The sequence below is a fragment of the Rousettus aegyptiacus genome, unplaced genomic scaffold (assembly GCF_014176215.1).
Source record: "Rousettus aegyptiacus isolate mRouAeg1 unplaced genomic scaffold, mRouAeg1.p scaffold_m13_p_1, whole genome shotgun sequence".
In the NCBI taxonomy this organism is placed as follows: Eukaryota; Metazoa; Chordata; class Mammalia; order Chiroptera; family Pteropodidae; genus Rousettus; species Rousettus aegyptiacus.
Window position 1 is genome coordinate 30,197,902 of NW_023416284.1, and position 279,547 is coordinate 30,477,448.

The 279,547-nt window shown below is 47.6% G+C and overlaps 14 protein-coding genes, 1 long non-coding RNA gene and 7 pseudogenes across 46 annotated transcripts in view; 12 read left to right on the forward strand and 10 right to left on the reverse strand.

The window, feature by feature from the left end:
- Positions 1-789: 789 nt before the first annotated feature.
- TSPAN1 (tetraspanin 1) lies at positions 790-13,937 on the forward strand. Its single transcript, XM_016159115.2, has 9 exons — positions 790-865; positions 7,053-7,188; positions 7,628-7,692; positions 10,139-10,345; positions 10,547-10,621; positions 10,738-10,836; positions 10,917-11,072; positions 11,177-11,260; positions 11,456-13,937. The coding sequence occupies exons 3-9, from the start codon at positions 7,636-7,638 to the stop codon at positions 11,501-11,503; spliced, it is 726 nt and encodes a 241-aa protein (XP_016014601.1). The 5' UTR covers positions 790-865; positions 7,053-7,188; positions 7,628-7,635; the 3' UTR covers positions 11,504-13,937.
- On the reverse strand, positions 3,734-3,988 carry P3R3URF (PIK3R3 upstream reading frame). Its single transcript, XM_036233430.1, has one exon. It carries the CDS (start codon positions 3,986-3,988, stop codon positions 3,734-3,736), a length of 255 nt encoding a protein of 84 aa, XP_036089323.1.
- Positions 13,938-14,050: 113 nt separating the features above from the next.
- Positions 14,051-22,987, reverse strand: POMGNT1 (protein O-linked mannose N-acetylglucosaminyltransferase 1 (beta 1,2-)). 4 transcript variants are annotated; one of them, XM_016159114.2, is made up of 23 exons: positions 22,867-22,987; positions 22,212-22,381; positions 21,514-21,628; positions 21,258-21,376; positions 20,516-20,581; positions 20,312-20,425; positions 19,565-19,682; positions 19,280-19,378; positions 18,994-19,121; positions 18,576-18,646; positions 18,272-18,347; positions 17,994-18,077; positions 17,863-17,904; positions 17,618-17,676; positions 17,220-17,292; positions 17,005-17,133; positions 16,795-16,920; positions 15,764-15,828; positions 15,533-15,577; positions 15,180-15,315; positions 14,807-14,916; positions 14,610-14,723; positions 14,052-14,346 (listed from the first exon to the last, which is right to left on the reverse strand). In XM_016159114.2, the coding sequence occupies exons 2-22, from the start codon at positions 22,329-22,331 to the stop codon at positions 14,636-14,638; spliced, it is 1,983 nt and encodes a 660-aa protein (XP_016014600.1). In that variant the 5' UTR covers positions 22,332-22,381; positions 22,867-22,987; the 3' UTR covers positions 14,052-14,346; positions 14,610-14,635. The 4 variants fall into 4 exon arrangements, with proteins under 4 accessions (XP_016014597.1, XP_016014600.1, XP_036089257.1 ...); XM_016159111.2 differs by having other exon boundaries at positions 14,051-14,723; XM_036233364.1 differs by lacking the exon at positions 17,994-18,077 and having other exon boundaries at positions 14,052-14,723.
- A 1,994-nt stretch (positions 22,988-24,981) lies between these two features.
- On the forward strand, positions 24,982-39,251 carry LURAP1 (leucine rich adaptor protein 1). Its single transcript, XM_016159116.2, has 2 exons — positions 24,982-25,483; positions 33,641-39,251. The coding sequence occupies exons 1-2, from the start codon at positions 25,286-25,288 to the stop codon at positions 34,160-34,162; spliced, it is 720 nt and encodes a 239-aa protein (XP_016014602.2). The 5' UTR covers positions 24,982-25,285; the 3' UTR covers positions 34,163-39,251.
- LOC118606716 lies at positions 31,465-31,583 on the forward strand (annotated as a pseudogene).
- Positions 39,252-48,340: 9,089 nt separating the features above from the next.
- RAD54L (RAD54 like) lies at positions 48,341-72,216 on the forward strand. Of its 5 annotated transcripts, XM_016159067.2 has the most exons (18): positions 48,341-48,986; positions 49,064-49,150; positions 50,560-50,679; positions 55,871-55,931; positions 56,662-56,797; positions 57,235-57,304; positions 57,414-57,702; positions 57,910-58,034; positions 62,362-62,512; positions 64,544-64,670; positions 65,895-65,969; positions 66,075-66,205; positions 66,731-66,841; positions 66,994-67,117; positions 67,485-67,563; positions 67,890-68,069; positions 70,827-70,990; positions 71,087-72,216. In XM_016159067.2, the coding sequence occupies exons 1-18, from the start codon at positions 48,984-48,986 to the stop codon at positions 71,295-71,297; spliced, it is 2,244 nt and encodes a 747-aa protein (XP_016014553.1). In that variant the 5' UTR covers positions 48,341-48,983; the 3' UTR covers positions 71,298-72,216. The 5 variants fall into 5 exon arrangements, with proteins under 5 accessions (XP_016014553.1, XP_016014554.1, XP_016014555.1 ...); XM_036233475.1 differs by lacking the exons at positions 48,341-48,986; positions 49,064-49,150; positions 50,560-50,679 and adding an exon at positions 50,686-55,068; XM_016159068.2 differs by lacking the exons at positions 55,871-55,931; positions 56,662-56,797; positions 57,235-57,304 and having other exon boundaries at positions 48,342-48,986.
- Positions 71,413-89,328, reverse strand: LRRC41 (leucine rich repeat containing 41). Of its 4 annotated transcripts, none has more exons than XM_016159065.2 (10): positions 88,844-89,328; positions 85,096-85,182; positions 84,385-84,455; positions 77,376-78,519; positions 74,092-74,352; positions 73,404-73,568; positions 73,218-73,316; positions 72,523-72,645; positions 72,218-72,293; positions 71,413-72,096 (listed from the first exon to the last, which is right to left on the reverse strand). In XM_016159065.2, exons 1-10 carry the CDS (start codon positions 89,040-89,042, stop codon positions 71,877-71,879), a joined length of 2,445 nt encoding a protein of 814 aa, XP_016014551.1. In that variant the 5' UTR covers positions 89,043-89,328; the 3' UTR covers positions 71,413-71,876. The 4 variants fall into 4 exon arrangements, with proteins under 4 accessions (XP_016014551.1, XP_036089351.1, XP_016014552.1 ...); XM_036233458.1 differs by lacking the exon at positions 88,844-89,328 and adding an exon at positions 88,650-88,775; XM_016159066.2 differs by lacking the exon at positions 88,844-89,328 and adding an exon at positions 88,144-88,410.
- Positions 76,294-76,411, forward strand: LOC118606984 (annotated as a pseudogene).
- Positions 89,329-89,382: 54 nt separating the features above from the next.
- Positions 89,383-95,761, forward strand: LOC107517907 (cytochrome b-c1 complex subunit 6, mitochondrial). 2 transcript variants are annotated; one of them, XM_016159077.2, is made up of 5 exons: positions 89,403-89,538; positions 92,506-92,532; positions 93,021-93,168; positions 93,278-93,439; positions 95,538-95,761. In XM_016159077.2, exons 3-5 carry the CDS (start codon positions 93,106-93,108, stop codon positions 95,568-95,570), a joined length of 258 nt encoding a protein of 85 aa, XP_016014563.1. In that variant the 5' UTR covers positions 89,403-89,538; positions 92,506-92,532; positions 93,021-93,105; the 3' UTR covers positions 95,571-95,761. The 2 variants fall into 2 exon arrangements, with proteins under 2 accessions (XP_016014562.2, XP_016014563.1); XM_016159076.2 differs by lacking the exon at positions 93,021-93,168 and having other exon boundaries at positions 89,383-89,538.
- Positions 95,762-100,069: 4,308 nt separating this feature from the next.
- NSUN4 (NOP2/Sun RNA methyltransferase 4) lies at positions 100,070-127,621 on the forward strand. Its single transcript, XM_016159073.2, has 6 exons — positions 100,070-100,250; positions 104,040-104,383; positions 108,369-108,523; positions 111,180-111,340; positions 123,965-124,089; positions 124,673-127,621. Exons 1-6 carry the CDS (start codon positions 100,158-100,160, stop codon positions 124,947-124,949), a joined length of 1,155 nt encoding a protein of 384 aa, XP_016014559.2. The 5' UTR covers positions 100,070-100,157; the 3' UTR covers positions 124,950-127,621.
- Positions 100,417-104,033, forward strand: LOC107517901 (sperm head and tail associated protein-like). The gene has a single exon (XM_016159064.2). The coding sequence runs from the start codon at positions 100,697-100,699 to the stop codon at positions 103,199-103,201; it is 2,505 nt and encodes an 834-aa protein (XP_016014550.2). The 5' UTR covers positions 100,417-100,696; the 3' UTR covers positions 103,202-104,033.
- On the forward strand, positions 115,145-115,261 carry LOC118605432 (annotated as a pseudogene).
- Positions 127,622-127,748: 127 nt separating the features above from the next.
- Positions 127,749-143,570, forward strand: FAAH (fatty acid amide hydrolase). The gene is made up of 15 exons (XM_016159070.2): positions 127,749-129,392; positions 131,080-131,193; positions 133,172-133,306; positions 133,532-133,665; positions 133,745-133,951; positions 134,183-134,223; positions 134,464-134,588; positions 136,181-136,306; positions 136,844-136,941; positions 138,072-138,171; positions 138,477-138,517; positions 139,393-139,432; positions 139,930-140,038; positions 140,582-140,727; positions 140,993-143,570. The coding sequence occupies exons 1-15, from the start codon at positions 129,198-129,200 to the stop codon at positions 141,110-141,112; spliced, it is 1,731 nt and encodes a 576-aa protein (XP_016014556.1). The 5' UTR covers positions 127,749-129,197; the 3' UTR covers positions 141,113-143,570.
- Positions 143,571-144,478: 908 nt separating this feature from the next.
- LOC107517878 lies at positions 144,479-148,157 on the reverse strand (annotated as a pseudogene).
- A 114-nt stretch (positions 148,158-148,271) lies between these two features.
- On the forward strand, positions 148,272-169,204 carry LOC118611381 (annotated as a pseudogene).
- A 23,634-nt stretch (positions 169,205-192,838) lies between these two features.
- LOC118605582 lies at positions 192,839-192,957 on the reverse strand (annotated as a pseudogene).
- Positions 192,958-193,481: 524 nt separating this feature from the next.
- On the reverse strand, positions 193,482-202,577 carry LOC118612417. Of its 2 annotated transcripts, none has more exons than XR_004954851.1 (5): positions 202,229-202,577; positions 201,438-201,661; positions 201,154-201,220; positions 199,724-199,884; positions 193,482-193,743 (listed from the first exon to the last, which is right to left on the reverse strand). It is a non-coding gene; the product is annotated as an uncharacterized LOC118612417 (long non-coding RNA). The 2 variants fall into 2 exon arrangements; XR_004954852.1 differs by lacking the exon at positions 193,482-193,743 and adding an exon at positions 198,776-199,113.
- Positions 202,578-209,966: 7,389 nt separating this feature from the next.
- Positions 209,967-229,137, forward strand: DMBX1 (diencephalon/mesencephalon homeobox 1). Of its 12 annotated transcripts, none has more exons than XM_036233503.1 (7): positions 209,985-210,043; positions 212,115-212,315; positions 221,317-221,362; positions 223,753-223,917; positions 226,876-227,070; positions 227,351-227,699; positions 228,472-229,137. In XM_036233503.1, the coding sequence occupies exons 2-7, from the start codon at positions 212,281-212,283 to the stop codon at positions 228,906-228,908; spliced, it is 1,227 nt and encodes a 408-aa protein (XP_036089396.1). In that variant the 5' UTR covers positions 209,985-210,043; positions 212,115-212,280; the 3' UTR covers positions 228,909-229,137. The 12 variants fall into 12 exon arrangements, with proteins under 12 accessions (XP_036089427.1, XP_036089396.1, XP_036089418.1 ...); XM_036233511.1 differs by lacking the exon at positions 209,985-210,043 and adding an exon at positions 210,093-210,521; XM_036233515.1 differs by lacking the exon at positions 209,985-210,043 and adding an exon at positions 210,609-210,927.
- Positions 229,138-246,131: 16,994 nt separating this feature from the next.
- Positions 246,132-256,665, reverse strand: TMEM275 (transmembrane protein 275). The gene is made up of 2 exons (XM_036233542.1): positions 256,124-256,665; positions 246,132-247,443 (listed from the first exon to the last, which is right to left on the reverse strand). The coding sequence occupies exon 2, from the start codon at positions 247,378-247,380 to the stop codon at positions 246,829-246,831; it is 552 nt and encodes a 183-aa protein (XP_036089435.1). The 5' UTR covers positions 247,381-247,443; positions 256,124-256,665; the 3' UTR covers positions 246,132-246,828.
- On the reverse strand, positions 250,469-250,592 carry LOC118605357 (annotated as a pseudogene).
- A 2,315-nt stretch (positions 256,666-258,980) lies between the features above and the next one.
- KNCN (kinocilin) lies at positions 258,981-262,976 on the reverse strand. 2 transcript variants are annotated; one of them, XM_036220923.1, is made up of 4 exons: positions 262,592-262,976; positions 261,470-261,538; positions 260,723-260,797; positions 258,981-259,764 (listed from the first exon to the last, which is right to left on the reverse strand). In XM_036220923.1, exons 1-4 carry the CDS (start codon positions 262,740-262,742, stop codon positions 259,685-259,687), a joined length of 375 nt encoding a protein of 124 aa, XP_036076816.1. In that variant the 5' UTR covers positions 262,743-262,976; the 3' UTR covers positions 258,981-259,684. The 2 variants fall into 2 exon arrangements, with proteins under 2 accessions (XP_036076816.1, XP_036076842.1); XM_036220949.1 differs by lacking the exon at positions 261,470-261,538.
- A 5,524-nt stretch (positions 262,977-268,500) lies between these two features.
- MKNK1 (MAPK interacting serine/threonine kinase 1) overlaps positions 268,501-279,547 on the reverse strand; it is a 40,133-nt gene continuing 29,086 nt past the window's right edge. For 6 of the 8 annotated variants that reach the window (XM_016159090.2, XM_016159089.2, XM_016159087.2 and 3 more), the window contains 6 exons: positions 278,194-278,249; positions 275,056-275,151; positions 273,342-273,536; positions 272,487-272,651; positions 271,247-271,290; positions 268,501-269,888 (listed from right to left, as the gene is read on the reverse strand). In XM_016159090.2, the coding sequence (XP_016014576.1) occupies positions 269,630-269,888; positions 271,247-271,290; positions 272,487-272,651; positions 273,342-273,536; positions 275,056-275,151; positions 278,194-278,249 (815 nt within the window). In that variant the 3' untranslated portion in view covers positions 268,501-269,629. The remainder of the gene's footprint in view (positions 269,889-271,246; positions 271,291-272,486; positions 272,652-273,341; positions 273,537-275,055; positions 275,152-278,193; positions 278,250-279,547) is intronic. The other 2 variants (XM_016159094.2, XM_036233572.1) reach the window with 2 other exon arrangements.

Consider the following 279,547-nt stretch of genomic DNA (forward strand, 5'->3'; position numbering starts at 1 on the left):
TTGGGAGACTAGCCTGGCCAAATGGGCAGGGGGGAGGTAGGGTTAAGCACTGGGCACAGAGCCAGTGGAGGAGATATGGGAGATTCCCTAGGGAGCTGTGCAGCTTTCCCTGAAGGTGAGGAAGGAACAGAGGCAGGAAGTGGGATGTGGGTGAGGGCACTGGTAAGGGTGGGGTGACCAGTATTGCATTGTGGGGCTGGAGCTGGGCTTCCGGCCATTGACAGGTTGGTGACAAGGGACCTCCAGCCTGGCGCCCTGGGGACAATCTGGTTGAGCCCCTACCCTTTGACTCACGTTCCCCTGCCTGAGTCAGACTCCCAGGAAAACCCAGGGGGTAGGAGTCAGGGCTGGGAAACCTGAACCTCCAGGGCTCCTTCTTGGGAGGGCTCAGTGAGGCCAAGAAAGGGAGCAGGACTTTCTAAGGATCATGCTGGGGTTTGGGGCAGAACAAAGACTGGAATTCTAGGCTCCTGTCTTAGTCCAGAGCTGTTTCCCCAAATTCCAAAACGTCTCAGTATTACATAATGCTCCGCCAATGGCAGTTTCACCAGACTCTGGGCTATAGGAGGGGCCTGCTCCCAGGCCGCCTCCCCAGAACTGTCTAGAGCCCTTCTCCAGCTCCCAAGGGCTTGGCTGAAGCTGACGAACTCTGTGGCTGAGGTGGCTGGCTGGTGCAGAAAACACTTCTCTAGGCATGGACCCCTCAGGCCATCGGTTTTTTTCCCCTTCCCCTCCTAATACCACACCCCCTGCTCCTCCTGCATCTGTGCTACCACCACTTCCTCCTTCGGTCCAGTGCTGCCCGTCTCTGGGAATTTTCTCACCTATTGTTGGGGAATAAAGATCTACCTCCCAGGGATCAACTGTGAGTAGGTTCCAAAGAAAAGATATAGCAGTGGGGCATCACTTGGATGGTGGATTGGTACAGTGTCAGGAGCGCAGCCTAGGATGTGGGAGAAAGCCCTGCTCTGTGGTATTTTGGATGTGTGAGTGTTGGAGTGAAAGGTGCAAGGGAAGGGTGTGTGCCCTCCTGGTTTCCTTAGGTCATCTCTGCAAGAGACCGAAAGAGAGAACATCATCCCAAACTAAGTTTCCTTGTTACCAGCATTTAGAGCCCTCACCACAATTTAGTGCAAATGTCTGTGTGATCTGTTTAATGTCTCTCACTGAGCTGTAACTCCCACTAGTAACAACTCCCGCTGCCTCACTCACTGCTTTTTCTCTAGAACTTGGCACCCTCCCTGGCACATAGCAGGCACTACTGACCGAGACAGAGTTTCAGATTGAAAAGCAAAAGCAGAGGCACTCCAGAAGCTGGAGACCAGCCAGGTTAGCTCACCTAACCAAGGCCCCTGCTCCAGGCTGCCACATGGCCCAAGCCTCCTCCTCTGGCCTGGGAGCCCAGTGTTCTCAGTCTCCAGGGAGCTCTAGCAGGATGGGAGAGACTGAACTCTCTGTCCCCAATCATCCAGGGGGTCACCTAGACTGGGATGTGGTGGGTGCCCTCTGTCTGCAGCTGCCTCTGGGAGTCTGGAGGAGGAGGAGAGGTGGGAGCCTGGAGGGGGAGGGGCAGTGGAGGAGCCATCATTGCAGAGCAAGCTAAAAATAGACAGAAGAGATGATGTCATCGGGTTCCCACAGCTCAGCACCCCACTCACTCACACATATACACACTTACTCTCACAGACACAAGTGTGGGCATGCATATGTACACACGCACACACACACACACTCACACTTACAAAGGGGAGGGAGGCTTCTGGGTCCCAGGGCCGCAGGGGCAGGGAAGTCTGGTGAGTGCATCTGCATGTATGTGTATGTGTACCTGTGTGCCTGGGTTTGCATGAATATATTGTATGTGTCTATACATTTGTGTGCTTGTGTCTAGGTACATGAATGTTTATAGGCATGTGAATGTCACATGTGTCATGTGGGGAGTGGCTGTGCATATATCTGTTTATAGGCATGTACTTGCACGTACATGTATTTATTGCATTATGTGCCTATATGTATATAAATCCACTTATATTTACATGCCTGCATGTGTTCATTGATTGTGTCATGTGTCTATATGTATGGGCCTCCTTGTGGGCCTTGGGCACTAGCCCAGCCACCTTCCAGCTCTGACTGAGGTTCAGCACGCCCCCCTCCCAATACCCTGTGGTGCTTCAGAGCCCACCCAGCACTATCTGGGCATGAAGTGTTAGTGGATTCTCTGTCCCTCCTCTCCTCTCAGGGTCCTATTCTCTGGCAAGCCTTGGAGTATATGGACACAGACACAATTCATTTTCGCTCCAAGGCTTCCTGAACCCCAGACACCAAGCCAAAAGTCTCAGGGTTCACTCCAACACCCAAACCTCAGGGAAGAGAGCCCTGGAACTAGAGCTAGATCTTGGGACACTGGGACACACACTAACCCGGGCATAAAGTGACACATTAGAGACAGGGTCCCTCACGATGTTTCCTGTCACTGAGACACAATGCCAGGGAGACATAGTCTACAGAAACCCAGTTACACCCAATGACACATGGGCTCACACACAGAACTCCAAATGGAAAATCCCCAGTCCACAGTGGTTAGCACCCTCCCCTTTCTGGATTCAAATTCAGGCTCGCCCCACCCCCCAAAGGCCAGTCCTGGAAAACACTGACCTCAGAGACTGGCTGAGGTGCCGAAGGTGGTGTACTCTCAGAAGCAATGCTCTCCTCCTTCAGGCTGCCCCCCACATGCCCCTGGTGACCTTTATTCTTCTTAGCAGGGCCAGTGTGTCTCTCTTGTACACCCGTACCCTCACAAACACAGCTTAACTCACACAGCTGGCCACAGAGGCACATCTGACTACAAAGGTGCACTCAGCCACATGTTCATTTAATACTCCCATTTTTCTGATGTCAGACACACACACCAGCAGCTGCACCTACACGCTGACTATCCCAGGTTCACAGAGCCATATACACCAATCTTGAGCACTCACAGGATTACACTCAAGTAGCGAAATCCATCTTTCATCCTAACCCCTTCTGATCTATGCCTCTACTTCCCTCCCCAAGGACCTGGCTCCCTATAAGTTCCAAGATGTCTATGGTGTTGCTTTTCCCTGTGCAGATGGGAGTGCAAGGCAGGAAGGCCCCCTACCTCCGAGGGCAGATCAAAAGCTGAAGCCAAAGATGAGGAGATGGTGTGTGTTGCTGACCTTGTCCTTTCCTTCTACTGTCTAACTGTGATTTCTGCTGCTGTCATGGAAGCCTGTCCCTGCCCTCATACCCTGCAGAGTCAGCTGGAAGCACCTCAGAGTGGAGTAGGCAGTTGGAGCAGGAATGATTGTATTTGGCTGCTATTCACCACCCACGGCCCCTAGGAGATGCAGATCCGGAGCCAGCCAAGCTTCTGGACTAGTTTCTGAGCATTTCTAGAGGATCAGAGAGCTGCCAGCTTGACAGAGGCGTCTGAGAACTGAGGAGAGGAAGGAGAGTGTGAGGAAGGCAGCAGTGCCGGGAGCTCCACTGCTCTTAGATTCACCCACTTCCCCAAGCCCTCCACTTCCAGCCAATACATCCTCCATTAAGGATCTCAGCCTATAGGATGGCTACCATGAAGATCCCTCCATACCTTTGGGGTGATATTTCACAGAGCATACGTCCCCTAAAGTGCCTATGCGGGACTAAGATGGGAAAAACTTCAGTGGCCCCGTTTTTCCAACCCCAAGTCTTGGCTCAGGGCCCTTGGCTAACCTTACAGTGGAAGGATCCACACAACGATGGTGACAGTGTGACTGCTGTTGCTATCCCTGGCCATGGTGGCTCCAGTGGTGGCTGCAGTGGTGGCTGTAGTGGTGGCAGCTGGGCCTCGGATTTTCTGCCGGTACCTTCTGCGGCTACACTTGAACATCCTGGGAAACCTGGGCCGAGGCCAGCCCACACCTGGCCTGTGGTAGGGGGAAATTAAGCCCCGGGGCCGAGGAGCACGGATAAGCTGAGAAGGCCCCATGGGCACAGAGAGCTTCTGTAGAGTGTCTGAGGGTGCTGCTGGCCAGGGCCGCTGAGGTCTTTATGACACACAGAGTCTGTATATGGGTGGGGCTCTTTATCACAGGTCCTGGTCCCTAGCTCTTCCCCAGAGGTCAGGCTGTCTCACGATTCTTCTCTCCATAGGTCAGTCCAGCCCAAGAGCCAGAAAACCTCAGCTCGGCCACTTTGGAAAAAGAACCACGAGTAGGGGAACATCACTCCTTCACTTTCTCATTCATCCACATTAACAATAGTAACAATTTTTATTGAGCATTTACTATGTGCCAAACACAGTACCTTACAAACATCTCATTTAATCTCACAACAACCCTACAAAGAGATTCTATCATTAGTCCTAATCTATATAGAGTCAATTCTTGTTATTGATGGTGGTAGATTCCCACTAGCCTCCAGTCATAACATTCTCCTCAAGTGATCAATCAGTACATCACCTAGTTTCATGTGTTTTTAATTTAAAAAACGTTGTCAAGTCATTAACATTGAACTTGAAACCAATAGCGCTATCACTTGTACCTGAACAAAGTTTATGTAACACACGTTATTTCCTCCATAAGGCACATCATGGCACTTCAGAAGTATGTTGGGGGTCATTTTAAACAGCAAGATCACCAGCAAAAAGCTCCCAAATGCAAAAAATGTGATACTAAATAGACCACAAAAAGAACACTTGTTTACAGTATAAGAGCTGAAATGAGAAATGTTCCCCCTCAGCTGAGAACATGCAAGTTGGGTGACTCAAATTTTTTGCAGCTCTGCCCATGTCCATGAATAGCCACAGCTGTGCCATGAATATTGCTTTGGAGTTACAAATAAATTTTAGTGAGTAGGTAAATTCACAAATATGTATTCTGTGAAAAATGAGGATTGACCATATAAGGAAATTGAGGCTCAGGTGAAATCACACAATTAGAGGCAGGCAGGGGTTCGAATCCATGACAGCCAAGATCCAAAGCCCAGACATTCATCTCTTACTATTCTGCATTCATTCATTCAATCGTTCAGGAAATGTTCACTTACAACATCATATATTCTGGACACTGGGGACACAGATAAACGTGACCTGGTTCCAATTCTTCTTGAGATGAAAGAAAAAGCCATGCGGACAATCAGTGCAGGTGGAGAAACAGCTAGGTCCCCAAGGGATGTAAAACATTCCAATCGTGGTTTTATCTCTTTTCTTGTAGGAGACAAGAACATCAACGGCTCAGCCAGGCTTTCCAATGAGTTCTTGTGGAACTTTGGACTCGCCCCTACTCCCTCTACACTTCAGCCCCCTCTTCCTCTAACTCTTATTTCACCTGTAACCCCCCTTCCCAGCCTCTATCTTTTCTCTCTTCCCACAGGAGCCAGCTAGGAGACTAGGGCTTCCAGCACCATGCTCAATGGCACCACACCTCTTGCCCATCCAGCTTCTACTCTTGCCATCCTCAGTCTTAGAAAATGACCTTGCTCCCATCAACTTCTAGCCACTATACCTATAAGCTCACATGCCTTTGGCCATCTTTTTATTCAAGTCCCAGACCAAGACCTCTTTCCCTGCTCTTTCTGAAAGCCAGCTCCTCCTGCCTTCTTAGAGCTTCCCTCAAGGTAGACAGTCTGCTTGGTGGTGAAGATGTAGACTCTGGCACCAAACTGACTGGGGTGGATCCTGGCTCTGCCACTTACAAGCTGTGTGATCATGGCAAAAATTTAGCCTTTCTGTGCCTCTGTTTCCTCATACTGCAAAAGGGGATAAAAAGAGACTATCTCATAAGATTGTTGTGAAGGGGGGAAAAAAAGGCTTACTATATATGTAATGTTTTTAAAACATGATCTGTACAAATATTATGTTATCTCTCCTGTCTCTTCAGCTGCCTCCTCCATTAAAAAAAAAAAAAAAAAAAGATTTAAATCCACTCTGTCCATGCCATACCCCTCTGGCTATGACTTTCCACACTCTGGCCTTCTTACTCTGTGGGTCACTTCCTTAAATCCCAGAGTAGGGAGAAAATCTTTTAAAGCCTTGTAACTATTCTTCTATACAAACTAAGGAAAAGAGGCTTAAAACCCAGTCTAAGAAATGCCCCCAGGGGGAGCATTTGAGATCTTGCTCCCCAGCAAATGTCACCAGTTTTGTTCAAACAAACTTATAAAAATTCTCTCTAAAAACAAACAAACAAACAAACAAATGCCGCTAGAGTCACACGGCTAATAAGCAGCAGAACCAGGATTTAAGTACCTAGTCTGAATGACTCAAAAGCCAGAAGAATCCCAGCACCTCACCACCAGCAATGCCTGAGTGGGAAGTGGGACAGCGGCCCTGAGGGATTAATGAGGACGGGGATTAGAGCCTTAGAACTGGGTAGTGACGCTTTTGTGGGCCCATCGTGCCACCTGCTGGCTGAAAGGGAAGAGGTGTATAGAGAGTGCCAAGAGAAGACAGGCGGGGGCTGGTGGGGGCAGGGAGAAAGAGAAAAGGGTGGGGAGGGAGAAAAGTGAGTAGGAAAGATGATAAGAAAGGAAAGGTGGAGACTTTGAAGTTTTATGGACAGAAGAGGATTAGGAGCTGTTTGCTATTCAGAGGAGGGGCAGAAACTGGTCAACCTAGGTCATTTCCTTGATAGTGTGTGTGTGTGCGTGACTGTGTGTGTGTGCACTCATAAGTACCAGTAGGTGTTTATATATGTATCTGCATGTTAATATGTAGATGGCAGCTTGGGCGGATGTGTGAGCATGTGGGGTGTATATGAATGTATCTGCAAATATAAGGTAAGAAGCATATGTGCACTGATGTGATAGAGGGCACATCAAAGTTACAGGGGTCACTTGCCCCACCTCCAGACTTCTCTCCCTTTTCAGATCAAGAGGGTTGTTGCCCTAGGTTGCTATTGTCAAGTGGAGGCCTGCTGATCCTGTGGTTGGTTGTGGGGACAAATCTCCAGGCAGCAGGGGGCAGCAGGGGCAAGAGGAGGTCGACTGGCTGGGGTGGGGCAGGCGGGCAGGCTGGTAGAAGGCGGCCTTTAAAACACCTGCCCCACCTGCAGGTGAGCAGTGGTGTGTGAGAGCAAGCTTCGTCATCTCCCGCCAGCTTACTCAGTGGCAGTTCCTTGGAGCTGTCTGTCCCCTCTGGAGCTTCAGCAGATCCTTCTTTCAGAAATCACTACCAAGAGCCCTGAACAGGTAGGTGATGGCATAGGATAGAGATTATTTTATGAAGTGAATCAATCTGAAAGCAGCTTTGGGGAGCTAGAAGGGCCATGGGGAGGATCCTAGAAGAGCCCAGGGTTGGTTTGGGGAGGCTTCTAGGATATATATAGGTGACAGGGAAGGGCATGGAGTGACCAGTAGTTGGGCTTGGGGTACCAGTGGAAGAAATTGGGGTGTTAGGATCTCAGTATCAGGTGCTGGTAGAGGGCCTGGGTAGTACAGAGAAGTAGAGGTGTCAGGATAAGAAGTGGAAAATGTCCTCAGGTATTAGAGTCCAGATGCAGGGGAAGCTTGGTGATACATGGGTCAAAGATGCTAGAATCTGGTATGTCTGGGTCCAGTGCCAGGCCCAGGGCCAATTCTGGCAGGGGCAAGGGGAAAAGGTTCTAACTCACACATTTCTGCCTCCCAGGATCCACCATGAATTGCTACAGCTTCATTAAGACCATGATGATCCTCTTCAATTTTCTCATCTTTGTAAGTATGGAGGTTGTGGGCTCTTGGGGCTCCTTATGGGAGTGAGTCACAGATCCTAACCTGAGGAATAGGAGACTGCTGTGCCCAGATTCTCTCCTGCAGGTTTCCCCTTATGATGGGGTGCAGAAGTCTTAAATGCTTACCTCTGGTCCCGGTAGCAGCCTGGCTGCCACATAAGTTGGAGTAGAGACGCTTAGGGGTATCCCCTCCCTTCCAGGAAGTTTTAGCACAGATTTAGGGCTGGGCAGGACAGGGCAGGACAGGCTACCAGGAACTAGCCTCCCTTTTTATACACATTAGGGGGCCCAGAGAGAGAAAGGAGTTAACCCTAGGTCACCTAGTATGAAATAAAATTCAGTGGCCTCTGTATGATGGGGAGCTGAAAGGAGATAAGGTCCAGAGACCTCATAGCAGAGGGTCTGTCTCAAGGAGCCCTTATTCAGTTGACAAACTTTTATTGCCTAAGAGTGCTGAGTGCTGGGGTGACAGGTGAGCAAGCTCTTTCTCTGCCTTGAAGGATCCCAGGTCCAGCAGGCCAGATAGGCAGATAGTCACAACATAGTATTTCTGGCCTTAGCACAGGGGCTATGGGAGTCCGCAGGAGGGTCTTAAACTCCACCTAGTCAGAGTAGACTTTCTGGAGGAAATAGCTGAAGTTGGGGATTTGTCCTGCATGAGGAGGTTTAAAATATGCAGAAAGGCCCAGAGCCAATAAAATCAGATATTGTTCAGAAAACCAGGAACAGATTGCATAGAGCATGTGTTGAGGAAGCTGAGCAATGAGGCATGAATCCTGGAGATGGTGGCAGAAATGGGAAGAAATGGACAAATGGACAAAGGAGAAAGCCCTTGGATGGTGGCTGCGGGATGGAAGAAGGGACAAGGGAGACAGAAGTTTCGGAGAAGATGCCCATGTCTCCAGCATGAACTACGTGGGGGTGTCTTACAGACAGCTGTGTGCCCGATGGGATTGCAGCTCAGTTGGGAACTGGACATAGATATTTGAAAGCCATGTGCTCAGAGGTGGTCATTGAAGCCATGGGAGTGGTTTAGAGCACTCAGGGAGAGAGAGTGAACTCTGAGACGCCCAACTTCTAAGGGGTAAGCAGAGAAATGACCACCAGGAAGCAAGTGGAGAAAGAGCAATGGGAGGGAAACAAAGAGAGTGTGATAGCAGAGAGATCAAGTAGGATATGGCATGAGGTGTCCACCAGATTTAGCACAGGTTGTCACCAGAGGCCTTGGAGCCACATTAGAGTGAGTTAGAGTGAGGAAAAGGCGAGTAAGTGGAGACGTGATGTGTAGATGAATTAATTCAGAGAAACTGGCATTGGGGTAAACACTCTGACTCTGATGTGGGCTGTACCTTGGGCATTTCTTTTTCTTCTGAGAACTGGTTTTTATCCATGTATCTGGAGAAGGCAACAAGATTCCAGAGACTGGGAGAGCAAAGGCTCTGGCCTTAGGGAGTTAAAGGCAAATCCGGTTTAGTTTATGGTCTCTGTTGCCCAGGCCTTGCCAGGCTGGGCAGGGCAGGGCAGAGCTCGGACTTCTTGAAATTTGACTCTGCAGTTTGGAAGCCCAGCTTTCTGTTCTTAGGCAGACATGCTTGGGATCCAGCCACAATTGTCCACCTTACTCCTGGCTCTAGCCTCGGTTTCTATAGCTTCAAAGTGGGAACTGGGCACCAAGGGTGGTCTTGGGCTGATTCAACTTTTAAAGCTCTGGATTAGCAAAGCTTTGCTTTAAATTCTTTGGGAACTGGGCAGTGCCCACCTGCTCCTGGGCCTCAAGCTTCCTTCTGAGGTTTGGGGTTGAACTAGAGAACTTTTAAGAGCTCTGGCTGTACTCTCTGGTGCCTCAGTCTCTACAAGAAGTCTGGGCAGAATGAAGGGCAGGCTTGGAGTCTAATCTTGGAAGGAAGCCAAATGGGGCCTCAGGGTGGGCATTCCTTCTCACCACCTGCCTCTCCAAAGTTCAGAACAGGTGTAAACCTCAGCCACACCTTCGTTGCTATGGCGATTGTTGAGCCTGCCTAATGCTACCGCCCTAACGTTCTCACCTATCAGAGCACAGTGTTCCAGGCAGCAGTAGCCCTTGAAGGAAATTGAAGGGGGTGGTGCTCATCTGCCTGTTTTCTCTCCTAGCTATGTGGCAAGACCCTGGGAGCAGTGAGGGAAACCCTCTCTACCCCTCACCCCAGGGGAATATTTCAGGAACCTCCGATCTCATTTATATCTGCTTAGGCGTGTGGCCTGGTGCTGGCTACAGGTATCCCAGGTCCCATCCTTTTGGCTCTGCAGGATGTTTTTCCTCTTTACAGGATGTTTTTAAGACTCTTTAGCCAATAAAAGGGGAAGTTTCTTGTCTCCTATCTTCCTGACTGGACTGTGTGGTAGGGAACTGCTTGCCAGCACTGTTTAAAGATCTGCTTCTCTGTCCCCAGCTGTGTGGTGTGGCCCTGTTGGCAGTGGGCATCTGGGTGTCAGTCGATGGGTCATCCTTCTTGAAGATCTTCGGGCCACTGTCGTCCAGCGCCATGCAGTTTGTCAACGTGGGCTACTTCCTCATCGCAGCTGGTGCTCTGATCTTTGCTCTTGGTTTCCTGGGCTGTTACGGTGCTCAAGCTGAGAACAAGTGTGCCCTCATGACGGTGTGTCAAACTGACCCCCATAACCATGGCCCAGGGGCCCTTCACCCTTGACACCAGACCCTGGGGATCCCCAAACCCTGTTCTGGACTGCAGGGGCCTCAGCAGAGGGGCCCCTGCCTCGTTTTTACAGGGGTGGGTTAGGGTGAGCAAGTCATGAAGGACCATCTCTCCCTAAAATTTGGACCCCTGTTCCCCACTCAGTTCTTCCTCCTTCTTCTCATCATCTTCATTGCTGAGGTTGCAGCTGCTGTGGTTGCCTTGGTGTATACCTCCATGGTGAGTAACGGGGATGGGGCAAGGTGGTAAGATTGGACAAGGCCTTGGGAGTGGGCTGTGGCCTGTGAATGGCCACCTTCTCTACCAGGCCTTAAACACTGGCCTGCTCCATCCAGGGTGAGCACTTCCTAACTTTGCTGGTAGTGCCCGCCATCAAGAAGGACTACGGTTCCCAGAGCGACTTCACCCAAGTGTGGAACACCACCATGAAAGGGGTAAGGTGGGCTGGGCGAGATTTTGGAGTGGATAGGAAGAAGCAAAGCCCCACTAACTCCCTTCCCCTCCTTGTCTCCAGCTCAACTGCTGTGGCTTCAACAACTACACGGATTTTGAGGGCTCTCCCTACTTCTCTGAGAATCAGACCTTTCCCCCATACTGTTGCTTTGATTATGTTGATGACACAGCCACGGAACCCTGCACCAAGGAGAAGGCTGAGAATAAGACTATACAGGTGTGGGCTGGCATGGAAGGTTGGGGCTGCTTTAATGGCCTCAGAGTGCTAAAGGAGGGGTGGAGGCAGCTACTGACTATAGATGCTCTCTTCCTTCCCCCAAGGGTTGCTTCAGTCAGCTTCTGCATGAAATCCGAACCAACGCAGTCACTGTGGGTGCTGTGGCGGCTGGAATAGGAGGCTTGGAGGTAAGGGGGTGAGGAGGATATCCAGTGGGCAAGATATCCCCACTAGACCAAAGCTGCTTGACCCATCTCTGAGGACTCCCTGGAAGAGACAGACTTCTAACAGAGCTTCATGTAGGGTGTCTGGGGGGCAGGGGACCAAAACTTAAGGACTCCCGAATCATGTCCCCTCATCTCTTCCTATTCCTTCCCCACCAGCTGGCTTCCATGACTGTGTCCATGTATGTGTACTGCAATTTGAAATAAGTGCTTCTGCCTCCACCACTGCTGCTGCCACACAGGAACTGGGAAGAGGCACCTTGGCACTGACTGCCAAGTAGCAGTGATCGGAGTGGAGACAGGATCTTAAGTGTCATTTGGGCCAGGGCAGGCCCGGCTTTGCTATTCTGGAGTTGGGACCAAGTCGAGACCAACCCCTTCAGGCTGCGCCTGACTGCCTTCCATTGGTAGGGTTGGGGCCCACCTGTTCCAGAGCCAGTTCTAAGGTAGCCAGTTCTCCTGCCCATTACTCCAGTTTGTCTCTTAAACCCTTGATACTCCTTCAGACCCCTGGGAGCTCTTGGTGATCCCAGTACTCCACTGGGGGACGAGAGGAAGGCACCCTTATATTCTGGGCATATGCAAAGTTAGCAGTAACTGGCGGATGTGTAGAAGGCACTTCAGAACTTATAAACCAATTAAAAGGTTTCTATTTCATGTGTATCCTTGGCAGGGGAGGGGCCCATCTTGCCTAAACTGGCCTCAGATTCCTGTGGGGCTGGCGACTCAGCAGGCCCCTGGGAAGGTAGCAGAAGGGAGGTGAGATGGAGGTAGGTGGCTTTTTTCTCCCCTTCATTTGGATTCCAGGCCTGGGAGCGAACCTAACAGACTCCTCAAGAAGGGACTGAGGGAGAAAGTAGGGGCTAGGCCAGTCTGCCTTCCTGTCACATGCGAGGACTTTGGCCTGAAATTACCCACTCCTGGTTGGAGGCACTGGACCAGAAAGCTATGAAAATAACAAGCTTGTGCCCAAGTGGGGGCAGGGAGACATTGCCAAGGCAGTGGGAGAGGATTACTCTTTAGGCTCTGGGAAGCCCCCTGGCAGCCTCCATTGGAGGATGTAAGCTGCCTACCCTTCCCTCTCAAGCAAAGCCCTACAACTGTCCCTGCTTCGGGGATTTCAGAAAGTTCATTTATTCTCAGACTTGGCCTGCCTGGTGCTCTACAAATTGATCTCTTATTTTGTCTTAACCACCTCCATGCTCCAGAAACAGAGCCTAGAAAAGCCAAGTGGCTTGTTCCAGGCCCACGACCTTCCATAAAGAGCTAAGCCTGGATTTGGGTCCAGGCCATTTGATTCCAGAGCCTGGTGGGGTCTTGGCTGATATGGTGACAGATTTACCAGGCAAGAATGTCCCAGACACAGAATATGGTTGCTGCTCAACTAGGAGTGATAGCACTAAGGAGGGAGCCCATGGAAAAAAACTATGGTGTCTGCCAAGCAAAGCCCAATCTGGCAAACCAGTCCTCCTTGCTTCCCTTTGACCCCCAAATCCTTCTTCCTAGGTTTTTCTAAGGCAGCCCAGAATTATCACCCCTTGCTGGGCCCAAAAAGGTACAGTGACCTGGCCAGAACCATATAGTGCCTGAAAGCTGGTCTGTGAGGCCCAGATTAGGAGCTGCTGGAGGTCAGGCAGGAAGAGCAATGAGCCCCTCTCCCCGCTACACCACTTTACTGTACCTGGCACACACAACCCCTCCCTTAGGTGCCAAATGGAGGCTGCTGATCTGTTTGCAAAGGGCGGGCCTCCGCCTCATCATGGACTAATTGTTCCTCAACGTGGCTGTTGTGGCGCCCGCCTCAAGCACTATCTCTAGCTCCAGCAAACACTGAAGGCGGCAAGGTGCTGAGAAACGTCTAAGCCACACACCACCTGTACCATCTCAGAGCTGAGTTCCAGGAACAGGAAGGGTCGTAGGGGCGGGAGGTAAGAGCAGAGAGCTGGTGAAAGGCTAGGAGTTCCAGTCAGGTCCTGTCTCCTTGGGCAAGGCTCTATAGCAGCTCACCAGGCAGACTCCTTCTCAAGAGGTGTCCTAAGTCCTTCACAGACCCCTTAAACATCATACCTCCCCTACCTTGAGCTATCTCATCCATTCCCTCTGGACACTCCCATACATTTTCTGGTGCCTCTATGACTACCTAACTTAGATGTCTCTAACCTCTTTGGATCATTGGCTGGGTAACAATCTAATGAAAACATGGCTTTTCTCCAGAAAAAAATGCCCAGCTACAGAATCTGCATACAGTGCCCTAACAGTCACGGAAATCTTTGTTCCTATGTCTCTATCTGTAGCCTAATCCTAGCCTCCTGAGTGATGACCACCCAGTTTCCTCTTACCCAGTTCCTTCCCACCCTAACCCCACTACACTCACCTGTCCTCCCATCATCTCTCCACCCCCAAGTATCACCTTTTACTCTCTCTTGCTCCATCTCTGGGGGCAGGTGACTGGCCAACAAGCTAAGCAGGGAACAGCCCAGTGGTTAAACAGTAGGGAAGGAGCGTGGGGTGGCTGCTCCAAGCTCAGCCACAACTAATGTGGGGCTGCGGTCAGGCTCAGCCCAAGGGTGGAGCCTAGGGAAAAACCTTAAGAGTGTAAGACTTGGGCATCCCCTGGTGGCCAAATGGCTCCAAATGGAAGATAAACCCTGTGGAAGACAGTGAGGAAAACTCATCATCCACCACCGCCATTCTCTCTCCCACCTCTCTCTCTCACACACACACCACATACACACACAATCACAAGACATCCCCAGAGGTTTTCTCCTTTTTTAATCAATGACCACCTTATCCAGCTTTGGAAACTTGGACAAAGAGGAGGCTGAGAAGAGGCCTGGTTCAGTGTCTGAAGGTCTCTGAGTGAGTCTGCATCAGCAGGTGGGCCCCAGCTGGGCCTGTCCAGGGGTTGGGCACAGCAGTTTCCTGAGTAAGAGCCAGCCCCATCCTCAAGGCAGCACCCCAGTCCATAAAGGAATCAAGGCCCTTCAGGCTTCAGCCTGTTTTCAAGGCCCTCAGGACAGTCAATAAATAGGTTAGATTCTGAGCCAAGCCTGGGAGGAAGGAGTACACACAGGGCAGGATCAGCTGCCCAAGGATCCCAATGATTCCCAGGTACTATCCTGCCCTTCCCCAACAAGGACGTAAATAAATAGACCTCCAACTCAGAAACAAGGGCATCGGAGCTGGGGAACCCTCCCCTTGGAGTTAGTAATTAAGTCTCATGTTAAAAACAAACCAGCCCCAACCCCTGCCAGTATCTACGGAATCCTACAGGATGGGGTGAAGAGCTAGCCTGCTTGAGGGTACACAGTACCCAGCCTTGCGGTCCTGGTGGAGGTCTCATGTCTGTTCTGCAGCTCCTGGAGCTCCCTCCTCCTTTGGGGGTGGCTCCAAGAAAATTGGTGTGATCGACAGTGGTTTCTTCACCCTGAGATGATAATAGGGGTGAGGTCATTAGCTATCCCCTAATCCCACTAGTCTCCCATTTCCAAGGGCAGAAAAGTCACTCACGAGTAGGGGGAGGCTGGGACCCCCACCACTAGGAAGTGGTTCTTCTTCCGAAACAATCTCCACAGGCCCCGGTGGTTGCCACGCACGTCCAGGTCCCAGATATGGAGGCACTGGTGGGGGAGGGGGAGAGGCATGGGTCAGAGAGCTGTGGGGAGGGGCTACTGAAGACACTCAGCCAAGCCCTTATCCCCTCCTCAGCAGCCTCCTCAATTTGCAAGAGGTAACATCATCTAGAATATGGGTTTGGACATGGGGTTGAAAGAGGGGTTCTGGGAGTATAAACAATAGGTACTGAGATAAAAGATTCTAGAACAAAGCTTCCCTGTATCTTTGAGGGAGGGTTATTTCTGGGGCAGGTATGGTATCGGTGCACCTTGGCAAGTTGGGTCCAGGTGGTGAAGTCGTCATCTTTCTCCATTCGAATAAAGGCCACATAGATGTGGCCTTCTGTGTCTGGCAGGAAAGAGTCTTCACAAGGGTTCTTGCTGTGGTCCAGAACCTCAGCTTCACTGCAGCAGGGGGTGGGGGAGAGGCCATGATGCCCCAGCTCATGGGTATACTACATAAGGCCCATGCTTAGCTGTTGCCATCTTGAAATTCTTATCATTTTGAACAAGGGGCCCTGATTTTCATTTGTAGTGGGCCCCACAAATTATGAGGTTAAGACCCCCAGTATTTGACTACTTCTCACTCCAGGCCACATATCCTTACTGCCCTAGGCCATACCTGAGCAGCCTGTGAACTTCCACTTCATAAGCTTCCTTCTTCAGACTGAAGGAGAGGAAGAACTGGGTCAGGGGAGAAGGCAGCCCCTCAGGTCCCAGGGGCAGGGCAAGGGGTCACATGGAAACTGGTAGACAGCAGGGCCAGGGTAAAGACACAGTTGGAAGGGACTGTCAAATACTGGTCATCAAGCCTCCTAGATATCCTCCCCTTTGCCCTGTCCCCAGCCCCCACCTGTCCACATTCCTGAGCTGGACACCTGGAACCGTGTTGAACTTGTGCTTCTTGAAGTAGGCCTCCTGGAGTGGATGTGAGGATGAAAATCAGGGACTTACACTGTCTGGCCCTCACCTGCCCACTAACCCGCCATGTATAAATGAAGTCCTGGACCTATAAGGTCATTCTAATTTTTTCCTGCCTTCCCCATCCTCTTCGCAATATCCTTGGCAGGCTCTTAATAGCTTTAATTTGCACTCAAGCATTGCCAGAGAGCTCATGTCCACACTGATCCCTGAGCAAGCCCCTGTCCTCAGTGGTTCTCCCTGGGCCTGCTGTCCTAGAGCCACAGAAGCCAGAAACAGGTCCTGCTGGGGGTGGGGAGCAAAGGGATAGGCTGGACTGGGAGAGGAAGCTGCTGTGACTAGGTACTAGAGTGACCTGAGGTAAATGCCTACCCCTCTCAGGCAGATAAGTGTGGGTGTTGTATCAGTCAGCCTCTGTAGGCCTTTCTGGCTTCTAGGAGGTTCTAAGCAAGAAGCTGTCCATTCCTTCCTATAGAGCTGTCTCAAGGTCTCCCATGCTGTAACTGTGGAGTGGCCCTTTGGACACAGCTATGTGGGGGGTACAGACCTAAGGACCTCCCTGTTTACTTCAGACCAAGGCTTAGGCTCCAGCACTTGCAAGGACAGGAGAGGAAAGAGCTGGCGGGGCTGGATAAGTGCTTGGTGGCAGAAATACCCTCCCCACACCCACAGTCTAGTGTTAAGAATAGTAAAAATAAAAATAATACCAACTAACCCTTATATAACACTTACAATTCAAAGCATATTACATATATTAACTCATTTAAAGCTCATAACCTCACACTCTATGAGGAAGATAGTATTTTAATTCTCATTTTACAAAGAAACTGAGGTAAAAGATAAGTAATTTTCCCAAAGTTACATGGCTAGGACGTGACAGAGCTGGGGTTGCACCAGAGTCGATGTTCTTGCCCTGTCTACAATACTGTGCCCCACTCCCCACCATCCCTGCTTCCCACTCACATGGAAGTAGCCGTTCATGTTGAGGCCCACGATGCCAAAGTGGTAGGATCGGGAAACATCAGGGATGATGCACTCTCTGCCTCGGCGCTGTTCAGGCATCCGCATCCACATGTCCCAGTCCCAGAGCTGGGGGTGCACAAGATTACGAAGCTTAAGAGATTCTGAGTCAGTGGGGGAACCCGATGCACTCACCCTAGCCTGCCAGGGCACCTTTTCTGGTGTGGGCCACTTGGGCTCAAGCTCCTCCTTGTACAAGGACCTCCTGAGCACCCAGCCCAGCCCGGGCATGGTCTCCACGCGGTACAGCAGTGCTGGGTCCTCAGCTGTGTGTTCATACCCCTAGGGATAGGTAACCATGGTGGGAGGTATTAGCTCGGGGCCTCTACACACTCCCCAACTGACTGACCCCTGGCCACTCAGCCTACCTGGTCATTCCAAGCAGAGATACAGTACAGGCTGTCATCCTCCTCCAGCAAGTGAATGGATTGGCTCAGGAAACTAAGAGAGGCAGCGTCCAGGGGTTCAGGGAGGGGCAAGGACAAACCCAGTCACTCAGTGATGAGGGAAGAGCTAAAGACGGGACTCAGAAGTCATGCCTCCTTCCCCCTCCCCCAAATCCCACTGTCTCCATTCACCCTTTCTACTCTCTACTCAAGCCCAACACTTGCCATCCTACCTTTGCTTAGGCTTTTCCCCCATTTTTGAGATTGCTTCCTCCAGAAAGCTCTCCAAGACATTTCGCTGCCTTTTCCCCTGGAGACCCAGTCAAGCAAAGAGACCCCATGCAACTCATAGGAGCTGCATGGAGGGGCACTCCCCTCACCTGAAAAAATCCACGGCAATGTCCAGGTCCTCTTCCAGAACTACAGCAAACTTGGCTTCCTGCAGGGGGAGGAATACAACGTGATCCCAAGGGGGCCTTTCTCACCTAAAGTTTCCTCCAGCCCATCCCACTTCTCAGATCAGGAGGATGAGGCCCAGAGAGCAGAAAAGCTTGCTATATATGACGACCAAATTTTATGCCTGTTTTCCCTCCCAAAGTCCAAGAGTTTTGTCCTTACTACTCACCGGAAACAGATTGAAAGTGGCAGTGAGGCTGGCCTTGTAATGCTGAGCGGGGAATAGGAATAGGGCACATGAGCTTTGGGGTGGATAGTGGGGCCAGGTGTCTGCCCCTTCCATCCCTGCCTAGGCAGTACCTGAGACACGCGGGCATTCTTGATGCTGATAGGAGTGTGCTGGATGCCCCTCAGACCAAACAGTGCCACCACATCCATCGGCTCCTGAAGGGCATGACCACTGGTCATCCTGTCAGCCGCCTTCTCCCTGCCCACCTCTGCAGGCTCTGACATGCCAAGCCCTCCACATTTCACAGCCCTCGCATGGCTGTCTCCCTTGCCAGTCCTCAGTGATCATTGCTACCTGGTACCCAAAGCCCTGTGTTCTGCTCAGCTCAAAGCCCCCAAGCCCCACTCACCTCATAGTAGCCATCGATGAAAACTGTTATCATCTGAGGAGACACTCCCTGGGCTGAGAGCAGAGAACGCAGCATCCTGGGAAGCCCAGGGATGGGTTAGGCCTCTTTGTCCCCCCAACTCAGGGCTCCCCTGTGCTTATAGATAGGCCTACGTTCCCCATGTTCACCCATATATGTGAACGGGTCTAGTCTGTTGCCTTTCTGCCTACCTCAAGAGTTCCTCCTGCAGGTAGATGAGCCTGGGTTTCCCACTCACTGAGCACCCTCCCGTTCAGTGCTGGATGCAGCCCACCCCCAGGCTCACCTGTACAGGTAATTGGGCCGGTTCCCTGCAATGACAGCCACAGGCACATTGAGGATCTTGTTGTCTGGGAGCTGAAGGAGAGATAGTTTTTAGGTCTTGCCTCACTCCCTCTTTAAACTGGGATCCCTACATACGGAAGAATCCTTGGGGGAAGAGGAGGACTTCAGGGGAAAGGCAGAGGGTTTTCCCTGTCCCGGGTCCTCCACACACTCAGTCCAACTCTGACTCCTGGCCTTTGCTCACATGGCCTGCCCTTTCCCCACCCACCAGGATGTCCCGTCTTTCAGAGCTCAGTGTAAATCCTCAACTCCTGGTTTCCTCTCAGGCCAAGGTGGGGGAAAACCAACCTGGATCTTTCCTAGGGCCCCTTGCCAAACTGGGAAGAAGTCCAAGCTTCACTGCCTAAAGCCCTACTCACTGGGTCAGGGCTGAACTCGATGGGTGTGGGGTCCTTGCAGCTGCACACACTTCCATAGCCCTCAACTTTGCTGCAGAAGCGCCGGCGGCGACGGTTCAGCTCTGTGTCTGCCCAGTGGCACTCTGCCTCTGAGAAAAGGATAGGGTCAACAGGATAGGGGCATGAAGCCAGTGTGGTCTAAAGAACACTAGGCACCCAGTCAAGAGAATAATGGCCCATAAAGAGGACCCAAATGCCCACCCCCCAGCCCAAGCACTGCCCTAGAGCCCAGCCCCATTAATCCCACCTTCAGCTGAGCTCAGTGGCACATCTGTCTTCAGTAGGACTGGGTCCCCCCAGGAGGAGAGGGCAGGTGACTTAGAATGCTTCTCCCCAAGGACAGGACCTGGCAGGGTGCAGGAGTAAAGAGTAATGGGGGCCCAGGCTCCAGTTTGGGAGCCTTCTTCCCATCTCCCTGACCACTTTCACCCAACCCACCACCTCTATCTTCCTCCCACTCCACCTCCTCTCTTGGAGTTCTGCTCATCCCAGGCCTTAATACTATAGGGTGGATGGCCTATGATGCCAGCACCTCCTTTTCGTCCCACGAAGGCCCAGGTGTCCCTCCAGCCCAGAGCAGGGCCAGCCTGGCTGCCTAAGCTCCTCAGCAGAGCCTTGGCTGTGTCCTTGAGGTGGAAGGAGCCCTCATCCTGGGAGACCAAAGAAAGTGGTCAGCTTGACCAGCACGGTTCCAAAAGACCTGGCCTCATGTAAAACCTGTTACTTAAATTAGTGCATGAAATTACCACAACTACCTTCTGTGGTCACTATCATTTCACAGATAAGAGAACTGAAGGCTTAGAGAGATTCTGAGAATCATCCTAGGTCACCAGGCTAATAAATCCTTACCATAATCCCACACAATCTGTGTCTCTGTACCCTGCTACCTCTCTGCCCTCTTCCCACCACTCTTTTCCTCCCCTCCCTTATTCTGCTCCCTTTCTAAAATATATCCCCATCACTCTGTTTCTCTGACATTGTCATTTCCTGACATTAAGCATTTATTTGGCTGCTTTTTGTTAATCTTGCCCTGTTAGAATAAACTCCTTAAAGGAAGGGACTCTGTCTTGCTTCCCATTGTAGCCCCTGTACCCAGAGCAGTGTCTAGCACAAAACAGGTGCTCGGTAACAATTTGCTTGATTAATAAAAATGACAAGGCTAATATTGGAACTTGTGTCACGTTCCTCCAGAGGCTCTTCCCACAGTGCTATAATAGGGGCATAGAACCCAGGGACATGACCAGGGATGGAGCTGGGGGTACAGGGCAGAGTCACTTACCTTGACGGTGCAGATAAGCACTCGGCCAGGTGCCACCATGTTGAGGAACAGCACCATGGCCTCATCTTCATGAGGTGAGTACGTGTCAAACACACGCTTTGCCATCACATGGCCCTGGCAGAGGACACACCACTCATGAGTTAGTGTCACCAGGAAGAAGGGTTCAGCTTCAACCCTCTAGGTTCCCTACTGCTAGAACCTCACCGTGGCCTGGTTGAGGACAATGACATGGATGCCCCGGCCCTGTTCCCGGGCCTCATCCTCCAGCACCTAAAGGGTGGAGAGAAAAAGTCCAACTTTTCACTCTCTCATTCAAGATCTTTCTTACTGGCACTCAGAAAAAAACAAACAAACCAAAAAACAGCTGCATGAAATGAAACCTCCCCTTCTGCCTATATATACTTCTGTTTACAACAATTGTCTTCTGACCGAGCTTGAAGGCCACCTCTTTCAGGAAGCGTCCACAGAACTGCCATCAATGTGATCACATCTTCCTACAACCCTCTCCTCAACAGCTTTTATGGCTCTTAAGAGCCCTTGGCCATCTCTGCCTCATGCTGGAGATATCACAATCTATCAAACTGATACTTTCAAAGTAGAGCCAGGCTGACTACTTCCAGGTCCCCAGGTGCCAGTACAAGGCTAAGGCTAAAGAAGGGACCAGGAATTAGTTATAAGATAAACAAACAAACAAACAAACTGCCTTCTAATACTAATGATCACTTCTGATAAAATCCCACTACATATAATACATTCAAAATCCTTTTCACTTAATCCTGACAAGTAGAAATTATTAGTCCCAGGTTACAGGCGAACTGAGGCCTCTAAAGTCACACAGGTAGAAACTGGCAGAGGTGCAGTTCCCATTCAGGCACTGGACCCCAGAGCCAGTGGACCATATCCTGAATAGAATGGAGTGATTGTACACCAGACACCAGCCACTCACCGTAGTACCATCCACTGCCACATATACTTTGCTGCGACTTGAGTATACCTCCACATCTAGGACCCTTCGGGGACCGCTGCCTCTGCGCTTTGGAGGCTCCAATCGGCCCAGGGCCTCATCTGTGGGGATGTGACAGGTCATGGAGGTAATCTCTTCAGTAGTCTCGTCCTTTGGGATCTGCCTACTATTTCAGCTGTGAGATCCCAGGGAATCCCCCTTACCACAGGCACCAATCCCATCCTCAGCCTGGCCTCACCATAGTCTTGCTCCGGCTCCGGGTCTTCATTTGCCTCACTGATTGCTCGTCGCGTGTCCAGGATTAATTTTATGTTGACAATGACAGTCACCAGTAGGAAAAGCACAGCCCCTGTCTGAGGGGAGGTGTAGGGTTGGCTAACTATCACTGAGGGTCTTCCTGAAAGTAGAGCCCTGGTTGCAGTGATGACAGGGAGAACCTGAGGCCTGTCTACTCCCCCAACCAGGATCAAGTTTCACAATTACCTCCTCCAGGGATATCCCCCGCCCCAACCTTTCCCCCTTTATCTGACCCCTCCCTACCCAGAGCTCCTGTATTCTTCCATTTGAGCCCCTGAATTCCTTGGTCCCCTCCACAATTAGTTCTGAGAGATAGAGCCTGTCACAGATAACGAAGCTGGAGATGAGAAAACCTGAGTCCTAGCCCTGACTGCCTGACAGGTATGGGCTCCTGGGCAAAGCCTTCCTGATCAGACTTCAGCTTTCTGTCAGAAGCCTAGGAGGCTGTACTTGGATTCTGATTCCAGAACTCTAGGCCTACACCACTACCTGGCAGGGACACGAACAAAGAGGTTCCCCCTCTAGGAACCTACTGCCACTTTCCAGGGTGGGGGCAGACAAGATGGTTCCCAGTGCCCATAGTCTAGGCTGGGGAAAAGCTGGAAAGGAGCTCCTAGAAGATTTGGGACATCTCTATACCTGACAGAATCTCCGCAGGGCCCTCTGGTTGGTCAGTTTATACTTCCAGGTAAGATACCAGCTTCGCTTCTTCCGAGCCCCAAAGGGCTTGATGAGAGGGCTGGGCTTCCAGTCGTCCATGCTGGATTGGGGAGTCACCACTGTCCTGGCCAACCCATGCCTTCAGGATACTGAGGGGACCAGAGGGTCACATGGTTTAAGGTGTGCCTCCCAAAGTCTGATGCCTTCTGGGGAGATGAGGGAGGACCTCCTAGTAATTCTTCCCTGTAGATATCCATGTTGTTGTGTGGCCTGTGGAAAGTGGCTCAACTTCTCTGGGAAGGAAACCTTCAGGGAGGTCAGATCACCTGGAAAATCCCCCTGGGGCTGGGGGAACTGACAGGGCTGCCAAGGGGCCCGGGCGTTGAGGGAGCAAATAATCAGTTTTCAAGGCTCATCAGCCTCCAAACAGACAAAGGCCCAGGCCTTCCCAGTCTTAGGGAGGGCTAAGGGCAGTGGCTCCCCACATTCTCTACCCCAGCTCTCCACCCCCTCCCGCCCTCGCCCCCTCCTATCTGGCCCAGCTCTTTACTCCCAAGGCTCAGGGCCGCCGGAGTGCTCGGGAGACCTGCCCCGGCCGCATCAACCCTCCCGGATCCCGGCCCAGGGCACTCACGGCTCAGGGGCCCCTGGCCCCACTCGGACCCTTCTCGGGCCCGCAGTGCTTGGCCCGGCGCGCCGCGGCCTCCGCCTCCTCCATGCCGCTCGCGGCCCCGCCCCGGCCGGCCCGGCCCGCCTTCCCGCTTCCGCCGCCGCCGCCGCCGCCGCCGCTGCCGCGGGGTGAGAGGGCAGCGGGCGGCGCTTAGGGCAGTGGCGGGGGCGAGTGGGGGGTGCATTCCGTGATACCGCGAGTCCTCAGCTCCAACGCAGCTTCGCGGCGGGCGGGAGGGGTGGGTGCTGCTACCCCGCCTCCAGCACTGCCGGGTGGCAAACGCAACTCGAGTCGGAGTCCTAGAGCCTTGAACTAGAACACGACACCCCAGGGTCAGAGAGGCTACCGGCCTCGGACACAGATACTGGATCCCCTTGTTTGAGCAAAGCTGCATGCAGGTCTAGGGCATGCGCGGCCTCTGGAGGCTGAGGGGAATTAAAAACCTGGTTGTACCACCCTTGGGCAAGTCACTTCACGTCTCAACCTGGGTTCCCTTCTCTGTGAAATGGGAATACCCTTATATGATGCTTACTCTATGCCAGTTACTGTTCTAAGCACTTTACGATATTAACTCATTTAATTCCAAAACAACCCTACAAAGTCGGTATTATTATTATCTCAGTCTTATAGATAAAATGAGGTCCAATGTCACAAAGCTGGAAGAACTAGAATTCAAACCCCAATTTCCTGGCTCCAAATTCCGTCCTTAACCCCGCACTATAATTATAAACCCCCGACAATAATTATACTTACAGAGTTGTTGTGAGGGTTAAATGAGATAGTATATATACAGCACTCCACTTACCAGTGTTTCTCTAACTTTGGCTTGCATCAGAATCACTTGGAGGGCTTGTTAAAATACAGATGGCTGGGCCCCATTCTTAGAGTTTTTGATTCAGTAGTCTGGGGTAGAGCAGAATACTATATTTCTAGCAAGTTTCTAGGTGATGGTGATGCTTATTTGAAGTGAGTGGGTAGCCAAGGAACAGTTTTAGGCAGGGAAGCAATATAATTCAATTTAAGGGAACATTTACTGTTCCATGGAGAATTAATTAAAAGGAGATAGAGAAAACCAGACCGGTTAGATATTTTTGAACTCTCCATATTCCATCTGCTTCCTAAATGGTGGGATGATATCCACTCAAATGTTAACAGTTATCCATGGATCAAGAATTACTAAAGAAAAATATATTACTTAAAATTACAAAGGTAGTAAACATTAGATGAAATCAAAATGATAGAAATATATAGGGCCAATGGAAGAGTGAAATACAGAGCAGTGAGGTAAATCCATCTTTATCATGATAGGAAGTCAGTAAACAATGTTTAAAACTAAAGAATAGTGGTATAAACCTACTGCAAAGTTATGAGTATAAACACCAGAAAAAAAAAAATAGCTAAAAGTGGTTGCCTCTGGGGAATGGGACTAGAGGTGGGTAAGGACAGGGCAGGGGTAATTATCTTTTCATTGAAAATCCTTCTGTAACCATGGGCTGGAATTACTTGGATTAAAAACAAAAATCAAGCCAAAACATAAGTTTTTCATGGCTCCTTATTGACTGTAGAATAAAATTCAAGTACTTTAGAAGCATCTTCTATAACCTTGTTACTCGGAGTGTGGTCCTGGGAGTATGGCCATCACCTGGGAGCTTGTTAAATGCGGAATCTCAGGCCCTACCCCAGTTTTACAGAATCGTAATCTGCACTTTTAACAAATTCACAGATAATTCGTATGCACTGTCAAGCTTAAGAAGCACAAGTTTACAAGATCAGCCATGAGCTGTCCCCTGCAGACCTCTTCAGCTTCAATACTGGTTGCTCCTCATTGGCCAGACAAACTTCACTTTCCAAGCAGTGGCTACACTGGGGGTGCATGTGTGTCTGTCAGTGGCTAGCTAACTTCTAACCACGGTTTTCCTCTACTCCAGGAAGACTGTTAAAATCCTCTGCAGCTCTATTACCAGTGTTCGGCAAATTCCCACATTCCTAACTGACTGAGTAGTCTTAGTCTTCGTTCAGCAAACATTTATTGGGCGCCTGCTGTGTGCCTGGATAGCTTCAGTGCCGGGATGAGGAGGGGCTCTGAGCTATCCAAGTGCTCCTTCAGGTACAAACGCAGGATCACTTAGCCCCACATATTCCAAAGCCAGAGATTGCGTGTATAGCACTCGAATACACACACACACACACACACGCACGCACGCACGCACGCACGCGCGGCTCTGCGCGGCTTTTCTGAGTGTTACGGCGCCCTTCTTCCACCCCCGCGCGGCACGGGCGGGGACCCACCGGTTCCGCTCCGCGCTAGCAGCAGAGACAGGAGGACCTCCGGCAGCAGGACCCCGGCAACTGGTCGCCCAGCTCTGTTCAAGTTTAGGCCCGCATGGAGGGGACTGCGGAGTCCCAGACGCCTGACCTGCGAGAAGTGGAGGGCAAGGTGGGCAGGAAGACCCCTGAAGGGCTGCTCCGCGGGCTGCGAGGCGAGTGGGAGCTGGGAACCTCTGGCGCCCTGCTGCTCCCCGGGGCGCCTAGCACGGGCCATGGCCTGGGGGACAAAATCATGGCGCTGAAGATGGAGCTGGTGAGTGTACGAATCTCGTCCCCAGAGTTGGGCTGGAGAGGAGGGAGTTAAAACTCCCCACCTAACTCCTCAGGATCTTTCTCAGATCAATCCTTACATCCTGGGGTCCATTAATTGCCCACCCCCATGGGTGTGTGGGGGTGTTGATGGGTCCTGAGGAGGTGGGGCGGTAGGCACAGGCTCTTGGAAGTTTTTCCTGCCAATTTGGGAGAGCTGAGGACTGGAAAGCACTTCAGAAGCAAGCGCAACACAAATCTTTCCCTCTACTCTTATCACAGGGCCACCTATACCCTCGACCCAACATTATAGGGCAACGAGTGTTTTCTCCTGAAAACTGGGCCCAGGGTTTGTTCTTCTCAGGCCCCAGTGTTCACACCAGGATTCAGCACAGAAGAGATTTGGGTTGAAAACTGCCTGGACTAGAGCCACTAAAAATATCCTCCCTTTCTCCAACATCCTCCCACCCCCACTTAGAGTATGTGAAAGTTCCTAGAACCTTAGAAGACACAGAATAGCAGCACTATCAGTGTTGGTTCCATCACCTCTGACTCAGCCTCCTCCCCACGAACTGCCTCCCCCCCTCAGGTACACTGGATATATGTATCTCATCTGTACCTCCTGGGGGAGAAGAGGAGGAAACAGTCACCTTCCCCCTTCCCTGTTGCTTTTGGTCTAGATTCAGAGCCAAAAGGACATTTGGGGCCTCCCCAGGTTCTCCTGAGCCCTGATTCCGGTGAAGGGGGGTTATTTACACCTGCCACCACTTTGCAGCCAGTTCTGGGGAAGTGAGGAATTGCCAGCCGCTTTCTGACCCAGAACCAGGAGGCCATAGTGAGGACATGAGTTAATAAGGCTTCCTGGAGCCCTACCGTGTGCCCATCTCTATGCCAGGCTCAGCTGTGAGGGAGCAGGGGAGGAGGTCATGGGGGCTCTCAGACAGTCTCAGAGGTTGGGAAGAGAGCCTTGTGGGCAGAGCAATCCCTGGGGGAGGGATTTGATGCCATATGAACACTTGGCCTTGAAGGTTAGAGGTGAACCAAATTCTCCACAGAGTTGGGGCTATGACTATGTGCCCACCTAAGGGAGGGGCCTGGCTTTGCCTCGTTGTACAAACGTTAGCTCAAGGCCTACAAAAAGCCTGCCTAGAGTACCCTGCTTTGGAAACTAACTTTCACCAGGTGCATGCACCAGGCATCATGCTGAACACTTTACAAGATCTCTTAATCCTCATAGCAACTCTATATCTATTTTATAGATAAAGAAACTAAGACATAGAGCAGTTAAGTAACTGCTAGAGGTTATACAAAAAGTAAAAAAGCAGAGCCCAGATAATCTGCCTACACTTTACATCTACCATTGGGACCTGTGTTGTGCCAGACACTTTAAACACATTTTATGTCATTGAAATGAGAAAAACAGTCATCATTTTCCCCATTGCACAGAAGAAACATGCTTGCAGGTATTGAGGGGCTTGCCTGAGCTCATGCAGGGAGCCAGTGGAAGAGCCATGCCTAATTTCTGTGGCTCTCTTTTCTGCCTTTGGTGGAGATTACCTGTTTATAGAGGATACATTTAACTTCTGATTAGGTCTTTCTGCATTCTTGATGCAGGCTGACCAGGGGCCCTAGGCTGCCCCCGAAGGGCATGAAGGATGAGCTTTCTAGGGGCAAGAATAGGGAAAGGCTCCCTATGTGCTCCAAGAATTCCTACCACATTCTCTTCTCCCTTCTCAGACCAGGGTGTCATTGATCTCTATGCACTTTGCCTTGCCCACTGAGTTGTACCCAGAGAGGACAACAGGAAAGGGCAGCAGGGGTTCCTCTGGAGCCACTTGTGGCAGAACTGGTTCAAGCCCTCTATTGTCCTTCAACTGTCCCTCTCCCTGCTCTCCTGCTAGGAGCGGGCAGACCTGCCCTTGAGGCCAAGGTCATCCCTGCCTCTAGGCTTCTTCCCTCCTGCTTCCCTCCCCTACTAAAAGATTGGTAAAACAGCCAGACTCTGGGATATGTGAGAAGGGGAGAACAATACCAACCTTCCCTACTTACTACTCCCTACCCGAAGAACTGTTGCTACAACAAATCACCCCCACAGAACAGTTTAAGAAAAGGCTTTAGGTAGGGAGAGTGGGAAGCGTGGGTTCAAGACCCAGCTCTGCTCCTGAGACATTTTGTAAACTTGCGCAGGGCCCTCTCTCTTGGCCTCAGTCTTTCTTCCTCTTGAGGCGTAGGGAACGGAGGATTTGTGGAGCCAGATGATCTCTATCTAAGAGCCTTTCTAATAACAATAGTCTGAGAATCTCAATCCATGACCAGGGAGCTAGGACTGGGATCTCTGGGTTTTTACCCCAGGACCTGATTTGGATTGAGTGGTGAGGGAGCCATCCTTGTGACCTCCATGCTGGACAAAGAGCCTAATGTGTATGTGTTAAAGGGAGGAGTGGAGAATCTACATACCCCTGGGAAAATAATTGGGTTGTAGTAGCCTCTGAGGTGACATCTCTCCGGAGCTATTTATCCCCTTTCTATTTTCAAAGAGATAGTGTGAAATGAGTGTTTCTTTTTCTGGAAAGAAAGCTTTGCTCTGGAAAGAAAGCTTTGCTTTCTTCTATTCTAGGGAGTGATGCTGTCACAGTTAGGAAATCCCATTGTCACAGGAGTATAGAATCTGGTCCTCAGATTCATTTCCCACCAACATGGTAAAACCTAACCTCCTGAACCCTGGGACCAGCAGAGGGGCCAAGGGCAGTAAAAGGAAGAGAATCACAGAACTGGATTTGACCTACCCAGTCCGAGCCTAAGCACCATAAATGAGCTGGGTAGAACCTGCTCTCAGGGAGCTCATAGTGTGGGTTAGGGAAGGAGAGAGAGACAGACTGATAACTATAGTACAGGATAAGTGCTATTAGAAACCACGGGAGACTTCCTGGAAGAGTTTTCATTACACAGTGGCAAGGTCAGTTTTGTGCTATGGAAAAGCTTCGAATTGGAGGAGACATATGCTATTTTCTCTGATTAGAGTGCCTCTCTCCACCACTTTGGCTAAATCTTAACTTTCGAGTTTCAGCTCATGTCCCTTATTCTAGGAAGCATTTCCTTATCCCCCTGGTTAGGTTATGAGCTTCTAGATCCCCACAGCCATGTGTACAGTAATTGTTTCCCCTAGCATTTGCTACACTGAATTTTAAGTGCTTGCATCATTGTCTTATCTTACTCACTAGACTGTGAACTCCTTGATGGCAAGAAATGGTGTCTTTTCTTCCTTCATCCAACACAATGCCATGCCTATAAGAAATACTCAATAAATATTATTCCATGACCAAATGGATTCTATCTTGAGGAAAGGCAGAGAAGTCTTCCTAGAGGAGGTGGCATTTGAGTTGGGCCTTGAAGAATGAATAAAGTCAGTGGGAATTCCAGAGCAAGATGGCAAGTCGAACACATGCATTTACCTCTATTCCCTCTTGAAACTAAACTAAAAAGCCAGGAAAAAGATTTTTGTAAAAGCTATGAAACCATTATGACAAGAACAGGAGATAGAATGATAGGAACAAAATTTTGGAAATTAAAAAGTAACCGATTTTGCACTACAGAAACCCTCAAACAGCTCAGGAGTTGGAAACACCAGGTATTTCTGGAACTGGAGGTGCAAGTGGAGCTGAAAACAAAAGGATTTGTGAATATCTGTTTAAGAATTATACTCTAAAAAAAAAAAAAAGAATTACACTCTAAGATCTCCTCCTTAACTTCTAGCCACTCCTTTATTCTAACAGAAGACAGGAGATATAAGTTTTGGAAAGAATAGAACATAAGGACAGGAGGAAAGGGAAAGGGTAGAGGAAGAGGAGGAAAGGAAGAAAGAAATGGAAGGAGGGATGAAGGGAGGAAGAGAAAGACAGCGGGAAGCATTTTTAGTATGTGAAGTTTATAATGCATTTAGTTTGGTTGTGGACTAGGACTCTTAGTTTCACTGTTAATATATTTGTGCCTTGTATGAAATAATTGAAGATAATCTCTTATTATGTCATTAATAGTCTGCACAGACTGTGGTATTTCAGTTATTTATGTCCATATCTATTGAAACAGCAAGCTTCTGTTAAGCAGGGATAGTTTCTCTATTATCTTTGTAATTATTAGAAAATCCAGGTACCCAATAATTATTGCTTAATTGAACTACATTTGTGATATTCTTCTAAAAACACAAATAAATTCAGGTACAAAATTTTGTTTTGTGCTTATGCCACCATAAATAAGTTAATTATAGTTATATATGTAAAGCCAAATAGCTATCATTTATTGATTAACGAATACTTGTCAGGTAAGCTGCTATGCATATTAATATGTTCCTTGCATTTCTTAAAAGTAAAATTTTAAATTCGTATCCTAATTTAACAATGAAGAAATGAAGTTTGAAGGGAAAAAAATTCCAATTTCAGTCTATGGCCGTGCCCTGAACAAGCCTGATCTTGTCTGATCTCGGAAGCTAAGCAGGGTTCGGCCTGGTTCGTACTTGGATGGGAGACCACCTAGGAAGACCAGGTGCAATAGGTAAAAAAAATAAAAAATAAGGGATTGTAAACTGACAAGGTCCTTGCAATCTGTGAGGTCAACCAAGGATTGCGTCACCTAAAAACAAAATAAAAAATTCCAATTTCATATGACTCATTAATGATTCATTTGAGTCCAGGTCTGTTTAATTCCAGGGTCTATGTTTTTCTTAATGTACAAATACATGGTCTTATTCTGTTTTATCATCGTAGATGTGATTAAAACAATTATTTCCTAAATAATTCAACAAGCATCAAATGATATATATTTTTAAAATAATAAAAGCAGAAGTCAAGGGCAAGAGGGACTACATGAAAGTGTGCTAAATGTTATAAAATACTCCTCCCAGCCTTTCCCCCTGCTTGGCTCCCAGAATATTGGCAGCTTTGTTTCCTTCATACCCTAGATGAGTACAATATGGTAACTTTGATGACCTAAGAGAAAAAAAAAAATTTACTGACTTTAGGCCTTACTCAATCGAATAGCCCGGCCAGATAAACCTTAATGAGGCTCAGAGTTGGCAAGTCTCACACATATACTCAGAGTTTCCAATCAGCTTTTTAGAGACTGCTCTGAGATGTGAGCAGCAGCTAATGATCCTAAGACATCTGATGAGACCCTTTAACTATGTAGATGTAAACAAAGAGAAAAAAAGCAACTTGTATAAAATGGAGATAATACAGAGAGATGAGAACTTATAAAAATCATTAATTACATCCTTAAAGAGATAATATTACACCATGGACAAAAATAGGAAACTATAAAAAGGAAAATATTCAGAGAATTAGCAAACTGGGAAATAAAAAACAGGAAAAAATGAAAAACTCATTAGAAGGATAGATAATGTCAAAATATTTCATCAACTAGAACAAATGTAGAACGAGGTGGAAAAAAAAATAGAAGATCAGCTCAGGATGCCCTCTATCCAAATAATAGTTTTTCCAGAAAGAACAGAAAAATATTGGAGGAGAAATAATTATTAAAGAAATAATTAAAGGAAATCTCCCAGAACTGAAGGACACGAATTTCCATATCAAAAGGGCCCAACAAGTGGCCAACTCACAGGATGAAAATAGACCCACACCATATCAAATAACTGTTCAAAACTAATTTAGAACACTGGAAACAAAGAGAAGATCCTAACAGCTTCCAGAAAGACTATGAAGATGGTCACATACAAAGGATCAGGAATCACAACAGCATTAGACTTTTCAAGTGAAAATTAGAAGACAATGAAACAATGCCTAAAATCCTGAAGCAAAAATATTTTCAACCTATATTCTATATTCAGCCAAATTATCAGCAGTGTGAAGAGAGAATAACAACATTTTAAAACATGCTAGACTTTAACAAATGTATCTCCTGGGCAGACTTTTCAGAAAGCTGCTGGCACTCCACCACCACACACTCAATGAGTAAATCAAGAAAGAAAAAGACATCAACGGCCATGCCACCCTGAACAAGCCCAATCCAGTCCGATCTTGGAAGCTAAGCAGGGTCAGGCCTGGTTAGTGCTTGGATGGGAGACCACCTAGGAAGACCAGGTGCTGTAGGCAGGAAAGGAAAGGGAAATGGAAAGGAAGATCTTGGAGGACAGTGGTGCAGCAGGGACAGAATGGAGCTGATCAGAAGGTTCCTGAAGAGCAGCCTCTAAGCAGATGCAATAGTTAGAGCATATGATGTGCTTTGAGAAGGAAATTCAGAGAATTGAGAGAGAGTTTGGTGATGACTCTCTTACTCATAACTATATAGTGAACTAAACGAAATAGTCATAGTAGTAGTAGTAATAACAATAATAATATTGGTTAGTACTAGTCTAAGAAAAACAAAGCCATAAGAAATGAAAAGTAACTACAGTAAACCACATGGCTTAGCTATGAATAGCATTTCCAACTTCTAATAAGGTAAACACTGAATAATGTATTGCATATATTGGGACTATGGGGAGATGGGAAGGGTGTCTGATGGCAGAGGAATGGGGAGTAGGATGAAAGTTAAATCCTTAACCTTCTATGGAAAGTCAATAGAAATCACCTAAAACTTAAAAATCAATAAATAGCAGGTCCATTTCTGCTTCAAGAATGTTGGTATTGAGGAAGAATATAACTACCATGCCTTCCGGTGCTTGATGATTCTCAGGTGTGTGGCCTTCTTGCCAAGTGTCTGCAGTTTCATATTTTTGGAGCAATCATTGTATCCTAGGGTCGATTGCAGTGGCTGAATCAAAGAAGAAGGCATACACAGATTTCTCCAAAGTTATGATTCCATGAAAGATTTTAAGGAGATGAGGACGGCTGGTATCTTTCATAGTGCAAAGTGATTTTGGAACGTAAAGAATAACTTTGAGTTGACTTCCATGGAAGTTTGTCACTGACCTGTGATCCTGAACTATGAAACATGACTATTTGGGCTAAGGAATAGTTTCTCTTGATAAATAAACAATTAACAAATACTGCGGACAGTGAAAAAAAAAAAAAACAAATAGCATGTTATTTGGAGATTAAAAGGTAAGTACCAAAATTAACAGCTAAAAAGTTAATTGTCTTTGGGAAGTAGAATTTAGGACTAGGATGGGAACTGTTACTCTTCATAAAAATCTTGCCAAACTGTTTGCCTCTTTATGTGTATCGATTACCTTTACTAAAAGTAACACTAAATGAAATGGAATTTAAGCCATGTGTGGCAGGACCTGGGGTTCCTAGGGAGGTGTGCTAGAGGTGAAGCTAGAGATGAGCAGGAGACATATTATGACAGCCTTTGAATGCCAGCTGCTAAAGTGTTTAGATTTTATTTTCTAAGAGCAATGCAAAGCCCATAAAGGCTCTTGAGCAAGGGAGAGACAGATTCAGACTTGTGCTTGGAGAAGATAACTAACTCAGTGCCTCTGAGCTGGAAGACCCTAGAGATTACCCAGTAAATCAGACTTCCTCCCAGTAGAGACAGGGAGATTGGTGTGTAGTGGAGAGATGCGCTCCAGCCAGTAGGATTCTGACCCTTTAAAGTTCTAGCCAACCCTTCCCTCCATCAACAACTGCCCCCAAACATCCTGAAGGGACTGGGGAACCAGGTTAGCTCCTGCTTTATCCCCCAGTTCCTGCCTCCTTTCTGTCTAGTCTACTTCCTAATTAACACCTGGCCCCCTATCAGGCTATTCTTTGGTTCTTTCTAAGTCTTACTGGTGAATCTGGACTGGTTCAATAGTTAATAGTAGTATCCTGTTTATGAAGTTCAAAGCTAGGTGGGATCAAATTTTAATATTTAACATTTACTGAGATCTTACACTGTGCCAGGTCTGTGCTGGATATTTAATAGACAACATCTCACAATTTTCACAGCCATCCTGTGAGGTAAGTGATTTAGCCCAATTTTACAAGGAAACCAAGGCTCAAAGTAAATCAGAAAGTTGCCCACAGTTGTATAGATAATCAGAGGTAGAGGTGAGATTTTAAACAGCAATCTATCTGCTTCTAAAGTCCACACTCCAAACTCTCCTATTTCCATGCTTCTTGAATACAAAACATGGTTGGTTGGACCACAAGGTAGGGGCCTCTGGAAACATTGGGGAAACACTTGGCCTGGAACCTGGGACTAATTCCTTTTCCCGCTCCCCCAGGCTTACCTTCGAGCCATCGATGTGAAGATCCTGCAGCAGCTGCTGACCTTGAACGAGGGCATTGAGGCCTTACGCTGGCTGTTGGAAGAGCGGGGGATGTTGACCAGCCACTGCAGCAGCCTCACCAGCAGCCAATATAGCCTGACAGGTGGAAGCCCGGGCTGCTCGCGGCGAGGCAGCTGGGACAGCCTGCCAGACACCAACTCCGCTGACCGGCTAGATAGTGTCTCCATTGGCAGCTTCCTGGACACAGTGGCCCCTAGTGAGCTGGATGTACAGGGCTCCCTTGGGGCTCCCCGTCCTGAAATGGACTGGGCAAAGGTTATACCTAGTGGGGAGAGGCCCAGGACTGACGTAGACCTGGCAGCCACCAGGCTAGGCAGCTTGAGGGCTGTGTGGAAGCCTCCAGAGGAGGGGCATGCAGGTGGACCTCCTGAGTTACCAGAGGATGACAGCGTCAATCTGGGGTTTGAGGCCCACTGGTATTGGGGCCAGTGCCAGGATGATGTGACCTTCCTGTAACAACTTTTTCACACTTTTGTATTTCTGTGGCTCTTTCTTCACTAGGACCTGGTCTCCCTTGATATTTATTCCCCCTCAATCAGGGACTAGGAAGAGGCTGCATTGAAATCAGTTACCATGGAAACTGGGCCTCACTATCTCTCTGATCCCTGGGGAGGCTCTGCCTCTATCCCTCAATCATTAGGTCTCTAGACTTATTTCCACAGATACATTGACTCTAGAGGCTTGACCTGTGGCTCCTGATGTGATGGTATCTCTTCCCTTTTACCCCAAAACTAGGTAAGGGTTTGAGGGATTCATGACCCTTAGGGGATCTCTGATGCAAAGATGGGGGTATAATATAATTACCTCACCCAGTGTCTAGGAGCTTTGCCCCACTCTTGGCCAAGATGGAGGATTGCAGAGGCACATGGACATTCAGGGCCAAACCTTCATGGATTGGCCCTCCCAGAACCCTTTGGGGTTGGTAGAACCACTGTTTCTTGTCTGGTGAGTGATGTCATTTCCTGTCAGGATGGATTAGGTTTTCCACCATACCAGTCCTTGAGTCACCACTCAAAGTCAGTATAGGGTTATCTGAACTCCTGCTGCTAAGGGAGACTGTGCCATTATTCTTCATCTATTACTTCTTGTGAAGGGGAACATACCACCCCTCCTGGTTGGAACGTTTCTCACTCTCAGATATTTGCACTTTTCAGAAAGGTTCATACTTTTTAAAGAGGGTGTTCTCATTTTATCCTAAGGGGTTTTACTTCATCCATGGCCACATCCCTGTCTGGTGCCAGCACTCCAATATCTGTGCTTTTAGGGATGGAAACTGGCAAGGGTCTCTCTACCTGCTGCTCTTAAAAGTCTCTTTGGCCTGCCCTGCCACAGTTTTACCCTGTTCCTTGATTGCCCCCATTCTTGTATTCTGGCTCCAAATCTGTCTGCCAGGAGCTTCAACTTTTGTGTCTCCTCCACACCTTCTCTGTTTCTACTTCCACTTCATGCCTCAGACCTTTTATATGCAAATGAATCCCCCAGCCATCTTCCTCCTTTGCCCATGGGAACCTGAGGCAGGACAAGCTTGAGGTCTCAGAGCTCTGGGGGTGTACCAGAATGTCCAAAGTGTGGAGGTGTTATCTTCTCTGATCCTGTGATTTCTTCCATCCCCACGCTGCCCCATACCCACCTCCACCATTTGGTCACAAGGACCTGCCCAGAGACTGAGACACAAGGAATCCCCTTGTCTGAATTACAATAGGAGGGGGGTGGAGAAGGGGTGTGTCAGGGAAAGACAGAGGCTCTTTAGTCTCGGCCCGTGTCCTGTGGTGGAGGGAAAGGCTACTTTTCTGCCTCCCTTAGATCAAACCCTCATAGACTCCTGGGATGTGAGGAGGGAGCAGGGGACTGGCTGTGGGCCTGGGTCCCAGGCCCCAAGTAAATTACACCAAAGAAGGAATTCAGGAAAGCTGCCAACCTTCAGCTCAGGGAGGAAATCAGGCGACTTGAGCTGTGGTTGATGTCAGAGAATGAATTCTTGGAGATTAACCCTTTGAACCCCAGGTAACTGCCCACATGGTAGTCCCTGTCTTTCCTGGGCCCTGAAACCAGATTACTGGGAGGCAAAAAGGCAAAAAAAAGGATGTCAGGTGATCCTTGCCTATTTGCTGCACCCTCCCAAGTTGGAGGAGTCATCCCCCAAACCTGGAATAATTCCTGCAGTTCTTCTACTTTTCATTTTATGCTGGGGAAGGAAAGGAAGCCAAATTGATCATCTCCACTTCCCCTAAACACCTCAAGTCTTGTTCTGCACCCCCACTCCAATCATTTTGGGGTAATACATTCATAATCCATGGCTTTCCCCTAAAGACCCTCTTTCTTCCTCCCAAACCCTCAATGGGATTGAAATTGCTAAGGTATATTTTTAGCTTCTCTGCTGCCCACCACCCCTCTCCTTACCACCTTTCCTGGTCTTGGGGCGCCTGACCCCTCCTGGGACTGGAAATTCAAATACTCTTTCTCAGTCCCTATTATGCTGCTATTTTGTAGTGTGCCCTTGGGTAAACTACTTTGTATTCCTTTTTGAAGCTTATTTGTTCCTTTAGCCTACAAACGTCTGAGCTAAAGAGGTTGTCTGCCCTCTTGTGGGCATTATGCACCATTGCCCCAGATAGCTGGGTAGAACCTCCAAGTTCAAATACAGCCTTACAGAAGACCAGCCCCCTTCATGTACAGACAAGCTAGAGACAAGGCCTGGAGAGGGCAGAGACTTACCTAGTGTCACCTATGGTAAATCTATAGCAATGTCCAAGTCAGAGAACCCAAACCTGCCTGCCTGCGTGCTTGCCTGCCCACAGTTCCATCACTTGGCCAGACTGTTCCCACACTTCACCAAGTCAACACCACCAAAGGGACTGAGCGGCAAGTTCAATGTTCAGAGAAAAAGCTATAGGCTCTGAGGAAAGAGAACCTTGGGCCTGGATTGGGTAAAGGGTACATTAATCTGGACTGCAGGTAGAAGGAAAATCAATCTTGGACCAACTATTTTTCTGTGAAGGTAGGGCAAGTAGGCCCAGAGATCAAGGGGGTAAAACTCAACATTTCAGACCTGGGGGGTTTGAAGCAGGGGTTGGGGTGGAGAGGTTTGAGATTAGAGTCCTGTGGAGCTGGAGAGGATTACAGCTCAATTGAATAGGCATCCATGAATGTTGAGAGGCTGGAGATGTGGGGTGAGTTGGGCTGCCTGGCACTCCAGATGGGTCTAGCAGCCTTAGTACACTAAACTCCATTTCACTACCAGGAAAGTTTAGGAACCCAGTAAACATACATCCTTGGTTCCTTTTACCTGCCTCTGAACTAGCTGCTTGAGGCTTAGCTCTCCTGTTAGTTCAAACCTTTCTGGGTTATAAGGAGGACTTATTTTGGAGCTTAAAGAAAGAGAAGGGAAGAAAAAAGGGGAAGGATGCAGAAAGACAAGAGAGAATGAGATGAAAATGGAGTGTTGAAAATATGATTAGAGGGAGCATACTGTCCTCCAGGTGGGCCTCAGACTTTTGTCAGGCCTCAGGGTAAAGACAGAGATGAGGCCAGTCTTGGCAGCTGCAGAAACAGCACCTGGAAGGATAAGGGGTGGGGCTGGGTAGGATGAGTACATCAGGGAGACAAGGAGACCATATGAGCAGACAAGTGTAAGGGCCTGTATTTAGCATGCGGACAGTGAATGTTGAACATTGGACTGACTAGAAGCTCGGTAGCAGCTTAGGTGAGAAATGCTTGTCTTGTAGTGGACACAAGCTCATTGTGTGCATGGTGCCAAGCATGTACTACTATGTGTTCAGTGACACGTGTTGAATGAATGAAGGAATGAACTTGTGTAAACCCACAAGGAGATGTGACTTATTTAAGCGGGTAATTAGTGGGTAACAATAGGTAATTTAAAACATTATTTAATTCTTAATGGCCCAATAAACAATGCATTATTAACTAGCTCAGTGGAACTGCAGGGGCTTCCAGGAAGTCTTCTCTGATTCTCCGCTTCTCACTCTCACATACCTTACTTTCCTAGAACAGGTTAGTGCTCCCCAGCAGCAGAGCCAGTATACCAGGTCCCTATTGCTGCTATAATAATTTACCATAAACTTAATTGCTTAAGACAACACAAATTTATTATCCTATAGTTCTGGAGATCACAGGTCCAAAATCAGTTTCATGGGGCTAAATTAAAGTGAAGGTGTTGACAGGCTTTCATTCCTTCTGGAGACTCTAGACGAGAATCCATTTCTTTGCCTTTTCCAGCTTCTAAGGCTGCTTGTATTCCTTAGTTCATGATCCCTTCCTCCATTATCAAGCCATCTGCATAACATTTTTACTTCTCTCTGATCTCTGCTTCTATCCTTACATCTTCTTCCTCTAATTCTCCTGTCTCCTGCTATGAAGATTACATTGGGTCCACTGGGATAATACAGGATTATCTCCCTATCTCAGGATCCTTAATTTAGCCATATCTTAGAAGTCCCTTTTGCTGTATAAAGTAAAATACAGGTTCTGGGGATTAGGAGATGAACATCTTTGGAGGAGGGGCAATTATTCAGCCTACCACAGCAGAGATGGAGGGCGCACCCAGGCCCACAATGAGCCTCTCTGCTTTGTCCAGCCTCCCTCAGCCAGGAGAGGTGGTGCTAAGGGGGTGCCAGGTCCAGGCACCATGTTTGGAGAATGGCAAGTGTCTCCTGCATCATCACTATCAGGGAGAGATGAGAATGAAGGTCAGACTTGAGAGAAATTCTCAGTGTAGGGAACTTTTCAGGCCTGAGACTCTGCTGGTGAACATGGTAGAAGGTTACAGCAGCCTCTGTCTTCAACATCTCCTCCTCTCCAGAACCATTCTGTGTTCTCCAAAACAAAATAATTACCAGCAAACTAGCCTGGGCTCTCTCTGAAAAGAGTAGATTGTCTCCTTTTTAAATTATTAATTTTTATTTCTTAATAATCAAACGATACTTCTCAGCATGGTGAACTCTCATCATCAGTTGACACTAGGCCCCTTTCTTGTTTTGTTTCTTCTTTTGATCCCTGATCCCTATTCTCTCCTTTCCCTGACCTAGGTATACACTCTAAAATGTTCAGTATGTGTTTGGGCATGTATGTATCTTTAAAAACATATGTATGTATAATTATGTGCTTATGTGTTTAATATATATACATGGTATACTTTTATAATAAGCTAACTTCTATAATGAATCGCTCTATATTTCAGTGATTTAACACAATACGGATTTATTTTCCACTTACACAGGAGCACAGGTGTTCCTGGTTGGACAGCTCTCCTTCACTGCCCGTTTCAGGTCCCAGTCTCCTTCATTTTCAGGTGTTGATAGCCTGATCCTGCATCATAAGGTTCCCTGTCAACTATTCACCAAATCATTTCATTATTCATTAATGACCATTTTATGAATTGGTTATTTCATCAGATTTTACAAAATAATGATTTTGTGATGCTATTATTTCTTTTTTTATAGTAATTCTGTACAGAAAAACTTTTTCACGTCCTCTAGGACCATTTGGTTACCCCAAAATAAAGTTCATATCAGAATGGCAAGATAAATGCTTAAATCTCTTCCTATTTCTCTCTTAAGAAGTAGTAGTAATTTGGTATTCTAGCAACTTGGTGTTGAATAATTTTATTTTGTCTTGCTCTCTCTTTAAATTGTTGCTGTTTTAATATACTTACATAAAATATTTGTAGTATTTATTTAATGTCTCTTAATCACATGCAGTTACTTTCATTTTATATAAAATTTCAAACATATACAAAACTAGAGAAAATAGTATAATGAATTTCCATGTACCTGTCACTCAGCTTCAATAATTATCAACTCATGGCCAGTCTTGATTTACTTATTTCCTCAATTCCTCTCCCTCAAGATTATTTTGAAGGAAAATTAGCTATAATTCTAATCCATCTGTAAATGTTTTAGTATATATCTCTAAAAGATAAGGACTTTTATGACCATTATTGCACCTAAAAATTAATAATTTATCAACATAATAAAATATAGCTAGTGTTTAATTTTCCCCAACTTTCTGGTAAACTTTAAAAAAAGTATTAATATCAGAGTTATGCTAGCCTCTTAAAAAGGGTTAGAAATTGTTTCCTTCTCCCCTGTTTTCTGAAAGCATTTGCGTAAGATTGGTAATATTATTTCCTTTTGATAGAATTAATCAGTGAAATAAAATGGTCCTGGAGTTTCTTTATGGGGGAGGTGGTTTGATAAATTCAATTCTTTGATACATATAGGGCTATTTAGACTTTTAACTTCATTTTGAGTTTGTTTTGGTAAGTTGTGTTTCTCAAAGAATTTGTCTGTTTCATCTAAGTTGTTGAATTTATTGGCATAAAGTTGTTCATAACACTCCCGTGTTATTCTTTTTAAAACTCTATTTATTGTAAAATAAAGCACAAATGTAGAAAACACACAAAACGAATGGTAAGGCTTAATGAATGATTCTAAAGCAAACATTTCTATTACCACTGCCATGTCAAGAACTAGAACCTACCGAAAAGTCCTGTCCATGGCCCCATACCAAGTATAATGCCTTTCCTCTGCCATCAGTAACCATTTCCTGACTAGAGTATTCACTTCTTTACATCTTATTTTATAGTTTTATTTCTAAATGTAGATCCACTATAGTTTAGTCTCGTCCATTTAAAAACAATATGTTTTTAAGTCTCTTAATCTATGTAGTCCCCTCTTCATCCCTTCCTTAGTTCCTTATAATTTATTTGTGTAAGAACCTGGGTCATTTGACTGGTAGAGTTTATTGCAGTCTGGATTTTGCTGATTGTATACTCATGATGCAGTTCTAAATGTCCCTGTGTTCTCAGTATTTCCTGAAAATTGGCGGCTGGATTCAAAGGCTGGATTAGACTCAGATTTGATCACTGTGGCAAGCCTATAAGAAGCATATAAATCTAATTGTCTCTATGCTTGTGATTTTTTTTTCAAGTGTTGATGCTTATTGCTTGTATCTGTTAATCCACTGAGGATTGCAAAATGGTGCCATGAATCCTATAATTTAATTTATTTATTAGTTGAAATGATTTTATAAAAGGAAATATCCTCTTATCTACTACTTGGTTTCTGAGTGTACAGTTCACATAGGGAAGTCAGAATAAATGCTTAATTCTTTCTTTTTCCACCAGTTTTCAAGATAATGAATTAGATTCCTATCATCCTTAAAAGGTAACTTTTTTAAAATATCATTATGAGCTCGTGGATTTATATATATTTGATTAGTTTCAATCAATTGGAATTATTGTCGTCATTGAAGTGCCAAGTGCCCCACCTTTGGCTACTGGAGTCTCATCAAGTTGGCTCCTGAGTCCTTTTGACATGACCCTAGTAATCTTCGATAACTTTCCGTGTTACTTGGTAGGATGAAATATTCCTGGGTTATCTTATGCACTTTTTCTTCCAGACTGAATCAGCCATCTGTCCAAGAAGTCTTGGGTTTTTTAAGTGAGAAATTATATATCAAGAACACAGCTAGTCCTTTCAAAGGACAGAGCTAGACTATATGTAATTTTATATATATAAAAATATATATATAAACATATATAAACATATATATATATATATATATAAACTTTTTAAAGAACAAACTTTAGGCCTTGTTAATTTTCTCTATTTTTTTCTGTTTTCTATTTCATTGAATTTTATTCTAATCTTTATTACTTCCTTTCTTCTACTTTGAGTTTAATTTGCTCATCTTTCTCTAACTTCTGAGATGAAAACTTGGATTATTGATTTGAAGCCTCCATTCCTTTAAAATATAAGCTGTAAATTTCTCCCTAAGCACTGCTTTACTTATACATTTTGTAAGTGTTGTATTTTATTATCATTCAGTTAAAAATGTTTTATGGGGAGGGGGAAGGTAGATGGGGTAAAAGGGGTCAAATATATGGTGACAGAAAGAAATATAACTACAATGCAAAATAAATATGCCTTACTGTTGAATTGTACACCTGAAACTTACCAGATTTCATTAACCAATGTCACCATAATAAAAATAAATTAATTAAAACATAGAAAAATAAAAATAAAAATGTTTTATAATTCTCATTGCTATTTTTTCTTTGGCCCATGTATTAATTAGAAATATATTATTTACCCAATATTTGAGGCTTTTTAGAAAGTTTATTTGTATTGATTTCTAATTTAATTTCAGAGACTATACTCTATACAATGTCAATTTTGAAAAATTTATTGAGACTTGTCTTATAGTCTCGAAGATGGCCTATCTAGGTGAATGTTCCATATCTTTTTGAAAAGAATGTGCATTCTGCAGTAGTTAGGTATGATGTTCTATGAATGTCAATTAGGTTAAAGTGGTTAATAGGCAGTTCTTTATCCTTGATGAATTGTTGTCTGCTTGTTCTATCAACAAACAGATGAGACAAATAGAAAATAGCAAATGATGGTCTTAAATCTAAACTTATCAATAATTACCTTTAATATAAATGGGCTAAACACTGCAGTAAAAACCAGAGACTGTCAGTCTGAATAAAAAAGAAAATCCAACTATATGTTCTGTACAAGAGATGTGCTTTAAATATAAAGATAAAGTAAAAGGTTGGGAAAAATACACCATGCAAATACTGATCCAAGGAATGTTGGAAATTAATATTAGGCAAAATAAACTTCAAGATGAGAAGTATTATGAGAGAAAAAGGACATTTTATAATGATAAAAGGATCAACATATGAAGACTTAAACTTTTAAACCGTGTATGCACCTAATAATAGAGCTTTCAAATTATATTAAGAAAAAACTGGCAGAACTAAAATCAAACCACAATCACAGTTGGAGATTTTAACACTCCTCCTTTACTGATGATAGAACAAGTATGATACTACTTTACATAAAATATAGGAATCTTGCAACAGTACAGTTCTTTTCCCCCTCTGGCCCAGTTCTGTGAGCTAGTCTTGTCAGATGTACTATATCTACATATGTTATAAATCTCAGAACATAGTTTATAATGTTTGTTTTAACACATCATATGCATTTTAAGAGATTAAAAGATAAAAGGTTTTTAAAGCCAGACTTTTATATTAACCAATAGTAATTAATTTCCTATGGCTGCTGTAGTAAATTACCACAAACTGAGTGGTGTAAAACAACACAGATTTATCACTTTACAGTTTTGGAGGTCAAAGGTCTGAAATGGGTCTCATTAGGCTGAAATCAAGGTGCCAGCAGAGTTACATTCTTTCCTGGAGGTTCTAGGGGAGAATTTATTTCCTTGCCTTTTCCAGCTTCTAGAGGCCATCTGTGCTCTGATGCTGACTCTTCTGCCCCCCTTGTCCATTTATAAGGACCCTTGTGATTACATTGGGCCAAGTAATCCAGGATAATCTCCCCATCTCAAGGTTAGTTGACTAGCAACCTTAATTCTTGGCCATGTAACCTATCATATTCACAGATTCTGTAGATCAGGCCATGGACATCATTGATAGGCCATTATTCTGCCTACCACACCACATTTATGATTTCTGGTGATTTTCATTCCTTCCTGTAGGTTATTTGGTATCATTTGCCTTTAGTCGGAAGAACTTTCCTTAGCATTCTTGTGGTATAGATCTGGTAATGATTGTCTTTTCTGGTAACCACTAGTCCATTATCCATGTCCACGAGTCTCTGTCCTGTTCATTTCTTGCTTTTAGGTTTATATCCCACATATAAGTGATATCACGTGATTTTCAATTTTTTCTGTCTGGATTATTTCTCTTAGTATGATTGTCTATTCTTATTGATCTGAAATTGTCTTTATTTTGCTTTCATTTCACTAAAAAAAAAAAGATTTATTGAGGTATAATTTACATATAATAAAAGGTCACTTTGATGAGTTTTGAGAATGTACGTACTCATGTAATCATCATCATAATTAATATATAGAACATTTTCATCACCTCAAAATTTATCTCATGCCCCTTTGCAGTCAGTCTTTCTATTGTCCTGGCCCCAAGCAATCATAGATCTGTTTTGTACCAATAAAGGTTAACTTTGTTTTGAAAATTTCATTTAAGTAGAATAATACAATATATACTTTTTTATGTTGTTTCTTTTTTTGTTCAGCATCATGTTTTTGAGATTCATAAATGTTGTATGTACCAGGAGTTTGTTACCTTTTACTGCTGAGTAGTATTTCATTGTATGAATATGCTACAATTTGTGGCATTGTATGAATATGCCACAATTTTGTTAATCCAGTCACCTATTGATGGACATTTCGGTTGTTTCTAGTTTGGGGCTCTTATGAATTAAGATTCTGTGAGCATTTATGTATAAGCTTTTTTGTGAACACTTGTTTCCGTAATAAACGTCTCTCTTGGATAAATACCTAGGAGTAAAATAGATGGATCATATGGCAAGTATAATAAGAAATTGCCAACCTTTTTTTCTCAAAATGCTTGTACCATTTTATACTCCAACCAACAATGTGAATTTCAATTGCTCTACATCCTTAACAACGCTTAGCATTGTCGGTCTTTTAAATTTTAGCTATATTAGTAGCTATGTAGTGGTATTTCATTGGCATGTATTTTCCTTTATGTCTTTGAAACTATTAATAACAGCTGCATTAAAATTCTTGTCTAATTTTAACATCTGTGTCTTCTTGGGGGAGGTTTTTAATAACTGAATGAGTCTCATCTTTTGTTTCTTCCTTGTCTACTATTTTTTGTTAGATAAGGGACATTATGAATATGTTGCAGGATTCTAGATTGTTATATTCCTTTAAAGAATGGTTCTTGTTCTTGCAGGATGCTAACTTGGCTAGACTTTAACTCCAAATTCTCTCAACAGCAGTGGGAAAAATCTGAAATCCTCACCCAGTTCTTTTACCTCTAACTGCTGCTTTTATTTTATTTTTTAATTGGGTTGCCTGGTGTTAACCCTGAACATGTGTGTAGGTTAGCAGTCAAGAATTTGGGGGGATTCTTTTAGACAATGTTGGGGCTCACCTCCTCTGTGATACTCTCCTTTCTAGGATTTCTCATCTCTTTGTGGTTGATTTGCCTGCCCAAAACTCTGTCTCTGATGCCTCAAAGCAATAAAGCTGTGTCTTTTTTTCCACCAAAGCTGCTTGCAGATTGAGGAATGCTCTCTGCAAAAGGCTACAGATTCATTAATCTCACCAGTTGCAGTTGTTTTTCAAGGGCATTTACCTTGTTTCTGCCTACTTTTGGTCACTCTCCAATGCCTTCCACTTTTTTTCAAGATTTTGTAGTTGTTATTTATGAGAGCGTTAGTCTGAATGAATTTATCTGCCGTCACTGGAAACCAGAACCAGAAATATTTAATTTTGATGTGGTGAAATAAAATCTACATTTACTAAGTGCCCCAAATCTCTTGCCTCTTCGGGGAGTCTCTGCCCCTTTCTGAACTTAGACACCACTTAGACCCCACATTGTGTACCCACTGGCTCCCTTGAGATCCTATGGCATCCCTTTTTCATCAATAATGGAACTCCCTGTTTTTTAAATGGGCACATGACTATCTGGAATGAAGACTGTATTTTCCAGCTTCTCTTGCAGTTATATGTGGCTGAGAGAATGTAATGTGAGTTTTTTAGGTTGGGTTCTCTGCAATCGGAAGCTGAGGTGGAATCCGGGGTGCAAGATATGTGATCAACACCTGTGAGAAGGGTATAGAAGCAGGACTGGGCAAAGGAAGAAGTCAAATTGTGAAGCCCCAGCCAACCCAGTGGGGAGCTCTGGATCATTTATTGCTTATCAGAGTGTACATTGTTGGGCCCAAACGGCTAGGACTTTATAGCTCTGTTCTCTCAGTCACCGGATGCAGCTGCTTTGGGATAGGTATGACCTGCTTTGAGCAAGTCTATTGGCACATTTTTCTAACAGGCTCAAATGATAGTTAGCATTTTTAGCAATAAGGTATTTTTAAATTAAGCATGTACATTGTTTATTCAGACATAATGCTATTGTACACTTAATAGACTATAATGTAAAGGTATCTTTTATATGCACTGGGAAACCAAAAAATTCATGTGACTCACTTTATTGTGACATTCACTTTATTGTGGTGGTCTCAAACAAAACCTGCAATATCTCTGAGGTATGCCTGTATAAAGCAAGCTCAAAAGCAAACAATCCAATTGGGAAATTGGCAAAAGGTGTGAAGAGACATTTCACTGAAGAGGATATACAGATGTCGAATAACTCCACATAAAGATGTTCAGTGTCATTAGCAATTAAGGAAATGCAAATTAAAATCTCAAGGAGCTATCACTTCACACCTATCGGAATAGCTAAAATAAAAAATAGGAGGTGGGGGAGAAGGTAAAATGGGAGAAGGGGTCACAAGGTACAAACTTCCAGTTATAAAATATATAAGGCATGTGGAAATAAGGTACAACATGGTGACTACAGTTAATAACACTGTATTGCATATTTGAGGTTGCTAACAGAGTAAATCTTAAAAGTTCTCATAAGAAAAAAATTATTCATAATGATGTATGGTGACATGTTAACTAGACTTATACAAATATAGAATCATGTTGTATACTTGAAACTATGTATAGCAATTATAAATCAATTAAAAAAAGTGACAACACCAAATTTGTGAGGACTCAGAAAACTGGATCACTCACACATTCCTGGTGGGAATGTACAATGGGACAACCACTCTAGAGAACAATGTGTCATTTAAAAAAAAATGAAACATGCAATTACTCTAGAACCTAGCAATTGCACTCCTGGGCATTTATCTCAGAAAATGAAGACGTGTTCACACAAATATCTGTATGTGAACGCTTATAGCAGTTCATAATAGCCAACATTGGAAACTACACTGATGTCCTTTAACAATGTGAATAGCTAAATAAACTGAGGTACATCATAGAATACTATTCGGCAATAAAAATATTGATACACATACATGCAACAATCTAGGTGAATCTCTGGACAATCATGCTGAGTGAAAAAAGCCACTTTAAAAAAGTTGCATATGATTTCATTCCATTTATATAACATTGTCGAAATGACAAAACTGGAAGTGGAGAAGATAATTGGATTAAAAAAGGGTAGAGGTAGAAGATAAGTGGGTGTGGCTATAAAACGGCAACAGAAGGGATTCTTAGGTGCTGATGAAAATGTTCTGTATCTTGACTGTGTTACTGTCAATATCCTGGTGTGATGTTGTACTATAGTTTTGCAAGATATTACCACTGGGGGAAATCAGGAAAAGGGTATATAGAACCTCTCAGTATTATTTCTTACAACTGTATGTAACTCTGCAATTATCCCAAAATACAAAGTTTAATTTAAAAAACTCAGTAAATAAAGTTATCATCCTTTACCCTCCAAATAGTAATAGTTATCACCAAAGGCAGTAAGGGCAAGCAAGTTTCAGGGCCCACCTGCACAGCCCCTGGGAGTGCTGGCAGTTAACTGCGGATTTGGAATCAGTGTTCTAATTGTGGAGAAGCCAGATTGCAACAGGATGCATTTCTGATAAATTGCCTAAAGAGATTTCAGAAGAAAGGGACCATACTGGGCCTTTAAAATTTTTTTTCGCATTCTAAAGAAATATTAGTATGTGTACCTAATTTTAGCTTGTCTCAACAAGTACTTAGGAAAGCTTTAAGTTCCACAAAACCAGGTTCTACTCCTGCTTACCAAACACAGCATGGTAGGTAGCTAAGAGCAATGACTCTGGAGTCCGATTGCCTAAATTCAAATCTAGCTAGTCTCACTACGTGTGTGACTTTGGACAAGTTACTAGCCTCTCTGAGTCTGTCTCTTCACCTATTAAAAAGGGACAATAATAAACCTCATAGTTGTGAGCATTAAACGAATTATCTAAGAAGCTTGGAAGTGCCTAGTAGTGTTATGTATATACTCTTATTAGTGAGCACCTAGGTTGTGCACGGCACTAGGTTGAATACTTTAAACACATTAAATTACTTAATTTTCAGAATAACCCTATGGGAGAAGGCACTAACATAATGCACATTTTAGATATGAAGAAACCGAAGGGTTGAGAGATTTTGAGTCACTAAGTTCCCCCAAAATTCCAAAAACCGGTTTTGTCTAGCAAAAGGCAACTTCCTCCAAGACACCCCGGACCAAAAAGAACACGTTCCCTGGGGTCTTTCACTGCTGGAACAGACCGAATGACTTCCCTTCCCTCCACGGCCCCTGCCCCGGGGGTGGCAAGGTCTGACTCCAAACCCAGACCTCGGCTCCAGGTCGGGCTCAATGGGAGATGCAGACCTGTGTCTCCTTTCATAATGCTCAGACTTCTGCAGACAGGTGGGCATCTCTCGCAGTCCAGCCCAGTGAAAACCGTCACTAGAGTTGCGGCCTGCGCAGATCACTTGCTTCCGACAAAAACGCCCGGGGACTAGAACTACAGTCCCGCCAACAGGCACAGAAATCCTGCCCGGCCCACTCGCTCCGCCCACCTCGCCAACCGCTCCCGCCACTGTTGGCCCCGCCCTTCCGCCTAAATCCCACCTCCTAGAAAGTCCGTTTGGCCTCCTCAGCTCCACTGCTCAAGTCCCTCTGCAGTCGCATCACTAGGCCCGCCCCTTCCTTGGGTCGCGAGCGCCGAACGCATCGAACGCAGCCAATGGGTGGCGTGGCGGCAGCACCGCGGGAGGTTCGATTGACTGAGCCTGGTGGGGCCGAGGAGCCCTGGCGGCTGTTAACGCGCGCTTTGGGAAGAGAAAGGTTTAAGCGGGAGTGCTGGGGCCGAATTCATCTCTGCTGCTCTTTTCAGCCCCGCCTGGGGTTCCCTTCCCAAGTCCGGGTCTTTTACTTGTACTGTCTGGATCCCTGCTGGACTTCCCTCAGTCCGGGCCTCTCATCTGCACTCCAGACCTGGGAAATCCCCCTTCTCCGGGCTTGGGCTCTTGGTTCCCCCCAGGCCTCTGATTTTCACCCCGGCCTTTCTCTCCTGGCCTGTGATTTCCCCTTACCCTCACAACTGCCCTCTCCCTTCACGCCCACTTAGGACCATTATCCTGGCTCCACTCTGCCCAGCCTGGCAGTCTACCTATCCCCTCCATCCCAGAACTCATCTCCTGGATACTTCCTCTTGGCCTGCTCTGCCGCCTGAGCTAACTGACAAGACAGTTTGAGCTCAACCCCAGCCCCTGGCTGAATTCCCTCCACACTCCCTCTTTAGCCCATGCTCTCACTAATATAGCAGCCAGCTCTTTACCAGGCCCTGGTTCTGTATTCTCAGCTACTGGGTGTCTTGGACTTTTGGCTGATGGGTACTTGACATTTTATCCTCCTGGTTCTAGGATGGTAAGTGTGTAGTGCGTCTAGACCTAAATGAGCTCAGGCTGTAGGATTCCTGTGCTCAGTTTCCATTCTCCTTTCAGAGGAGGAGCTTAGCTCCCAGCCAGCTGGCCAAGAGAAAACCAGAAGGCAGATCCTCTGATGATGAAGACTGGCAGCCTGGGGCAGTGGTGAGTTTCTGCCTTCAAGGAGATAGGGAAGGTTGGGGTACAGGAGTGTTTGGTCAGAAAGGAACCCTGGACTTGGTTTCCGGGTTTACATGGAATGAACCTAGTCACCTCCAGGAGTCTCTCAGTATTAAAGAATACTTACTATGTGTGAGGCATTGAAAAAGATCAATAAAGTATTTGTCCTCAAGGTGCTCACTAGAAGCTAATACAGCCTCATTATTCCTGGTAGGAGGGGTACTCCAAAGCAAAAGAGCATGTTGGGTTGGGCCCTTAGGCTCCCTTGGGGGAAAAAAGTGCTCTCCAACAGCAAGTAGCAGCCTGCTCTTTTGCTTTTTGTCCCCTGCTCAGTGTCACAGAACAGATTGTATTGGGCTTACCTTAGGGTCCTGAGCTCACTTGGGCTTAGATTAGAGGGTGGTGCCCCTCCATCTCTGCTAACACTCAAGTACAGTATGTTTAACTTTGGACTAGGCCTTGTGCTCTGCTCCCTGTCTTCAAGGCTTTCTGGGGCTGGCTGTGGGCAGGACCTATGTAAACCAGAATCAGTAGGACAGTACAGCACGTATTTCAGAGAGAGCAGTTCAAGAAGCAAGGGCTTGACCACTGGAAATTTGAAGGAAGAGATTAGCTAAGGAGGGTCTAGAAGGCAATTTTCAGTAGGAGCAGTAGCTGAAAGCATACAGAGAGGAGAAGGAACCTGGTGTTTCTGTTTCAGGTGGGCCTTATAGGATCATAGATGCTTCAAATACCTTGGCAAGCTGGTAGAAGTGGGCTCTTGCCTCATGGCTCAGTGAGGCTTGCTCTGTAGTTGTATTGCTGGTGTACAGGAAGTTCTTCTACCTGCGAGGGTGGCCCATTGGCTGCTCCTTGCCACTTATGTGGGTTTTAGACTTGAACTTGGACAGCCTTGGTGCAGCTGAGTCATAGATGGTGCTGTCTGCTGCTGATTGCTCCTGAAAATGCTTTTGGTACTAAGGTCCTCACTGTCATGGTGTGGAATGACTGGAGAATGGCTTCAGTGGCCTGGGAGTTGAGGGCAGCTCTACTCTTGTCCCTGCTTTGGGAAACTCAGGGAGGGAAGCAAACAATTGCTTGGGCTTTTGGAGTGAAGATTTGGGGCAGCATGCTACTGGTGGACTTACTCTCATACACCGACTTCATTCACCTCTTCCAGTGTCCCATCTCAGATTAGGCAAGTTCTTTAACCTCATTAAGCTCCAGTTTTCTCACCTGTTTAATAAGGATAATAAACATTTAACATAGGATCACTGTGAAGATGATACATGATAATTTGTATGAAGAGTTTTTTTAGCATACTGTCTGGCACTTAATAAACATTTTAAATGTTAGTTGCCACTGTGGTTAACTCTGATCTTCCAGACTTCACTTTCTCCAATATTTTCTCATAGACTCCTAAGAAACGGAAATCCGGCAGTGAGACCCAGAGCCGGGAGTGTTTTCTCTCTCCTTTTCGGAAAGCTTTGACCCAACTAACAGATCGACCACGCTGTCTGGACAGTAGTCACCATGTAAGTCAGAACCTCAAATTGCTAATGTATGTGTGTGTCCTGTTGTTTTGCTTAGGGAGACTCGCACTCCTGAAGACTCCCTTAGGGCTCTACAGAGTAGCCAGTAGACAGATTGTGGTGGGGGCTTTGGGCTTGCTTTCAGCTCTCAGGGCCTGGAAGAAGCCTGGCCTTTTTCCTTAGAAATGTGTGCTGATTTGGAGTCCTCTTTGTTTATAGCTACTTGGGCACCAGATCTCAGGTGGCTCAGATTCCTGAGAACACGAGGGTATAGGAGAGGGAAGGATCTGCATGCCTGCTCAATCTCTGACTCTGCATATGGCTCTAAAAAGTACCAGAGTCCTACAGCTTCCACGTGCAATCATCACCATGGCAGGTTCTGTGCAGTAGCTCATGTAACTCTCATTTTTCCAGATGAGGAAGCTGAGTCTTAGAGGGGTTAACTTGCCCAAAGTAACAGAGTAGTCAGATCTGCCTAGCTCCATTCAAAGCTTTTCCCACCAAGTTTTCTGAGGGACTGTGATGTTGATCTCTTGGAATTTCCTAAGTGACTAGATTGATAATGGTATCTTTTGTTATTTATAACAAACCCCTTTTGACCACACCTGAGTTTATGTTAATGAGAAGACTTTTGTAAAGCATCTAACCTTGGGCTGGTTATCAGGAGAACCAACTCACCAATGAATGGCCAAGGCTTAATCCTTCATGCCTTTGTAATGAAACCTCTGTAAAAACCCAAAAAGAAAGGTTGGAGAGCTTCCAGGTTGGTGAACAGAACCTCCGGGTTGGTGAACAGAACCTAGGAAGCAGTACACTCGAAATGCTCCGGTTATAGAAGCTCCTATGCTTGGGACCCTTCCAGACCTCGCTATATCTCTTCATCTGGCTGTTCAATCATATCCTTTAATATCCTTTGCGATAAACCAGCAATCTAGTAAGTAAACTTTTTCTGAGTTCTGTGAGCCACCCTCCCAAGGTCATTGAACCCAAGGAGGGGGTCGTGAGAACCTCTGATGTAGAGCCTGTCAGTGAGAAGCACAGGTAGCAACCTGGTTTTGGGACTGACATCTGAAGTGGTGGGAGGGAGGCAGTCTTGTGAATCCTTAACTTGTAGGATCTGACCCTTTCTTCATGTTGAGAATGTGAGAATTGAGTTAAACTGTAGGACACTCAGGTGGAGCCAAAGAATTGCTGGTTCTGTGTCAGAAGTAGTGTAGTATTGAGAGTAGAGGAGACACACAGGAGTGTGCTTTTCCTTTACAGGGACATTTTGAAGGAAAAATGGGAATCTTTTGATAGGAATATGGAGGTTATGTGTGCATTCATCTAACATTTAGAACATTTTATATAATGTTTGATAAATACAAAAGAATACATATATAGCATTGTAAGAGAGACAACACAAACACTTGCGAACCCACCATCCAGGGCTAGAACATCATCAAAGTTACTTCTTTTCCCATTCCCAGAGGTAACCACTATCTTAAATTATGTTCATCATCCCTTCTTTTTTTGTGGTAGTTTTACCATTTGTATGCAATATAATTTGTATGTAATTATACTGAGATATAAAAATGGTATGTAGTCCTTTGAGACTGTTTTCATTCAGGATTCATTCAAGTTGTCCTATGTAACTGTCTTAATTGCGGGGATGGTGGGGATACGCAATGGGTGGGGGGAGGCTAACCGTCTGGAGGCTGGTGAAGACCTGAATCTGAGGGAAATGCTGATTAGGTTGAGTCCTGAAGGATATGAGGAGTCAGCCAGGTGAAGAGAGTGGGAAATGTTCTAAATAGAGGGAACTGCCTATGTGAAGCTGTGAGGAAGAGACCTGTCAGAGAGGAAAAATTTTCCTCTATCCTAGGTTCTTCTGGCTAGATTAATAATCAAATGGTAATGAAACAGTTTGGCAGAAAAAAAGAGAAAGTATAATAACTTTATATACCTTCTATATACATGGTAGAGACCCAGGAAAACTGAGTAACTTGCTAAAATGGCGGAAGCCATCACCTTAAATACCACTTTAGCTAAAGACAAAAAATGTTGGGGGAGGAGAGTAGGTTAGGAGAAGTGATCAGGAAAAGCACAGTAAATGGGGGTCTGCAGATAAATCCATGACTTTTCTTTTGATAGTGGAGGCAGGCCTAGTTCAGCAAGGGAAATACCCTTATTTACAAATGGAGATTTCTCTTACAAAAGTAAATGTCCTTTTATAAAGGGTAACTTCTACTTGGTTTTCAGAGCTTCTTCTGCATCTGCTGTTTGTTAAAAATAACCAACCTAAAATAATATCCCAAAAGTCATATTTTGGGGTGGCAAAAACTCGGCTTCGCTTTAGACCTTAAAGGCAAAAGTGCCTTGGGCCCACAAAAGTCATAATATAGCTCTGGAGATGAGAACTTTAGCCTTAGACATGATGAGATGAGTTTGAAGTTCCACAGGATGTCTAGGTTTGGAGGTGGTTGCAAGTGTGGATGTGGAGCCTCGGAGGGAGGTATTGACTGGAAGGAGATTTGGGATCATTAGCATATTGATAATATTTAATACCTCTAAAGTGTATTGGAGTGTCACGGTGAGTGTGTAGTCAGAATTGCGAAGGGCTAAGCCCTGAGGAGCACTGACTTTTAAGGGGGTTAGGCAGAGGAAGGAGAAAGCCAGAGGAAGAATAGTGGGAGAGTGGTGTCATGGAAGTCAAAAGCAGAGAATATTTGAGAAGGAGTGGCCAGGTTTGTCTGGTAAGATAAGGATAGAAACATTTATTGGAATTGGGGTCTTGTGGGCTATTGGTGATTCTGATCAGAGGCATTTCGGAGAAGTGGAAGGGCCTAAGATAGATTGGAGGAATGGGAGATAAGGGGAGAGGGACAGCTCTTTCTAGAAGTTTGAAGGGGAAGAGATAAGAGGTCAAAGGAATTTTTGTTTTTTAAGATAGAGTTAAAGCATGTTTTAAATGCTGATGAGAGTAGAGAAGGGAGAGGTTGAGATAGAGGAAAGATCTGGCAGAACTGACAGAGTAAATCTCTGGGAGAGGAAAGCTTTGACCTTGGGTAAAAGGAGGGAGATGCTCTCCCTCTTCTATCAGAAGGAAAGAATGATATGAATTTTCAGTAACTAAAGGAACAAAGTGAGAACATGTTCTCTCCCCTGCCTCTGCTAGAGTCTCGTGAATATTACCAAATTCCCAGAGGCTGGCCATTGTGAGTCTTGCAGGCTGTGCCCTGACATGCTTTTGGCCAAGGATCCACATTTTTCTGTGTTAGTTGCACAAGCTTGAGGTTCTCCCTGCCGAATTTGTGGCTCCTGGGTCTTATTGACAGTCTTGCTTTTTAAATTTGGAGCATAAATTCTTGGCAACTCAGAGCCTGAAATCTAGTCTCTGGTATTATTAATCTCGAAAATATTATTTCAGTTTTAGAACTGAAAGCAGCATTGATGCTAAATTAGAAAAGAAATTAAGAGTCCATCTCTTTCCTTTTCCTCTCCTTTGACCTAAGGGTAGCTTTTTGTTAGCATCTTTCATATTTAGAGTTTCTCATTATCATTGCTATTCATAATTACAGTAATCATGGTATCAAAAATAGTCAATAAAAGATTTTATTCTGCTGCAGAGAAATATGCAGATACAGAGAATTTGGGCTTTTCTCCAACCTTGCCCTTGTCATGTTATTTAGTGTGATAATGATGTTCAGTTCTCCCCCATTTCTTTTCTATCTTCCAATAGATTGCCAAATATATTCATTACATTTTTCCTATTTAAAGTACATTGAGTTTGCATAGAAATTTATAATGATCTGTATAGAAATGGGTCAGAATAAAAAGATAAAAATTTCAGGGCAAGACAGGCTTGCTTTTTTTCCTATTAAATTACCTTTTTGCTGGAAGGGAGTATTTTTCATTACTTTCTTTCCACTAATGTATTTCCATTAAAACTACCTTTAGGGTCTCTTGTCTTGCTTTCTCCTTGCTATCTTGGGTTCCAGTTCTTGTTTTGTTGAGGTTCACAGGCTATTGTAATTCCACAGAGAGCTCAAGTGTGTATAGATCAGAACTTCGATGGAGTTGTCAGAGTTAGCTCCGGAGCTGGTGCTATGGACACCCCTGCCTTCTCTTCTCCCCCGACCCCAGCCCCATAGCCCAGTGCTGATTCCAGGCTTACACGATGGCACAGGGCCTTCCTACAGGCCCTGAAGTGGAAGCACCAAGACCACCCTTTTCTAGGACCTATGTATATCTGATTCCTGTCACCCTTTCCCATTTGTTTTTTCTTGGTGTTTTTTTCTCATGTTCTCTCTCTTGTGCCTTCCCGTGGCAGGAAGCTGCTGACTGGACTGATCCATGTGGCTAAACTCAAAACAGGTTGGGTTAGGAGACCGTATTGCCTCCTGGCTACAAGTAAGAGCCCTGGAATCAGGGAAGTCCTACTGTCATGGCTGTGTGACTTATGAAAGTGACAACCACTCACCCTAAATTTACTCATCTGTAGAATGGGGAGGCCAGTAATATATAGACTTCATAGGCTGTTAGTGAAGATTAAATGGTAACATGAATACATGGGGCTTAGCAGTGTATCTGGCATACATTGTTAGTCATCATTCTTGTCATTTTTGCTGTTGTTAATATTATTACTTTACTAACACTACTAATACTACTGCTACCACTTTTTGAAGGCCTGTTTGGTTCCCAAGGAGGCTGATGTGGGAATTAAATAGATAGGCAGAATTGATATGACAAAAAAAGGAAATGTGAGGCATGCTCGGAAAGGTGTAGCTCTATAGGATAGTGGTTGAATCCGGACATTGGAGTTCCTTGTAAGTACTGGGATTGGGTAAGTTTGCGGTGCTTCTTAAGGTGCTGCACTCTGGGGAATAATTGGGTGTCCTCACTGCATGGTCTTTCATGAGCTAATGGGTCTGAGCCTTGTGGTTGACTGAGGCAGGCACTTGCCAGTGGCACTCTGCTGTCCCTGGGTATTTGTAGAACCTTATGTGAAGCCTCGAAGATGAAAGCTATTGTACAAACCTAATATTGAGCACATGTCTATGTTCTAGCTGCATCTGAATGAGATGTAACCAAAATACAATGCTCTCACTGTATTACAATGCTTAAATGGGCATTTTAGGCTGCATTTGTAAAAATATTATCCCATAACATCTCCAAACAATCCTGCATCCCTGTTTCTTCTCTTTCATTTTAGGAAGCATTTATTCGAAGCATTTTGTCAAAGCCTTTCAAAATCCCCATTCCAAATTATCAAGGTAAAAATGGAGACTTCTATTTTTTGAATCAGTCATGTGTGAATGTTCTCGAATAGATGAAAACCTCAGCTTTTGTACATACAAGCTTATTCTGGAATTGAAGATGCTAGTCCAATGGTGACCTTGTAGGGGGTGAGCCCCCGGAAGCCAGCAAGAAAGCTGTTTTTGATAGCTTCAGCAAGGGCTGCCAAGACTGATTGCCCTTCATCTTCTTTGTGGGGATGTGCCAGTGCTCAGGAAGCTCCTGGTGGGTCAGGGCAGCTGATGGGTCCAAGTCTCATTTAGTCCAAGTGAGTTCAGTAGCATCTCCTTTTCGAAGTCGACTCTGTTGGAGGCCTAGGTTCTACAGAGTTTTCCCCTATCCTATGTAGGGCTTAGCATTTAGCAAACTGGGGCTGGGGAGGGAAGAGGCCAACTCTCAAGAGCTCCCAGTCCCGAAAGGCCCCTGTAGGGTTTCAGACCTTTCCAGGATTGATTTCAGTCGAGATGAACAAGATCCAGCCCGTATAGAAGTTTGTAGTTGAATGGGGAAGTAAAATGGAATATTCTGATCTGAGGCAGACTGGGATAACGGTCACATAGAGGTGCCCAAACTGGATTTGGAGAGGTTCTGGGAGAGAGAGGGTCATGTGGAAGCTTAGGAAAGGTTATGAGAAAGATAAGCATTTTGACCTGGGCCTGCTGGAGCTCCTCAGCATAGAGGTTCAAGTAACATATTGTTGGTCTCTAGGTCCTCTGGGCTCTCGGGCATTGGGCCTCAAAAGGGCTGGGGTCCGCCGGGCTCTCCATGACCCGCTGGAAGAAGGTGCCTTGGTTTTGTACGAGCCTCCCCCCCTGAGCGCCCATGACCAGCTGAAGCTTGATAAGTATGTGTGTTGGTATTTCTTGAATAGTTCTGGTCCTCTGTAAGTGCACATACTGGGAGGGCTGTGAGCATTTGGTGTGATTTTTTTCCTTGGGACTTACCATATGTTTTCAGAGTGCTGTCATGGCTACTGTACCATCCCAGAGACTGGGGAGGTGGGGAAGGACAGTGCCTGGGGAACAGCATGTGGACATGTCTAGTTGGTGGGGGTCCCTCACTTTTTCCCGCCAAGGAGCAGGAGTTGAGATGATGTAATAGGGAACCCATTCCCCTCCCCTAAGTCTGCCTGGAGCAGGAATTTTCTATGGTTTGATTACCAGGCCAGAAAGTCCTTAGGTAGTAGCTGCCTCTGTGGCCTCAAGATCAGCAGGATACAACTTCCTGAGGGCGTGCCCTTGCCCATGTCTGGGTTTCATGTTTTCTTTGTTGTTTTCTCAGGGAAAAACTCCCTGTCCATGTCGTTGTTGATCCTATTCTCAGTAAAGTCTTGCGGCCTCATCAGAGAGAGGTAAATGGGGGAGGGGGGAAATGAGGTATGATCTGAGCACAGGAGGCTGCCATCCCTGGGGCAGCAGCCATGTAGATGCCAAAGTGGGCTGAGTGCTGTTCTTGCCTAGGGAGTGAAGTTCCTGTGGGAGTGTGTCACCAGTCGGCGCATCCCTGGCAGCCACGGCTGCATCATGGCTGATGAGATGGGCCTGGGCAAGACACTGCAGTGCATCACGTTGATGTGGACACTTTTACGCCAGAGTCCAGAGTGCAAGCCAGAAATTGACAAGGCAGTGGTGGTGTCACCCTCCAGCCTGGTGAAGAACTGGTACAATGAAGTTGGGAAATGGCTTGGAGGCAGGATCCAACCTCTGGCCATTGATGGAGGCTCTAAGGACGAGATAGATCAAAAGCTGGGTATGGAGTCTTAACAAAGATATCTGCACTCTTCTACACAGCTTTCTCCTTTCTTATGTGTATGCTCAGGGTTGAGGGCAATGAGGGGTGGAAGAGGAGAATTCCTATGGAAAATACTTGAATTGTTATTTTCAGGCTAAACTGTCAAACTGATTTTTTCACCAAGATAGTCTAAGATTGGTTCTGTTGACACCTTTTATATTGTAGAAGGATTTATGAACCAGCGTGGAGCCAGAGTGTCTTCTCCCATCCTCATCATTTCCTATGAGACATTCCGCCTTCATGTTGGAGTCCTCCAGAAAGGGAGTGTTGGACTGGTCATATGTGATGAGGTACATAATTCAGCAGTTTGGGTAGTAGGAGAAAGTCTGTCACAGTCTCCTCACTGAGAACTACCATTCAAAGGCTGTGCTGGTCCCTGGGGAATGCTGACAGAGAATGCTGCCTCAGAGGAGGCAAGTAAAAAGGAGAGCCCATGATTCCAGTCTGCCGAAAGAGGGATTAAGCAGTGTTTGGAACTCTAAGGAGGGCAAAGTGCTGTGGGCCGATTGATTCTGTTGCCTCCAGACAGTATTCTTAGATCAAAGAATGACTTTGAAAGATGGGAGGGATTTGGATTGTTGGAGAGACATAGATACAGTGTTTAGGGGAACAGGTTCTAGAGTCAGACCTTATTCAGATCCTGGCTCTGCCACTTCCCAGTAATAGACCTCGAACAGGTTATTTAACCAGCTGAGCCTCTGTTTCTGCATCAGTAAGATAGGTGATAACATCTACATCATAGGATTATTGTGAGAATTAAATGAGGTGATTGAGAGAAGCTCTTATCACAGTGCCTGGTGTGTCTTAAGACTTTGGTAAATATCTGGTTTTCATTCTAGGCCTGGGGGACTCATGTGAACAGAAGCACAGATAGGAAGGTCCAGACAATCCATACGCCTTGTAGTAGTCTGGGTTGCCTCTCTGGGACTAAAGGAAATATGGCAATAGTTACTTCCTGGCCTTTTCTCGTGTATGCATGAATGGTGGTAGAGATGCTACTGATAAAAGGAGTAAGGGTGGCTGGAAGCTTCTGAGTATAAAAAATTGTCCAGGTTTGCAAGGAGCTTGGCTACCCTGAGGCTGCTCCAGTTGTTTGTGTTTCTTGGGGAGAGTTAAGGTCACTTTACCATACACCTGGGGCTTTAATGGAAAGGTGGTTGAAAGACTTGGCCCAACTGTCAACTTATTGGCAAGCTTGATTCCTGCGGGAACTAAATTACCCCAGTATCTGAGAGTCATTTGGGAGGAGACAGAGAAGAAAAGCTTACTTTAGGATGCCATGTTTGTGAATTGTCAGCTATTTCCCAGTTGGGCTTTGCTTATACTTGGAGTCAGTCACTGTCTGGCATATCTGCAAACTTCTGATATCTTGACTGGCCTTTTCGTCTTGTAAGAGTAAGAGATTTAGCAGGTTGAGGTGGGGTATGTGCATGACCACCTTGTACAGCTCACGACCCTGGCATGTGCTTCATTACCATGGAGGCCGGGGACTGTCCGAGGAGTCTAGTCTAGAGGCTAGGGCATTGAGGGGGAGGAAGGCAGGCTGTAGCTGTTGAGCCCTTGAGGACTCAGATTTTAATTTGCTGTGTAGTATTTCTTTTCTTTCTCGCTCTCTCGTTTTCTGAGCTGGCTCTGCAGGGTACAAGGGACTGGACTGCCTCTTGCCACACAGAAGCATCCTGACCCTCCCTTCTACATCTGCCTTTCATTTGTCAGCAACTTTTCAGCCAAAATCCTGAAAGATCATTAGTCTGCTCTAGGAGGAGAGAGTCTGTCCTGTTCAGACCGTGGAAGGGAAAGGTGCCACCCCGGGATTTCACGTTTCTGCTTCCTTCCATCTCGTACTTTTCTCTGGAACACACAGTTCTGCATAATAACTCTGTACAAAATCCTTGCTCTTCACAGTAGTCTGAGTTAGTCAGGGCAAGTTAGAAGACTTGGCATCAGCCTTCACTTTGCCGTTTATAAGCAGATGAGATTGCTCTGACACTCAGTAGAGTAGATGACACAGGGCCTACCTGAAAGGGACATGATCTGGATCAAGAGAGAGGATATATGGAGGCATTCTGTAAAGTGTATGAATAGGAGAGGGACTGACATCATCATTTCAGTTTTGGAGATAAGGAGACTGAAGTGTAATGACTTGTGCAGATGTACCCAGTGAATGCATAATGAGCTGGGACTTGAATCCAGGTCTGTAATTTTCAGTCCTCGCTCTTTTCTTATCTCTTACTACCTTTGATGTAACCTAGACTTGGTATAGGAAGAAGCTTGACTTAGATATGGAAGGACTGTCCCTGTGTGCCTCATCCAGACCCATGTATGTTCCTATATAAATGTTAGAACACAAAGCAAGTCAGATGGAAGATGCTGGGGAAATACATAAAAACGGGAATGCTACTCAAAACCCTCCTGTTTCAGAGAGAAGTGTTGGTATTTAATCTTGTATCATTTTGCTGTCGTTTTTAAAACACTCTGCCAGAATAGAAATTCAGCAGCAACTTATAAATGAGATTCGACAACTTTTCACGTGGCCAAACATTTGATTTGCTGAGATGACAGAGTTTGGGTTTTAAATCCATGGGCAATAGTGGCAGGAGCTGGGTTTGGAGCCAGGGAGGTGCCACAGGGAGCTGGGATTGGCTTTCCCTTCCGCAGAGACGCATGTGGATAGCACGTCAGCCTAGTTTCTTCATTGAGTTATTTACTAAGTGCCTATAAATGTGTGAGCCCTGAGGAACCCATGATGTTTGCCTTTGGGCAGCTTCAATTTAGAAGGACTCAAATGTTGGTGCTTATTCTCCTAGAGCCCTTTGGGTAATTTCCTCACAAGTTTCAAGTATGTTTGCCTCTTCAGCTCAGAAGTCTTAGTTTCTCTCAGGGCTAGTGCTTGGAACCTCCAGTCCTTTTTACTTATTTTGTTTGTTTTGGATGTCTTAAAAATGTTTTATATTTTTTTTAATTGAGATATAATTGATATATAACATTCCATTAGTTTCAGGTGTACAACATTGAGTCATTTTTTAAAAATTTGAATTCTAGGTTTGTCTAATTCTTTATTAATAGTGTTAATGTTGGTTAATCATTCATTCTTTCAGCAAACATTGACTGAGCAGAGCTCTGTGTGGGCCTCTGTCCTATGTACTGAGTTATAAAGGCAAATCTGACATGGTCTCTGCCTTAAGAAGTTCCTGCCTGTGTGAGGAGATAAAGTGCAGTACAGTGTGATTAGTACTCTGGTATATACAGCAGTGGATGAGAGGCAGAGTAGTATTGTGCCCAGATTTCAGAATCACAGACATGAGTTCAAATCCCAGTTCTGCTCCTTTCTACCAGTGTGATTTTGGATAACTGTTCACCTCTCCGAACCTCATTTTCTCTAAAATGGTATTATAATTCTATTCATCTGATTGTTATCTAGAATATAGAAGAGAATACAGTAAAGTCTTTAGGACAGTGCCTGGCGCATTAAAAGGATTCAGTAAACAGGAAGTACGTACAGAGTGCCATAGAAGCATACAAGTGAGAGAGACCAACAGCCTTGGGTCATTGGGGAAGGCTTTGCATAGGAGGTGGCATGTGAGGAATTTGCCTGTGGAAGATAATTCTGGGCAGAGGAGTGGCATGAGCAAAGAGACCTAAGGCAATCCAGCATTAGGAGTGGGGAGGAGTTAATGGCTTCCTGGACTATGACAAGCTATGGAGAGTGTCAGAGAAGCAAGCTGCGACCTTATTGAGAAGTACTAAGCTAATGAGCTTGAACTTGATCCTATCTATAGTTGGGAGAGTCAGTAGAGGGTCTGTGTTTAATTGCATTGTGAAAGACTGACCAGAGGAAGCAAGGCTGGCTTGTTGGTTCATTTTTCACTTGTGGTTGTGTTTTCTGTGCCTAGCCCAGTGAATTGGCGTTGGGGGTAGAAAGGGCACAGGCCTGATCTTGCCCGTATGGTTCTGGGAAAGAAGGGGAGATGATAGGGTCTTTTACTATTTTCTTGAAAAAGGCTTAAAAGAGTGAAGTAACAGAGGCATGTTATGGTGTGTGTGTGTGAGAGAAAGAGAGACAGAGATAGAGACAGGTAGAATAGGGTTGGAAAAGAGATGCAAAGGGAGGCAGAGAGGGGCTTTAAATATATGAACTGTGTGAATTCTGTGGCAAGAAGGGAGGAGGAGCTTAGGTCAAGTCCTTTTAGCACTGACAGCCTCAACACTGCTTGGAGACCGATATGAAAGGCATTTGGCTCATGAGGTCTGGTTTGGTTGAGCTGGTGAGGGGAGGATTCCCTAACGCAGGTCTCTAACATTGCTGAATGATATCTGAAGAGGATAGGCAGGCTGCTGAGGCTCTGGAAATTGGGGTAAGGAAGAGGAGGGGAGGAAACAAGGAATCCTTGCTTTATGGTTGTGTAGCACTGGTTTGGAAACTGAAGTTCTATCTCTTGAGCCTGATGTTTCTTCCCAAGCAATGGGTAAACTCACTCTTACTGCCCTCTGCCCCATTCCCCATGCTCTAGGACCTGCAATGTTTGTGATTCCTCTTTTCCTGTCTACACAAGATTTTGTTAACTTTAGGGATGCAGCATTATGCCCAGGCCTAACTGAGAATTAATTTCCTTTTAGGGACACAGGCTGAAGAACTCTGAGAATCAGACTTACCAGGCCCTAGACAGCTTGAACACCAGCCGGCGGGTGCTCATCTCTGGGACCCCCATCCAGAATGATCTCCTTGAGTACTTCAGCTTGGTACATTTTGTTAATTCAGGCATCCTGGGTAAGAATTCAGCCTTGTCTGCTACATAGAGAGGAGCCTTACCTGTAACTCTAGCTGAGGAGAGAAAGTGAATGCTAGTTGTATGTGGGTCACCAGGCACTCTCATAGGAAGACTTCTTTTGTCGGGGAGAGCCACCGGGGGCTCTGCCAAGCAACTTAGCAAGGCCCACCCTAGCCATTTTTCCACTGTAGAGGTGGCAGAGTCTATTCAGGGCATAGGGTCACCGTGAGCTGTGGATGGAAATACTACCCCCAGGTATTTTTGCCCGTCACACCCTACCTGCCTTATAAGAGCTTTGGCTTCAGAGCAGTCTGTCTTGGGCAGTTTCTTTTTTTAACCATTTTTAGTGTACAATTAAGTGTAATTAAGTATGTTCATATTGTTGTGCAACCATCACCACCATCCATCTCCAGAAGTTTTTTCATCTTGCAGAATTTAAACTCTACGCATTAAATGATAACTCCCTATTTCCCACTCCCCCTAGTCCCTGGCAACCACAGTTTGGGCTGTCTTGCACAGACATAACTGAAAGGGTTTGTTAGTGCCACTCCAACTTGCCAGTGCTCAGGAAAATCACTTTAGGCAGAGAACTGGCTAAGTAGCTAGATTGTCACAAAGTGAATACATTTGAATAACAACTACCAGATCGGTTACTAACACCATCTCAGCAGCCTCGCTCCTCTAATCACTACTTTTTCCTTTTTTACCCTGAAGTAAAAACTCTCCTGACATTCAAGATTGGTTTTTGCCTGTCTTTTTACTTTATATAAATGGAATCATACAGTATATATTCCTTTGCATCTGGTTTTTGTTTAACATTATGTTTATGAGATGTATGATGTCGCCTGTAGCTGTAGTTTGTTTATTCTTTTCCATTTTTGTATAGTCTTCCATTTTATGAATATACCAGAATTTATCTATTCTACTGATAGACAATTGAGTTATTTCCAATTTTTTTATTCTTTTGAATAATGATGCTGTGAACATTCTTGTACATGTCTTTACCTGAGTATAGTATTCATTTCTCTGTTCTAAGAGTGGAATTGCCAGGTCATCTGTTATGCATGTGTTAGCTCTAATAGATAACTCCAGTTTTCCAAAGTGATTGTACCAGCACTGTATGAGAATTCTAGTGTCCCTACATCAGGGGTCAGCATTTTTTTTCTTAAAGGCCTAGATAGTAAGCATTTCAGGCTCTCAGGCCAAACTGTCACAACTACTTAGCTCTGCTATTATAGCAAGAAAACAGCCATAAAGTATAAAGGCATGGCTGTGTTCTAATAAAATTTTATTTACAAGTGTTTGACCCATGTTGACCTCTGCTCTATATTATCACCAGTATTTATCTTTAAAAAATTTTTTTAGTTATTCTCTTGGTGTTTTGTGATATCTCACTGCATTTGTCAAATGTTGAATGTTGGACTCCTTTTAATATGGTCACTTGCCATTTATAGATTCTCTTTTATGAAGTACCTGACTTTTTTTATTCCTAGCCAAAAGAAAATCCTATACCCTGTAAGCATTCACTCACTATTTCTTCCTTACTCCTAACCCCTGGCAACCACCAATCTACTTTTTGTTTCTCTAGATTTGCTTATTCTGGATATTTCATATCAATGGAATCATACAATATGTGACCTTTTGTCTTTGGCTTCTTTAACCTAGCATAATGTTTTCAAGGCTTATCAGTACTTCATTGTACTGATACCTGTTACTTCATCTCTTACAAATAGCCTATAGGCAGACTTTTTTAAAAATTCAGTTTTACAATTGGATTGTCTTTTATTGAATTATTTGGTTCACTTATATTTGTGATTAAATATATTTGGGTTATATATTTGGGTTTTAATCTACTATCTCACTATTAGGCATTTTAGATCTTCACTGCTTTGGTACAAATTGCCTATTATTTGTTCAACTTTGTTCTTGGCAAGAAGGTTGCTCTATAACAAAATAGTCTGCCCTTATTGGCAGTGGGAAAATCATTCTTTTTTTATATTCTTTAATTTTCCCTTCTCTCCTGTGTTTAGGAACTGCTTATGAATTCAAGAAGCACTTTGAGTTGCCAATTTTAAAGGGCAGAGATGCAGCTGCCAGTGAGGCAGACAGGCAGCTAGGAGAGGAGCGACTGCAGGAGCTCACCAGCATTGTGAATAGGTAATAGTAGGGTGAAGGCTGGGCTAAACAGCAGCACCCTTCTTGGGTCCCTCCAAGTTAGGTTATCAGAATTGCCTCCTAAGCCATCCAAGGCCAATTCTTTGGAGCCTTGGCCTATAAGGATTGGGATTCTGAGAAGGGATTGGGATCTATGCCCTGACTATAGCCAGGGGTCTTGCAGGCCTAGGCCTTTCTTCCTGGCCTAGGCTTTGTGGTCTGGTGTTGGGTTGCTTAGCAGTTTGCTACTGAGGAAGCTCTTTTCTGATGCTCTTGAACTTCCTGAGCAAAATATCTGTTGAAGCAATGTTAGTACTTTGGAAGCTTCTTGTCAGTTGGTCTCAGACCTAAAGCACCAGGCTTCCCTTCTCAGGCCTTACAGCCTTCTTTCACAGGTAGATCTGATGGATGGGTGTGGATCCCAGGCTCAGAGGGCTTTTTCCATGGGGGCCATATAGCCCATGGGCAGGTACATTCTGGACTCTTCTGTTATAGGTATACACACTGGATGATTCACATCCTGAAGAGTCCTTCCCTTCCCACTTGCCACCTCTCTCTCCCAATTTTAGATGGCAGGAGGGAGAGTGTGTGTTAGGAGCTGTTGCTTAGATGGCTGATTCCTGTCCTTTCTGGTCTGCCAGGAGATATGGGCTCAATTTCATTGAGCCTTGGGCCATGTGACAACAGGCATTTGGGCAAATGCAAGCAGAAACTCCCCTAGGGACTTACTGGTTTATAACTTGCTTTCTTTGTTAGAGCACCAGGCTCAATGGTAGACTTTGGCCTCTTCTTGAAGACCAGCTAACCTTTTCAAGGGGAAGAGAAAGTTGTTAGTCAACGCTAGACTGTTTGAAAGGGTCTCTATTTCCATGACAGAACCTGTAATATAGATATCTTTGCCATAGAGCTGATGGGTCTCTTACTCAGACTTGGTCCTTTTGGCCAGCCGTTCCCAACTTTTTGGGACCAGGCACCAGTGCTCCTATTGAGAAATCTAATGCCTGATGACTTCAGGTGGTGATGCTAACACTGGGGAGCAGCTGCAAATACAGATGCTTTGCTTACTCACCTGCCACTCACCTCCTGCTGTGCAGCCCAGTTCCTAACAAGCCACAGACTGGTACTGGTCCGTGCCCCAGGGGCTGAGGATTCCTGCTTTGGGTGGTATCTGTTATTCCAGTAGTTAACGTGGCAGTTTTACCATTCTCTTTATCTTGTTTTCTCCAGGTGCCTAATACGGAGGACATCTGATATCCTTTCTAAATATCTGCCTGTGAAGTATGAGCAGGTGGTTTGTTGTAGGTACTAAACTCAACTGATGGGTATGGAGTGGGTAAGAGCTCAGCTCTCAAGGTGTCTTCAAAGGGCCAGTGTGGTCTAGCACTGACTCAGCTGCCTTTCTTTCAGGCTGACACCCCTTCAGACGGAATTATATCAGAGGTTTCTGAGACAAGCTAAGCCAGCAGATGAGTTCCGTGAGGGCAAGATGAGTGTGTCTTCCCTTTCTTCCATTACCTCACTAAAGAAGCTATGTAATCGTGAGTTGGTTCTGTGCTCTGGGTTCCTCTGTGAGAATGAGCAAGGAAGGGTAGCCTCCTGCAGGTGATAGAGCCACCTTCACTAAAACTTGTCCAGAATCCTCATAGAGACCACATATGATTCCATCCTTCTCCAAGGCATGAGCTCTGCATTTTATACTTTGTAAGTCAGATCCTTTGCTTTGAAAAATTTAGCTTATCCTCTTCCCAGCCCATGCTTGATGCTTGGGGTATATAGGACTGTGTGTGTGTTTATGCACACTTGTACATATAAAATGTTGGACAGGAGGGAAAATAACAAATCTTACCTTCTCTGGTAGAGCTTCTTTCTTGTTGGGAGTACACACTAATGAGTGAGAATGTCCATTCATGGACCCAGGTTCCACTGCTTACACACTGGAATTTGGGACCAAGTAATTCTGGTGGTGGGGAAGGTCTTTTGGGTAGGCTTCTGGAGGAGCATTGAAGTAGAAACTTTCAAAAGCAGTGTAGCTGGCATTTTGTTTCTTACCCCCCCCCCCCCAGATCCAGCTCTAATCTATGACAAGTGTGTGGAAGAGGAAGATGGCTTTGAAGGTACCTTGGACATATTTCCCCCTGGTTATAACTCCAAGGCTATAGCACCCCAGCTGTCAGGTGAGCCCTTTCCTACCAGTTTTTGGGTTTCTCTGGAATGAGGGAATTATCTTTGTCCTAGACCTATCCTGTCTCAAGGCAGGATATCAAGAGTAAGAATCTTGGGCCATTGGGAAGGCCCTTTGGGGGTTAACGGTTTCTCATCTCCCTAGGTAAGATGCTGGTCCTTGATTACATTCTGGCAGTGACCCGGAGCCGCAGCAGTGACAAAGTAGTGCTAGTGTCCAATTACACCCAGACTTTAGACCTCTTTGAGAAGCTCTGCCGGGCCCGAAGGTAGGGAAGAGCCTAAACAAGCCTGCCAAAGGGGTGCCTCCTCTACTGTCCCCTCTAGGAAGAGTAGGTGTTCTGATGGTGGATAAGGGCCAAGACATGGGTGCAGGAGGGACTTACCAGATGTTGTCTATTTCCTTATTGCTACAGTGGTCCTAGTTTCATCTCCAAACAGAACAGCCCCTAGTCCTTCAGGTGCTCCCATAGGACAGAGTTCTGGCCTCTCGCTCCCTGCTCCTTCCTTTGGGAATATGGGATCTCAGACTGTGCATGAACAGCCTCAGGCTGGGCTAGTTCAGCCTCTTCAGTAGTGCTGGCTCCTAGGGGCCTTGCTACTTTCTTGGATTTTAATCTTTGGGTTCCCCTTTAGGTACTTGTATGTCCGCTTGGATGGCACAATGTCCATTAAGAAGCGAGCCAAGGTTGTGGAGCGCTTCAACAATCCGTCGGTAAATGCACAGCCCCTGTCCCTACCCTACCAATACAGTCAACGTCAAAATTTAGGGTTGAGAGAGAAGCTATAAAGGGACTCTGCCCTAGGTCTTCCTGGATTTTTTTTCTGGTGGTTGTTGCAGGGTTAGGATGGTTGGTGATGGCTGAGCTGGGAACTGACTGTGGGCTGGGAAGTTAGCTGGTAGGCAGACATATTGGTGGTCCTCACAATTGGTCTGAGCATAAGAGTACAGATGTGTGAGAGAGAACAGTTGGCTGGGCTAAGTAGGATTCAAGTTCAGACTGCTAGAAGTTCTTTTTCTCTTGCTTCCTCTCTTTCCAGAGCCCTGACTTTGTCTTCATGCTGAGCAGCAAAGCTGGGGGCTGTGGCCTCAATCTCATTGGGGCTAACCGACTGGTCATGTTTGACCCTGACTGGAACCCAGCTAATGATGAACAAGCCATGGCCCGGGTCTGGCGTGACGGTCAAAAGAAGACATGCTATATCTATCGCCTGCTGTCTGTAAGAATGGTGATAGTGGTTAGAGTAGGGACGGGTAATGGAACAAGACCTTCAGGACCATCTTGGGTTGTTTCTCAGTGCCTCTCTTTGGCCTCTCTGCCCCTAGCAGTGGCCAGGCTATGGGCTTAGCCTGGAGCCTTTTATTCTCCTGTTCTCTCCATTCTTTCAAACCCTTCTTACCATGCCCTCTGGATGCCTGTTCAGTAGTTAACAAACTTCCTTGTGGCCACATTCTTTTCACAGGACATCTGCTTCCCCTCACACCTGATTTTTACTGTGCAACTTGCCTGTAGTCTTCTCATATTCCATGTCCCCTGGTGCTAAGAAGTGGTATTGGCATTCTCCAATTTCTCAGTGATCACTCAGACCATCCATCCTATACTTCCTCTTTTGAAGTTCATGTTGTCTGGCTTGATATCCTGTTTTCCTTACTGCAGTCATCTACCTCCTGCTGTTTTACTAATTCATTGACGACTTTGGACACCAGCTCAGTCTTCATTTCTTCCTCCAATCCAGTTATCATTCTGGCAGACTTCAAGGACCATACAGTTACCCAGCACTCTTGGCCTTCGTGTTTCCTTGACCTCACCTCTAATGATATCTCCCTATTTTAATTACTCCCAAGGCTACACTGTGGAGCTTTAACAGTACCACAACTTTACACAGTACTCAAAATTTTAATGGCTGTCATTAGTAATACCTGTCACTTCCTGCCCTTTCGCATTCCTCCTACATCTGTGTCAACTTAACATCCCTAGTATCCCCCGGCCCTCAAATCTGAGTTGATTCCTTTTCTTTTCAGCTTGATTCTCACTGCATCCTTTCAGCCACTCCTCTCTTAATACCTACTCCACTTGAGTCATTACAGCTGTTCTCAGCTTCTATACCAGATAACATTTTCATTTACAGATTGGCACTACCACAAATTCACATTCACCATTTGGAGCTGGGCTGTATCTCATTTCCTTCAACAGCCACTTCAAGCCTTCACCACTTCCCTCAAGTTTCGTTTCTAACCGTTTTACTTTCTGCAGACCTTGTCCTACTTCATAGAAAAAAATGCAGGCTACCAGGCGTGAATTCTCTCCCCCGCACCCCTTTCCTCTTTAGTAAATCTCTAACCTGCTCCTCCCTTCCCATCTCAGAGGAAGATCATTTCCTTCCTCTCTACTTGAGGCTCATCATTATAGCTCTGCTCTAGACCCATTCCCATCATTTACTTCCTTAGCTGATTAATTTCTCCTTTATTCTCTGATGTCTATAAACATATTCAAGTAGCTCTCACCTTAAAAACAAAACAATTTCTCAAATCTGTCGTATTGTAGCCACTACCTTGGGTTACTTCCCATTCATTCATCACTGTCAAATTTTTCCAAAGCCTACAGATTTTCACCTCTTCATCTTCATACCATTCACTCATCAGACTACATGTGCCACTGAACCTCTTTTGAATACACTATTATTGGCTTCCTAATTGCCAAAACTAGAGTCTCAATTTTCTCCTCTGTGTATCTGACACTGTTGACTATTCATCTTAAAATTCTTTTTTCTTTGGAAACTCCACTCTGGTTTTCACACCTCTAATTATATATGCTCATTATATTGACAAACTAACAAAATTTTTATCCCAGATCTCTTACCTGAGTTCTAGACCCATATATCCATCACCCACTGTACATTTATTGCCACTTGAATATTTTATGAGCGTTTTAGCTGCATTATGACTTAATTCCCCTTCTGAATTGTCATTTAGTGGTTCCATTATCCACCCAACCCAAATCTGGGCATCATTCTACCTGACCATTCTGTCTCTGAACAACCAAATTCCAGTTACCATTTTTACCTTCTTGAAATTTCCTTGATGTAACCTTCCTCTCCACCCTATCCTAAGGTCATAGTTATCTCTCATTTGGATATTACAACAGCTTCCTAATTCTTTACCTTTGGTCTTTATCCATTCTTCACACACCGCTTCTAGAATGAGCTTTCCAAAAATACTGATTTTGCTTTTCATCACTTCCAGGACAAGGTCAAGCTCTTTAGCTTGGCCTCCAAGTTTCTTCAATATGGCCTCTGCTGACTTCTTCAGTTCCAGTACTACACTTTCAACATCCTCTAGACTGGCTGAACTCCTCAGTCCTCTAGTAGGCCAGGCTGATTCCTTTGTTCCTATGTGGTGAATACCTTCCCTTCACTCTTTCCTTGTAAACTATTCATTTTTCAAGATTCAGCTCAAGGATCTTTACTTTCAAGTTTTTCAATACTGTTCCGCTCTGCTACCCCTCTTGTGTACTCCTGGGTATTCTATACAGATTTCTGTTGTTTTGCCAATTAGTTTATCTGTCTCTCCCACGAGTCTATGAGTTCAAGAACAGGGAACATATTTGATTCTTTATATCCTAGTGTTGGCACAGAGCCTGGTATAGGTTATCCAAATTATAGTTATTGAGAGTGAAACTTGGGTTTGCTGTGGAAGCCTGGTGTAGCAACTTCACACAAACCCTGAAAGAATTTAGCCAGGTCCTGAAACCCTCCATTAATACAAAAACTATACTGGGTGGACATGTGCAAGTCATGTTCCCAAGAGAAAGACTAGGAAGTAGGCTCAGCTGAGCAGAGGTGTTGCTGCAGAATTCTTACTTTTCATTTATCTCCCCTTCTCCTGGGTGGCTACAGTTTTAATCCCTGGGTTTTCCTTCCCCCTGTGTATGGAGATGACCTAGCCCTGCTTCTTCAGCTTCCCCTACCACCCCCCAGGCAGGAACCATTGAGGAGAAGATCTTTCAGCGTCAGAGCCACAAGAAGGCACTGAGTAGCTGTGTGGTGGATGAGGAACAGGATGTGGAGCGGCACTTTTCTCTGGGCGAGTTGAAGGAGCTGTTTACCCTGGATGAGGCTAGCCTCAGTGATACACATGATAGGTTAGTGGAATGCTGTTATTAGCTATTATCTCTGAACTCCTCACATAATATGGAAATGGGATGTATAGTGACCACAGCTCCATCCTCTGTCCCTAGGTTGCGCTGCAGCCGCTGTGTCAACAACCATCAGGTCAGGCAACCCCCTGATGGTTCTGACTGCACCTCAGACCTGGCTCAGTGGAACCACAGCACTGATAAGCGGGGTCTCAAAGATGAGGTACTCCAGGCTGCATGGGATGCTGCCACCACTGCCATCACCTTCGTCTTCCACCAGCGTTCCCATGAGGAGCAGCGGGGCCTCCACTGATAACCAGCTGGTCTGGGTGTAGCTGCTTGAGGAAGGAGACAGGGAAAAGGGGCTCCCCGCCCCATAGGGTCCTCCTGAATTTTGTTCTCTGAGAGAAAAATCAAGAAGGGCTGCATGATGTTTGCCCAAAATTTATTTTATAAGAAAAACTTTTTTTGGTTAAAAAAAGAAAGGAATAAAGGTATGAAAGGGACTGAGGCCTGGGAGCAGCATGGTGAGCCCAGCAGAGAAGAGGCCTGGTAGTGGGCACTCCTATACTTCTCTAAAGCTTGGGTACCTGCTTGAGGTGGCAGGGGGAGGGTGCTATCCTCAGTGATTGATGACTACTGTAATTTCCTGGCCCAGGGTTCCCAAGTTTCTTTGTAAGGGGCCCAAAGGCTCTAAATGCAGTTTTGGGAATGCCTTTGCTGGGCCCCATCAAGGCCTCCAGAACCTCAGTGTAAGGGAAAAAGGAAAATAGAGAAAAAAAGGTGGCAGAAAGAGAAAGACAGACTTGGTGGTTGGGAGTTCTGGGCAGCCCATGCCTCAGCCCCTGCAAGCTGATGGTGCTGGGCATGGGCCTGTGAGGCATGGGCCCCATCACATGGTGCTGACATAATCTGCGAAGGCCTGGGATGAGTCCCACGAGTCACTAACCACGTGGCAGGTGGCCCGGAGCCGCCGGATGGCTTCCCTGGCTGTGACTGCGTCTTGGTCCAGCCAGTTCTGGAAGAGGCGCAGGTGACCAAAGGCTCCACGGCCCCAGCGCTCCAGCCGCTTGGCGAACTCCAGAAGCCCATCAGGCTTGATGCAGTTGGAACTGGTAGGGGTGAGATGGATTAGACACCCAGGAAGCAAATAATCCCTGGTGTTTGACCCTGCAGCTCTATCCCTTGTTCCTTCCCCTGCCGGCATACCTCTCCCCAACCCCCCACATGTACCTGATGTCCAGCTGACACAGAGAGGAGGATGAATCCTCTGAGAAAACATCTGCCAGGGCCAGCAGGCCAGCATTCCCTAAGAAGGGGAGATATGTTGGTAACCTTCACCCAAGACCAGCGGACAAGGGTATCCCGGCCTAATTCTGGCTAGGGAGAAGCCCAGCCTCCTGAAGTCCCAGCACACAACTATATTCTAACCTCCATGTTCCCAGGAGAGAGGTCTATGCTTTTACCCATTGAGTTTCTAGGTCAAAGGACTGGCTCCTTCCCCCTCTCCCTCTCCATTCCCAGAGCCCTGTCCCCACCCAGGCGGTTTCCTGGCAGCCGGAGGCCCTTCAGTGTGGAGTTGCCCTTCATAGCAGCAACCATCTCAGGCAGAAATTGGGCCGGGCGCTTCTCAAACAGACGGCAGAAGGAGAAGGTAATCTCTGTCAACAGAAATTAGGATAAATTCTGATAGCTGTATTAGAACTGGTGCTGCCCCTCCTGCCCTAGTTGGCCTTAATTAGGGGTGTGAACATTTTATAGAGGCCCAGAAAGACAGGAATTTGTGTAAGACTCCAATTAAGGCTGAAACTAAATTAGTATTCAAACCAGAGCCTAGATATTCACTGTGGGGAGGGTCTCTGCAAAGACAATTCTTCACCCATTTCCTTCTTTCCCTCATCCATGGACTGCCCTCTATGCAGGGGTGGGAATTAGAGACAAGTCTATGAGAGGGTTCTGACAGAACATTTATCCCTCTCTTCTACCGTTATTTCTGTCAGCCTCTGGAAGGTAGGAAAATCTTTTGGGTGAGGCACTCTAAAAATAATTTCCACATGTAGTATAGGAGGAGTTGAGTTTGGGAGCTTTTAAGAAGGAAGGTCATTGAGGTTCTATAACCAACCATCTTATAGGTGAGGACATAAGGCCAAGAAAAAAACAGTGCTTGCTCAGTGAGACAGTGACAGCCACAATGAAGGCTCAGGAATGTCCCAGGTTCTGGATGAGAACTTACCTTGAAGAGTCAGATTCTGTAGCAGAAAGAGCACCTCACTCTGACAGTCAGCCAGATTCATGTCATGGAAGCTCAGTCTCTTCAGGGCTAGGTTGTACTCTGGATGGGGACAGAGGCCATGGGCCTTAACAAAGAACAATGCAAGGTTCCCTCCTACCCTCTTCCCTTTACCATTCTGAGTCTTACCTTTGAGTGTCTGCAACACAAGCCCAAAATCTTGGGGAGAGGCAAAAGTGGCGCTATCCAGGGACAGCTGCTGCAGAGAACCTGAGGCCTTCAGTACAGAGCAGAGCAGTGGGGCTGGCTGGGCTCCCCGTGGAAATCCCATCTCTAACTGTTCCAGGCAGTTTTCTGGACATGATAGGGAGAGTAGATTCCAGCTGGCCATCTACTTCATTCTCATACCAAGTTCCACCCTGTCCTTAAAAGGGATTCACTAAAAAATCATGTCTACTTGTCCTTGAGTGCCTACTATATGCTAAGGCACTGTGCTAAGGTTCTGGGAACAGAGCACTAAATATGAAATTTAGTCCTTACATTTATGGAGCTTTTAGTCTAGGTAGACTAGACCAAAAACAATGCAGAGAAGTGGGCTAGGAGACATAGGAACTAATGGGACATAAAGCAGTGAGAACTTATGTAGTCTCAGTTCTGTTCCTAATTCAGACCCCTTTTCTGATCTGCCAAGGTCACGGAGCTTGTGGTCTGGGCCTCATCCAGCCCATGGTTATCTTTAAAAAGAGTAGGCTAAAGAGGAAACAGATTTCAACTAAGCTAGGAAGGAGTGGTGGCTGGCTTAGAGGTCTTTCTGCTGTCACACAAATGTACCTGCACATTTGTGTGGACACACACATGCACACACGCAGTGCTTCACCTGGTATCTCTTCATCCCCAATTATGTGGCTAGGGGGCCCTGCATTTCCTGGCACAGCAGGGTTGTCCCTCTGGCTGGGGTGGTCAACACGAATAGAGAGGACCCGCAGTAGGGGCAGGGCTCGCACAATGGCACGTGTCAACTCCAGGATGGGCAGTGGTGAGAACAGGTCACTGAGATGCAGGGCACGGAGGCGGCATCCAGCCTGGCCTGACAGAGCCCTCAGGCTGTCCAGTAGGCGGAAGATGTTAGAGCCCAGGCCTGTGGCAGGAAAGAGTCATGTGGCAGTATCAGCAAGGGTAGCTTTCAGAGACAATTTCAAGTACTTCTAATGAAAACTACTAAATCTCAAATTTTAGATTATTTAAAATCATTTGTCTCAACTATTCATTTGTTGTCTTTTTCCTCAGGTAACCAGCAAACTGATGTCTACTGTACTGGGCCATGCCCTCAAGCATCAGTCAGGGCAGTCACAAAACAAGATAGCATGTGATGGAGCAGCATGTAGCTGCCAGCTGGATAACAGATCCAGACAAGAGACATCTGGACTTTTTCTACAGGTCATAGGGAGCATCTGAAAACTAAGGAGAATGACAATGACCCAATAGGGAATACTTTAAAAGGGTCATTGGGTGGAAATGGGGCAGAAAAGGATAACTGCATCCCAAAGAAGGGAGTAGGATCCAGAAGGTTAGGGGGTAGTTGCTTAATGCCACAAAGCAAATAATTCCTTGGAACTCCCTCCCTTATCTCTCTCCTTTGGTCTGAGCAGTCTCCTGTTGATTGATTCAACTAAAACCCAGCACTTAGTTAAATAAGGTGGTTTTGCTAGACAAGAGTGAGCAGCAGATCTTGTTCCTACCTTATAGCCTGATTTAAAAAAAAAAAAAAAGTGATAGGAACTGGGGAACTAGAGTATTGTGGAAGTACAAAGGATGGGCACTTAACACCCATTTCAGCCTACATCAATAAAAACTTTCCATTTGAGTCCTAAAGAACATAAAGGAAGACAGGCTTAGAGGAAAGAGAAGAGTGATCGTGGTAGAGAGAACCTGGTATATATAAAGGCCTGAAGGAGAGAGTGGCAGGTTCCAAGAACTAAAAATTATTCAAAGTGGCTGGTGTGTAAAGTATGAGGGAGTAATGTGTTTAATATACAACTATAGAGGTAAGCAGGGGTGAGAACATGATTCCAAGTGAAGTTAAAGACATGGTGGCAGGAAACCATTGAAGAGTTTTTAAATGAATGATTGGCAGATTTGAAAACACGCTTGGCCTGCAACGTAGACATGGAGTCAGGAGGAACTGTTGACATGAATCCAGATGAGAAGTAATGGTAGCCTGAATTAAGGATGTGGAGATAGAGAAATGGACTTGATAGGAAGATTGTAAAGATAGAACCTAGTTGCCAAATATATGTAGAGTAAGAATCCAGGTTTCTTTTGGGCAACTGAGTCACCTGTGATGTCACTGAGAACAGGAGCATTGTATAGAGGGAAGAAGATATATTCAGGTTGAGGAGCTTGTGGTTAATGAAATGGTGCTATTAAGTAGCTGGATAAATGGATTTGGAGTTTTAGAGAAAGATCTGGGCTAATTTCGTATAATGAGGAGTCTTCAGCATAGTTGGCTTTTGAAACCAATGGACAAAATTGTCCAGGAAATGTGTACAGCAGGTGAGCTCTGAGGAACTCTGAACATTGAGAAGTCATGACCAGAAAGGGAGGAGGGAAAAAATCAGATTTTGAGATAGTGGGAATGAGAGTATCTCATGAAGACTGTGTAATAGCAAGTGCTGCCAAGAGCTCATGTGAGGACTGAAATGTACATATTGAACTTAGCAACAAAGAGGATCTTGGTGACCTATGTCTTCCATGCAGTAATGGGGTTATAAGCAAGGCTGGAGTGGGCTGTGAGTGAGAGAAGAGAGAGCACAGATGATTATTAAGATTGTGAAGGGCAGGGAATTGGATAGTAGTTAATATGGGATAGAGGTGGTGGTGGATTTTGGTGGATACCTGAATTAATGTTTCAGTGTTGATGGGGAAAGAGAAGGGAGGCAGCATTAAGTCGTGGTTTAAAAACGTGGATTCTGGAGCCAGGTTGCCTGGGTTTGAATACTGGCTCTACAATTTACTAGCTAGGTTACCTTGGGCAATTTACTTGACTTCATAGGGTTGTTGTAAGGATTAAATTAGTTAAGTCTATGGCCATACCACACTGACAAGCCTGATCCCGTCTAATCTCAGAAGCTAAGCAGGGTTGGGCCTAGTTAGTACTTGGATGGGAGACCACCTAGGAAGACCAGGTGCTGTAAGTGTAAAAAATTATAAATAAGGGATCGTAAGCTGACAAAGTCTTTGCAATCTGTGAGGTCAATTAAGGGTTGCCTTGCCCTCCAAAAAATTAGTTAACTTAATGAAAATACTTAAAATAGGCCAGACATATACTAAGCAGCATATAAAAGTTAAGGCATTTAAGAAACAAGCTAAGGTGAGGGTATAGGTCCAGAGCCCAAGCAGAAGAGTTAGCCTTAGATAGGATGGTGATCTCTCCTACTCTGGTGAAAGAGGAAAGGATGAATGCAGATGTAGGACAGTATAGGCTGATTAACAGTAAATTCAAGGAGTTCATGTGTGATGGCTTCTATGTCCTTTGTGAAGTAGGAGGTGAAATCATCTGCTGAGAAAGGAAAGGGGGAAGGGTTTGGAAGTGTTACAGTAGGAATGGGAGCTGATGTTGCAAACAGGATTTATCTAAGGTTGATGACTATGAGTCTGCACAGTTGTGATGTTCTCTAGCAGTGCTCAGTAACCTAGGCAGACGGCTGGATTTAGTCAGAGCTGAAGTTCGGCTAGCTGGGTACAGCCAGGTAGGAAAGAACTGCTTTAAAGGTTGCTGGTCTGATAAAATATGTCCCATACCTCCTTGTCTGTACAGTTGCTTTAATGTGACTGGTGGGATCCAGCCTCAGCTCTGGCTGGGCTTCCATACACTGTACTCCCACCTGCCCTTGGATTGCATACATCTAAAATGTACACATTCTTCAGGTTCTCACTGCCCCTCAGGAACCCTTGCTTCCAACTGTAAATCAGCTTATAGACCTCATGTTCCTCTTCCCAAGCACTGTCTGCTACTACATGTGTGTGCCTGCTGCCTCCCTGTGAGGCAGGCAGGGCCACATCTCCAGTTTACTGATCATACCTCCTGTTCCCTTCCACAGGACTGGGCACATAAGTTAGTGCTGCTGGGAGACTCAACCCCTGCCACTCTAGGGCACTCACCATTATAGGATAGTGTGAGGCTCTCCAGAGACACCCAGGAGCTCAGCAGGTGGCACAGTGTCAGAGCTGCCTCTGTGGAGAGTGGAACTGTGAACAGCTCCAAGGTGGAAATGCTGCGGAATCGCTGGGAGGCCTCCAGTGCTGGAAGTCCCAGGCAGCTGGGATCTGATCCTCCCAAAGCTCCACAAGCCACTTCCCCGATCTCCATCTCTTCCCCATCCTCCTTCTCACCAGCCACAATGAAAACAAAGTCATACAGGTCTTCAGATTCTGCACCGGACCCCTGACGAGTACGAGCACCCTTCTTCCCTGCAGCTCGCTTAAAACGCTTCAGGGGCTTAGGCTGTGGGCCTGAGCTAGCTGGAGCCCGTTTGGATGAGGATGTGGAAGAAGAGGGAGAGGCAGAGGAGGTGGTGGCTGGAGCAGAAGGTGGCCGCTTGGTGCCAGGAGCCTCATGGGAGGTGGCTGGAGGGTGTGGCTCCCTTTTAGTGTCTGTCCCGCCCGCTCTCAGGCTCTCCTGTGTGCTCCGGCGTGTTACTCTAGTGGCAGGTGCGGCTCTGGCCGTCTGCTTGGCTTCACTCTTTCGCCGGGAAGCCATCAGGGCTGCAGCACATCGCTCAGCAGCATCCCGGCGAGGTCTGCGTGAGCCCAGCAGTAGGGACCCTTCATCTCGGGATGGGGCACGGCCTCGGGAGGCCTCTCCACAGAGGCGGCAAGGCAGGCCACCAGGGCCTGCCTGCCAGAAGCCAGCACTCATGGTCAGAATTAGGATGAAAAGGGCTGACTCAGGCACAGGCCAGGAGTACAGCGACACCTGGCTGACAGCCCCATGGTGAATAAGCTGATGCAACAGCTGTCGAAGCGACTGCTGAGCAGCCACATCAGAGAACAGCAAGTGGCGGAATTTGAGGGTGTGAAGGGAACTGGCCAGGGTCTCTAGAACCCTGCGGTTGGGCTCAGCCACCAGCTCAGTTGCACCCTGTAGCATGTTGCAGATAGTGAGCTGCCGGACATGGCGGGAGCTATGCAGAAGAGGTGAGAAGCGCTGGTCACAAAGACGCCTGTCAGAAGACACATCAATGGTCCCACGTAGAACATGGGAAAAAAAGGCCTCCATAAACTTGGCTCGCCAACAGGTCACACTCTGAAAGCAGAGAACATGCCAGACAGCTGTGATATTGAGGGTGCTACCCATGGAACCATCATCATACCAGTTTTCTCTCTTTCAATAGCTTTTTACTATGCCAGGCAACATTCTAAACAACTTAAAAAGTTCATTAAATCCACATTATTGAGGCATATATGACCATTAGCCTTGTTTACAGGTAAGAAAACCAAGGCACAAAGGTTATTGCCTGTGGTTACACAGGTTAGTGGCAGAATCAAGATTTGAACCTGGGAAATTTGGTTCCAGAGACCAATTTGCTATTGTGTCTCTCAAGTAAAACACTATCCTGTAAATTCTTCAGTGTTTGTTTCTAGAACCTGATCCCAACTCTCCATTCTTACACTACCACCTTTGTTTAGAAACCTTCACTTCACACCTAACTACTTCATTAGCTTCCTGATTGTTCTCTCTCTTCACTTTTCCCCTGCACAAGTCCATTCAATTAATCTTTGTAAAACAGCGTTGAATACATTATTCTGCTTTAAAACCCCTGATGTCTTCCCACTGTCTAGGGTTAATTTAAGGATCTTCAGCCTGGTGGGGAAAGCCCTCTACAATATGACCTCTGCCTACCTGAGAAGCTTTATTTCCCTTACCTTGCTCCAAGAATGCTTTGCTCTGGCCTAACTGGTCACCTGACTCAAACCTGCCTTCTATGTCCTTTTCTACATCTGCCAGAAATGCTCTCCATTGCCAAACTACTTTCTGAAAGGACCTACTAACATTCCAGTCCCTGAGGCTGTTAGTGTTTCTTTCTGTGTCCACCTCCCAATTCCAACCCAGCCTCTCTTGCTGGATCTACTCAGGTCTTAAGAATTTGGTAGACATGCCTCATGGTGTTGAGTGCCTGTGCAGATCAGAAATGCCTGGAGAACAGGGACCAAGTCATAGATTAGTTTTTTCCAAGGCAAGAGTTATTTGTTTTGATGGATGAGACTTCATCAGACTATTTTATACACTTTTTAACAAATGCTTTATCATTAGTTTCAAGCATATAGTACGTTGTTTAGACATTTACATAGTTTACGAAAAGATGATAACTCTTGAGTGCAAGTGATTTTGAACCTTTCGTGCACATCAGAATTTACTGTGGGACTTTTTTCCAAAATTCACAGGCCATGTACCCAGACTTGGAGATTCTGTTATGTTATATTTGAGATAAGGTCTGTATATCATTTTTTAAAAAAACCTTCCCCCAAATAATTCTGATTCATATCAGAGGTTAGGAATTACTGCTACCCACTCCAAAAGGGCACACACTGAAATACTTCCCTAAGTCCCCACTCTCTCCTAAGGTGCAGTAGAAAGTGCTGACTTTGATACAGGTACCAGCTGTGCCACTATATCTGGACCTTTCTGAACCTCTCTTTGGTAAAACCTGCTTCACAAGTTTGTTGTGAAGATCAAATGTAGTGAAAGTTAAACCACTTTGTAAATTGTCAAATACAAAATGTTACTTTCACTGCTGCTGATTATTAGCCAAGATTAACAATATGAAAAGAACTTGATGGAGGCAGAGCCTGTTTAGCAGGGCAACTTATTCAGCCTGAAGCAAAGGTAGTGGTGGCTGGAGGGTTCTCTAAGACTAAAATAAGACACTTTGGTACTTACCCTGTCTCTATGCATTCCCTCATTCTAGAGTGACCCATAATCTATATCTGAGGTTCTTGGCAGGAGCTGGGCCTCTATTAGGCAAAAGTATCATACCCTTTGCCCTCACTATTCCCCAAGGCTGCCTGCTGTAATAATTAGAAATGATTTTTTTATGCTTGAGATAACTGCATGGCGATGAGAGAAGGACCTCTGTCACCAGCAGCAGTGTGGGGATATTAAGGGAACAGGAAAAAACACCTGGCAACCAAATCTCTACTCAGCCTTGAAGTGAAAGAGGAGGGGTATTCCTGAATACTTCAAATCCTACCTTACTCTAGCACTTTTCTTATGCATTCAATGGCCCACACTCACAGCCCTGAAAAATACTGGCAGGTAACCCTACCAAGACTTCAACTTCACAAATGAGATAGTCAGATAGTTATTATAGAGCTGGGTCTAAAATATGGACAAAGATGTGAACCAAGATATGGCTGTTTCTGACCATGAGGCATATGGAATACATTTGTTGGAGTTTAGATAACTATGATAACATTTTTTGGACATTTTACTGGTCGATGAAGACACTATCTGAAACAGAAGACACTATTGGAACACTGCAAACATAACTACAGTGAGAGCTGCATGACAGTGATTAGAAGCAGGCACTCCAGGGCTAGACTTCCTTGACTTGAATTCCGGGTCTGCCTTTCACAAACTAACCTTAGGCCTCAGTTTCATCATCTGTAAAGTGAAGAAGATACTATACCCGCATCAGAGTTGTGAGGATGAAATGACTGTAAAGTTAGTTATGACAACTATCTAAATGGCTTTTTCCTCATGAATTAATGCATGAGCAGACAGCAGTTCACTGCATTTTGTTCCATTACTACTTTTTAGAACAATCTCTGCTAAAACTTCAAAGCTGAAAAATACCTCAGAGATCTAGTCCAAGCCACTCATTTTGTGGATTTGTACACTGCAACTCAGACAACACAAAATGGTTTAAATACTTCCTTTTGAGTGACAGTAGGGGAAATGAGACACCACCAAAGAAGTGAAATGACAATTACCTACCAACAATCCCTGGCCTATCTACAATGGGGTGGCAGTACAGGCATTGGTGGGGGAGGAAGAAGTAAGAAGTGTGTGTATACAAACTAGGGAGGGCTAAATATTTTCTTGTACTCAACTGTTAGAGCCAGCAAATATTCATAAACCATTGTCCACTATTACTTTTCTAATAGAAATATTGTTTGTGGAAAGATAAAGAAGCAAGTCAAAATTCATGTGGAAACCAACTCTTTGGAGTGTATATATGTGAATAGCTTTAGATATTTGTTTTAATAACACTGAAACAATTCTTAACAGTTTCAAAGGCTGGTTTTTTTTTTTTTTTTAACATTATAGCACTATATTATTAAATATTTTTACCACCATGTATTTAAGTATTTTAGGAATATGACTTTATTAATATTTTTAAAATATGGATGTATTATATTTTATAATTCCTGTATTATTGAATATTTAAATTGTTTCTAGGTTTTGATATTAAACTTTTCTGTAATGAACATCTGGAAATCCTGAGTATCTCGATTTTTATGTATTATAAATTCTAAGTTGAATTTCTATTCAAAGAATTTGATTTGACTATTTTAAAGATTCTCAACAATTATCACTAGATTGCCCACCAAGAAAGTTATAACATTTCTCTCCCACCAACAGTAATTCAAGTTTTACCCTTTTTAAAAGGAATTACTTTTTAAAACCAAATCAAAACAAGACTTTACAATATAAGAGGTATAATTTTACTTTCCCATTTTTTATTGAGATTGAACATTTTTCACTTTGTTGGAGATTTTTGTATATTTTGTAACTTATCCAAATCTTTACTCATTTTATTTTACTGGGATGTTACCTTTGTCTTATTCTATGTATGTTTTTCAAATACTGTTACATTCTTTCCCAGTTTATGTACCTTTTAGATTGTATAGTGTTGGTGTTTCATAAGGTCAAGTATGTCCATATTTTTAAATTTGGTCCTGCCCACTTAATAATTAGCACTCTCCATCCTGAGATTAGATAATCAGTCACCTTTATTCTTTTTTTAGTTGTTCTGTGCTTTTCTTTTTTACAATTTCATCATTAATTCATAAAGAAATTATTTGAGTATATTGTAAAGTGAGGCTCAAACTTTATTTTTTCCAAATGGTTAACCAATTATTAGACAACTATTTATTGAATAATCCTTCATTTACAAATTGCTTTGTCTCCAGAATATCTATTTTATTCTACAGATCTCTTAATACATACACACTAGTACTACAAAGAAATACTATTGCTTTACAAGCAGTAAGGTGCTATGTCTATCTTACTCACCATTGTATCCCTAGAACCTAGCATAGTGCCTGGAACTGAGTAGGAAATTAATAAGTTATTGAATCATAAATGAAGTGAAGGTTACTGTCATGCAAAAGTGGGAAGCAGAATAAGACACCCTCTGGAATGGATATGCTCTAAGTCAGGACTTCTTTCTAGGCGACTATTAAGTCACCAAGCTTAGGGCTTCAAAAATATTCTGAAATGCTCTGAGGCAAGAAAACAAGATAACAAACAGACATTCCTTTCCAGGAAGCTTGAGATAGTGTTGAGAAAAAAGCTTTCTCAAAAAGAAAGATATTATTATCTCCAACACTGACTAGTCAACCGTACTTCCTGGGAAACACTGGGATACAGTGAATCTCATGTTTCTTTAAAGGTTGCAAGAAGCTGTTACTGTTTTCTAATATTTTGGTGTTAACTTTGCTTCCTTATAAGGCCTAACTCCTCTATATAGTGCCTGAAGATTTTTTTGGGCCTTAATATCAACACACTGAACTCCAGGGGTTGTGTCCAGATCTGGAAGTTTAAAAGCTGAAGGATGTGGAGCTGAATGTTACTGAACCCAGTGCATCCCAGAAAGTCAATCTCCAGTTTCTGATAAGAGCTTGTTTTCTTATCATTTGGCCTCATTCACCATATAAAGCCCAGTTCAAATACTCCTTCCTAGGAAAGATTTTCTTGGTCCCTTCACCTTCTGCCTCCTTGCTACTCTCTATCACACCACTTATTCTACCATACATGATGTATTTTCAGATTTCCCCCACTAAACTTAAGGTTAGGGACTGTGTCTGTACTTCCAAGATCTAGCTTAAGACCTCGGTATGTGGTAAGTTTTAGGAAATGTTTATTGAACTCAATCTTTCTTGTCACCTACTTATGGAGCAGCAAAAGAAATTCTGCATACATGAGAGCTCTGGTAAGTTATATCTGAATCAATGGATAACAGAATTTCAGGGTAAAAAAAAAAGCCTTAGAAGTCATCTTGTCCAACCTCTTACAATGCTTAATTTCTCCATAATACCCTTGAATTGTAGTTACCCTTGATCTATCCGAACATTTAGAGATAAAAAGCTCATTACCACTGGAATTAGCTTGTTGCATTATCGATAAGCTCAGAGTTTAAAATTTCTACATTCAGTTTAGTGAAAATTATCCTCCTTTAGCTTCCACCCAAACAAGTCTATTAATCCCTCTTTCATGAGACAACCATTCAAACATTCCATGACAGTTCATGTTCCCCAAGTCTTCTCTTTTTCAGGAAAAACTCCAGTCTTCCAAATGTGACTCACACAGTGTGGTTTTGACATCTTTCTCCATATTCCAGGAGTAGCCTGACCACTGCAGAACCAGGCAGGTCTATGATCTCCCTTGTCCTTTGGCCTATATTATAGTTACATTAATTCATATGGCTCAGGCTACAGTCTTTACAGGAGTGGCTTTAGCACACTATAGACTAAAACCCCTTAACCGTTTTTTACAAAAGTTGCTAAGCCAGACCTATCCACCTTGTACCCTGATGTCATGCAGTTGGAATGTTTTTAGACTCAAGTGAAGAGCTGGTTTTTCCTGTTAAATTTCATCTTAAGTTTGACCATTGCTCCAGCCCTGTGAAGACCTCTATGAATCTGAGATCTGCCATCCATTGTGATCACTACCTTTCCCTGTTTTTTGTCACCTGCAAACATGGTTAGCAAGCAAGTCAGTGACAAATGCCAAATGGTAAAGCACCTTCTAACAAGCCACCAGAGCTCTCCCAAATTCATGCCATCCTGGTCCTGCACTTTACCGGTACTCAATATATGTTTGTGTGCAACTCCTGCTTTCACTGCGCAAAGACAGGCCAGAGTTCTACCTGGTGCCTTAACTTACTTCCAGACTGGAAGGCCTTGTCTTCATTAGCTCATCCCATAGTCGGCGCCAGATGGCCTGAGTGGAGAGGCCTGTAGGGAGAAATATCATGTTTACTCGGCTGCTCCTTGGCCATCCTCAATGGCCTTATAATGTTGATCTTCTCTAGGTTCACATGGGGAATGTGGCAATATCGTAAAGAGCACTGGCTCTAAAGATATACTGCCTGGGTTTAAATTATCAGCAAACCACATTCTAGCTGTGTGGTCTTGGGCAAGTCATTTAATTTTCTGTACCTTAGTTTCTTTATTTGTAAAATGTAGTTGATAATAGCTATTTCATATAACTGTTGAAAAGATTAAATAAGTTTCTCCAGGTAAAGTGCCTAGGACAGTATTTGGCACATCAGAGTTAGATAAATGTTATCTCTTAACGGATGTGTCCAATGAGGGGTTTGGGAGGCAGCTTGCTAAAATAGAAAAACTAAGATTCAAATCTGGGTTCTAGTCTGGCTTTGCTATTAATCGTGGTGTGTTTGTGGTCTCACTTTTATTAGTACAACAGGGATGATATACTTGCTTTGTGTTTCACAGGACACTGTGAGGAATCAGAAAGTAGGTGTGAGGGTACTCTTGAAAAGCATGCAGGTGTCAGGTATAATATTAACCTAAAGAATATTGTGGTTTCTTGCATATAAATCACTGACTGGGAAGGAGACAGAAAGACACTCACCTTTCTTGAGGGCAGTTTCCTCAATTCTCTCCAAGTAATATATATTGAGCAGAGGTAAGATGCTTTGAAGTATTGGGCCTGGGAGGGCTACAAAAACCGAAACACAAAATTTATTTTTTTCCTTCAAGGATTCCAAACATTAATTATCCTATTGGAAAAGAAAATAGAAGGGCAGACTTCTCATTTGACAAATGGAACCTATAGAAGTTAACCTAAATCTAATTTAAACTCTGGTCCACTTATCTTCAGCTACTTAGTTGGTAGCTGGAATTTCAGGGCCACACACATCTATAAGGGTGAGATAATTCCACAAAGCAAATTGATATGCTCATTTCGGAGCTGGTCAGTTCACTTCTGCCTAGCATAATGAACTATTCTGCATTTAAAAGGTCCTATTGAATATGTGTGATAAGAAAGTCCTTCATAATCCCGGCCCCACTAACTTCTCCAGCTGCCTGCTCTGCCTCCTATACTTCAGCTACACTAAACTACTTTTTTCATTTATCTAATGTTACACTGCTTTCTGCCTCTGTGCATGAGATTCACTTTGTCATGCTGTTCTCTCCACCAGGAATATCCTTGCCACTTTCAGCTTATCAACTACTCATATTTCAAGTATCACATGTTCTTTATTAAGCCTTTCCTGAATTTCCTTCCCACTCTTCCAGGTTGGCTACTTCCATCCTTTGGGCCGCCATTATTACCTGAACTAGCACTTTTTTATGAAGAACAGAAATAATTAAGCGTTATACTCTAAATTCGATATATCTTAAAAACAAACCTGCTTGCTGACTTCCCAAGATCTGAGTGGCAGTTCCATGGCTAAATGGTACAGTGTCTAGAGTTGCACAAAACTGGGTAAAATCCTGATTGTACCACTTAGTAATTCTGAGTTCTCGGGCAAATTAACGTCTTTAAGGCTAAATTTCCTCAATTTTAAAATGGAGATAATAATGAATATCTCATAACATTATTGTAAAAATTAAAAGGAAACCATGCTTGTAATTTTTTTTTAAGACCATGCTTGGCCATAATAAGCTCCCTTAATGATGATTATTCTTATCCTGTCAATAGGATCTCTGTCCAGCCAAGAATAAGTCTAAGATCTTGAAATATTCCATATCTAAGGATAATCCTTCAAAACTTCCATTCCAGGATCTCCTTATCTTTATTTGTGGAATAACTGAAGCCTGCTATCCAAGAATCTAACATAATTCTTTGTACATAGTAGGTACTCAATGTACCTGCTGAATGAAAGCACTAATTCCCTATGTTATTACACTAACAAAGGCTCTCTGCTGCATTCAGGATAAAGTCCAAGCTCCATATCCTGTCTGGCATTCAAGGTCTATCATACCTATTCTACTTAAGTATCCCAACTGTATACTTTCCTGCTGCCTCTACTCACTTTCCCCTCCTCTCCCTACACAAAACAAAACCAGTCTACTACCTCCAGGAAGCCTTTTCTGGCTGTTAGGCCACATTAAGGCCTTCCTCCAAAAGAGCACTGCTTAGCAGGCCTCTTACTTGGCTCTTCTAAAAGGCCTAATTTGATTCAGCTTTTGCTGTGTGACTGTTTATCTGGACTGGGCCCGTGGGAGCTCTTCCTCCTCTGTCCTTATAATCTGCTCCACTCTGGTTAGCCATTCCCTTTCACAGACAGAGGGATTCTCATCCCCTATTAGCCACAAACTCCTTTCTTCCTTTCTCCATGTTTCTTAAGCCAAGCTCTTCCTTGCTTCTTTCTAGCTTACACCTTTACTGCTTCCCCATCTCAACTTGGGATCTCCATAGCCAGTCCTCTTTCCTCCTAGCCAGGTTTATCATCCTAGAAGCTCCAGGACGGCACAATCAAATCCTCTCTGCCTTCTTCCATATTCCCCAGGACTTTTCTGAACCCCTGCTCAGCTCCACTTATACTTTTTTCCCATTCCCCCAGGTCAGCCTGACCCTTCTCTTAGCTGTTGGCATAGGGCCTCCACAATCCCCTCTCCCTATCAGGACGGAGATATTCTAAGTCTTTCCCCAGTACATGAAACACTTCGGCCTCTCCAGGATCTGTGCCCTATCCCCATCACATTAAGGGCCTTCCCAAATCCCTGGGCCTCCTTAACCACTCTCCACAGCCTTGGAGCTTATTCCCAGAGGCCCAACCCCCCAAACTCCTGTCCCTTCTTTTTTTCCATATCCCTTCTCATAGTGCAACCCAAACCCCCATTCCAGGACCTCAAACTCTCTCTCATTCCTGACCTTACTAGGGCCTTCCTCCTGGCAAAGACACCACCACCTGAGGCCTTCTATAACCCCCTCCCCCCACCCTACCCCAAAGAGACCCAGGGCCGCCTTTGCCACCCCTCCCCCTTCTCTGGGCCCTGGGCCTGGCCTGTGATCTCCTCACCCAACTTCAGCCCTGGCCTCTGGACCTCACCCCCTCACACCACCAGTCTGCCAGGCCCAAGGCCTCCCTTGTCCTCTGTGCGGGAAGGCCTACCCCGCAGAGGCCCTCACTTTCCTGTTAGTTCTCACGATGCTGACCCGAGTTTTCCTCATAAGCGACCAGGTTGCGACAAGCAGTGCCCACCCCACAGCCTGGCCTCCTCGTGCCATCGGGCTGCAGGCCTCCTCTCCTCCGTTACCCGGCCCGCCCCAGCCCGCCCCAGCCCGCGGTGCTCCCCGGCCCACCAACTAGGCTGGTCGTTTCGCCCTCCCTGGCCCCTCATTCCAGCGCCCAAGCCGCCTGCCTTTGCCGCTCAGCCTGGGCACTCTCCACCAGAGCCAGAGCCGGAGCCGGGCCTGTGGGTCCCGGTCGCTCTCAGGCCTGGGGCCTCCTTTCACTCCTACTCGGACCAAGGCCTCCTAGCGGCGACGCGCCCCCTCCCAGTCCGGAATCCCTGGGCCGTGGCCCCGCCTGGGGCCTCCTTGGCCCTTCCCGCTTGTCCGTCATTCGAGCCTCCCTGGATCGCTGTTCTGCTCCGTGGCTCCCTTCACCGGCTCTCAGACCCTTCCTCGCTGCTCAGGCCAATCCGAGTGGCCTCCGGTGCTCCCTACCTTGCCCATCAGTCTGTCGCTCAATTAGCTTGGTACCCGAGGCCCCGGTCGTTAGTTCGCTCCCTTCGGCCCCGGGCGGTCAGACAGGCCTCGGCGCCCCAAGCCTTTCGGCCGAAATGTCCCTTAGCCCCGTTCCCTCGTTCCTCAATCCACTGGGCTACCCTCGCCCACCGGCTTGGCCTCCGGGGTCTCGACACCCATGGAGTGTCAGGCAGATACCAGAGGCCCCGCACCGTCAGTCAGGTTGGGTGGCCCAGGGCCTGGCCTCCTTGCCTTAGGCCGGGCCTCTCAACCTCGGCCCCCGCCCCCAAACAACCGGGACATCCTTGCCTGTCGGCTCGACATCCGAGACTCCCCAGCCCTGTCCAGCCCGAGTGTCAGTTGGGTGCCCACGGCCCAGTCCGTCAGTCTAGCTTCTATAGTCCGGGCCCTGCCGGCTTCGCCCAAGACCGGGCCTCCTGGCCTCGCCCCCCGCGCCCCCCAGCCAGGCCTTGGTGCGGGTTCACCTGCCGGTTTGCTCCGTATCTTTTACTTTGCCCAGCCCGTTCAGTCAAGGAATTCTCACTCCGACCCCACGGTATGACTTCCAGTGCCCGGAGCTGGGCCTTGCCCCGGGCCTCCTGGCCTCGCCCCCTGCGCCCCCCGGCCGCTGGGCCGCCTCCGCTCGTTGCCAGAGATAGCCCCTCACCCCGAGACTTACCCCACACCCCACTCTCCAGAACCCCCATATGGGCGCTCACGGCCCGCCCGCACAGCTCGAACAGGGCGGGGGGAGCGCTGGGGCCCGAGGCCGAGCTCTTCGCTGGCGCCGCCTCCCGGGACGTGGCCTCCATGGTCGTTGCCGCCGCTACCTCACAGAACCAGCAACTCCGGGCGCGCCAGGCCTCGGGCGCCGCCATCTTGGGGAGGTGCGCGAGCTCGAGAGCGGCCGCCGCGGACCGCCATCTTGAAAAGGTCAGCAGTTAGGACGGTTTCATCAGCATTGTGGGTAAGAATGGGAACTACGCTTAAAGAACGGAGAATAAATACTCATAGTTCCCGAGCCTATTAGAACAAAATATTTAAATAAATGCATAGGTCAACATATTTGGGTCTGGCGTGACTAAGGGAATATGTCTTAGCAAATCCTCCTCAGGTGCAAATACGAGCCACCCCTATACCCTGCCTGTGGACGGTAGTACATGCCAATCGGAGAGTGTGTTCGCTACTACGACGAGTCTGCCGCACTTCCGGCCAGATCGCCGGATATCCGCTGAGTGACCCTTACAAGTCCTTCTTGATCCTGAAGTGGAGTAGGTGCCGGTATTACTGCTGGTGTTGAATCCAGCACTGTAGCGGGTCATGGGGCTGGAGGACGAGCGAAAGATGCTGACTGGGACTGGAGATCCCAAAGAGGTAAGGCAAGGCGATCGCCTCGATCCTCTGCCGAGGGTCAGGACCTAGCCTGCTAAAACACGGCCGGGGCCCTCTTGGCCCTGCTTTGCCCACTAGCTTTCAGGGTCAGGGGACCTAGTTCCCTCTACCCTTCCCCAGAATTCGTCGAGTGTTCTTGGGCAAATAGATGACTAGTCTTTCTCTGGGTCTCGAGTTCCCCATTGTATGAATATGATGAGATTTAATAAAAGCGAAAATACTGTCAACCAAACTTTTGTAAAAGCCAATATCTATATTTTTAGTCAATCGGGTGTCCTGAGTCCGTGAGTTGACAGGTTTGGGAAGCAAGCGATCAATGCTAGCTAGTCCTCACCTCAGCTCAGGTCTGGAATTCCTGCCACATCGTCTATGGAGGTTCCAGCAATCTGTCCTTAACTCTAGCTCCTGTGAAAATGTGGATTTTTTTCTTTGTGGGAGTTGAGGGGAGGCATTTTTGGGGACAGTGTGGGAATGTACAGTATAATTCTGTAATGAAAGAGCATGCTCTTTACCAGAGTAATAATGACGATATAATAATAATAATTACTTATTGGCTGCTCACTATTTCAGGTGCTTTATGTATACTAATTCATTTAAGCCACACAATAGTCCTTTGAGGTATTAGGTACTATTATTGCCATATTACAGTTGAGGAAATAAGCGTAGAGAGGTTAAACATCTTGCCTAAGGACACACAGGTCATATGGTGGAGCCAGGAACCGAAGCAAGCAACATGGTTCCAGATTCAAGACTTAGCCAGAGTGCTACACAGCTTTACAGAAGCCAGCTAGCTTTTGTTTCCAATCACATTTCCTATCTATTCTGTTCTCTGGCCACTTCAGGGCAGCAATTCTGTGCTTATGGGTTCAGAATAATTGGAAACTAATTAATCCAGTAACTTTTCCTAGTCTTATTATTTTCAGAAAGAGGACCAGAGAGACATGGAGTCAGCCTCAGGAAGTTCAGCAGGAAGTGTACCAGAAAGTTCAGTAGGGCTTACCACAGCAGTAAGAGAAAAAGAAAGTAAATCAGTAGTCAATTTTAAAATTAAGAAAACTGAGGTCTTTTATGGAGAACCTATACCTCTTGGAGGTTAAATCTTTTGATTTAGTGTGACCTTGGCTTTTCTCATTGACTGGAAATTTTACATGAAGTAGCCCATATTCATACTTATATTTGGATTTGTTTTTCTAAAACCTTGATACAAAATTATCAAAGACACAAAATGATCAATGTAGTAGCATTGCTAATAAAGAAATGCTATAACGATTTGGCTTTTCAAATACTAATTTCTAACTCAGGCAGAATGTAATTTGTTTTTTGGGAAAATTTTTTTAGTATGATTTTTAAAGAGCAAGGTTAATTTATGAAAACTTAGAATTTTACATCCTAAATAACATCGTTATGTTTAGAAAAGACTTTTGCAAATTGTGGGACTAAATAGCCTGGGTTACAGTTGAAACTGCCTTGTCCCTCCCTACTTTCATGAGCTTTGCTCCCTTCCCTGAAGGGTATGATAGAGAATGAGGTAGATTGTGTTAGAATTTTGAAAACGTAATGTGAGATTGCTGAGCTAGTTCTATTTGTCTTTATACCTTTTACTTCCCATCCCCCAAATGTGCACCTGTATGCACAGGCAGGCAAACCACCTTACTTTTGACAGGTCAAAATACTGATCAGATAGACTCTGCTGTGCCCCAGATTTAGGCCTATGCTGATGTTCTCGCAGGGAATTTTTTTGCACTGCTTTCCTTGGAAGAAACGAAACTAAGTTTGAGATTGTGCACCTGAATCAGAAATAAATAGATAGGGCCTGGTGTTTCCAATCTTATGAATGGAGTCTTGTAGACCTTTGGTGCACTTATATTGATAGTCATCTTAGAGTCCTAGGAGTTCAGCAAGCCAAAAAGGCATGGCTGTGACTGACCATCTTTAGTTAAGCTCTGGCTAAAGAAGAGTTTAGGTGTGGCCATTTTCATATTCCCAATTCAGGTTCAGAATCTAGAAAAAAATGTTGGTTTTCCTCCTAACTTGGTTTGGGATATAAAGACTAAATTTAGCTAATTCTGGTAATAATTGAACCCACCAGAATCTAGAACAAAATACATTTAAGTTATGTAGGTTCCATATGATCACTGACAGCTTGAATCTGTATCAGAAAATGTCTGAATAGTATTTGTTATCTCAACTGGGAGTCCCTTAGGAGCTCTTGTGATTAATCAAATCATTACAGATATGAATGAAAGTGCTTTATAAACTTTATAGTGTTGTGTATCCTTTAGGTTGTTACTAATAAAAGTAAGATAGTGTGTCCTTGTTGAAATGTACCCAGGATTTGTTTTAATTAGGTATAGTAAGATTAGAGACATGGAGACAAGTGTTTTTGAAAGAGGAGTTTATCACTTAATAGTTCCCAAAAGAAGGGAGCCAGCCATACCACCCAGGGCCAAATGGGTCAGTGCCTGGGCCAGTCTGGAGCCAAAGGAGCAAGGGATACCAGACTCTTGATTTCTAAGTGGAATGAGTGAGTCAGGATAGGCAAATTTAGCAAGTTTTGAATTCGGTAGTTTAAATCATTTTTGTGGACTGTGGGCTACTGAGGTGGTCCCTAGTTGTTTGCTATTTGGCCCTGGGGCGATTAGGGTGGGGCAAAAACTGGTTTAGTGTGGGAGACTTAGATAAAGGAAATTGTTGGTGCTAAGGGTTTTGGATTGGTTGGTTTGCCTATGAGAGGCCTGCCCCCAGCAAACTGTTTGCTATCTCTACAAATTAGCCAGCCCTGGGAGGAGCTCTCTAAAGTCCCTAAAATGTCAAAAGTATCATCAACTATAGAATTTTTAAAAACATGATTAATATAATGTCTATCCTCAGTAATTACAAGATCAATATCATTGGGAATATTTATGTCATAAAATTGATGCTGACATTAATTTTGTTTTCCTTTTGTAGGAGGAAGAGGAGGAAGAGGAATTGGTGGTAAGAGCTGTCTCAGGTTTGGAACCATGTCAATAAAAGGAAGTTTGAGCTTCAGGCAACTCTGAAGTCATTTTAAGGAGTGTTATACTTGACACTTTGGAGAGAATGGGAAGGGGAAAAGCCTTTAATGCTTCCTTCTTGTCCAGTGGACTCTTTGGGGATATGGGCCTGGGAAGCTGAGTTTTTTCTTGGTGTGGGACTTCTCCAGTTGTGTCAGGGAGCCGAGCAGCATTTTGAGAGCCTGGCACTCAATTACCTGTTGTTTGTGGTTTAATAAAAAATTCTGGAAGGTACTTTTTTTAGATGGTCCTTCTTATGTTAACATTGCCTTTTTAGCTGGGCAGCTGGGGTGCCTAGGCCTGGCTGTCAGATGAGGGGAATTGAAATTCACAGATATTACATATCCCAAAATGCCGTGTTAACAAGTAAGGCCTCCTATAGATCTACTTCAAGTTTGGCCAGGTTTCCTTTACCACCTTGTTTTTCAGATAGGACTGATGCTTTCAGTGCATACTGACAACCTTGGAAGGCAGGAATATGAAACTTTTCCCTACTACTTAGCATCAGAGTTGAATGGGAGTCCCCATTCTGCCATTTCTGGTGGCAGTGTGGCTCTGCCAGCTGGCCTTCTACACGGTAATTCAGAGGCAGCACCTTGGTTTGGTGGTTGTATTAATCAAAGTATATGGATCATGGAGCACCTCCTAAAACCCCCATTTTCGTTTTTTCTGTGCTTCTCCTTCAGGATCCCCTAACAACAGTGAGAGAGCAATGCGAGCAGTCAGAGAAATGTGCAAAGGCTCGGGAGCGGCTAGAGCTCTGTGATGAGCGCGTGTCCTCCAGGTCACACACAGAGGAGGATTGCACAGAGGAGCTCTTTGACTTCTTGCATGCAAGGGACCACTGTGTAAGTCAGCCTAAAGTCAGGAAGGGGAAAACCTTACAGTGGCCAGGAAATACTTGGTGCTGACAGTGGCCTAATATATGTCAGGTAGAGTGCTGAGCATTTTATAGAAGCAATCTTACCTAATCCTACCACTTTCACTGGGGGCAGGTATCATTATCCCCATTTTACAGATAAGAAACTAAGCTCAAAGAAGAGAAATGATGTCCCAACTTGTATTGCTAAACAGTGGAGAAGCTGGATTTTGTACCTTTAAGTAACAGGCCAATCTTTAAAATACTTTATGTCCTTCAGTATGTCTCTTACCTAGTAGTTGATCCAAAAAGTTTTCTTTTTTTTTTTAAAGTAAACTTGTGTTTGACTCACATATAACAGTAAGGTTAGGTAATGTTTGATATGGCTCCTTATGTTAAAACTGATCAGATGGCCAAGAAGCATATGAAAAGATGTTCAGCACATTAGCTATTAGAAAAATGCATATCAAAACCACAATGAGATACTACATCTACCCACTAGATTGGCTCCCATCAAAAGGATAGGTAACAAGTGTTGGCCTATATGGAGAAATTGGAAACCTCATACACTGCTGATGGGAATGTAAATTGGTACAGTCCCGTGGAATATATTCTGGAAGTTCTTAAAAAGGTTAAACATAGTTACTCTATAATCCAGCAATTCTACTCCTAGGTATACCTTAGAGAAATGAAAACATATGTCTACACAAAAACATGTACACAAGTATTCATAGAAGCATTATTTATAGCCAAAAAGTGGAAACAACATTAGTGTCTATCAACTGATAAATAGATAAATAAAATATGACATATCCATATAACGAAATATTGTTTGGCAATGAAAAGAAATCAAGTACTTTACTTAAAACTCTAAACTCAGAATTACCAAATTGATCCAGCAATCCCACTTCTGGGTATATACCCCAGATAATTGAGATTCTGTTCAAGGACTTGAAAAGATATTTGTGCATGCATGTTCATAGCATCATTCATTCAGAATAACCAAAAGGTAAATGCAACCCAAGTGTCCATTAATGGATAGATGAATAAACAAAATGTGGTATATGCATACAATGAGCTATTTTAGCCTTAAAAAGGAAGGAAACTGACACATGCTACATACAATATGGGTGAACCTTGAAGATATACTAAATGAAATAAACAAATCACAAAAGGATAAATATCCACCTATATGAGGTACCTGAAGTAGTCAAATTCATAGATACGGAATGGTGATTGCCAAGGGCTGATGGGTGGGGGAAATGGGAAATAATTATTTAATGGGTACAGAGTTACAGGTTAGGAAGGCAAAAAAATTCTAGAGATTAATGATTGCAGGACAGTATGAATGTACTTAATGCCACAGAAATATATAGTTAGAAGTAGTTTAAATGATGTTTTATTTAAATATTTTTACAAGTGAAGCACTAGGTTAAGATCCGAGAGTGACATGGGCATGGTCCCTTCACTGAGTTATGAGCCAGTGTAGGAGACAGAGGTAGAAGTTAGTGAAGTAGTAAGTCCCTTGGGTGTAACCTTCTTAGTATGGCCTTCTTTGGTCCTTCTATTTAAAGCTGCTTTGTATCCCCCCAAATTTTATTTTCCTCACAGTGTTTATCACTCGGAAATTACCTTATATTTCTTTTATTATTCTCTAAGTGCATAAGAGATATTGTCTTATTGTCTTGTTTACTGTTGTAACTCGGCACCTAGAATAGTACCTGATATATAGTAGATGTTGTATAATATTTGTTGAATTAATAAGCACTATGATAATGGAGGTATAAGTTTCTGTGGGGAAGACAAAAGAGGGACAGATTTGTGTGAAGACTGAGCTTGTTTAGAGAAGGCACACAGGAAATGACATGTTACATTCTAAAGGAAAAGATGAAAAAAGTGAGAAACAGTTCCAGGCAGAAGGGAGATTTGGGCGACTGAAAGTTGTTCACTAAGGCTCAGGAGGGGTGTGGGTGCATGAGGCGGGTAGTGGTACGAGAAGGAGCAGGACTGTTCCAGGTCATGAAGGACCTTGTAAGCCATGACATTAAAGCTACCAATTAATGACTTCTTTTTTTTGTCCTATCTAGGTGGCCCACAAACTTTTTAACAGCTTGAAATAAATGTGCAGACTCATTCACCACAGCTTGCATCACCTGGGCATCAGGATATTTTTTCATGTTTTTGAACATGCCGTTTGTTTCTTATTTGTGTAACCGTAAGTTCATGTGAACCTCATGGATTTTGGCTTAGGCAGGTAGCTTCTATGTAATAAGCAGTGATTCCATCTTAATAAAATCCGGTGATCTGCAGACCTGCCACCTATCCTTTATTTTTAATTAGAATTTTTTTTAATTTAAAAATTTCAAACATATAAGAATAGGATAATATCAACACCTCTGTACCTATCATCTAGCAAGTATGTATCTCTTTAATGATGAGGACTTTTTAATTTTTTAATTTACTTTAATGGCATTATCACATTTCAAATGAGCAGTAATTGCTTAATAACATTAAATACCCAGTTCATACAAAAGCTTCTCTTATCCAAAAGTGACTTTTGACAGATTTTGGTCTCAGTGTCCAACAAGATTGCTTTTCTTTAAAAGTTTTTTAAAAGAGAAGTGTAAGGAAGGTATAGGTTTATGGATGGAGGGGTACTGAGGTCTAAGCAGAGTGAGAAGAGGGCACTTGGGTAGACGGTGCTAGCCAAGAGAAATTGGTTATATACATACAGGAGGGATTAACTTAATGAATGTATTGAAGATAATGGGAGCTAGCAGAGAATGGAGTTATAAATATGGAAAAGGAAAAAACCAGAATGAACCCTGCACTGTTAAGGTATTGGTATAAGTGAAATAAATATAGATGCCAATATGTATATATGTAGGGAATACATATATTCCCTAGCTCAGCCCACAAAGAGCTTTCTCTCCAATAAAAGGAACCAGGGCTCCTTGGAGAAATGGGTGACTCTGGGGTTGGGCATGGAAAATACAAGATATGCCTGGAACATTTTGTTGTTTCAGAAAGAAAGAAAGAAAGAAGTGCTCAAAGAAAGATTAGGGACATATTAAAAGTATATAAAACCTCTAGTCAAATCTAGGACAATTTGAACATCAAAATATGTGATGATATTAGATTATAACCCATTGAGTAAAATAGGAATTCATGAATCCATACATTAAAAAAATAAATGAATCGATAGTTTGGTGAGGAAAGGGATACATATTAATTACAAAAGGAGAAAGTACACTGGGGAAGCTTGGCAGACAGTAGCTTAGATGAAAGCCGACATCAGTAATGGGAAAAGTAACTACTATCCAATGAGGCAAAAAAGCATCACTAGTTCTTGTAAAAAATAAACAATCTAGATAAATCAAATCGCGGGACATTCTATAAAATTAGACATTGTACAAAGTAGTCCTCACTGTGTCCAGGTTGTGAAAGTCAAGGAAGGACAAGAACTTTCAGATAGAAGGAGACTGAAGAGATAAGACAACTGAATGCAACATCTGATTCTAAACTGGATCATTTATTATTAAGGACATTATTGGGACAACTGGTAAACTTGAATCTATTTGATGGCAGTGATACATCAATGTTAAAAAGAATAATACATCATTAGTGTTTTATAGCAATGTAAAATAAAGTTGGTTCATCATTTGAAAATCCATATAAGGTATCATATCAACTAAAAAAAACTGTGTAGATAGGAAAAGCATTTGAAGAAAATCAACCATTCATGATTTAAAAAAAAATGCCAGCATACTAGGAATAGAAGAGAAATTCTAAAAACAAAACAAACTACAGCTAACATATAATGGTGAAATACTGCTTTTCCCCTAAGAACAGAAACAAGTCAAGGATGTCAATAGCACTACAACTTGGATTCAGTAGGAAATTGTAATCAGTGGACTAAGGCAATGAAAGGCAAGGGGGAAACAGGCATACAGTAAAAGTGACTAGAAAAAACATGACCTTGTTCATAGAAAATCTGAAAAGATTTCTCAAAAGAGTCATCAAACAATTGAATTTAGCAAGGTCTCAGGATATAAAATCAGTAGACAAAAATCAATTATATTTTAATATACTAGCATTTTCTTGAAAAATGAACTGTCACTTCAAGGAAAACAATTGATAATATTTGCTGCCAGAGAAAATACAAGCTTTCAGGCAGAAATTAGGATTTCGAAAAACTTTCACTGGCCATTGTGAGTTTAAAAGCTTCTTAACATTTAAAGACCTTTCTCTTGAGATCAGTAGTGATATAAATGAATGTGATTTTTAAGAATATAATGAATGTAAAAACATTTGCAGGATATGTATAACTCAGTGAACCAATAATTTCCAAATATCTACTGTATGATGTGACAAAATCATTCATGGGCAAAAGATTCATTCAGAGTACCAGACCAATGAATCTTAATGTAACAGAGTATGAAAAGTTCTTTGACATGGTTTCAGATTCTACATTGCTACTAACCTTTAAGGAAACGATCGTTTGTCGAATTTTGGTGTATTAAAGAATATTCACCGATAAATAAAGGCTATTAAAATACTCTCTTTTCTAACTTCATATCTTTGTGAGGCTGGACTTTCTACATATTTCAAGTAGAACAACATTTCACAACATACTGAAGAAGCAGATATGAGAATCTAGCTTTCTAATAGGCCAAACAATTTGCAAGAGATCTAAAACAATTCCACTTTTCTGACTAAATTTCTTTCAGGAGAAAATATTTTTAAAGGATACTTAACATGTAGTGGGTTTATTATTGTTAATGACTTTAAAATTTGTTTTAATTTCTAATATGGTCAATACTAATAGACAAAAGCTCAAAAATTCTCAATAATTTTTAAGAGAGTAAAGGAGTCCTGAGACCACAAAGTTTTGAAAATTACTGATCGAGTTCAACCTTGCTCCCCCATCTTATAGATGGGTAAACTGGGACTTGGTGTGGGAAGGGGCCCTTTACAAGATTTTGGTTGTGGTCTGGCACTCCACATTTGGTGTAAGCCTTTAACAACCTGTGGCTGAGATACTTCCTCTCTAGTGTATCCAATCTCTCTTCATTGGATCCTTATCTGAATTTAAATGTCTATAAACTTAAAAGTCCTTTCTCTATACAAATATTTCCCTCCACCATACAACTGCCAGGTCCCTATAACAAACTTTCTTGAAAATTTTGTTTTATGATCACATTTCTACTTTCTCATCTTTCACTAATTCATATGTATTGAGCCAACTATGCACCATAACAATTTTAAATGCTGATATAATTCAGCAATGAATTAAAATCCTCGCTCTTTTAAATCTTACATTCTAGTGAGGGAAGACATATCCAGAAAAATTGTCCAGAATGTATAAATGGGTATAAGAGGATTACTGGGTAATTTTTCATTGTAGTGTTGGGGTATACCTTTGATTGACTTTATAGTAACTAGGCTACCTTACAGCTTTGTAGGGGTAGAGGTTAACTTGTAGGAAATTGATAGCAATACAAATAATTCTTATCTGAGGGTAATGCAAATGATTCCTATCCATAGCAATGGGCATGAATTTTGTCCAGTGGAGATGGAGTTGATTTCCATCTGGTAAAAGGTAATTCTTAACATTACAGTTTGTTAATGGGATATGATTTTGCAACTATTAGCCAATTCATTTCAGTATTCCTTTAGCTGATAATCTAAATCTCTGAAACTCATTTTTTTGAGACTCATTCTTATTTGAACACGTCCTACCATCTTATTGATTCCCTCATTTAATAATGGGCGAGTAGTTTATTATGAAAAATCTTTGGCATGTGGTTCGTTTTATATTTGTGTGAGAGTTATGTTTTCATCTTTTGAAAATTATAACTTAGCAGGCTATAAGAAAATAAATGTCAGGTGGTAATGTTATAAGAATAAAGCAGAGCAAGAGGACAGCTATTAACAGGTGGTATAGTATGTACTATTCTAGAACGGGCCAATCATTCAACGAGTCCTGTAATTTCTCTTAACTCTAGGTGGGATTCATCTTCTTCTCTCCATATTCACTGCCACCACACTAATCCAGACAATCTTCTCTCATCTTACTCCAATAGGCTGTCAGATGATCATCTTTAAAAACGTCTATCTGATCATATCCCTCCTCTCCTCTAGCTCCCTACAGTGGAGTCAAGATTTGTGGAGCCCAAATCTTACACAATTCGGGAGGTCCTCTTTAAGAAAAATAATACATTAGGTACAGGGCCTTGAGGGGGGCAGTAGAAATGACAGGCCCAGAAACTTAAGCTTTCATTAGCTTCACTATAAATCTGTCTCTGCCTATACGTACGTCTAGGCTCGTTTTTCTCTACCTTAGGATCTTCGTGCAACTTCTACATAGGAGGCCTTTCCTGCCCCTTTTTGCCTAGCTAGCTCTTTCAGTACTCAACTACCAGCTTCCAGTTCTCCCTGATTCCTTCAACTGGGTTAGGGACTTTTATGGAGTCTCTCCCCAACTCCAAGCATCCAGGCGAATCCACAGTTCTGTTCGAATGGTTGCACCGCCAAAAGATCTCAAAGGGGCGGGGTTTTCAGCAGAGATGTACAGGCGGGCGGAGCCCCGAGAGAAGTCAGCCGCAAATCCCTCCCCTTTTGGTCCGGAGAGGCGCGCACCACTTCTGGAGAAGCCGCAAGTCTCGCGTTGTTCCGGTCGGAATTACCCGGAGGCGCAAGCCAGTATGGCTGCGCTAATAGTGAGAGGAGTTCGGGACCTGCTGAAGCGTGCGGACTTCGCGACGGTCCCGCGGAGACATCGATATAAGAAGAAGTGGGTAAGGTCCAGCCGGAGGCCCAGGAGGGAACAGTGACAGCGACCTCCGGCTGCCGCCCCTCGAGAAACTTCTCTAGCCCTTCCACTTCGCGACCCTCTCAGTTGGGTTCTCTATTCCCGCCCATCTACAACATCTTCGGCCTCTTTTCCCCGCCCTTCAGGTAGCGACATTAGGCTCCTCTACCTCACATCATCGCCTCTGTCGGTCTTTTTATTTCGCCGCAAGTCTTTAACTCCTTTGTTACGCCGGCTTGCTCCTGACTCCGCCTCTCTAAGTTACGTCATCACCTCCGCCCTCATTCTTCCAGTTCTGTCACCACCTCTTGTTTCCCAGCTCGTGGTTACCATCCCTTTAGCCCCCACTACCCCTTCCACTTCCTTTCGTCCCTCTCCCCCGTCCCCCTCTTTTCTAGCCCGTCCTTACCCCCGTCCCTTCCCCCCCAACCCATGACCTCTACTTCTCCTTTCCTTATAGAATTTCCATCCCGGCCTCCCTCACCCCACGGAAAATGTCATAGCAACTTCCCCTTCCTTTCTGAGTCTCCGCCACCCTCCAGGAAAGGCTTCAACCCCTTCCTCCACCTCGATCTGCCTCTGGCGCCCAGGAAAGGTTACAGCGACCACCCTACCCATACCTCCGGCCCTACCCCAAACTTGGGCGAAGGGTGCACGGATTCTCCTTACCCTCTGGGTTCTCCCTACTTCTCCAGAGACCCTTTCTTTGGCTTCACCTGTACCCCTGAAATTTCTTCTATAACCAGCACGCCCCACTCTCTACCCCGACAGATTCCCTCGCCGCCCCCACCTCCCCCCTCTCCACCCACACAGCCTCCCCTGCGGCTGGTGAGAAGTTCTTTTGAAACTTGTTCTCCTCTCAGAAGGCTCTCCTACCGCGAGCCAATCCCCTCTGGTTCGCCCCCTCCGAGTCCTTGTTTTGACCGGTCGAGACTTCTGGGGTCACCCCCTCTCCGTCCTCGGAGCCCTTATTGCAGCTGGATTAGTCCCCGACGCCCTTACACTGACCACTGCACTTACTTCTGTTACAATGCTGAATACCCTTCAGTGGTGGTAACAAGCCCTGTGACTTCCCCTTCCCTCACTCGTCGGCCCCCACAAACCAGCCCAGTGACCTCTCCTCCCCTCACTCATATATATTTGGAAACTGGCCCCGTGATTTCACCTCCTCTTGCTCGCCGGCCCATGGAAACTAGACCTGTAACTTCCCCATCTCTTTCTCCCAGGGTTTTGGAGATCAAACAGATCTCGTCTCTGTATCCTTCTTGGTCTTCAGGGAGAAGTTATAATGATCCTCCTGTTTCCTCAGCATCTTCCCCACCCACTGGCAGGTTTTACCAAGGCCATCTTAAGCCTGCAGACTCTTGTGAACCTAAACCACAGCTTGACTCACTCCTTGGAAACAATTGTGACTCCCAACTTTCTTTTCAGGCGGGTGTGTCTGTCTGTCCCAACTCACCTCAGGAGGGCTCATATCACTATTCCCATCTTTCCCCAGAAACCCACATATCTGCCCTTGGGAGCCCTTATTGTGTCACCCAGCAGCCCTCTGGTAGTACTGGTACTTCTTGCTCACCCCAGTCACAGGCTCCCAGGAAGCCTTGCTTTGAGTCCATTTTCCCCTGGAAGACTGGCGGGAGCTCTTACCTTTTTTCCGACACCACTGTTTCTGGTCCTCCCTGTTCCGAGGAACTACCTCTTCCCCAGTCCTCTAACTGTCCTTATTCTGCCTTCTTCCCTTCACCCCTGGGCAACCAGTTTATATCTCCACTCCAGTCATCTCCCTGTAGAAACTATAATGAACCCCCTCTCCCTACCCCAGTTTGCCCCCAAAAGAAGTCCCCTAAACCCCCAGGGTTAAAACAGCCATGTGCTCCCCACAGATGTCGCTCCCTGGTCATCCCTACTCAGAACACATCTCGTGACCAACCAAGACCCCCTACGGTCAGCATCTCTCCTCCTCTTCCTTCCCACCCTTCTGGTTTCTCTCTTCCTTGTATGGTGACATCTATCACAAGTTGCTCAAATTTCTGCCCCAAAGAACTGAACTTACCTACTGTAGTCACTAAGACCCTCAAAACTATTGTCCCCACTTCCCTTCCTCTCCGCCTTCCTTATGCTCAGAGCCGTCCCCTTGGACCGTCTCCAGGAGCCCCTTGCAATACCCATACATATTCTGTGGTTCCCCCCACCCCTGATCCCTGCTCACTCTCTGGTTCCACAGGTCTCCCTCAGTGTTATAACCAGCCTGTGGTGCCCCCCCGTGGCACCTATGGCACTCCCAGGGGCCCACCCCAACCCCATCGCCAGCCTGTGGCACCTCCATGTTCTACCCATATCTATTCTTTTATCCCTTTGAGAACACCTTTTGACCCTCAAATTTTACCCATTGCCCCTCGACCCTGGGGTCACCCTCATACTATGCCCTGTGGCCTCCACGTCTACTCTGTGGCTTCTCAAAGCCCCCGCAAAGTGTCCCCTCAGATTCCCTACAGCTGTCCAGTGCCTTCATCCACGAGTTCCAACTGTAGCACTAATCTCAGCTGTAGTTCAGTTGTTGTTAGTGAATACCAGAGTAGTGACAACCAAAGCACGAATACCCACCAAAGCAGAAGTTTGAACCAGAATGAGAGTCCCCATTCTAGCAGAAGTCGAAGTAAAAGCAAGAGCGTTCATCTTAGCATTATTCAGAGCCGGAGCAGTAGTCCCCACCAAGGCATAAATCAGGATGAAAGAGAGAGCCTTCATTTTGGCAAATATCAGGGACAGAGTGAGAGTCCCCAATCTAGCAAAAGTCAGGGGCTGGACAAGAGTGTCCTCCATAGCAAAAGTCAGAGCCAAAGCAAGAGTCCTCGCCATGGCAAAAGGGAGAACAAGAGTCCTCACCATAACAGAAACCGTGGTTGGCGTAAGAGTCCCCACCGGAAAGAGAAATGAGGGTTGGAGCAAGAGTTCTGAACAAACCAGAAATCCAGGCCAGAGAAAAATTCACGGACAGGAATAGTACCACCAGGCATAGTACGCTTCTCAGCTGTGGCAACCAGGACTAACTTATGGACTCTTCAATTAAGGTCTTCATTTTTCTTTTAATCTACTTTTATGCTCTCCAAAGCCTGACCGATGTCCCTCTCTGCTACCCCCATAGCACTCATGCTAGAAGTGCCCATTTTGGTTCATACCTCAAGATTTCTGTGAGCTCTCCTTTTCCCACTTTCCTGAGGTCTGGGAACTTTCCAAAAATGACCCTCAACCCTGTGATTGTATTGGTGTCAGCCACTCCATAACCTTATATAAGTTACCCTCATTTCCATCAAATATGGAAGGCTGATGTTTTTTGTATCCCACTGAACTATATTGTGCTCAATAAGCTAGGAGACATGAAAGTACTTTAGAAAATGGAAGAACTGTTCAGGAGAAAGAGTCTTTTGTTTTTAAGTCTGAAGTTTCCCCCAAGGCCTCCATAGTTTCTCCCAGTCTTCTGTAGATATTCCTTAAGTCCTCTCCTGAGCTCCCATTCTAAGTTCCTCTTACTCCCTGGCCTCAAGGAGGGCCGCCTTTCTTGGCGATCCCCACATGCTATCATGAGAGCTACAGCTTCCTTTCTCTCACAGCCCTGAGATAGACCAGTTCTTGCTACTTTTCTCTCCCACACTTCTCTGGCAGGCAGGGGCAAGGTACAAAGGTGGGAGTGGACACTAACTGGTATTGGTAGAGTCAGGCAGTAGGGGATAGAGACAAGACTAGAAGACCAATAAGCCTGTTCTTTACCTTTCAGGCTGCCACAGAACCCAAATTTCCTGCCACTCGACTGGCTCTGCAGAATTTTGACATGACCTATGGTGTGCAGTTTGGGGATCTTTGGCCATCTATCCGGGTCAGTCTCCTCTCAGAGCAGAAGTATGGTGCACTGGTCAATAACTTTGCTTCCTGGGATCATGTGAGTGCTGAGCTGGAGCAGCTGAATGCCCAGGACTTTGTGAATAAAGCCCTTTCTCATGAGGAACTGGAGTCTGAGAATGGCCAAACTACAGCTCCATTCTCAGCTTCCTGGGACTGTAGTCCAAACCTGCGATGCTTCACTTTTACCAGAGGGGATGTCAGCCGTTTCCCTCCTGCCAGGTAGGACCTGGAGCCATGGCTGGGGCTGTCCTGTGTGTCTGCTGAAAGTAAACAGGAAGAGGTCCAGGTCTCACCTTCTTAAATAAAAATCATAATATTGCTAATATTTACTGAGTGCTCATACATGCTAGGCATTTTCTAAGTGCTGTATATATATGTTATCTCCTTTTGTTCTGTCTATGGCCCAAGGAGGTAGGTAATGTTATCGTTCTTCTTTATATTTGAGGAAACTGAAGTTCAGAGAAGTTAAAATATATGCTTGCTTTAGGTTCCTTAGGTAAGTGGTACAGCTAGTATTTAGACCCAGGTGATCTGACACCAGAACCTGCACTTTGAACCTGCTCTGTGCTACTGCCTCCAACAGAAAACAACCACCTCTTACTTGATCAGTTACTATACTCTTTCCAATGTTAGTTACACTGCTTTCTCATTTCCCTCATAACCACACATCGTAGTGAGTAGGACAGTAACGTGGTACCAGTAAAGAAGTGGGACTTGCCTGGGAAGTGGAGTTTGCTTGGGGTCACAGACTTCGTAGCAGACTGGAAAAAGGAGACTTCCAGTCTTTGGACTCAATGTTTAGATGTATATGAAATTGAAAGAAAAAAGACTGTAATCAGATGTTAAATTGTGCTTTACTAATTGAGAAAAATAAAGCTCAATGTTAGTTGTAGGATGTGGAATTGATTTTTGAAGGATTGATTCATTCATCAAATTTTATTGTCTACCATATGCCGGGCATTCTTAAGAGGACGGGTTATGGGTGCATAAACCCTCCTGGAACTTACAGTTTAGTGAGGAAGACAGCTATTAAAAAACTATTTATGATTTTGATAAGTACTACAAAGGAAAAGTACAAGATACTAAGAAGTCTTATAATTAGGAGATATAATTCATTTTTTTCCAAGATGTGAAATTTAAGGTAAGACCTGAAAACGGAGTAGGAATTAAAGCTGCTGGCATGGGAGTGGGAATGGGGGTAAGAGGCAAAATACGAAGCTACAGAAGCAGGCAGGAGCCAGATTATGAAGGTATTATAGGCCATATGGGATTTTGGACTTTTTCTCTAAGGGGAAGAGGGAATCATGAAAGATTTTAAGCTGGGGGATGACCTGACCAGATTTGAATTTTTTCAAATATCATTCTGCCTGCTGTGTGGAAAACAGATTGGAGAAGGGCGAGGCTAGAAATGGGGATGCAAATTAGGAGGCTTTTGCAATAGTCCTAGCTACTGGCTTGAGGGAAGGCAGTATGAATAGTGAGTAGTAAGAGATGAGGGTGAGATTGTATATGTGTCTAGGGGGCCTGTGTGGGAATCTTGAATGCCTGGAACTTGCAGGTTGGGGTGAGGGGATTTTTCTTGTGGTCCAGGGTTACTTAATAATGGCTGGAAGTACCAGGGCTGGGTTGCTTCAGACCATGTCTTCTTTAATACATACTGCTGTAAATTGCCAAGAGCTGTTCTAGAGAACTACTGGAAAGGGTTTCTGAGCAGGGAAAAGGCAGTAATTCCCAGTGGTTATAAATGTGGGCTTTGGAGTCAAGAAAACCTCGATTAGGATCCTACCTTCATCACTTGTTAGATATGAGGAATTGTATAACTGAGTCTTACTTTCCTGATCTGGAAAATAATGGTAGTAATAGCTGACACTATAGCTTACTGTGTACCAGCTACTGTTCTAAGCATTTAATTTATACTAATTCCTTTAACTCTCAACAATAATCCTATCTGGTAGATGCCGTTATTACAGATGAGGATACTGAGGCACAGAGAAGTTGTGTAATTTACCAAAGGTCACACAAGTAATGAACAGCTGGGTTGGATTTGAGATCCAGGCAGTCTGGCTCTGGAATTTGGATTCCCCTGCCTTGTGGGGCTGTGATAAGGATTAAAATGAAATGATGCATATTAAACATCTAGTTTAATACCTGCAGGATAACCTTCGTAAATACTGCCTCTTGATAATTTTTTTCATCACAGTTATGCTTCAGGAAGATCATTTTGGTCACTGTGGGGGTTGAGCAATAGACTAGAGCAGGATTGGAGATGAATTCAGAGGCATTGGCTTCAGGCAGAACCAAGAAGTAAGAACCATGTGGTTTCCTAAGTTGCCTGAGGTGCTTGACTTCTATTCAAGGAGACACCTTGGGAGTAGTTGAAGTAACCCCTGTATGTTTGGGGTTTTTTCTCCTCTTCTTTTCTTGATGGGCTCCCTGTAAATCAAGGGGATTTTAACCTCTTAGGAGTTTAAGGATGTATGCAGGGAGTCTAAGAATCAGAAATTGTCAGAAAAATTGTTGTGCCCTTTTTTTTTTTTTTTTTTTTTGGAAAGAGTGACAGTAGCTTTCAACAGGTTCTCAGAACTTTCTGAGAATGAAAAAAAAGGTTAAGGAGTAATGTTTCCAAAAGGAAGGAACTTGAGGAGAATGGGTTTTGTGAGCCAGTACTGGTGTGGTAGCAATTCTGTGGTTTTCTCAGATTTCTCAGTTTCTTGTCGTTTTTTTTTTTGTGAGGTATGAGGCACATGTTTCATAGGCAGTCTAAGCATGATCTAACTTTGAAAATATCCTGCCATAACCTGAGCCCATTTGTGAATGCAAGAAATGTCACAGCCTCATTACTGGGGATTGTAGCTCTTGTAGCTGATCCTCAGTGGTGCTATATCTTATGTCTTGTCACATCTTCCTCTCAGAACCTTCCTGTCAGCGCAACAAGGTCTGAGTTTTTGTTTCCTTGAGTCTGTTCCAAATAGCTGAGCTGTGTCTCAGGGGAATGGTTTTACTACCAGTTGCTCTTGTGACAACTGGCCTGGGAGTGAGGAGTCCTTCTGTTACCATCAGATTGTCTGTCATCCATCTCTCTCTCCCCATACCAATGCTGCCTCTTTTCATGCTTAGTCAGTTCTTACTTGTAATAGCCTTCTCACTGGTATCTCTGCTTCTCATTTGTTCGTTCTAGCCCACCTAGCTTTCTAAAACTCTATCTAGCTGATCATGTCATTTTCCTTAAAAACTTTTGGTAATTGCCTATAGGTTATAGTCCAAAATCCTTAGCATAGGATTTAAGACCTTTTGCAGTCTGGCCTTGTTTGTTTTCCATCTTCAATCTCATGCAACTTGTATTTCTACCACACCAGATTTATCCCTGTTTCTCAAAGAAGCTATGAGTTTGCGTGCTTCTGTTCCTTGTTCTTTTTTCTTCTGCTTGGTATGCTTCTCTTCCTTTTTTCTTTATTTTATTATTATTTTTTTACCTTATGGCCTATTCCATCATCAGGGCTAACTCAGGTAACTGACAGGCACAACTGATGGCACTCTTCTCTGAACCCACAAAGCACTTTTTATCTCAATACGTAACTCTATAACACTGAGTCCCTCCTAGATACCAGGCACTGTTTCAGGTGTTGGGGTTATTACGATGAACAAGGCAGACAAAATCTCTGTCCTCATTCTAATAGAAATAGAGCTGGAAAAATACACACACAGACACACACATCTACACATTTAAAGTGAATAATAAGTGCTTTAAATAAAAATAATTCAAGATAGAAGGTGATGGGAGTAGGGGGCTTCTATTTCTAGCTAGAGTAGTCAGGGAATGCCAGTGCCTCTCTGATGAGGTAACTTATGAGGAAAGACCTGAAAGAAATAAGGAAGAAAATGAGGGATATTTGGCGGAAGAGTGTTGCAGGCAAAAGGTGAAGCATGAGACAGAAGCATGCATGGCTTGATTAAAGAATAGCAAAATGGCTATTGGATTGGATTAGAGTGAATTGATCTGTTTTAAAAGGACCGCTCTGCCTGCTGTGTAGATGAATGAGTGTGAGTAAATAAGTGAGTGAGTAAATAAATGAGTGAGGGTCTGAAAAATAAGATTTTTCTAAGTAGACCTCAGTAGCCCCGAAACGCATGGGCTTGGTGGCTTTGACATCCAGTGGATCTTCCGACTTGTAATTTGATGATAAAGTTCTCTTCTCTCTTCTAGGCTTGGCAGCCTGGGTGTCATGGACTACTACCTAATGGATGCTGCCTCCTTGCTACCTGTCCTGGCCCTTGGCCTGCAGCCTGATGACACGGTTCTTGACCTATGTGCAGCCCCTGGGGGAAAGACACTAGCATTGCTTCAGACTGGCTGTTGCCGTAAGTAAGAGGGCTGGTGTCTTGTGCAGGGAGGACTCCTTCCTCACCTAGTCGGGTACACAGTGAGTATGATGGTCTCAGGGTCAGAGGAGGGATGGATAGTGTTTGCTTGCTGAGCTGGGATATTTTTTCTGTTTGTGTTTATTTCTTCTATTTCTTTGTCGCTGGCCAAGGAAGGTTGCTGAGCAGAGCAAGGTCTCTGAAGGCAAATAAAAGTAGGGCCGCAGTGAATCTACCACATGACACTTTCAGCCTTCTGCATCTCTCTAAGATTAAGCTCTTTTTCCTTAGCCTGCCATCTAAAGCAGTAAGGTCTGGCCGCAGTGACCCTTTATAGCTTTACATGTTATTTTTCCCCAGACTTTGTTTGATTTAGTGATATCCTATGACTTTCTATTGCCCCAGTTAGCCTCCTCTTTTGCTTATATTACGTTTTCTCTCTCGAATACCTCCACACACTTATAGTCGGCCTTTTAGCTTTTAAGCCTCACCTCAAGTATACCACCTGGAAATCTTCCCTCATGACTTCTACTGGCCAGTTGAGAAATGATGCCTCTGTCTCCTATGCACCTAATTGTGGGTATCACCCCTTCAACCGTTAGCACATTATTAGCCTTGCATCGGAGCTTTACTGGGTGTGCATCTTCTCTTCAAGCTTATGAATTCCTTGGGGACAGGCCCAAGTCTTACTCATTTCAGTTGTGTAACCCAGCCTGGGCTTTGTGTATTGTAAGTGCGCCCTTCAGCCATCCACTAGGCTACATCCTGCCTTAAAATAGGTGCTGTTGTCTCCTTAAGGACCCACAAAGGGACTGTGATTTTCACACTCACCTGGAGCTCAGCCAAGCTCCTCTTGCCATGTGCCTAGCCTTTTTGTTGGGCTTAGACCCTTCTTGCACAGTTCTCATCAGCCAATTTGCATAGTTTGAGTTAGCTTCCAGCCTCATGATAGGCCCCATGGGTGATACTAGAGAAGTACCACATTTGATTTCAGACTTTTGAAGTCTAGAGGGAGAGGAGAAAAGATGTTTATATGGCTTAATGAGTCTAATGCAAGAGAGCCCAGCCTGTGTGCTGAGCTATGCTGATTTTCCTGAGTGCTGTGGGAATCCATCAGAAGAGGGATGAAAGTAGTAGGGTTTCTTGGTAGAAGAGGAATTTGAATTAAGAGGAGTGAGAAGGGCCAAGGAGAACTACTTGAGAGTTGCTCTTCTAAGGTGTGCTGAATTGCCAGCACCTCACCTTATCCCACTGACTTCTTGATCCCAGAGAGATGGGAATTTCAGTGCAAGAAGGGGACTTAGATTTTACCTACTCCAGCCCTCATACTTTATGGAAGGGGATATTGAGCCCTAGAGAGATTAAATAACTTAAAATCTTTTACGTAAGTTGGAGGTAGAGCCAGACTGAACCCAGCTTTTCTGTTCTCCATTCAAATCCAACTGCAAATTCCTTTTGAGCAGAGATTCCAATTGTTACTTCTTTGAGTGTCCTCAAAAATTGGGACCATATTTATTTGTGGGAACACTAATCTGGTTCATATAGTCACCATTTCTATTAGATAAGGTATGTGCACTCTAGTTCTTTACCACACTTCCCATCCCCATTTCACTCCTTGGCCCTGAGGCCAGGTATCAGATGCTATTCATCTTCAAGCTTGCAGTAAATTTTTTTTCTTCTTGTAGAACTAAGAGCAAAGTGAGACATTTCTTGAACTTGTGTTTGTCACAAAGGGAAAGTAAAAGATAGATGATGAATGAATTAGAATTATGTTTGGTTATATATAATAGAAAACCCATCTAATTGGATTAAAGAAGAAAAGTTTATTTTTTTCTTACATGAGAGAAACTGTGATATAAGCAGTCCAGGACTGGTATGGAGTCTCCACAGTCATCTGGGATTGGGCATCTTCTTTCTCTTTGCAACCTATTTTATTGTTGGCTTCCATCCTCAGAATTCCTGGTCCAAGATGGCTGCTGGAACTCCAGCCATCACATTCAAATTTGAGGCAGGAAGAAAAGATAAGATGAGAGGCACATCTCCTAATTGTGCTGGCTTCTTTTAAATATCTTCCCAGAAGTCACACACAGTAATTTTGTTACAACTATTAACCAAAACTAAGTGGTACAGTCATATTTATGTGTAAAAGAAGACTGGCACATTGCTCCCCACTTCCTCAAATAAAATTGGTGTTCTATTACTAAGAAATAGGAGGATAAGTTTTGGATAAAAAATGTGTCTACCAAAGATGAAGAGAGACAAATGCTTCAAGAACAGTGGCAGAGGGCATATTTCTTTAGAAGTAAATATTCTTATCTGGTCTGCTTTATTTACATAACCTTTCTGGCCTTTGCAGCCCCTGCTCCATTGTGTCTAGTATGGCGCAATGCACATGGTAAACATTTGTCCTCCACCTCCCCTGCTCCTGGGGTCTGCATTGATTGGCTATGCCTGAGAATTGGTCTGATTCTCCATTAGCAGTGTTGTTGGTGGGATATTTCATTGGGCCATGGCCACTGAAGTTTCTTTATTCCCACAAGCATAAAGTGTCTGTACTACCCAAAGCCAGCTATAGATCCAATGCAATCCCTATCAAGATTTCAATGCACTTTTTATAGTAGTAGGAAAAAAAATCCTAAAATTTGTATTCCCACAGGCAATCTTGCTGCCAATGATCTCTCTACCTCCCGAACAGGCAGACTACAGAAGGTCCTTCACAGCTATATACCTCAAGATATCAGGGATAGGAGTCAAATTCGAGTCACCTCATGGGATGGCAGAAAGTGGGGAGAACTGGAGGGGGACACCTATGACCGGGTAAGTGATTCCTGACCTGGGACATCAGCCAGGCAAATCTGGCCTTTTCATCATGACTCCAGGCCCTAAAGTAGTAGGATCTGGCCCTACATGTTTAAGCCTGTAGAGCTGTTTCTGGACCTAGCCAGCAATCCGTGGGTGATTTGGAGAAAATAGTCATCTGCGGAATTGTCAGTTCAGCTTAGATGGCTGGCTGTCATCTTTATTAGAGAGAGCAGCAAAAACAATTTGAACCTGAGTTAGTGGAAAGGAAGTTTATTAGGCTTATTTTATTTTTCAATTCACTTGATTGTTCTCAAGCCCTCATTAAAATAAGTATGAATGAGGTTGTTTTATTTTTCAATATTAATACAATACATGGTGCAAAATTCAGAAGGCACAAAAGGGCATCCAGTGAAAAGTTCTTGCCCTCTTACTCCTGTCTCACAGCCATCTACTTTCTTTCCCTTCAGATAACCCTTGCTTATATTTTCTTCTGTATCCTTGAAAATATATTCTTTGTGTATTTACAAATACAAATTTCTGTGTATTTTTTTTAAAAAATAGGAATGGTAGTTTTTTATATTCACTATTCTTAACTTTTGTTTTTCATTTAATGTACCCTGAGGTTCAGTCCTTTCCTTTTTAGTTTTATGTTTTTGAGATATAATTGCTAGATAATAGTTATATGCATTTAAGATTTTGACAGAGGTTACTGAGTCACTCCTTGTGGAGGTTAAATTTGTTTCAGTTATGCTAATTAGTAAGAGTACTGCTTCTTCATATCTTGTCACCATTAGTTTTGTCAGTCTTTTTGTTTTTTGCCAAACTGATAGCATTTAATTTACGTTCTGTTATTACGAATGATGTTGAAATTCACTTCATACTTCTAAATTATTTGTATTTTATTTTAATTTGCATATTCTAAAAATATTTATTGAAAACATGTACTTCTAAAAATAGGGCTATTGTTTCTGAATTGTCATCTGATTCATTTATCTAATCTGTCTAGTTCTTACTGTTATGCCTCCGCCAGTCTAAGAAATTGAAAGACCAAGGTTTATACAATCTTGGAGACTTGCTTTCTACTTGTGTGGGAATCCCTTATTCAGCTTTTTTGATATAGGAGTAGGAGAACAAAATGAAGAGCACATGACCTCTGCCATCAGCCTAATCTATTTTTGTATTACAGGGCTGCCACATAGTGACCTTGGGAAAACTGCTATATCTTGCCATACTTCAACGTCTTCATTTGTAAAACAGAAAATACTACTACATAAGATTATTATGAGGATTCAATGACAGTATCCAGGGAAAGCTCTTAGCACTGTACCTAACCATGAAAATTAGGCAGATTTTAGCTATTGTCATTATTCAATCTGTGCTTGCCTGCTTCTATTGATAATGACTCACTGAGGTTCTGTGGTTCAGCACTGCTGGTATTAGAAAGTTCTTCCTCTTACAGAAAAAAATTTTTAGACTGTATGGTATGTGGTTGAGTACTGGGGTAAGACTGCTGGGGCTAGAGTCATGACTCCATCACTTTACCAGCAAGTTACCAGGAGAAGTCTGGGCAAGTCAACCTTTCAGTTAAACTTCAGCTTCTTCATCAGTTAAATGACAATAATAGTAGTGCCTGTCTCATAGGTGATAATTAAATAAGAATGCATTTAGCACTGTTCCTGGCATGTAGAAAGTACTTAATAATATGGTTATTATCATAATCGTTATTATTTTTATTATTATTTCCATTCATTGATCCTAGCTATGCTTTATGGAAAATTATAGAGTGAGCTCCCTCCTATTTTACTTGAAAGTGCTTTAGACATTTGAAAGCAGTTTGTTAATTTATTTGTTGAAAAAATAGTTGAGTGTAATATGCTATGCGTTAGGTATGTGTTAAGCACATTATGCATAAATGAATACCATCTCAGAGCTCCACACGTTCTTTAGGTCCATCCCTCTCCCAACTCTACCTGGTCATGAGTTAGAGTGAGTTCACAGTTTTCTTTTTATATACACTGCAGTTATACCTTTACCCACCCCTTTATATTTAGCCTTGTTGAATCACTTCCTTTTAGATGTGTCTCTTATATACTGCAGAGTTGGGTTTTGCTTTGTAAGTGAATCTGTAAATTTTATTCTTTTAAAACAGTTGATACCACTGGTAAATTTAGTCTCATCTCTGTCAAATTATTTTACTATGTTTATTTACTGTATTTCTTTTACTGTGAGACCTCTTTTCTTTGCTCTTTTGGTTTTCTTTTAATTTCTGTTATTGTTTAGGAAGGTTTATATTTTAGTTCTACATTAGATAATTTCATTATCAAAACTGGGGGTTTAATTCTACTGGTTGTGGTTCCTGCTAACTCTTGCTCAAGGAGGCTTGTTTCCTTTTTAAGTTCTGTGGTTATTTTTGTAACGTGTCATAATTTTCTAATAACTTTTCTATTGAAGCATAACACAAGTGATCAAACCAAGTGTATTGCTTAAGAATTGTCTTATATGAAATATACTTACATTGTTACTACCCTACCATTATTATTAAGAAATACATTAACCATCATTCCAGAAAATCTTAGGCCCCTTTCTACCCTCCCAGAAGTAATCACTATTGACTTCTAAAACCACGTATGTTTTGAACTTTATATAAATGTAATCATATAGTAATATGTACTCTTGTCTGATTTTTTTCTCTCAACATCGTTTGTGAAATTCATCCATGTTGTTGCCTATAGCAGTTCATTGTTCATTGTTATTGTTGTATTATATCCCATAATGTGTATATATAATAATTTATTTGTCCATTCTATTCATAATAGACAATTGAGTTGTTTCCAGTTTGGGGCTATTACAACATTGCTGTGAAGATTCTTGTAAATTTTTTTTTTTGTGCACTTATTTACCTATGTCTGTTGAATTGTTGGGTCATAGACTATGTGTATGTTCCACTTTAGTCAGTCCTGTCAAACAGTTTTCCAAGTAATTGTGCCAGTTTACATACCTATGTACAGTGTATGAGAATTTTAGTTGTTCCATAACCTCATCAACATATACTGTACTTTGTTCATTTTAGCCATTTTGGTGGATAATGGTGTAATTTGCATTGTGGTTGTAATTATTTCACTAATGACTCATGATTTTGGACACCTTTTTATGTGTTTATTGGCCATTCTTTTTGAAGTGGACATTTGTCCTTTGCCTAGTTTTTTCTACTGAGTTGTCTATCTTATTGTGTAAGAAAGAGTTGTTTATGTATTCTGGATATAAGTCCTTTATTGAACATATATGTATTTTAAATATCTTCTTCCACTCTGCGACTTACCTTTTTATCCTCTTAATGGTAATACAGAAGTTCTTATTTTTAATGTAATGTAGTTTATCACTATGGTTAGTGCTTTTGGGTCTTTAATTTAAAGTATCTTTTCCTACCATAAGGTAATGAAAATATTCTCTTCTAGAAACATTTTAGTTTTACCTTTCTCACTTAGGTTTGTAATCCGTTTGACCCTGGTTGACCCAACATCAGTTATTAAAAAGATTGTTCATTTTCCACTGCCCTGCTCTGTCACCTTTGTCATAAATCAAGTGTCCATATATTTGTGGGTCTGTTTCTAAACTCTCTTCTGTTTTTTGACCTATTTGTCTTTCTTTGCAAGAAATTACATGTCTCGATTGGAGCTTTATAATAAGTCTTGATATCTGGTATAGTAAATCCTCCAACTTTGTTTATCTTTGAGTTTCTTTTGGCTAGTCTTGCTCCTTTTCATTTTCATAAGTTTTAGAATCAATTTGTCAGTTTGCACAACAAAATCTTCAGGGCTTGTCTACGGCCATGCTACCCTAAATAAGCCCAATCTCGTTTGATCTCGGGAGCTAAGCATTTGGGCCTGGTTAGTACTTGGATGGGAGACCCCCTAGGAAGACCAGGTGCTGTAGGCATAAAAAATAAAAAAATAAGGGATTGTTAGCTGACAAGGTCCTTGCAATCTGTGAGGTCAACCAAGGGTTGCCTCACCTAAAAAAAAAATAAAAATAAAAAAAATCTTTTGGGCTTTTGCCAGGATTACATTTAATTTAAAGAACAAATTTGAAAAATAATTTCGCTGGTCATAAAATTCTGTGTTGGCAGTTTTTCTTTCAGCATTTTGAAGATGATATTTCACTTCTTTTGCTATTCATTATTTCTGTTGAGAAGTCAATTATAAATCCTATTAACCTATTTCTCACTTGCCTCAAGAATACTCATCGGTGAGCATTTACCCTGAGATAACTCGTGGATTACAGTCCTAACCTTAGCCCCAAAGATTGCCACAAAATATCCTGCTTTTATTATTATTTTCGCATTGCTCTAGCATATGGATAGTCTTTGGAAACAAATGACATTCTATTTATAGCATTCTGTTTTTAGTAGTGGTATTTCCATTTACAAAATATAGTAATTCTCTATCGCTGAAAATGTCAAATACTAGAAAAACGTAGCATTCCTACACATGATGTTAACACTGGCAGTGAGCTGTACTTTTTTTTTCTAAATGGGAAATGGGTTAAAACTCCTTTAAAGGTGATATGTGTATCCCCTGCTTGGGGTTCATAGCACTTTTTGAATCTGGTTTGATTTTCTCATGAGTTTTAGAAAATTCCCAGCCATTATTTCTTCATATATTTTTTTTCTGCTTTGTTTTTTCTCACTTGTAATTATAGGTCTCTAATTACATGTATGTTAGCCTTTTTCACCATATCCTATATATAATTGATATTATTTTCTGTATTTCTCTCCTTTCCTCTCTTATTATTCAATCTAGATATTTTATTTTGACCTGATTCACCACTCCTTTCTTTAGCTGTCTTAATATGCTGTTAAATACATCTATTGAGTTCTTTTTTAAAAAATTGAGATATAATTGACATAATTGTATTACCTTTAGGTGTTCAACATATTGATTTGATATATGTATACAATATATTTTTAATTTATTTTTTAATTAAGTTCATTGGGGTAACACTGGTTAATACAATTATATATTTTTCAGGTGTACATTATCATTTGACATCTGTATATTCTATTGTGTGTTTACCACCCAAAGTCCAGTTTCCTTCAGCTACCATTTATTTGATCGTCTTATCCACTTCACCTTTCCCCTAAACCCTATATTTGACCCCCTTTACCTTGTCTACCTTCCCCTTTCTCCCCTACCCTACTAGTAACCACTAGTATAGTCCTCTGGTAACCACTAGCCTATAGTCTATGTCCATGAGTCTCTGTTTGTTTGTCCTGCTCATTTGTTGCTTTTAGGTTTATATTCCACATATAAGTGATATCATGTGATTTTCAACTTTTTCTGTTTGGCTTATTTCGCTTAGCAGGATTATCTCATGGTCCATCCATGTTGTCGCTTATGGCTGAGTAATAATTCATTGTATATATGTACCACAGCCAATCATCTGTCCGTTGCTTCCATGTCCTGGCCACTGCGAATAATGCTTCTATGAATATCAGTGTGCAAATATCTTTTTGGATATGGGTTTTCAAGTCTTAGGGGTAAATACCCAGTAGAGGGATTGCTGGATCATATGGTAGATCAATTCTTAGTTTTTTGAGGAACCTCCATACTGTTTTCCATAGTGGCTGTACCAATTTGCAGTCCCACCAGCAGTATATAAGAGTTCCTTTTTCTCCGCATTCTCTCCAACATTTGTTATTACTTACCTGGTTGATTATAGCTATTCTGACAGGTGTGAGATAGTGTCTCATTGTGGTTTTGATTTGCATTTCCCTAATAGCTAGCGATGTTGAGCGTCTCTTCATATGTTTGTAGGCCATTTGTATGTCCTGTAGGTAGAAGTGTCTGTTCAGGTCCTCTGCCCATTTTTTGACTGGATCATTTGGGTTTTTTTTGTTGTTATTGAGTTGTATGAGTTCTTTGTATATTTTGGATATTAGGCACTTATTGGAGGTGTTGCTTGCAAATCTATTTTCCCATTCGGATGATTGTCTCTTTACTTTATTGATGATTACTTTTGCTGAGCAGAAGCTTTTTAGTTTGATGTATTCCCATTCATTTATTTTAGTTTTCACTTCCCTTGCTTTTGAGGTCAAATTCATAAAATCCTCTTTAAGTCCGAGGTCTTATTGCCTCCTCTTGAATTTAGCTCCTATGTTTTATTCTATGCATTTTATTGTTTTAGGTCTTATATTCAGGTCCTTAATCCATTTTGAGTTAATTTTGGTGTGTGGCGATAGACAACAGTCTAGTTTCATTCTTTTGCAGGTGGCTTTCCAGTTTTCCCAGCACCATTTATTGAAGAGGCTTTCCTTTCTCCACTATATGTTTTTGGTTTCCCCATATAAATATGGGTTTACTTCTGGACTCTCGATTCTGTTCCACTGGTCCATGTGTCTGTTTTGCAGCCCATACTATCCCATTTTGATTACTGTCACTTTGTAGCATAACTTGAAGTCGGGCAGAGTGATGGCTTCAGCCTCATTCTCTTTTCTCAGGATAACTTTGGCAATTCGGGGTCTTTGTGCTTCCATACAAATCTGATGATTTTTTGTTCTCCTTTAAAAAATGCCGATAAGATTTTGATGGGGATTGCATTAAATCTGTATAATGCTTTAGGTAATATGGTCATTTTAACTATGTTGATTCTTCCAATTCAAGAACACTGAATAGCTTTCCATTACTTTGTATCATCTTCAATTTCTTTTAATAGGGTCTTACGGTTTTCATTATACAGGTCCTTCCCTTGTTTCATTAAATTTATTCCTAGGTGTTCTATTCTTTTTGTTGCAATTGCAAAAGGAATTATTTTTTCCACTTCTTTTTCTGATGCTTCATTATTAGAGTATAGAAAAGCTATGGATTTTTGAATGTTGATTTTGTATCCAGAGACTTTACTGCATCTGCGTGTTGTTTCTAGTAGTGTTCTTGTGAAGTCTTTAGGGTTTTCTATATAGAAAATTATGTTATCCACAAATAGTGACAGTTTGACTTCTTCATTTCCTATTTGGATGCCTTTTGTATCTTTCTCTTGTCTGATTGCACTCGCTAGGACCGCCAATGTTATATTGAGTAAGAGTGCCGATAGTGGACAGCCTTGCCTTGTTCCTGATCTTAGAGGGAAGGTTTTTAGTTTTTCACCATTAAATATAATGTTGTCATATATGGCCTTTATTATATTAAGGTACTTTCCTTCTATACCAATTTTGTTAAGTGTTTTGATCATAAATAGATGCTGTATTTTGTCGAAGGCCTTTTCTGCATCTATTGATATGATCATATGATTCTTATTTTTTAATTTGTTTATGTGGTGTATCACATTAACTGATTTCCGTATGTTGAACCATCTCTGTGCCTCTGGGATTAAGCCCACTTGATCGTGTTGTATAATTTTTTTAATATGTTGCTGTATTCAGTTCGCTAGTATATTACTTAGGATTTTTACATCTGTGTTCCTGAGAGATACTGGTCTGTAGTTTTATTTTTTTGTGTTATCTTTACCAGGTTTTGGTATCAGAGTAATATTGACCTCATAAAATGAGTTGGGAAGTATTGCCTCCACTTCAACTTTTTGGAAGAGTTTGAGAAGAATAGGTATTAAATCTTTGAATGTTTGGTAGAATTCACTGGTGAAGCTATCCAGTCTTGGACTTTTACTTTTTGGTAGATTTTTGATGATTGTTTCAATTTTCCTACTGCTGATCGGTCTATTTAGATTTTCTATTTCTTCTTGCTTCAGTCTAGGAAGGTTGTATTTTTCTAAGTACTGGTCCATTTCTTCTAGGTTATTAAATTTGTTGTTATATACTTTTTCATAGTATTCTTGTATGATCCTTTGTATTTCTGTGATGTCAGTCATAATTTCCCCTCTTTCATCCCTGTTTATTTGTATCTTTTCTCTTTTTTCTTTAGTAAGTCTAGCCAGGGGTTTATCAACTTTATGGACCTTCTCAAAGAACCAGCTCTTTGTTGCATTTATTTTTTCTATCATTTTTTTTGTGTTCTGTTTTAAATTTCATTTATTTTTCTCTAATTTTGATGATTTCTTTCCTTCTGCTGACTCTAGGCTTCATTTGTTCTTTCTTTCCTAGTTTTATAAGATGAAGCATTAGGTTGTTTATTTGGGCTCGTTCATGTTTTTGGAGATAAGCCTGTAATGATATGAACTTTCCTCTCATAACCACTTTTGTCATGTTCCAAAAGTTTTGACATGTACTATCATTATCATTCGTTTCTATGTCTCTCTTGATCTCTTTTTATTTCTCTGACCCAGTTATTCTTCTGTAGCATGTTGTTTAATCTCCATGTATTTGTGATTTTTCCTGATTTCTTTCTGCAGTTGATCTCTAGTTTCAAAGCATTATGATCAGAGAATATGGTTGGTATTATTTCAGCCCTCTTATACTTGTTGAGGCTATCTCCGTGTCCCAGTATGTGGTCGATTCTTGAGAATGTTCCATGTGCACTAGAGAAAAATATATAAGCAGCTGTTTTGAGATGGAAGGCTCTGTAAAAGTCAATTATGTCCAGTTGGTCTAATGTGTTGTTTAAGGATGTTATTTCCTTATTAATTTTCTGTTTGGATGATCTATCCATAACCGACAGTGGCGTATTTAGGTCCCCTACTACAATAGTGTTCTGGTCTGTATCTTCCTTTAGTTCTGTTAGTAATTGCTTTACATATTTTGGCGCTCCTTGATTGGGAGCATAGATATTAATAAATATTATGTCTTCTTGGTGCATGATTTCCTTTATGATTATGAAGTGTCCCTCAGTATCTTTCTTTACCTTTTTTATTTTGAAGTCTATTTTGTTTGATATTAGTTCTGCTACTCCTACTTTTCTCTGAATGCCATTTGCTTGAAATATCATTTTCCACCCTTTTACTTTGAGTCTGTATTTGTCTTTGGAACTGAGATGTTTCTCCTGAAAGCAGCTTATGGTTGCATTTTGTTTTTTGATCCATTCTGCAACTCTGTGCCTTTTTATTGGCAAGGTCAGTCCATTTACATTTACAGTGATTATTGAAATATGAAGTCTTAGAGTCATTTTATCTTTTGCTTTCTGGTAGCTCAGTGTTTCCATTACTTTCTTGTCCTTGTGCTTCCATTTTCTTTATTTTGGTTGGCTTTTGTGGGTTTTCCCTCTGGTCCTTGTTTTGTTTTATATACAATGGTCCTGAATCTTTGGCGTGTGGTTACCATTGTGAATATATAAAGGAAAGTTAGGAAATTCTTGTCCACTATTTGTCTGAAAGTACTTTCTAGTCCCTGCTCCTTTTCCTCACCTTCAGTAATGCCCATTATTCTTATGTTTCCTCTACTGATTGTATCAGCTAGTTCTGGAATTTCTCTTTCATTATTTTTCATTCTACGTCTTCTCTCTTCTTCCTTCTGTTTATTTCTAGAGTTCTGTCTTTGATATAATTGCTTCTTTCCTCCATTTGGTCGATTCTATTTCCCAAGCTTGCTATTTCATTTTTCAACTCTTGCAGTATGTTCTTCATCTCCATAAGTTCTATTTTGTTCTTTTTGAGGGTTTCAATCTCCTTGTTCTGCTCATCTAATTTTTTTTTCAATTCCTGAAATTGTTAATTTGAGTTGTTTTGGATCTCATTGAGTTTTTTCAGAAGTACCATCCTGAATTCTCTGTCATTTAAGTCGCATATTTCTATGTCTGTAAGCTTATTTTCTGGAGATTTTTCTCTTTCTTTCTGAGATGCCTTGTCACCTTGGTTGATCATGGTGTTTAATGGACTGTTTCTCTGCCTGGGCATTAATGGAAGTGTATTCTGCTGTTTTTCCAGAAAAGATGATTTATTATATAAAGGTCTCTCTTTAGCCTTTTGCAAAGGAGGTGCTTTTCTTTTGGTTTCCAGTAGGTGGTGTCTAAGCCTCTTGGATCCCTGCTTTATATAAAGTCTTAATAATACTTTTTAAATTTTCTTGTAGATATTTAATCACACTTGGCTACCCTCAGTTTCGGTCCCTATCAGTGTCAGCAACAGTCTCAGCAGCGTTTGCTCAGATTCCTCTGGGGCTCTGTGGTGATCGGTCTCGGAGGATATGTGGTGAGGGGCCTTCTGGGTTGGGGGTTGGGGGATGTGGCTCAGCCTCAGTTTTGCAGCCGTGGCCGGCAAAAATCAGCTGTTGTTCCTCTGCAGTCCTATCCTGCTTTTCAGCTTTCTGCCCTGACAACTGGGCCCTGCAGCCACAGTTATCCCAGACAGGAATGTTTAGGGAACTCAGCTGCAGGAACTTGCCACTCCTTCACTCCTCCCCCTCCTCCTGCAAGGAGCTCCAGGGGCTACAGGAGGCAGCTTCTTTATTACTCCCAGTTCACCGCCCGACACCTGGAGTTCTGAGCTGTGGTAGCTCTTATCCCATGCTCAGACGTGCTGGTGTGCAGTTTGGATGTTTTTGTTGAGTTTTAGATGTTCAGCTTGTTGTTGATTCAAGGGGAGAGATCTGGGGATGTCTCTCACTTCATCATGTTGTCCTGAACCTCTGATATATCTATATATTGTAAAATGATTACAATAATAAATTTAGTTAATATCCATCATCATACATAGTTACAATTTTTTTCTTATGAGAACTTTTAAGATTTACTCTCAGCAGCTTTCAGATATACAATACAGTATTATTAACTGTAGTCACCATGCTATACAGTGCATCCCAGGACTTCTAAATGGAAGTTTGTACCTTTTGACCCCTTCACCCATTTTGCCCATTCCTCACCCCTGCCTCTGGCAATAACCAATCTCTTCTTTGTGTCTGTGAGTTCATATAAATGAAATCATGCAGTATTTGTGTTTCTCTGACTTATTTCACTTAGCATAATGAAGCCTCAAGGTCCATTCATGTTGTCTCAAATGGCAGGATTTCCTTTTTCGTGGCTGAATTATATTCTGGTCTGTGTGTGTGTGTGTAGAATGCCACATTTTCTTTATCTGTTCATCTGTTGATGGACACTTAGGTTATTTCCATGTCTTGGCTATTGTAAATAATGTTGAAGTGAACACAGGTGGCGGGGGGTGCAGCGGGCAGTGCAGATATCTTTTTAAGATAGTGTTTCCATTTCCTTCAGATAAATACCCAGAAGTGGAATTGCTGGATCATATGATAGCTCTATTTTTAATTTTTCGAGGATCTTCCATACCGTTTTCCATAGTGGCTGTACCAGTTGACATTCTTACTGCATCTGTTGAGTTCTTAATTTCAGTTATTGTATTTTTGTTTTGGAGTTTTTGTCTGCTTTCAAAATTTCCAGTTCTGTAGAAATGGGAAATTATAAAATTGTATGTCTTTTCATCTGATTTCTTGAATATATCAATCATGATCGTTTCAAACACCGTGGTAATTTTAATATCTGGATTTCATGGGTCAGCTTCTATTATTTTTTTTTACTCTTGGTTTTGTTTTTTGTCTCCTGGTGGTAGTAATTTTTTATATTTGAATGCCATACAGTTTGTGTGAAAAACTGTAGAGGTAATTTGAGGCTCTAGATATCTTCCTCTAGAAGGATGTGATTTTCTTTCTGGCTGATGGTGAACATCAGAGCAGACCATCTTAATTCAGTTAGAAATTAGGCTAATTCAAAGGTAAACTTTGTGAGCTCTCTTCTACTTTTAGTTTACTTCTGTACACAAGGTCCAACTCAAGGCACAAGGTGTTTGCTAGGACCCTCTGCTTCTTGGTATGGACTCTAGACTCCAGTTTTTATCCCCTTTGAGGATTTTGGCTTTGCTATGGATTTCCATTCCAGTTCCATGCCTCAAGTGGGCCCAGTGCCCTGTTTTGTTCTTTTTGGGGGAGTTACTAGGAACTGGTAAAAGAAACCATCAGCTTCATCTCCAGCATGCCTCCCTAGAGTTCTGCTTCTGCTTTTTCTTTGGTTTTTGAGGATTTCTCTAATTTTCTATGAGCTATGCATTTAAAAGTTTTTTTAAGTTATATTTTATCCAGCCCTTAGGTATTTTGTATTACAGGCATTTTCTGGATATCTAGTTTAGTATATTGCTGGAAACTTTATTTACTTGGAGTTTCTGCTTAACTAAAAGTTCACAGATCTTTTCTATAGATGATTTTACTTTTTTGAAACATAAATATGGGATGGCTTTTTATTTTTTATTTTTGTGTCTAATGTCTAGCACAGAGCAAGCTCTTAGTAAATTATTATACATTTCTCACTTTAAAACTTTTCCATATTGGATACGATGTTGTTTTAGCATAAGATATTTTTAATTTTGAACCTGTTGTTTTGTATATTAGCTGCCTTCTGGGCATTGTATCATCTGTAAATTGGATGTTTTCATTCAAATAGCTAAGGACCAAGCCAACGACAGAGCTATGAAGTGTTAAAGACTTCTTCCTAGGTTGATATCAATTAATTATAGTTATTTGTGTGTTGGTTTTAGGTTTTTGACCAGCCATGAGTATACCTAAATATACTATTTTGCCACTCATGGTTTCATAATTGTCTACCAGGTTAAAATGAGCAGCTTTGTCAGGTACTGTATAATGGAAGGATGGGCAGAGGAAGCACTCCGCAAAACCGCTAGGGTTTAAAACGGCCCTGGCCTAAGTAAAAAGAGCCTATAAGTAGCTTTAATACTTTACCCTTTAACACTTCTGGGCAGGTGCTGGTGGATGTTCCCTGTACCACAGACCGCCATTCCCTTCATGAGGAGGAGAACAACATTTTTCAGCGGTCAAGGAAGAAGGAACGACAGATGTTGCCTATGCTGCAGGTGCAGCTTCTTGCGTGAGTGATAGATTTATAAAAACTCAGGATTTTGCGCCATATTGTCCTGGGGATCTGGTCACCTGGGGAACTGGGGGACTGGAAGCTCTTGCCAAAACCATCACCTGTAGAAGTGTCTGCCTGGAGGAGACAGACAGACATGGGATAGTCCTCTGGAACATAAAAACCCTGTGTGATAGGACATGTGTAGCAGTGTGGGCTGCACAGATTCACTTCTGCTCTCTTACTTCCATGCTAGTCCCAGTACAAGTAAGAAGCACAACTTTGAAAAACAGTTGCTGAGGTCAAGGTTTTGTAGGGCTGGAGTAAGGACTCAATCCATAGCCAGCATCAGGGTTTGGTTTATAACTAGAGCCAGAATTCAGGGGATCATTTTAAGAAGGCTTCTAGAGGACAGCTAATGGAGTAAGGTTGGGTCGCTCTCTGCTTTAAGAATGACTTTTCAAGTGGCGTAATTGTTGAAGGGACTTGAGAGGTTGTCTAACACAGCTACCCAACCCACAGTAGACTCCCCTATTCATGCTTCTAGCTCCTTTTGTTTTCCTCCAAGCTCACAAGTCACTGCTTTTCTCTCTGGTTTCAGGGCTGGACTCCTTGCCACCAAACCAGGCGGCCACGTTGTCTATTCCACTTGCTCACTCTCACACTTACAGAATGAGTATGTGGTGCAAGGCACTATCGAACTCCTGGCCAATCAATATAGCATCGAAGTTAGGGTGGAAGACCTGACTCACTTCCGAAAGCTTTTCATGGACACCTTCTCTTTCTTCCCATCCTGCCAGGTTGGAGAACTGGTAATCCCAAACCTCATGGCCAATTTTGGGCCCATGTACTTTTGCAAAATGTGTAGACTGACATAGCATCACCCTGTTCCTGAAGCCCTGGTGTTGGAAGACAAAGGGTGTACTCTTATGGAGGTACTGGACACAGCCAGTGACAGAGTTGCCCTCTGAGTTCTCTCTTTATTCTGTTCAAATCTTTCTATTGACAGTTTTCAGCAGTAGGAAGTCAGAGTTCTTCTGTCCTGCTGTCCAATTGTGGAGCATCAGCAGGTTTCTAACTCACTTATTACACCCCACCCCCACTTCCCATCTCTAAGCCTGTACTAAAGTTTCCTATCCCATTAGGAGAAGCCAATGAGCAGGCGCACACTCTAAGCTGTAAACTTGGGAAGATGTATTTAGCCAATAAAATTGAAGCTCCATAGAGCTGGAGCTGTAGTAAGGGGCCTCATGTCAGTCTAAGTAGTAAGTTGCACTTGTACCAGCTGCTGCACTGCACGCTAGCTCCCAAGTGCCTAGAGTCCAGGACCTCAGCCTGGTTACAGGCCTCTGGTTACAGGACCCCTCTCACACTTGAGCTGAGTGATCAGTCTTGAGCAGCCAGTGTGCTCAAACAAGCCTACCTAGTTTCTCCATATGGCCCATAATCTAATTTAAGATACAAGGAACTAAAAATGTTAAGCCATTGAATAATAATCCGCTTACTTACATTGAGAAAGCTCTCCAGAGCTGAGTAATTCCAGCCATTCTTCCTGCTGTCAATAGCACTTCTACCCAGGTGTGGCTAGGGAAGCTGTTCTGCCACAGGACTGTGATACCTCTGTGTGTGTTTCTTTTATTGTTCATTCCTTTAGCATGTATTTCTCAAGCTCATGTATGACAGGTTGCTGCTAGAGATGCTTCAGAATGGCAGCTCTCCTCCTTTGCTTTATGAGCACCTAGGAAACTCCTAATGTCTTGTTTTGTTATATTGATTTTTTTTTTATTAGTTTTTTCCTTGGTCCTGATCTGTGGCTGAGCTCTAGTGCCAGTTCTTTGGCCTACATACATCACTCAGAGCTCTTCCCCCAGCATCATTCACCTCACACAGTGTTGGGGAGCAACATTACATCATTTACTGATTGCATGCTACTTACATTGTTTTTGGACAAATAAGGCAATCCTTTAATGACAGGGATATTAACAATTGCTTATGGTCACTTGCAGATATTGCTTTATTAAACAATTTTTTCCCCCTGAAAAGCTGGCTTTTGTGTAGAAAAGGGTGCATAATTTTAGAATACTTGTATTCTTGGTTTTCTCACTTTCCTTATCCCTCCTCTTCCTGTCACTGTTTTTATGCCTTTCCTGCTAATCCTTGTTTGGGTATTAGAGGTATCAGCTGAGAAGTACTCTAAATGTGGTTAAGCCTTCTCTTTTCTTGAGATTTGCATTGTAACAGAGGGCCCAGGAAGGCCTTCTAGACTCATCCTAATGAAGCTAGGAAGATAGAGTTCCAGGGAGTAGGAACCTGATTAGCCTCATGTGGTCCTGCCTGCTGTTTACTGTTTACTGTTTACTCTGTATTTGCTGAGGCAGGGAGGTCTCAGGTGCTTGGGTATCTGCCCCTGTTCCAGGCTGGTGCTAATGGAATGCTAAGCAGTGATGATCCAAGGGGAGAGGGTCCTCTGCCCCTGGGTCCTTGTTTCTGGTCTGTGGCTAATCGGGGACAAACAAACCCAGGTAAGAAAAGCAGAGAAGTACTTTGGAAAACAGTTTATCTTCTGTAATTGAATATTTATCTACTGTACAACCCAGCTATTCCAATACTTGGGATAACCAAGAGAAACTCTTAGATGTACACCAGGAGAATTGTATAAAAATGTTCATAGCAGCCCTGGTCAAAAAAGCAAACTCAAATGCTCATGAGTAAGAGAGTACACAGATAAACTGGAATATTCACACAGTGAAATATTACATAGCTGTCAAATGAACGACAGTGACATAACAATAAGGATGAATCTTAGCAATAAAATATTAAATAAAAAAGTTTAGCCCCAAAAGATTAAATGTAACATGATGCCCTTATTATTTACATACAATATAATTTTAAATATACTGTTCACTGAATTTTGGTAATTGCATATAATCTGTAACCACCATCACCATAAAAATATAGAAAACAATTCCATCTCCTAAAAAGTTTCCTTGTGCTCAATCCCTGGTCCCAGGTAATCACTGATCTGCTTTCTGTCAATATAGTGTTGCTTATTCTAGAATTTTATATTATGGAAGATAGAGTTGATTTACAGCTGGATTGCAAAAACAGAGGGCCAGCCATGGGTCACAGTAGAGAGATAGCTTGGATCTCTGGTTTTCATTTTTGGGAGTCACAAATATGTTTGACAGACTGATAAAAGCTTTAGTCTTCAGGAAACATGAGCACACACACACACACACCACCACATTTTATACATACTCTCAGAGGTTTGGACACTCCCTAAAGCCCATCTGTAAACTCCAAGTTAAAAACCTTAGGCTCAGAAAGTCTCAGAATTTGAGGGTCTTCAGTGGAAGGCAAGCAGAACTCTCATGGCCAACTCTAATCGCCATTCTGCCAACCTGCTTTTTTTTTTCTTCTGCATTCCTCATCTCCAAACGGCACTCCAATTTCAGAACTGATTTCTGTGACACTAACTAGTCCTAAATCCTTCCATTTTCTCCCACCTTCTCATGCCACCCCTTAATAAAACTGCTATTGCTATGCCTCACTTTTAGTTACAGTGTTTTATTTTACATAGCCTGTGCTATATGTCAAGTACTGTTCTAAACACTTCACTAACATTCATTCATTCATTTAATTCTCATAATAACCAATGAGATAGTACAATATCCCCATCTTGCAGGTGAAGAAATTCGGGTACAGAATGGTGAAGAAACCCCAGTTTCTAATAAATTTAGGTGACAGCCTCGACTTTGTGTATATCCAAAGAGGGCATGGGTAGAAACAGGTTAAGGAAAACAGATTCAAGGTGAGGTGTGGTTGCTGTGTTTCCAGGCTAACAACTAAGAACTTTAAACTGGTAAAAACAAATCATTAAGGTCAGCCCAGATTTCAGGAGTGGGGAAATCAACTTTTTCTTGATGATCGAAGTAGCAAGGTCACCCAGCAAGTAATGGGTGGATCAAGGGCTAAAATACTTTCTTCCATCAGAAGACGAGGTGAGGTGACCTTGCAAGACCTTGATATTGGGGTTTCTTTCCATTACCCTGCTTCTGTCAGTTCTCTTAGGGAAACTGAGGTCCAGGGATTTGAAATTTATAAAGGGCTATCAGTGCTGAGTAGGAACTCAGCAGCAATCAACTGGGACTGAAGACTTAGAAACACAATGCCTTGGACCCCTCCCGAATATGCTTAAGAGCCTGACAGTGATGCCCAAGGTCCTCCTCGGTGCCCAAGGTGCTCTGGTCTCTGGTCTCGATTCTTCCAACATTCAAGGCTCTCCACAGGTGGGCCTTTCAGTCACTATTTATGGAGGTTCTACTGTGTGCCAGGCACTATAAAGGACTTTAACAGACTCTTAACAGTCTTGTGACCTGGGAGGGCCAGCCCACTGGGTGGTTGAGCAGAATTACAAATGATGGGTGGTTTGGTCATGAAGAGCCCAGGGTTAGAGACAGGGGATCCCAGGGTTGGGGAAAGGGGAGTGGGGAGCACATGGGTGCCACAGGGAAACTTCCTGCGCGGGTCTGCGCTCCTCTTCCTTCCCTCACTCCCCTCCCCCTCGTAAGCCTTGCGCAGGGGTAAGGTGGGAGCCCGGTGGTGCTGGCCCTGAATGACACAAGCTTCTCCAGGAAAGATGCTGCTAAACTGCGGGAATTAATCAGGTCCACTCTGCCCCTCTCTTCCCCGCCCCGCTCCGCCCCGTCCTCTTTGTTGACTTTTCCTGCAGGGGACTCCGGCTGGGGCCCGTCTTCTGGGAGTTGGGGCATTGGGGTGCGCGGGGCTCAGGCTAGGCCAGGACACAATGCCGTATCGGTGCTACGATCGTGCTTCCGAGGACGCCAACGGGAAGCGAGTGTGTCTTTCCAGCTCCTCCTGCTCTATCTCACTCAGGGCGGGATGACGCAGAGAGCCACCCACACTGCGTTGTTGACCGTTGTCCACTTACGGCTGGCTGCTAGGCAACCGCGCGCTCTCCTGCAGCCCTGCGGCGTTGCGACTCTCCTATTTCTTCTGCGCAGGCCTGCGCGTCCCAGGCCAGTCAATCCAGTCTGGGTTTTGCCGTGGGATCCACGCTTACTGATTTCCTGTAGCTCTTGGCCTCAGTCGGCCGACAGGTGTTCATGATGTTGGATGAACTGTGGGCTACGCTCTCTGGCGTCTCCGGGGCTGCCCTGGCCTGCTGCTTCGTAGCGACGGCTGTGGCCCTGCGCTGGTCTGCTCGCCGGAAGGCTCGGGGTGCGGTGATCCGGGCGCGACTGAAACAGAAAGCGGCCCTGGAAAGCATGGACAAGGCGGCGCAGCGCTTCCGGCTCCAGGTGATGGCCGGGGCCGAGATCGGGAGTCCCGGGAGGCACCAGGTTGGAGTATCCCTAGTAGCACTTTTCAGCTGTCTGGACGCGTGGAGGGGCAGGTGGCAGGCTGCGCAGGCTTGTAACTTTCGGAACCCATCCTTGCCCTAATGTATTTCGTCCTGTTTTTGAGGCAGGTGGGGCCAAGGGGTGAAAGGGAACGGAAAGGATAGGTCGTGGAAGGCATTCCCGCACTGTGTCAAAGAGGACCTTTGCTCCGTGCCAAAGAATTGCAAGATCATTGACTATTCAAACGCTCAGTAGGATGTTAGGGTTTAGGACTTTAGACGCACGGAGTGATGGCCCAGGGAATCCGGATAGCTACAGTTCAAACTAATCAATTTGTGTGTGATGATCCCAAGAGGGGCCGAAAAAGGTACTTGCCCAAGTGCACAGGGAGTTATTAACAGAGCAGGGCCGGAATGGAAGTCTCCCCAGCTCCTGCTGCCCAGGTTGTGGCCATCCCCTGACAAGCCTCTTCCATAAGCAGGTTTAGTTCCAGCCCTTCCCTGGGTGATTTGTCAATAAGCTTTTCTCCCTCTGGATCAACTCTGTGTGTGTGTAGGGGCAGAAGAGCAGCCTAGAAGAATCATCTTTCTCTTCAGGTGTCTGAGACAACAAGGAAGCCTCTGGAGACTTTGGCAAGAGCAGAAGAGGGTTAAGGTTGAATTGTTGGCTGTGACTCATATCTTCTCTAGCTTGTGCTTTTTACTCATACCTTTTCTGGAACCCTTGAGGAGGGATCGGCTGGGTGTTTGTAGGCAGGGGCTGATCCTAGGGATTCTCGGAGCCTTCAAGGCCTGGGTCTGATGAAATGTCTCCTTCACAGAGCTTTTCTCTGACCACCCTCTACCTGTATGCTGCCCACTCATTGTACCTGGTTTTATTTCCTTTCAGTTATTTCTCAGTATCTAAAATTCTTATTTATTTACTTAACAAATACTCACCCCCAACCCTGTACAACCCTGTATGTAAGTCCCTCTAAGTATAGATATGCCTTTTTTATTCACTGCTGTACCCCCATGCTTAGTGTGGCACCTGGTACAGAGAAGGCACCTAATACATATTTGTGCAATGAATGAAAAATCCTCTCTTGGATATGGCCTCCAGCTACAGCCAAACTTACCTGGGTGGAGTCTTCTTGTCTTAACCTATCCTGCCAGGGGTTGGGTGGTCAGGTGCAAGTGGACAGCCAGTGGGGCAGCCCATGCAGAGTAGACAGAGAACTGTAGTTTGCCTGTACAGTTCTAAGAAAGGCAGTTCCCTTCTTTGAGCCTCAATTGCTTTTTCTGTGCAAAGGGAATGGTAGTAAGACTTAATCAAAATAGAGAGCACACCAGCATGGCATCTGGCACACAGTAGGCAGCCATCAGTGGTGGTGGTTTCAATGGTTTAATAATCAGCCTGACCATGGCCTCTCCCAGGGTATCCTCTCCAGTACAGATAATATCTGTACTGCTTACAGGTGGCAAGGACCTGCACAGGCTGGGTCATGGTGTTGGGTATGCTGATAGGCATGTCTCTCATGGATTGGAATGTGACAACGTGCATCTGCTTAGTTGGTATGGTGACTTAAGGACACGGGCCACAGGTGTCTGCTACAGGCATGTGGGGCCTGCAGGGAGTGGAGAACTGATCTGAGGTATCTTCCCAGAATCCTGACCTGGACTCAGAGGCGCTGCTGGCCCTGCCCCTGCCTGAACTAGTGCAGAAATTACGCAGTGGGGAATTGTGCCCCAAATCTGTACTCTACACCTACTTGGGAAAGGTAAGTCCTGCCAAGGCCAACCAGTTATTTTGCTTACTCCTTCCTGTTTGCTCCTTCTGCACAGGCTATGGGGAAAACCTGGCCTGGACTTATTCCTGCTGAGGGCCCTGGTGGGACAACAGTGCCAGGGCTACCAGGGAGGGAAGGAGCCATAGCTGTGTGTGTGTGTGTGTGTGTGTGTGTGTGTGTGTGTGTGTGTGTGTACACAAGAGGGGAGACAGACAGACAGACAGATAGACTGAGATTGACTGACTCTATGTATGGGGGTAGGGGGAGATGACACCGAACGTGTTGTCTTAGCTAGAAACCAGGCTCTCAGCCCAGACTTCCTTCTCCCTTCTGCCTCCACCCCGTTGGTCACTAAGACTGGTCTGTTCCCTTCATGTAGCTCTCTCCAGCTTATTTCCTTATCCCCACTCCCCTTTAGCTAACCTTGTCTTCTCCTCCATGATCAAGCGCCAGCCTCCTGTCCAGATCCCATTCAGGTCCCCAGTTCTTCAGACTCTGCCCTTCTGCTTCTACTCAGTCCCCAGCATCCTCTTTGGACAAGCTCTTCTGTAGCTTGGGACATCAGTAGCTCAACTGTTAGTTGTTCCCTGGCACACAGGGCCTGTCATGCTCTGTACTGGCTCTTGTGGGGTTCCCTTTATCTGGAAGGCTCTTCTCTCTCTACTTTTCCCTGCTTGGGTGAGCCTTCAGGGCTCAGGGAAGAAGTCCCCTCTTCCATGAAGCCTTCCCTGACCCTCCTCTCCTCCCAGCCTGAGTTAGGGTTTCCTCTTCAGCATTCACTTTCTAATAGCACATTTCTCATTGTGTTATAGGGCTTGCCTTGTCTATTTCTCATGTCAAATGTGGGCTTTTTTGGAACAGAGCTTATCTTATTTGTCTTTGCGCTTTAGTGCTGTACACTATCTTTCATATAGTAAACGCTCAAGAAATACGTTTGACATGAGAAAGAATTGTGCTTTATGAGTGTCACTTGTGTATGAGTTCTTGAAAGAGATCATAAGAAAGCGTTCTGGTTAGATTGGCCTCCTACCTTAGGTAGCCTAGAAACAAATTTCTTCTCTTCTCTTCTCTTCTCTTCTCTTCTCTTCTCTTCTCTTCTCTTCTCTTCTCTTCTCTTCTCTTCTCTTCTCTTTCTTTTTTGTCATCTCTGAATGGGCATCATTGGAAACAGATTTCATGTGCCTGAGTGTGACAACCAGACCCACACCCATTTTCTCAGTTGTTTTACTGGAACAAGGAGTACACCTTGAAAGCTATGCCTCTTCTACCCTGGCCTTCTTCTCTTTAGGGGCCTGTGAGTGTGGTTTGAGTGCTCTAGCAAATTCCTGAGACAAACATAATGAATGAGGCATTCAGTCAAGCTCCCACCCTCTTTACTGTAATTGCTATCTGTTAGTCACTCCTGTGCCATGATTATCAGGTTTAAAAGTTCCTGGAAGAGTGGAGGCTTAGCTGAGGTAGGTATGGGCCAGGTCTGGGGCAGAGGAGAGTGTACTGGGCTGTAAGAGGCTGGAGCCTAGGTCTAGCCCTGCTCTGTGCTGACTCTCAGTGTGGTTTGAGATGGTGATCTGCCTCGTCTGGTTCCTATCTACTTCATTGGACAGAAGTGGGGCTTAGAGAAGGAGGGCAGTGGTCAAGGGTCATTCTTCTCCCAGCTCATTTCCTGTGGGGGGCATCTGAGGCCAGTATGTTTGTTGTTCTTTTGACCCTGGGAGTATTCTCTCCCTTCTTTTGGGGTTAAAGGCCTAAGACAGCCAGGGTGAATCTGGGGCCAGATGTCCCCAGTGAAGTGGGTGCTGGGCTCTCGATTATCCTCTCTGCTTCTGGCTCTGAGCCATGGTGCTGGCTACCCTTTCTGTCTCTGGGTACACTTTAAAAGGCCAATTTTATGTTATGTATAGTTTACTATAGTTTTTTTTTTAAAAAGGCAAGCCTCACTCTGCCTTGTGTCCATTTCTCCCTCCCCCAGGCCTGGGAAGTGAACAAAGGGACGAACTGTGTGACCACTTACCTGTCAGACTGTGAAACTCAGGTGTCTCAGGCCCCAAAGCAGGGCCTGCTCTATGGTGTCCCTGTGAGTCTCAAGGAGTGCCTCAGCTACAAGGTATGCCATGCCTCGGTATCAGGCCTCAACTTCTTCCCATCTCTGCCCACAAGCTCTGTGTCCTAGGTTACCCTGGGCCCTCAGAGGAAGTATCGGGTCCAGAAACCTTGAGAGGGCACCATGGTTTGCCTTGGCCTGTGCGAGGGTGATGGGAGTGGACCTGTGTTGCTAAAGGGCTCCTGACTTATCAGCCATGTCCCTTTTGGTGCCCAAACCGCCTTCTAGGGCCAGGACTCGACACTGGGCTTGATCCTGAATGAGGGAGTGCCAGCAGAGCATGACAGTGTGGTGGTGCAGGTGCTGAAGCTGCAGGGTGCTGTGCCCTTCGTGCACACCAACGTCCCTCAGTCCATGTTCAGGTTGGGTCTCGGGGTGCTGGGTGGAGACAGGGTCACTGCTGCCAGCATGACATGGCTGACCCATTCCTACTTTATCCAGCTACGACTGCAGTAATCCCCTCTTTGGCCAGACCACGAACCCATGGAATTCCTCCAAGAGCCCAGGTGGCTCCTCAGGAGGTGAGGGGGCCATCATTGGGGCTGGAGGCTCCCTCCTGGGCTTAGGCACTGACATTGGAGGCAGCATCCGCTTTCCCTCCTCCTTCTGCGGCATCTGTGGCTTCAAGCCCACAGGGAACCGACTCAGGTATTGTATAGGTGATGGGTGGAGGGAGCTTCTGGACCCCTTTCTGTGTGGCCTTGGCGTATCTTCCCATCTCTCTGGGCTCCAGGCAGGGGTTCCCTCACTGGGATTTTGTTGGGAGGGAGAGTCATAGCACCTCTGGCCCTAGTTTCCAAGTGGTGAGTGCTGTATGGGTGTGGGGTGGGGCAGAGGTTGGCCATTTTTTGTTTTCAACATCTTTTGTTTCTTATTCAGCAAGGTTGGCCTGAAGGGCTGTGTCTATGGACAGGTGGCAGGTGAGGTCTGTGGTTGTCTCAGTGCCCTGGTTGGGCGGGGCGGAGGGGCATTCTGCTTAATCCACCTCTGCCCTTGCCTCTCATAGGGATAGAATTTGGTTCCCAGGCTACTCTAGGCCTGAGTTCCTACTTCCTGTCTCGGCCCACACTCCTAGGCCATGGCCCAGCACTTGCTTGGACCCAGTCCCAGAGCCCATTGGGGCCAAGTGATCTCTCTTCCCTCACCTCTCCTTTCCACAGTATCGGCATCAGTGGGGCCTATGGCCAGGGATGTGGAGAGCCTGGCGCTGTGCCTGCGAGCACTGCTATGTGAGGACATGTTCCGCTTGGACCCCACTGTGCCCCCCCTTCCCTTCAAGGAGGAGGTGAGCAGGGGTAAGGGTGGGTATGGGGGTGGGTTCAGTTATCAGTGGTGTTCCTGAGCCCAGAGGGCAGCCCAGGTAGTGTGGGCAGGCCTTGGAGGGCCTGTCTCCTGAAAACCACCTCGCTGTGGTCTGAAGCTAGAGTCAGCTGCTGCTCCACAGACAGCCACCAGATGGAGCCCTTACCTACATTTAGAAACTCCGTGTACCAAATAGCCTGGAGTCTCTGCTGAGGACAGGCCTTGCCTTCTGGCCGGAGCTTCTACTGCTGTCACTGAGAAGCCACTTCCCAGCCCAGAGAACAACTTGAAGGAGAACTTCTGTATCTCCTGTTTTCGACCCTCAGCAAATAGCCTTTCTTCAGTATTTGTGTCCATGTCCCTAACCTCCAATAGGATGCTTGGCACGTAGGCTGAGTGAGTTAAGGATGGTTAAAAGCATAGCTGTCTCCCTCCTAGAGAAAGTTGGGGAGAAAGTTGGAATCTGTGTGCAGTGTTGAATGCTGGCTTCCCAAAATACTACCTAACAGCCTGTTGATCAGACAAGGCTAAGTTTATTAACTTCTGTGGTGAGGAAAAATGCTACCTCAACAGAACCTTAGGTAGCACCAGGGCTGGGAGGGGTGGGAGTGGGAGTGGGTCAAGGTTGGGATATTTGTTGAGATTTCAAAGTGTGGTTTAAGGCAGGTATTTCAACGTGGGGGCTCGTACGGATCACGATATAATAGTTTAGGATTGGTGGACACAGCAAGGTGAGGATTTTGAGGTGAGGGGTTTAGGGAGTCTTAGAGTATAAACTGTATTTTGATACCTCTATTGAAGAGTTGGTAAGTCTTTTCAAGAATGAGCAATAAAGTTATCTGTACTTTATATAAAAGTATTCAGGGGTAGCCAAATTAGATAGATGCAGACAGTAGAATAGTAAAGTCGTGTTAATATGAACAGTAAGCTGTGTGATGTAAGCTCCATTTCTACTATACAGACCTCTTGTCCTCACCCAGCCCAGGTGGAAGGGTCCAGGGTCCTTGGATAGGAGAGCGGGCCTCGGTGTTTCTTGGCAGGTGGGAGATCTGGGCTGGGGTGAGCTCACCCGCTGCAGTAGATGATGTTCTAACTGAACCCAGTGGTTCATGAGCCCCTTCCTGAGATGGAGGAGATGAGGAGATGAAGTCCTTGTCCTGAGGTCTGGAATAATTTATCATGGGAGCCAGGACTTGCATTCTTGAGACAGACAGTGCGGAGCCTCTGCTCAGAAGATAGGTTGCTTAGGTCCTGGACCTAGCATTGTCACTCTACATTGAATGGCCTTGGACAAGTCCCAGCACCATTCTGAGCCTATTGCCCTATAAAGACCTGGAGCTTCAGTTTCCTCATATGACTAATGGGAATCCTCATCCTTGCTCTGCCCACCTACACAGTTATTGTGAAGGTGTTTTGTGAAAGTGGCAGATGTGGAGGGGCTGGCCAAGCAGTTTTCGGGGGATCCAAGCTGCAGCCTCACATCCGTGTCAGGCTAAATAGCTTTTCTGATCTCTGGGAGCCCTGCCTCAGGCCGCCCTCTCTCGTCCTAATCAGACTCCTATGTTTTGTTTCCAGGTCTACAGAAGCTCCCAGCCCCTGCGTGTGGGGTATTATGAGACAGACAACTATACCATGCCCACCCCAGCTATGAAACGGGCCCTGCTGGAGACCAAGCAGAGCCTTGAGGCTGCTGGCCACACGGTATAGCTGCAGGAACCCGGAAGTCTGACATGGCCCCGCCTTCAAGGAAGCCTTCCTGGCGACCATGGCTACCACCCCTTCCTGGCATCCTTGCACCTTGATTGTTTTGTAGTTGGGGATGGGAACTGTGTCCCTGTGGCATCAGTGCATAGAGGGCTGATCAGGAGTTTGGGGGTAATTGATTGACAGTGAACTCAGACCCATGCTTGGGGTGTGTGAGTGCAGCATTGGGAGGGCCTCATCAACCACAAACAATAGTGCATGGCTGTCCAGAGGTTCCTGGCACCCTGAGATGGTGGGCCAGTAGGTTTTGGCCTGCTCATCTCAGAGAAGTTTGTGTGGATCCAGACTTCTTTCATGATAGGCATTTTGCAGGGAGTTTTCGTGGGCCAGTAAAGGCCACTCTGTGGTTCCAGTGAGGGTTACTGTGTGGGCAGGGTTGGTCCAGTCCATCCTCAGGGCCACCTGGGCAGCACAGGGGTGGTAGGTCCCAAGGGTTTTTAGGTCTGAGGGCCTTATACCTCTCAATCCCTGCAGCTGGTTCCCTTCCTGCCGAGCAACATACCCTATGCTCTGGAGACCCTGTCGGCAGGTGGGCTGTTCAGTGATGGTGGTGTCAGCTTTCTACAGAACTTGTGAGTGATGCTGGGCTTCAAGGTCTGTGGTAGGATCAGATTATGGTAGACCCAGAGAGAGCAGGGGTGTGGCTGTGACCCCACGGTATGGAGGAAGTTGAGGATTAGGCTTCAACTGATTATAAACAAGGTCTGAGCATTCTGGTCAAGGACTTGCCACCTCTCCAGCTATGGGTTGAGCCTGGAGATACCTCACCAGGGAGACTTTAGAAAAATGCCAGCACAAGGGGAGGCTGGATTGAGCACCTGTGGCCTGGCCCTGAGCTGAGCTTGTTGGGAGATAGGAGGTGGGCAGGGAGCTGTCTTTCTGGGAGAGATTGAGAGACGAGGGCAGGATCAAGCAAGAAGACAGGGGCCTAGACATCTGTGATTGCAGGCTCTTCTGTCTTGAGCTACATCTTTTCTTTTCAAGCAGGACCTTAGTTTTTTCTTCCGTAAAGTGGGCGGGTTGGACCAGACCCACTTTAAGGGACTTTGCAGAGCTCACATTTAGAGAAACTGGTTCCACTTCAATGTTTTTTTGTCTTTAAGTGTTGACAGGAGTGGAGGACAGGCTTGTGAATGTGCCTCCTGGTGACATGCCTGGGCTGACTGGACTTCCCCTGGTAGCTGGGCATGGGTCCAGGCTTCAGTGGAAGGGGCTGCCCCTCACTCAGGCTCTTGGAATGAAGCCCAAGATCAGCCACCTGAGACTTTTCCCTGAGATCTAGAGCCAGAGACAGCCTCAGAGACAAGCATCATGGGTGACTCACTCTGGACAGCTGTACTTGTGCCTCCAGGCTGGTGTCATCAATAGGGGGATGCCCTCAGTATCAAGCCTTGGCCGGGGAGCTGTTGCCCTCGGTCCTTATTAATCTGAGCTGAGTTTTCCAGTGAGGGAGGCACAGAGTCCTGCCTTGGGGAGCTCCAGTAGGGGCAGGGTGGAGCCCAGGCATCCCAAAGGATTAGCAGAAACGAGTCATGTTTGAAAGGAGGCAGATGAAGGAGTTGAAGACCATTGGTTACCGGAATCTGATGAGGAGGGAAGTGGACAGAGTTGCTGAGTAGAGAATAAAGGGATACAGTGGGTAGGGGTAAGCCAGGGGGATGTCTGGGGTAGGAGTGCCTAAATTGGACCTTTTGTCTTCCAGCAAAGGTGATTTCACGGATTCCTGCTTGGGTGACATTATCTTGATTCTGAAGCTGCCTGAGTGGTTTAAAGGACTGCTGGCTTTCCTGCTGAAGCCTCTGGTTAGGGCACAAGGCATGGAAGGGGTGGAGTGAGTGGGAAGGAGCCTATGGGGTTCTTCTCCTTTCTCATTAGTCTCTCTTGGTTTGGGTAGGCATGACCTCCTCTTCTGTCCAGCCCCCACCCAGATTCCTCTCCTCCTCCCATGATCTATAATCTTGAGCCAGCCTGCATGCTGAAAGGGGTGCCAACGTGGGACCTGGGGGCAGGGACAGAGGGAAGAGGCATGGGTAGCTTGGCCTGAAGAAGATTGTTGTCAGTCCTTGGCCCAAAGCTGAGTCACTGACTCTGTCTTGTCCTTTTGCAGCTCCCAAGGTTGGCTACCTTTCTTAGCAGCATGAGGTCTCGGTAAGAATATTTCCCATGCCCAGATGCCTGCCCCTTTCTTCCCCTGACCTGGATTTAAGTGGTTTCTGACAGGAAAAGACGAGGGAAGTAGCTTCTGAGGCTGGAAGTGGCCAACTTCCAAGGTGGCAACTCTAACTCAAGATCTCCAACTTGAATAGTGCTGAGGACAGGAGCTCCCTGTCCCTAACACTATTCAAGTTGGAGATCTTGAGTTACAGAGTCTATTACACGGTCCCTCTGTGGCCTTCAGATGGGAGCTTGAAGTTGTTTTAGCAAAGTCCACGTCTGGGTGGAGAGAAAGGGACTGAGGGAGGGAATGGATGGGAGAGGATAGAAAGGAGAAGGTTGACTTGGCTGGGGCATGGGTATAAAGGACCAGGAAGGAGTTAGCATAGGGCAGGGAAGAGGGGGATACGGGGAACCGTGCGAGAGAGAATGCTCTTAGAGATCTGAACTGAACTAAGCTACGCAGGGTCTTTCATGACCCTTAATAGCTCCAGTGGAAAAAGCAGGGCATAAAGTGCCCCTGACATCCTATGGACTTGCTCCTTCTTTCACCACCATGCATTTAGGACCTTTGACAGCTCCGGCTGTTCTGTGACCTAAGGGGAGCTAGGAGTTGAGCCTGGTCTGGTTCTGGCTCTGCTGTAGAGTCACTAAAGGACCCAGCCTAATTCCCTCTTTGGTCCTGATCTTCTGAGCAGGACAGTAGGGATTTGAACTTCTGCCCTATAGCACTTCCCTCTCAGAGCTTTCGTAGAGTTGAGAAGGGTCCCTACAGGATATGATCTGGAAGATGTTAAGATAGGGGTCTGATGTTGCTTATCTCTGTGGCTGTGACCATCATGGCCCGTGACTTCATTTCCTCTGCCCAGGTCTGCTGGAAAGCTCTGGGAACTGCAGCATGAAATCGAGGTGAGGCCAGAACCTGTAGACTAGAGTAGGGTGGGTGGGGGTAGGGGTGGACAGGGTACCTGCCAGTGGGGTCTCTTGGCCACTGGTCCCCCTGATCTCCTAGAGTGGCCTGTCATTTCCCCTTTCACTCCCTGGGCTAACCTGTTTGGGCCCTGCTCTCTGACCCTCACTTTGTCCAAATGCATATCCTTGGGGCCTGGGTTAGCCTGGGTCTCCTACCCTGAATGCCTCTTTGCTCCTTTGGTGCCACCTGTGGCTGGGCACTATGTGGCAGGAAAAATGGTGTCTACAGTTAATGAAGGAGATAGAGAAATTAACGCCCCCTGAAGGCAGCCATGCCTCTGTGCCCCAAGGACCTCCCTCACAGTGTGGCTCAGTTTAGATCCTGAGGCAAGGTGCTGGGGCCAGAGCCATCCCAACCACAGTGCCTGCACTGGCGATTCCATGTGATGGGCTGGGTCTGAGTGTGTCGTCTGCTATGCTGGTACCCTCTTTAGGTGTACCGCAACTCTGTGATTGCCCAGTGGAGGGCACTGGACCTGGATGTGCTGCTCACCCCCATGCTAGGCCCTGCTCTGGACTTGAATGTCCCAGGCAAGGCTACAGGTGAGGCCTGCTGCTCCACCATGCCCCTTACAACCCCAGTCTCTGCCCCACCTGTCCCTTCTCATCTACGAAGTCAGCCCTGTGCCTAGCAGGGTGGCTGTGTTGTAGAAGAGGAGCCCTGGGGGAGGGCCTGGCTTTGGGGAGCTTACAGTTTCGCTGGCTGGAGAGATGGGAGTCACATGGGATGCCATGGGAGGGAATGAACTCCCTGTCCTCCACATTATCCAAGCTGGAGATCTTGAGTTACATAGTTTGTGGTTTTGGGAGGTGGCGTTTATAGTCCAGGTAAGATTTAGGTCAGCCAAGAAAATAAGACCAACATGCCGAGTCAGAGAAGCCAGATGGCAAGGGCAATGGGTAAGTGTCAACAGGCTCTCCAGCCTGCCCTGCATTTAAATTCCTGGGTTTTGTCACTCACTGAAGTCTCAGCCCTTGTCTGTGGAGGCTGGATGCCATTTCATAGGGTGGAAGACTGAGGCACAGACAGGACAGTTGGCACTGAAGGTTACCTGGCCTGCTCCAGCCACTCATGCTGTGTTTCAGGAGCTGTCAGTTACACTATGCTCTACAACTGCCTGGACTTCCCAGCGGGGGTGGTGCCTGTCACCACAGTGACCGCTGAAGACGAGGCCCAGATGGAACACTACAGGGGTTACTTTGGGGATATCTGGGACAAGATGCTGCAGAAGGTAAGGCCATGGGGCCCGGCCTGGCCAGCTTCATGTCCCCCTTCCCCTGGACTCATCCATACCCTAACTAGCTGCTGTGGAGGAAACATGTAGTATAAATACATGTAGTCCTTGCCCATCCTTAGTATAAATACAGGTGGTCCTTGCCCATCCTTAACAATGCAAGACCCTTAAAGACTTTGGCCTGGCTCTGCTCTGTGACCCCTCCTCTCCAGCTGGGGTCCTCCCTCACTGCCTCCCATCCTGATCCTTGTGTTCCCTGCAGGCCGTGAAGAAGAGCGTGGGGCTACCTGTGGCCGTGCAGTGTGTGACTCTGCCGTGGCAAGAAGAGTTGTGTCTGAGGTTCATGCGGGAGGTGGAGCGACTGATGACCCCTGAAAAGTAACCATTCTGACTGTTGCCTGCCCAGCCACCTGGCTGGCTTCGGAGGACCTGTGACCTGCTCAGTCTGTGCCCAGCTTAGTCAGGACAACAGCTGCCACCCTGAGAACTGTTTAGCCGGAGGGGCAGAGGCTTCCTTATCCTCCTCTCCACTACAAGAAGCCCAGATCCCCCAAGTCTGGACCTTGCTCCCTCTTTCCTGTTCTGATGCCCAGTCTCTGCCCTGACCCTCCCCACCATGTGGCAGCCATGGATATAACTGGGCAAAGCCCCACTAACAGTCAAGAAATGGTTTCTAGTCTGTGTACTTTCTGGCCGTCATTGTTAGGGCACTGTGGGTTGGAGACTTGACCTTCTAGAGCCAGACTCCAGCCATGTCAGTTTCCTGCTCCCAACCCCCCTCGTTCCCATCACACAAAAGATGGACACAGGCTTCTTTGAGTGGGTGTTGCAGCCCCAACACTTCGCTTTTCCCATCTCCCCTCGTAGGCTAAGCTCTACTTTGCTGGACATTGTCCTTTCTTCCTTCCTCTGTTCCTTTCCTCTACCAAGATACCCTTTCTGCTCCTCTACCATCAAATTCTTTGGGGCCCAGCTCAGATCCCTCTTTCTCTAAAAGGCCTTTCCTTCTTCCCTTGAGTAGATGGCCCGTTTTCCCCCAGTCTGCCGCGTGCGGTGGGCATCTGCAGTGAGGGTGCTGCCTCCCTTAGCAGACTGGCTCTCCTTGCTGGCAGGGACCATTTTGTAAATCTTTGTCCTCAGTGGCCAGCACAGGGTAGCAGGGAATCTGGAGGGCTGACCCTGAGCTGGTGGTGTTAAGAGGAGCCTGCAGGCCCATGGAGGTGAGCACCAGACAAGACAATCTGGTAGAGGAAGCTCATAGGACTGACCAAGGACTAGATTGTTCTGGGAAGGTTTCCTGAAGGAGGAAGATCTCTGTTGAGTTTATAAGTTTCCCAGAGGCTGAACTAGGGGATGAGGACATTCCAGGGAGAAAGAACAGTATGCCCAAAGACCAGGATGAGTTTGGTAGATGCAGGCACGTTGAGTGGGCACAGGAGAAGCAGCAGAGAAATAGGTAAGGCAAGATCAAGGTGGACTTGGGGGCCAGTTCAGGATCTTGAATCCTATCTCAAGGCAATAAGGAGCTCCCGAAGGATCACAGGGGTGCAGTGAGGAGAGTAGATTGAAGGGACAGTAGTTGGAGAGGTATAAGGAGGTTGTTCCATTATCTGGGGAAGGAAGCCTGAAGCCTGAGCTAGGGCAGTGGTCCAGGGGCAGAGAGAGAGGTTGTTTGGGAATTAACAGTTGAGATGCAAGTAAGCTGTCTCAGCTCAATCTGCCACATCACCTCTCGGTACACTGCATTTCCTGATGGGTGGCTCGCCTGTGACAGACTGGGGGCTTCATGGCCTTGCTAGCAGAGACCCCTCACTCCTCCCTGGCCCCAGCCCTAACTCCACTGCTTTCTGTGGAAGATGTTTCCGAGCTTGAGCCCTCAGGCAGGGCAGGGGAGAGCAGGGCAGGACGCTGGCTCCTACCTGGCCTACTTCAAATTCTTTTCAGGGCCAGCTTCATTCATAAGGGGATGTCCTCATCCCCTATTTCAGCCTCTGGGAAACATAAACTTCATTTCTTCTCCACCCTTATTTTTCTGCTTCTCCAGAGGGTATTTCTCCTGCAGGTTGCTTGACCAGTGGCAACTGCACTCTCTGCCTATGGCATCCTGCCTTGATGGTGCTAGTCTTAGGGCAGATACCTAAGGGCTGACTAGAGGGACCCACCCACATGGACACCAAATTGGGGTGATCCTGGTAGTTGCTACACTGCCCTGATTCTTTGAAACTGCTGTCATTTTACTCCATTTCATCCCATAAAACCACCTGCCATCTGCCCTACCTTCCCCCTCCTCACTCATTTCTCTCTGGTTGACGCTATCCTTGTGCTTTCGATGCAAGGCTGCAGTGGGGATGGCTCTCCTTCAGTCCTTCACTGGTTCGTTGATTCGCCCTTGGAGGCCACACCCACCCTGTGCTGAACAGTGCTGGACTCCCATCCTTGGGCTCCCGGGCTGGTGGGGGCGGTGGACATTGACACAAACATATCTGCTCCCCAGTTGATCAGGGCCTTGGAAAAGGGTAGACAAGGAGCTAAATGCAGCCAAAAACTGGGAGGTGCTCACTGCACAGATACCATTTGCACTGCTATGCTCTAATCCAAGTCACCTGCCTCTTCCCTGGGCACTACAATAATTTAACTTGGCCCCCCGCTTCTATCCTTGCCTGTCCCCCAACTCTGGTTACTATATTTTCCATACATTGACCCCTTAAAAGTGAGTATCAGGGCCCTTGAGCCACCCTTCTCTTGCTCGGGCCCGCTTCCACATCTGGCAGTGTACTGTTGCTTTACTCTCCCAATAAAGCTATTCTTTTGCTGCTGTAAAAAAAAAAAAAAAAAAAAAAGAAAAGAAAAGTAGGTTGAATCACTTCTCTCCTTAAGACCTTCCAATGGCTTCCTATCCCACCAAGAATAAAATCCAATGTCCTCCTCTTGTTAATTGTGCTTCAGCCACACGAGCACCATTTGGTTTCTTGATTATCTCAAGCATGTCCCTGCTTCACAGCTTTTGTGTTAGCTATCCCTGTCCTTGGAACACTTGACTTCATGTCAGCTCCCCTGATCACCCACTGGTTAAACAGCAACACCTCCGATAAGGGCCTAATAACCAAAATATACAAAGAACTCATACAACTCAATAACAACAAAAAAACAAATGATCCAGTCAAAAACTAGGCAGAGGACCTGAACAGATATTTCTCCCTAGAGGACATACAAATGGCCGACAATTATTTGAAAAGATGCTTAACATCACCCCCTTATCGGAGGTGTTGCTTGCAAATCTATTTTTCCATTCGGATGGTTGTCTCTTTACCTTGTTTACGGTTTCTTTTGCTGTGTAGAAGCTTTTCAGTTTGATGTAGTCCCATTCATTTATTTTTGCTTTTACTTCCTTTGCCTTTGATGACCTACGAATCTTGACCTGCTGTGCTACTGCCTGCTTTGGTCTCCTCCCTTTACTGAATGCCCACATCATGGCCATGTGGGCCTCGGGCAGCACTCGGAACACTGGATGCTTCACACCTCCCGCCCTTTGCTCACTGTGCTTGCTCTGCCTGGAATGCTCTTCCTATGTCTCCACCTCAAGACCTCCCACTTATCCAAGGCAAGGGTAGTGGTCTTCCTAAAACTATCAGGTGTGTTAAAAGGGCTTCTTTATGCTTCTGTACATGCTCGAAAGCAGGGACTGTGTCTTTTTTTTTTTTTTTTTTTTTACAAGCTCTGGCCAGTTTTATTTAAAAATTTGCATGACTTACTCTTCACCAGTCTGTTCTGGCATGCTTCTAATGATGTCAGAATCACCTGGATCAATGATAGCCAATTTTCACACTCTGAAGTATTTTCCACACAGTGTGCCCAATTCGGTCTTATTGCTACTGTAGGGACGAACACCAGTCTTGGCCAATGTGGCATAGTACTTTATTTTGGATTTCCTCAAGGCTGGGCATTTGTTGGTGAAGATGACCAGTTTTGCTTTGACTTGACTGATCATTTTCAGAGTCTGCTTATACCCCAGCATGTGCTTTTCACTTTCATAACAAGTTGGAGCATAGAGTTGATCGACCCCAGCAACTTTTTTGTCTCCTTTGAAGCCACCGTCTTCCTGCCTTAGGTACAGGACGGCCCCCAGCTTAGAACATACAGAGGACAGGACAGGAAGTTTAAAACCCAGAGGCCCAAATGGCGACCTGCTGGGCTCTCCAAGCTGCCTAAAGCTCAGCCAGTGGACCCCACTTGACTGTGTCCTAATAATAGGATCTAATATCTATTAGGCTGTGGAGTTGATAATCCATTCTCTCATTAGAAAAAAAACGAGCATCATTAGTTCCATTTTATAGATGGGGAAACTGAAGTTCAGAGAAGGTTGCTGATTTTTCTAAGGCTAACGACTTGAACAGAGAAGACTTGAAACCACATGCCTGGTTTCAAACTTAGTGTACTTTCCTCATATACTTTCCTCATTTGCACAGTTAGCCTCTGGGTGCACTGAAGAACATGTACTAAACACTGTCTGGGTCCAGGTTCTTTGCTAGGTGACCATATACACTGGAAACAGAAACAACGTCCACACTCAGTGCTCCTTTGCTGGTGTCTGTTTACAGGAGGTGTCTGACATGTCCCTGTCCACCCTTCCTCTCCTTAGGGTTGTGATATTGGAGTTCAGGACACAGCCAGGGGACCTGTCATCGTCTCTTTCAAATACCATCTTTTAGGATCTTCCTAGGGCTCCAGCTTGTTGAGAGCCTTTGAGATCCTGCCAATGTTGCCTACTCTTTCTGCTCTGCCTCCCAGCTTGACCACCCACAAGTCTGAGCACTGGACCTGTCCAACTTCATCCAAGTCATCAAGAAATATATGGATTAGGATCAATAAATATATGAGCCAATGAAAGAGCACTGGGGTGTGTCACTCAAGATCACCCACCAAGGCAAACTGATCTGTTGCACACTTAAGAGATAGCCACACTATTAAGTCCTGAGCCTGGGTGAGTCCTCTCAAGTTTCCCACACGCGCATTGGGAGTGGTGACCATGGGTGCCCTAGGCGGGTGAGGCTACTTGGCATTAGGGCCCTGTGGAGTTTGCTCTTGTGTCCAGCACATAGCTCATACTGAGTGTGGTGCCTCATACTCAGTGGGTACCCAGCAAAGGCTTGTCGAATGGAAGAATGGGTGACTTGTTATTAATGAACCCATTGTGGCCTGTTCTGATTACTTACTTCTCTAGTCCCCACAAGAAATTTCCTAGTCTGTTCCTGTCTTCAGCCCTTTTCATATTTATCTATCTGCTAACATGATCTTGATTAGTGACCATAGGACAGATAACTCCTAGTTTATAGTCGACCTGTGGCTTTCTCCTGGTCTGCAAGTCCAGACTTATCCAGCCACTTCCTCCATCTCCCTACTCTCTTCATTCCTCCAATAAATCTATTAAACTCCTTCCACAGTGTACTCAGGGTAAACAATCAGAAACAGTTCCTGCGTGATTGGAGCGTTCTTTCTTCTAGCAAAGAGACACCAAATACATAATTACAAAAAAATGAAAACAAAAACAAAACCCAAAAAACAAAAAACCCCACTTGTTAGAAGTGCAGTAAAGCAGAAACACTGCTTTATTTATTTTACGAGAGTAAATCAAGTAGGACCCGATGCAGCCTGGGGTTTCAGGGAAAGCTTCTGAAGAAAGTGACATTTAAGCCAAGAGCTGCATTATCATGGAAGCCAAAAATGAATGTATTTCAAGAAGGGTGGACATGAAGCTTCAAATGCTACTGATTTAACTTAAAGAAGATCCTTGGGATAATTGGGACATAAAGCAGACTGGATTGGGTAGAGAAGTGAGTGAAAGGCAAGCAAGTAAAGGTAGCAAGTGTAGAGAACTTGAAAAGCTTGGCTAGGAAAGGGAAGAAAGATGTAACGATAGTAGCTATGAAAGATGTAGATATGAGGGAATTTTCTTTTTTTTTTTTTTTGAGATAAGGGAGAGTTAAGAATCTTAAATGCTGCTGGAAAGGAACCAGTAGAGATACGTAGAGGTAAAGGGGGAATGGAGGGCTCAACCCATCTATCGCTCCTCCATTTAAGAAATATCATTGAGCACCTGCCATGTATCAGACACTTTGAAAAAGGCTGACAAGGCTCTGGCTTTTTGAAATTTATTTTCTAAGGAAGGAGGCAAGAAATAAGTAAATAGGATAATTTCAGCTACTGGTGTGAAGAAGAGATAAAATGGGATGATGTGGTAATAAAGGGATGCAACTCGAGAAAAGGTGACATAACAAGGCCAGGGTACTGTGGAGGCGATGCAGGTGCCATATGGCCCAGGGGAGCTGAGCCATCAGGGTTCCATGAGGGAGGTGCGGGAGGGAGGAAGTGGTCAAAACAGGAGGAAGGACACGTGCTGACAAGGAGAGCTAGTTCCAGAGGCCCCTTGGAGGTGACAAAGTCAGAATGTCAGAGTGCGGATGACTTTGGATTTACCCTTTAGATTGTGACCAACAGGCCAATTGCTGACTTCACTCCTCAGGTGCTTAGACTCAACATTACCAACCACAAACCCTTCTCCTTCCCACCAAATCTGCTGCTTCTGACTTCCCAGTCTTGAGGGTGGAGTCACAGCCTTAGTTGTGACAGCTCGCTCCTCTCTCCCTGTCTGAGACAGAGGACTGGGCTGAAACATCCAAGAAGAGTGAAAGGGCTCAGAAACCCAGTCCCTCCTGCCCTTCCACTTCACAACTTCCCTTCCCCTTCTCCAGGAAGTTGCCTTCACTTCCTCACATTTCCTAACCCCAGACTCCTTTCCTTTGCCCTCCTTGCCCTTAGGGAACCCCTGGTCCAAGGAGAAAATGGATGAGTCCGGAAAGGAGAATCAATAGACTGAGAGGCTGGAATTCCAGGGTCAAGAGTGTGGCCTTGCTTTGGGAGTCAGAAATGAAAGCCCAGCTAGGATGGCAGGAGCAGGGGTGAGGGTTATGCCTGACCAATGTAGTCCTTGTATCATCTCCTCTGGAGTGCATGCCTCTTGAACACTGCTTGTTTAATCAGATGTCCCTTCCTTTCTTCTCTGCCTGGGCCCCAAACACCCCCTAGAGTGAGCTGCTAATGCTGGGCACACATGGCCCATTCAGTCAATCTCCATGTGGCCTGTGAGCCATGTTAAGGGGGTTGGCGATTATTCTGAAATCAACAGGAAACCTTAGGTGTAACCCATCAGGAACTGGCAGGGATCAGACTAGTGTGCTGGGGGTCTGAGGGGTGGGATGGGGCAAGATGAGAAGGAGGTGCTATCAGAGCCTGGCTACCTGCCTACCTATAGGCTTGTCTCTGTTGAACCCTTTTTCTCTGCATGAGACAGGAATGTTTGTCCCCAGGAAGTCCACATAGGAGTAAGAACCAGCTGGGAGGAGATTGTGTTCTTCCACACCCAGGACCATGGCTCCAGTCCCTTGGGGCCTCGGATATGGGAGGGTGCTCTAACAGTGTAGCTGACAAATAAGTAAGAAGTGACCTCGAAGAAGCAGTTGATGCAGCCACATAGGGGCCCTTGGATGGCTTGGCTATCTTACTTCCTGGTGGGGCTACTCCTACTTACTCTGATGGGGCTGCCCCACTTCTCTGGCAGAATGCTTCAGCAAGGAACAAGATCCCCAGGGCACAGAAGTGTAGGGAGGGGGCACTCCAGCAAATGGCAGTCCTAGCACAGCGTCTCTGGCAGCAAGTGAGTGACTATCAATCCCCGCAGCCCCCAGCCTCAATTCAACAGGTAGACATAACGCCTGCTCAGGACATAGCCCTCCCATTGCCCCACCTCCTTCAGAAGGCAGAGAGCCCTGGTAGACAGTCCCCCACCTCAGCTCTCTCTCCATGCTAGTTCTTTGTGGTGTTGTCAGTTCTTCTCCATCTATGTCCTTGGATGTCCTTGAGGTTGGGGGCAGTGTGTTTGCTCTGTTTTCCCAGTGCCTGGCTCAGTAACATGATGGGTATTCACTGGGCTATTTGTTCAAATAAAATAAACTGACAAAGGAATTGGAGGCAGGAGGCCAGATCTCTTTAAGCTCCTGAGCACCCCCAAACCCCACTGAGACAGGAACCCTGGTCTATACAGTTTCCCTCCCATCCCCCACACCATCAGCTTCTGCGAACGTTTGCTGAGCACCCAATGGAAGCAAAACACAGGGGATCACTAGGTCTCCTTGTCAGCACATGTCCTTCCTCCTCTTTGGACCACTTCCTCCCTCCCACACCTCCCACATGGAACCCTGATGGCTCAGCTCCCCTGGGCCATATGGCACCTGCATCGCCTCCACAGTACCCTGGGCCTTGTTATGTCAACTTTTCTCGAGTCACATCCCTTCATTATCACATTGCCCCATTTTATCTCTTCTTCACACTTACCAGTAGGTCACTAAAGGGTCCTCCCAGAGAGCTAAGTGACTTTAAAGGGAGCTTTGACAGTCTGGATAGGGATATTGGCATTGAGACAGCCATTGTGTCTGGGCTAGGATTCTCAGGTGAAGTGACTGAGTCATAGATAGGTATGTTGGCAAAGCTGGCCTGGAGTGGCAGAGAGAAGGACGGGAAGGAAGGCCAAGGAGACAATCTCACTGTGCCTGGGGCATGTGATAGCCACCTTCTGGGCCTTGAGCTGTCTGACTGTTCAAGGAGAGTTAAGCTGATGGTTTCTTAGAGTCCCTAACTTGACTTCCCAGCAGGGCAGTCCAGGGAGTTGAGGTTGGGGAGAGTGCCTGAGGGGTTGTCCCTATGCTCTGGAGTTCCTGAGTGTCCTCTGCCATCCCTTGGACGGTGATTGATGGCCCCAAAGGGCAGCTTCTCTGCCTGAGCTGCTGCAGTTCCTGAGAATGTGTATTAATATTAATTGGGGCTAATTAGTTGGATAAATCAATCTGCCCCCAGAGAGCGGCTGCCCCTTCGTGGTTGATGTGGAGGAAACCAGGGCTAATGGGGCTGCTGTGGTGAATCAGCATGATGGAGAGGATTCCTGTGTGCGAGTGGAGGCCCCATCTGTTGTGCGGTGGTGTGTTTAGGTTCTTTTACTACCAACATCAGGGTATGCCTGTGTGTACTTCCTGTTGGCATGTTATTACATGTTTCTTGGGTGCGTGCCAGGCTGTGTGCTGCTTGTATTTGGTTCTGTGCCTGTGGTATGTGTACCTGGCTGGGTGTGTATGTGTCACGTTAATGTTTGGAGTGTATACATCTAGAGATGTGTGGCTGATTTGGCTCTGAATGTTTGGTTGAGTATGTACGTGTGTGGTTCTGTATGGTATATGTGTGGGCATCTGGAACATGTAGCTATTGGGCTGGGTACCTGGTGGGGCTGTGTGTGTCTGGGTTGGCTGGAGGCATGAAAGAAATTCAGGTTGAGGTCACCCACAGAGTCTTTGTCCTCCCTTCAAGGTTACAGGCCTTTTGGCTCTCAGTACCTTATTCTCTCCGCAACAAAGCTATACAGATCTGTCCTGGGCACCTTCCTAGTCAGGCCATTCCTCTACCAGGGATATCCTCAAGGCCTCAGGTATCTAGCTTTAAGTCCCAAGGAGGTGGGAAGTTGAAACATTGGTCAAACACTAGCAGGGTTCAAATAAATCCAATTCAGTTCAGTTTAGCAAAAATTTCACCAAGGTCTTCTCTGGCTCTTCCCTTCTGCTAGACCCTAGGGACAGATTCATTATAAAGACGAATCTGACATCTGACTCAAAATTGCCTTAAAGATACTCTTAATCTGGGTGGGGTGTAGTGGAAACAGAGCTGTGTTAACCATGATGGGAGATAGCTGAGCTGAGCATGGTGAAGGCTAGATGCCCATGGAGCTGTGGAACTCTGCAGAAGGGGTGATTTGCTCTGTCTGGAGCAGGTCATATGGGAAAGGTTTCAAAGAGAGGGGGTGTTGGAGCTGAGCCTTACAGGATATTATAGGAGTTTTCCAAAAGGAGGAAAGAACAGGATAGGCTGCCCCAGACAGAAAAGCCTGAGATAAGGCAGTATTTCTACAAAACACACAGAAAAGATTTGCAGGGTCCACTGTGGTAAACAGACAAGCTGCTCATGGCCAAAGGCTGCTGTCAGGAGGCTTTGGTCACCTCAGGGGGAAACTGGCTGCCCTGAGCATTGAGATGTTTTACAATAGTAGACATATTTAATCACCACTTTGGCAATATTAATAATAAATTAATTTACTAAAAGCTTTCAAATATATTTTATTTGATTTTCAAACCATAATGGGAGGCAGCACCAGTTGGGTGCTGAGAAGGTCAGCTGTTCATGGAGCTATGGGACTTGACAGGAGTGGGTGATTTGTTCTAAGCAACTAAACAATCAAAACAACTTAAAATTGATATAACTTGAGGCTCAATTTTTATTATAATTTTTATTTTTCAATTACAGTTGACATACAATACTATATTAATTTAAGGTGTACAACATAGTGATTAGAAATTTATATAACTTTTGAAGTGCTCACCCCAATAAATATAGTACTCATCCAACATCGCACATAATTATTACAATATTATTGACTATATTCCCTGTGCTGTACTTTACATCCCCATGACTATTTTGCAACTACCAATTGTTATGCCCGACTAGTATCTCCACGAACCATCAAGAAGCCGACACCGATGCAAGAGCAAGAGGGAGTTTATTTCAGACTCGAGTGTGGACCGCAGTCCGCACACCGATGCAGCAGTGAGTTGGTGGCGGTCCCGAACATGGGGCTTCAGGGATATTTGAAGGGAAAAATCATAAGCATGGGGAGCGATGTCTTGGTGTTACAGGATTGGTACAATGAGCTTGTCACTTAGCAGGTTTGGCCGGTTGATGGTGCTAAGGAACAAGGTGGGGAATTTTGAGAGTTACTTTCCATAGTTGCTCTGATTGGCTGAGTCTAGGGTGGGGTGATCGTCTCGCTATCTGCAGCTTTTCTGGAAACTGGCCTGTGCTTAAAATGGAGTCTTATACCTAAGATGGAGTCATTTTGGTTGTTCACAATTTGTACTTCTTAATCCCTTCCCCATTTCCACCTGTCCCCCCTACTCCTTTCCCATCTGGCAACCATCAAATTGTCTGCTTTATCTATGAATTTGTTTCTTTTGTCTGTTTGTTTATTTTGTTTTTTAGATTCCGCGTATACATGAAATCATATGGAATTAGTCTTTCTCTGTTTGACTTATTTCACTTAGCATAATACGCTGTAGGTCCATCCATGTTGTTGCATATGATAAGATTTCGTTTTCTTTTATAGCTGAGTCATATTTCATTTTATGTATGTACCACCTCTTCTTTATTCATTCACCCATTGATGGACACCCAGCTTGCTTCCATATCTTGTCTATTGCAAATAATGCTGCAATGAATGTATGGAGGTATATGTCTTTTTGAATTAGTATTTTGGGTTTCTTCAGATAAATATCAGAAATAAAATTATTGGGTTTTTCATTGTCTCTTGTTATCATCTTTCTTTTAAAGTCTATTTTATCTGGTATAAGTATTGCTACCCAGTTTTTTATTTCATTTCAATTTTCGTGAAATATCTTTTTCCATCCCTTTACTGTCAGTCAGTGTGTGTCTTTTGATCTGAAGTGAGTCTTTTGTAGGCAGCATATGTAAAGGTCTTATTTTCTTATCCATGCAGCCACTCAGTGTCTTTTGACTGGAGCATTAAATCCATTTATTTTAAAAGTAATTGTCGATAGATATGTAGTTATTGCCATTTTATTATTCATTTTTATCTCTTCCCTCCTCCTCATCCTCCTCCTCATTCTCCTCCTCTTTCCTCTCTTCCTTCTCCTTTTTCTTCCCCTTCCTGTTTCTCTTCTTGTCCCTTTAACATTTCTTATAATACTGGTTTGGTGGCGACAAACTCCTTTTTTTTGTCTGGCGCTTTCTTACCTATCCTTCAATTCTAAATGACAGCTTTGCCGGGTAGAGTAATCTTAGTTATACTTCCTTGTTTTTCATCACTTTAAATATTTCATGATAATCCCTTCTGGCCTGCAAAGTTTCTGTTGATAAATCAGCTGACGGTCTTATGGGAGCTCCCCTGTAGATAACTAACTGCTTTTCTCTTGCTGTTTTTAAGATTCTCTCTTTGAATTTAACCTTTGGCATTTTAATTATGATGTGTCTTGATGTGGGCCTCTTTGAATTTAGCTTGTTTGGGACTCTCTGTGCCTCCTGGGCTTGTATGTCTATTTCCTTTACTAGATGAGGAAATTTTTCAGTCATTATTTCTTAAAATAGGTTTTCAGTTCCTTGCACTCTCTCTTCTCCTTCTGGTACGCCTATAATGCAAATGCTAGTATGCTTGATGTTGTCCCGGAAGCCCCTTAAACTGTTCTCATTTTATTGGATTCTTTTCCCTTGTTGCTGTTCTGATTGTGTGTTTTCTGCTACCTTGTTTTCCTAATCACTGATCTGATCCTCTGCTTCATCCAAACTCCGTTATCTCATCTAATGTATTCTTCATTTCAGTTATTATATTCTTTATTTATGACAGGTTATTTTTTGTTTTCCCTCTTTTTCAATGTTTCCTATCTGTTTATTGAAGTTCTCACTGAGATCATCTATTCTTCCCCTAAGTTCATTGAGCATCTTTATAACCAGTGTTTTGAACTCTGCATCTGGTGGGTTGCTTAATTCCATTTTGTTTAGTTGTTTTTCTGGAGTTTTATCTTGTTCTTTTATTTGGGACATATTTCTTTGTCTCCTCATTTTGGCTGTCTCTCTGTGTTTGTTTCTATGTATTAGGTAGAGCCACTATGTCTCTCAGTCTTGATAGAGTGTTTTCATGTAGTAAGTGTCCCCTGGGGCCAATGATGCAGTCTCTCTGGTCACTTGAGCTAGATGCTCCAGGTGTGTCGCTTATGTGGGTTATAGTTGAGCCTTGATTGCTGTTGGCACACTAATGGGAAGGATTGACCTTCAGGATGATTGGTTGTGAGGACTGGCTGTGACTACAGTGGAGGAGCTGTTGTGCAGGGGCTGACCCTATAGAGCAGGATTTGCTTTAGCAGGGCTCTGGAGCCTGTCAAATCTGGCCTTTGGGTATGCAGTTTGTGGAGGTGGTTGGGCAGTGCTCTAGTGTGGTCTGAAGCTGGTAATCAGGTGTGTTGGTTCTGGAACCTCTTGGGAGGTGCTCTGGTATAGGCCAAAGTCAGCCATTGTCTGTGCCCTAACCAGTGCTACTGGTTTGAGCTACAAAGTGATCTGCAAATGGTTGCCACTATGCTGGGCTTTGAGGTGCCTAGGAGAGGTAAAGCTGTGAACTGTGGCTGACTGGTACTAATGCTGGGCTTGGGGCTGCTTAGCAAGATGTATGGAATGTGCTGAGGCCAAATGCTGCTTGTTTGGGGTCTGTAAACCTTTAAGAGATTTTAGGAAAGTCTACAGCATGAGCCAAAATTGGCTATTTGTATGGAAAAGACACTAGAAGTGGCTTGGATGGGCTTGCAAGTTATGTGGGGGCAGAGGTTCAGGGAGTCACCAGGGAGAGGTGAACAGTGTTAGCTAGTTTGATGGAGACTCATACATGGCACCTGCCTGTGCATGCAAGCTGGGTAGTGGGAGGGCTCAACAAAGTAACAATGACTTATGCCAGCACCTCTCTCTGAGAGAAAGCTACTCCTCTAGCCCTTTCCTTGAAGCTAGACAATACAGTTTCTCCTTGTCTGTTCCTGGTACCTTTAGAGCTGCTGCCCCAGCACTGAAGCTCAGAGCAAGTGAGCCCATCAGTGAGCCAAATTGGCTATTTGTATGGAAAAGACATTGCACAGGCCCTTTAAGAGGAGTGCCTGAGACTCCAGCCACCCTCTGTCTCAGATACGATCTCTGCTAGTTTTCACAGGCAGAGTTATAGTGTTTTCTCTTCTCAGAACTGAAACCCTAGTTGGGGAGCCTGGTTTGGGGCTGGGACTCCTTACCCCTCAAGGGGGACCTCTAAAGCCTTAGAGATAGCTATTCTTATTTTTAACTGCCATATTTGGGTGTGAGACCAGCCTGTTCCACATCACCGCCTCTCCTATCAATCTCAAAGTGGCTTCCTCTGTATATCCTTAGTTATAAGATTTTGTTCAGCTATACTTCAGGTGATTTTGAATGATGATTGTTCTTTAATTTAGTTGTAATTTTGAGGTGGTCATGGGAGGAGGTGAGTATAGTGTTTACATACTCTGCCAACTTCCTGGAAGCAAGGCTCAATTCTTTAATCAAATTTTTCTAATAATTTTCAAATAATTTTTTGATTTTTAGAAAATTTGTGGGGATCTTTTGATAGAGCTATCATCTTTTGAAGATGTCCCTCTCTTTTAAAGCTCTCCCAATAAACCGACAGTCATTAGGTCACTTGTAGTCTCATTAAGCAGTGACTTTCTCTCAACATAAACGATCTCGTTCCTTGGGTTGAGTCCTGCTCAGTTTCTGCTGAACCACTAGCACCGGTTCACACTCACAATTTGCTAGCTCTTCTAATGCCCTCTGAGATTTTATACAGTCAAGCATCTCTGTAGATAACTAACTCATAAATATTGTTATGAGAGTGTCATAATAAATTACTTTGATCCTAGTCTTACAAGCTTCACGTACAGTTGTATAACACATTAGTTTAGTTAAGAGTGTGGTAGTTAAGAGAGTCATGGGCTGCCTGTATTTAAATCCTGACTCTGACGCTTACATTTTAAATAACTTTTCTGTCCCTTAACTTCCTCATGTCTACAGTGGGGTGATGATTACAATTATAGTACACAAGTAAGTTAACAAATGTTTACAGTGGTTCCTGGGTACATAGCAAGCACTATCTACCTAATAGTTTCACTTTAGTAATAAGCCTAATATTGTCCTTGCTGAGTGGGCATTTAGTGAGTTTCAATGAATTTGATCTATCAGATGAAAGTGACACTCAACAGGGTTAGTGAAAAGGCATTGGTGGGCTCTTGAAAGCCTCCCCATCTCCCCTCCAGGTGACTGTCATACTAGCAGAGGAGCAGTCCCAGCAGAGACCTGCAGAGGCCCACATTAATATCCTGTGGCCTGCTCACTCCACCTTTCTTCAGCTCCCTGAGAAGCTGCCATTTCCATAAGTGGCCATACAAGAACTACCACAGGGGAGCAGTTTAGAAGGACGCTGGATACTTTTCCACAGGGGTACCACCAGGGGTGTCATCTCTCTATGTAGGTATATAGGAATTGGAGCTCACATACAGTGTTGGTGATATATCTGTGAACTGGCAAGTGCTCGAGCAGTCTCTGGTAAGGCCTGCTCACCAGAGATAATCACAGGCTGTCCCTCCATAGTCCCTAAGGGAATCAGAGACTGTGTCTAAAGGGTCCCTACTGGGCTGAGCATTAACTCTTTACTTGCTAGACTGTGATGAGAGGGTGGAATCCTGGGGAGTACCTGGAACAGCTGGAGTGGTAGGGTACTAGGGAAATGGCATTTTGCTAAGCGACTCAAAAGGATTTCAATATTTTTGCCACAGTGCAGTTGTTGAGGTGCATTCTAGGTGAATGCCCACTATGTCTGGGCCCTCCTGAAAGACCTTGTGGCACATAGACTGGAGAGTTCTGGGCCGAGGCACTAAGATGGCAAAATGGCACAGTGAGTACAGAGATTGGACACTGTGGCTACAGAAGCAGTAAAAGGAGGGAGGCAGAAAAAGAGGTCGGTGAAAGGGACCGACACAGCCAGGGAAGGGGCCTAGTGCAATGCCTTGCACCCAGGAAGTGCTTCATCAATGATCTTCCCTCCCCAAGAGCCATTAGAGGGTAAAGGTGAAGGTAGAGACGACCTGGGTTTGGGCAAGAGAGTTAACCTCTCTGTGAGTCAGCTGCCTTCATTGGTGAAAGGAAAATGATAATAGGAACACCTATCCAAAGGTTTTTGTGAAAATTTAATGAATTGGTGCAAACGAAGTACTTGACATGGTTTCCAGCCACAGAGTGAGTACTCGATAAATGTGAATATTGGTGTATTTAAATATAAACACATGTTATACAGTTGTGGTGAAAGCCTTGTAAACCATACTGAAGAGAATGGTGTTGCAACTGTATTTTGAAGGCAATTGGGATGCATGGTCAGATTTAGGATATATATATTTAGGTGATGATCTTAAAAGCATCACCTGGGCTATAGTGAGGGGGTTCAGCTGGGCGGGGGGTAGGGACCGGAGGCAGGGAGACCAGTGAGTTGGCTGTTGAGAAAACTGAGGGGCAGAGAATATTCTAGGCAGGAAGGAGGCCAGGGAGTCAGTGGTGGGAGATATGAAGGAGGCAGAACCATCTGCATGGCTATGAGGATGGTCACTAGAGCCCTGCCTTTTGCCGTGGATCCAGCCTCTGCTTTGCGTCTATAGGCAAATAGTTCTCTGTGCCTCAGGGTCTCAGCTGGGGCCAAGGAGGATAAAGGGAAGACAGCTTCACCTTCTTGAATGCTTGCTGTGTGCTGGGTCCTTGTCATGTCATGTTTACTCCTGATAGGAGTCCTGAGGGGCTAGTGTCAGGCTTCCCCCCATTCCCTGGGCTCAGAGCAGTTGGGGCTTGGAGCAGGTTGGGGGCCTGTTTGTGGTCACCCTGCTCAGCTGACTAATGATTGACTTTTAGTCTTTTCTGCTCTGAGGGCACCTGGGCTATATTAGGGAAAGGGACCTGTCCTGGGTTACCCAGCTGACCGTGGTGTGGTCAAGGCTGGGTCCCAGCTCTCCTGCCACCCATATTAGATTCTTGTCCTTCCCCAAGGTAAGATCAGCAAGAACCAGGGGACTGGATAAGAAAAAAGGTGAGATGCAGGGGTGCCCTTCTAAAGGCAAACCACATATATCTGAACTTCGTTTGTATAAGCCCTGAGTCCCAAGATATGCATATAGAATCACTCCCACTCCAATTGTGCCCCTTCTGAATAGCAACAGGCTCTGGGCTGGGCATTGGGGAGGCAGAGACAAAAGAGAATATTTGTGCCCTGTAGGGCTTTCATGCCAACCTGGAGACAGACCAGAAAATAGCTTTAATGCTAAGGATAAGCACAGGGACATGTACCTGAGCACGTGGATGTATGTGCAACTGTGTGTCCAATGGACTGTGTGGGGTTTGATGTTGAGTGTGTGGGAATGGGCTTGACTGGATCAGTCTTTGGTACCTGCCTGCCTCAGCCCATCTCCACAGGAGCAAGTCTTGGACCCTAAGCCCATCCTGGAGCTGCCCCTGGTGAAGCTGGCCCAGGAGCTGAAGACTGAAGAGCTGAGTCTGGAGAGTATCCTCTATGGCTCCTTAGAGGAAATGAGGGTCAGGGCCCATGGGTCAGGACCCCAACCTAGCTCTGGTCTGGAGTGGAGGATGTCTCTCCTGTCATTGTTCTACTTAGAGGAGTTTTGGGGCAGGTGTAACTCTGGTGCTGCAGCTAGCTTGGGAGGAGGCGCATGCCACAGTTATCTGTCACTTTCATTCTGCTGAGTCAGGGTGCAGGAAGGAGCTGGAGTATCCTGTTCCTAGCCTCACCATGAGGCCTTATCTGATTTCCCTCAATGTCGCTCAGGTACTGAGGTGTACTCGGAGGTGAACTGTCTAATGGTTTTCCTGGGGGAATGTGGGGAGTGCAGACGCTGAAGAAGACCAAGAAGAATGAGAGAGGCTTTTTGTATGGGGTCCCCATTAGCCTCGAGGACCTTTATGGCTGCATGGTTAGCTCTGGGGTGTACATGCAATTGTGTACATATATGTGTGTGAGCCTGCGAGCATCTGAGTGTGTGACATGGGGCAAGTTACTTAATTTGGGATGCACAGCTAAAAAGTGGCCAACTGGAACCGAATACAGCAGTCTAGATCCCAAACCCAAATTCTTAACTACCGTGTTCTTCTACTGTTCATGAATCCCCCTAAGGGTACAGTTCTTTTGTCACAGAAGGCATGAGAATGGATATGAGTGGGGGTGAAGTGGGGAATGAGAGTCTGTCCACTAGGTAATTCCACCCTGATCCCCATGGGCTGGAGTTAATGTCACTTCATTTCAGGGACATGACTCTACATGTGGCCTGGCCCAGTTCCTGGAGAAGCCAGCAGCCAAGGACAGGGTCATTGTGAAAGTGCTGAAGGTTCAGGGAGCTATTCTCTTCATTAAGACCAACATCCCCCAGATCCTATTCAGGTCTCTGAAGTAGGCAGGCTGAGGCTGGGGCTGGGCGCTGGGCTGAAACAGAAACTTAAAGTCCTGATTCAGAACTGAGGGTGAGGCGTGAGCCACTCATGCAAACCTCAAGGCCTGCAGTTCTTGGGCAACTCTTTCTACCCTCTGAGTCTTAATTTCCTCATCGTGTGTGGGCTCCATGGTTTCTACAGGTCCTCAGGCTCTGAGGTGCTGAAAGATTACACCTCTGCTTCTATCCCAGCTTCTGTCTCTAATTGTTCTTCTCATCCTCTGCTCTCCCTCCCTCCCCACTCAGCCTTTAGTGTATCCATTTTTGTGAGGAAGCTGTTCTCAGTTCTGACCTCAGAGCTGTGGGCTCCTTGCTCCTTATTTTAGGAGGTGTAATTAATTGGTATCTGCTCTGGATCTTTCCTGTAGCAGCCCCTCACCTCAGCCAAAAGGGAGGCCAGCAGGTCTCAGCCCCAGGGAGGAGCTCATGAGCCTAAGCAGCCCTAGAGTTGACTCCTGAGGGTTGTAGGCCACTGTTTGCAGAAAGGGCTGTCTTTTCCAGTTAAACCTACATCTACCAGCCTCTTTTCTTCTGCTTTCTTCAGCTTCGAATGCAGCAACCCCAGCCTATGCACAGACTCGGAACTCTCTGAACTTAAAGAAGATCCCTGGGGGCTCCTTGGGTGGGGGTTGAAGGAGCTCTGCTGAGAGAAGAGGCTTCCATCCCGGGCAGGGGTACTGACACAGCTGGCAGCATCCATATACCAGCCAGCTTTTGCAGTGTCTATGGCCTCCAGACCGCAGGATACTTCCTCAGGTATACAGTGCTCATGCTGGGAGTCGGGAGAAGGTAGGCTCAGCCCAGCCTAGAGGCACTAAGGGTGTGGGGGAGCAAAGGGGCCTGATCTACACATTAACTCTTATTCACTCTGCTTAGTACTAGGGGAAGTGGGTGAAGATAGGAGAGCTTCAAATAACTCTTACCTCCGCCACAGCTAAACATACCATGTTTGGAACAGATGGCAGTGGAATGGACTTTCTACTCATTCATTAATTCACTATTCCTTAATTCACTCATCTGTATATCTATCCATTTACCTACACTTTCACTTATTCATTCGTCAATCCATCCATTTATCTATCCATCTATTCATCCTTTATCCATTTATCCACACATGAAGTCATCATCCCAGTCTCTACCCATCATGTCACCATTCATCTACCATTTAATTTATTTAACAAATATTAAATGTTTACTTTGTGCCAGATACTGTATATGAGGTACTTGGGATACATTAATGAACAAAATGGACAAATACCCCAGCCCTTGAAAACCTTATACACATTCTTTCTTTCATTCATTTATTCATTCTTTTATCCATTCATCTTGTCCATCTAACCACTCATCTACCTATCCACCTATCAATTCATATGTCTCCATTCATTCATCCATTTATCTATCCATCCATATATTTTTAGCAAATATGATTTTTATCATTAGATGTACTATTATTTCACACTTATAAAACTGATGGTAAATAAGAATGTAACATCTTTTAACAGAAATCCATTTAGAAATATTTAGATTTAATTTTTACAGTGCATTTTTTAATGGGTCAGCTACAAAGTTTATAATAAATAGTAGTTGCCATATATTAAAAAATAATATTAGTTGCAGATAATTTTTAGAATCAAGTCAATTTTTATACCAGTTTAGTTTACTTCCTTTCATAACATCCTGTTTATCTCCTTCATTGTATTTGTTAAATTATAATAATTGATTAATCATGTAAATTTGATATAACGACTTTCCTGTTACATTCTGAACTCCATGAGGGCTGGGATAATTTCTTATTCTCTATGCTATACTTAATATTTAGCCCAACACTGAAAACATAGACATGGTCAATAAAGATGTACTTCAGGAATAAATGGCTGAATCATCAGCACCAGGGATGGGCAAACCGAGGCTCAAATCCAGACGGCTGCTTGCTTTTTATAGCACTCAGTCTTTTCTGTCTTTAAATGAATCTCCTTTTCAAATGGTTATCTAAATAACTAAATAGTAACCTCAACTTTCCTGTTGGCCCATAAATTCTAAAACATTTGCTACCCAGCCCCGAAAAAAAAGTTTTCTGACTCTGATTGAGACCAGCACCATTCCATAGAACTCTCGCAATGATGGAACTATCCCATATCTGTGCTGTACAAATAGCATAGCCACAGGACACATACGGCTATTGAGCACATACAATTTGCCATATTTTTAATAATAATTCCATCTAACCTGCATTCTTCCATGCATTTATCCATCCATCTGCCCATCTGTCAGCCCCACTCTGAGTACCTGCCCTCTGGTGACTTGTATACTGGGGACACAGAGCACTGTCAGACCTGGCCCCGGCTCCTGTCGTGCTCTTAGACATAAACATGACTTAGTCAGAAAGTGATTGGTGCTCTAAGAGAGGGTCAAAGATTTTCTTTAACAGAGATTTATTAAAAGCCTAGACTTTAAACTTTAAGAGGCAGGGCAAGGAAGGGGAAAGCTTCCTGGAGAAGGTGGCACTTGAGTTTGGTTTTGAAGGATGGACATGCAGAGATGATGCTGAATCTAGGAGGGTGTAACTGTGATCAACTTACTTTGCCTGGAGCAATATGTGTGCATGGAAGGGCTAGAAAAGGAAGCTGTGGAAGTTGATACTTTAGAGCCTTGAAGGGCAGTCAAAGAGATCAGACTTTATGCTATGGGCAGTAGGGAGTCATGGAAGAGTTGAAGCAGCTCCTATTCCTGTGTGTTGAGCCCTGGGGCAGAGGGTACATTGGCTGGGTACTCAAGTCTCCTTGGCAACCACGCCATTCCTTTCAGGTCATGAATTGGCTCTGGGTGTAATTGCCTCTGCCGTGAAGGGCAAGAAATCAGGTAAGCTTCTATCTGTCCCTGTGGCCATATTATTCAAAGACAAACCTGCCAGCCTTTCTCCCAAAAACATTTAACTCAGTCCCTATCTCAGACAGATCAGCCCCACTGATGATGAAAGTATCTGGGAGAAAGGAAGGCATGGCTCCCACCTGGCCTCCCTTAGTCCACTGACTCTTGCCCCACTGAGAAGTGCTTCCTGTTATCTAGCTTTAATCTCTCCTACTGGTCTCTTGATGTTCTGCCTCGGTTGAGATTTTTCTTCTAGGCACCAGAGCTACTTTGGCCATTTGACCAATTCTTCACTTGTCTTTAATCCCTGACCCAGAATGGCCCTAGGAACTCTTCCTTTCACCCTGATCAAGGCCCCAAGCCCTACCTTCTGAGGCCAAGGAGTGGGGATCCCCAGAGCAGAAAGGATGAGAAGTGTCTGCCCCTCTCTCCTCTTCTCTGTGTAGTGACCACAGTGGCTAGCCCCATGGCCCGGGATGTGGATAGTCTGTGCTATGCCTGCGAGCCCTGCTGAGTGAACACATGCACAGACTAGACCCCACTGTGCCCCCCATGCCCTGCAGGGAGGAGGTGAGCTGGGTGGGTGATCATGCCTAAAAGGCTCCTTCCTCTTCCCTCCCCTTGTTCTTCATTGACCTGTCTGTCACCTGACCATCCTCTCTGAAGATCTCCCTTCCCAGCCCAAGGTACAGTGAGCAAGAAGCTCACATGCTCAGTCATGTTCAACTCCCTACACACGTGCTGATACAATAAACCTGTGGTCATTGTCTATCGTCAATTATTTGCCTCTATTGATCTCTCCATCCTCGTCTTCTCCTGAAAGGTTTTTTAAAAAATAAATTTTATTAAATTTATTGAGGTGACATCAGTTAACAAAATTTTATAAGTTTTAAGTGTACCATTCTATAATACATCATCTGTATGTTATATTGTGTGTTCACCATCCAAAGTTAAATCTCCATCTGTCAACATATATTTGACCTCCTTTACCCTCTTCTACCACCTCCCTTTCCCCTTTCACTTTGGTAACCACCATACTGTCATCTGTGTCTGCAGGATGCACATGTTCTAGGGGTGGCGGTGGTGGGAACAGAAGTATTTCTTTGAGTCTGACCTCCTTCCATGGCTTATCTATGGAGAGGGAGTTGGGTGGGTGTGGGGGTCAGTTGATCACTGAAAAAACTGTAACTGACAAGATATTTGTCTGTTGTTCCTCAGTAAGGGGGACATTGTGGACCCCTGCATTAAGGGATTGGTTAACATTCTTTGCTTACCAGACCTACTCAAGTGTTTCTTGGCCTGGATCCTGAAGTACATATTGAGTGTGGGCCCAGAATGCAGAGGGATTCAGAGTCGGGAGGGGCCCAGAGAGGAAGGGGCTCAGAGAGGGGGACTGACTTGGATGGGGTAGGGTCAGAAAGGAGGATGAAGTCCAGAGAATAGTGGTAGCTCAGAGAGAGCTGCAAAGGACAGAGGAAATGAAAGAGGGGGATGGGGGCCTGAAGAGAAGATGCTCTCTGAGAGGGGGAGGGCATCTCAGAGAGAGAAAGGGGTTTCAGAAAGTGGAAAGAGGATTTAGAGAGGGGTGGTGGGTCTCAGGAGGGATAAAGGAGGCTCAGGGCTTAGTAAGGGGCTGGGGGCTTGTGGAGGAGCAGAGGGCTCCTTGTCAGTGTACTGAGCAGAGTTGTTCTTGTTAGACCCCTGTCCTGGGCAGGCTGGTATTGCCCTGTGGTTTCAGAAGTTGGTGTCCCCCTCTCTCCCCACCTCTAGGAGCTCTGAATTAGCCAGAGGTTCAAAGAGATTCACGGAGTGGGGTGAGTGGTCAAGTTTCCTCAGGTTCAGCTTACAAGGGTTTTCCATGGGGTAGTGGTAATTGACAGAGGGGCATGTAGTTAGAATTGTCATCCACTGGGGAGAGGGCTATTTAGACTTTGGGATCTAATTAGGGTTTTGGGGTCATGCCTGACACTGGGTTAAATTTAGACTTTCGAGTGGGATTAGGATTGGGCCTGATTTGGGCTAAGGTTTGATTTGGAGTTAAGCTCTGAGTTGAGGCTAGAATTGGGTTAGGTTGGGGTAAAGGTTGGGTCTGTGTTGAGGTGAGATTTGGGGTGGGGTTGAAGTTGGGTTGAGTTAGGGCTGGGGTTAAGGTTGGAACTGGGGGGGGAATGTGGTTGAGAGAGGATTCTGGTTTGGGCTTGGGCTTGCTGTTGGGGTGGCCTGGAGGGGCTTGGAGTCGAGGTGTTGGTTAGAATTGGGACTAGAGTAGCCTGAGGGCTGCCTTGGGGACTCACAGGTTAGAGAAAGAACCTGTAGTTTTGGGGGGAGCATGTGTGTTCCTGTGGCTGGAGGTAATGGTGGGACATTGACCAGAAGATGTGTACTCTTGGGAACTTTGGACGGGCAAGGTGTCTTGGCCAGGGGACAAGACACGGGATCATTCTCAGCCCATCAGCTGATTTGCAGCTTGCACTGCGGCCAGGCCCTGCCTCTTGGGTTTTATGTCCCATTTATATAAAAGAGGGTCCTCCCGTGCTGATCTTTGGATTTCACAGTGTCTTCCTCATTTCCCAGGACACCCAAAAAACTGTGGGAGCAGCACACAGCAGTAGAGGTGATGTGTGCCTGACAAACCTCAAGGGACTGCCAGAGCAGGGGCAGCAGAGACCTGGGTGGGGACGAAATTTGCCAGACAGGGGTAGAGTCTGGTCCTGGCCTGCAGGGGAGGCCTGACTGGACCTGGATAGGAAAGCTTGGTGATCTAGAAGGTTAATCTAGTCCATTTCCCTGGGTCCAGGACAATATGTTGTTCCCAAATCACTGCAATCTGAGATTCCCCTTCTCATCCCTTCGCTTTAGCCCCTGGGAAGGCCCCGACTCTCCCAATATCTTAGTCTACATCTTTTATCTTGAGAATTCTTCCTTGTGTCTAACCCAATTCAGCCTGGCAGCACCTGACCTTGTCCTGCAAACAGTGACCTCTGCCAGTCTTACCTTTCCTGCTCCTCTTGTCCCTGCAGGAATATCAGCAAGAGTTCACAGCCAGGTAGAGGGCGTTGGATCTGGACGTGCTGCTGGCACCAGCTCTGGGCCCTGCATTCTATATAGGCCATTACAGTGACACATCAGGCGAGAGGGCACTGGGTGCTGGGGGAGTGGCCGAGACTGGGAGTCCAGGACTTCCGAGTCCTGCCACAGCCTCTGCGGCCTTGACTTTTGTTTCCAATCACTTTTAAAAATATTATTCTTAAATTGAGATAAAATTCAAATAATATAAATTCACCATTTTAAAGTATACAATTCAATGGTTTTTAGTATATTTGGAATGTCGTGCAACCACTACTGATTCCAGAACACTTCCATCATCCCGAAAAGAAACCTCGTACCTGTTAGCAGACACTCTCAATTTCCATTCACTTTCTTTTAAATTTTATTTTGTTGTTAGTTGCAGGAACAGTACATTGGTTAGACATAGTTTATAAAATAATCCCCCTAATTGCTCCATCTCTCCTCTGGCTCTCCGCCTAGCCATTACATTAATGCTGACTGCATTCCCTGTGCTGTGCTCCCCATCCCTGTGACCGTCTATCGATTAGTAATTTTTACTTCCTTAACCCTTCACCCTGTTCTCCCAGCCCCCCAAGCCCCCTCCCCTCTGGCCACTACCAGACTGTCCTGTATATTTGAGTCTGTTTTTGATTAGTTCGTTCTTTCTGTTCCTTATGTTCTGCATATAAGTGAAATCATATGGTATTTATCTTTCTCTGACTTATTTCACCCAGCACATCTTTGCGAATGGTAGAATTTCATTTTTTTTAATGGATGAGTAATATTCCATTGTATATATGAACCATAGTATCTTTATCCAATCATCTGTTGATGGGCATTTAGGTTACTTCCATATCTTGACAATTGTAAATAGTGCTGCCATGAACATACTGATGCATAATAGATCTTTACAAATTGTTGTTTTGGTTTTCTTTGGATAAATGCCCAGAAGCACAATCGCTGGGTCAAAAGGTATATCTGTTTTTAATTTTTTGAAGGACCTCCAGACTGTTTTCCATAGTGGCTGTACCAATTTACAATCCCACCAACAGTGTATGAGGGTTCCCTTTTCTCCACATCCTCATCAACACTTGTTCTTTGATTTATTTAAAATTAGTTTCAGGCATACAATACATTGGTTAGACATTTATATAGTTTATGAAATGATTCCCCTGATTACTTACCTATCTGTCTCTACATGTAGCCATTATAGTACTACTGACTACATTCCTTATGCCATTTTCCACATCCCCGTGACCAACTTTTAGCTATTAATTTGTTCCTCTTTAACCCTTCACCTCTTTCTCCCAGCTCCACAAACCCCGCCTCCCCTCTGGCTGTCACCAGATTGTCCTATATATTCATGAGTTTGTTTTTGATTAGTTTGTTCTTTTTGTTCCTTAGATTCCACATGTAAGTTAAATTATATGGTATTTACTTTTAAAATGAAATTTTTTGAAGTACAGATGCTCCTTGATTTAAGATGGGGTTATATTCTTATAAACCCATTGTAAATTGAAAATATCTCAGCTGAAAATACATTTAACCTGGTGAATATCATAGCTTAGTCTAGCTGGTTTCTATGGAGTGCATATCACTTTTGGACTCCTAAAGCTTAAAAATCCTAAGTCAAACATGGTAAGTTGGGGACCATCTGTATAATTTACATGCAATAAAATTCACCATTTTTCAGAGTACAAATTGATAAATTTTAACAAATGTATATAGTCATATAACCACCACCATAATCAAAATATAGAAGATTTTCATCACCCACCAAATTTCTCTCATGTCTATTTGTAATTCACCCTGCCCCTATTCCCCCATGACCACTGATCCTTCTGTCACTATAGTAATGCCTTTTCTAGGGTTTTATATACATGGAATCATAAGGTGTGATACTTTTGTGTCTGGCTCCTTTCACTTAGCATATCCATTCACTCTTAACATGCTTTCTGCTTCCCCACTTCTAAAAGAGTGTTCAGTCCAACCCACCTGAAACACAGGCCTCAGTATAAGACAATGGCTGAGGCTTGCTGGGTTCCATGCCCAGCACAGGTGCAAGTCTCAGAGGTGATGTCAATGCAGTATGAAGACCCACCTACAGCCTGGAATCCTCTCCCCTGGATTTCCACACAATGGCTGCCCAAAGGCACATTCCAAACCTGGCTGTACTCTGATGTCCTCTGTTGACATCGCTGCTACTTCTCTGATGCTCACTCCCTGCAAACAGGTGGCTGCTGCACTGTAGCTGCCTTTTCAAATTAGGGTTGCATTGCACACCCAAGCCATCTCGGAGTCCAGTTTATTGGACAGCAAGGGCTGAATCCTCTGCCACCCACTAGTTGTGTAGCCTGTAAAAACGGGTCTGCCAACTTGATTTCCTTACTTGTACACAGGAAATAGTAAACCCTAACTCACAGGGGCGGAGAAGATCCAAAGAATCAGCGATGCGGAGAGGCCAGCACAGTGCCTGGCACTGAGTAAGGCATGGACAATGATCATTCTCCCTCCTTCCATGGAGGGGAAAAGCCGGAGGCAGTTGTCAGGCTGACTCCTGTCTCTGAACCCGCCATTGGGATCCCAGAGGGCTGCAGCTCCGAGAAAGACCCCGAGGGGGCGCTAACCCCCACATTTTCCCCAAATGAGTCTTTCTGAGCTGATGACTTTCCGGGCTTGCCTGGGTCTTCCTACAGAAAACCACTCCTACAGAAGCCTGTGCAATGTGCTGAATTGCCCTGTCGGCTTGGTGTAGGTCACCAGCGAGACACTACAGGACAAGGAGGAACTGGTCTTCTACAAGGGATACTGCAGAGATAGGGAGGACAGAAATTTCCAGAAGGTCAATTTTCCTCTTCTTGTCTCTCTCCCTAGGAGCATAGACCAGGATTGGTTCTTGCTTCAATCCCAGGGGACAAGTGGGGGCAGGGCGAGTTGGGGCCAGACACATCTAGTGTTTACCCTTTATCACTACTGCTACACTGTCACCTCATCCTGAGGACATACCATTTGACCAAGTCAGCCTCTGTCTTTGCCAAGGGGGAGAATGCAAAAACAGTGGTCTTCTTGATAACTCTGTAGAGAAAATTGATTCCAGAGGCATGTAGGGTGGAGCAGGACGTAGGTCCCTAGGTAAGAGCTTACTGTGTAGTTGGATAGGACACTGCCCCTCTCTAGGTCTCATTTCTTTGCCAGAAAAAAAAGGGGGGGAGATTAAAAAATCTACGTGGCAGAATAATGTTAAAGGTCAAATTAAAAAAAGTGAAGCAATTAGTATAAGGCTTTGTATGTAGGAAGTGTTCAATACATACTACTATTACTCATTCAGAGGTGGCTTAACAAAAGGAAATATTTCCATGGGCCTGCTTAATGCAGGGTCTAAAATAACCCTGACTTAGGTGAAAGAGAGAATAGGAGAGGGAAAGAGAGACTGACTCTGAAAATTAGATATTAAGTAACTTGTTTTTTCTGGAAATTGATTCATACTGGAACTGCTGACCTGAATTGTGACAAAATAACAATAATGTACTATATAACATGTCTTGGTTTCTTACCTGTTCCAGAAGCTATTTAAAAGTGATTTTATACACACACACACACACACACACACACACACACACACATAATCATTAAATCCCATAATGGTCCTGTGAGGTTTTGCGAATGAGCAAAGGGAGGTACAGACAGGTTAAGGGACTTGACCAAAGCCACACAGCTAGTTGAAGTGGAGGAGGTGGGACTTGTCATGTGACCTGGCTCCACAAAGACCAATAAGGGCTGGTATGATGTCATCATCATAAAGCAATGAAAACCTATTTGAATTCCTACAGGTATGTTTAGATCTCATGGCAGGGACTCAGCTCAGCCCCCATGTTCCTGGGCCTGTGTTTGGAGTCAAGGCATTCCTTTCACTGCAGAAGTGTAACCAGGCTCTGGATTGGGGACTTGCACATTCTTTGTTCCTTTGCTAAGAACATTGGGCAGATATTTGGTTTTATATTTTATCATTATAGTCAGCTCTCTGCACGAGGACCAATTTTTACATCTTAACCCTGGAGAATTGTAGACAAATGAAGTTAAAACAGTTTTTCCAGGTTTCGCCAAGAGCTGAGGAAGCCTGAAACTCTGAAATCCAAGACATTTCTACCTTAATATAGATTGGAGATGAGATATTTGGTTTAACACATACCTACGGGTGGTGAGGAAGGCTGGGCAAGGGGCCTGTGAACAGGAAGCCTGATCTACAGACACTCTTGCAGGTGGCGGGAGGATCCGTGGGACTTCCATGGCTATGCGTTGTTTTGCTATTGGAAGAGGAGATGTGTCTTCAGTTCATGAAGGAGGTGGAGATTTTGGCCAAGAACTAGGAAGGACCCAAGTGATGGGCCATTTCTTCTCCTGGAGACCTTCCTATATCCTCATCTAAGTCTGCTACTGATGCCCTTTCTTTTTTATGAATACCATATCTGCTTCCTATCTCCTCTTGGAAGTCCTCCAGATTCCTTTACTCTGTAGTCCCTCTTCCTTCTGGGTGTTCAGTTCATGGACTCAGATCAGCTTAAAATGGGGAGCAGGGTGAAGGGCTCAATAAACATTTTTGACTGACCGACCTTGTGGTCTCTGATCTAGGTGCAGCTGTAGCGTCCTGGTGGCCTTCTGCTTCCAGCTGTTCTCCTCCAGCTCAGTCCCCCAGGTGCCATCCCAGATTGCAGCAAAGAGGAATGATACCTAAACTGAGGGGCTGGAAACCTGGGTCCAAGTCCTGGTTCTTCCACTAGCTTGCTGTGTGATGCTGGGCAAATTACTTCCTCTCTCTGGATCTTTGTTTTCTCATCTACGTGTTGAGAAGGTTAGATTTGATGACTTGACCATTCTGTGGGCTGTGATTCCTAGGCACTTCCCTGATTGCGAATTTGCCATAGCTCCCACTGCCATCTAGAAAAAGTAACAGGGGGCAAAGCTGAGGGAATAAAGCCCAGCCAGAGCAAACCCTGGGTAGGGACCCAGACTTCAGCTCGCAGTCTAGTGCTTTGCCCATAAAGTACTAATTTCTTGGCCTAACATTCAGAATCTTCTAGATCCTCCACAGTGTCCTCTGCTTTGACTCTTCTATAGCACAGCCTCCCTCAGTCCCTCAAAGTGGAGCCTTCTTGCCCATACACGTACACCTTGTGCTTCTGCCTCTGTGCCCCTGTGCATACTATTCCCTCCACCCAAACATCATCACTATCTTCTCTGTCCTTCAAGCCCTGTATCAAATGTCACTTCCTCAGAAACTCTTCTTTGATCCTTCCAAGTCCCCCCATGACCTTTCCCTTCATCTGAATTATTTTGAGGTCCTCCTCCATCAAAACTTCCCCTTCCTATCCCATTCTTTTCCATAGCCTTACTTCCAGTCAACTAGGCAAACTAATGAACTCATTCTTCCTTCTGCTTAATAGCACAAACCTTCTGAAAAATAATATCTCTGTGCAAAGGAGTGGAATTCATCCATCCATCCATCCATCCATCCATCCATCCATCCACCCATCCTACATTTGTTGAGTACCTCCTCTGAACACAAATAATATAATTTCAGCCATAAAAAGGACTGAATTTAATTAAGATGAAGACCCCAGGAGTTATACCAGAAGGGCAGCCCTGAATTCACAAATTCACATACAATATAAGAAACCATTTGGGGTGTCCTGGTGCAGGCTGGACAGGGATATTGCTGACATCACTGTGGCCTCCACTTCTATTTAGGCTCTAACACAGAGTCTAAAACCTTTGCTTGGAAAGGAGCCTCGTGTTTTTCCCTCAATCAGGGTTAGTGGGTCTCCTACTCTGTCCTCTGTTCCCCTTTAGAAAGAGGTCTAATAGGTTCAGAGAAGCGGTGAGCACATAGGTTTTCTACTTCAAGTGCCTCTTGCCTCTTCTCCCTTCCTCTTACTGGCTGTAACAGTCTGGGGGCACCAGGGGGCAGCATTGAGCTTCACACCGCCCAGACATGAATGTACCTTAGGCTTTCAGATCCACTGTGACCAGGACTTCCCAGTCCTTGCTTGTCTTAACTCCTTCATGCAGATGGGAAAACTAGAGAGTGGGGAGACAGACATAAGGGGACACAGAAATAATCTGGGTGCTTTGACTTTGGGTTAAACATTTGCGGATTTTAGGAGACAGGGGACAGAATTCTATTTTTGGCTGAAATTAGGCTTACTCCCCAAACCCCAGCTTCAGCTCACGCATTGACCTCTAACTTCTCGCTTCCTCCCAGCACCGTCTTTGGGTGGAATCTATCCCTGGTCTGTGTGACTGTGGGCAGGTTCTTGACTTGCTCTCTGAGGCCCTTGGGTGGGTGGGTCATCTAGGACTTGCAGAACAGGACGTCGCCTCCTTCTCCAGTTCCCACTCCCAGTACTTCCAGGCTCTGCCTTCTCTGCAGCCCTGGGCAAGTCTCCCACCTTCTCTAAGCCTCAGTTTTATTTTCTGTAAAATGGAAATAATGATACCAGCTGCCACAGCCTCAGGATGAGACAGATCTGCAGAAGGTGAAGGCCAGGTGGGAGAGGACCTGGGCCCTCCTCCCCAGCCTGGCAGTTGCTGTTGGATGAGAAGTGGGCTCAGGTCTGGGTGTCTGTGCCCAGCATTCACTGGGAAGAGCCAACTCCTCCTGGGGACCCTGTTTGAGACCAATAGAGCGGGTCACTCCAAGAGAGGAATTTAGCCTAGAAATGGGAAAATTCCCAGGGCGTGGCAGTTCTACCAAGGCTGGGACCCTTGGGAAGGGCACTCCTTGAGTTCTGGTCTTGTTTCTGCTCTGTGAGATGCGAGTAAGACCTATCCTCTTTCTGGGCCTCAGTTTCCCCTCTGGATGCAGGGGAAGGGGTCTCTGCGTGTCGCCTCTCCTACCCGCCCCCCCCCCCCCATTCATTTGGAAGGCTCTGCCAGTCTTCCTCATGGAGCCCCCCGCCGGCCCAGGGACTGCCCGGGCCTCTTCATCCCCCCCACCCACCGCACTCCCATTTTGTCACCCCGCGGGGTCATCGGAAGGCCGGACAGACTGACCCCAGCGGGGGCACCCCCTCCTCTGCTTTGCACAGACAGACAGACGGTCCGTCCCGGCCAGAACCTGCGCGGCGATCGGCTCCCTCCCTGGCCGCCTGGCCGCAAGCTCCGCGCGAGGGCCGCCCCGCCCGCCGCGCCTCCCCGGGCGCCCGCATTAAAGCGCATATGCAAGCCATGAATTATCAACTGAAAGGAGTCAATTACCGGCTCTAAAAACGAGTGTCTGCGCCCAGAGCGCCCCGGGCCATCCGCCTATTTACGGAGCGATTTCTCCCGCCCTGCCTCGGGAGGGAGAGAGACAGGGAGAGACGGAGCCTGAGACCTGGAGGGAGAGCGACGGAGAGAGAGAGACTAAGAAACCCGCAGAGACTGGGAGAGAGAAACTGGGGCGGGAAGGAGAGACAGAGGCAGAGATTAGAGGAACGCGCAGAGAATCAGACGAGGCAAAGGCAGCTCGGGCGTCTCTTCTCAGAGGAGAGGGGAGAGGTGACCCCAGGACTTCAAAGGCTCTGTTTACCCTCCCCGGTGTTGATGCAGGAACCCTAGCCCCCTATCGCTGAGGGAGGCCGGACTGCCCGCTGAGGCACTAGGGGATATAGATCTGGGGCTCAGAGAGTGGTGATAGGGTTGGAGGAGCATAGTTTGCAGAGGTGCCTGTCCTGGCAGGAAACTGGGGAGCAGGCTGCAACATTGTTGTCTGGTGTGAAGTGAGCTCAACAGCGAGACCCTGAGAAGAGGGAGGAGAGAGTGAAGAACAGAGACAGTGAAGATGGAGCCTGACGTGGGGGTGTCTGTGCCCCCCTCAGCATTGAGAGAGAAGTGGCAAAAAAAAAAAAAAAAAAAAAAATCCCAGGGCTCAGGGAGTCCTGTCTGCCCCTCAGGCTCTCACTCAAGCTGTTCCCTCCTCTGGAAATGCTTTTCCTGCTGGCTCCTACTCATTCTTTGACTATGGGCCTCCTTAGTCAAAGGTGTGTGCTGTGCCTACCTTGGTCTCAGCACACACCGTATTCTCTATTCCATGATCCAGGCCTGGCTTCTCCGCCAGACAGTGAGTACCATGTGGGCAGGCCCTGGCCCACGTAGGTCAGTATTGGTCAGTATCCACAGAGAGGTAGTGCATAAGTATTTGCTGAATGTATGAATGAAGAAGTGAGCTGGGCTAGAGGGGACCTTTGCCTGGACTGAGGCTGTGACCAAGGCCCAGAGTTTGGAGGGAAATGCTCAGTGTAAAGCACCCTATACAGAGCATGCAGAAGGCTTCAAACAAGCTCAGTGCTGGGGTGAGGCCACAGTAACCCAGTCAGGCCCTTGCTGTGCAGGGGGTGGGGGAGAGGAAGGGAAGAGCAAGAGAGGGAGGGTTGGGGTGGGGCGAGCTGAGGCCTACCTCACCACCAGCATTAGCAAGTTGCTGCCAAAAGCCCTCAGGGCTTTGCCCTTAGTACTCAGGGGTCCTGAAATCCTAGGCCTTTTCTGGAAGGGGTAGGGGTCAGGGCACCTCAGGAACTCTGAGGAAAGAGCAGGTCTACACTGGGACGGATGAAGAGGCTGGGCTTGAGAATGAAACGGAGCCTTTCTCTTCCAGCTGTGTGACTTCAGGCAAGCAAGCTTCTTAATTTCTGAGCCTCAGGTTCCTTATCTATATAATGGGGATGATATTATCCAATTTTATTTGAATATTCTCACATCTGCATAGCACTTTCCCCAAATGGGAAAGACCCTGCCTAAAGTAAGAAGAACAACTACTGTTTATTGAGGCTTACAGCATGCTAAGCACTCTGATTAGTGGATTATCTCTCTCTTCCTCTCAACAGCTTTCCAAGGTTGTGAAGTCGCTTTGCATACAAGGAAATTCAAAGAGGGGCAGGCATGGGGAAGTGGCAGATCAAGTTTTGAAACCATGTCTGACTCTGGACCTGCACCGTGGGTCCTCCCAGACTTGGCCCAACATGCCCCCTGCCCTGTTCCCTCAGCCCTTCCAGTCTGACTAAGTCCAGATCTATGGAGGATGTGGCAGCACAGCGGGCAAGACAGCTCCGTCCAGCAGAGGCGGCCCCTGGGGTCTTGTTCCCATCATGGCATGGTCTGGGCGTCCTGCCTGACAAGTCTGCAGCCCCCCGCTATGCCATTAGCAGGCAGCCAGAGGGGGTGTCTGCAAGCACCAATGCTGGGGTTCCCGCAGCCGCTCGCCTATTAGTAGCTGGTGGCTTTATAGTGATTTATTGGGGCTTCTTCATTTCCCCTTGGTCCGCTATAAACATATTTATACCACCAGAGTGACCGATAAATTTCCCTTATGAATCCTGTTATCTCCGCTATTAACCATTCGTCACCTTTTATGCGGCCACGATGGGCTGGACCAGGGAGGGCATAGGGGCTGGGTGGGAGGCTTGCTGCCCACAGCCTGTGGGCCCAGTGAACTCTTCACCTCCCCCACTGCTCCCCAGACAGAGCAGCCACTGCTGCTTTGGAGCTGCCTCTAGGATGAGGACACGGCCTCGGAACAGACTGAATCAGGCGGGCCTTTGACATGTGACTTCCTCCTGGGTCTCAGAATGGGGAAGTCCCTCTTAGGGCTGACCTGAGTCTTTCCTACTGTAGCTCTTTCTTGATCTCTGCTAAGTGAGTAGGAGTCTTCTGAAGCTGCTGCCACTGCTCTTCTTCCTTTTCCTACCCTCAGGTCTCACCCTCATCTCCCTAAGTGCAGCAAAAAGCTAAGACACAGTGAGATGTTGTACCAGGGGGCTGGATACCAGCTGGCATTTGCTGAGCACTTCCTCTGTGCCAGACAATCACATGATCCTCCTCAAATCCTGGAGCAAGACATTTATAGCTGCATTTGCCAGATGAGGAGATAAGGCCCAGAGACATTAAATGAAGAGCCCAAGTTCACCTAGCTAAGGGACAGAAGAACTGTGATTTGGGGCTTTTCTGGCCCTAAAGCTCGTGTTTTCAATCACTGTTCTCTACCACCTCTTCAGATGCCCTGGGCTAGGAGGGGTTAATCCAAGGAAGTTTTCTAGCCGAGAAGGGGCTACAGAGCAGAGGAGGAGGGAGAAAAGAGGGGAGAGGAGGGCCCTCAGAAGGCTTGCAGGGGGAAAGCGGCAGGGCTGTAGAGTAGGGAGTGTCCTCTTTTTCTTTCCAGTTGGGGAAACTTGGACACCTGTTCAGAGTCAGGCTCCAAGCTGCTAAGGATGAGTGTAAGGTCTCTAACAGCCCTAAGGTGCCTGTCCTGCTTGCATCTGGCAGGGCAAGGGGCCTGGTATGTGGTCTGGGCTAGCAGACCAGGGTCTGATTCGGACCTAGCCAGCAGTGTGATTGGGGAGACCCCACCCTTCTCTAGGCTTCAGCCTCTGCCTGTACCTGGTTATGGAGGGTTCTGCCCTTTGGGTATCTGATATATCAGCTTCTTTGGGAGGTGGCTGTGTGTATATGGGATACCTGGAGCATTGTTCCCTCTCCCTTCACCCAAAAAGTCAGCTAGAACGGTGAGAGCTCCTCTGGAGTTAAGATGACCCACACTCTCCAACGGAGAAGAATCTCCAGACTTGAGTAGACCAAAGTCCCTCCCCTGAGCCCTGGCATTTCTTCTCTGGCCCAAGGAGGATCAGCATAGGTGAGTGTTACTATCCCCATTTCACCGATAAGGAAACAGGCCCGGAGAGGGAAAGAATCTGAGCAAAGAACTGAGCTCTGATTCAGGCATGGCGACTGGGAGGGGACTCAGCTAGCTGCGTTAGAGTCAAGAGGTAGTCAAGTGGGGCTGAAGAGGGGGTGGGGTGTATTCGGTGGGATGGCTCCAGTTTGGGGTGGGCACTCAACTCTCTGAAAGATATCTAGTTTCTTCTATCTCCACCAATGCCCTCCTGGGTGGTCTAGGGGTAGCTAGGGCAGGGGGGATTATAGGCTTAACACCCCAAGGAAACAGATTCTCCACCAACTTCAAGAGGCTGTGGACAGGGCATTCTGGCCATTCCCTTGCCTCCCATGGTCCAGAAAGTGGAGCTGTTGGAAGTAGTTACAAGATCTAGTCCATCTTCTTCCTGGCTCCTCACACCCCAGCACCTGTGGGGAAACAGCTACTCTGGGAAGGAGGCCTGCTGTGTAGGCTGGAGTATGTTCTGCCCTTTCTGAAGCTCATCCTTTAGAAAATCTCTAGCTTAGACTCCAGACTCCATGTTACCATATGCCACGGGGACACCCCTCCCCTCGGACCAGAGCTCCTGAACGGGGTGACCAGAGCAGAGACAAGCAGGCACCACAGCCAGACTCTGCTCATCTCTCCTACTGTGGTTCACAGCCTTGCTCTGTCTCCTGGTCTCACCGGTTCTTCTCCTTCTCGTCCTTCCCGTTTGCCCTCCCAGTCCTATCAACTGTCTGTCTGTCTGTCTGTCTTTCACTCCCTGGGCTGGCAGCCCCTCCCCCATATCTTCTCCTTTCTGCAAGGTTGGAGGGAGGGGTAGAGCAGGGAGTGTGTATGAGAGCGCAAGAGCTCCCTCCTTCTCCCTTTCTGCCCCCTCCTGCTCTCTCCTTCTCCCACACTCACACACACACACTCTCTCTCTGAGTCATTTTCAATGTCATAAATTTCCACGTCTCTCTCCTCTACTCGGCTATTACCTGCGCCTCCGTCACCAGCCGTGCTCTCGCTCCCAGATGGGCTAGGCCATCTCCGCTCTGCAAATGACTCAGAGAGAGAGAGAGAGAGAGAGAGAGAGAGAGAGATTGAGAGAGAGAAGGAGGGAGAGAAGGAGCAGAAAGAGACAAGAGAGATTGAGAGAGATTGAGGGAGAAAGCCAGTGAGCAGAAGACAAGAGACCGAAGCAGAGAGGGAAAAGCAGCCCCAGAGAGGCCTCAGCTCTCTTTTTCTGCCTCCTCCACCTACAAAAGCCACGGCTGGTAGGGAGCCTGCACGCCAGCAGCTCCAGGTACCAGGGAAGGAAGCAATGGTGCTGGGTCTGGACGTGGAGTCAGGTCACCCAGCACTCTCCTACCCCCATGGGACTTTCAGCAAGTCCCTCCCTGACTGGTGTTTCCCCCAGGGGCTTCTCCATGTGCCAGCACAGAGCTAGTGGTGAACCAGACACTGGTATGTGTTCCTCTCTCCTGAGGCGCTCCTTGGCAGACAGAGAGGTGAGCCCCTTGCCCTACAATGTGCTAAGACCCCTATGGGGACACTTGTGTAGTAGAGGGGACAGGGCGTAATTCCAGAATTCTCAGGATTGAGATTGGGCTGCTCTGGTCACTGTGCCTCTGGCTCCAGCACAGACTTCTCTCCTAGATCAGGGCTTCTCACCACCGGTGTGAAGCTCCCTCCTCAGCTCCCACCTTCACGGGAGCTCTTAGGACTGGTTCCTCAGATGACAGAAGAAGACTCAGATGGTCTTGGGGAGGGAGCATTTCTAGGAGACCACATGGGACAGAGAATGAGGCAGAGGGAGGATCCAGGTAGGGGCAAAGTGGAAGGACTGAGGACAGTGTGGACAGGGAACCCAAGGACCCCAAGATGCTGCCAGAAGGGACTCAGTGAAGCACCAGCTGGTGCCGCTGTTGCTGGCACTAATGATGGTGCGTACAGGAGAATCTGTTGGTGGTGCCGGGAGGATGTGGACCCTGGGCCTGCTGCTTATACCAGAACCTCCTGCTTGTACTCTCAATATCTGCAATTTCTTTTTTAAATGTAGAAACGATCACATCATTTTCTTGGTTCAACCTCCCAGTGGCTCCACATCCCACTGAAAACAAAACCTGAATTCTTCACCCTGGTTTAGGAGGCCCAGCTCCACCCCTCTCCCCTACTTCTTTTTTGACTTCTCTCTCCTGACCTGGCCTTGAAGATGCCCAGGGCCTTTGCACACCCTGCTCTCTTTCCACAGGGCTGGCTCCTCATCTCTCGGCTCAAATGCCAGCCTGGAGCCAACCCTGACCACTCTATCTAAGGATGGGGTCACCTCATTAACTCTATTGCGGCCTTTTTGAATATTTATTTTGTGGCATTCTTTACATTCTGTCATTATTGGTTTATTTACCTGCTTACTTGTTTTGTGTCTGTCTCCTCTGATGGATTGTACCTTCCATGAAATCAGGAACTTTGTCCTGTTCATCAAAGACTGTACCTGCTGCATCATGAGCCCTCAAAATGTATTTGTTGATTGAATGAATGATGTTGATGTAGGTGCATCTTCTTGACATTGGTTTGGAGTGAGACCGTTGTGGGGATGGATGTTGAGGCTAGGCTGACAGTTTTTTGGGTGGCTGTCCATCTGGCAAATTTGTTGAACTCCCAGTGTGATAGATTCCATTCCAATAGGGAGAGGCATCTTGCCCTGATGTTGGGAATTTAGCCCATGATCAGGTCAGGCCTCATAAAGGAGGTTTCCTTGACCAGCAAGCACACACGAAGTCCTTCTATCTGTGGGCAAACATACAGACAGATACAGACACACCCACTCACCCACCCACACCCACACACACTAATACCCATGCAGAGAGTGGCCTAAAATAAGACACACACACACACACACACACACACACACACACACACGCAGAATCCCCCAGAGATGCCTGTACACGCCAAGGCATACAGAAAGACAAGCCCACATTGCTACACACACTGGACACAGCCTCACAGGTTTATGGGTGAACAGATGTACACATATATACACACACACACATGCACCTACAAATATGTACTTATGTGTACAGATACAGTCATAAAAACCATGTAATTAAACACCGAAAACATCAATGGAGAAGACACCTGTTCGCTTGCTTTCTGAGCTGGGAGTACACACCATGAAGTGACAGCCTGGGCTCTGAGCTGCCCTCTAGCAGGGGGTGCGCTATGCTGAGTGACCCACACTCTCCCGCCTCATCCCTGCACTTTCCCGGCTCTCCTACTCCAGCCCTTCCAGTCTTGGGAGAGGCTCAGGCTCCAGCAGACTGGATCAGTGGTGAGAGGCAGGGCTCGGCTGGAACTGGGGTCAGGGTTCGGTCTGTGACCAAGGTCAAGGTTCACCGAGTGACTGGAGTCAGGCTCCTCAAAGACCAAGGTCAAAGGTCATCAGGGGCTGAGATTTGGTTGATGCCCCTTTTCTCTGCTCACAGGTGTACCCCACATATGTGCCATCTCGAGGAGCTGCTGGTGGAATGAGACTCCGGGTCCTCGTCGTGCGTGGGCCTCTGAGGCGGTGGAGGGTGGGGGTGCAGATGGGGGGCCGGGCTGGGCAGATAGCTGTGAGGTACGTTTCCATCTCCTCGGGTCGGGCGGGCGAAGCCATTTCCAATCTGCTCTCTATCATTTTCAATATCATTAATCCCAGACACTCTATTTTCCATGCCTGCGCAGCCAGGCCCCCGAGTGTGCGCCGTGTAAAGTGACACATATTCATCACCGGCTCGTGGCGCTGGCGCCGACGCTGATACAATATTAGTGTTGCCCCCCCTCTCGGGGCCCCGCTCCGCCCGGCTCCCCGATGGCACGAATCCATCACCTGGAGCCCGTGTCACTTTCCCCAGCAGCCACATTTGTTTGGGCACTTAGGAGGTAATTGTGGCACATTAGCTGGGGCGGGGAAGGGCGCTGGGCCCCCAGGATGAGGGGAGGCTGAGGCATCTTTCCCACAGGCCAAGCCCGTCTTGGCCTGGTGCTGCTCCTGGGCTCGGGCTGGGGTCCCAGAAACTTGGGTTCTTGCTCAGCCTTGGAGGGAGTGGTTTGAGGAAGAACTCTACGTGGGAGAGGTCAACTCAGGCCCCAAGAGGAAGTCTTATAAAGTTTCCCCAGCTCCCCTGTGAGCCCCAATACCGGGTCTTGCTCTAGTGGGGCACCAAGCTCAAAGGTGATGGCTTTGAAACCTTTTCTGGCCAACCAGTCCATCATATCCCAGCACCAAAGCTCAGGACGTGGCAATGCCAGCTTTTCTGGCTCCATTTCGAGTCCCATATGGGAGAGGGAGGTGAGGAAGACAGGAAGGAGGAGTCAGTGCCCAGCCCTTGGGAGCCCTATTGTGAGAGAAAACCTGGCCTTGCCCTGGAAACAGAGGTCTGAGCGGGTAGGCTCCTAGTCTGAGAGAGGCGACATGGCTGAGACCTCAGGAGTCCGGTCTGAGTCCCTATGGAGGAGGATGTCACCCAGCCTGAGCAGTAGACGGTGGCCCAGGGCAGGGTGCTTTGGGAAGACTGCCTGGAGGTGGTGAGCCAGACACAGGGACAGCCTCTGGACACTGGAAGGCCAAGTGGCTGCAGTGGAGGGAGGAGCGGCAGCTGGGGTCATTGATCTGGGCAGAGGCCAGGCTATGCTGGGGCATGGGTTCTCCCTCCTCAGTCCGCAGGGCTAATACCCATTAACCTCATCAGCAGACAAATTGCCCGTCTTGTCAAATTCCCATTTAAAATGCAAACTCGATTTGACAGAGTAAACCGAGTGGAGGTGGGAGCGGATAATCCAGTGGAAGCTCATTAGCAGGGTCCAATGAGAGGGACCAGCTGGAACAGCCTAACGAACCTGGCGTGATGAAACCCCCAGCCTTTTCACATTTCACCACCAGCTCAATATTCTGACTCACATGCCCCGCTGCCCACCTCCCTCAAGAAGTCTGGGACCCCAGCTACCTACTGTCACCTCTGGGAAGGTATACCTGGAAGTTTGGGCAGCAGACAGAGCTGGGAACCAGCCTCTGCTCTTCTGCCTGCCCACTCAGTGGCTGTGGACAGTGACAACTGTGTCCTCCCCACGCCAGGTTTCCACTGGGACACTGCATGTATATTCTCCTACATTGCCCTCACTGTAGGGGTCCTGTGAGTTGGCATTATTAACTCATTTACTAACAAGAAACTTGGGACTCAAGGAGGTTGCCCAGCTAGAAACAGGCAAGCAGAATTTGGATTTGAACCCCAATCCATCAGATGCTAACAGTCCCACTTGTAATCAGGGGACTACTTGGCTTTCCTGGATTGTTAATGGTTGTCTTGCTCCGTCTGCTTTTTCTGGGTTCAGTGCTGTCACTAGCCATGTGGATCTAGGAAAAGTGACTTCCCTTTGAGCTTCGTTTTTCTCATCTGTAAAAAATGGGCAAACAACAGTTTCCCAGCCCAAGGGGTAGGGTAAGGTGAATTTTAGTAAGTACTGGTTTAATGAATATTAGTAACCACCCAAGAAACATCTGCAGACAACTTATCCTGGGGTGGGTTTGGGGAAGGTTGTAGGAAGAAGAGAGAAAGAAGTTGGATTTTCCCAGGAGGGAGCTCAGGAGCAGACTACAGGTCCTCCTGGCTGCCAGGACCTGGGTACCCCTGGACTCACACCCCCTCCTGCCTTCTCAACTCCCTGCCCAGGCCCCTCTCAGAGGAAGGTCACTATCACAGGCCTAGGAGGCAGGTGTCCTGGGGCAGGTGAAGGCCCTATCTACCTGGCCACTCCTTTTCTGTGCTGCAGCCAGGCTACTGGCACCTGTCTATAATAGTTGAAATAACTGACAACTAAGAGGACCAGTAGGGCAGCCAATGCACCGTTGCTCCACCTTGCCTCCCCAGGACACTCCCAACTTGTTCCCTCACACGTCCCTCACAGAGCGCTGCACTGCCCAGCATGCTGGGAGCTGGCACTGGGTGACCTTGGGCAGGTGTCCTATTTGGGACTCACCACCTGTTGCTGTCATCACAGCTAGAGCCTTCACATCCCCAGTCCCTGCCCTGCCCCCACCAGTCCTTTACAGGCACCAAAGCGATTGCTCTGAATCCTACCACTTTCCATCATGACTCCTTATTACTACTCCCAAGTCCAAATTGCTCAGCTGGCATTCAAGGCCCAACACCATCCGGCCTCAGTTTACACTTCCAGTCTCTCGCGGCACAGAGTGTCCTAAACTCTCCTATCTCCTGCCTTTGCCAAGCTATTAGCTACCCATATATCCTTGTCTGACACCACCTCTAGACTCCACACCCAACTTAGGCAATCCTCTTCCTCTTCAGCCCCTCTCTGCACTGCCCTCCCTCCATCCTCACCTGGCTCTGGCAGTGAGCTAGAAGAGACTCCTGTGAGACCCTGGACCCTGTCTGGGGATGGGAGTGGGCTGCAGGAGAGGAGAGGCTGGGGGCTGTTCATGGCCTCTCTCCAGTTGTCTGCAGAGCTATCCTCTGAGGCTGGCCTAATTCCCTTCAGAGCCTGGCTCCCATCTTCAGGGTGGTGCTTAGGGAGCCGAGAGCCCTACGTTAATGCCTAAGAAAGTCGTGGGTAGATTAGAAAGCGCAGGGGATTAGGGCCAGAGCTGGTGGCTGATTCAGGAGCCCAGCCCCTCCTCCTGAGGAAGAGGAGGCTAATCCTGCTTAGCAACTGAGGAGCTGCAGTGCTGAGTGGGAGGCCTTCTTCCCATTCACTCATGCTGCTCAGGCTTGCCCGGCCCAGTGGGCCCCGGCCCAGGCAGAAGCAGCATGAAGGAGGCCCATCCGCTCCCTCGGTCCTTCAAACTTTTGGTCTACTGGATCCCCCAAACCATCTCTGCCTTGTCCGTCCACGTGACCCCAAACTTCTCATCCTGCTGTGCCCACGTAAACTGCCCTGTCTAGCCACACAGTCCTAATTTTTATAACTACCCACACCTCTGTGAACTGGGAGTCCTTGTGCTAATGCATCCATGCTGCTCAAAACATCTGCAGTGGATGTTGCGGTGCTGCCCAGATCATCCTTGAGGGCTGAGGCACTCATTCCTGCAGCTGCTGGAGAGCTGGCTATCGCTGGCTCGGCTCGCCGTCAGGTTCCTCTCTGGGGAACTGCCCTCAGCTGCCTCTCCCAAGGTTTACGCCTCCTCCCTGGGGCAGTCCACTGGATGGCTGGTCAGCGTAGGAGGACAAAGGTCTGGCCCCCTTACCTCAATCTGGGACAACTCTGAAAGGCCATCCCAGCACCGGAGCTTCCTGAGGGATCGGGTGAGGCCACTGTCGCAACTACATGACAGCTCAAACTCTCCCACTGTCCAGCCCTGCTCCCCCACTGCTTCACAGTCATGTTCCCCCAGATGGCCGCCCAATAAGTCCCCTGCACATTCCCTCCCCGATCTCTGCAAGAAGTCTCACCCTTCACTTTCTTTTTTAAGTCCAGCGTTGAGGACGAAAGATTAGGTTGATTAGTGAAGGGCCTGGGTTTGGGAGCTTCCGACCTAGATGCCCACAGTTCAGCCAGGCGAGGACTGGCAGCCCCTTCCCTAGGGATTAATCCTTGGGTCCCTTTGGTTTTAATGGTGCCGAAAGTCCTATGGATTGAGTAGGGGAGGGGGGACCTGCCTGGAGACCCAGCTTGGTATCCTGGCCTGAGAGAGGAGGCAGAATCTGAGGAGCCGATTGAAGAAAAAGAAACCTGGTCTGAGAGCTTAATCTGAGAGGGGTGGCAGGTCACTTCCTGTGAGCCTGGTCTGAGGGGAGAAGCAAGCCTTGCTTTGGCGAGCTCAGTCAGAGAGAGAAGGAAGGACCCCACATTAGGAGCTGAGTCTGAGGAAGCAGACAGGGCTCTGGACCCAGAGAAGAGGAAGACTCTTACCCAGACTTCCTGCCCCAGAGGTCCCCTGTCCCATCACTCATCCGGGTCATCCCTTGCCAGGCTTAGCTCGCTCTCCACGGGTCCGACAGCCAGTGTGACACCTGAATATGGGAGGACTGGGTTTCTAAGTTCATAACTGGCTTGTGTAAGAAGAATAGGAAGGACCCCACCTACCTGGCTCCTTAGCTCCATTGGGCTTGAAGCTGTGGCACATGAGGGATGGAGAACATCTTGGATGCAGGCCTCTGAGAAATTGTGGTCCTAGAGTAACTTGAGAGCAGGGACAGGGAACTGGACAGCTTGACCTTTGAGAGTCAGTTTGGGATGTAAGGGTCAGTCAAGGGGGACCGCTCTCACTCTGCTACCTACCTTTGATAGACAAATGCTAATGACATTACCAGCGATTGACCAGAAACGAATAAATAATTCAGTCTGGCCTGAAAATGGGAGAAAAGTACTTAAATGCTATTGACAAGCCAGTCCCTGGCCTAATTACCCATGCAGACTCAGGCCTCCACATCGACCATGTCCCCCAATTCCTTCAAACCCCACTGTGGGCAGCCTCAGGCCTCCCTCCCACCAACCTGTCCAAGCTAAGTGTGCGGAGGGTGACCTAAGGGGAACAGGTGGAGGGCTAGAAGTTCCCCCAGAAAGCACAGCGGTCCTCCAAGTTCTTCCTCTTTCCCCAACCTCTCACAGTGGCTTCTGTTTGCAAGAAGGGTGTTCCTGGCTAGTGCCTCTCCAGCCCAGCCCCAGGTGTGCAGGCAGGGCGGGCGGGGGGGGGGGGGGGCACAGGCGTGCACTCACAAGCACACACACAGCCCAGCAGCTGCTGCATCCTCTTCCAGGACAAGAAGAGTGGTGACCCCTGGGGCGGCTGTCAGTCACCGTACTCTCAGGGAATACAAACTCATTAAATGTTTCCCTGCCTTGTCACAGGGGCCCGAGTCCCCGAGTCAGGCCTGAGGAGGAGGAAGAGAAGGAGACGAATGTGCAGCTGATCCTTTAAAAGCACATCCTGTATTTCTGACCCCTGGAGAAGAGAAGGGGATTATGAAGGGTGGAGATTACCTGTGGAAAGGCCTCACTGTGGGTTCCTTGGGATTTCCAGCTCCTGTAGCACATGGAGCTCCCCCAACAGCAACTGTGCAAAACAAAACCTTTTCAGATTTTTAAAGAGTGTGCCTCTCTCTTCCTTGGCTGCCTAGGCCTGAATCCCCTTCTTGGTGCCTCCTCAGGCATCATTTGGTCTCTTCAGGAATAATAGAGAGGCCCCTTCTGTGCCGTCACTGTGTTTATGCCAGAGTCATGGAGTTTCCTTGAGATTTGACCTTCAGAGTCAACGAGGCCCACTGGTTAGAGAACAGGGAGCCTCAGAGACCTCAGCCCAGTGGGCAAGCTGCCTCCTTGCTGGGTGGCTCTGAGCTAAACTCAGTGGTGGGGAATTTGGGAGCGAGGGCTGAGACCTGGGCCTGGAGGTGCAGGATGTTCCAGTGCACATGAAGGGCCTGGGCCATAGAGCCCACTTCAGCCCAGCCCAGGAAAAAGTCTTAAAAGGGACCCCATCTTTGTGTGAGCCAAACAATCTGCTCCTGAGTGTGGGTAGAGACCCTGATGGTCCCCCATTGCCCATCCCTGGTAGCCAGGCTTGTCTCCTTACTCCCTTTGGAGACCAGACCCCCACCTTGATGTCTGTAGGGTTTGGGCTGGAGTCCCTAGTCCTGGATCTCCTCTCTGCTGCCTGCCAGAACTCTGTCCCCACTAGGGATTGGCCCCAGAACGTCCCTAAACCAGCCTCTCCCTTCTACTCTCCATTCACCCCCCCTGCAAGCCCAAGGACTCCTCAGCTTTCCCCTGCATACTACCACCCTCCCCCCCCCCCCCCGCCCCAGAGTGGGCAAAAACTCTGGGTTCCTGCTCATCATCCATAAGGTTCCTCTCCAAGCATTTCTTCCCCCTTCTGGAGGCCCACAGAGAGTCATTTATCCAGATTGACTGGCTCTCCTCAGTGCAAACATTCACAGGAGCATTAACAAGCCTAAAACCCAATTAGCCTTCAATTACTGAGGCCTCAGCCAGATTTTCTGTGATGGGGACTGGAGTAAGGACTGTGCTTGGTCACTTTCGGGGCACTGCCTCGGTGGTGGCCCCCACGCCCTCCTAGGAGCCAAACACTCCCCACCATGCACTTCTCGTCCTGTCCCAGCCAGCCTGCTCCCCGCTGCTTTCCTACCTGCCTGACGCCACCTTCTTTCCTTCTTTCTTATTCTTCTCTCTGGCCCTCATCTTTATTTAAAAAATTGTTATTCTTAAATGCACATAACTAATACATGTTTTGAAAAAAAAAATTTATTGAAAAGACATAATGCAGAAAAATACAAACTGAAAGTTAAACCCTCCCTTTCCTCCCTGTACCTTGGTCCCACTATCAGTAATTGGGGGTTCCCTTTCCTTCCAGACATTTGATTCTATATATTTACATATACCCCCCCACACATAGTTTTAAGTGTTTTTTTAAATCATTTCAAATTGGGACTCTACTATTCATATTGTTTAATGACCTGCTATATTCACTGAACAACATTATTGGCAATGTCTTTCCACGTCAACACATAGAGACCTATTTCCTCCTTCTTCCTGGGTACATAGTATTCCATGCTATGGCTGCAGCATAATGTATTTAGTCATTCCTTTCCTAATGGATGATGAGCTGTTTCCAATGTTTAGCAATGACAAGTATCATTGTAGTGACCACTTCTCCTTGCACTGGTGTACACAGAGGCCAGTGTTGCTGAGGACAGATGCCTAGAAGTGAAATTGTTTGGGGATGCATGCTTAAAATTTTGATAATTATTGCTGAAATGCCCTCCACTTCCAGAACCTCCAAGGTTGTGCCAATTTGTATTCCCAAGTCTCCGTTTCTCCTACTCTCATCAACACTGGGTATTTATTATCTTTACTTTTTTTTCAACCAAATAGGGAAAATGACATCTTGTTATTTAATTTGTAGTTCTCTTTTTTCATCTACTTTCTCTTTTCCCCTCTCCTATACTTCCACGTCTTATTCCCTCCTTTTCCTCAGTCCCATCCTTCCTGCCCTTCTCTCTCTCTCCTCTTCTCTCTTTTTCTCCTTCAGCTCTCCTCTCTTTCCTTGCCTCCTTCTCCCCCTCCACACCATCTTTCCACTCTCTTCCCCACATGGTCTCATCCCTCTCCTTCCCCCTCTCCTTCTCCTTCTCCTTCTTCCACCTCCCCTGGGTACTATAGTCCCGGGGGGGGGGGGGGAGGGGCACCCGGAGACGCTATTAGCTCTGCCCCCCTAATACTCTGAGTCCCACTCGCCTCTTAACACCTCCCTGAGCCTGGGCCTCTAAGCCCCATCTCACTCTCCTCTCCCTCTAATCACTAAGGCTTATTTCTGATTTTCTGAAGTGACAAGGAGCTGGGTTTGGGGGGAGGGAGAGAGGGCTGTCAGCCAGCATCTCCCAGGATTGAGGGAGAAAAGGATGCAGGGAGGGAAGCCTGGCTCATGGGATGTGGAGACTCCTGGCAAGGCCCTCGTCATTCTATATAGACCTGAATTCTCCAGCCCCTTCTGCCTTGGCTTGTGGTGCATATACTTTACCCTCAGACTCTCTTTTAGGTTATTTTCTCTAGTTTCTTTTATGAAAAAGGAAAGTGACTCTCTACCTTCCCCAAGGGAGCTCCTGTGGCTAGAGGCTCAGTTGTCCCTCTCTTTTTCTCTCCCCTGCCACCACCCCTGTTGCACCCATCTCCCTCTGCCCCCACCCCTTTGATCCTGAAGGTGGGAAATGCCTCCACACTATGGACCCTTTGTCTCCTGCTTCCTACCCCATGGAAATTCGGGACTCCTCTCTCCTGTCCCAAATCCATCCCTCCAAGAGCTCAGTGAATTCGCATAAATTTAATTACAGACTGCAAATCTGTTGTCATTTTAAAGACATTTAAGGTTTAAAATAAGTGCTGAGAATAAAGGTCTCAAGAGAGGTGGAATGAGGGGGTCAGAACTAATAATTTCAAGGAGTTACCCTCGAGTGCCAGTTCTAGCTCACTGTGTGACCCTGGATACTCCCTTTGGTGTCTCTGAGCCTTTTCCCATCAGCCCCCAGAACTTCTAAGAGGCTCAGCAGGAGTAATGTGCTCCTGCCTGGAAGTGTTCTCCCTGCGCTAATTTAATTATGTGGCCTAACTGGGCCCAGGCTGGGGAGGTGGTTAATGGCAGCTGCAGAGACAGTGAGTAATCAAGAATTAATTAAGCATTTCTGGGGATTCCCAAGTCTGGGCCAGGGATTCCTGGGGGCTTCGCTATGACGAGGCCGGGTGTGGGGCTCCTCGGGCTTTCCCCACTGCCCTGGCCCTGCTTCCTCTGGAGTGGGGGAAGTAGCAGGTGCTACCTCCAGGAAGGCTCTGGGTGCAGGGCTGCCCAGTTAGGCAGTCCCTTATCAGTGGGATAGGGAACCACACAGCGGCTAGCATAGAAAGGCCAATCTAGGAACCAGCAGTGGGGTGGACTGTGTGGGTCTGGACTCAACCTGTGTTCAGGTTGGGGCTCAGTCTGGACTAGGCAGGTGACAAAGGAAACGTGCCTCTGGGCTTTGAAGTCAGGCAGCTCTGAGTTTCACTCTCAGCTTTGCCGCTTGTTAATGGTGTGCCCTTGCACAGGGGCCCTTCCTGCTACCCCACTGCCTTTGCCTCTGCCCAGTGCCTATCCCCCAGGTCTTCGCGGAGCAGGTGCCTTCACAGCATTCACAGTTCAGCTAAACACGTGCTCTTAAAGAAGAACCACTCCGGTGAATGTACCTCCCCAGCTCCAGGCACTATTACATCACTCTGTCCTATTTCCTGTTCTTGCATTTGTCATGAGCCCACTTGCCTCCTTCACAAGAATAAAGTTCTATGTGGAGGCAGAGACAGGGTCAGTCTGGTTCACAACTGAAATCCCAGAACCCAGAACAGCTCTGGGCCTATAGTAGGTGTTCCAGGAAGGAAGAAATCTCTCTGAACCGGTTTCCTCACCTGTAAAATGGGGACATTAATGCTCTACAGACTCTAGGTTGTGAGTGAGGGAGTTTAAAGCATGGTCTCGGGAAGCGCTGAGCGCAGGGCTGGCCCAGGCCTCGCTAATAATGGGGGTCACGACACGATCAACACCGTCAGCGTCGTCGTCGTCGTCGTCGTCACCATCATCATCGCTGGCGAATTTCATGCTCCAACCTCCCGGGCCCAAGGACAGGGCTGCGGCGTGGAAGGCGCCCGCCGATCCGCCGCGGGCCCAGCTCCTTCCCAGGCGCCCCCGCGCCGCCGGCGCTTTGAAGTCCCAATCCGGCAAATAGAGTCAATCAATTATGAAGGGAACAATCTGGCGGCCCCTCGGGGAGCGGCGGCCGAGCGATCCCGGGGGATTAGGCCGCAAATCGCGCTGAGCCTCCCTAAGTGACAGCGAGAGAATCGCGCGCGGCGGCGGCGGCGGCGGGAGCGGGAGGGAGCGCGGCCGCTAACCCGATTATGCAGATCGGCGGGGGGCGCGGATTAGGCCGCGGGGGCGGCTTCGCCCTAAGCGGCTCCGGGATTTGAGAAAAGTTTACTCGGGCGGAGGGGGCGGGGACTCCGCCGGCGGGCGACCCGCAAGGCGCCCCGCTGGGTGAATGGAGGACCGTCGCCCCAAGAGAAGCCGAAGGTGGGGCGCGGGCCCACTGAGACATCACAGCCACACTTTTCCAGGCACACAATCACGCAGGCAAAGAGTTACACGCTAGGGTCCACAATGACCCAGATACACAAGCTCTCGCTTACACACGTACAGGCTCACATTTGGGAATGCACAGGAATGCACGCACACATCCACATGCAGGCTCAGCGTCACGTGATTACTCATACGCTCGCACAACACTGGCTCATGGTCACAGGAGCCATGCACATACACACTGACAGACACCAACCCCACATTCAGATGTGGTGCCTCCCTGCCATCCCAGAAACTCCCATGGACACAAGACTAGATATTAGCCACCCAATGGCCCCTGCAGACATATAGGCCCCAGGACCTGTGCTCTGCCACAGACCTGCCCACCCCTCTCCCCCTGGAAGGACCCTGAAGACAAGTGTGTGGTATTTGGGAGCATGTATGTGTTTTTGAGTGTGAGCCTGCCAGGATGGTGCAGACCTCTGGAGTCTGGGCCTGCTCTTGGGTTTCTGTGTTGGAGACATCCTCAGGGGAGGTGGGAAGAACTGAGGCATGGCACTGGGCTGGGAAATAGGCTGAGTCCCCCTGGTGACTCTGGCTGGAGCTGGGGGTCCAAGATTTTCCTCATCAGGTCCTCTGGGCCTGCTGCTTCCCTGAGCAGCAGTCAGGGAAGAGGTGGGGAGATAGGATGGTAGCTTCCCCTTACCTAACCAGGGAAAGGGCACAGAACCCAGCTACCAGCCAAAGCAGGATGTCAGGAAAGCCTCAGCCTCTTTTCCTCTGTAAAGTGTTCGCTGTGTGTGATCAGTGTGTGTCCAGGGAACATTCATGTTTTCATGCTCAGTGCACGTCCTTACTCTTTGTGTATGTTCGTGATAATATGCATGCTTTTGGATAGTGTGTATTTGTGGTCGCTGGTATGTATATCCCTAGCCTCGCATCTTCCATACGAACATCACAGCCACACGTAATGACTGTGGACATATACTGACCACAGACAAGCACTCATCCTGGACACACAAAGTGACCATGGATGCACACTATTCACACTCACACACACCAAGCCTCTGAGGCCAATTTTTTACATGAATAGTGGGCACTAAATGGAGTCACCTCCTCAGTCCCCACAGCTTCTGCCAGAGTGGCAGAGGGCAATTGCTGTGGCATGGAGGGCATTCCACCCCTTGTCCTAAGCAGTAATAGAGTAATCCTGTGAATGACTCAATCAGTGGGAAACAGAGGTCAGGGTTAATGAGTCTTTAGCAAGCAGGGCACTGGTTGCTGCCCCCAGCCCCTGTGCTATGTGCATATGTGACTGTTTGTCCATCACATCCACCATTGTCACTGGGAAGAGGTTGTATGTGTGTGTGTGAGAATTCTTCTCAGACTCTGGGATCCACCTTGAGGTGGTCTGGGCTGACCCCTGGATCCTGGTCAGTGTGGGGAATGGGGCGGGTATCTATGGGAGGGTGAAGATGTGATCTGGTGCTTCAAGCTCCTGGGGAAGGTAGGGGAATAGTCCCCTCCCTGTGTAACCATGACCAAGTGCTGACCCTGACTGGGCCTGGTTCCCTCATTGGCCTTCTGGCCCCAAGTACCTTGTAGGAAAAACTGGAAGAGTCAGATCCTCAAGAAGAAATTCTCCTAACCCGCTGGACAAGTTGGCCTGGTCCCTTGCCCCTATCGAGGTGCCTGGCCCCCCATAGGTCAGGCAGACCTGATTTCACACTCAGGAAGGATTTCTTTGGCTGACAGTGGGACAGATCTATCTGATTAGTTGGCTGCAGGAAAGGCTTGGTTACAATTAATCAGCAGCCAGGCTGTGAGGAGGGTCCTCCTAGGCAGGAGTCAACCTCATAGGTGCACAGAGGGAGACCTGCAGGATTACAGGGAATGAGGATGAGGAAAAACACCCCCTTACACACACCCAGGAACCCTCCAGGTCAGGGCTCAGCGGCATCTCAACGGTTCTTACCTGGGCTGGGCTCTTCTTTCCTCAGCCTGCTGTGGTCCAAATTGCTCCTCCACTGAATGGATGTGTATCTTTGGTCAAGGCACTTAGCCTCGGTAGGCCTCATGCCCCATCTTTAAGATGGGGATAAAATAATGTCTTCCTCATAGGATTTTTACAAAGGAAATTAAGCATGTAGGAGACTGGCTGGCAGATAGGTGCTCAAGCTGTGGGAACTTCTATTATCGTTACTATTATTATTAGTCCAGAAGAGGCAGACTGCAGAAAAAATTCAAAAGCTAATGATATCTTGACATGCCTTCCCCTCAAAGGAGGGAGGCTGAGAAAAGGGAGATCCTTGAGAGCCACTACAATTTCCCTCTCCCCAACTCAGGCTTATTACCTAAGAGAGCACAGAGGGGCTGGCGAGCCAGTCTGGGCAGCCCGCCCTGAGGGGAGGAGAGCCTGAACTCTCCCCACTCCACCCCTCCAGCCCCCAAGTACGTGTGTATGAGCAATGGGTGGGGAGAGGAGAGGCCAATCTGAAGTGGCTCAGTGGCTCAGTTGTTTCAGGCCAGAAGCTATTACCTTCCCGTAGAGAGAAACCCATGGCCCATCTGAGGCTGGGGCCAGGGGCTAGTGGAGTCCAGATTGGAGCGAGACTCCAGATCTGCCTGGGGTCTTCTTGCCTCCCCTCTTCCCCTTCTCTGACCAGGTGAAGAGACAGAGTCCAACCGGCTCTTCTCCAGTTTATGCACATTCTGTACTGGCCCTGGGGGTGGGGGCGGGGGCGAGGGTGGGGACCAGCAATGAAAAAGGAGTCCCTGTCCACAGCACTGCCATAATTGATGGCACCTACTGTGTGCTAGGCCTCCAAGCATCTCTCGTTTACTTTGTACCACTGACACAGCTGGAAACCAGCAGGAACCTTTTCAAAGAAGTCATCCAATTATCTAGCCTGGGGACAATATGTGGCCAGTGGGAATCAGAGGATTTCCATACAGGGGGCTGCAGTGGGGTCTGAGTAAGGGAAGGGGGTATTTGAAACACTGCCTGCTGGGTTTGCACAGCAAGCATGCTGTTTTGTGAAGATTGCCTGCCTATTTTGGGTGGCTTGGGGAGGCAGGTGAATGCATCAAGGAGAGGGAAGGCATTTCATTTACCAAATTCCAGGTCCAGAACCCACTCGAGCTCCAGGTGGCAACCTCTTGAATCACCCCCAAGGTGGGTAAAGGGGGACAGAGATGACCTTAAATCCTGGGCTTGGGCTATGTGCACATTTTTACCCACGAACGGAAGCATGACAGCAGACTCTTTTAATAGCTCGCATCCAGAGAATCCTGGGAAGGGCTGCTTTTGCCTCTTCAATAAGAGCCTCCCCTACCCTTGCCAGATGCTATGGACCCTCTGAGTTGGACCTGAACAGGTGCTCCTCCTGACTGCTATCACTAACTTTCCTCCACCTCATGTCCACCTAGTTCCTATCCCCTCTCTCTGCTGCTCTTGGTCTCTCAGTGCCTCTATTTCTATCTCTTCATGTCTGACTCTGTCTCCCCATTGGCCTGTGAATCAGTATCTCTGTCTGACTCTGTATCTCTCTCTGTCTTTGTCACTGTGGCTCTGGCTTGTCTCTCTTTGTCTCTGATTCTCTGACGATGAATCCTGATGTTGCTCAGTCTGTGTCTCTCTGTCTCTGTCTCTAGGCTTGTTTTTCACCCCTGGATAAGCCTCCACATGGCTCTATGAGGTTGTTTTTGTTTGTGTTTTTGTACCTACAGAACCTGGTCTTCCTAGGTGGTATCCCATCGAGGTGCTAACCAGGCCCGACCCTGCTTAGCTTCCAAGTTCAGATGGGATCGGGCTTGTTCAGGGTGGCATGTCTGTAGACTTCTATGAGGTCTTTATGCTCAGGTTGGAAGGCCACAGTAGAGCAGAGCTGAATGGAGAGGGGAAGCTGGCCTGTCTCGAAGCTCAGAGACAGGGGATCCTGGATGCTCAGTGACCCCTCTGTGGGGCTTTATCCTTCCGAGTCTGCACTTCGGCTCAGTCTGGGTCAGGCCAGGGGTACTCTGAAAGCTTTCAAAGGCTTAGCCTCCCCCTTTAGGCTATTTCAAGTGTAGGGCTTTGTCTCTATTCAGATAGGAAGGTAGAAATCTCTCTATACCTTCCCATATCCTTTTTTTCTCCATTTTTACCCCATGATAAGCAATAGGGATGGGTTTGGGAGTCAAGCAAACCCAGGTTCAAGTTCTGGACATACTCTTAATCAGCTCCGTGATATTTTGGGTAAGTTATTTGATCTCACCCAGCCAAGGAGATCCTTCTCAGTTTTAGAATGGAGATAGGCTCAGTCCTTATCTCTCCGGATTATGATGAGGACAAAATGAGACCAAGACTGTAAAACACTTAACATAGAGTCTGACTCAAGAACTGGAAGCCATTTTTATTGCATTTCCCCACTTATTTGTTTATAGAGCCTAATATGGGCCTAGGCCCACAGGAGTTTTGTTGAATGAATACAGATTTCTCTGCTGTTCATTTCCTTTCTTTCCTTCTGGCTCCATTTCCTTCTGTCTTCTCCATCTCTATGCTTGGAAAGCCTGGATCATAAGAACTGCTTGAGCACTTTCTATGTACTCAGCCTTGATCCTGGTTCTGCAAATGGTGACAGGCTCTGTAAACCATAATGAGATCTAAATGTGGGGTTTGGCTCTATGAATAGAGATGGTCTTTGTGAAGTCTTGGGCTCTGAAAATAGTAACATACTCTGCAAATTATGATGGGATCTGTAACAGTGACAGGCTCAGAAATCAGTGATGGGATGTGCTCTGCAGATGGTAATGGGCTCTGCAAACACTGACGAGCTTGGCATATAATTTAAGGCTCTGCAAACAATGATAGACTCAGCAAACAATAATGGGCCTTGTAAATAGGGACAGGCTCTGCAAATGGTAATGGGTTTTGCAAACGGTGATGGGAGTGGCAAGTTATGATGGGTCCTGGAAAAACTGAAGACTAGTTCTTACCTGTCAAGGACAAGAAGGGACCTGTAGGTACCTAAAGAACAAGGCTGTCTCAGTACCATGGACAGCAAGATCCTTCTTCCTCTTCTGGCCCTGGCTAGAGCTCATCTGTCCATTTATTCATTGGTGTTGGGTGTGTGTTGGGGGGTAGGATGGGAGCCAGGGGATGGAGGATGTATTGAAGAAGCAATGGGACAAGAAGAGGAATGAAGCTGTGTACCTACCCTCAAAGCTTTTGATAGGTTGAGAAGACAGATTTCTAAGAAGCCAAATGGGGGAATTGTGTCTGCGTTGACAAATCTATTCTCGGCTCAGCTATCTGTGAGGTGTAAGGTGTCTTTCCACATCAGAGGCTCTCCGAATGCTAAAAGGGTGTTTAAACCACACTGGGCTCCTGCGGGAACTGAGAAGTCAAAGCACGTCTTGCAGGCTCCAGCCGACCTTAAATTCTAGCTGGCACCTGAATAGCTTTGTAGCAATTTAAATTTCTCTGTCTGTCCTTTCCAGGTCTGGCCACATTGACAGGCCTGTATCGCAGAGAACATTCACACTTCTCAGAGCACAGGGCTTAGAGAGGGCAGAAGCAAGAATCTATTCTGGGTGGGCAGCAAGTAACAATGCTGAAAATCTGATGGCGACTGAGATTGGCCGAGGGATGATGATCTTGGAGATGGAGAGAGCCATGGAGGTGGTGTGGTGCTAATGTAGTAATGAAGTGGGGAGAGTGTTGGGGTGTCGGTAATGGTAGTGGTGACAGGGAAATGATGACAACAGTCAAAAGGTGGCAATACCGTGGGCAAAGAAGTAGACCCTAGCGGGAGATAGCTTGACATAGTGGCTAAGAATTTGGCCTCGGTTTGACTTCTGGTTCTGACATTCGCTAACTGTGACCGTGGGCAAGTTATTTCACTTTTCTGTGCCTCAGTTTCCTCATCTGTAAAATATGGATGAAAATAGAGCCTACCTCATATAGAGTTGTCATAAAGATTAAATGAGTTAATATATGTAAAATAATTAGAACATGGCTTGGTACATAGCTGTTACTATTAAGAAAGGCAGTGGAGGTGGTGACAATGAGAGTGGAGATGGTAATGAAGTTGATAATGGTATTATAATAACAGCAATATAATTTAAATACTCACTGCACTATTTTAAGCACTTTATCTGTAGTAACGTGTTTAATTATTTTAACCCTATAGAGTAGCTAATATCATCCCTGTTGTAAAGATGATGAAACTCAGGCACAGAGGGATTGAAATAAGTGATCGAAGCTTCAGGGCTTCAGAGCTTGTGCTCTTGACCACTTGCTGAGTGGTGATGCTGATGGAGCTGGGGACAGTGAGTGCTGAGTATAGTGGACGATAGTACTGGAGGGGCCTGGGAAGTGGTGGTGGTGACCTCAGAGCTGAGGGATGGCAACAGTGGTGGTGGTCCTGTAGTAGGCACAAGGGCAGTGAAGTCCCGCCCCTAGAACATCCACTGGCCAAGCTCCCAGCAGGGCTCGTGGCTGCTGAGGGGGGACGCTGCCAGGTTTCTCCGGGTAGGAGGTAACTATTTGTTCCGCAGCAGAGAGCTTTGGGTTCCAAACAGTGAAGTGAGATGGAAACAGGCAGACTCTCGGGTACAGTGTGGCAAAGGGATCAACTAGGGATTCCCATTTGTCTTCCATTCCCGCCCCCCTGGGATTTGGCGTTCTCTGACCCCATCAATACTGGGCCTTGTGCTCTCTGTCAGTGCCTAGACTAATGTGGCAGATAGCAGCAGAGGCAAGCTGCCCATCATGGAACTCTCCGCCTGCCTGGTGCTGGCACTGGGCTGCCTCCCGCTTGCTGCTGGCTGAGGTGGGAAGCCTTAATAGACAATCCGCCTCTGCGCACAGTTCTCCGCCCGCCAGCCTGTCCCTATTATCAGCACCATCAAAGGCGGCAAATGACACTCTCGGAATCTTGACTCCAATCTGATGCCTGGTCCCTGGGGCCGCTGAGAGGCGCAGGCCGGCCAGGCTGGGGGGCTGAGGAGGGGCTGCACGGTAATAGGATGTGGCTGAGGACAGTCTATTAGCAGTGCTGCCACTGCTGATGAGCCCCCTCCCGGGCCCTTTGGCATCTCCATCTCAGCTCAGCTGGCACAGTAAAAGGGAGGGGCCGCTAGGAGGAGGGAGATGTTGGATTGGGCCATCTTTAAATCGGGACGCCAAACTCCCTTTGGAAACCTGGGTGTGGGGGGAGGAAGTTGGAGAAATGAGGCTACTCAGACACTTCCTTCTGACCATGTGTCTGGGGAGGAAGAGGAGTAAAGAGCAAGGAGTCAGTCTGAGGGTGGGTGACTTTTCCCATTCTTACTTGGGAGTATCCTGGGACTCCAGGTCTCAAAGAATCCTCAAGGGGCATCCCATCCAGCCTTCTTCTCCAGCCTCTTAAACTCTTGCAGACACGGGAAGCTCGGCACCTCCCAGCCACCTGTCTCATTGCTTAGTGTATCCTCACTTGAAGTCTCAATTGGCTTTTCTTGGTACCAGGGCTCTGCGACCCCTTAGGGGCACTTGCTCCACAACCAAGACAACCTCATGGAATTTGGAGACAGAAGGTCCATCTCAAGTCTGCTTGGCCAGCTCCTCACGCCTCCTCGTGGCCACAGACCTTCTGGTCTTTGTGTAAAGTGTGTGGGGAAAGGTTCTAAGAGGCTGGGGGAGATAGTGAACGGAGATCTGAGTAAGTGAAGGACACCCAGATCCTAGCCCAGCTGATCTGCTTGGTGACCATGGGAGAGTTACACGTTGTCTACTCTAGCTTGCCTCCCTGTTTCCCCCCAGAAGGCCCTTGGTGAGAAAGAGAGATAAAGGAGCTAGCTCTTCTCCTTCAGCAGGCTGGGCAGCTAAATGCTTTGGGAGGCAGAAATCATGAACTGGGGGCTGGATGATCTGTACGTGTGGTCTGATTAAAACCCCCTCCACCCATCCATACATAGCACCAAGAGGATAGAAGAAGATGAGGCTAGGAGTAGAAAATGAGCTTGCCTGTCTTCTCTGGGGCACACAGTGGAGGGGTCACAATACAGGGCTCTGTCCTGCCTTGAAGGGAACCTGGCAGGCTAGAAGTCTGAGAATTCTGGACTCCTGCCCAGGTGGACAGGGCTCTGTCTGGGCTTCACAACAGGAGACAGGGCCTGAGCCTGCCTGAGTGAAGATCTCTGGGCCAGGCATATGCTGAAGAGTGGAAAGGAGACGCGCTGAAGGCCTGCCCCCTGCCACCACCCCAAGGTCTGGGCCTCTGACCACAGCACTGAACTCAATCTGTTCTGCCCACTGCCCCCACCATGCCCCATAGTCCAGAGGCCACAGACATCCAAGCTGTTTGCTTCTGCTGAGTGCCTGCCCTCAATGCCCCAGCGGGGGCCTGGCCATCAGTCACAGGGCTGGCTGGACACACAGTGCTGGTTGTGCATCAGCGAACAGCAGGCGGCAGGGGGCACCAACTCTTGCCTCTGTTCCCTCTGTACCTTCCCTGCCCTCTCTGCTCTCCTCTAGTTCACCTGTGTCCTCACCTGTGCACATCTCTCTTTTCCTCATCATCTGTGTCCACCTTACCTGTCCTGTTCGATACTTCCTCTCATCTCTGGCCCTCTGATCTGTCTCTCCTTTCTCCTCCCCATCCAATTCTTCTCCCCTTGGCTCCTCTCCCGAGTCTCTGGGTCATAGTCTTCCCCTCTCTTAGCCAATTTCCTGTGTTAGTCTCTCCTCCCCTTAAGCCCCCTGTGGACTAAAAAGCCAAAATTCAGCTTGTGAAACTCCATCAATGTGAAAACTGCCTCTATTTCAGCCAGGCCATGCCCTTCTCCAGGCAGCTGCCAGTGGAGAATTGGGACCCCAAGCAACAGTAGGTTCTCTGACCCAACCAAGGCACCTGGGGATGGGAGGTGAGAAGAGGACGCCTCATGAGGTTGGGGGGCGGGGTACCTACCGATCTTGGAGGAGGCACCCTGGGGAGAGGCGCAGTTCTGGATGTCAGGCAGCAGGGGGAGCCCAATCCTTTCTCTACTCTCTGAATCTATAGCTGTAATTACCCACAGCTGAATAACACACAGGTTTGAGTACACTGTGGGTGAGGACCCTAGAGGCCCCTCAGGAGAGAGTGAGCTTTGTCCCAGTCTGAATTTAGTCTTGCTTTATTTTATCTTTTGAAATAAACTCTTACCTGCTCTCCAGAATAACATCTCTATTTGAAATCCTTCAAGGGATGCGTTAGCTTGGGGACTTAGACCTCCAGGAGAGAGGGAGGTTGAAGAGGTGCTGTCGTTCTCCTGAGGAGGGCCACCTCCCCTGTCCTAACCCTTTAGGGAGACTGGCATTCTGGCTCTTAAATGGTCTCCTCTTGGGGAGCTAAGGAGTAAGAGCGTCCCCTCCAACCCCACGAGGAGTGCTCCCTTCTCATCTGCCAGCACTGTTCTCTCTCCACTGGACTTTACACCTAACCAGTTGGGTGAAGAAGTAAACCCATGGCGTCCCCAACAGACCTGTATGGTGCTCAGTGGTGCAGAGAAGAGGCAGGGACTGGGAGGGGTGGGCCTTCCCTGTGTGACCGTGTGACTGTGTCTGTGACACGTTAATAAATAGTATGTGCATGTGTGTGCACAGGCGTACAGGAGAGAGAGAGAGAGAGAGAGAGAGAGAGAGAGAGAGAGAGAGAGAGAGAGAGAGAGAAAGAGAGAGAGAGAGAGGTTTGTTTTGTTCTTTTCTCACTGAAACTTGAGGCAGGTGCTGCAATGCCCCCCTCACTTAGAGAAGAGTCTGAGACTGGGTGTGAGGTCAAAGCGAGTGTGTGTGACATTGACCCCAACAAGTAGAGCAGGCCCTTGAGGCCTGTACCACCACCCTCTTTGTCCTCAGTGCCTAATAGTTTATCATTAAAGTTTCAATCCTTATGAAGGAAAGCACTGCACCAGACTTGAATAATATCACAATTATGGTTCCGGGATGAGACAGCATGAGGGTCCCAGCAGTGGCTTGGAGAGGACCTAGGCATCTGGAGACAGAGGGTGGCAGGGGAGACTTCCTGAAGAAAGCTAAACTTGATGGGGAGGGGGTCTTTCAGATAGCTCTGTGGCCTGGGGCAGGCAGGAAGGATGGCCTGGTGTGGTCATTTCAGGGCCCATAAACACCTTTCTGGGCCTCTCATTATGCTGGGAACTGGAACTGAGATCCTCGGTGTCACCTCTACCCCACCCCCTCTGCCCCAAGCAGGCCATGGGAGGTTGGTAAATATCGTAATCAGATTAGTGGAGTAGAGACAGCAGAGGCTATGGTGGGAAAATGCTCTGGGCTAGCCTGGCCCCCACCCCTCTCCTGGGAATCCAACCCTCTTGCCTTGCCCAACCCCTCCCCTGTGAGCCCCAAAGCCATACTGGCTCCTCAGTGGCCTCTGCTGGCCTGGGTGACCCTACCTGGCTCTCTCTGGATCTAGTGGAGATTTCTGTATCTGGGGTCTCCTCAGCCCAGGGGAGAGATAGGGCAGTGGAAAGCCCAGCCCTGTTGACACCCCTCCCTCAGGAAGCTAGCCCTCTGGGTTGCTTTTATCAGACCACTGAGCCCAGCAGGGACCCCTGCCCTTCCTCTGGCCATGAGGATGTGCTCACCTGTGAGAACTGGATGAAGCCTCAGGATTCCAGGGTGATCACAGCTGGAGGGAGTGTCTGGTGGAAGGCATGGGTTACTGAGGGTTGAGAATCATTTTCTTCCTCAGTCTTCTCCATGGCTAAGCTGAGTGTGGGCTTGGGCACACAGGGTGCCAGGAAGCCTGGTCAGACGAAATGGAATGGGAAAGTGATAGATTTATTCTGTGGAACAGTAAGAGCGTCAGATCCAAGCAGGAGGGGAAGGGCTGGGAGAACAGGGGTTGGTGTTCTGTGGAGGCTGGAGATGGGGGCTGAGGGTGGGAGCTGGAGGGCTGGGAGGCTGGAGAGTTACCATGGGCGGGCTGAGAGTCTGGAGGGTAGAGAATGGGAAGTTGAGGGGATAAGTCTGGGGGTTGGACTGGGGGTGAGAAATTGGGAGACAGAAGACTGGGAGCTACAAGATCTGGGTCTGGAATACCGAGGATTTGGAATGTTGGGCTGAGAATTGGAGATTTGGGGGAATTTACTGGCTACAGGTTAAGAACTCAGGTTGGGGGACTATGGTATTAAGGCTTGAAAAGAAATTGAAATGTTTGGGGCTAAAGAACTAGAGAGCCAGTGGAGCTGAAAATGGAGAGATAGGAAGTATTGAAACACATCCTCAAGGGAGAGCTATCCCTGGGTGGATGGGAGGAAGTGAAGAAAGTCCCAGGCCAGGTCTCACTCAGCCCTTATGGCTGAAATGGGGCCACTGTGAAGGGCAGCAGGCCTCTCCTTTTCGGGCTGTCAGAGTGGGTTAGGCTCGAGGAATTGGTTCTCTGGATCACCTCCCAGGAGCTTTGTTTGAGGAAAGCGCAGGGATTAGTGGGACTGCCCCCACACCACCTCCCTAGCCGCCAGCTCCTGGCGCTTTCATCCCTGAAGGTCGCTAAAGCTGCAGTGCTGTGAGATTAGGCCCCACAAAGGGGCCCCTTGTGCTCCAGCCAAGCCTTGGGGGCAGGGCAGGGAGGGGGTCCCAAGAATCCAGCCTAGACAAATCCTTCTCTCACTCCCTGGTGCATCATGAAGATTCCCTGGCCAAAGGCCGAAGACCCCGCCCATCTCCCTGCCCCCAGCTCAGACTGTGTCTCCAATGGAGCCTGGCGAGGGGGCATTTCAGGCCAGTTATAGATGAATCCCAGGTCTAGCCAGCCACCCCCAGCATATCAGCATCCATCTGAGGTCATCTCAGGGTTGGGGTGGATGGGGGCTAAGGCAGGGAGGGCTGGGAGGGGGTTCGGGGCAGAGTCCAGAGCTGGTCTAGATCATAGACTGAGAAAGAACATCTGTCCAACCTGCTCACTGAGCAGATGGGGAGACCAACCAGGGCTGGGGAGAGGAAGGGGCTTGTCCTGGGTCCCACCAAGTTACTGGCAGAGCTGGGGCAGGAGTGTGGTGAGCTCCCCCTTTACCTGGTGTCTGGGCCCAGGCCAGTGGTCAGCAGAGATTCTTGATGGCGTGTGGATGGTTGTGTGTTTGCTGCATAGAAGAGAGTGATATTTTTAAAATGTGAGTCCCAGCTTAAAGTTGCCAGGCATTAGTTTTGTCATATAAGGGCACTGAGGGAAAACTACCAACAGTTGTCAATATCACTGCATAAAAGAAAAAATGTGTTAGCGTCAAAAAGGTAAAATCCCAGAACAGAGAGGATAGAGCTTCAGATGTAATAGATGTAGCTTTACGATCAGTATCTTACCTTTTATCTTTTCTTGGTATTTGGGTGAAATGTCTTGGGACTTCTAGACCAGATGACCTGGGAGGAGCTGCTTGTCCCAAGCAACTAAGGATCTTAGGTCCTTCGAATCCAAGTCTTCGAGATCCAGGTCTGCCTACCTCTCCGTGGCAGGGATGGTTGTTTCAGGTTTGGCACTGGAGAGGTTGGGGGAAGAGGCCCTGAGGCTAGGCTGCTCCTCAGGGGCCCTGTGGAGAGAGCAGTCTTAACCTTCTCCACATTGTTCCCCTTAACAACCTCCTTATCACCAAGGAAGCTTACAAAGAGGAAAGGGAGGGAGCAGACCTGATTACTGGTCGATGGAGAAAAATTTCTTTCTGTCCTCTTGCTCATAAAATGTTTGTGGCCAACATATTGCACAACATTCCCAGAGAGGCCACAAAAGGCAGTGCTGGGCTGGCAGGGTCAAATGGAGCTCATGGAGCCCAGACTGTCTGCTTGGCCCTGGTTTGTGGGGCTGGGGATAGGGCAGGGCCCAGGGTAATTGGGGTGGTGGTGGTAGGTATATGGGATTAGCCTGAGGAACATCAAAGGTGCTCAATAAATCCCTTGTGAGAAAGTATCAACAGGGAGGGGGTTGCCAATGAGAGGGAGGAAATGGATATTAGCAGATACTTATGTGGCATTTACCACATACCAGGCAGTATGCTAAATGTCAACTCATTTAATCCTTATAACAAACCTAGTGGGTCAGTAGTGTTATTTCCCCTTTATTACAATTAAGAGAACTGACACACAGAGGTCAAGTGACTTACCCAAGGTCACACAGCTAGTCAGTGGTATAGCCTGGATTTGCATTCAGGCAGTTCGGCTCCAGGGCCCATTCATTTAATTACTGTGCATGTTGTAATGTGATGCTGTGGTCCTGAGCAAGGGTTGTTTCTGAGTCCCCATCATCACCTGGTCATACCCTCTCCACTTCAGGATGCTCCATGGTTTTCTTGGAGTTTGGAGTCATTAAGAGATACTTGTCATTTTGCAGACATTGTATAGAATAGAAGTGTCCCCTGGCTTCTTTGTGGCAGCTTTAAATTATGTCCGTAAATACTTTGATACTTCTTCTTTTGAGTGGTGGAGCTAAATTCTCCTCTCCTTGGATGTGGGTTGGACTTAGTGACTTAAAATGGCTAGAACATAGCAGAAGGGATGAGATGTCACTTTTGAGATTAGGTTATAAAAGCTACTGCATCTATTTTGACCTTTCTCTCTGGCCCAGGCTATCCTGCTGAAGAGTCTACATGGAAGAGAACTTAAGCACCTCGACTGACGGCAAGTACCAAAGCCAGGCATGTGAATGAGCCTTCTTGAAAGGGGACCTTCCAGACCCAATCAAGACTTCAGATAATGTAGCCCTAACTAATATTACTGCAACCTATGAGAGACCCCAAGCCAGAACCACTCAAATAGGATGCTCCTGGATTCCTGACCTGCAGAAACTATGATATAATAAATGTTTATTTTAAACCACTTAAGTTTGGGGGTAATTTGTTATGCAGCCATGGATAACTGATACAGCTAGCCAGTCTTATTGTCTGAAATCTCACTATTGGAGCTTTACCTATGGGTAGGTTAACTCACAGTTTCTTCCATGTGTCTCCCCAACCCTGAGAAAAACAACAACTGGTTATGCTGACTTGCTGATTCAGATAATGGATAGAAGACACCTTCAATCTGGTTAGGTAATGCCATTCTGAGAATGTAGCCACTTAATCATCCTGAGCCCACTCAGGCCAGGGGGTGATCACTAATGAGCAGTCTTGAGAGAGGTATATGACTTCACAGCTTTCATATATGTTGGCTTGGCTTTTGGAAAGACCATTCCATGTTTTAGTTGACAGAAAAATGGCAGGGCTGTCTGGGCCCCTCTGTGGCCCTGACATTCCTGGGCTCTCTCCATTCCTTGCCCATAGTGACTGTAGCTGCATTCATGAGAATCCCTCAGCATCTTATACCCTTGGCTAGCCACTGACTCAGAGTCAGAATTTAGCACAATGTGACTGTGCACATCTCGGTGTCACAGTGTTTAAGTGTGCATGAGGTGGGAGATATTTGGATGTAGAAGTGTGTGCTGGTGGCATTCATGTAGCTTGCATTTGTGCGCATGTGCATTTTATTTGTGAGTTTCTGTGTGGAAAGGAGTGTGTGTGTCACTATATTTCTGAGTGTGCCTGGGACAGTGTATGTATACATGTATGAGGATCTGTGTATCTGCATGATGGCTTTATCAGAGTGGGGGCCTGTGCACTTCGGTCAGTGTGTTTGCTGCAATTGGGAATGTGTGTCTGTATATCTGTGTGTCTGGTTTTCCACGGGCAGGTACTAGTGCTAGGAGTGCCTGGTTTGTGGGACTTAAAGGGTTAAGGAAAACAGGCGCCGCCATAACTCTTAATCATAGCTTTGCAAGCTTAGCCAGTGCCCCTGTTGAAAAATGTTTCAAAAAGCAAAATAAATGATCTTTTAGTTACAGAAGTATTGATTTTGCCCACATCTAGTAATAAAGAGCAAGTCACCTGTAGCTAAAACTCTTGTAAAATATATTTTATACTCTAATAGTCTGCAGATAGAGTCACCCGCTGAGCACGGATGACAAATCTCCCCAGCGCGGCCTGTGCCCCCCATATTTCATGTCAGGGACACAGTGGTGGCGCAGGCAGCGACAGAGCTGGGCCTCCCCATGGATGAAGACATGGCCTGGTTGGCCAGTGGAAAAGAAAAAAGCCAGGTTCCTGACACATGGTGCATTCCCCTGCCCCAGTCTGGGTGCTTAGCACCAACCTGCGTCCTGGTGGAAGTTCAAGACAGCCTGCCCTGCAGACAGAACTTCCCCTCCCATATCCAGTTCGCTAAGAAGGAGCTCTCCCAGGCTCTCAAGAGTAGGACTATGTCTCTCCCCACTACCCAGCTTTGGAGGCTGATAGTTTGGAAATATTGAAGCTAGATCTAAGAGAGAAGTGAACAAGGAGGTGGAGGCTCTTTCCTGTTTTGAAGTCTAGTTACTCTAGGTGTGCATAGCCGCATTCACACATGTGTCACATGCAGGCCCCTCCCAGGCCTCCATGTACATGCAAAGGGACATACTTAGCCCCTAGCACACACATACACGAAGTAACCCCTACATATAGTCAGAGACACACTTGAACACACCTGTACAAGTATACATATGTGCAACACTTGGCTATATGCATGCATCCAGACCCACACCTAGGAGCTCACCTATTACACATCTTGTTCCTTCACACAGACCTGATATGTATGTATGTGTGTGTGTGTGTGTGTGTGTGTGTGTGTATATATATCTCAAGATCATTTCCACTCTACCCAGAGAATTCTCTCAAGAAGTAGAGTTCTGTCTGCAATGACCAAATAGGTACTTTGCTTTTGGGATCTGAATGTGTGGCATTATACACACATATAATATAGATAAATCTGTCCAAACGCACACCCACTTGCACAAATAGCTCTCCCCAACCCTCTCTGCACCTGTGCACAGGTAGGAGGGGAGTTGCTTAGTGAGGGCACCCTGATCTCTTGGCCTCCTTTACTTCCCAGAGGGGATGCAGCCAGGGGTAAGCTCAGGCCTGGGAAGTCACACATGGTTCCAGTACCTCCTCTGCCCTGACCTGCTGTGTAGCCCTGAACAAGTTCCTGGATTTCTCTGAGCCTCTGTCTGGATGAGGCCAGATCTTTCCCCCTGGTATTTATAGCCTACCCTCAGAGAAAGTCCACCTAACTCACCATGTCACTTCGCCCTTGGAGAAGCCAGAGTGTCATTCCACCTCCATAACTACCCAGCTGGCCTTGGGCGGCCCTACCTCCCAAAGTAAAGTTACTTAGGGCCCAAAGTGGTCAAAGGAAGCTCAGGCACAACAGGAGAAACCCCTTCCCCCTAAAGCTAGGAATACATAAGGTTTTCCGTCCCTGATGGATTGGGGGTGGGTAGGGAACTGAGGAGGGTAGAGAGTAAAAGTGAGAGTAAAATGAGGGGATAAGTCAGGTAGTACTGGAGGAAAGGCTGAGAGATTGTGGGAAGGGGCTAGAAGCACATGCGGGCTAGGAGCCCATCAGAGGGAAGGGGAGGAACAGGAAACAACCCTAGTTGAGAGAGGAAGGAACGCGTGGGCAGCGAACTGGGTGTGTGGTGAGAAGTACTTTGGGGTGGTCAGAGAAGGCCAGCAATGTGCAAGGGCATCTCTGGGCGGTGAGGGGCAGTAGCCTGTCGGAGGGAGGGGGCAGAGCAGGTAGCTGCCCGGCTGGGGGGGGGGGGACGGTGGTGTGGGGGTGCGGGTGGGGAGGGCTCTTTAAGCGGCGGCCGCGCTAATAACCTGTCCAGGAGATGGCTCGTGGCAAATTGCTTTGTTAGTCTTGTCAGCGCGGCCGGGGCCGCCGTCAGCGCGCGCCATGGATCAAGATGATGAATCGCCGCGGACCGCGCAGATGCGGGCGGCCCGAGGCCCTGCCTGGGGGTGGGGGTGGGGGCGGGGGTGGGGGCGGAGGGGACCGCGGGAGGCCGGGCCGTTGCCATTAACTCTCGAATTAGCTCTAAGCCGCCCACCACCTAACCACTGACCCCTGGAGCGCCAGCCGCAGGGGCGGGAGCGGGACCGGGATGGGGAGTGGGACAGGCGCCCCCTCCTCAAACCCGGGCTCAGGCTTTCCGACTCTTGGCTCGTTTGGACTCAGAGGAGTATGGGCCTCGGGGAAGAAGCGCGGAGGGGCACGCTCTCAAGTCTCCTTGTCAAGCCTCTTCCATTGTAGCCAGGTATTCCCGAATTTCAAGGGTATCCTCTCCCCCGCGGGGAATGCCTAGGGTAGCCCTATCAGGCCATCTGCCTCCTCCCTTCTCGTGCTGTGAGTGGCCAAGGAGGCTACGGAGATCTCTTTCAGAATGTGTGTATGGGGTTGGGGAGGGCTGGCATTGCTACTCTAATCCGAGTTTAAAGCCAATGACCGGGGTCTGCCTTGGGACTCTAGGGGAACCTTGGACCTTCACTTCCCAGATCTTTCTTCAGAGAGGCTGGCACCTGGTGGCGTTGGAGTTTTCAGGCCTGCCTGAAGCCCTATTTTCCCAAGTTCCGAAGTTAACCTATCCCTTGCCTACCCCTCACCTTGGTCCAATTTAGTAATGTCTTCCCAACACCACTCCCCTCCCCCACCCCCACCTCCTGCCTCTACCCCACACCCTGCAAACACTATCCACATGGGCATGGTCTGCATTCACATATTGCCTATTTAAATGTGTTACGTACATGTAGGAGTATATACATGTCACTACTCATCTACATGTAACTCTCAGGGTAATGAATAACGCACAAACATACAAGCACATGGGAAGTGTACTGCTGCCTCCACCCCAGGCCCCAGAAGCCCAGGAAGTCTATTGGGGGCGGGTCCTCAGCCAGTCTGGGGATGCCTTCCTTTTAAGCCCTTTGAAGGTGTCAACCGCAGCCCTGGGGCTGCAGGTGGGGAAGCTCTAGGAGCAGGCTAGGGAGGGAGGCCCTGAATCATTTCCACTTCTTAGCTCCTGTCTAGACGGTAGCACCTTCAAAATAATTTTGTTAAATCAGTAAAACCCACCTACATCGTGGCATGCCAAGCTCCCCATTCCCCCAGGCTTCCCTAAAGGACACCTTCCCCTTTAGCCCTCCTATCCCATTTTCCTCTCTTTCAGTCCCAGCACGTTCTAGGGATTTTGCGTCTCCCTCCCTATAAGTATCCATAATCAACCCAGAGCCCTGCCCTGTTGTACAACATCTGTACACAGTGGCGGGAATGTGGCTGAGATGGTGTTCTCTCTGTTCACAGTTGTTCCCCTGTTGAGGCCTGTGCTTCCCTATGAGGCGTGATCTGGTTGTGGGGACTGCTCCAGGTGTCTGGGAATTCCAGTCTGTGGAGGCCCAGTGTGTACCATGAGGCTCAGGGCATACTAGACATGCAGCCACCACCTCCAGACCTCCAGGGCTGGGACGACTGACACTGGCAGGAACCTGGGATAGGAGACTAGCAAGAGTTTCTTTAGCTGGGCTCAGAGTCTGTGTGGCAGACAAGTTCCTTCAAAAAGCAGGTGCCTAGTTAGGACCTGTGCCCCACAACCTGGAGCCCTCAGTAGCCCTCAGCTCACCAGCAGCACCTGCACTATCCTCAACAGCCCTGCTCCCCTACCCTGAGCCTGGCAGGCCTGGCCCTAAGTCAGGCTCAGGCTGGGATGGGATCCTCATCCCTCTAGTCTGCCCAGTAGTTCCTGTCCAGTCTGAGACAGAAACTAGGGAGGGATGGGTTGTAGTTAGGTCCTTGGGCAAAGAAAGATGATGCTCCTTCCTTCTGGAAAGGAAATCCCAGTTGAAGCCAAGATTCCTCTGGGGGTATGCTCTCAGCAAACGCCCTTGGGCGCCACCAAGTAGGGATGGCTAGGAGCACGGAGGGACTCCACATCTGTGCTACCATGGAAGGGCCTTCAGTGACACCCCTTTGTTCGTGTGTCTCTAAGTATAACCCCCCATACATGCACCTGTATCCAGGTCTGTATGTGTGACTGAAGGACTGTGTGTGTGTAGGGGTTGCAATTTTCTCCAGGATGAGCTGCGTGGTTGTGTGTGGAGGGCAGCCAGGTGGGGGCGCAGTGTCCTTTCCACCATTTCTCCAGCATTTGGAGCAGCAGTCCGCTGTCTTGATTGTCTAAGCCAAAGAAACAGCCTTCCCTTCCCTTTTCCCTTCCCTTTCCCTTCTCTTCCTTTCCCTATTCTTCCCTTTTCCTCCCTCACAGGACCGAACCTCTGAAGAGAAATTAAAAGGTTATTTAAAGCCCCCATCTCCACCTTTCTTGTCCCTTTAAATGGAGCCTAAACGGTTTTGCTTTGGCAGAAGAAATCTTTTCTGGAGCTTTGGGGCGGGGGTGGAGGATCCTGGTGGGAGAAAAGGGTCTAAGCAGCCTAATCCTCTTACCGTCCCCCTTCTCTCCCCTCCCTTCTGAGGCCCACCGCTCCCGCCCACCATGAGGCGCTCAGACCCTAAGTGCCTGAGGATCAACCCTCAAATCTGTCTACTGGCCCTTTCTGCCCTGTCGAGGCCCAAATTCCTGACCTCTTAACCCAGGCCAGGATTCTAAAACCTACTGGCAGCATGCGCCAGCCAATACCTCCCACCTCTCCATGACTTTACCCCCAAGCACACTGCCCAGCTCCCAGGAGCTAGACCTAGGGGGCTTCACTTACAGACCAGAGGGAATGTCAGAACCAGGGGCCAGCCGCCTGGCCCCAAGTGTAAGACCTCGTGCCTGCCCTGTGTCCATCCTGCACCCAGCCACCTGGATTCACAACCACATTTGAACTTACAATTACACAAGTATTGGTTATACACACAGAAAGGACTTAATGGCCATATGAGGCTCGACAGTTAAACATAAACTTGTGATCATGGGAGCACCAGTCACAAGGACACTCTCCACATGCAAATCTCAGTTGCTGCCACTGTAGCCAAAGGCAGGCCCGACAGAATCCCAGCCTACAAGGACACAAGCAGTACATACTCCACATGCTGCATGTACCTGGAGCGCTTCTCCAGTCACTTCCACGTAGCCACACACGCAGAGCCTCAATACAGTCAGTCACTTGCCACTGGGCATAGCCCACAGCGTGGGCGTTAACCTGCCCCTCTGGCACACACCTCAGACACCTCTCAGGAGGCAGCCTCCATCACCACATGGCCCCAGAGCCAGCTCCAGAACACTGTCTTCCTGTGAAGGGGTCCTGCCTAGAGAGAGTGGTGCACTGGCAGGAACTCACAGCGCCCCAGGCCCAGGATTTTCCCCTTGTGAGCCAGGCATCCTGTGTCTGTCTCCCTTGAGACAGGTGAGTGTGCTGCGTGTGAAGCCGAATGTCACACTGGCAGCCTCTCCGAGAGGTCTCCAGCTGCCAGACAGGTGATGGCTGCTAGGAGTGCCATCCTGTGTATGGGCTGAGTGTGTGGGCAGTGAGCTCTGATTGCGGGTTTGTGGGGTGTTGTGGTGTGGTGGTCGCAGGCATAGCAGGGCTGCTGGTGGTGTGGGACTGATAGAGAGAGGGTGTGTGTGTGTGTGTGTGTGCGCGCGCGCGCGCCCAAAGCTCAAGGCCAATCTTGGGGGGACGGCGGGGAAGGGAGTCAGGGCTCCTTCACGCCATCGCTAGGAACCCTAGAGCTTAGCCCCCAGCAGTCGGCTCCGGGGGAGGCCTTGGGAGGGGAAGTTTTCTCAAGACTCCTTCTCGCCCCCGGGATCGGCCTGTGGCTTCTGTAGACCGGACAGAGGTAGAGATCCCGGCCCAAAGGCCGAGTGACAGAGATTCGGAGGCGATGAAGGACGCTGGCCTTTTCCACAGACTCACCGACGGTCGGACCCCAGCGACCTAGGCCTACAGCGGCTCTGCAGCACCGGCGGGGCGGGCCGGGGGCGGGAGCGGCACGTGATTGGCAGCCACTGGGGCCATTTGGGAGCGCGTGGGCCCGCATTGGGCGCCCGGGAAACGCGGTTTAAAACTCCGGGCCCGGCCACGGCGCGCGTAGATGGCAGCGGCGGCGGCAGCACCGGCCGGGAAGACCAGGTGCGAGCGGGCGGGGCGGCGGGGCTGGCGGGGCCGAACCGGGAGGGGCACCTGAGCGGGGAGGTAGAGGGACCGCCTCCCCTCCTGTGGTCCTGCAGTCCCGTGCCAGCTAGGAGGATCGAAAGTTTGCTTGGGACCAGGGACTTGGCCAGACAGACAGACAGACTGCGCAGGAACAGAGGCAGAGGAGGGGAAGGCCAGAGGGACACAGTCAGGGAGAGATAGAGGGAACAATATCCAGGGCGAAAAACGGAGTAAGAGAGAGCAAGCAACTCAGAGCCAGAAAGAGCGCAGAACTCGAAATTCCGAGGCAGAAAGCGAGGAGAGCGAGCGGTGGGCAGAAACGCGCCGAGGCAGAGACAGAAGCCTCGGCCCGCGGAGACGCAGGCACCCGCAGAGAACGCTTCGGATCCGTCACGGTTTTGCCTCATTTGGAAGATATTACTTCGCCCCTGAAAAAAAAATAAATACAAAAAAGGTTTGGATATTAAGCGGAGACAAATCCTTCTCAGTTTGGAGGGAGTGGGGAGGAGGTGGCCGGGGTAATGCGGAACAGATGCGGCCTCGGGCATCGCAGAGCCTCGGGCTGGGGCTGGGTAGGAGGCGCCGCCCGCCGCTCAGGTCCCCACCCGGGACCGCAGGGGCCGCCCATGCCTCTCCAGCTTCTGCGTCCATAACGCCCAGCGAGCCCCGTAGTGCCCAGGGCATCGCCGGGGATTCGGCTCTAGTCCTGCTCGCGCGACTCCCGCTTAAACTCTGTTGCGGCTCACGAGTGCGCCTTTGCTCCTGGTTTGCGATTCCGCTCGGATTCTCCGGTTGAGGGTGGTTCCGCTCTCAGCCACCCTCAGTCTTCGTAAACGCCGGCTCAGGCTAAGGCCCCCCAGGTGGGTGTTTGGGGCTCAGCGGGCATAGTTCCCTGGAATTCGTTTTGCGTCCGGCGGCCTCGGCTGGCCCGGGACGGGGAGCTCTGGCGGGGACCCGCAGGCTGGGGGACCAGCCCTGGAGCCAGTCTCGCGGTGCACTGGTGGAGCGGCCGAGGGGCTGCGGGGACTGCGGAGTGTCAACTCTCTAGGTCTCCCATCCGGGTGTCCGTGGCCGCTCCTGGACCGGAACAGGCGCTCTCCCGGACGCCGCCGGCTGAACTTTCTCGTTTGTCACAAGTTCCCAGACCCTGCGCAAGGGCCGCGGACGCCCTGGTGGTGAGCACAGGGGGCCTGAGCAGAACTTCTCCAAATTCCCCCGGAATCTGGAGCCTGAACTTTTCCTGGATTTCCAGCGTGTGTGTATATGTGTGGGGGATCCTCAGTGTTGTGATTTGACGGATGAGGGAGTCCGGATTGGGGGTGGCAGGAGGCCGGAATCTACGGCCTTTTTGCCCTCTTTCCGTGCTTGGAATACCCCCCGTAGGGAACCCGTGGAGCCGGTTCCGCCCGGGGTACGGGATGATCTTTTTCGTTTGAGAAAAGTCTGGGGCCTTGGGCTGGCAGGGCGGGTGCTGGTTTTCTGGGGGCGCCTCCAGTTTCAGAACTAGGAGAGAAGAGGGCTCCACTGACTCGATGGTCCGTGCCAGACAGGCTGTTCCCATTGCAGAGATTGTTCCCGCTGCAGCCGCAAAAACTATGGGTTTCCAGTTCGCCGCTGCGACAGCCGCTGGCCGGTGACTTCCCCTCACTCGAGCTCGGGATCCTGTACGCTGTAGGCGGGTCGGCCGGGCAGGCGTCTTCCTAGAAGTCCTGTCACCTATTAGTTTTAGGTGGGGTGGAGCGAGTTGTTTTCAGTTTTTTGGGATTCGCTTTTCACTTCTTGGCTTTGCCCGTCGTCCCCCAATGGGGAAGGCACTCTGAACTAAGAATCGGTGAATTTAATGCCTACTTCCTCTTTCTGCGAACCAGCTGTGCTAATGTGTGTGTAGGCAGTCAGAAAAAAAATCGAATTTGCTGCCTAGTGAGAACAAATTATCCGGATAATTGGCTCAAACTCTCCTCTTTCGAGGCCGGGGTAGACAATCTTTGGAAAAGGATCAGGGAATCGCAACTTAGGAGGGAGGTAAACACCTTCCCCTAACCCGCAGACCTTAGCGGCCGGACTTCGGCAAGGACGCGAGAACCTGGCTGCGGCCTCACAGACCCTGCGTAGAAATCGGAACTGAAGAGCTGAGCTGCAGAGGAGACGAAACCCGCCCCGGGCGAAGGCAACCGCAAAGGCTAGCGCTTCGGCTTCGGGATGGGCTCGGCCTGATGGTGGGCTGGCAGGTCAGCTTCGAAGGCCTTGGGTGAGTGTCTGGGGCGGAGGGTGTTCCCTGAACACCTGTCACTGCCATTGTCATGTAGGGTCCCGTGTGGCCACGAAATTGGAGCTGTTTCTCTGCTCTGATACAAACATAACTTGTACTGGGGACCCCTTCCACACACACTCATTACTGCCTAGCAGTACTGGGGCAGAAAACAAAATTTCTAGAGGACGAGGGGCTGACAGTACTCTGGCCAGGTCAGGCCGAATGGGTGATCCTCCGCGGACCTCTGCCAGCAGATAGGGTTTGGCAATTGGAAAACCCAAACCGCCTGTAGGTTTTGGGGGCAACGGGAAAGAAACTGAGCCAGGGGCACAGGCGCATCTCTGACCTAATCCTGAACACAACCTGACACACATTTTCAGGCATTCCAGATTGATAGACCCTGGGACACAGATACACACACGGACGACCGCACGGTTGGATGCATGGGTTAGTCACCTGGACTGGACAATGAGTATCTCACTGAAGCACACCCAGGTGAGAAGTCTCACAAGTAGAGGCACATACACATAGGGGCACACAGGCTGGACATAAACTCACAAAGCCTTCTGACAGACTGTTATATACCCACAGGTTAAATGCACACATGGACACTCACGGGTATCACACGGAGACACCCACCAAGGGCAAAGGCCAACAGCCCCACCTCTCACACTGGCCCAGTGCAGCCAGAAAGGCCCTCGAGTCTACGTCTGTGGCCTGTCCTCTCCGCTCCCCATTCCCACTGCTCTCTCCAGGCCTCTCCGCTCACTTCCCCTGCTGGGCTTCTGGTCCTCCAGGAGCCAGCCCCCACCTCCCCCACTTTCCCATTCCTCTCCCCTCTCCCCCGCCCCTCCCCACGGTCCCGCTCGGCCGCCCCGCAGTGCCCATGTAAATGACAGCAATAAATATCTAATCAAGGCCCCGGGCGACGCCGCTGCCGCCCGCCAAAGCCCATTACAGAGCGGGAGGGTGAGGTGAGGAGGGGTGCTGGGGGGACTCGTAAGCTTCCAGCAGAACGTGTGGTCCGGCCTCGACGTTCGCCCAACGCTGAGCACCCCTCACCTCTGACCTTGAGAAATAAATGCGCGCCCCAGCGCCTCAGTTTTCTCTTTGGTAAGAAGGGTACTTACTTAGCGGGGCCCTCCATTATCCAGCGGCCCTCTCTCTCTGTTCAGTCACCAGTCCGTTCCTCGGACAACTTATTTGATCCGGCCTCAGTGCTGCTGAATGGGCGAGTGTCCCAGCTCGCACAGAACCCGGATCCCAGCTCTCGCCCCAACTGTTCTTCGGACTTGAGCTGGGTTTCTGGCCCCGCCCGGCAAAGGACACAGTGTTTGGTTCCGCAGTCGCCAGACTGGAGTATATTTTCCAGACCAAGTCACTCTTTTCAGCCAGTCTGTCGCCACTGCGGGCGCTGCTTCAGTGTACCCCAATGTCACCGGAGCCCACTGGGTCTCGCATCCCTTTCTAATCGCCTGCCCTATTCACCACGGTTTATTCGGGAGGTAGCGGCGCCCTATATCTGTTTGTTGGCTCGTAGGGCGGGAACCCGGTTCTCGGAGCGGGCACGACACACCCCTCCCCGAGTTCCTCCAGCCGACCGAGGCCAGCACTTGTGGAGGGAGCAGCGGCTACGCAGGGACTCCGCAGTCTCTGTTTCTCGGCTCGGTCTGGGTCTGGACGAGCCTCGAGCGGCCCAGCTCGTCCCCGCGGGACTCCCCAGCCACGGAGAACCAGGAGAGCGAGGCGGCCTCCTCCAGGCCAGGGAGAGGCAAGGAACATGCAGTGGCCTACTCTGTCCCCTGCTCCACCCCGGCTCCGTCCCAGTCTCCTCGGTCTTCGTCTGTGGCGCTCTAGCTGCCTCTCGAGTGGAAAGGAAGCAGAGAATCAAACAATTATCCCGACAATTCCCGGGGTGGGTCTCAGGATATACCCCGGGGCTGCGATCAAGCCTCCCCGCCCCGTGCCAGGCTGCCCTCAAGCCCCGAAACTGGACGGCATTAGAGAAAAAACAACAAAAACTAGCTTTCTCTTCTCTCTCCCTGCCGCATTTCGCTGCCTGGAAAAAAAAAAAAAAAAAAGCTCCTGCCGCCCGATTTCTTTGCACCACCCCAAATGAAAGACCTCGGAAAACCTGAGGACGTAGGCGGGAGGGGCCTCCCTCAGTCTCGGCCCATTAGCCTGCGGGGGGCTAATTACCCCAATTAGCGGCTGATTTATAATTAATGGCTCGGACCGAGGGATAATTGGATGTTAATGGATAACAGTTTGTGTAGGGAACTAAGCGCCTGGGCTCCTCTGGAGGGCCGCAGGGGCGGGGTATGTCCGGAGACCCACCCCCGACCCTGGCTCTCTCCCTGTGATGCCCCTCCTTCTACCCCTGTCCTTCATCCCGGAGCCAAGAGGGAAGGTGAGAATCTCCTTTGAGGAACTGAGCTCTAGGTGCCCAGAGTCCAGTACTGCATCCGATTTGACCCTTGCAAAGCTACACACTCTGAAGCCCACCTGTCTGAGGTCCTCGGCTTCAACTCCAGAATCACTTCTAGGGCCCTCAGTTGAGCTGGAGGGAGAATGCCAGAGATTCTGGATGGCTGTCCCTACCCACATGGATAAGACAGAGTGTGGTGAATGGTGGCAATGTGGGGGTCATGGTGCCTGTATCAAATGCAGCTTGGGGATGAGGCATGACCTAGGTGAGAGCAGTGGCCAGGGCTTGGTTGGTGTGGAACAAGGCTCAGTCGGTTGCAAGGTCAGGGCTACAGCTATGGCCAGGAGGTGGCTTGGCTTTTTGTAGGGACATGGAGCCTCTTCTGTGAGGATAGGGCAGGGCAGGCCATAGGGTGAGGAGGAGAATGGCTCACTCAGTTCTAGGCTCTGCTGCCATTTGCACATCTCCCAGAGCTGGTCTCCTGTCATCCAGGGCATCTGACCATCTACATTTCCCCTAGAATCTGAGCCTTGGAGCTGAAACGCTATACACTACCCGAGAGTTCATTGCCTGACAAACAGAGTCCACTGCTCTATCTTTACTCGTGGAATGAATGTCTAATGTTCCCTGTGCTGGGTACTAAGTACTGGCTCCAGAGCAAGACCCTGGCCTGTGGAAGGCAAGGTTAGATGAGCACTGAATTCACACTTTGGAGTTAGACTCCCGTGGATTTCATCTTGGCTAAGCTGCTTAAATGCATGGCTTTGGGCAAGTGACTTTACCTCTCTGGGTTGCAACTGTCTTATCAATCAAATGGGAATCATGAGATTGTTCTCAAGATTAAATGAAATGCTGCCTGTCAGATCTGTATCAGGATGGCTGGCAAAAATAGTTGTTATTATATCTTGAGTGAAGGGCAGGCAAATGGACAACTATGATTTGGTGAGGTAATGCTATGGTAGGAGTTCAAAAATGTCACATGACCTAGCCTGTGGTAACAGGGGAGCTTTCCTGGAGAAGGGGGTGCCTAAGCCTAGTATGAGGGATCAATAGTTCTCCAGGTAATGCTGGTGGAGGGACAGTGTTCCCAGAGGAGGAGGTAGGGACATGGTGACTTTGGAGAGCTGTGTCTCAGTGCTGGGTGGGAAGGTGTTGGTGCAGTGGGTCAGGAATGAGCAGGAGGGGAGGAAGTGGAGACGACAAATTTGGAAATGCCTTTCAGGAAATTTGGATTTGAAGGGACCAGAGATAACTGGCCTAAGACATGAGTTTATTTGCTTTAAACAGACGATGGAAACAAGTTTAAATGTGCACTGTTGGAGCATTGGGGCAGACAGAGGTTTGCAACCCGAGAGAATGAGGATCTGAGGGAAGCGAACATTCCCCAGCCTCCCCAACTCTTACCCAGAAGTAAATGATGCCATATTTTCTGCCATTAGTCCTTATATGTGTCTCTAGAATGTGTCCTTGGGTATTTCCCTGTGGCCTTGCTGACCACGGTGAATCGTTGAATTGTTGGTACTCTGGCCCAACCCCTGGAGCGGGGGCATGGCCGGGAGAAATCTGGCCCCTTGCAAGGTGAGGAAGAGGTTGGTTCCTGGGCTTTCTGGACCTTGGAGAGCCTGATACTGACAGTGGAGTTTCAGGGAGCTTGGAGGGTTCAGCATGGACCTGAGAATGGATTTGGGACTCTTGGAACGCCTGTAAAATAAACAGCATCTGAGAAGATGCAGGGATATCCTCATCTCTGGCCTGTCCCTAGACCTTGTGCCTGTAGGGTAGAGCAGAGTAAGGCAGGGTGGAGCAGGGGTCTGGGTATCACCTTACATCATATGCTTCCAATGCTAATTCATGGCAACTCAAGACTAAGGACCGACATGGTAATAGGGGTACTTATTGGGATGGGAGCTTAGCTTTCACAATTTCCAAACAGACACAGGCACCTCATTTTCCTTGAGCCTCAATTCCTCATCTGTAAAGTGGAGATAATAATGCTGCCTCGCTCATAGAGTTGGGATAAGAAATTAATGAGGTTACTATAGTTGAGTATCTAGCATGTACCAGGCATAGGCTTCTCTTAAAACCTCAGATCTGTTAGCCCAGAGCTGGAAGAATTCTAGATCATCTTATTCAGTCACTCCCCCAACATGCACACTTACACACGTATGTGCACATACATGCACACTCACAAAGGAATCTTTCCTCCTTAGCCTCCCTCAGGTGGCTGGGCAGTCCTGAGTCGAATACCCTTCTCACAGCAAAGCTTTCTCTCCCTCCTGGAGCAGTCATTCGGTCAGTGTTGTAGCAGAAGTCAGAGATGATAGGACCCTAGACAAGGTCACATAGCAACCTGAGGTTGGGGCAGGAGCTCTGGGTTGATGCTTCTTGGTTCATTTATTTACGTTCTTCTGTTGAGCAAAAGTCCTTTTGGTCTCTAAACTGCTAGGTAGGAGGGACAGCCTCTTCTGGGGGCATGTCCAGGGCTGAAGGAGGATCAGCATTTCTCAGGAAAGGAAGTCCATGGCAACACTTTACCTTGCAATGCCTCCCACTGCCTTTGGCACCCAGGTTTACTCCTCACCAGGGTCTAGCTCTTGGCCACATTCTGGACATAAATATCAGAAAGATTCTCAGCGACCCAGAGTTCCTTTTCTGCTTCCACCACCTACTCACTATAACTTTACCTCCCTGAGTCTCAGTTTTTACATTTGTATAATGGGGATAATAATTCCTACCTAGTAGGGTTGTATTGAGTGGGTAGAAGAGGGCTTGGCTGGTGGTAAACGTTCAATGAAAGGCAGTTGTCATTGTTAATGAGATAATGTGTCTTACCATGCTTGGGACAGGGGAGGCAAGTTGCCCTTGGTTCTTTCCTCTCCTGCTTTTCTTGCTTTCCCTTAAACAAAGTTGTTTTGCCTTGTTCCCCACTATGTGTGGGAATGAGAATGGAGAATTAAAAGTTCAGAAAAAGAGGAAGAGGTGAGAGATGAGGTAGGCCTGTGGGGTGGCTGAGCCCAGTGTGACCAAAGGAAAGGTCCACTTTCCTTTTAATCAAAGATGCCTTGCATGTGGTTTCCTAGCAGTGCTGCTGTTAATTTATAAAAAATGCCCCCTAATAAAATTCTGCTTGATTCTTCGATTGGCTGGGCATTAGGCCGCAGCCAGCAGCGACGCGGGGACATAACGGATGCATTTGCAGATTTGGAAAATTAAAGCCATCTATATGGCGCCTGTGGCGGGAGATCCGCCGATCTGCTTGCTTAATGAAATATAAAGATTCTTTTAACCAATGTAAGCACAATTCGACAGCTTGTGAAACGCGGCCGCGCCATGATGGATGGCTCTCCTGGCTTGCCAGGAATTGCGGGGCGGCACCTTTTAAATATATAATTGATTCTGTTTGGAGTGTGCAGTGGGCTGAGCCCACGCAGGGCCCGGCCTGAGGCCAGGAGTGCAGGGCCCTATTTAGAGGCTCCTGTAGGCCCTGCAGGACTCCAGCCTGGGTGGCTCTTGGCCTCCCTGTAGGGCTCATAGCACTCAGAACTGAATGTAGGTGGGACTGCAGCTTCTAGGTTTGGCTGAGAATCCCAGGGACAGGTCTGGACTGCCCCTATTTCTAAGAAAGGGCTCACTGGGCAGGATTCCCCCCAGACCCAGGCTTATAGTTCTGGGACAAGGGAGATTGTAGATGGGGTCTCTGAGTGTTCATTCTGCTTGGAGGACCATACTGGTCTGTGGCGGACCTGATTCCCTTACCATCTTTTAGTCTGTGGTTCTTTCTCATCCATTTGACGTTTATTATTTACTAAGCACTGGCTGTGTACCAGGCTCTGTGCTAGGTGTTGCAGAAACAAAAAATGGAAAAGAAAAATCTATTTATCTTTGTGCTGATGGGTCTTTCTATCTTGCTGCATCAGCTTCATGTCCTTGCTTTTCTTCTTTCTTTTTTTTTTTGTATTTCTCTCTTGTTTTCTTCCAGACTGTTAAGGGCCAGATGACTTCTGAGGGTACCATTTACTGTACGTTCCTCTGGTTTCTCTCTCTCTCTCTCTCTCTCTCTCTTTCATTCACACACACACACACACACAAACACACACACACACACATGCACGCGTGCAGGGCATACCCACAGACATAAATAACTACAGATACCTGCACATACTGCTGTGTGGTTGATTGTAGTCAGACTGAATGCATACATAGCTACACATAAACAATGAGATGTGCTATAGACAGGTGACTGTGTGTTAGGTACCACATGTGTACAGCTCAGATGGTAAGCAGCCTCGACCAACAAGGGCCCCTCTGTGGCCTCAGAGGTAAACCTGGGCCTCTGATGTCTACCTGGTGTGAGGAGGAGTGTGAGGCTGGGTAGAGGAGAGCTGAGCTGGGAGGATTTGGGCTTACATACAGCCTCATCTCACAACACACATACACACACGTGCATGCATGAGTGTACACACCAGGGGAAGTGTGCTTTTTCTTTGCCGTTGTCCTATTGCCTTGGGTCAAATCAGAGATGTTAGAATGAAACATGCTTTAGTAAGAGCCTGAGTGACTGGGGTTAGGAAACACTAGCTAGTGGGAAGAACCTCACCTGTGGAAACCTGTTCCACCACTTCCTAGTGGCAGCATGGCCTTTAACAAATTATCCAGTCTTTCTCATCTTCCATTTCCGCACCTGTAAGATGGGGATAATAACAGTCCCTACCTCCTGGGGCATTGGGAGGAATGAAGGAGACGTCTGATATATTTGAGGCACTTAAAAAATAGTTGTTGTTTTTAATTCATCTGATCCTTATCTCCTGGGCCTACCTCTGTGCCAGATCCTGTGATTTGGGCTGTGGTGAGGAGTACAGAAATGCATGAGATACATTTTCTACCCTCAAGGAGCTCTGTCCATTGGGGGAGAAAGAAGTATTATCACACTCCTCTAATTCAGGTAATGGAATTAAGAAAATCTATGGAAGGTGCTTGTGTGGTGAGCTAAGGCTCAGAGAGTATGTTCGGTAAATGGTAGCTTTTAGTATTGTTGTCATCATCATTTCTGTGACCTGAGCTTAGCTATCTGAAGCCTAGAGATGGGAAAGATGCCTTCTTAGGGATGAGTTGGGGAAGGCCCCATTTCCCAGGAGATATCAGTTGAACTAGGCCTTGGTGGAGAGGGAGGGATTGGTCAGGTTAAGGGGGAGGGCCAGGAATGGTGTTTTGAGTGGGGGGCCCAGCAGGAGCAATGGGCACAGAAGTGACAAAAAGAAGTGGCAGGTAATCTGGTATTACTGGGTGCAGGGGAAGGACATCAAGCTGGAGGGGTGGACAGAAGCCAGACTGGGAAGGTCTTAGAGACCTTCAGAGGACCAATGGGCTGGGGGAGTTATGGGACTACGAGAGGTACCTCTCCTGGCTTCAGTTAATAAAGACTTGTCGTGCATCAAAAACTGGGTTCAACAATAATTAAGTCAATTAAAATGTCACCACATTAACAGCAGAAAGCTTTAAAGCAACAAAGCCCCAGAGTTTGGTGGGGGAGGGGCATTCCAGCCCAGGAGGGTGGGGGAGGGGGAGGGGATGGGTCAAATTACTTCTAAACTCCGTTCCCTCTTTTTCACCTGGAGCTCTTGACACGTTTTGGAGCCTGGCTCCATCCCCATTGGAACACATGAATAACCTTCACTATCCCCACCCTCAAAAAAAGAAAGAAGGAAAGACTATAAATGTGAAAATCACCTGTAATCCCAGCTGCTATCTCTGAGATAACTCCTGTTAACGTAGGCTGTATAACCTTCCAGACTATTTTTTCTATGCATTTTTATACATACATTACAAAAATGGGATCACATCATGCATACCGTTACCTATTTCTTCCACTCAACAACGTATTGTGCGCATCAGCACATACAGATACACATCATTGTTTTAAACTGTGGCACCATATTCCATTTCGGGCACGACTGTCCCCTCATCTGCTGAACTAATCCTCTCTGCATGGACAGTGAGGTTTCCAATTGTCTGCCATCATAAGCAGAGCTGTGATAAATATTCCTATATACATATCTCTGCATACTCGAAGGATAAATTTCTGGAAATGGAATTGTTGAGTCAAATGATGCACTCTCTAAAGGCTTTTGATGCAGGGACTAGAGCTTTTTTTTGTCAGCAATGTAGAAGAAGGGCCATTTCCCACTCCCCTAGATAACCCTGGGTAATAATTTTCCTTTATATTTGCTAATCTGATTGTTGAAAAATTTGTTTCTATTTTTATTTCTTTATTTACAAGTAAGGCTGAGTTTTTTGTGATATGTCAGATGGCTATGTTTCTTCCTTAATAAGCTGTCTCTCCATTTCCTTAGCCCTCTTTTATTAAGGTGACCATCTTTTTGTTCCTATACAAGAGCTCTTTACTTGTTATGGATAATCTCTTTTATTTTTATCTGTGCTATTATTTTTTTAATCAATTTTGCTATGTCATTAATATGGTAAATATTTTTCCAGGTTTATTATTTATGGTATATTCTATCATGCAATGTTTAAATGCATTATGTCTCCATGTCTATCATTCTTTTCTCTTAGATCTCTGCCTTTGGGGTCATGTTTATGGTGCATAGAGTGGGCTTCCGTAAGTAAATGTTTTGGTAGGTGTTATGTGTGAGTGTTAATGCAGAAATCTGTAAATCCAGCCCTCAGCTCCCGACTTGTGTATCCAATTGCCAATTCAACATTCTTACTTGGAAGTTGGATTTATATTTCACACTTACCATGTCCCCTCAAAACCTCCAGTCCCCCCTCGCAGGCCCACTTCTCCCTCAATGTTCCTGATTCAGGAAATGACCCATCTTCACTCAATTGCTCATGCCAAAAGCTTGAGTCATCCTTTTTTCCCCCTTTTCCTCACATCTTATAACTAACCTTGCAGCAATCATGTCGATTCAGCCTGCAAAATATGTCCTGAATCTGACCACCTCTTACTATCTTCACCCCTAACACCCTGCAGGCACCTTCCACAGGCACCTCATTGCTGGCCTGAATTTCTGCAGTCGGCCTTGTCTTTCTGTTTTCTTTCTTGACCCTCTGTAGCAGGTTCTTCATATAAGCAGCCAAAGTGAGACGTTAAAAACAAATCATATCATGTTACTTTCTATTTAGGACCCTCCAGGAGATTCCATCACACTCAGGATAAACTTCAAATTCCTTACAATGGGCCATGTGCCCTCCGGAATCTGTCTCCCGCCTCTCCTTCCAGACTCTCTCTTCCAGTCGCTCCCTCCCTCTCTGTGCTCCAGATCCCTGGTTTTCTTATTGTTCTACACATATAGTGAGCGTGTTCATGCCTCAGGGCCTTTGTCCTTGCTGTTCCTTCTGCCTAGAAAGCTTTTCCCCCAGAGCTTCGCATGGCTTATTTCAAATATCAGAGCCCTTTCCTGACCATGTGTTCTAAAATAATCTTGTCTTTTCCTCTTGTTATTCTCCTCCTCTGCTTTATTTTTCTTCAGAGCACTTATTCCTGTCTGACATTATTACATATGCTTATTTGTTATTATATAGACCTCCTCCCCTGGTATGTAAATTCCACCAAGGCAGGGACTTTGTTTGATGCATAGTAGCTGAGTGCTTAGTAAATGTTTGTTGAATATAAGTAACATGTGAATATGTGTGATTGTAATGTTTGTGTGTAGGAATATCTACTGCACAGATAGATAATTATGAGAATGTCTGTGTGGAACCGTAGAAATAATGACATGGAATTTGTGACTATTGCTGAGTTTGTGTGTGAATGCCTTGCCAAGAATACCTGTATATGTGTGTTTGTATATGAAATGTGTGTGCTTGTCTGAGTGTGTGTGAGGGCATGTACTGTGGATGTTTGGTTGTGTATAGCTGTGTCTATTTCAGTAAGGGTGGGGAGCTGGGACACCTGGGCACATTCTTCCTCTTATCAAACAGACCTGCTATTGCCCCAAACTTCCCTCCCCTCGTCCCCAACACCCAGGAAACAGGAAACATCTGTGTGTCTTTGGGAGTCTGTATACATTGGTCATATTCCCAAAATGACATTCAGGCCAACACAAGATGGGTGCTCAGACAATGACTATGAGGGTCCAGAGGAGACTTGGGACTGATGGGACTTTGGCAGCATCATGCTGATCTGAGCCATTTCAGTAGGAGGAATGTGTTCTCTAATGAATTGGCCACAGAAGAATGAAGCTAAAGCCAGGTAGGGTGGGGCAGGCCCCAGACTGGCTATGTGGCCTTGACATGCTACTGCTATTTCTCTAAGTCTCAGTGGACTCATCTGTAATTGGGGTTCATTGCTCTTGGCAGCTTGCTTCTTGAGAATATGATCAGAATAGAGGGAAGTAATGGTAGTGAATTTATAATAGTCACAACAGTAGTGTTCTTATGTCTGTGTTGCTCATTAGGATTTTAATCCACAATCTCATCAGAGCGAATGCCTCACTATCCCCAATCCAGCTCTGGGTTTGGCCCTATGTGGGCCTCAATGGATGTTTGTTGAATAAATAATAAGTGTGCAAGTGAATCAATGAATGTACAAATGAGTAAGTGCCTGGACAACCAAAAGAAGAGATGACAGCATAGAGCAGCAAATGGATTGATAAATCACAATGGCTCACACTTTTGAGCCACTGTGCACCAGGCTCATTGTAAAGGCTTCTCTTAATCCTTGCAATAACCCCATGAGATAAGCACTGTTTCTAGCCCCTTTTTGTAAATGGAGAAACAGGGTCAGAGAAGTTAAGCAACTTGTCCCAAACCACAAAGCTAAGTGGCTGCGTTAAGATTCCAGTCCAGGCAGTCCGACTCCAAAGCCCAGGGTATTAAACCTGACACAAGCCCTGCTGAGTGAATCAATGAATGAGTGGGTGAATGAAGAAATAAATGTAGGAGCTCTCCCACTCTTAGTCATGGGCAAGACAGAAGCTTTTGGGGGTAAGGTGGGCTAGGAGTGACAGCCTTCCTCATTGGCCTCTCTAACTTCCTTGTCTGCAGGCGAATGCCGCGATGCAGCACTACGGGGTGAATGGCTACTCGCTCCATGCCATGAACTCGCTCAGCGCCATGTACAACCTGCACCAGCAGGCGGCCCAGCAGGCCCAGCATGCCCCAGACTACCGGCCTTCTGTGCATGCACTTACGCTGGCTGAGCGACTGGCTGGTAAGGGCTGTGGAGACAGGACCTTGGGGACAGGACTATGAAGGTTGGGGATGGTGGAGAGGTCTAGGGGAGGAGGCTCTGGAAGACAAAGGAGGGAGGGAGCAATGGGAAAGTTTCCTCTAGGAGGTTTGTTCTGGAAGACCCAGGTCACTCAGCATCACAGAGAGATGTCAATTCAAAATCTAGATGTGACTCTCCAAGCACCTCTTGTTGCCAACACTGTGCTGGGCTCTGGAGCTGCCTTATGCCTCCAAATCCCTTTAACAACCCTGTGAGGGAGGGATTCATTAGCCTGTCTCACAGTGGAAGAGGCTGAGGTAGGATCATAAGGGACTAGCCTAGATAGGAAGTAGCTGGAGTGTCCAGGGGAGGATAGTTCAGGTACAGGGAGTCTATAAACAATGAGAGCACTCTGTTTCAAATACCGATGGTGTGCCAGGCACTGTGAGGCGTCCTCTCTCTCTCTCTCTCTCTGCATCAAATCATTCAACCTCGATAAGGAGAGGTTATTATCTCTATTTTATGCACAAGGAAACTAAGGCACAGAGTGGTTAAATCTAGGCAGGGGTGGGATCAGGGGTTGGAACATGACATTATGGCTAAAAATATTACAGGGTCCGTCCATCCATCTTTCTTCTCTGAGCCTCAATTTCCCCCATTGTAATAAACAGGGGACACTGACAGCGATCACCCATAGGATAGTTGGGAAGTTATTTGAGCTAACGTATGCAAAGTATTCAGCTGAGACTGGTAGGTGCTCAGCGGTCATTATTACCCAAGTCCCTAGGTAAGTGCCCATGAAGAAGCTTCAGCCTGGTCCCCTGGTTCATCTGATTATTACACTGCCCTGACAGCCTCTCAGTGGGCATGGGAATGGTTCGATAGCATAGGTAAGGAGTGTGATTTTCTGTCTCCATCCTGTCTCCATCCTGTCTCAGGCCAAGCCTTGAGCAGCTGGTGACTCCATGTGGGCCCATCCTGTGCCAGGAGGTCCTCAGAGGACTTCAGGGCACCCCCAAGGAGACCAGGTGCTCATAGACCTGTAAGAGGGCATGGCAAGAGGAATGTAGCTAAGGTCAAATGGTAGGGCATCTCAGAGCAGCATGATCGATTGGTGTAGTCAGGGAAGACTTCCTGGAAGTCATGGAACAGGGACCAGGCCTTAAAAGGGCAAGGAGTAGGGCCTAGCATGAGTATAGATAGGCACAGAGATGGGATGGGATATGAGGACCCAGCCTGGGGATAAGTACTGGCTTCGAAGGGAGGTTGGGGGAAGCGCTCCATTCTTTTAGACCCTGTCAGGCCTCTGGGCAGGGCTCAGTGGATAAAACTGAGCTCCTGGTCACCTTCTGCAAATTGGTGTGGGGGCATTAGTCTCCAAAGTAGGAACGTGGGTGCAGTCCTTCCTCGGCTATGGCTATTCTCCGGTTTAAAACGAATCCCTGAGCCCATCAGCTCCTGACCGTGTGTGAGGACCCAGAAAGGAGAAGTCAGGGACAGAGGCTCACCTCTGTTGGTTGGGACAGAAGAACTGGAGTATTCAGCTCTACCCCCAATTCTCTAATTCTGAAGCAAGAAGTACATGAGCTCCAGATGGGCATTTGTATGGAAGCCTCACCTTCCAGCAGGAGGTTTTGCTGATGGTACAGACAGCCTGGCCTCCCAGGCTGTGACCACCCGCCTCTTGTAGTCCTTGGAGCCAGCAACAGGATGCTGAGGTGTTGCTCCCCCAACCAGGGTTTGGCCGACTGAGACAGGTCCCATCCCCTCCCCTGCTCCAGAGTGATCAGCATGAGTATGAGGCCGAGTTGGGGCTGGGATTAGCACCAGTCTGTGAGGGGTCCAGAGCTGCCTCTTTAAGCTGAAAAAGAAGCAGCCCAAAGTCTGAGGCTTCCTAGACACCCAGTTGCCTCCTTTTGCTCCAGTATTGAGGATGACTCCCCAGTCCCTGGAGTGCTGGGGAAAGATTCCAGTGGCCTTGTGTGGAAGCTGACCCAACTTGGGTTCCCTTCAGCACAGGCAGTCCAGGATCCACTTGTGGGTGATGGGAGGCAGGGAGAGAGGTTACTGTTTATCCTCCAGGAACTAGTCAAGCTGAGGGGCTGGAGGCTAGATACCAACCCTAGGCAGACTTCTATCCTGGGTGGTTTTCATGTTACCAGCATGAGGTAGGACTGTGGAATCACTGGCCCACCAGCCCTGTCTCCCCTCCAAGCCTGAGGTGGTTAGAACCTGGTCTCTGTCCTTTCCTTGAGGAAATGGCCAAAAGGGTCAAGACTGGATGTAACAAGCTTTTCCTGTGCTCGCAGGGCCCTGCCAGAGGCCAGGCTTTCTGCAGACGAGACGTAAGAGCAGGAGCCTCAGGTCCTGCCATCAGAAACTCATAGGCTAACCTGGATGATGAGATTCTTACCTAGAAGACATAGAGTCAAGTGCCAGGAAATTCTGTCTACCCAGCAGACCTCTCTCAACTAGACCTTGCAGATAAAGCCCAGCTCGCAGCCCGACCTCTCATGGTCAGGGACCAGTATTGTGTTAGCTTCCAGAATCTAAGGGTCATAGGATGTTAGGACCTTTGTGACAGATTTACAGATTATTAGCATTCTGTTGTCTCAGAATATTATACCCATAGTACCCTAGGACTTTAAGGATCTCAGGGCAATGCCCACCCACCTCCCTACCTCCCCCCACCAAACCAAATAAGGAAGACCCCCCTAAATCACATTCCTGACAGTCATTCATGGAGATGAGTTAGATCTCCGTGATCCTGATAGTGAATGATAAGGGTGGCACAGTCTTGAAAACTCAGCCCTATGTAGAGGGGATGGGTAATTTCCAAGGAGAAAGGGTCAGGGTCCAATTCTGGCAGGAACCTGGGTGTCCGAAATGGGTCAGAGCAGGATAAGGTTCAACCTATTTCCCATAATTAAATGGGCCCCCTCTCCTTGCCCTCCAACGGCTGTACATTTCAAGACATCATCTTGGAGGCCCGTTATGGCTCCCAGCACCGCAAACAGCGTCGCAGCCGTACAGCGTTCACTGCTCAGCAGCTCGAGGCCTTGGAAAAGACCTTCCAGAAGACTCACTACCCGGATGTGGTGATGCGTGAGAGGCTGGCCATGTGCACCAACCTGCCTGAGGCTCGGGTGCAGGTAGGACCTGCTCCTTGTTAACAAGACCTTGTCGATAAGCACCAGCCCATCAGTCTGGCTTCCCTCTGTCCAGGAGCCAGCAGTTGGGCCCTCAGTACCAAAGTGTAACTGCTGTCTCCATGAACACTTTCGGTGACGGGGGGAGTTTTGGGAGGGATCGAGGGTATGTTTCCTAGAGGGGCAAGGGCAGTGTTATTATGCACATCCCCTCCCAGAGCTCCCAGTTGCACATCTCCATTTCTTCCCTGCCCCCTCCTACTGCTCCTCTCACTGTCCCCAGGTGTGGTTCAAGAACCGTAGGGCCAAGTTCCGGAAGAAGCAACGCAGCCTGCAGAAAGAGCAGCTCCAGAAGCAGAAGGAGACTGAGGGCTCCCATGGGGAAGGCAAGACTGAGGCCCCAACCCCAGACAGCCAGCTGGAGACTGACCAGCCCCCCAGCCTGCCCAGCGGTGACCCCCCTGCCGAGATGCACCTGAGCCTATCTGAGCAGTCAGCCAGTGAGTCAGCCCCTGAGGACCAGCCTGACCGGGAGGAGGACTCCCGGGCAGGGGCCGAGGAACCCAAAACTGAGAAGAGCCCTGGGGCTGAGAGCAAGGGGCTGGGCTGCAAGAGGGGCAGCCCCAAGGCAGGTGAGGCTGGGCAAGTTCTGCGGGTGGGCGGGGGGCCCACCCCAGGGAGAAAAGCCAGGTCCAGCCTGACAAGGGCCTGGGTGTGCAAGGTGGGCAGAGCAGTGGGGTAGAGTGAGCCTTTAACATGTGGCGCTTGGGCGTGACCCATTAGAAAGGACTCAGCCATAGCAGGCCAGTGCCAGGTGGTCACCCTTTAGTTGCTGAAACTTAGGAAGATCTTGGGGGTTCTGGGGAGAGGGGCTGGGTGGCAGGGGAGGCATACTTGGGGGAGCTCAGGGCAAAAGCTATTTATCAATCATTATACAAATATTACAGTATTTTAATAACCAGTATAGACATACTTGTGCATATTGAGTGAATACCATATTGGTACCAGAGATTCCCACATACAGCAGAGACTCGGAGCTGTGCTTTTGAAGAAACAGAGCTCTGGCATGAGGCATATCTCAGACACAAAACCTGAGCCCAGGCAGGGAAGGAAGGGCTGGGAGCTCACTGCTGGAGGAGGGTGGAAGCCACAGATAGGAGAGGGGAAGAGGAGCTGACCACCCTTGCAAAGCTGACTCCTTAAGAAGTCAGACGTGGGGCCCTGAGTCCCTCCCTCCCAGAATTCTGAGGGATGCTTCAGGATGCTTCAGGCATCCCTGACATTGGTGGATGTGGTTTCAGCCAATCCTGTCATGTCCGCAGCACTAGTGGGATGAGAAGGCTGAGGGAGCCCTTCCTGGCAGACCAGTGGCCTTGTCCTGAGTCTTTGGTTCTCTGCTTGCAGATTCTCCAGGCAGCCTAGCCCTCGCTCCCGCAGCCCCTGGGAGCAGCCTCCTGGGCCCCTCCCACTCCTACTCGTCATCCCCGCTGAGCCTCTTCCGTCTGCAGGAGCAGTTCCGCCAGCACATGGCAGCCACCAACAACCTGGTACACTACTCATCCTTTGAAGTGGGGGGTCCAGCCCCTGCTGCTGCTGTGCCCTACCTGGGTGTCAACATGGCCCCGCTGGGCTCACTGCACTGCCAGTCCTACTACCAATCCTTATCAGCAGCTGCAGCTGCCCACCAGGGCGTGTGGGGGTCCCCACTGCTGCCTGCACCCCCGGCAGGCCTGGCACCTGCCTCGGCTACCCTGAACAGTAAAACCACAAGCATCGAGAACCTGCGGCTTCGGGCCAAGCAGCATGCGGCCTCCCTGGGACTCGACACTCTTCCTAACTGACTGCTGGTCTCCGACTCAGCCAGGGGTCTTGGGTGTCCCCCACCCAGTCCCATGGTTATCCCCAGTGGTTCTCAAGGAGTTCACTGAATGAGCCCAGAGATCTGGGGCTTGGAATCCGGCTTCCTGTCCACCCTCCCCTAGAGCCCCAGCCCTAGGTGAAGCTCGCATTTACATACCCTCTGCATGGCCCTGCTTGGATCCCATGAAAGCTAAGAGGAGGAGGTGAGAGGCTGGGGTACCCCCAGCTTTCCCGGGAGAGTGAGAAGCTCTCACTGGCTAGACCCCCACCTCAATGTCACGTCCTCCCTTCCCTCCTCCTCCCTCCCTTCTGCCCCTTAGTAAGTCGATGTGTGGAATGTGAGATATAAATATAAATATATAAAGCTCTATTTTCAGGCACCTGCCTGCCCCAGGCCCCCTGCCTGCTCTGTCTCTTCTCCGCTGTTGCCCTTGCCTCCACCCTCAGCTCCTACCTCTCATTCTGGCTTTCCCTTCTCTGTCTCTCTCCTTCTTCCCTGACCTCTTCTTCCTGCCTCTGTCCTGTTCCGGACAGCCTCTTCCCCGAGCCTTAGTCTTCCGCATTCTGGATCTTTCCCCCATGGCTTTTGTCGCCTTCCTCACTTTCTTTCTTTGGTACTGGCTGTGTTGGTGTCATCCGTTCCCAAGCTGTGTTTCGTTTGGGGTTGTGACTTTTTAGCTTTAGCAATATTGCTTCTTCCTGTTCCTCTCCTTCTACTTCTTCCCCACCTGCCTGTCTCCGCCCTGCACTGGCACGCTCTCTAGGCAGCCATTCCTTTCCATCCTTAGTAGAGGTGATCAGACCCTAGGTGGAGACCCTGTAGCCACTGGAGCTGCAGGTAGGAGGTGGCACAGGTCCCTAGAAGGGGTGGCGAGTCATGTTCTTTTCTCTCTTTTCTCAGCTTTGAGACCCTATTCCTAAGATTGAGGAAGTGGGGAGTGAAGGCAGGAGTCAGGCTGGGGCAGGCAGTAGAATGGCAGCCGCCCTGCCTGTAAGAACGCCAGGACAGAAGCCTGCTGCCCGGCTCATCCAGGACTGCCCACAGGGCTCTAGACCTCCCTTTGGTGAGATTTCCCTGGTTGGAGGAAGGCAGCAGGGGGAGGGATGCTCTCAGAGAGAGGTGGTACTCCTCTGCCACACCCTGGCCTCCAGCTTCAGCAGCTAGTGTCCATTGCAGGGATGCACTTGAGCCAGGAATGAAGGTTGAACTCTAGGTCCTGATCACAGTGAGTGCAAACCACACAGCAGTGTGTATTCTCAAGCTCCTGTTGATGGGCTGCCCCAGAGCTGATTGCTGAAGTAAGGGCTGCGGTGCAGCTAGTCCCTGGCACAGAAAGGTATGTTCCCGTTTATGACTGGGAACCCAGTTCAGCAAACTCCCTTTCAAAGAGAAGTGACCTTGAGCCATCCCATAGCCTCTCTGGGGCTGTGTCCCCATCTGTCTAAGATGGCTTGTGCTGTCCTGTCCAGCTCTAATGTTCTGCATGTCTGTGCTCAGAAGTTTTTAATTAAACTCACGACAATGACAAAATGGCTCTCAAAAGCACAATGTATGAATTAGAAAATTACTATTGCCTTACTGTGAAGCAATGTGTGTTGCATACACAAGCCTCTCTGTGGGCACGGCCACAATCTCTGGGCCTCAGTTTCCCATAAGTATAATGGGTCCCTTCTAGTTGAGACAATCTGGATTTGATCCTGCTTTTCTTGAGTTCCAATGCAAGTCTCTGTTGTCACCCCATCTCCATGCCTTCACGTGGTCTCAGAGATTCAGGGCAGGAGGAGGGGGCTGGCTTGCAGATTCCGGGTCATGATCACCAAACCTGTATGCCTCACCACTGAACTGTCCACCCCCTGCTTAGAGAAGCTGCTTCTGAAATTCCTAAGGCTTGTCTCCTTTCCCATTGGGAAGAGGAGGGGGTCTTTTGGTGTCTCATTAGGATTGGTTTGCAGAGCAGTTGATGCCTATCGTCTTTGGGGGGACTGTCTGGGCTAAAGCAGATGGAGAAGGCTTTGGATGAGAAAAAAGTGAGAGGGATAGTAGTCTGGACCAGGAAACTATTTGAACAAAGCAATAGAATGAGACTAAGTAGAAAACAGGGAAGAGGTGGCTGGCTTCATGAGACATGGGGCTTAGGGCCTTGGATCCAGGCTAAAGCCCTTCATCTCCATGTGGCAAGCACCAAGTCAGGAAGTAAGAGTTTCTGAGTGGGGCATCAAATGAACCAGGCTCTGGGATCTGGGATTTGGAAGGTGAATCCAACAGCTGCAGGAGTACTAGAGAAGAAGGAGACGGAGACTCTAGGAGACAGGAGGAATTTTTGGTTTGTCCTCTGGGATCAGCTCCAGGAAGGTCTGTTTCTGAACAGAATGAAATCTCATCTGGGCTAGGCATAGGGACTGAAACATCTTGCCTGTCCCTGGATGCAAATGACTATCACTGGGCCTTGGAATCCAACAGCTCTGGACATCGTCAACCTCTCCAGGCAGTCTCCCCTGACCTCCTAAGAGGCAAGTCCACCCTAGAGTCACGTTCTGTCATGGCCGGAGCCAAGCCCACCTTAGGCTCAGCCCAGCTTTCTTCTGTTCTTTTTCAATGCTTCCTCATTCAATCGACCCAACTCTGCCAGCCCAGAGGATGTGGTGAAATGTGGTCTCTGTGCCTGGTGGATGTCCACTTTCTTTAAGGGACCAGCCTCATTTACTGAAAGCAGCTGGAGAACAAGAGGAGAGCGTATTGAGCATCTCCTTCAGGATCGAAGGATGTGTGGGCTTGGGGCGGCCCACCACCCCAAGTCTGAAGCCGAAGCCTCTCTCAGCTCCACTGGGTCACCCTGTGGCCTGAGCTGTGACTGTCCCAGGAAAGCCTCATTCTTCACCTCTCCCTCCTATTTGAGGTCTCCATTTCTCTGCTTCCTCATTTCCCCAGAGCATGGTCCAGGGACCTGGGCCCTGACCCTGATTCCTTGGCCAGAGGGCTGTACAGATTACCTTCCAAACCGGCTGTTTTGTGACCGTTTGTGCTTAGAGGTTGTGCCAGTCTGTGGCAAAAACACTGTATTCCGTATTTATTTATTCTGTTAGTTGAAAAAACAAGACTCAAATCTTTCCTTCCCCTGCGTAGTACAGCATGACACTCCGTCCTGTGTATCGGTCTGTCTGTCTGACTTCCTGTGATGTTGTGACCTATTCTTTGTCCTACTTGGCTAATAAAAGAGAATATGCCAGCACAGCCCTTTGCCCAGTTTCATTCCCGGAGGTGCCTGCAGTGGGCTGAGCAGGTGGTGGGTATCTCAAGGTTTGCTCAGTAGAGGAGGGAGGCAGGCCTGCCTCATAATTGGCCGCTCCCGTATTCATCTTACAGCTCTTTCTATGGCCATTACCTATGTGTTGCTGGCATGTCACTTTGGAGTGGTCATGGGAGCAGAAGGACCGGGTAGGGAAGGGTTCCACTTTCTCTTGACTGTGTGGACCTCACCCAAACACATACGGTAGGTGGTCTGGGGCAGGGACACCTGGAGGTATTCAGGGCAGCCTGGAGGGTGGGTCTGTAGGATGGAAAGGGCAAGGGATTCTTTGGGAAATAGCAAGTAAGCCAGGGCAAAAGGGGCATGACGAGCAGGCACAACTGAGTCTAAAGCCAGAGTTGTTTTTCAATGGGACAGGTGGCCTCTGGAGGGAGTAAACTCTTTAGAGTCCTCAGAAATGAGCAAGTAGAGGATGAAGAAGAGGTTTCTGCTATGGCTGGCACCATGAATTAGAGATTTATGAAGGTCCCCAGCTCAGGGCGAGGGTGTGTGTATGTGTGTATGTGTGTGTGTGTGGGGGGGTTGTGTGTGATTACAGCCTATACGTCTGTATGCACATCTAAGAACCTGTGCCATGAATTCATAAATGTTTGCTTATATTCCTGCGTGTGCATGCTTGTACATGAGCAAAGAGAGGGAGACTGCGAGACTGTATATATAGGCAATAACTGCAGAAAAACTGCATAACTAAGGAGTTATTTCTGTGAAATCTCGGTTCCTTCTGAATTTCAAGAAAAATACGTCAGGCAACCTCTTCTGCTTGGCCTTCACTGTCCTTCCTCAGGTTCCAGAGTTATTTGCACAGAGCCTCTGAGCCAGAAGGGGTGGTGCAAGCTTGGGGCTGGAGTTTCGGTGGGGTGAGCATCACCTCTGAGGATTTCCTGGTAGGAGAACCCCAGCAGCCTGAATAGTGTGTAGGGAGCTGCCTGCTAGGCTTCCCAGGGGTGGCAGGCAGGTCCTAGGAGATGCATTCCTCTCTCCCCACTGGGGATGAGGATTAGGGCGGGGAGCACTCCCCCTTCACCTTGCCATCCCACCTCCTTAGGAGGGGCTGGCAGATCAAATGTCTGCCCCCAATCTCCCATTGCTCTCTCCGGGATCTGAGCCACCACATGCCTCCTACATACCTCAGCCCCACTGCACACACCTTCCCTGGCATAGAGGGAGCCAGGTAACCCTGTGATAAGTGATAAGTTCTGATCACTTATCCACCTGGCACTTTACTGAGCACCTGCTCTATGCCTGGCCCTATGCTGGGTGCTGTATACACAGAAGCAAGTAAGGAAAACATGGTCCCTGCTCTCCAGACAGAACACAGGGAGATTTGAGGTCCAAAAATAGAGAACCATGGGAGTTCAGAAGAGAGGTCACTAGCTCAGCCTGATGAGGTCTAGAAGGCCCCTTGGGAGGGAAACTTTCTAGCTGGGTCCTATAGATCCAGTGTTTGCCAGGAAGGCAAGAGAGAAGGGTGTCTTGGGAGAGGCACATCTCATAAAGTCCTACAGCACCCAGTCAGCTGGGTGAGTCTCTGAGCCCTGGGGGAGCAGGGGGTCTGTCTGGGTGGGGCTTGAGGATGGTAGTGGGGGACGGGTAGCATCAGGGCCCAAGGATGGAAAAGGAAGCCAGGAGCTTGGACTCAAGCCCAAGGACCATCGCGGGGCTGGGGACATTGGAAGCAACTGCCAATGTGGAGTGGGGTGATCAGACTTACATTTTAGTAAATCCCCACCCCTCGCCCTGACCATACTTTTGAGGCATGGTGGTTCATGAGGAGGCAGGGAGACCGAGGAGAAGCCACTGTTATGTCGTGGTGAGAGGAGGGTGGCATTGATGCAGACTGGGGGTGGTGGGTGGGGAGAAGGGGTCAGATCGATGAGAGATTTAAGAAGCAGAGTTACTGTGGTGAGGTAGGTATGGGAGTGCCCAAGGATGCTCTGGAGTCTCTGGCTTGGTAACAAGGTAGATGCGGACCTTCAGGCTGGGGTGAGTGTTGGGGGGATGAGCCTAAGTTCAGGCTGGTCTTGCTCGCTGCATTTGGGGAGCCTTCAGTTTACTTAAGGGAAGATATTGGGATGTACTAGGTCAGCACTGCTGACTTGGACTTTAATTTATTTAACAAATACTTATATAGCACTTTCTCTGTGCCTGGCACTTAATCTCCACACAACTCTATGTGGTAGGTACTACTATTATCCTCATTTTATTGATGGAGAAACCGAGGTACAGAGAAGTTAAATAACTTGCCCATGACCACACAGCTATTAATGAGTGACCCAAGGTATGAACCTGGCTAAACTTGGAACCCATGCTCTTAACCTTGGTGGTTGCCAACAGAGATATGGTGAATGAAGCCATGATACTAAATAAAATTACACTTGGAGATGCTAAGAATAGGACCTCAGGGAAATACTATGAAGCAAAGAGGCTTCTATGACATAGTTGGGACAAGCTGCTCCTGGCTCGCTGTTTAGTGTGGGCAAATAACTGCCCCTCTCTGGCCCTCAGTTTCCTCCTCCATTGAACAGGGATCATTATGTGCAGTCTGCTTTCTGGGAGGTCCATGTGAGATAAAGAGGAGAGGGCCTGGTGGTGGCTGAGGGGCTAAGTGGCTGTGTGCCTGGCCTGTGGTAGGTGCTCAGATGGCCCACGGTGAGAGAGATGAGAAAGGCTTCCTGGAGCTTCTCCCTGAATCCTCCTGTTCTTAGGCTTTGGCCCCAGTGATCTTGAAGTGCAGGGGTCTGGTTGCTTAGGACCCCTTCAGAGCTGGGCCCGCCCTTCCCCCCTCTTTCCCATAGAGCTGCTTGGGGCTGGAAGCCACCCCCCCCCCCCAAATCTCTCATTCTCCTCTCCTTTCTGGGAAAGCCGATTAGGAGGTGGCCTCTTGCCCGCCCCCCTGACAAGTTTGTCTGAACTTCCAACAAAGGCCCTCAGAGGGCTGCGGAGGGAGGGCCTGGCTTGGGGAACCTGACACCACTGGCCCAGGATCACCTCAGCAGCCTAGGAGGCAGCTCTCTGGCTCTGCCCACTCTATGACAGGCAGGAATGTTTCTGAGAAGGTACCTGGCCCCACAGAAGCCTGGGGGCTGGGCCAGGGCAGTTTGGGGGACATTTTTACCTGGGAGCCCCAGCAGTAGGGAAGGCAACACCGGCCAACATCAAGGAGGGAGGGTAGGGATATGCATACATTCTCCCCCACACTCCCAATTACACACATACCCTCAAACGCCCTCCCCTATTCACAACCACATGCACATGCATGCGTGCGCGCGCGCGCGCACACACACACACACACATCCTCTCAGACATGTGGGACATGCTGCCTCCTGCCTTGGACCACATGATCTCAGGGTGTCTGCGTGTCTCTCTGACTCATGTACACACCCCCGTACATACTCTCAGACACAGCCCATAGTTGGTCTGTTGCCTGAATGTTTCGCCTAGTGGCTCCGCCCTGCAGACGTGCATTCTTCCCGACTTACTCACACTCCAGGCAGACAGCCCCCCTCACCCCAACACTCAGATAGTGGCACCAAGTCCCCTCTACATTCAGGCCTCCCCGGCCACACTGCCAGCTCGGTTTCCAGGGGCAATCCATGACTGCTGCCCTGTGTCTGCTGAAGATACTGCCCAAACACTCGCATGCAAGTCAGGCCCGGCCCTAGCTGCCTCTTTAGCATCCTTGTCCCTTGATCCACACATCGATCCTCAAACACTGTTTCCCTTCTTGGGGCCACCTTCACGGGTGCGTGACTTGTGCAGTCACACAAGAACCCTGGGCTCAAGCCTCGTAATGTTCTAATGTTTCCATCTTGAAATCCCTAATTTTTTAAACAAGGGGCCCTGCATATTCATTTTGCATTGAACTTCACAAATTATGTAGTTGGTCTTACTCTTCATCACAGTCTCTCTTGACTCACTCAGCCCTTCTCTGGCTTCAGAAACTGAGAGTCTCCAGAAAGCCCCCAGCCTTTCCCACCTGCCCAAATGCCTCCCGTTCCTTTTACAGCTGAGCCTTCTCTGTCCACCCCCACCCTTCACCTGGCAGCTGAGTGTGATGGGTGGAGGGAACTATTAAGAGCATACTATCCGTCTATGCACCTTTTTCTAGTATGACCTGGGGCTCAGTGTCCTCATCTGTGATATCTACTTCAGTGTTCTTTGTGAGGATTAAATGAGATAACATCTGGACAACACTTAGCACAAAGCCTGGCATTTAGTAAATGCTCAATAAATGCTTGTTATTGCTATAATTACACTATTATTAGTGCTGGCAAACAACCATAGACTCAGCCTCTGGCCCTATATATATAGTTTAGTGGGTAAAACAGAGATACGTGTACACATACATAAATGTAAAGTAGCGAGGTGAATAAGAAGCATAGGTCTCTGACCTCAAGGGCCTTACACAGCTAACAGGAGAGGCAATCTGAGGCTAGGATCAGGGATCAGTCTGGGGCAGGTCACAGCTCTGTTAGGGGTTCAGAATGGGGCCAGGGTCAAAGCTTCGTGTGTGGCTAGGACCAGGGATCAGTCAGGGCCAGGGGTAGGACTCAGTCCAGAGCTAGTCACAACTCAATGAGAGGTCAGAGCTGGGCTCAGAATGTGGCCAGGGCTGAGGTAAGTCTGTGACTGGTGCCAAGTCAGTTTCAGTTCTAGCATTAACTCACTGGGGGGCCGTTTAATAAGCTGATAGGTTTCTGCGAACCTCTGTTTATCATCTATAAAATGGGGATATCTCCGCCCACCCCCAGGCTTGTGGGAACTGAGCAAGTGAATAATGGAAGTGTAGGATTAAACTGCTGCCGCTGCAGCTAGTGACCCCAAGCCTGGCCCCCTCGGGCTCTCCTCCCCTGCCAGGCCTGGGAGGCTGTGCCATCATCGCCTACCTCTCCAGCTGCGGGAAACCACCACCTCGGCCCAGGATCCCTTCCAAGAGGAGAGGGAGATTTCGCAAAGCCCTTTGAACAACAAAGGCCACAGGAGCGATATTTCCTCCTGGAGGCTGACCGCCCAGTGGCTCCTTTATCTTGGCAACCAGGCTTGAAGAGCCATTCTTGGAAAGAGCTTGTGTGGGGCGTGTGCGGGTGCGTGTGAGTGTGAGCATGTGCGCACAAAGCTGTTCTTTGTTGCCATCCCCACCTGAGCAGGCTGGCAGACTTGGAAGCCTGAGTCCTTCATAGGTCACCCCATCCATTCCCTAGCCTTCACACAGATGTGCTGAGCAGCCAGCAGGGAAGGGACCTCTTCTTTTTATATGTTAAGATTCTCCCAGAGGAGAGAGCTCTAGGAAACAGGAGCCCAATTGATGTCTCATGAAGAATGCAGGTTAGGTTAGGTTGTGGTGGACGTTTCACAACACGGGACAGATGAAAGGGGATTGTAGTGTGCTCAGGGCACCTCAACCCAGGGCCTTGCCCTGGCTTACACAGCCCCTCTGGAGGCAAGGCCTACAAGATGGGCTGAAAGGCTCACTTCATTCAGGCTTACCTTCATTCAGCCTGCTCTTCTTGACAAGCCAACTAGAGAAAGGCTGTGTAGCTGGTAAGCCCCAACCTATCTCTTGCATGGGGGGATACGGAAAAAGTCCCTCTCTGGGCCTCAGCCCCTATTTTTAAGTTGGGCTTGGATTTAAGTCCTTCCAACTGGACTGAGTATACGAACAGGACCACTGTGAGTGGCTGGAACTGAAAAAGGAGTTCCGTCTGCCTTCTCATCTCCTCCTCCCCCGTTCCAGCCATCAGGATCCTGCCAAGCCCAAGTGAATGAACAAGGGTGGGAGTGGGGGTTACTTACCAGTGGGCCAGGTCTGTGGATGGTCTGGGGATTTCTGCCGTAGGTTCTCGGAATAGACATAGACATTCTTAGGGGTCTTTATGTCAGTCCTCATTTGGGCAGGAGTCACTAACACTCAGCCCCCTGCACACAAACCTGCAGAACGGGGAGCTCATCATCTTGCAGAGCCGTCTGCTCCCAGTGTGACTGTTGGGATGTTCTTCCTCACGTGGAGCCGAAAACCTACCACCTCCTCATCAGGCCTGGCTTGGGTGGGGGGCACACTCAACATGTCTATTCACACTATTTTGGGGTGTCTAACCAAACTGGACCTTGAGGAACCTCACACACTCACCGTCCCCTTTCCCATCTCTCTTTGCTCCTGCCGATCCCTCCTTCTGGGGAAAGCCTATTCACTCTTTAGAAACAATCCACGTGCTGCCCTATCCAGGAAGTCTTGCTTGATTGCTCCAGGGCAGGGCAAGCCCCTCCCTCTTTCGACTGGTCTTAGCCACTTTGTACAGTTCTTATCCACACCCAGATGGAGCTCCCTGAGCAGTACTTGGCATGGCCCAGAACCTGCCTAAACATGGGTGTTCAACCAACACCGTATTTGTTTAACCGAATGTGAGGGACTAGCTCTGCCTACGACCTCAGGAACCTGGTTCCTGCCTAGTCTTGCTGTCTGGACTTGCTGTGTGGCCCTGGCTTTTTCAGGGCCTCTGGTTCCTGTGTAGAGTTAGAGGGTAGTCTGTACCGGCCATCTGCCTATCTCAGACAGCTTTGGTTTCTTAATGTCCTGCTGGGTCTTTTCTTTTGTTCAATATTCGACTCCCAGTTTCCTCAACTGTTGTATCCAGGACCTCTTCCATGCTGGGTGTGCCCAGCTGTGGGTGCAGATGGGGCTTAGAGGCACTCGTGTGGCAAAGGCCCAGCAGCGGCCCAAGGAAGTGGTATGAAAGTGTCTCCGGAGATGGCACCCAAAGATGAGTGAGCAGCCTCTGGCCATGCAGGGCCTTTCTCTTTTCTGGTCAGTCTCACTCCTGGCATCTTTAAGAGATGACGCTGGGCCTGAGGCAGAGGCCATGACATAGCCCTCTGTCTCTTCCTGAGGATATGGCCCTGTCCTGGCACAGGCTTTATTTACCTCTTTCCGCTCAGTCTTGAACACCAATGTCCAAAGTTTAGGAACCATACCCCAAGCTTTATAAGGTGGGTGAGGAGGCCTAATGTTTATGGAGCACCATCTATGTGCCAGACACAGCCCAGGTACTGGGTTTACAGTGCTGAGGGAGACAGTCACTGCACCCAGGGTGCTTAGTGCTTCCGCAGAGAGACAAATAGATAAATGATAAAACAAATACATTTGGAGTACTGTTTAAAGTTACAAAAAACTAAAACAGGGACTGGGGTCAGGGCTCAGTCTGTGGCTGGGGTCAGGGTTCAGCCAAGGAGACAGACGGAATGACCACATCAAGCGTGAAGACAGAGATGATCAGACCGATGGACAGCTAGGTGGACAGCCGGTGAGGAAAGAGGTTGGTAAGAGCCTGGAGGCAGGACCTAAGGCTCCCAGGAGAGACGGGGTAGGGAGGGGAGGTAGGATCTATTAAGCTGATGACTTCAGGCCCTAATCCTGTGCCAGGCCTAGGAGAGTAGTGTGTGTAGGGGGGAGGGGAGCACCCTGCTGGGGTGTAATTTCACGCTGGAGGGCCTGATGGGGCGTCCCAGGGACTGATCCTTTCTGGATCAGAAAACCCACTTCCCTTTGTCGCATGCAGGGCGATTAATGCCTTAACCCTTTGTAGGCTGGCCTAGGGTCCACCCTAACTCATCTTACCTCTAGCATCTTGAGACCTAACCCAGAGGCCTCTGCCTCCAGCCTAGCCAACTCCTGGATCTGGTCTGCAGGGAGGGAAAAGCTGTAACTGAGGAAAGCCAGGAGAGAAATTCTAAGACAATTTGTTCAATCCGTCCCTGTTTCCAACTTCTCAAGGCCTTTTTGCCCCTAGAGAAGTGAGCTTCTTACTCCATCTGCAGGTTCTCTTACAGCTCAGTTCAAGTCCAATCCTTTTCAGGAAGCTTTGAGTCTAGTCTAATCCATTACCACAGCCCCCCACATGTCCTGTGATGGGGTACTCACTGCCTCTCAGGGGAGACAATCCCACTAGCAATAAGCAATAAAACCATAATCTCCTAGTCCCACTGACCCCTCAATGAGGAACGAACACTGGCCGTCCCAGGTTCCCTGAACACTCACAAGCCGTGACTCCAGTAACACCTCACAGACATCCCTGGGCATTTTGTTCAACGGTGGCACTCCAGGCCTGGGCAGATAGATCATCACAGTCCCTGCCCCTATGCCCTCTCTTGTTCACCTCCTCTCTCTGTCTCACTTAAAGACCCTTGAGGAAGTTATCTTACCTTTTCTGGCCCCTCCCGCACTCCTCCTAGCTTAACTTCATTGCTTCCAGTGTCAGCTCTGCAGCCTCTCTGCTCCCAAGTTTCCCTGGGGTTGGGGAGAGGGGCAAGGACTGGGCTGGACCTCCTCTAAGCTCCCTGGGTCTCTGAAACCCCAGCCCCATTAAAAGAAAGCCCCTAAATGTTATTTACACTTCGAAGTCTTAAAAACCATTAACAAAAGCCACTTAATTCAATTATCTTCCTGGCTGGCTCTGTTCTCAGCACTGAGCCCAGGCCTCCCCTTGCGGTCCCCTCCGTCTGCCCCCCCACCCACTGTCATTGTGTCGGGCTAATGAGGTAAACTGAAGCGAGCCCTGTCCCCCCTGACAGGTTTATGAGAATTTAATAAAGCGTGGCGGGGACCAAATGAGTTGCCTCAGCCTCCGAGAGCTCATTGTCTTCCGCGTCAGCGTTTTTTGACTCCAGCGGCCCCCTCCCCTGCCTGGCTCCTGCCTGGCTCTGCCCCCAACCCCACCCTGGGTGCCTCCCAAGGTAAGCCAGAGGCCTGCGGGCCTGGCGGAGGTGAGCTTGGCCCTGTAGGCACAAGGCAATCCAGGCTGTATCCTTGGTAAGGCAGAAACTGATTTGGTGGGTAAGCCCTTGGGAGGGCCTGTATGGTCCCTTGCGGACCTGCCTCTCACATGCACCAGACCCCAGAAACTATGGAGAGACCTCTGGGACTTCTACTTCCTGATCCATGCCTCCTCTTTGCTCCCGTCTCATGGGCTGCTGCCAACCTGGGGCTGAGGCCTGGCTGGTGCCACTTTGAGCATGATTCACTTTTTCTTGCCTGTTTGGAGTGACTGGCCAGTGAACTCCCAGAGCGAGGGTTCTTGTCTTTCTACCAGGGAATAGGGTGGGGGCACAGGGCCCTCGGTGATGGCCTGGCCCCACTCTCTTCACACAAAGATCACCTTCTCCTCATATTTTCTCTACAAGGTAACAAGGGTTGGGGCACTGCCCAGTGAGCAGAAGAGACTTGCCCAGGTTCCATGGGTGTCAGAAGTGAGATGGAAGAGGCTCCCAGCCTGGAGGTCCTCCAAGACACATAGGCAGGCAGGAAGGCCCTACTCCAGAGTCCCAGGGGTACTTGGAGAAGGCCTGGCTGTCCTTCTTCCCTCACATCCTAGATAGCCTAGAACTGGCCTTTCTCTGCCTGGCCTCTCAGGGGTTCAATGTCCAGGAGTTTCTGTAGCATTTAGAGACCCAGAATTTCTTCTCTCCTCCTTAAAAGTGGCTCTTAGAGTCAATTCCTTTTGAGGCTAAAGTCTGGCTTGACACTGGGGCCTAATCTGGAAGGTCCCTAAGTCAATGGGAGTGTTGGGGAAGCAGGTCTTAGGGATCAAGGCTCAGTCTATGACCACTAGGATGACCAATCTTTGTCTAGGGGCAGGGTTCAATGTATGGATCAAGGTCAGATTTCATGTTGGGACCAGATTGAGGACTCTTTGACCAGCATCGATCCCAGTCTGTTATCAGCATCAGAGTTCAGTGTATAGGTCAGGGTCAAGATTCAGTCTGTAACCAGAATAATGGTTTAATGTATATCCACGATAAAGGATCAGTCTGTGTCCAGGTCAGGGTTCAGTCTAAGGACTGAGTTGAAACCCAGTCTAAGATCAGGATTAGGGTTCCGTGCATGAACCAGTCAGGGTCAGGGCTCAGAATGTGACCAGGATTAAGCTCAGGCCAGGACTCAGTATGGACTCAGGCGAGGGTTCCAGTCTATGACCAGACTCAGGACTTGACTGTCTGTGTGTGACCTTGGTAGAGGCTCAGTCTAGGTCTAGGGTCAGGGCACTCTCTGTGATAAGGTCAGGTTCCAGGTTTGTAGGTGTCATTTAGTAAATTTGGGTAACGTAACATCCTCGCCCCCGCATGCACACCTAATTCCCACCCCTCCTATTCCTCAGAGCCTTGACCCTCAGAAAAGGCAAAGGCAAAGTTGTGCAGTCTCGCTGCGCTGTTGTCTTTATCCCCTGTCGTGTGCCCAGGGTGCCCTCTGGTGGCATTCCCTAGCAGCTTCAATTTCCTCAGGCTTGGCCTAACTCTCCGGCCTTTGCCTTTTAGGAGCTTGGCTCTGAGGGTGTCCATCAATACCCATCTAGCCAGCTCTGTATTCCTGCGTCCCTCCACCTCCTCACACAGAAGCAGAAAGCAGAAGTCGGCTGGGGTAACTCTCACAGACATAGGGAGCTTTTCTACCTTTCTGCCCACAGTTGGGCATCTCGATCATTTTCTATTATAGGGGATCTGGAGTCTCAGCCGTGGGCTAAGATTAATGCCTGTTACTCATTCAACAGATACTTATTGAGCACTACCTTGTACCAGGTAGCACTGAGTGCATAGCAGTGAACGAGACAGAAGTCTCAATCTCTTGGAGCTCATACTCCAAAAGTTTACTTCTCCCTAATCCCCAATTCCTAGTCCACAGACCTCATCAGCAAGGCATGGGCACCAGCAGAAGGTAGGGCGAGATTCAGAACTGGGCAACTTGCGGTCCCTTCTCTCCCCTGGATTTAGAGGTTAGACTAGTCTAGATTCTGGGTTCCATCCTCCTCTCTTCCCATGCCTCATCTGGACGCATGGCTTAGCCAACACCTCAATGCCAGTGGCTTCTAAGTCTGCATCTCCACTGACCTCTTTCTAGAACTCAGGGCTGTAGCTCCAGCTCCTATAGGAAGCTCCACTGGGCTAACAGACCTTTTATCTTATCATAGCCCTTGCTTTTCCTTAGCCATATGCTCAGCTGCTCAAACCAAAATTCTAGAACTTTCTCCCAGATCCCCTTCTTTCACACCTCTTAAACTCTCCCAACAGGGAGACCTCAAAAATGAGTGTAGAACTTGTCCACATTACAGCCACTACTCAGTCCCAGCCCTGAGCTTATCTCATTGCAATAACCTCCTAACCCATCCCGTTTTCCCTCTTGGCCCTCAACACTATATTTCCCACATAAAAGACAGAGTAATCTTTACAATCATAAATCAGATCATGTCACTTCCCTGCTTAAAACCCTTGGCTTGCATCTCACTGAGAATAAAATCCCAACTCCTCACCTTGGCTTACTTAGCTGAGCAATACACCCCCTCCCCAACCTTGCCAACTTCATCTCCCACCCCTGTCTCCACAACTCTCCTTTCCCGGGCTGACACACGGAGGCCAAGTTCATTCTCACCTTAGGCCTTTAGCACTGACCTGCCCTAGACCTTTGCATGACTGACTTTTGTTAGTCTGAACTCAGCTAAATGTCACCTCTCAGGGAAGACCTCCTTAGCTATCTGAGAAGTCCCTCTGTTAAACCTTCCTATTGTGATTTTCTGCACAGCCCTGCCCATTAGCTAATGTATTTTGCCTTGCTTCCTTATTTCTTTATTATCTGTCTCCTCCAAATAGAATGTAAGCTTCCCCAAGGCTTGTTCATCACTACATTCCCAGTGTTAGGCACATAGTAGGGCTCAGGAATTATTTGTTAAATTAATTAGTAAAAAATGGTCCTAACTGGCTGCCTTTATTTCTTCCACTAGAAAGAGAGCAAGGGGATCTGAGTTTCTGGCCCTTAGTGGGCTCCCTTGTCCAGGCCATCAGTAGATCCCTCTTGGAAGTGGGGCACACTGTGTCACCCCGAAGCACCCTCAGGCCCTAAGGAGCACCCCTCCTCTCAGAAAGATCAGCTGCGTGTCTTCCACCACCTTAATTCTGAGTTTCAGGGCCAGGAGCAGGAGTGGGAGGATTTAGCCCTTATCCCAGACCCCTCTGCAGTGTCCCCACAGGAGCTGCTAAACCCTGCTCAAATTCCTCAAGGTCAGGGAGCTTGCTGCCCCTGTGGTTTCAGAATCATGTCCTCACCTTCCACCTTCCAGAAGCCTGCCCCACCACTGGTCCCCTGGAGCCTACCTGGGAGGTGCCTACAGAGGTTTGGGGACAGAGCAATCCTCCATCTTCCCTGTCAGTGTGAGAGTGGGGAGGCTGTTAGGCCTTGCTGGCTGCTCAGTGGTGGCCATGCTACCCTAGGGTAGTACAGGGTGTGAGGGGAGGCGTCCCCCAGTGTGGCAGGCCTGGAGAGATATGTGAGGTGGGGGGAGGTTTCTAGGGCTGGTTGACTGAAAAGTGGGCCCTGGGAGACAGAGAGTATTTTCTGGTGTGCCTATGGAAAGGGAAGGAACACAGATGGGACCAATGATGACCTTCAGCTGGGGGTGGCAGTGGAAAAGAGACTACAGGGAGCCAATGTCATGCTCCTCCACCTCATTCCCATTCTATTCACTTATACCATTGGTCTGTGGTCCACTGCCTTGAGCATGTATCACCTGCTCACTCTTCTTCCTCAGCCTCCAGGCTCCCACACAGGATCTGGAAGTCTTCTAGTGGGGAGGAAAGAGGAAGGAGCCCTGATGGTGTAATTCCAGGCCTCTGCCAGCAGATGGGAGAGGGGTTTGGGCTGGGCTTAGCATTCCAGAGCTAGAATCTGGGGTGCCTTCAATTAAGAAGGTGGTGGGAGAAGGGTGCGCCAGACCCCACTCCCAGGCGGCAGCAGCAGTGGCCCCTCACCTCCTACTCTATCAAGGCAGCAGGTGGCGTCTGAGGCTGCAGACCAGTGAACCAGAAGAGACAGGATTGGAGCCCGAGACAGCACTGGAGCCTATGGAGGCAGCCTTCTTTACACACACACACACACACACACACACACACACACACACACACGCGCGCACACGCACACACACACGGTAGGGGCGGGAAAGTTCTGTGAGAAGAGTTCATCACCTCTAGGGGCTAGATGTTTCAAAGGTCAGGGCCCATCGACCCACGTGAATTAATAGAGGTGATCTGGTCAACAGCTACTGAGATAGATTCACTCTTCTTCAGGTCAATGGGAGAGGGAGAAAGAGGCCTGGAGGGAGTCAGAGGAAGGGAGACAGAGCCCCAGGGCTGGTGAGATGTGCCTGGGTCTTGGGACGAAGAGCAGCAAAGCCCACCCTGGAAAGAGAAAGCCAGGCTGATGAAGCCAAGGGTGGATGGACAGGGAGTCACAGCCAGCAAAGGGTAGTGGGCCAGTGTGTACCACCATCACCGGGTACTGCTGGCCTAGGTCTCTGCAGTGTCTCCCCCCCAGTCCCCAGCTCCCTTGCTGCTTCTTGCAAGGCAGCCTCCACTTCTCTACCAGACATCCTCACTCACCTGGACAGACACAGGCTGAGCTCGACTCTGCAGGCCCAGCCAGGCCAGGAGAAAGGTCTAGGCTTTACATAGCCCTGGAGAGCCCTTCTTTCTCACCGCTCCCATTGGGTGACCCACACCTCAACCACCACTACACACACACATCCACACACTCTCACATGCATATGTGATGACAGATAGTGTCACCCTAATACTCCCACATTCCCCATCTCACCCACAGACACACTCACATATTCAACCCCCCAGTTTGACATATCTGTTTTCAGACTGGGGGTGTAGGCACCCCCAGTCTCAGACAGCCTTTTGTTCACAAAAGACTCCTCTCCTGTGGGGCCCCCTTCTAGGTCTTCAAGAGGATGGGAGGACCCCAGAACCCAGGATGCTTAGCCAGAGGCCCTGCAGTCAGGCCCTCCCTCCTGAGATACACTACTGGAGAGGATCTGACTTCAAAGGAACTTTATTGAGAATCGAGGCACGGTGGGAATGCACAGTAAGGGACACATTGAGACTTTCAGGGTCAAAAGAGCCCCTCCCCACTCACCCCTGATGGAGCCCCAGCCTCAGCTCCCCTTGTTCTAGTTAGGCATAAAGGGTGGAGTGTGCTCGATCTAGCTCTACCTTAGGTACTGTCTTTGCTCAAATCAGACACCCCCACCCAACTTATTCCAAAAGGTTATGTTGGGGTGGAGACAGGAGGGTGGGGAGGAGCAGAGGGGGAAGCCGGTGACCTTTCACAGTGTTAAGGGGACAGGAGAGAGCCCAGGCTGACACTGCTCTCCCTTTCTCCTCTTCCTCCCACCCCTTGAGGGTGTGGGCCTTGCTAGTAGGTAGTTAGCCCCTCTCAAAGTGGCTGCGTTCAGTGCCCAAATGCCATGGGTGGTGGTGGTGTTAGGGATCCCAGGTCCAAAAGCCCAGTTTCACCAAGCCTAGGGAGTGAAGAAGAGCCTGGCAGACTCCGGCTGACCCCTCCTAAAGGGCCAAGGCACTGCTCCTTCCTGGGGGGCAGTGCCTCCACACCACCGCCACATTCTCCCCTCCAAAAGTTTTAGATATGGGACAAATAAGGCCACCTGTGCCCAGCACCCAACCCTTATGAAAATTTCCTTTTTCTTATATTTTCTTTCTTCTCTTTTTTCTTGCATGGCACTGAATGGAGGAGCCCCGGACAGGACCCGGTATGCTAGGGGGCGGCGTGCTCCCGGGGCAGGTTGAGCCGCACCGTGTCGGTACCCGGCGTGTAGGTGGCTGCAGGCATGGGGGCGTCTAGGGAGAAGGGGCCGGGGCCGGGGCTGGAGCGGCCAGAGGACGCGGCCGAGGCAGCGGGACTGAGCTGCACCGCGGTGGTGTCCTGCGCTGTGCGCTCGCTGCTCTCCATCTCGAGCGCCACGGGTCCGGCGCCGCCGCCGCCCTGGCCCTGGTCCTTGGCCGACGCCGAGCGCGGGCGGGACGCGGGGCCCCGGCGGCTACACACGCAGCAGGCCGCGAAGAAACCAAATGCCAACACCAGCAGCACGGGTCCCACGACCAGCGGCACGTTGTGCCCGGGCACGGAGGAGGCGAAGGCACCCACCAGCGTCACATTCACGCCCGCCAGCAGCACGCACAGACCGCAGGCGCAGCACAGCGCTGGTGACGGCAGGCCAGGTAGCCGGCCCCGGGCGCGGCCCGGGGTCGCTCGTGCAGAGGGTTCTTGGCTCTTTCCCGCCGGCGGCATTGGCCTCGGGATACTCATCAAGATCCCTCCTGCCTCTGGCCGGGACCAGGCCCCATGTCAGCAGCCGAGCTCACAGTCGTCCTGTGGACACAAAGCGAGAGAGCGGGGTCAGCAGGGCACCTCAGCTTCCAGCCCCACTCTCAGTTCTGGAGCCGCATTCAGTACCTTGGGAAAGCAGAGGCCATCTTGGCCAGCCCCCGGCCTCTGCTTCTGCGAAACAACAACACACCCCATAAGGGAAGAGTCTACCCATTGTTTCCCCACCCAGTCCCTGACTCGCTCTGGCTAATTTTGCCATCCTCCCTTCCTCTCTCTCGCCTCCAGACAGACACAGCCCTCCACTCCCTCTCCTCCAGGAAGCTCTCTTGGACTAATTGAGTGAATGGCTGTAAAGTGCTCAATACAGTATTTAGGTGTTCATTAAATATAATCATTATCAGTAGTTCTAATTAGAGGGCAAGTGGCAGCTCTTGGGATCTGGACAACTCCCTCTCCCCAGTGATAGAAGACTTTATCAATCATTTGGTGTAGCCTCTCCTTGTCCAGATGAAGAAACTGAAGCCAGAGAAGTCTAGCAATTTACTGAAGATCCAGGACCAGGACCTAATGACCTGTGCCTGGCCTGTGTGTCCCTGCCCTAGGCTCTGGTAGGTATAGCAGTGACATTAACTTTCCTGAACATGAGATGAGGCCCTGGAGTGAGTGGCCACATGAGAGTGAGGAGCTCCTGGTGTTTCAGATGGCCAGTAAGAAGGGACAGTCCCTACATAGGCAGGGTTGGGCTGGAGCAGCTCCAAGGCCCTGGGTCCTTTGTTTCCAGACTGGGCATTCTATGAGATGCCAGTCTTCCCCCCATCCCACCCCCAGGATTGTACTATTGAATCTGGACTCAAAGCCTGATCACTAGATGCTAGAATTCCTTTCTAAGAGTCTTTAGTTTTATCTGGTTCTGGGATCTATCACTGGATTATAGAATTCTGGGAATACATGCAGAAGCAAAGGTAAAGTAATCGGCATCTAGGGATTTAAGACTTCTATTGAGAATTCTGTTCTATAACATGAAACCACAGGTATGAAGGCCCTCAAAGAATGAGATCACAGCTATGGAGCTGTGTTAGAATTGTGAAAAAGTATCAGAAAAGGGACTTGAGTGGGGATGAGAGGTGCATAATCAGATGGTACCACAGGTGGGAGCAAAGAATGCAGGTGAGTACTAGAGCATGACTTTGGCAAGTGGTTTCTCTGTACTTCAGTGTTAACATCTGTAATGTGGGTCTAATAAGAGAATCTATCTCATACGGTGTAGTGATACTTCAATGCTTTAAGCTAAATCAAATGCTTAGAGCCTAGAACATAGTAAGAATTCAGCAAATGTTAACCATGTTGTCTTTGTGCTGGTTGATAGAGAAGGGAGCTATATATAAGGTCTCAGATCTGGGAGGTTGGTCTTGCCGACTTTGCAAACAGAACAACTGGTCTGTCACTCAGGTGGAAGTCCCCTAGAGTCCAAAGCCTGTACACAGTGGGATTGGAGAGAAGTTGAAGACTAGGTGAGTGAAAACAAGGGCTAGTGTCAGGGAGAGGCAGCTTGGGTCTTCACTCTAGACACAGGTTGGAATCGGCATGGCTTAAGCAGGTCAGAGAGCCTGGGGGGCCACTTCCATGTCTGCCCAGACCTCATGACTTCAGGGCTCTCTTCCCTGGCACTATGGTGAGAGGTGGCAGTTCTACTGGGACTCTAAACAGAAGCACCTGGCTGACACACTAAGCTGGCAGGAATTCAGAAATCCCAAAATCATGGCAAAGAAAAGCACATGTCGACCTTTGAAGGCATTTACAGACCTCAGATTCTTTAGGAAGCTCCCCATTTAGGAAGCTCTTTAACCTACAGCTGTTGGTTCTGCCGGGCAGAAATAGTAACCACTAAAAAGGTATAGTGATTTACAGTTTGCAAAGCATTTCACATTCATGACATTACTGAATGGTACAACTGCTTTATACTTATTAATCAGCCACATTTTACAGCTGAGGAAATAGAGGCTCAGAGAGGGAAGTGGATCTGGGGTCTCATGGCTGGACTAAAAGGAAGACAAGACATGCTGAGGCCAGTCAGAGAACACATGATCTGGTTCAAACTGCATGCAATCTTGCTTCATCTTAAAGAGAAGGGTTTGATCCCCTTGGGGTTGGTATGGAGGTAAAGCCCAACCTCTTTTTCTATTTGCTTTCATGAGGGGCTGTGAAATTCCCCCAATTTTACCCCCTTTCAAGCCCCTCCCACCTCATCAATATTCAACACTACCTGACAAAGGCAGGTCTTCCTTCCTGTGGGGAAGGTTCAGTCAGGCTGCTGGAGAGAGCCTCTGAGGGAGAGGATGGAGCCTGGACCTTTATCTCGCCTCATAACAGACTCCTGAGAGCTGACACTGGTTAAGGGAGGGGGAGGCTCTGGGTGGCTGGAGGGTCCAAGACTCTCATATATTTTCCCTTTTAGGGAAGACTCTGTCTTTGGGTTCCAGCAGTTTTACTATGATGTGCCGAGGTGAGATTTTCTTTGTATTTATCCTTCTTGGGTTTCCTGGTGCTTCTACAATCTGTGGAATATTTTCAGTCATTATCTTTTCCCTCATTCTCACTCTTCTCTCTTTCTGGGACCCTAATTATGCACATGTTCAACCCTTTGACATTTTCCTATGTGTCTCTTAACACTCTGTATTTCTAGCCTTTTTTTCCTCTCTGTTTCTCTTTAGTTATTTTTCTACTGATCTGCCATCCATTTCACTAATCTCTTCACCTCTGTCTTCTTTGCTATAAAATTTATCTTTTCAGTTCTTAATTTCAGTTATTAACTTTTCAGTTCTAGAATTGCCACTTGATTATTTTTTATAGATTCCAGTTTCCTGTTGAAAGTATCCCTCTTCTTATCTATTTTTTGAACATATTAAACGCTTTAAAGTCTATGTCTTAAAATTCCAACATTCAGGTCTCTTGTTTCTATTGTCTGTGTTATTCTTTTTTTTTTTTTTTTTTTTTTTAGGCAAGGTAACCCTTGGTTGACCTCACAGGCTATAAGGACCTTGTCAGCTTACAATCCCTTATTTTTTTATGCCTACAGCAAAGCAGCTGGTCTTCCTAGGTGGTCTCCCATCCAAGTACTAACCAGGCCTGACCCTACTTAGCTTCTGAGATCAGACAGAATCAGGCTTGTTCAGGGTGGCATGGCTGTAGACCAGATAATTTTTTTTATCAAATGTCCAACATTGTAGAGATAGCATGAGGTTCTGGATGATGTTATCTTCCTCCAGAGAAGATTTACTTTTGCTTCTGACAGGCAGGACGGGTCATCTAGGATTGCACTGACTGAGAACTGTGCTTCAGTCTTTCTGAGTCTGGTCTATATCTGGTTAGCCAGTGCTCCCAGAGGAAAGCCCTTTGCCCACCTCCTGCCATCTCACCTGCCCCACCCCAACAAAAAGCTGGAGGTTTTCAACAGGACCACTCCCCTTGTCAAGCCCTAAATTCCAATTCTGACATCCCAATTCCATGGCCCCTGCCCCTTGCAAACTGGAAGATGCCTTAGGGGAAAAAGTGAAACAGAATATTCTTTTCTCTCCAAGATCTTAGCCCCTCCAAGCCCTTGCTGCCTTGGTGGCTCTCCCCTGTCCTTAAACAGAGTCCTTAAATGTTTAACATTTCTACTTATCCTCAGTGAGTGAGTTGGTCTGATACAAGCTGATCTATCTAGCCAGAAACAAGTCTAGATGAGAATCTGAAATTAGCACCTCCAGATTGTTAAATTAATTGTGCTATGCTGAGCACTTGCAATAACATGAGTTAAGTATTACTGTTATATCCCCATTTTATAGATGAAGATACTGAAGCACAGAAAGATGAAACTCATCCAATACCACAGAATAGCAGTGGTGGTGCCAGATTTGAAACCTTGTGTCTTGACCCCAAAGCCTGTGCTTCAATTTAGTGCAGGGCTTGTTAGGTTCCGTAAATGCTTGTTGAATGACTGAAACACAGGGAATAGGTTCTCCTCAAGGCCCTGTAGATAAGCCCCTGAAGTTAGCATTTACACTGCTCAAATGTCAACAGCATAGGAGGAGACAGGGGGTATTTTGTGTGACTCTCCCTCCAGAAGGTAAACTCACTTTGTTCCTTCCTTGGCTCAGCACACCCAGTTCAAGAAAAGCAAATGCCTGCCCAGGGGCTGAGCTTCCAAGTGCTAATTGCCAATGAATGAGTCTTATCTGTTCCTGGTTGGTGGGGTCGACTTGTGGAAATAAATCTACTCCTAGAGTCTCCACCCCAGGCAGAGAAAGAACTAAGGACCCTTCCTGTCTCCATCTTGGTTAATTGGGATCTGGGGTGCACAGGGGTGAGGTGTTGAGGTCACTCAGCTGTTGCAATTCAATTTTCAGCACCATTTCAACCTGGCGGGCTGTGGCCCTCCAGCTGGGGCCATTGCAGTATCAGATACTGTTTTGTTGTGGGTGCTCTGGCTAGCTCCATTGTGGGGTGTCACTAAATCTTTCTGGATCTGCACCCTCTGAACACATGTTAAGATTATACTTCAGGGCCAATTTGTGATTAGGTGGAGGCATGTGGCTAGTTCTGGTCAATGGATTGTGACATGCATCACTTCCAGGATGGAGTATTTAATTTCAGAGGCAGGGTCCTCCCAGTTGATGGTATTGCTATCTCAAATCCTTCAAGCCCTTTCTACTTCATCTCAAGCCCAGCCCTCAATTGCATTGCATGAGCAGGAGGAAGGTCATTACTGTGAATCTTGAGTTGCTAGGATTGGAAAAGTCCTTCTCTTCAGTGAGCACTCTAGGCTGCTGAGCCTGTAGAGATCACCTAGTTTAAATCCTTCATCTACAGGTGGGGGAAACTGAGGCTTGGAGTGGGGAAAGTCATGGAGGGAGTCTGTGGCCACGCCAGACCAGAACCGGGCCTTTCCCTACCCAGCTAGGGCTCTGACCATGGCCGTTAAGTTGCCCATGACCTGACTGAGTAGTCACCCACCTTGCAGCCCTGCCTCTGGCAGGGGAGGCCTTGTGGTTTCTATTTGAGAGTCTAGGCCAGAAGCAGTCTGGAGTGGAGGCAAATGCTCGAGGCTGAGCCTCTGGTCATTTTGATCTGGTTGGGCAACCTGAGAGGGCGGGGCCTCAGCTGTCCAAATATAGTGGAAATGATTTAACCAGATTACTATCTCCAAACTTGTCAGCCTGCTGCCCCACCTTGTATTACCTGTGGTTTGTGGAAATGGGAAACTGTTGAGAAATTATTGTCAATATATCAAAAGGACTCATAGAAATGATTCATTTATCCGTAACACCGCTATTCTTTGCTTTGGGCTGGGATTAAGTCATTCCCTTGAGAAATAATCTGCACAGAAGTTTTGATTATGGAAGAGGGGTGCTGAGCATTCTTCCTACACTAACACAGTTATTCTTCACCACAACTCTGTGAGCTGTTGCAGTCCTGAACCCTGTTCGCAGTGAGGAAACCGAGGTCCAGGAGGGAGAAGGAACTTTTCCCAGCTTCCTCAGCTGTAATTGGTAAAGCTGGGATTCGAATCTGGTTCTGTCAAATTGAAGAGCCCATGTTGTTTCTGCTACACCATAATTTCTGCTTACTGGAAGGTATAGAGATGTTTGATTATTAAAAATATATAGTAATTGATTATGACTATCCAGAGAACGAACCATCAATAAGCTTGAGGCCCAAGAAGAGTGGTCCTCAGTAGGTGGAGGCAGGAATTCTCAGTGGTGGGGAGCGGGGAGGATCCCTGTCTGAAACTCCTTCAGGTCAGCCTGCCCCCCACCCCTGGCCCTGTCCATGGGTCTGGGATGTCTGTGTTGTGCGAGAGCAGTTGCTTGACCAGTGGAAGCTGTTAGGCCTCCGGGCCCTAGGTTCCTGCTCCAAGGGCCCAAGAGCCTCTAGGTGAGGGGGCTGGAGCTTCGGCCCAGACATCAGCCACTGGTCCTAGCCTCCGTCTTCCGTGTGAGATCGAGGAACTCATTTACTCAGTCTGAACTCTACCCCTCACTGAGAACCCCTCTGTTCCCTTAATATTACCCCTTCAGGTTCCCCTCAGTCCCTGAAAGTCTGGGCCAGCCCCCACCCCAGGGACCTCCCACATCACATTACTCATCACCAGCTTATTCACTGCCCTAGAAGCTCCCAGCTTCTCCCCAGAGCCCAAAGAGATGCCACCACTCCCCTCACAGCCAATTCTACAGGGCCTTTCCCACCCCAAGTGATAGGCATGGGCATGTGTGTGTGTGCGCGCACACATACGTACACACACGTGCTGGAAACAAGGCTTGAGAAAGAAGTCTGAAGGTGTAGCTTCCCAGTTCCTACATCTGATTCCTGGGCCCCATTCCACTCCGCTACCCTTGTCCCCTAGGGACCTCATTACCCTGTCATCACACTGAACCATTTGGCCAATCCTTCATTCAACTCAGCTACCCTGGTCCCCTAGGGACCTCATCACCCTGTCATTACAGTGAACCATTTTACTTCTGAGAAATCCAGACATCTTACTCTTGACAATAACTCCATTGCTACCACTATGGAGACACGTGTATAGCACCTACTACGTGTCAAACACTGTTCCAATCCCTTTATATTATTAATTCACTTACGCCCTGTGACAACCTTATAGGTAGATGCTATTGCCACCTCTATTTTCAGACGGGGACACAGGCTCAGAGAGGTTGAATCACTTGCCCAAGGTCATAGACATGGTAATAATATGTGGCAGAGCTAGGATTCAAACCTAGGCTGTGTGTGTTCTAAACCTGTACTCTTCACCACAGCTCCACAGTGCCTCTTGCTGCAACTGTCTCTGAGCTGATACGATCCTGGAACTCTCCGCATTTTCTCCATGAGTCTCTTGCCTCCACTTCTGCATCCACTGAGAAACCACACTGCCTTACGTTAGTGCTCTTTTGCAATTTACCTTGTCTTGCAACTTAACTTGTTCCCTTGTCCTTCTGCCGAAGCTACCCAGCAAAGCCTCACCCCTGCATCAGTCCTGCTTCCTGCCTCCTCCAAGTTTGTGCCCAAACTGCTAAGCCTTGTAGGTGAAATGAAAATCACAAGCTGGGCAGCACGGCCCTCTGTGCATCCATGTCTGTGGCATGTCTTAGGTCCTCAAGGCTCCCGGGAGATCTCCCCCTTCCTAGTCAGTGCTCGTCAATCCACTTCACTGTGCCTGCATCTCCTCCTGGAGGCACTCAAGCCTCTGTCTCTTAAAACAAAATCCTCCTGGAAGCCCACATTTGCCTGTTTAACACTCTGTTCCCTTCCTGAAAGTACTGTCTGTACTCCCTACTTAACCTTCTCAAGGGTCAATGCACTCCAGTCTGGTTTCTGACCCATCACTCAGCTCTCTCCAAGGCCACCAGCTGCCTCCTTGTTGCTGAATTCAGTGAACGCTGTTCAGTTCTTAGCTAACTTGACCTCTCCACAGCATTGACCCCACTTAACCCTCCCTCCTAGAAACATTCTCTTCCTCTTGTAAATAGGCTCCTTAAACTTCATCTTCTCCAACAAAGCCCAGACAACAGCCAGAAACTGGGGCTTCATCCTTGCTCCTCCTTCTCCCTCAGGCTTTCCTCCACACATTTCCAATCCAATCCTCAACCAAGCCCTCCAGATTCTTCCCTCCAGGTGTCTTTAGAATCCAGCCTTTCCTCTCCAGTCTCACTGCTGCCCCACCTTGCCCACTTCCCCATCTATCCCTATGGGTTAAAATTCCAGCCCTGGCTCCCTCAGGTGGTGGACCTCTTGAATTTTGCTGGAGTGTAGCTGAACTCACCAGGTGTCATCTGGTGAATATGTTGCTCCCTGGGCCCGAACCATGATGTTGACTTTACCTTCACCTGGCAAACTCCAATTTAACTGTCAGAGTGCAGCTGGGAGGTCACTTCCTTCAGGAAGCCTTCCTTAACTCCCCAAATCAGTGGATGACCGAGGACTCCTGTGTCCAGGTCTGCATACTCCAATGGTCTTCCTTGAGGACCAGGATTATATCTGCCTTGCTTGCGACTTGCATCCCCAAAAGAATGTCTGAGTCTCCCAGGGGCCCAGGGAATATTCGTTAGGAAAATGGTGAAGGAGGGAATCGATTGGAGGAGTCCCTGATATGTCTCCTGCCTTCCCCGCCTCCTCTGTCTCTTCATTTTGAAGGCTCTCTGTGCCCATTTCTCTCTGATTCCCTCCTCACTTTGGGCAGGGGAGGGTGGTGGGAAGCTGAGTGGGGGGCTAGAGGTGTGGATTCCAGGGTAGATTTTTACCGAGTTAAAGAGGGGGAGGGATCAGGGTAGAACAGAGCGGGCTCAAGGCAGCCACCCTGGGCTGTCTCCCGTTTTCCTGTTTCCCTCTCCTGCCTCTTTTCAAAAAACTCTGTCTCAAGGCTGCAGGTCCCTGACCTCTTGTCTGGGCAACAGTCAGTCCCCTGCAGTTCCAGGCTGGATGGAGCGTCTCCTCCATTCCTTAAAGCATCCCCTTCTCCAGTGCCCTCTCCTTTCTCCTCCCTCGGCTCATCCCCTTGCCCTCCCTCCACCCTCCCCCAACGTGTGTGGCTTTCTCCTACCTGAGCTGTTACCCCCTGAACACGCAGGGCCAGCCAGAGGGAGGGATACCCTGAGAGCAGAGCAGGGGTCGGGGACATGTGGGGGAGGGACCCGACTTAGGGTGGGGTGGGGGCAGGAATGCCTGACTGATCCGCCTCACTTACCGCCTGGCGACTCGGAGATCCGGGGCTCCGAGGGTGGGCGAGGGGGCCGGGGGCCGGCGGAGCGCCCGCCCAGCGGTGGGAGGCGGCCTTGCGGGTTGCAGCTTCCTCGTGCCCCTTCGGCTCCCCCCTGACCTCCCCAGGATAAGCGGCGATTTCACCGAGTGTCCTGCTGCCCCTCCGCGCCGCCTTTCCCCGCTCACTCCACCGTTTCACAGGTTTCAAGCACCCTGCAGAGAACTCCCAGCCCTCCCACACGCCCGGGTCTCGACATTCCGAGTACGCGGGGGACACACAGCCACTCACTCTACAGCGGCGAGGGGTGCAGGTCGCACTGGCTCTGTCTTCAGCCTCAGACAGACTCCCCACCTTCCCTGGAGGGGGTAGGGATGGAGCCGTGGGGGCAGGGAGATTTTTTTCAGGGATGGGGCTTGTTCTCAATCACCCTCCACCAATCCTGCCCCCAGAAAGGGGTGTGGCCACGAGCCCCTTAAGAAGCGAGTCTCTCTCCCAGCGGGGCTGGGAAGGTCTCGCTGGGGTTGAAGGATGGGGAGGGAGTGGCCCGGCTCAAGGCCCAACAGGCTGGCCTGTGTTAAATAGAAGATGGGTGGGGGTGGGAGGTGCTGACTTTCCAGAACCTGGAGTTTAGCCGGAAGAGCAGCTCTTCCCATCTCCCACGTCATTCATACGCCCATCCATTCATAAACTCTCCCTGATGTGAATAGGTGCCAGGCACCCTCCATCTTGACAGCCCCCCTGTGAGGGAGGTGCTGTCCTCATCCGTCATCGGCAGATAAGGACACTGAGGCACAAGGCCTCATAGCCCCTTGCCTGGCCCCTGAGGGCAGAACTAGGATGCGAGTCTTAGCCCCAGACTCCAGTCCCAGCCTGGTCAGTCCCCCAGGTTGTCCCAGCTGGGATGTGACATCCAGAGGGCTGCCTGGACCATGCAACTCCCCACCTTTGGTGTGTTCTCAGCACCCACCCAAGGCCGGCCAGGAGCAGCCATAGTTGAGGTCAAAACAGGACTATTGGACAGAACTGATTTCCTTTATTGAACAGACCACTGGCAGGGCAGGGTCTGATGACCTGTCCCTGCTCACGCTCCCTCCAGTGCTTAATTATTAGGGAGTTCAGGAGCTGCTCAGAGGTGAGAGGGCACTTTCCCCTAACACCACCCACCACACCACCCCTGCCTCCTTGGCTCAACCTCACCTTCCAAAGCATGGATGAGGAGAAAGTATATGTCTCCACGTGGACCACTCCTGTGACCAGACAGAGGGAGTGGAGGTACCTACCGGGAGTGGAGATAGACTTGGGGAGGGGGTATCTAGACATTCACCTGCACTGGGGGGAAGGAGGCCTCAGGGAGCCCATGGCAAGGGAAGAGAGAGGAACCAGAGGCTCAGGCCTCAAGAACTCACACCCAGTTTCAAGGATCCTTTGAACCCCACTCAGTTCCTCTCCAGTGGCCATAGCTCTTGCTTTCCCATGTGTTTATTCCTTAATTTATTCCACTCTGATCCCTGACATTGCTCGGTGCCTTGCCCTGCCAGGCACTGGGGATACCATAGTCCAGCCTTGGGGAAATAGTGGCCAGGAAGGGTTGATGGTGGGCTGGGGAGGGGGACCACCCTCCCCACAGCTCAGGCTCCACTTCCCCCACTTCCACCCTCTCTACCTTTGGGCATTTTGGGGGGGGGCATTGCAGATAAGGATTGAAGATAGACAAGAGGAAGTGTTTCCTTGTCGATCAAGGAGGGGCCACCAGGCCTGAGTTATTGTTGATGAAAATGAGGTTGAGGGGAAGGAGGAAAGAAGAAGTGGCAGGGAGCAGGGAGAAGGGAGGAGGAGAGCAGTGAAATGCAAGGAGAGGAGCTGACTCCCCTGAGGCTGGAGGAACCATGGGCTCCACTGCTGGACAGTGTTTATGAAATTGAGCCCCTTTATGGCGATCTGTCCCTCCATGATCAAGGAGTTGGTCCCTGTGCCCTGTGCAGAGAATAACACAGGGTAGAGCCTTGGGTGGGGAGATAGAGGAGATCTGGGTGCAATGCCTGGCCCCACGATCTCTCGCTGTGGGACCCAATGAGTCTTTTTCCTGCAGGGCCTCAGCTTTCCCATCTGTACGGTGGGATGGTCTCTCCCACTTTTGGTTGGGTTTTGCAAAATCCACTGGCTACCTTCTGTGTGCCCAGCCCTCTGGCCCCCACTCGCAAGAGGGGGAAATGGATGAGAGCCACTCAGAGTTTTGGGCTGGGGCTGTGGGGAGGCTTTTGGGAGGAGGTGTCGTCTGCACTGATCCTTCAAGAATGAGACTCTTCCTAGCTTGTCTTCTGCTCACCAAACCAGATCAGCGGCCGCATGGAGCAGATGTCTGTCTAGAGGTCAAACAACTGCTGTGCATTACGGGTGCAGATATGTGAAGAGGGGTGTGGGTGGAGGAGCAGCGTTTCCTTCACAACCACAGGCACCTCTCGCCCCAACCCTGTGGGTACATGGGGCCTTGAAGTGGCTCTCTAGGGAAAGCTTGAGGAGTGTTTTCTTCCATTAAATTAAGACATTAACATTTATCGAGCATCTACTGTGTGGCCTGACGGTGACTGGAAAAGGGCAACATATAGTAGGTTTAAATAGGATTAATAATTATTTCGTGAGAAAGAAGACTTCAGCCTGCCTGGAGACTGCTGAGAGACAGTGACACAGGCTGGTGGAAGAGAATGAGGAGGGCACTGTGGTTGAGGGGATTCTTGAGATCGGGCCTTTAAAGGTGGAGGGTTTTGATAGGCAGAGAGATGCAGGGCCGCCTTCAGGCCAAGACTTGGAGGCTGGAATATGTTTACATTGTTCAGGAGCAGTGAGAGGGTTTGGGAGAAGGAAGGCTGAAGGTCTTGTCTGAAGTCAGATCACCACCAAAAGTCTCAGAGGGCAGGGCTCAGTTCAGGAGCTACCTCCTCCTGGAAGCCTCCAAGCCCATGCCTTACCTGGGCTTCTGTCATGGCAGTGACCACTTTGTCTAGAATTTACTCTCTTCTGATTCGTTGCTGCAAAGGTCCCTGAGGAGTTGTCCAGAGATTTGATAGCCTCAAAAGAATCTGATCCAGCCCCTCTATCCAGCCGGTGAGCTCTAGAGGTCCAGGGCCAGGCCTTGGGGGCTGAGGGACTCAGCCAGAACCCTGTCTTTGGTTCCTGTGGGCCTGTGGTTCACTTTTGTGGCCAGGATGGAGCAAGGAACTGGGGTATCCCGGGGCCCAAATTCCAGAGAAACCAGCCAGTAGATCAAGAAGCAGAGGAAGTTGAGCTGCAGTCCAGAGAGAAAAGCCAGATCAAGAACCTGAAACAAGGCCCCTCCTCCAATGGGGCTGCCAGTGAGTGACACCTTGCTTCAGACCCCGCCCTCCTTCACATGGAATCTATTGCCAAGAGCCTTGGCCAGCCAGGCAGATGCAGGTCTGGTGTCTCCAGGGCCCGGTTCACCTCTGGTATGGATCCAGGAGGGCTCTGTGACGGAGGTGGTGGGCAGGAAGGGAAGGCAGGGCAGGGGGCAGCCCCTCGGCCCCTGCCTCAGCCCTCTCCAGTGCCCCGGCCCCCTGGCTTCAGCTTCTCCAGGGTTCTGCTCACGGTGGATAGGCTGCTTCGGACTCCTGGGGGAGAGACCAGCACAAGGCTGTCTGAGTGGACAGATCTCTGGGTCAGAGTAGTCCAGAGGGACCTGGGGGCAGAGCAGGACCAAATGCAGAGGGAGGGGAGTCCCAGGCCGCAGTTTTAGACCACTTTAAAGAGGCAGGGACGATAAACTAGTGGTTACCAGAGGCGGGGTGGTGTGGGGCGGGGGGGGAGGAGGTAGACAGGGGCAGAAAAAATTTAAATCATTTCTTCAATTAAAAAATTAATTAATTAATTTTAAAAAGTAAATAAAGAGGCATGGACGGTCAGAACACCCTGCAAGAGGACAGTAGCGTGGTGCAGAGTTAGAGGCAGGACTCGGGAAGTGACCGCTTGATCTTTCTACCACTTCCAAGCTGTGTCACTTAATTACCCTGCACCTCAGTTGCCCCATATATAAAGTGGGGTTAACTATAGTACCTTCCTCGTATGATTGTTCTGAGAATGGAACAAATTAATACATGCAAAGTGCTTGGAACGGCGTCTGGGATGGGACCTTTTGCTGAGATTAGGCCTCCTACCACTGGCACAGACCCTGTGGATTGGGACTGTCTTTGAGAAAACCCCGCCCTGGAATTTTCCAGTGTGCGGGGATGGGATAGCAGGAAGATGCCCAGATTCAGGTACCAGCGCTGAGAGCTGGATTCCACAATGGGAGAGAGAGTGAGAAAATAAACTGGGGCACAGGGTGCCTCCTGTCTCAGTGCCCATGATGCTGGGCACGGCAGAGAAGCCCTGAGGACAAACAAGAGGGGCTCAGCTCAATTTGGAGCAAGACGGGTTTTGACTCAACGCATGGGAGAACCACCCAGCTTTGCGGGCTCTGTGAGACTGGGGAAGCTCCTGGATGCCCCTCGAGGTTTCTCCTGGGTCCCACAGAGCTGCTCAGCCAGAGTGGGAAGGTGGCAGATGGATTCCGGAGTTTCTGGAACTTACCATCTTTATTGCCATTGGCGCTGGATCTTCCCTCCGCATGGTCTGGCCCTGGGTGGGGGTGGACTCTCAGGCTCCCTGCAGGATGAGATCGCCCCAAGCCCCTTGGTCGCTAAGTCATTCTCAAATCAAGTCCAGCTTTGGGAAGGGAAGTCATTTCTGCTGTATAATCTCCATCCCTGTTGCTGTCTTTGTTCTACTGCATTCGTTTAGGTCTCCCACACAACCTAGGCTTGTGTGGGAGGGGAGTGGGGATGGAAAAAATGGGCCCTTGAAGAAGAAGATGGAAGATTTTTAAAAATGAGGGTCCTAGGTAGAACTGAGGCTTTGTAAAGCCCCCACAGGTGTGATGAAGATGGGATTGTGTGTGGGGGGGAACTGAGATGAGGTAGGGGGCTATTCAAGGGTCCTGAGGTTTGGGGAGAGGTGGAAGGTTTCGAAGGGGGCTCAGGGGTGAAGTGGGGTGATCTGGAAATCTTGGAGGCTTGGGAAACATGGAGAGTCCTATCAGGGGAGATGGGAGTTCTAGATACCCTGAGCTAGTTCAGGCACTTTTGCGTCAGACTGAAGTCTGCTACACTGTAGTCATGGCAACACCTGCACCACACACCCAAACACATACACAGAGCAACTCTAACACACACAGCCAGGAGCAGTCACACATGCGGGCTTGGCTCCCCTGCCCGGGGGCCACAAGCTTATACACAAGGGGTCTCACACAGTCCTCTTCTGGGAGTGGAGAGGACTTACCTATGTTAGGCAGGATGTGGTCCAGGTTGAACCGAGCTTTCAGGAAGGGGTAGGCCAAGATGAGGAGCCCTGGGAAGAGAGACACAGAGGGTTTCCGTGATAGGGAGGGGCCTGGTGGGTGCGAGATGCATGAATCTGTGGGTGGGCTGTGAGCCTGGGAGATGGTTTATGAAGTGATATGGATATGCATTGGAGGAGCACAAGTGTGCAGGTTGGGACTCTGGGTGTGTAAATGTGAGCCTATGAGTATGTGTGTGGGGTAGCTCCCTAACGCCTGGCCCCAGAAGGGGCAGGGAGCAGTGCCCATCTGGGAAAGGAGCTACAGGCAGTGCAGGCCCAGGATCCTGGCTCCACCCAACTCAGGCCAGGAGCGGTTCAGCTTCCTTCCTTCTCAGCTGCTGGAAATGGGACCAGCTGCCGCCACCACCACCTCTCTCTCCCTTGACCCACTCCTAGGAACCCCAGGTCTTGCTGACTCCTCAGCGTACTCCTTTCTACACAGACCTAGGGGAGGGAGTAGCAGGAGAGCAGGGCCTGCCCCGCCCACTCCTACTTCATCCCCAGACCAAGTGTCTGTGGAGTTTGCAGGTGCAGATGCCCAGAGTCCACCAGCCTAGTGCTTCTGGTTCTGCTTTGGGTCCAGGGTGGTGGAGTGGGGTGAGGAACGGTGCTCAGCATCGCTGTGGAGATATCAGTAGAACTGGCCCAGGTAGGCAGATGGGCAGATGCCTGGACAGACAGATCTGCTGCTGAGACATACTGGGAAAGAAAAGGAAACCCTTTGTCTGAGCTACATCCTGTCTTGGCTCAAGGTCCACTGGGAACTCTGTTCTCTTTCACCTGCCCCCTGTCAACCCAGCCCCAACAGGCTCATGAATCCTACCACAAACGTGAGAGCCCAGGCCTGAGGCTGGAGAGCCGGAGAGGAGTGTGACAGCCAGCCCCCTTCTCCTCGTCTCCTCACCATGGCAGTCCATGGAGGGAATCTCACCCCAACCTTCCTCTCCCTCCCTTGTACCCCCAAAGCTGCCTTGCTCACACCTCTGCCTTCCACCCTTCCCAACCAATTCCTATTCATTCGACCATGCCCCTGCTCCCTCTCTGAGCCCAGCACCCGCTCACCCAGACTAGCAGCACCAATAAAGATACCACCCACGGCAGCTGCAGCTTTGGACATGGAGACACCGATGATGATGCTGCCAGCCACCAGGCCAAGGGCCACACAGGCCAGCTGCAGGCAGCGAAAGTCTCTGCTGCTGATGGGGATGTCCATGCAGGTCTACCCAGGGCACGTCTCCAGCCAATGGGGCCTGTTTCCGAAAAGCCCTGGAGATCTTGGTCTTCTTAGACGTCTCCTAGTTGGAGCTCTGTCTTCAGGGTGGGAATTTCTGGGCAGTAAGAAACTGGCTGGTAATCTTTGGATTTATCTGCAACCCTATCCCACAGCTCTCCTAGGGGCCCCCACCGCACCTTGACCTGGGATCTCTGCCAGGCCACCCAGCTTACTCTTTCTCCCTTAAAGGCCCCTGAAGCTGGGGGCCACTCTTGGGACTCCTGCTTGGCCACATCTTGCCTTGGCTGCCAGAATTCTGGAGAGCTGGGCCTGCCCTGATGGCTGTCTCTTGGGAGAACTCAGCCCAAGCTCCCCTGCCCAGGACATCCTGCCCCTGCTCCCTGGAGCCTGCTCAGCTGCCACTTAGCCTCTGCTTATTAAAGTTTAAAGCAGTCAGGGAGGTTGGTCTAGGGGCCAAGTCCCTCTGACATGTAGACAGCAGTGGGGTGCTGAGTTATTCATGAGGTTGCAATGTGAGTTGCTGCCTGGGTCCCAGAGGCCCACTAGGGCAGTCAGCTTAGGTTCCACTGCTGGGCCCTGAGGGGGCAGGATGAGCGGCTGGCCACATGCTCAGGGCCCACCTTGCTCTCTCTTTGGCTTGCAGGTGCACCTGGGACCTCTTCTTGGGAACTTGGAGACAGAGTGATGGAAGGAGACCTGGGAGAGGCTCCAGAGACAGAAAGTGACTGGGACAGGAAGAGGAGAGGTGTCTCTCCAAGTGCATTCTGTACCCCTACTCCCCTATTTCAGCAACTTCTGGCTCCCTGGCTGGGCTGATGGGTCCTAATTTGAGGCCCCCCTGCTCCTCAAGTAGGCTTGGTATCCACTCTCTAGTTTCCAGTGGGCTGAGAGAGTGAGCCCTCCCAGCGGCCTGGGAACCCTGGCTGGGGGCTGCCAGGAAGGAGCAGTGGTGGGGGACACGGTGGAAGAGAAAACACATGGGCTCGGGCAGGGAGAAGAATCAAAACTGGAATCAGAATCAGTGGGGGCTGGGTGTCTGTGGCCTGGTCAAGAGACTGGAACGTGGATAGTGCCTCCTGACCTCTGGACTGAGCTCCTCTGCCCAGCTTATCTGACCTACTTGCAGGATCCTCCAACTTAAGGCCAGGCAGTGCTCACCCAGCCCGGCCAGCCCTGCCCAGTCGCACCCCTCAGTTCCAGCCCTCATCACCAATTGCATTCTCTGGCGCTTTATGGAATAGGGTCTCTCTGGTCCTAGAATGTGGCCTGCACCTACACACCTGGGCACAGTCCCCAGGGTCCCATCACCGGCCCCACTGGTCTCTCTTTGGACTCCCCATTTCTCCCTACCATATCTACAGTCTGGCACAGCTAGACACACAAGGTCTTTGCCTCCACAGCTGGCCCTCCCCTTCTCCTCTGCTGTCCTCCCACTGAGTGTCTGCCTGGCTCTAACCATCTGGAGAATCCCTCCTCATTCTGCAGGACCCGTCTCAGCTAGCCCCAATTTTGTGAAGCCATTTATGACGGGGCTGCCTATAATTGCTGCCTCGTCCCCATGCCAAAGTGCCCACCACCAGTCCTCATTCTCTCTCTGTCTCCCCTGCAGACTGTGAGCCACCCAAAGCCCGGTTTGGAGAGTGAGCTCCATAGGATGCCATGGCTATAGAGGACCTGGGCTAGGCTTTTGGAGACAAGACAGAGCACAGGGAAGGCTAGGACCTGCACGACCGCCTCAGGTTGGCAAAGAAAAGGCCCATGGGCACCATGGGACCTCTGTCTCTAATGAGAGGCTTTCTTTAGTAGGGTGGGGCCCTACTAAATGTCACCTGACTAAGCTTCAGCTGAGGAAAAGCACTGCCCAGATGCTGGAGGCCTGAACAGGGACAAGTATGAACTCAAAGGTATATAGAGAGGAAAGCGGTGCCTGCAGAGCACCCCTGGTTTCCTTGGGCCATGTTCCTGGCCACCATAAGAGGAAGCCCCTGGAGGTGGGCATTCCCTAGCCACAGCCACTGCTGCCAGCATTCCCTGTGCCTCTTGCCAGGATGAGGTCTGATTATTCCTCTAATTAGGCATCAAATGACGGCCCATGTCTCTGTCACACATAATTGATCCCCCACTGACTAGTTTTAGAAAAAACCATCAAAATAATTGTCCATGAAAACATGTTCCTGAGATGTCGAGCTTTGGGACTCTAATACCCTCCGCAGATCCCCTGCCCCCATTACGTGTGTGCATAACTCTGGATGTGCACGGCCTGTGCTGGCTGATCTCAGGGCAGTGTTCTTGCGCCATCAGCAAGACAGAGGCCCTCTGGCCAAGTCTCCCACCTTGCACTGTGAGACTTGGGCCAGCCACTCCACCTGCCTAAGCCTCACTTTGCTCATCTTGGGAATGGGCAATGGCTGAAGTCAGGGAGGCCTGTGCATTATGAGTTTCAGATTTTAGAAGATTTTAGAAGAACACTCTGACCTCTAAAAACTGGAAACGAAATTCCAAATGAGAGTTTTTCTTTGACATTGTAAGCTCCTCAGGGCACAGCTCAGAGGAGGAAATATGGAGGAGGAGACACACATTAAGTCATTATCAGTTACAAGATCATAAAACCACAGAATTACACCAACTTCTTTCTAGAACAGATGAGGAAACAGATGTGGAAAGATTGCCCCAGAGTTCCAGATAAAATCTCTGTGTCCTGATTCCCTGCTCGGCTGGGAAATACTCTAGTATATCTCTGCCCCTGAATTTCTAAACTGTCTTATTTGAAGTAGGAGGAATTGGCAACCCCACCATCAGAGGGAGACACTGTGTTCAAAAGAATCAGTCAAGGCCTGCATCTTTTCCCTCATCACAGGAGAGTGTCATTAAGGGCTACTGGAACTTTTGTGATGCCTGCTCTTCCACTGATTACAAATGTAGAGAGAGAAACTTGCCAGCTCTTTCCTCAACATAGACTGTATCATCTCTGAAAAAGGAAATATATGTTTGTCCTTGGGTGATGTGCTTACTCTAACAGGTAAATGAGATAAGCCCAAGGCACTAGAGCTAACGCACCCACTCATCTCCCACTCCATAAGCATCAGAGCCCTCCTCCCTGAAGCCTGGTTTCTCCAGGCCCCAGACTCAAGAGTGTGGCCAGGCCATGGGTCACCAATGAGTTCCATCACAAAATCTCTCTTTGTCTCCTGTTTTGGCCAGGACTGAAGGATGCTTGACTATGAGCTTTCCTTCCCAGAAGCACTGAGTCCAAGGGTGGTATGGAGGTGAAAGGAAGAGTGGGCAAAAGGCCTCAGTTTGGTTTAGTTTTGTTTATTTTCCTTGAGGGGTGAGGACCCTGGAAAAGAGAGTGATTAATTCACTGATCCTCTGGGGGACAGGCAGCTTTCTAGGACTGTTTAGAAGCTGAAGTCAGGAAATAGCTTCCAAGGCAACTGCTGCCATGGCAACAAGAGTGCCAGTTATGGGGGAACCTTGTTCCTCCATTCCCTCCAGACCTAAGAAGCTGGAGCAGTTGGCACGGGACCCAGCAAGCGGCAGTCATTCAGGAGGGAGGAGGGGCCTCAGAGGTCAGGCAGGTGGCCACTGGAGGGATAAAGACTTGATTCCTGTGTCCAGCGCCCCCTGATAGGACTCAGATAGGAGTCCTCAGGTTTCGCCTGAACTAGGATGGGCTGGGCCTGAGGCCCAAGGTCTGGGACATACCAGTCTGGGACCAGCTGTCTTCTAAGGCACAGCCCAAGCGTGAGTCCTAGAGCCCAGAACTTGCTGCCACAGTTCCAGGTCCCAGAGCTTCCCTCAGGGTGTCGGCCATGTGCCTGGCCCTCAGAAAGGGCAAGGGGCTTCCCAAGGTTACCTAGTGAACAGTGGCAGAACTAGAACCCAGGGCCCCTGGCCCCCACAGCTCCCCTTCGGGGGAAAGCAGGGACAGAACAGCCTGCCAGGAAGAGGACCCCACAAAGGGCCAGAGGCCAGGCCAGTCTAAAAAGCCCAAGCCCATCTCCAGCCCTACACAAGCCAAGGAAAGGGAGAAAGCTCCTCTCCATCACTGGGACCTAGTTGAGTAATTCTGCCCCAGGAGAAAATAAAAATAACTACAACTATCATAGCTAAGTTATTGAGCACTTACTGTATATGCTTGAAACTGTTCTAAATGCTTTATATTTATTAATTTATAAACTTTCACAACAGCACCATGAGGTCAGCATGCCCGATTTTTGGTTGAAGAAACTGAGACCCTCAGAGATTAAGTCACTCACCCAAGGCCCAAAGCTAGTAAATAGCAGAGCTGGGATTTGAACTCCGGGCAGCACAGCTCAGGGTCCCAAGTCTGTCTGGAAAGAATTCCAGTTCTCCCTTCCTAGCTGTACAGTCCCTGGCAAGCTATTTTTTCCTTTCTCTGCTTGCTTTTTCATGAGAAGTGGAGTAAATAATAGTACCTAACCTCATAGGACTTCTGTGAGATTTAAATAATGTCAAGCTTGTAAGCGTCTTAGAAAGTACCTGTTATTGTTTAGTAAGTGCACACTAATGCTGGCAAAACCAGAGTAGGCATAGTAACATTTAAGCACAGCAGCGGAGGATGAGGGGAACCTTGCCAGGTGGACTAAAACAGGGCAGCGGGGTGGCAGAGGGCACAGACTGAGCAAAGGCACAGAGGCACGAGAGCTGTGTGCAGGACAGGGTGGGAGTGGGGAATGCGCGGTGCAGGAAGCCCCTGGAAGTCACATCCCTGCTGGCTCAAACTGGAGGACTGACCGTGCTGGGGGCTGCAGTCCAGAGACAAAACTCGTACCCTGGTTCTGAGTCCCCAGGGACTGGAAGACTTTGGGCCAAAAGGCTCAGATTCTGCAGGCCTGTTTGTCCAGCCCATCCCACTCCAGGATGAAGATGCGATGTGAGGGTGGTAAGGGCTACTGCAGAGGGAGGACTGCCAACAGAAAGTATGCCATTATCAACACGGAGGCATTCACAGTGCAGAACAGCTAGCTGGTAGCCGGGCTCATCACCTGCCCAGGAGTGGAGAGCCCCTAATCCCAGCTCCCCGCTCTGCTCTCCACAGGGTGAAAGGCTGCCAGGGCACCCAGTCCACTGCCCTGATACTCAGGCCTCCCTTTTGCCACCTCATTGGCAACTTAGAAAGGCCCTTCCTGCCTCAGCCCTTTCCAGCCTGTTTCTAAGGATTACATGGGACAATGCACATGAAAGCCCCTGCACGATGAACACGGGGGCTGTGGACGTGAGGCACCATTCTTCTTTGTTGCCAGCTCTGGCAGGATAAGCACAGTCCTGGGAACACAATGGATCTTCAAGAAGGGCTTAGTGCTGCTTTCGATAGAGGGGAACTCTGTTCCCACTTGAGTGGGTAGACTGGGCTGTGTATAGGGCACATCTGTTAAAGCACTTTTTGAAGCTGGCTTGTGTGATAGGTGCCGACACCCCCTCTTCTACCTGACGGGGAGATCCTAAAATGCAACAAAGACTATTCTTACTCATCTCTGGGCCTTGGCACAGAATAGGAGACTGACAAATATTTGATGAATTTCATTTCCTATCCTAAAGAAGAAAAGCAATCACATCTCTTTCACCTTGTTTTATGAACCCAGTGAGGTGTTATATTTAGAGGTTCTGACAAGGGTTACTTTCTCTCCACAGGGCTGGGCTTGGTCCCTCTCCAGAAAGTCTGTATTCCTCTCAGGTCTGCAGGTGAAGAAAGGATGATCAGGAAGGCCACGGCTAGAATTTAAAAGTTTTATTAAAACAAGTGCAATGTATAATGGCATTGTTGTGTTGTATAAATATCGGTCTGACATATGCACATCAAGTGATTATCTTTAGGTAACTCAGTAGCTTAGCTCATCTGACGCCAGATTTGCCATCATGCTGTCCGGTAGGCAGCAAGCACCATATTGCTCAGACCAGGGCGGCTGCGCTGCCTTGAACTGGCTCCACATCAGGCGCAGAGCTTCTTCTAACTGCCCCAGACCCTGCGGCCTTCCACACCAGGCCTGTGGGATGCAGCAGCACACTCAGTCTCTAAGTTGCTTACCATCATCTTAACAGCTTAAAACCAATTAAAATAATAGGAAACAGCTGATTAAAACCTTTCACATGCATGGACATTCAGGAAAGAAGAGCGAGCCACTGCACACTCTGGAAAGTCCATGGGCTTGCAGTGGGAGTTTAAACTCCCATCTTTGCTGGAAGAGCATGGTTAAAAAAACAAACATATTTTAAACGAAATAATACTGACTTTAGCAGGAATCCCAAACAAGGAAGAGGATGATAAATGAGGGACACATTTCGGTCACGGCAAAGAAAGATTATGTGCTTCTCTGTGCTACAGACTGGAAGACTGATCTGACTTCTCAAATGTGAAACCTCCTGCCCTTCCCTGAATTGAGGGGATGGCTTTGCTCAGCCCAGGGAGAGGACATCTGGAGGACAGAGGAAGGTGGCAGGACCGCCAGAGGGGGGTGACAGTGCAGAGGGGGAAGAGCCTCTGTCAACTGACACCTCTCAACACTGGCTCCCTGAAGGCTGGAGCCGCCTGCTGCCTGCCTGCCAAGCCTGTGAGAGCAGGCTGGATCCAGGATCTGCAGGCGGGTGAGCAGGCGGGCAGGAGCCCAGCAAAGAGATGCCCCTGCCTCAGGCGATTATGCAAAGTGACAAGTGATTGCTTTCCTTTTCAAAGATAACCCCTATGGAAAAGCTTTTTCCTTGAGGACTCTGGGGAAATGGGGAATGGTAGGGTGGGAACCTCAGGGCCCTCCAGGGAAGAGATCTGCCTGGAGCTGCATAGCACATCCCTCTGCCTGCTCTGCAGACTTTGGCCTCACAGGTTTCCAATGCCTGGACAGAGTGGGTCAGAGTGCTGAGGGTGTTGGGTATGGTTCCTCATCTCCCCTGCGGCCTGCCTGGGCCAGGGCCCTCCGACGGGCCAGGCGTGACTTGGCGGGAGGGGAAAGCTTCATGGAGCAGAGGCCCTGGGCCAGCGCCTCAGACTCCTCTGCCAGTTCATTCTCCTCATGCTGAGACAGCTCATTCTCCTCATGCTGGGACAGCTGGCGGTTGAGGGCGATGGCCTCGGCGGCGAAGAGCGTCAGGTCCATTGTGCTGCTATTTCTGTAGGGTCAGAGGGAAAAGCGGAGAAAAGAGGGAGGCAGCACTCAACAGCGTCAGCCAGGCCCGGCCCCTGACATTCACCAGCTGCTGGAGCTCTATACTCAGCAACGATTGCTCCGAGCCTGCCTGCACAGGCTGCTCTCTCCAGAGTTGTTCTTGCATGGGTTTGCAATCTGACTTCGCTGAGGCTAGAATGGCTTTGAGCCTCAATTACTGTCCCTGGACTTAAGAGGAGCAAATGCCCTTTCTATTCAGAGCACCCTCCTCTGAGCCCTCACGGCTATGTGAACAGCTCAAAGGGCCATGACAGATGAAACCCACCCATGTACATCCCTGTTCACTGTCAGGGCAGGGGCTGTGCCTTTATGTGTGTGTCCCCAGCTCGGGGCTAGCATATAACAGTCACTTTGGGTTTGCTGAATAACTCTGCTAAGGTAGATCTGAGGTTTGGAGCTCAAAGCATCTGGTTGCAGCTCTAGAGAATCAGGTAGGAACCCAAGCCACACAGGAGCATTTTGGCTCATGTGAACTGAGTCTATAAAGGTATAAGACTTCCCGGTGTAACTCCTAGAAACGGCCATGAATTTGGTTCCTGGAGGGCTCCCACAGCGCTTTCGCCCTGGCCCTTTGGGAAGAGGATGCTGCTCACTAAGAACCCGATCAAGTGTTGAAAGGCATTAGGGTCAAACAGAACCAGGTTCAAAGTTGAACTCCCAAGGCTACTGTGTGGCTTTGACTAAGTTCATATCTCCATTCCTTGGTTTTCGAATCTATAAAATGGGGTAAAAGGAACACCTCTCTCTTTGAAATTTATTGTGAAGATCATGGTTATAATACATATAAAGCCCTTCACACAATATCTGGCATGTGGTATTTACTATACAGTGGCCATTATATTTTCTTTTGTCTAGTCCTGTGTAAGTCACAATTAATCCCATTGCCTTACGGTGCCCCTGATTTCTGCTCCTTTCACCAACCTATAGCAGCAGAAAGAAACCTTGGTGTGAGTAACCCACAAATAGGGTCTGTCTTTGGGCTACAAATGATGATTTCCCGTTAGGATCAAGGGGATATGCAAGACAGGTTTTTCTCTTGCACACAGCACAAGGAGGGGCGGCCTTGTAGGTGCTTGAAGACAGGGGAAGCTATCAGCGTAAAAGAAGAGAAGAGAAGAGAGGGAGACAGATCTCTTGCAGGGAGTAAAGAGAATAGAAGTGGGGAGAAGGCAGGCTAGTCCCTTCAGGAAGAGGAGATCTGAGCTCAGAGATGAGCTCCCCATCCCCCACTTCCACCCCAATGTGGCTGAGACAAAGTCAACAAGCCAAAGAAGGAAAGGCGCTGGTGGTTGTGGCATTTACCTCTGGAGGACTTGCGGCGTGGGGAGTCCCCTTTCTGGAGCTTGCTAGAATGGGAAGGACAGATGTGTGGGTAAGTGCTGCTCCCTCCTTCAAGAGCTGCCCCCACCCATGCCAGCGCAGAGTGGGTAGGTTACTACGGGCTCTGGCCCAGCACGGGGGCTTGGCCAGGCTTACCTGCAGGGTCAGACTTTCCAAGGAGAGAGCAAGAGAGAGGAACAGCCCCCAACCAAGCTCCCTCTGTATGGAGAGCCCTCTTTTTGCCTAGCAAAGTCTTAATCATCCTCCAAGACCAGCTCTAGGGTCTCTGCTCACTGTGAGATATTCCCCCTTCCCTGCCACTTCCCTGCCCCAAGCACAGGTGGGTCCTTGTCCTTTGGTGCACCTAGTACTTTTGATAAGTACCTGTCACACTATCTTGTCATTTATTCTCGTCTCCTTCTCCCCATGAAGACAGGGACTGGGTCTTACTTGTCCCACTATTACCAGTGTCTGGAATATGGGGGGTGCACAGTAGAGACAGCAACTCGGGTGGCTGAGATTTATCCACTTAGAGACTCTTGGGTTGGGTCCCCACCTGTAACATGGGGCTGCCAAGACCACTGAGGCTGGCTAGGGCCTGGCGGGTCGAGGGGACACAGTGAATCCCAGGAGGTCTGGCAGACCCCTTGGAAGGGCACAGGTCAAGGCCCATAACTAACCAAGGAAGATGGTTAAAAATGTTTTCTAGTGAAGACTAAGATCTTTAGTTTGGGTAAAAAGCCACCATGTGCCTTTTGGGCAAACTATACCGAGACCCCAGAACCACAAAGAGAACAGATGTGCCCCTAGTGCAGCCATGCAGCAAGCAGGGCAGTGAGGCCTTGCTTCTTAGCTAATGATCTTTACATACAAGGCGACGGCGCTACCGGCCCCAGCGACACTGGGCTGCTTCTTGGGCTGAGTGCCTCTGCCAATAGTGAGATGCATGTGCTGAATCCCCCAGAGGCCTCTGTCTGTTCCAGAGAGGCATGGGTGAGCTAGGGGCTTGGTCTATGGCTCAGGTTAGAGTTAAGTCCATGACCACCAGTACGGGACTCAGTCTGCGGCTGAGTTAGGAGTCAGTTCATCCTACGTGTACAAGAATTAAAGCTGCCATACAATCTCCCTCCATTTGAGGTGAGCTACCTGGGTATAAGAGCTTCCTCATGGCTATGATGCAGGCCTGAGGGGGTGGAACACCACCTCTCCTTGGGTCACTCACCCCCTGTACCCATGGGTGCTGCAGAACTTGGGCAGCGCTCAGTCTGTGCTTCGCATCTCGAACCAGGAGCTTGGAGATGAGGTCTTTGGCCTCACTGGAGATGTGTGCCCAGTCTTTGTCAGGAAACTCATACTTGCCTTCCTGGATGCTCTCAAACAGCTTGTTCTAGGTAAAGAAGATGTCTCCTGAGGCCACACGGGCCAGGGGATTGGCCGGATATACCTGTCATTGATCTGGTCACCTGGGTCCAAACAACCTCAGTTGAAGCTGGGGTATGCCACAGATCAGGGCCCTCTCCAGACTCCCCACTCTCCCCTAACCCATCAAACCGCACAGAATGCCCTTGGTGGGCTGGGATGGCTATGCTCCTGGAGGACTGGGTGGGTGATATATAGGAAGTATCAACGAGAGAGCAAAGCCTGAATTTCTCGGCCCTTTACACAGGGCCCTCCATGAGTGGGCTCCGGGCAACCCGTCAGGTCTCGCCTCCCACCACCATCACACGGTCACTCTTCTTCCCTCTATACACGCGACTCTTACAGACCTCTGCGTCTTTTGCTTGTATCTTTTCTTCTACTTGTATTTCTTGCCCCTCTTCCCCTGAGGTTAAGATTCATCCTTTCAGGCTCAACCTCAGGTATGGCCTTCTCTAGCAACCCTTTCTGAACTCCTAGCCAGGCAAAATGCCCTATTATCTCTATTTCACCTTGTGGCTGCCCTGGGACAGAGAGGGAAGGGGCTCTATCTACACGTTTCCAGATCAGGAACAACCCCAAAGCCCAGACCTGCTCAGCATCCCGCAACCATGCTGCCACCCAGCCAGCCCTCTGCCATGGGTCATGGGGCTCCACTCACCTGGCACACCCTGCACACCTCTCCCCGGTCCCAGCCACAGTCGGCCCCACAGTGACCGACAAAGGGGGGGTAGCCACTCAGCATGATGTAGAGGACCACGCCCAGGCTCCACAGGTCACAGCGCTTGTCATAAAAAGTGGCCTCCTCTGTGAAGACCTCTACCACCTCAGGGGCCATGTATTCTGCAGAGCCGCACTGTGGAGGCCAGGGTTGGGGAGGAGGAAGTGGCAGAGAAGAGAGAGGCTTGGTCATAAGGAGAGAGGATGGCAAAGGGAAGAATGAAATGGCACTTAAGCAAGAGGACAGAGTTAAAGAGCAAGACGCTGTCAGGAAGGCCGGCCAGAGAGCTCGCCTGATGCCACCAAGGAGCTTAGAAAAGCTGGGCCAACTGAACATTTAGTAACTGGGTCCTATCATTCCCCATGATCCTTGTGACTAGTTAGGAGGCCACCTTCTTATCTTTTCAGGTCCTTCTCCAGGAAGCAGAGACCCTTGGTCCAGAAGTTCCAGGAATCTCTCCCTGCCTCAGCACTCTGTAAACAGTCATTTAATGCACAGGTATTTAACATGTCAGAAGCATGGCTCTGGGAGGGAGATCTGTGGAGATTAATTCCATAAAGCAAGGATTTCTTAAAGTGAAGTCCTGCCAAGTTTCCCTGCTGGCTTAGAGCAAAAAAAGTATAAGGATTTAGAATTAAGAGACCATCAAAGCTAGGAGAGCTCTCAGAACAAATCCACTCTCCCTGCTCCTCCCATTTATAGATGGGGAAAAACAAGGACTAGAATGGGACATGGATTTGTTTAAGCACAGCAGTGGCAAACCCGGGATCCAGGATTCCTTCCTCCCATCCTTGCATAGAAAACTGCCGACCAAAACAAAAAAAAATTCTTTTCGCTCCCCTCTTTATCATTTCAGGTTCGCCAAGAGACACCCTCCCCCTTCATCACACACAACTAATTTGATGGAAAGATGGTAAGTAGAGAAAGAACATTTTCTCTGTTATTGGCAATTAGAGTTAATGACCATGAGAACAAGGTAGCTCAGTGTTGTAAAAAGCTAATACACAAACATTTCTATAATGTTACTTAGAATCAGACATGAGTATATTCCAATAACCTTAAAAAAAGGTTATTAGGAACATTCACTTATGAAACATGTAAATCTCAAAAGAATCACAATAATTATAGCATATTGAGTATGTACAAAGACGTCTTAGGAAGAAGTAGCTCCCAGCAGCACCATCTGGGTATGGAGTGTTAAGTGAGAGAAGCAAGAGGACAACCGGGACCAAGCGAGCCTACGTGCGGAGAGCCCGGGACCTCTCAGCTCTCACCACAGACAGACCACACTCCCTATCCTCCATCGCAAGGTGATGTGCCACAACTCTGGCAGTGGAATGGGTCTCTCAGAGCTAACACATGTCGGGGCTCAGAATAGGAGTCGGGGCTCAGCCTGTTCTTGTAGATACAATTTGTCTCGTCACTTGCAGAGGGCCCACCCTAGGCTAAAAGCTCTAATGTCAGTTTCATTAGCAACTAAGCACTGGGGCAAGGAGGGTGTTATCAGTACAGAGCAGTGAGCCAAATGGCAACTCAGGCAGCAGGAAGGTATAGATACACTCGCTTTTCCTTCCTTAGCCCTCTGTTCTGGACTCCGGAGCTTTGGGTCGGGGCACTCCCAATGTATAGAAGCTCAGAAGGAGGTGGCACATACTGGAGTGGTCAGCTCTGGTGTGGTTATGGGGGTGCAGGAGTTATTCAATTTCACTCCACTTCCCAAGTCAAAGTCACAGATTTTCACTGGGGACACCTGAAAAGGAAAGCAGAAAGCAACAATTACAAATAAAAGAAACCAGAGGGCATGCATGAGGAGACCAATGGGATTATGTGGGTACATAGTTGCGTGGCTGCCACACTGAAGCCCGGCTGTACCTGTCAGGTCATGTTTACTCTCTTCAGGTTAGGTAGGAATCACCTGAGGATTTATCCTAAGATGTCCTCTTCCCTTATTTCTCGACTAAGAGAAAATGTGTGTACTACATGGTTTCAGACCGTTGTGAATTTAGTATAAAATAAGTAGAAAGCCTATTAAACTCTTGCTGACAAATGAAGGTGTGGGGTACAACACAGAACCTAGAGAAGTTCGTATGTATTCCTGCAAAACTCTGCAGCCCATTCACAGAGGACGAAGGAATTTTGAGTAAAACCCTTGACTACCTCAGGTGGCTGAGGGACCAGCTTGTCTTTGCTTGCTTGGGACTTTGTTGGTTTAAGCACGGAAAGTCCTGTGTTCCTGAGGAAACCCCTCAGGCCCGAGCAAACTGGGATGGCTGGTCACTGCAGGAAGTGACATAGCAGCCAAGCCCACCAGAATTGAGTGCTCCACCTGAGCTCACAGACAGCACGAGTCATCTCTGGAGCCAACCACACGTGAGGACAGCTTGTGTGGCAGAAGCAGCACAGTGAGTGAGTGAAAAATGCTGGTTCTGTGAGTTCCGGCTCAGACATTTACCTGTTGGGGAAGCCTGGACAAGTCTCTCAACTTCTCTTTCTTTCCTTCTTACCTTCTTCCCTCCCTCTACCTTTCTCTCCTTTTTCTTTCTCTTGTATTCTCCTTTCTTTTTCACTTAGCCTCTTTTTTTTTTTTATTGTGGTAAAATATATATAACATGAAATCTGTCATTTTAACCATTTTTAAGTGTACAATTCAGTGGCATTAATCACACTCACACTGTTGTACAACCATTACTGATATCTGTTTCCAAAACTTTCCCATCATCCCAAACAGAAATGTTGTACCCATTAAGCAATGACTCCCCATTCCTGCCTCTTCCCAGTCTCAGTAGCATCTAATCTACTTTCCATCTCTGTGAATTTGCCTATTCCAGATATTTCATATAAGTGGAATCACACAATATTTGTCCTTTTATGTCTGGCTTAGTTCATTTGTAATGTTCTCAAGGTTCATCCACATTGTAGCATATATCAGAAAATCATTCTGTTTTGCAGCTGAGCAATATTCCATCGCATGTATAAACCCACATTTTGTTGATCCAATCATCTTTTGGACACCTTGGCTTGTTTCCAGCTTTTGGCTTGTGAAAATGCTCAAATGAACACTGTGTTCAAGTCTCTGTTTTCAATTATTTTGAGTATATACATAGGTGTGGAATTGCTGAGTGGTAGGATAATTCTCCTTAGCTTTTTGAGGAACTACCAAACTGTTTTCCACAGAGGCTGCACCATTTTACATTCCCACCAGCAATATACAAGGATTCCAAATTTCTCCACATCCTCATCAACATTTGTTATTTTCCTTTGTCATTATTATTTTTTATTATAACCATCCTAGTAAGTGTGAGGTTGTAGCTCACTGTGATTTTGATTTGCATTTCCCTAACGACTAAAGATGCTGAGCATCTTTTCACGTGCTTATTGGCCATTTGTATATCTTCTTTGGAGAAATGTCTGTTCAAGTTCTTTGCCCATTTTTAAATTGGATTGTCTTTTTGATGTTGAGTTTTAGAAGTTCTTTATATATTTTAGATTTTAAACTCTTATCAGATATATAACTTGCAAATTTTCTTCTCCCATTCTGTGAGTTGTCTTTTTTATTTTCTTGATAATGTCTTTTGATACTCAATGTCTCTTAATTTTAGTTTTTCAACCATAAAAAAGGGGCAACAGATCTAAGCCTTGAAGATCAAATGAAACCAAGAACATGTAAGTACACTGTAAACCAGAGGTAATGTGACAGAGTAATTCAGAGAACCCAGGGAGTTCTGAGGTCAGACTACCTTAGTTTTAACCTATACTAGTTATCAGCAGAGTGACTTTGGGCAAGTTTCTTAATCTGTCAAAGCTTCAGTTCCTCATTAATAAAATGAAGATAATAATAGTATATACCTCATTAGATTTTATAAATACCTAATAAGTATTAGTGCTGGCACAATGTAAGCACTCAAGAAATGTTAACGATAATTATTATTAATAACCATAATGATAATAATGACAAATTATAAAGTTTAATGCCAGAGCTACTGGCAGGAAGTCATAAGATCTTATTTGAGCTAATACATTACTATTCCCCACAAACGTTGTAAGTAGCAGGCTGACTCACATATTCACTCATAGCCATTCTTCGTTTATGGGCTATCCTTTAATTCGGACCAAGGCACATGTGTTCATTCATATGCACACGTATACACACACAGAACTATGAATGTGGGCCACTGAAATCACCAGGACCTAAATCCCTCCTAATAAACATGGAATTTGTCAAATTCATACATGCCTATGGAAATACAAACACTAACCTTTACTAGTAGACTGAGTTAAAGGAAAGTTTACAATAGGTGGCATTTGTTCAATATCAAGTATTTCTTTTTAATGGGCAATAAAAATGGAAATAGAAACCCTTTTCAAGAACTTGTTTCCTAATTACATGTCTAGTGGTAGACACCAGCTGCCCTATATACCATGACATAAACATTTATAGGCAGAGATTTGCTTCATATTAGATTGAATTGTTGTTTATGACTCCCATCCACTGCTCTAAAGGTAGTGCACTGGACTAGAAAACATTCCTTTGTGCGGGTCTCATATATATTTTACAAACTCTCAGGCTTAAGCCCATCGCACTGCTGAAAACAGCAAAGAAGGGACAAGGATTAACTCCACTTGGAATGCAGAAGCACCACACATTAAGTATAACATTCTCACATGTCCATAATAACCAGTTCAAGTTGGTACCTGAGGCTGAGAGGACTGCTAACGACCTGTAATTGAAAGCAAGGGTGGCTTTCTTGCATCAGCGTAAAAACTGTAACATCTTAAGTGGGGCCCTAGGTACCTTTTCTGGAGATTCACACAATATATTTTCTGGCTTCAGATCACGGTGAGCAATGCCTGAAACGACAAAGAGCAAAGAAATAGTTAACATGTGAACATAATTATCAAACATTCCACACACAATTAATTTTTTCCAAATGCTGTTGTTCGCAGATTAATTCTCAATTATGGTACATTAAAAAGTCAACGAGCTGCAGGAGGCAGAAGTAACCAGAGACACAAACCAAGAGCGCAGTTGATTCTGCAAGTTCTTTTGAAGCAGAAGCTTTAGAATCGGGCAGGGATAAGAAGGGCTAAATGAATCCCAGCCAGCCTACCTCTCAGCACCGCAGGGACACTAAGAATAAGAAGCCTAATATGAAGCAGAGAGCAAAGAGCTCTGCAAATGGCCATGCTTGGAACAGCAATGCAGAAATAATGAGTGTCTTGTTTAAGAGCATCTCAGGGGGCTGAGACTGCTCTACCTCATTTCTTCTCGTGTGGCCGATTTAAAAAAAAATGATTCCTTCAGTGGGACTCCCTGAATGTTCAGAGGATCAAGTGTTAGTGAACAAATCTCCCAAGCCTGTCTGATTCCCTTCTCTCCTGCTCTGCATGTCCAAGACAGTCCAGCCAGAAGCACAGCAAAGACTGCTTTGGTCCGAGGGTGCTGTTAAGAGAAGCTCCCTTGCATTTTGGCCAGCCCTCCCAAAGGAAACTGCAGATCGTAGCTGACTTCATGAGGGGTTAAAAGCTGCTGACCGGGCCAAGAAGGCACCTGAGGAAAAACCACCTTCTAACTGAAGACACAGATGAAGAATCAACTCATAGGGGTCATGGAGTTCTAGTGGCGGACACAGTAACATCTCAGTCCTCCTTCCTCCTGCAGAATGTACAGTGCAGAGAGAGAAGGGCTGCAAAGCCAAGCAAAACCCAGACCTCTACTGCTTGGAAGTACTGGAAAGCAGCAGAAGATCCCCGAAGTAACAGGGAAAAGCAGAATCTGCTTCACTAAAACTCTACAATGACTAACTTCTCAGGCAGCCCTCCAACTGCCTAGTAGGAGGTGGAGGCTCAGGCCACCAAGGCCCTTCAGTAGAAAGGAAAAACCTGAGCTCCAGCAGGCTCAGTGACTTCATCATTCACCTAATTGAATGAGAACCCAGAGCACCTCAGTCCAGGCTGCACAAATTGAGTTGGGCTACAGCTCGCCGCACTAAAAGTGAAAGATATTTTCCATTACGGCAAGTGCTCCCACAGAAGGATCACGAGCCACACATGGAACCTTGCTCTCCAAATAGGTGCCGATGGCCCAGTTGTCCCCCAGCCTGAGAGCTGAGAGCCATGTGTAATAATGGGCCTGCCTCCATGAGCAC

Bases quoted from the DNA above. Each gene is read 5' to 3' on its own strand.
- P3R3URF (XM_036233430.1), bottom strand. From the start codon at position 3,988: ATGGGGCCTTCTCAGCTTATCCGTGCTCCTCGGCCCCGGGGCTTAATT.
- TSPAN1 (XM_016159115.2), top strand. From the start codon at position 7,636: ATGAATTGCTACAGCTTCATTAAGACCATGATGATCCTCTTCAATTTT. The intron at 7,693-10,138 runs GTAAGTATGGAG...CTCTGTCCCCAG, and splicing joins TCTTCAATTTTCTCATCTTT to CTGTGTGGTGTGGCCCTGTT. The intron at 10,346-10,546 runs GTGTGTCAAACT...TTCCCCACTCAG, and splicing joins ACAAGTGTGCCCTCATGACG to TTCTTCCTCCTTCTTCTCAT.
- POMGNT1 (XM_016159111.2), bottom strand. From the start codon at position 22,331: ATGGACGACTGGAAGCCCAGCCCTCTCATCAAGCCCTTTGGGGCTCGG. The intron at 21,377-21,513 runs GTGAGGCCAGGC...ACATCCCCACAG, and splicing joins GGAGCCGGAGCAAGACTATG to ATGAGGCCCTGGGCCGATTG. The intron at 18,348-18,575 runs GTGAGCCTGGGG...TGGGCTTCCCAG, and splicing joins CGGCCCAATTACCTGTACAG to GATGCTGCGTTCTCTGCTCT.
- LURAP1 (XM_016159116.2), top strand. From the start codon at position 25,286: ATGGAGGGGACTGCGGAGTCCCAGACGCCTGACCTGCGAGAAGTGGAG. The intron at 25,484-33,640 runs GTGAGTGTACGA...CCGCTCCCCCAG, and splicing joins TGGCGCTGAAGATGGAGCTG to GCTTACCTTCGAGCCATCGA.
- RAD54L (XM_016159067.2), top strand. The intron at 67,564-67,889 runs GTAAATGCACAG...CTCTCTTTCCAG, and splicing joins AGCGCTTCAACAATCCGTCG to AGCCCTGACTTTGTCTTCAT. The intron at 68,070-70,826 runs GTAAGAATGGTG...ACCACCCCCCAG, and splicing joins ATATCTATCGCCTGCTGTCT to GCAGGAACCATTGAGGAGAA.
- LRRC41 (XM_016159065.2), bottom strand. From the start codon at position 89,042: ATGGCGGCGCCCGAGGCCTGGCGCGCCCGGAGTTGCTGGTTCTGTGAG. The intron at 84,456-85,095 runs GTGAGTGTCTTT...TTCTCCCTACAG, and splicing joins GGAAACTGCCCTCAAGAAAG to GCCTCTCCACTCAGGCCATC. The intron at 74,353-77,375 runs GTGAGTGCCCTA...TTCCTGCCACAG, and splicing joins CCTCACACTATCCTATAATG to GCCTGGGCTCTAACATCTTC.
- LOC107517907 (XM_016159076.2), top strand. From the start codon at position 89,485: ATGGGGCTGGAGGACGAGCGAAAGATGCTGACTGGGACTGGAGATCCC. The intron at 89,539-92,505 runs GTAAGGCAAGGC...TTCCTTTTGTAG, and splicing joins GGACTGGAGATCCCAAAGAG to GAGGAAGAGGAGGAAGAGGA. The intron at 93,440-95,537 runs GTAAGTCAGCCT...TGTCCTATCTAG, and splicing joins TGCATGCAAGGGACCACTGT to GTGGCCCACAAACTTTTTAA.
- NSUN4 (XM_016159073.2), top strand. From the start codon at position 100,158: ATGGCTGCGCTAATAGTGAGAGGAGTTCGGGACCTGCTGAAGCGTGCG. The intron at 104,384-108,368 runs GTAGGACCTGGA...TCTCTCTTCTAG, and splicing joins AGCCGTTTCCCTCCTGCCAG to GCTTGGCAGCCTGGGTGTCA. The intron at 124,090-124,672 runs GTGAGTGATAGA...CTCTGGTTTCAG, and splicing joins CTGCAGGTGCAGCTTCTTGC to GGCTGGACTCCTTGCCACCA.
- LOC107517901 (XM_016159064.2), top strand. From the start codon at position 100,697: ATGACCTCTACTTCTCCTTTCCTTATAGAATTTCCATCCCGGCCTCCC.
- FAAH (XM_016159070.2), top strand. From the start codon at position 129,198: ATGATGTTGGATGAACTGTGGGCTACGCTCTCTGGCGTCTCCGGGGCT. The intron at 136,942-138,071 runs GTGAGTGATGCT...TTTGTCTTCCAG, and splicing joins GTCAGCTTTCTACAGAACTT to CAAAGGTGATTTCACGGATT. The intron at 139,433-139,929 runs GTGAGGCCAGAA...TACCCTCTTTAG, and splicing joins AACTGCAGCATGAAATCGAG to GTGTACCGCAACTCTGTGAT.
- DMBX1 (XM_036233503.1), top strand. From the start codon at position 212,281: ATGGTGGGCTGGCAGGTCAGCTTCGAAGGCCTTGG. The intron at 223,918-226,875 runs GGTAAGGGCTGT...TTGCCCTCCAAC, and splicing joins CGCTGGCTGAGCGACTGGCT to GGCTGTACATTTCAAGACAT. The intron at 227,071-227,350 runs GTAGGACCTGCT...CACTGTCCCCAG, and splicing joins TGCCTGAGGCTCGGGTGCAG to GTGTGGTTCAAGAACCGTAG.
- TMEM275 (XM_036233542.1), bottom strand. From the start codon at position 247,380: ATGAGTATCCCGAGGCCAATGCCGCCGGCGGGAAAGAGCCAAGAACCC.
- KNCN (XM_036220923.1), bottom strand. From the start codon at position 262,742: ATGGACATCCCCATCAGCAGCAGAGACTTTCGCTGCCTGCAGCTGGCC. The intron at 260,798-261,469 runs GTAAGTCCTCTC...CTCATCCTGCAG, and splicing joins CCACATCCTGCCTAACATAG to GGAGCCTGAGAGTCCACCCC. The intron at 259,765-260,722 runs GTAAGTTCCAGA...TCTCTCCCCCAG, and splicing joins CGCCAATGGCAATAAAGATG to GAGTCCGAAGCAGCCTATCC.